We start from the raw sequence: 254,849 nt of genomic DNA on the forward strand, positions 1-254,849 counted from the left end.
ACTCGGACCGGAAAGAGGGCGGTTCACGATCTGACCGGCCGGTTCAACAGTTCAACAACTTTTTTTTTTTTTTACTTCACGGGTCTTCACTCTATAGTCTACACTGGAACTTGACGGCTAAAATACATTCACCAATATAACTTAAAAGTTAAATCTAAATTTAAGTTGAGATAATAATAAATTTTTAAAAAGTTATACATGAAACCTGAAATGATAAATATAACTAAAATATCATAATTCACTTCAAGTTTTCATAAATTTATTACAAACATTAATAGATATAGTCCAAATGTTCATCAATTATCACAAACAAAAATACAAAAATAAATAAAATAAATGTTAACATTCTTTCACAATTCTAAAACAGTCCATAAAAAAGTTCAACTCATATTCAAGGCAAACAATTTGAATAACAAACTTCCATCATTGGCATGACAAGGCAACAACATCCCCTTCACAATTTCATCAATTTAACCTGAAAAAATTTAAAACTTTATTACAAAAAATATAAATCTAATTGGTGAAGCTAAAAAAAAAAGCCAATTGGTGAAACAAAAAAAAAAAAGCTAATTGGTGAAGCTAAAAGTAAAGCTCTGGAGTATCGTCTAAAGATAATAGCGTGATGATCTTGTCGTGGATATTAGGATGTGGAAGGATTATGAAGAAAACATTTTAAAAAAAATTCAAGAGGAGAATTGGAGTTTGGAGAAGCCGAGGAACGGAGGAAGTGAAGCCGAGGAAACTGAAATGATGTGCCGTCTGCACTTTGCTAGGTCTTTTAGGGTTTTTTTTATTTAATTTGATTTCAGATTTTTGGTTAACTTAAGTAAAATTCTACACAACAAAAGCTTGTCCTTCGATTGTGGTTTAGTGGTAAACGTACCATTATTATGGTCATGGAGACCAGAGTTTGAATCCCAGCAGCCCCATTCTTGGTCATTGTTTTGAATTTGAGGTTATTGTTTCAAAATTTGAGAACTGCGATTTACGGTTCACACGGTTTTCAGCGGTTTACACGGTTTCCAGCGGTTTTCCACTAGCTTCTAGGTTTGATACTGGCTCGGGGTCGAACCGATCGATCCGGTCCGATTCTGAAAAACATTGGGTCGAGGTCGGGTCTGAATCTGAACCGTGGACAACCCAAAGTGGTCGGGTAAAATATAATTTTGTATATAACAAAAGTTTAGAGCCCGACATGCCACAACTCTCTTACTTTGCAAGCAAACCTGAAAGAAACCATGAGATTACATTGCACTACACCCTGTAGCGCCACTCTCTTCTCCGTCATGCCACTGGTACATGTCCAGTTTTGAACTTTACTATTCTCAAGGTCGAGGGTGCCCAGGTCATTGTTAGCGCGAGGGCAATTGGAAGAGGCCCCAATAGCAGGGAGCACCACTGAGCTTTGATTCGGACAGGTTGCTTAATTTTCTGAACTGGATTTCAAAGGGACGGCAACGGATTCTTGCCTTCTAGTGGTGGAGCTGGAAGGAGGATTTATCCTGGGTGGCCTTTGTGAGGCTGGCAAATTCACTCGACATGAACCACTCTGGTCCACCATTTTCGTAGGTGATCACTTTGGAGATATTAGAAAGGGTAAATGGCATTAAACCCGTTTAATATATGGTCAAAATCACGTTTGTCTTTTAAGGCTTATTTTTTAGTACTTTACCCCAGGCTGCTAGTTTGGGAGTTTAGGATAGAAAAGAAAAGAAAAGAAACCTTAATTTATGAAAGAAAAGAAGAGATTTTGATGTTGTTTGAGAGTTTAGGTAAGAAATGGAATGATTTGGGATATATATGCTAATAAAAATGTGTTCAATACATATTTGAGGATAAAATGGACATTTTAAAAAATTTTGTTAGGGTTTCTCAACTTTCCTTTGCTTTCCCGCCACATTTGGGCGGAAAAGTATAACAACTATGGCAGCAACATACCATCCATCCAAATCTTTTGGTTTCCTTTGTTTTCCGTCTCTTAAAATGTCCCAAATAGCACAAAGAAAGTTTTTGTTCTCCTTTCCTTTCTTTTCTGATCAAATCCGATCATCCAAACTAGTAAGGGACAAAGCAAAAGATGAAAGGATAGAAATGTAATCATATTAGTAGTTGGTGGATTAAAATATTCATGGGATGAGATCAAGTTTTGCATTTATTTTTTTAAAAAATGACCAAAAAATATTAGAGAAAAATATGTTGCATCTCATGTTACTGAAAAAAAATAAATTTTAAAAAGAAAAAGGCATGAAACAATAAAAAAGGGAAAAGACATTTTTTCTGGTGTCTAGCCATTAATTTTATTCTTTAAAAAGGGGAAAAGACATAACAACCCACGTACAAAAGCCAGGTCTTTTTTCTAAAGAAGAGAAAGTTGAATATCTTTATTTATAAGAAGAAGGGATTTGTTAGGATAGGGGTAATTTTGATCAAAAGTACTAATTGGTAAAAACATAGACATTTTTTTTTTAAGTTTTATCATTTTTAACGGCCAAACATTGCTTTTGAACAGAAGTGGACAAAATGTTCAAAGACATCAGAGGATAAAATGCTTTTGAAACCAAACGTAAAGGATGTTTAATGCCATTTATCTTATTAGAAATCAGAAATATATTATTTTTTTTGGAAAAAAGAGAGATATAATTCCACTAGCAAACAGGTAACTCGGTAATATAACTGTTGCTTATATGTTAGTATTATTACTAACATCTACTGGATGTAGAATTACTAACAATGATAATTAGTATTATGAACATTTCTATTTTTCTTTATTTGAAAATAATTGACATACATATGTTATGGAATTGTTTATCAAAAAAAAAAAAAAAACTCTGTGATGATCGATGCACTATGATTGTATGTCATTTTGTATATGAACTAAAAAAATTACATGGCAAGAATTATTTTGATACAATATCCACGTGTTAAATCAAATCTATCTGATTGGTTTAATCTATGATGTTGGAAACTAGTCAAATGCATTTTCCGGAAAAAAGGAAACAAAAAATATTTAAAATTCTGAATTCAGGTTCTCCCGAACTCCGATATTGGGCCTTCATGTTGTCAGTTTAAAGATGGGCACCCGGCCCGGGGTCTTTTTCTTTTTGTTTAAATGGGAGAGTTCAGACTTAACAGGACCCAGAAGGTCCATGGACAGGAATAGTATAAGGCTTGAAGCTAGCAGTGCTAACAAGCGTCGAGAAACCGACTAATTAGAATATGTTGCCAGCCGGTATTAATATTCAGAATAAAGAAAGTGAAAATCACGCGTGATATTTTCTGCCCAAGTATCGCGAAGCTAGAAAGGGGAGAGCATCAGAGCAAGACACTGATCCTGAGGCAGCTTCTCGATTGACAATGGCAGACGAAGACTATGAGATGGACGGAGGGTTCGTCGATTTTGCCTCACTTTGGAGCTTTTATTGTCTTACACAGTCTTATTGTTTACTCTTTTTTTTTTTGGGACATTTTCTTCTTCTTGTTTGAATTCTCGTTTGATTTGTCAAGTTTTGGTAGATAACCACGATGGTGCTTTTAGCCTTTTTTTTGGCTCGGCCTTGAACTCTTTTGTATCTTTTTTTCCTTGTATGCATCGATGACATTTTTTTTTTCTTGGGTTTAAATCATGGTTTTCCTGAATAACATGTTATTGGGTTTAGGGTTTCTGAATTAGGTTTAAGTATAGAAGGAATTTGCCTCTCGTTAATGGATTTTTTTACTTGTATTTATTGGGGATGCTAAGGAAAAACAAGGTAGATTAGGTAACGAATTACACACGTCCAGGAGAAATTGAGCCCTAGGGGTGGTTCACTGATTCCAATATTGATCCTCCTTGTCCCGCCATTTGGCTGAGGTATCCATCTCCCAGGTCCCAATTTCTATCTGTACACTCCCTCGAGCATATCCAATTCCCAAGGTATTGAGGTTGGATAGAGATCATTCTTCTCAAAGACCTAAATTTTGTGTGGAAAGTATGGAAGTATGGTTTTAAAAGCCCTTATATGTTTTGTGAATCATGCTTTTGAGTATTATTGACACCAGAATTTTCGCTTGGGGTTCCTGGACAACACATGGTACGGAGGGATGTGCGCCAAAAGGTTTTGCGGTTGAACCCTTTTTGTTTGTCTGGAGGGATTCCGCTAAACCTTACTCTGAAAAGGGGTGATTTTCTGTAATCTCATGAATTTATCATGGATGGGAGAGTAATTTTGGACTTTCTTAAATATATTCCAATTGTTGAATGGTAATAAAAGTATTTGCCTTAAGTTTTGCCTTTCAATTTATCAGATTCAATTAGTGATAAAGAGAGCTTCCTGAGTTGTTGTGTTTGGCCATGTTTTTTCTCACTTACCATATATGCAATGTGGTTCAGTATTCTGTTGATACACAACGATTCTGGTTTGCTGTGGTCATCATCGCCATATCCATTTTTAATATTTGCCTTTGCCCCCAATATTTCTCCTCTAGTAGCTTTTGTAGCTAATTAAGTGATTCTGAAAACAAACTTAATATTTCATTTGCAACCTTATTGACAAAACCTTTACATGCTCAGGTATGAGGAGGAACCATTGGACCCTGAGCCAGAGGTAAGGTTTTGGCATATTTGATAGCTGTTATGGTAATCACTATGTCAACACCTAGCGTAGCTTATTGACTTTTTATTGGTTCATTTGGCAGGAAGGGGTTGAGTTGGAAGAAGAAAATAATAATGAAGAAAGCCCTGATCCAATTCTTGGTGAAAATGAAGAAAAGCAAGAAGATGTGCCAGTTGAACGCCCTCGGAAAACTTCCAAGTATATGACGAAATATGAACGTGCTAGGATTTTGGGAACTCGTGCTCTGCAAATCAGGTTACATTTGCTTTTGAATTTTTTTTTACTTGAATATTATTCTCAATAGATTCTGGTAAAATACCGAGTGTTATTAAATTTTATGTGGTTCTCTGGTTGTATAGCATGAATGCTCCTGTCATGGTTGAGCTGGAGGGTGAAACTGATCCACTTGAGGTAAACCTCATAACGAGCATGTCTGATTGGAGAATTATATTAATATATTTTTTTTACCCTTTTCTTATTGTTTTGTTTACTGTATACACCATTCTCTCTGCTTTATTGCTTGTCGTTATCCCCCTATAAGGCTGATAGTGCTTAAACTGTTCCTTAACTAGCACTTTGCATCAAATTTAACTGTAAGGGGAAAACTATTTCTTATGAAAGGAAACAAGTTCTGTTTATCTCGGAGAAGAGAAGAAGCTGTCCCTTCCAAAACATCTGACAGATTTGATTGACAAGAGGATATTAAATATTTATTTTCTGATACTTGTCTGGCAGAGAACAATAAGCAAAGTACTCTGTCCTGTGGATGTTGTATGTCATGTAGAGAAACTTTTTTAAGCTATTGATGTGTCTATGATATGCCCAAAACTCGAGTTTTCTTTGGGTTTTTTTCCTTGACAAATGAGGGGTATATCATTTTTTCGTTGTTTTTTCCTTTGTGTTGTTAAACTTTGAATAAAACCAGATGACAGTAGTTGGTGGTTGCCTACCTCTTTATATTTATTCAGAAGGCTTCTGATATAATTTTATGGTGTTGAAGTTAGGAGTTTCTTGAACAAATGTAGAGACTGGTCATGGATGAGTCGTACACTTTGATGAGTTTATGTTTCAAATGTTATTATATTGACCTATGAATAAAATGACACCAGTGAAAACACACTTATTCTGTCACCCCCCCTTTCTTAGCCTTCTACCTTTGTCTATATGTCTCCTCCGTCTCGCCTTTCCTTCTCTCTCCTTCTGCAGCTCCCTCCTCCCATATTTCCTATGCACTTACACTTCCACCTCTTCTCCCGTTTCTCTTTGAAGAAATAGAAGATCCGACTTACAACCCAAACGTTCCTGGTGAGTCCAAGAAGTAGGCAGCTGCAAGGCTGAAGGGGTGATGTGGGGATGGTGGGAGTGGTTAATCAGGTCTTGGCAAGTCACTGAGTTTTGTGGCTGCCACAGATGTGGTGAATTGGAGACCAAGGGTTTTTTTTGCAGTGTGACTTGAGAGAAGTGATGGCAGTGGTGGTACCACAGCAGAAGTTAGGGATTGTTAGGTTGGTGTGTGAGAGGGTAGGATGGCTTTGGTAATGGGGTATGAGGTGGAGGAGGGTAAGTTGTCAGCAAAAGTATGTGCAATATCCTAGTCCTCCTGTTGCACTTTGATTCCTCCCCGCCCCCCAAAAAACGTGTGTTTTCAGGACTGGCTACAAAAAGCAAAAGTTTTATCATTCTGGCATATTTTGATTTATTTATTTTTCAATTCAATCGAGTCAGGCAATGCTATATATGTCTTAAAAATGGAACTTGGCTTGGCTGGCCGGCAGATGGACATCCTGCTGTTTACTACTGTGTCATGTGATTGGTACTATGGGGAGTATAGATCTTATCCTCTCTCTTCCATGGGTGACTTTCCACCTTTAGTCTGGAACTTGTAGCATTAGTGGTTTTTCTTTCAATGGTCGTTGAAAGATTTTTGTAGCTTGATTGTGGATAATTTTGTTAGAATCGTGTTTTAGATAATTGCCCCTCCCCCTGGGGGGCCCTCACATTGAGTAATTCAATCATTTTCATGACCTTCTTTTCTGTGTTGCTGCTTATTTTAGATTGCAATGAAGGAGCTTAGAGAGAGGAAGATACCCTTCACTATCCGTCGTTACCTTCCGGATGGAAGGTAGGATACTGCCTATGTTATATGTGTACCATTCTCTTATTCATAAGGTACTGTGTTGCTCCATTTGTTTCCCCCTTTTACTCTGTTTAAGAATTATTTTCATGTATTTGTTTCAGTTATGAGGATTGGGGAGTCAATGAATTGATCGTGGAGGACTCATGGAAAAGACAAGTGGGAGGTGATTGAGAACTTGCAAAATCTAGTAAATGGTTCTTTTGAGGGCGGTACCTGTCATCAAAAGCAGAATGCTTAGAGTATTTGAAACTGTTCTAGCTGATGATATGGTAGATTTGTTACAGACTTTTAGTTGTATGTATTGTGGTGATATTGAGTAACAAAATTAAGTTCTTCTTGAACAGTTGCCAGAATACAAAACAGATTGCATCTCGTCAATCTCTTTAGTACTTGACTCTATTGTGTGTTTTTATTTTAGTATCTATACGTGGGTTGTATACGTAGCCACGCTGCAGTTGTATGTGTAGTATATTGATAGTGATGGTTGACCCATTTTCTTGCTGTTTTACCAAATTTGAAATGGCATGCTCGCCGACCAAAGTTTATAGATGGTGGTGGCGCAGATTTGGTGGTTTTTGATGGTTTGTACTCTTGCTCGAATTTTCGCCTTTTAGTTGAAATCATCTGGGGTATCTTTGCTTGCATGGCCATCAATATGGACCACCATGGGGAGCTCAAGCACATGGCGTTTCCAATTCTTGCCGGTAAAAGTGTATCTACATGGCTGTTGTCCCGAGTGTTTCGTCTTTCCTTACGTGTGATGGCTGTTGCGCAGAGCGTTCGGTCTTTCTTTCTGAGCTGCTGTGGTGAGTGATGGGAAAACGGAAAACTTGGTGGGTACAAGTTCTTGCTAGTACGTCAAACAAAGGTAGTGGTATTTTCAGATCCAGAGGAGATGGTGGAATATTGGGTGTATGAATTGGGGTATGGTTTTTCTTGGAGTCGTATTAAAGCAATTTTGCTGCGTTTATTGTGAGTGGTGAAATCTACTGTGAGGATCAAATCCTTGCATCCCAGGGGACCTCTGAATTTTCGTTGCCAAGTTCATATGTGGACTCCAGAGTTGGGAGGACCTGTCTACAGCTTATTTAGGCCTTTGTCGTGTCCTTCGCAAATTGTTCCCGAGTTCCAAACTCATGTCGAGTCAATTTTCCCTCTAATCACTTGGCAGGTTGTGTTGGTCCGAACGCCTTCTGATCCGGGTTTTTACATTGGCGTAAATTTTAGTTAAAGGTTTGTTTTGTAATTGATTACTGATACTGTTTTTTTTTTTTTGGTAAATTGATCACTGATACTGTATACGGTTGGTGTAGGATATATCAATTTTTAATCTTTTTGACTCGCATTTTTCAGGGTTGCAGGTATTTCTACAAACTGAATCCAATCGCCATAGCAATAGAATTGCACACAAATTAGAGAAATCACCAAGGGACTAAGGCACAAAATCACTAATGTCTGATTGTTGGATTTTTACTTGGCTGTCTTTGAGAGAAAAAGGCACTAAGGGAGCACTGCACAGCAGCGGGGGGGTTGTCCACGAGAATGATCTCGCTCTTGGTTGTTTCTAGCATAGTTATTAAATCTGGTTGGGGGAGGACCCGTCTACAGAGGTAGGTCAACGGGCCTAGTTCAATCAGTGATGAATGGTCTAATCGGTGGATCCTTAAATATATTTAAATATTATGTCTTATAATTTTTGATATGGTCGAAGCTATAATAAATGATATCATAGTAAATGTTCAGTTAGTCCAACTTATTATAGAATCATTAATTATTATAAGAATTAACAAAATCTAAATATAATTAGTAATCCATCAAACTTTAATTATAAAATTTTATTTAAGTGTAATTATCTAGTTTATTTACAAATTTTAAGTGCAAAAGATTATTAAAAATGATATTTGCCTTCAAAATGAATTGTGTAATGTGTTATTTTTTTAATCTATTTCATAACTTATGGAATTTGGAGAATAATCAAATTTTATTAAAACATTTCAAATAAATTTTGTTTTGAAGAAATAAAATTTTATTAAAAGATTTCAAGTAAATTTAGTTTTTGAAAAAATAAAATAAAATAAAAATCTAATATATGATATAATAAGGACCAAACAATCAACAAATGAGTTGTTAGTCCAGTGGCAATTGCACTTTACTATTATACATGAAGTCTCATGCTCGAGTTGATTAGTTTTATAATCGGTTCATCGGATTGGCCGATTGAACCGGCAGACCGTACCGAGTTTTAGCTAGATAGGACAACGTTGATTGTGCCCTGTTCAAGTTTGTGTTTGGTCGATTACTTTTGTTTGCTGGATTGTCTTTCCACAACAAGTCTCACGTGGAGCAAGCCAAATTTGACCTTTTGTTTTGATGCTAAAGGTCGAAAAGTCGGGGGAAAAAAAAAAAAGAACAAACAGGACAACTGAGAAAATTTTACCGTATTAAATTGAAATGTCACAAAATTATTCGTTTCTTAATGTCCGAGTCGGTCTCCGACGCGATAACTTATTAGGCCCCTCAGCGTTTTTTTTTTTTTAATGCACCCTTCCACGTTTCAGATTCTTGCTACAAAGTTTGATTAAAAAACACACACACACACAAAAAGTAACACTAACAATTCTGCCCCTAACAATAACAGTACTGTGAGTGGTAAAGAAAAAACAGGAAGTAGAAGAAGAAAAGAAAGGAAACCTCTATTTATTTATTTTATCAAGTAAAGATTTAAAGAATGGCTGCTATCACTGATAGCCCAATTTTTAGCAAAATTATTAGGGATAATTGTAGAAACCTCCCCCGAGATTTCTGACAGTTGCATTCACCTCTCCTAAAGTTTGAAAAATAGCATCAATCTCTCTCCCAAATTTAAGATTTTGATAGTAACTTCAGCCTATGTTAAAAAAAAGTGTCATTAAAAAAGTTTTTTGGGAAGTGAAATAATAATTTTATTCCATTTGTACTCTTTTTGCCTCTTGTGAGGTAGTATTAGTAAAAAAAAAATTGAAAAACATTAAGAGATAGAAGTAATTAGTGAAACTCATAGAATATATGTGCAAAGAGAACAATGACAGCAGTGAATTTTGGAAGAAACAACAAACATATGTTCAAAAATATGAGGTTTTAAAACATATAAAGAAACTATTGATCAAATAAGAAAATTCACATTTGATCAGTATAAGAGAGTTTCTTATTGTCATACTTTATAGTATATCGATTTCACATTATTTACCATATTTCATACACAGTTATATTCTCTTATGATCAATACAGCAATTTCATCATACTATAATTAACCCTACAACTTTGTGTATTAAGTTGAGATGATAAATGATTGCTTACCTATCATCTTTTAATTGTCATAGATTTTTAACTGAAAAATCCTCAGATTTTGCCTTAATTTTTGTTATCTTTCTCTTTTTGTTTCATGAATGCATAAAATGAAATAAATTCAATCAAAACCACCAAAACGTATTCTTTTATGAAGTCTTACCCATAAGTTTTTTTCTCCTACATTTTCTTGCTTCTTCTTCTCTTCTATATAAATATATATATGATTTGTATTATCCTCTCAAGTGTTTTTAATCACAAAATGGCACCATGTTGGAACATCAAAATGGCACCATTTTGTAATTGCACTTACAATGCCTAATAAAGCAAAAAATAATTGTTAATTTTATTTAATTAGTTATTTTAAACTTGCTTGTTGCCCTAATTTTGTTGCCCCAAATTTGTTTACTAACTATTTTAAACTCTTAGGACATAGAAGTAAATTCATCATATCTTATATCAATTATAGGCCCCAAATTCATGTTAGGGGAGGTTAGTGTTATTTTTTAAATCTCAAGGAAAGTGAGTATAACTATTAAAAATTTCAAGGGAGGTTTCTACGATTATCCCAAATTATTAGGGAGAGGATTAGATGTGTTTATCTGGAACGCTGGATTGGGGCACATCTAATTGATAGCTCTTGGAATTTCTCGCACAAAAGTTGAGTGGACCCCGTCCCCCTCGTTGCTTTTCCACCATTTCCTAACGAACCTAGGCATGTTCTCGTACAATGACAGGTTAAGAATTTAAATTTTATTTTTCATGAAAAAGCTGCCACTTAAATTGATATCTTTTATATTCACATGAATGCATCTTATACTCGTATAATTCGATGGTAATTCAGTATTGTAGAATTTTTGTAGCATTTTTAGATCACCTTGGTGCAAGCTAGAATAGAAGTAGGTGCAGATGATAACGAGCCAAAAAAAAAATCATTTTATATCCTTATCTTTATTCCATCCCCACCGGTCTATGATTCTGTCATCCATAATTTTTAAAAAATAAATAAAAAAGAAAAACAAATTTCTAGCTCTTCAGTCTTAAGTCGTCTACCACAAGAACAAAAAGCTACATCTCAGTTGAGGCTCACAGTGAAGAGTTCAAGTAATAGAGCGAATATGACAAGAACCGCCCTTATTTTGGCTGACAGCTCAAAGGTAGCTTGATTCTGTATTTTTGTGTACTTACTGGCTACTTCTTTATTGCCAGACTGTCTATTTCAACAATTGGTGTGTTAATTTTCTCACAATTGGCTGTTTTTAATGTTGACCATTTATGTATTTCCCTTGAAAGATTTATGAAGATCCCTTGTGTTTGTTGAGTAAGCTGAAAATTTTCAATTTCTTTTCTCCCTGGTTCCCTGTTAGACTCTTAGTTTGGCAGGCAAATTGCCTAAATCATTGTTTCTGTAGGCTTTGTTGTTAAAGTTCAAGTCTTTTTGGATTAAATCTTTCTATGTTGCTCTTTGCTTTGAATTTCTGTGTTGGTGGATTATATTCCCCTTTTCTTATATTCAGCAGGGTGAGTCAACTTTTTCAACTATGAAATCCCCATTAATCTTTTCAAACCAGTAGAATGCTTGGCATTTTTGCCTGTAATTGGATAGGATCTTTTGTTTCTTGCATGTAAATGTCTGCACAGTTGTTGAGATCTTTCATTGCCTACGTTGGACTCTCCAACCGAATGCAAGTTGAAAGTGTCAATGTCAGTCTTGTTGGTTTTCGACATATGCACACCATAATGCTTCAATCTAATTATTTAACAAAAAATGATTCTGGATTACTCTTAACATTTGATGCTCAAAATTGTTTTATTTTTCAACTTTCACTCTCACGGTCTCTCTCTCTCTCTGCCTTCTTGGTATTAGAAGCAGAAGGTTGAGGATCATGTACAGTTACTTATGGCTGTATATAATATTTCACCGTCTCCTTCCTGCATTAGACAATAGGAAGAGTTAAGGGTCCCCTTTGAATTGTGGACTATAAGTTATCGTTTCTTATCTTAGTAAGTTAACTATAATCTGTTGATATAAAATATATATCAATCTTATAAACTGAAATTGAAGAAAACTCATGGTCAAACACCAGTACTAATTGAGCTCTTCTATAAGCTTTCTGTTGGAGGCCTATCACCTACATGGTTGGCAAATGCTATTAGTAGGCAAGAGCATGGAGAAGATGGAAATCTTGCCATCTATGCTTTTAACCTACAACTCTGATTCCTTGAAGCCTTTTGGCTTCCACTGACATATTATTCTCTCTTATATAGAATATTCATGGATAGCTCTTGAAAAATTAGGGAGCTTCCACAGGTCAAGCTAGAGCCAGTGATGATGTCTGAAACCTTCGTGATAGATAACAATGAGGTGAGCGTTCATTTGAATGATAGGATCCCTGCTGAAATTGCTGAGAATTTTAAAGAATTCTTTCCTGAGGATGGCGATCTTAGTCTTGAAGAAGTCCTACTACAACAGGTACTTCAAATTTTTCACCGCTTCTCTGTCATCTGGAGGATGTAGATATTTGCTTCTCCTGTATGACAATATTATGAGCTTTATTAGTGAAATCCTCGTGTATCTATCCCTTTTATCTCGTAGGAAAGCGCTTTCCAGTATATTCAAGCAAATGGAAAAAACAAGGATAAGACCTCAAATAATGGTCAAACCAGTAATAGGAGTCAGCCAATTGTGCAAGAAGGCGAATGTTCCAGTGGTGCAACTGATCAATTGCAATCAGCAACGGATGAAGCTTTAGCTAGAGCCTTGCAGGAGTATTTCTACATATATGAGCGTAGTGGTACTGTGGCTGGTAAGAGACCCATTTTTGTATACACACACAAATGTTAATGGTTATCTGGTAGTGAACATAACGCTAAGGCTCTCGCTTATCTATGTTACTAACACTCATAATCACCTATATATTATCCCCAGAAAGCAGAGAGCCAACTCCTAGTGAAACACCAGTTAGGGTATGTGGATATCTTGTTTTTCGTTCCTGTACTTTTTCTGCATCATGTAGTTAGCTCAAGTTAATATCCAAAGTTCATGCGAAATTGCAGGTTACAAATCATTCTTTAAGTCATGATGATATAGATCCAGATAACATGACTTATGAGGTAATGATGGTCACTGCAGAATTTTACATTCCTAGTTTATTTTTGGCAGATAACAAGCTATGGCACCTTTTTGACGGTCTCCTAGTAGTTGTACATAGGTGGATAATTGCTTTATGATAGATATATGCCTTAATTGGCATTAAAACTAAATGACTGAAAGTGTTAGCTACCTCATCAACAAAATGAATATAGAACAAAGAAATTTCATGTTGTGGTTTGCAAGAGACTGGGATTTCGATTCCATGTGAGGGTTGATGGGAATATGTTCCAAGTGCTGTTGTCACTTCTGAAAGTATACATGACTATACGAAATAAAAATTTGATAACATCTCATTGTACTTTTGATAACATTTTACATCTTTAGAACTCTCATATTTGATTGATTTCTATGGTTTTTGAAGAGGATTAATATGTATGGTTAAATTAAGTCCCCTCTAATTATCTGCATGTTTTGCATCACTAGTTAAATTTCAAGAATTGCTTGTCTTAGGAACTGCAATCTTTAGGGGAAGCCGTTGGTCACGAGAGCAAAGGGCTTTCAGAAGTTCTCATCGCTCGACTACCCACATTCAAATACAAAACGGGGCTGTTCTCCAAGAAACGGAAAAAAGAGTAGGGACCATCTTATCAACAATACTTTTATGTTTATTAGTGCTCCCTGTCAATAGTTTGTGTCTTTAAATGTGCTTGTTTTATGTATGCATTGTTGCTAGACATGAAATAACCTGTCCCTTCAGAGTTGATCACTTTAGAACCCTACATACCAAAACTCAGGTGATTGTTCAACTTGTCTGCCATTTCCTGCTGCTGAGAAAAAGGATCCCTAGATTCTGAGAACCAGGCAGGAATTAAATACTTAATCCTTGTTGTCTAGTACTATAAACGAGTGGAAAATCTTAGGGAAGAAATTAAAGTTGTAACAAATTTTAGTCTTCTAGTCTAGTAAAAAACAAGTGGAAGAGAACTTTGAAGTCAATAATCAAGTGCAGGAGGGTCCTGCCAATTTACAGCCTAGGAAAAGCCAGAGCTACAAAACCTGAATGGTGAAAATTCATATTGCTTCTTTCTGCTATATATTTCACAGTAAATACTGTCAAATTGGTTTTTCCTTTGTAGTTGAGTTGGTTTCTGGTTTTTATTGCTGTACTTATATGTTTCAAAATCAGTCCATCATGTGGAGAGTGTCTGACAGTGGTGGTTGCATTGCATGCTTGTCCTCTGCTTCTTTAGTCTGTCACAAGTATTCTCTTCTGAAACGAAAATAAGATAAAACTGCTCCCCCACCCCCCCCCCCCCTCCAAAAAAAAAAAAAAAGAGAAAAAAGGTAAACCTAAAAATTGGCATAGGCCTAGAACCACTGCTGGTTTTACCTGATCAGGTTACATAAATTATCATGGACTGGAAGATTGTGTTCTTTGCGAGTGGGAGTATAAAACGTCTTTCTGATTATCATGACTTGTTACGTGTCTGCATTTTAGGTGTGTGATATGTTGCTCAGAGTATAAAAGTGGGGCTCGCTTGACCACTTTGCCTTGTGCACACCAGTATCATTCAGAGTGCATTACACGCTGGTTGAAACTGAATAAAGTAAGATATTGCTTGTTTGGTGTTATGTTATTCGTAGTTATGCATCAGAGTTGTCTATAGTGATTGCAAAGAGTTGGCTGTTCCTTTCGAGTAAACTTGCATGTAGTTTTCCTGATAGAGTAGCTATCATGTGGTGCTAAAATGGTTTTTCATTTGCTTTTATCATGTTCATGGACTAGTATGTTTCTTATAAATCCAGTGGACAGTATGCTGCTTCATTTGTATTTGATTCTGATACTGTCTGTCACCAACAAACCATGGAAGCAAATGCATTGGCTACACAATAAAAAGGAAGGAAAAAAGAGCAACTTTTGGCACTTCCGTTTGAGCTCTGAAATGACATTAATGCAAAAACCTGGTACTGTCCATGTCGTTATACTGATGCTGTGAGCAGAAGGGGAACCCCAACCTTAAAATTGTAGTATTTGGTATTTCATCTAGGCTTAAACTCATCTGTGGCTTTGTGTTTTCTCCAATCCAGGTAGTGACAGTTGCACATGTGCATATTTGGGTTAAAAGAAAATGTATAGTTGCACTGTATGGACGCATGAAAAACTAGTCTTGTATTATACAATGCTGCCTCTTACCTCTTTCCTACAGAATTGCCCCGTCTGCCAAGAGGAGGTCCGAGAAGATTAATTGGCGCAAGCAAGACCACTAAAAGAAGAGAAGTCAGTGTCTCTCTGTTGCTGGCGCATGTGCTCATGTTCTTTGACGACTCTGGAATTTTGGTGTAAAACAGGAAATGACCTGCTGCTCCTGAGGCTAGAAGTTCTGTACTAGTAAATTGTGCTTGTAAAGGAAATTTGACTTCCATCTCTTGCTTTTTTATCATGTGTGAATAGCTTCTGGTTTCACCTTCGCTGCGAAAACGTTGTAGTTGTCCTCCCCTACATGTTTTGCTTTCGAATCCTTGCAACTTGGTAAGGAGATTCTACTCCGTTTTAGATTTCTGCGCTTTCTGCTGTTTTTCTATTTATAATCGTCTCGCACTGAGAAAAATAAATTTGCACGGACACCGAGACTCGAAATACCGCTCCATATGTACCGCCAGTGTACGTAACAGGGAACCATCTCAGAGCCTCCAGCTGTAACTCCATTACATAATATTTTCTAAATCCGCATTGTACATAACTACTTCTACTATATTGATCTAATGACTAAACTTGAGGATTGAGACTCAAAAAATTTGGATTTTAATCCTTCTAGCCCCTCCATATTTCTTAAACTTCATTCTTTTTCTGTTAGAATTTTTTTAAAAAAAAAAGACTAAGATTGAGACTTTCTGTTAGAATTTTATTTGGAATAGTTACTGTAGCACTTTTTGTGATGTGATGTAGATGAAATAAACAAGTAATTGAAAAAATAAAAAAATGTGTTGAAAATTATATTTGTGATGTAATCAAATAAATTTTGGCCATTATTTGACTATCCAAACACACTCATTGATTATGATGATTTTGACCCTACAAGGTTTGAACATTATCCATAAATTCAAATAATGATACAGTAAATATGAATTAGACATTCGGGATACGGGGATTGGAGCATCAAAATCATTTTCCTGAGACGATTTATTAAACTTTTTTTTTTTTTTTTTGGGAAAGAACGATTTATTAAACTTTAAAGTCCGCCCTGAACGCCGCGTGACATGAAACAAGTAAAGAGCTACCGTCTGTTGGCTTTTGTCAAATCCGAATCAGACAAGATAGCGGAGGAAGCGGAAAGCAAGATTTTGACAGATGTGCCAGCAAAGCCAGAACCAATCTTTATGGCTTATTAACACCAGGAAATGGAATTCATATTTTAAGAAAAAAAATTGGATATATTACGCCCTCGTTTTTAACTTCTCTGATTGTGTGAAAGTTAATTGTAGAAAATCAGGGAAAAAAAAAAGCATCAAAATAGCTGCTCTCTTAGGAGAGAGAGAGAGACACAGATGCTCTCTTTAGTCAAAATCTCCTTCTAATTCTCCTATAAAATAGATTTCTTTGTGCGATATTCTTCTCTTTTAAGATCTCCTAAGTTTTCTCTCTCTTAAAAAATTCTAGCAAAAATTTTAGAGTTTTTTAAATTTTTGTCAATTTTTTTTGTAAAATTTGAGATAGATATGCAATTTCTCCATTTACTATTATTAAATCTTAACTTGTTTTTGGACTTGAACCAATTTTTTATCAGGTGTGTTATGATAGCTAAATTTTTTCAAATAATATTTCGTCTGCGTCATAAACATATTTTTCAACCCATCTTTTTGTATTTTCAATCATGTTTTTATCTCACGTACATCGCATCACAAGCAACAGTAATTATTCCAAACAATATTTCAAAATAATACTCGTATATGGTTGACAGAAGGCGAGTACATATCTATTGGGCTTATTCATATGGATAGAGGATATGAAAATATGTTGGTAGAAGACGAGTCCACATCAATGTTATGTATCATATTCATTGATTTTCTAAATTTATTATTGTATCTATTGATTTCAAATCTGTACATGTCTATTGAATGAAATGATCTTTTAAATATATATATATATATATATATATATTTCAAAAACCAGGAAATGGAATCACAATCCAGGTGCTTATTTAGAAGGGTTCGTTTACTACTAGAGTTTTGCCACGTAAATTTGTAATTGTGGATGTCGACTTGAGCAGGTTCCCACTTTGTTGATCATGTCATTTGCATACAATTCAAGATTGCAAAACGCTTGCGGACTGCGGGGTGGCCGCAGTTGGGACCTTGGAAGGCGTCAATCTCGCAAAGCACCGGCACCGGTTCATCAAATTGATTTGGATAACTAGGTGGAGACATGGGCGATGGGGGGTGAGGGCCCATTTTTTCGGTGGGTTTGTTCATGCTGAAGCTGAACTGCACGTGTATGGAATGTACAACGGAATTTGATTTTTCGCCGGAAGAAAAAATGTGGAGGAGGAGGAGGAGGACAAGATCAAATTTCATTTCAAGTCCAAGTCAACCTGTGCTAGTGTGAATTAAAGGCAGCATTATGTCGAATGGCTGGAGGTTTGCGCTAGCCGTCGTATTCTAGATGGACATGGATCAGGGGACCAAAAGCTAGGAACACTAAATCCTGTGGAGGAGGAATTATTGGAACAATAATGATACAACCACAACATGAATCATGTGGCGTCGAATTAAATATGACTTACATGGACGAGTAGCATCTTGCAGTGGTGGGGTGCAAGCTTTGACAACCATTTCTGTAGACCCAGAAGAAACACAAAGATAAGAACGAGCAAGAAGAAATTCCCCACCCACCCAACTTCTACAGCATGAATAAGAGGAGAAATTCTTTGACTTTTTAGGCACCGCACCGCACCTGGTAACTTCTGAAAAATATCTGTCCCTTCCTACGTGAAGTTTATGGTCGGAACTCGGTAATGTGAAGGATATAATTCGTCCTGTTTAACTATTAGTATATTTTTGCTCCGCCACAAGAGTGGAGGATTCTCCCTCTTTCCACACCTGGAGGGAGGGAAATGCGCAGACTTTTCCTAAATCATTCCCCCGTTCAGGAAGGATTACAAGCTTAACACAAAATCGCCATCAGAGACGATGTAAGTGCATTATTAGTTATTACATCAATTTGATTGTAATTGGATGGGACAGGCTCCATCCGCAGTTGTACAACAACTTATAAGATCACCATAAATTTGATCGTAAGATTTAATTAATTCGATCAACCTTCCCTCGCTTAAATTTAAGATTTTTCTCTCTAGTGTTCGCAACTTAAAACAAACGTGGCCTTTATTAGCCCCGGCGCCAGTGCTGACAGCTGAGTCTGAGTGGTGGAGGCTGATGGAGTGGATGGTGGGGGCCCTGATTACTTCGTCCCCTGTTTGTACCATATCCAACACACAACTTTTTTTCTTTTTTCTTTTTCCTAAGCAGTCGGTGTTATCGTGGGCGCGGTCTATTCTCGAGTCTAACGAAACAAAATTTTTTAGGGATAAAAATGTGGGGAGATCTGGTTTTATATCATGTGGTCCAAATTTTACAATATCTTCAATTGTCTTGGATTGATGAGATAGTGTGATAAAATTTGGATTACACAATCTACATATATCGAATCCGTTGAAATGTTTGCTAATTTTTATTACTAGTCATATTCAATCAAATATCACCTAATTTTATTTTTTTATTTTTATTCATATGACTTTCTTGACAGGGAAATACTTGGATAGACCCTATGATCCAAATTTTACCGCACTATATCTTACCAATTTTATGCCGTATAAATTTTATTACACTATCTCACTTATTTAAGAATGGATGGTGCGACAAAATTCGGTCACAAATTCTACCTAAAACTTGGCCTTCTCGGTACATACTATTAGAGGGCATTGGTGTTTCACCACCTCCTTTCTTCCCCACCTCTCCCTCCGTTGCCATCTCAAAACCAATCATTAAACCTATTATTCTTCCCGTCTGATACGATTCCAAGATTTAATATGTGGTGCTGATCCACTCCCCTTTCCGTACCTTAAGTAATAACTACTACTGTAATAATCCACCATTTCCCTAATATAAGTTTGTGACGCACGGCTGGCTGGCTTTACTACTTTTGTGATTACATTAGACATCCTGGTACTGAATATGGGGGCTGGTTTTTCTCGCCAGTACTCCAGTAAAGTCGAAAAAATCGGCCCCGCAGCATCAAAACCTCCGCCTGGTCTTGCAGACTTGCCAGAAAGTTGTGTGGCCTTGATTCTTTCATTTCTTGACCCTTGTGATGTTTGTGGATTGGCGGTTTTGAGTCAAAGATTTCGTCAAGCTTCTTTGGCTGATACAGTTTGGGAATCCAAGCTGCCTCCAAATTACAAGATTCTTGTGAAGAAGCTCTTTGCTGCTGATGGTCAACATCAAACTTCAGGTGATCAGAGTACTGAGACATCTAACTTCACCAAGAAGGAGATATATGCCAGGTTGTGTCTTGCTCATCGCTTCGCTGGTGACACCATGGTAGGCTTCCCACTTTCTCCTCTTCAGTTTCCATGAGCACAGACGTCTGCCGGAGTGCTACCCAACTAGGAAACCGGCGCCATGCATTTATCCATCTACTACTAACTATATAACAGAATGAATAGAGTTATGAACAGTAGAATGGGCTGGTTATGCTGTTCATCCTTGGGCAGCTCAATGTTTGATCAAATACTGGAATCTTTCACACCTGAACTGAAGATTTCTCAATAACTGCTAGTAATCAATGTGTTTTTTTTTTTTTTTTCTCTTTATGGTTCTTGTTCTAGTAGCATTTATTTGCTCCAGGTGCACTATTTCCTGTTTTTCTTGGCTTGGTGGCGTTTGACCGACGGATTTGAATTTGCTTGACAATATTCGTGCTTGATTTTTGGCCGCAGGAAGTTTGGATGAAAAAGAATGGCGGCGGAATTTGCGTTGCAATTTCTTGGAAGGGGTTGAAAATAACAGGTATCAGTGATCGCAGGTACTGGAATTATATCTCAACCGACGAATCCAGGTGACTAGTCAGTACAAAGTTAATTTGCCCAGCCCAGTATTTTCCCTCTTCCTGAAAACTGCTCAGATTTTTTAGCACCGCCCAAAAAGAAACAGATACGAAGAAAAAGCGATCAAGAACTGGTTCTTAGATCAAGAACTGGATCATTTACGTTTTCCTAAATAACTCACCAGGTGCTCGAGGGCTTCCTCTCCTAGTCTTGTCTTCTGTTCAACTTCTACATTTTTTACCCCTTGCAAAATTTTCTGGACACTTTCAAAACAGAAATTCGTCTAGAAGTCAGCATGAGATGAACGCAGGGGATGGCTGGTTGGCTACCTTTTCCAATCAAAAAGCTGTCCCCGCTTTCACATTGTCCAACTGCTTTCCGTACGTGATGACTTTTCTGTATATGCCTTAGTCCTCCATCCTTTAATCGATTCCATCCACAACAGTTTCTATAATATATGTAGCCGTCAAGTAGGCCACGTTTTAAGTAATTCAGTGCTCTCAAATCGGGAGGGGGGAGAAGGAGAATGAAACAATAAAAAAAAAATGATAATGATGGACATGCCTAATGTGGTAGTGACATAAGTATATAGCTTTCTTTGGAGGCTAGGAGTAGCATTTTCACCCGATAAATATCCATAATGAGGAAACGTCAAAAATTCATCTTTCTTGTGACTTGTAAGAAACAACGAAAGACAGATTGGAGTTAATTGCCTTGTCCAAACTTACGCTTCGGATGCATAATTTTGTGTTCGTATTTGGTGCGCTTGCAGCGTTCCCGACGTTGATTCGAGCCGTTGATATTTGTTGGTAGATTTTATTGTTTATGTAGACTACATCGATGATCATCAACTTGCAATTAGACTCAAATTTTATTCTTCCTTAATTTCTTCACTTGTTTTTCTTGTATTTTACGATCATTTAATGGCATCTTCAACATTATGCCCATGCAAACGCTTAATATATTCCAAAAGTTAATAAAGTTAATTGGATTTTTTTTTTTTTTTAACGCTTGTGTCTAGAGCACTTGTTACTATAACTATCACTCTTTAACCTACTAGGTAAATATGCACCTACATTTATTGCTCCCTAAATTAGCTACACTTTTGCCAAAAAATTTACACTTAAATCCTTTTTTTGATGAATATTCCGAGAGGTGGTCAGAGATAGGATAGGAAAGAAATATATGTGTAGATAGATGTTAGAGGATATCAACACCACATGGTACTTTTCTTTCTTGTTTATAATAATATTCCATAAATCTTTTAGTTGTTGATTTGTTGGTGTAACCTTTACATAGCTTCTCGAAAAAATACCAAATAATACGGATTTGTTTTTTTTTTGGGGAGGATATAAAACTAGACGTGTGATAGGATCGAGGAGGGGTGTAGTTTTTTTTTTTTTTTTTTTTTTTAAGGGCTCACAAAATCATCGCATGAAATAAAGGGCATTTTACACAATCGAAACTTACTAGACTAATAATTATGTTTGAAAGATAATCAACGGTGATGAATTTGCTTGCTAGAAGAATCAAATATCAAGTGAAGGCTTCCCACTTAGGGGCCGGCTAACTACTCTTACGTACAGTTATGCAATCTGCATTAAGCATTTGCTCGTTGTTATATTAATTTGTTTGGCGAGCAGATTCAAGACGGTTGCATATCTGCAACAGATATGGTGGGTAGAAGTGGAAGGGAAGTTAGAGTTGGAGTTTCCAGCAGGAACTTACGGCCTATTCTTCAGGATGCAGCTGGGAAGAACCTCAAAGAGACTAGGCAGGCGAGTGTGTAATCTTGATGGAGTTCATGGATGGAATGTAAAGCCTGTCCGGTTCCAATTATCAACCTCAAACGGCCAGCAAGCAACAGCACATCATTATCTGAAAGAACCAGCTGCCCCTGGGGAATGGACACACTATCATGTGGGAGATTTTGTCGTTGACCACGCTGACGCCTGCACCCCAACGAAGTTAAACTTCTCCATGACTCAGATTGATTGCACACATACTAAAGGCGGTCTTTGCTTGGATTCTGTGTTCGTATATCCCAGAAAGCTTGGAGAAAGGATTTGAAGCGTCAAGCTCAGAACTAATCATATTAACCCGGAAGTAAGATATTTGTTGTAATTGACTGTGATACTATATATACGAGGATAGGAACTGACCATCTTTGTGCATGATCGATCTTTTCTTTTCTTCCCTGGTTGACCACTACAGGGTTTTCGAAAGCAAGCAAAGTTTGCATTTGGTGGTATTTACAGTAATATGAATGCGGGCCGGACCGTGATTAATGCAAGCAAGCAAAGTTTGCTTCTGGAGAAAGACGCATTCTGGACGAAACAAGCTTCCACAAGCTAGGAGTATTTCACGTTTGTAGTTTGTACAGCACAAGGCTACAAGTTAAGCGAAATTCTCAAGTGCACAGGGTTTTTATTCTTTTTTTTTTTTTCCTTCTTTTGGCGCATATACTTCGAATACCAGCATCACTCGCATGAGATACTAAAAAGAAAAACATAAAGATGGTACGGTACTACTCTATCAAACTCTAGCCTAATAATAATAAGTATTCCTTCCGTTTCACTTTCATAGTTAAAATTTTTTAACACACAATTTAAGAAGTTTTGTTAGAAGAGTAAATAGAACTTACCGTTTTTTCGTAAAATATCATTACGTTAATATTAGAAAGAAGCATGACTAATCATTATATCTTTATATTAATTATAATAATTATATTAATGAAAAGCTTCACATTTTTAAATTAAAGTAATTATTGAATAAAGTAAATTATGCTTACTGATTAAAGACATTAAAAATTAACCATGCGGTTGGTCACCAAGACATCTTTAAGTCTTGGTAAATGTGGGAAGCCAAGAATTCAATTCTTGCTTTCCACCAATCACTATTTGTGATTTTCTCCTCCTCTTCTCTTAAATTAGATTAGAATAATTTTATACAAATTGTTATCGATGCTAACAAAAATAAAAAATAAAAAATGGAACGAGGAGAGTAGCAGCAGTAGTTAGGGGGTGCTTGTTTCACAAATTGGAATCGGAAATGGAAATGGAATCATAGACTCTGGTTTTGGAATTAAACTTTTCATTCCAATATCTAACTTGGTTCACATATTGGAATTAGCATCATTCCAATTCCTGATGCTTGGTTTGATGAGTGTTTCGGAATTAAATGCAATTAAATTTCAAATTTATCCCTGATATAACAATTCTTATAAAACAAAGGAATAATTGCAGGAACCTCTCTTATAAGAACAGAGTACCCATTTTTGTATAAACAAATTTATTTATCGGATAAAATAAAAATAAACCCATTTTCCAATAAAACACCAACTCTTTATGGCTTTCCTTCATTATAAGAACAGAGTACCCATTTTTTCATAAATAAATTTATTTATCGGATAAAATAAAAATAAATCCGTTCTCCAATAAAACACCAGCTCTTTATGATTTTTCTTCATAAATTGTCCATTTTCTCATTTTTTCATAAGCTAATTTATTAGTTGGATAAAATCAAAATAATGTTAAATCACAAAGCCTACAAAGTCTTGGATTTGGGTTTCCAATATGTAATTGCAGATTTATTGCAGATTTGGGTTTCCCATTCTTACCTAATGACATAACCCACAGCTCAAACGACTGCTTCATGTTATTCCAACTATGTGACGTTATCCAATCGGCGAAAAGATCCATCAATCCTTGAACATCCAGGGTCTGCGATAGCACTTGCAATCGAGAACACGCCCATTGGTTGAAAATCCCCAGCGGCATTAGGGAGGAGGAATTCTCACTGAGGGATGGCGGGTAAGGGTTCCGCTAGTTCTGATTGTAAAGCGGATTGCCGGAGGCCGGGTAAGGAGGCAACGGCATCGCAGTAGAGATGGTAGTGGTAGTGGTTTGCGATGGAGATATTGGCGGAGATGGTTCGGCGAGTTGAGCTTTCTGGGAAAGAAACGAAAAAGTGGAATTGGATTTCAATATGGTGAAGTCATAGTGACGAAGAGAAAGAGAGGGTAGAGGAGTTTATAAATGTTATCGAGGGAATAAGTTGAGGGTTTTGTCCAAAATCTACCGGGGAATAATTTTTTAGAAATAATTTCAAAAATTACATTCCAATAGATTTAATCCAAGCAATAAATAAGAGATTTATTCCATTTTTTTATTCTCAAACCCTTTAACCAAGCAACCCCTTAGTACTGCTATATAATGGTTATAGTGGTAGTATTTGTTCTGCAAAATCATGATCCAGCTTAGCGTAAGGCAACGCTGCAAAAGACTGGCCAATGGCTCCTCACAGCAGCTACATCGATATTCTCTCAGTCACACGTGTTGGCGGAATTTACTGCACAATCGTTCAGTTCGGGGACGCTTTAAAGCTTTTACGATGAGTACGATGAAGATGACGGAATTGCAGTAAATTTCTCCTACTCTGTCTTTTACATCAGAGTTCTGACACACACCACGAGCAGCTTTTCCCCCTTCCATTTTATGTTTTTCTTGCTCGTCTCTCTTTGTCTTTCATTTTACTACCCCCGTAGCAGCAAAATTTGTTGCTTAAATATAGGGGATAATTTCAGAAGTCCCCTTAAGTTTTTAATAATTTCACTTGACTCCTCTAAGGTTTTAAAAATATAGTTATCTTCCTCATTCATTTAAAATGAAACCCTCTCGTTTTTTATGCTTATATAAAGGATGGGTTTTTTTAAAAAAATTTTTCCTTTTTCCATTCTTATTCATTTCGCTTATATTTGGTCATAAAAATCGAAAAACTTTCAATGTTGTCTCTAACCTCTATTTTTTTCAAACGTCAAACTAGTAATTTTTTTTTGTATAACTTTTAATACCATCAAACTTCTTTTGTAACTCCTTGTTTTAAAAATAAACGGGCCAAAATCACTACTAAAAAAATGGTAGTTCCACTACTTAACTAGTCCACATACTTTAAAAGGAGTAAATTGCACGAATGTCACTAAACTATTGCAATGTGCCACTTTTAGTTACTAAATTTTTTTTATTAGTCAAAAATATCACCGAACTAATAAATTTGCACCGTTTACGTCGATCCGTGTATTTTTGCCATCATAAGAGATGAAAAGTAACTTTTTCATGGGTAATTTCATCTACACAAACATATTTTTAAAGCTCTTCAACGTAAATTACCCTTAAACGTGCCAGACAACTAACAAGTTCAAGAAACTATTCTAACTAATCGTTCAAATTCTAGGTAAAGCCAAATAATCATAAGAAAGAATTAAAAGAGCAAAAGAGGATACCTCAAGAATTTAATAATATAGCAAATCATTTGTTTTAATATTTGTCCTTTGGAAAATCATTATAGCTAATGTTATTGCCCGAGACTATGAACACTTACAAGTAAAAACACAAATGAATTTTGAAGCCATGCATGAAATGATAGAAATAGTGAGGCAAAATTGTGAATGAACTAATTGTGCCTAACAAAGATTGAAAATTTCTAAGAAGTGAAAGGAAAAGATGTGTGATTCCACAAAAAAAAAAAAAAAAGTTTTCCATTTGCATAAATTTGATAAAAATGTGCATGTGTAGGAGAAAACATCAACGTCAAAGTTCACAAATGTCAAAAAGAGTAAAAAAAAAAATTATGAAAGTATTGCATGAGAAATGATGATCATTAGTCATAATTCTTCACTTGGAACGTATGTTAGACCTTACCTAACACACCCCAACAACAAAAAAACTACTAACAAAGGCAATAATCTCAAATGTTTGATACTTTCAAAAGTTCAAAAGAAAAAAAAAAGTCCATTCATTGTCTAGTGACTTTCCCTCCGACTGCTTTTTTTCCCTACCAATTCATCTAAGACAAATACAAGAAAGACAAAAAATAACAAAAATAAAAAGTCAAAAATAAAAAATAGATCCCATTTTATCATCCAAAAATAAAAGTAAGCTTTTCTTTTTTTTTTTTAAATGTGGAAATTTCTAGTACTCACTTATTGAAAACAACGGTGAGAGTCTCAAAGTTCATAGGTTTCTCCACGAAAAACTTCAACTCTGCCGCCTTTTTGGTGGTGGCAAACCTCGTCACAAGAGCTCTGGTCATCCGATCTCTCAACAACATGCTAGTTGCGCTACCAGAGGCCGTAATAGCTTTGCAACCCTGTTGGTGCTAGCTACCAGATTTCCATCAGTTGTTGTCATTGGCATCATATACTCTTTACCGTCAAGCAACAGAGGCCCAGCAATCCCTACCGGCAATTGTGCGTATCCTATCGGCATCTCGTAGCACTATCCCAAAATTGACTCATAAGCAAAAAGCTCCAATGGCAATCCTTCAAATGACTTGTCAGTAACTCTCTGTAGCGCTTCTCTTCTAATAGCAGCCACCCTCTTACAATCCCCGAGGTTCATCCCATTGCCTTTTCACCCATGTCGCTACCATCAATCATCTGTTCTCTAATATTAATCTTTGTTTTCGGCCGGTGCTTTGATTCTTCTAACTGATTACTTTGATTTTACTGGATTAATGCAGCAACTTTTCTCATCGATTGTTTGCTTTGTCAAAAATTTTGCCAACATTCTAAATCATACTCACTCCACTCTTGTCCCTTCATTGCCACAGAAGGTTGTGCGGACGAAATTACCCCTCAAAAATTACTTTTCGTCTCTCCTAAAGTTATAAATAGATGGAATTATCTAAACAGTACAAATTTACGAGTTCGATAACATTTCTTACTAATAAAAAAGTTTAGTGATCAAAAGGAGCATATTGCAATAGTTTAGTGACATTTCACGCAATTTGCTCTTAAAAAATCAAGATAACACCTTTTTCTTTACTTTAAGAAGAATCTATATCTCCAATTAAACATTATGAAAAGTAGACTATTATAGTGATAGATTCATTATTATAATTGATTATCAAACTACAAAAATATTGGCATGAAAAATTTGATACTCATTCCTTTATAACTAACTGCTCCAAATTACTTTACAATTATTATTTAGAGGACTGAATTAAACTTTAGAAGATAAGGGCATTTTAGATTATTCATTAAATTCTTTACCCTACATTTATTGTTTGGTTACTAAAAGTGTTAAATTAGGGGAAGTAAGTATAATTTTAAAAACTTTGATGGAGCTAAGTGAAATAGTTAAAAATATCAGGGAGATTTCTGAAATTATCCCTGTATATAATTGCTGGGCCTCACGTCCTCTTTCTGTTTCTTCTTGGGTTTCCACCAACCAGTTCATGAACCACTCTCGCTGCCGATACAGATTTTGTTTTGATGATCCCTTTGGTAGGTTCTTTATTTCTGTATTTCTTTTACTTGGTCTTAAAAATAATTTCCAACGTTTTTCTGTTGGCTAAAAGTGTTCATCTTACTCGGCGACTGCTGGGGCTGATGGTTTGAAGAAGTACTGAACTCTTAACTTTTGCATCGCAAGTCTGCTTACTCAGTAGGAAAAGATGGGTTTTGTACCCAAAAAGAGAGGAAAATGGAAAGAAAGAAGCTTTTTTCCACTTGCTTTTATTGGATTGTTGTTGTATCGTATCATTTGATATCTTGTATGTTCTGCTCTCTTCTGTCTTGATTCTTGCATTTTTTTTTTATGATTACATTTTTTTTAAAGGGATAGGAGGCTGCAATTGTTGCTAACTGTAAAATCTGGAAACTGGGTTTTAGTTGCAGCAGCCAAGGAAGATGGAAGTAAGTAATGACTTTATAGAATGGCTTGGTGCCGATTTGTCCGTAAAAATCCTCATGTTCCTGGAGGACCCTTCTGATCTTGTTCGTGTTAGTGCTGTCTCCAGTTCTTGGCGCCAATTCAGTGAGCTTTCCCACTCAGCTTAGGCATTGCTTCTGTGTCCATGCTTTATCAATCTACTGGTTTTAATTCTTCGTTTCCTTCATTCTGTTTCTCTGTGATTTGGGTTGTTCTCGGGGTGGTTATTTGTCACCCGCTTAATTGTGGAAGAACTAATTGATGGTTGCTATGTTATTTTATTGACTGCGCATATCCCAGTTTGGGTTCTGCTGGATTATGCACGAATGAAACAGAACAGCACTCTTAAATGAAGTTTTCTAGACGAGGAGTCCTTGTAATGTACGTTTAAGCTACTGTTCGTCATTGTGTTTCCAGTCAGTGGTGCCTTCTTTACAAGTGTCTCTCGGAATATTGGTACTGAATGTCTAGTCAATGCGGTACTTGCTGAAATGCTAGTTATAGGATTTTAACTAGACATTGACATTGCTTATTTTCTGAATATTGCTGAAGGTAAAAACTAGTTTACATCTATCATTGTCTTTGAGAAGCAGCAGACAATGATAACCATGTATGTAAATGGTGAGAAACAAAGAACTGTGCCAAAAAGATAATTGGATATTAGCATTTTGCAAGTACAATTAAATATGGTTCCCGTGTTGCTCAATATGACTTTTGATATGCTTCACTTTTGTACAAGTTACTGAGTAATGTATGCCTTGATCAGGGAAAATAAAAGAGTTTGAGCACTTGTCTGTCAACTCTTCTCTCTGTGTGATCAAAGTAAAGAAGTTTATGTGCAGGGCGGCAATCTGTGCCTTATGGTGGGGGAAAAATAAAAGAATTTGAGGACTTGTCTGTCAACCTTTTCTGTGTTTGATCAAACTAGAGATATTGAGGTGCTTCACAGCTGTCTGTACTTTTATCTCTGTTTCTTTTAAGGGCTTTTAACCTTATGCAGTGATTGTGAATGGAATATGCAAGCAACTCTGTTTAAAGATGTTTCCTGAGATGTCCACTGTTACTCATGCTATTGAAATTAGCAACATGATAGAACCTGTGGAATCCAGGACCAATGAGCCTATTGAATGGGCATGTCTGAAACGGGACCATAAAGTATATGCATTTTTGGCTCAAGGTCTTGCCTCCTTCCCAAGAAAAGATTGCTTGTCTGAGGCACTTGGTGCTTCAAGCACTGACAATTACCCAGATGAAAGCATTCAGAATACCCTGGAACCAAGTGACAGGATTGGTCAGAGAGCTTCTTACTGGTCGAGCAAGGGTGAAATTGATTCTGCAGTCCCTGAGACATTAACGTATAAATTGATGGCCAAACTCTGTGTGATTACTGAAATCCATATTCAACCATTTCAAGGTTATTTTAGAAGACTTTTCATTTTTGTTTGGGGAGGAGGGGGTTGACGGTGACTTCTTGTTTAAAACCTGTCTCTTTATTGGTAGAAAAACTTGATTTGCATTATCAGTGTACTTTCAGTTTGGTTCCCCCATATATTCAGCGAAGGCTGTAAGATTTTTGATGGGGCATTCTATTGCTGGTATGGAAGCACAAATGGAGGGAGATGTGTCTTCAGCTGCACAAGAATCTTCTCATGAAAAATTTGTGTGGACGTACGTTTCACCAGAATTTCCGATGGCTCATGTGAGTTTTACGTGCTTCTTTTCATTCTTTCGTACTGCTTAAGGAACAAATTTTGTTATCCTTCTGTCCAAAAGGGGCTGTACAAGGGAATGAGATATCACATCACATAACCAATTTGGGTTGTCTGCCAAAGGCTTGTTCAACTATAAGCTGCAATCATTAATTAGAATTTCAATGTTTTATCCTTTAGATTTATAGGTGTCATGGTCCAGATTCAGTATTACTAATTAACTGCGTTATAGGAGAATTGTTTGCAAAAGTTCAAGCTACCAGAACCTGTTCTCTGCATCGGAGGGATTCTGCAAGTCCAGCTATTGGGTAGAGTGCAGAAACAAGAAATAGATAGTTTGTATTACATATGGTGAGCCCTACTTTATTATGATTTTTCTCGCTCGTGTTTGGTGCACAAGTATTTGTTTTTTCTTTTGCCCAGTCCTCAAGTACCTACTTCAAACATTTGGCATGAAGTACTTGATGTTGCATGTTATGAAAGTTCTTATGTTGTTGCTAGCATTCATCTCATACTCGTTTGCCTGCACGAAGTAATGAAAACATGTTTTGTGAAAGGCTAATGATGTTAGCACTCCAAAAAATACCTACAATCCATCCTTGCTGATTGTTGCTGAAAGTGACATAAACACCTATAATCTAGATTCTCTAGCAGTCTAAATGCCAAAATTAGCCACAAGGCATGGTAAGTGAGCTTTATGCATTATTTATGTGGAGACCTCTATACTTTTGACTACATAGTCTTCAAGCTTATATATATATATATAACATTAGTTAAACTTGTAAAGCTCACGTAAAGAATGATGAACATATCCAAAAGCAATAGACAACTCCAAACCACAATGGCTAATACTTTACTCAAGAACTAGTAAATAATTCATACTTACACAGTATTTATAGAATCATCAGTATTAAGAATTTCCTCCATTATTAATAGTACAACAATTTAGGGCTAATGTAAGAATTGAGAAAATTGAACAAATTGAAGAGAGAAAATAGAAAGAATAATTCGTACATCCATAGAGCGCCAATTTTGTCTCAAAGAAAATTTAAATTTTTTTCATCATTTCATTAACCAAAAAGGAAGGATGGAGTGCCTTGAGCTTTTTTTGGAGAGTCAATTAATATCATTGGCCTTTGCGAGTAAGGTAATCATATGATAAAAAGTAAATTTTATTATTTTAATAATTAATTTAGATGCAATCCAGTTTTCCTTTTGTAATAGCAGTAGTGCTTAAGTTGTGATTTCTGTGTGGTTTTCATTTATTTTCTGGATGAAAGAATGAGGGGGCAAATCCTTAAAAGTAGGAGGATAACATAGAAAATGAAAAGGGAAAATTTGGTCTCCCTACCCCTGCGAAGCAGGATGGTGGCTTTCCTTTTAATATAGTATCTAATTTGTTTGGTCGTGTCAGTGTTTCTCATGTTGAAGTTGTTGGGCGACCAGCCACACCGGCATTTGATGTTGAGATATTGGATCAATCTGGAAAATGCATGTTGAGGCACAATCCTGAACAGCATCTTTGTTCAAACAACAGATCTCCTCAGTGTGAGTCGAGCTGTCCTCCTCGCATTCACAGGTTTGGTGCAAGTATAAGAGGTTGGGAGCACATGATCCTCAACACATTACTCGGTGCTAGAGGGATTATGGTAAATGACTACGACTACGACGGCGAGGACGATGATTCAGATGACCAGTATAACTAAGTGCTTCTGCTTCTTGCTACGCTTTCTGGTTTTCTTTTGCTCTGTTCCTGCTGCCTTTCTGTAAGCTCTGAAGCACAAGATAGAATGTGTAACATAGTCTCCTCCCGTAAGCTCTGAGGCACAAGGGAGAGTCCAGAGAATTTACTTTGAAGATTTGAGCTTCATTCTGCCATGAAGAAGACGAAAAGCTTGTTATTGGATCCACATCATGAACCATCCATCTGGTTAAAAACAAATAAGAAAGCTGCAAAATTTGCCTCCTCTTTTGTCTTTTTTCACTTGATTTTTGCCTTTCCTAGTTCTTTGGGAGGTTGCAAAAAGGCCAACTAGAATGTCGACTGTCGAGATGAGTTAACAAGAGAAACCAGAACCTTAGAGACAGTAGTATCAACCAATAAATAGCTCATGTCAACACATAGATACAGACCGAGCCATAAAGCTCTTGAGCTCCGCAATCAGGGCACGGTTATCTCCAAACTCCTGGTAAAAAGCAAATATCAATTTCCGAGAATGATCCCAAAGTAACCCTCCTCCCGGGACTTTGATACTTGCATCAGTGTTTTAACTCAAATCTGCCTTGCATACAAGACATCCAACGAGCCACTTGAGCGCTTCTTTTTGGTAGAGGCTGAATTCGAAAAAATGAAGAGATACAGATATTCTCAAAGCCTAGCAGCTGTGATAATTTACTGCAAATAAAGCTGTACGTGAGTGGGCTGAATATAACGAAGTGAGAGTTGGAGAGGACAAAACAGAGGTAAATGGGGAAAAACAAGCGGCAGAATCGAGTAGATGGTATCCACCCCCACAGGGGGTTATCAAGTTAAACTCTGATGCAGCTTTGGAGCAGAAGGAGAGGAGAATAGGCTCGGAGGTGATGGCCAGAAGGGAGGATGGGGAGATAGTTGGAGCTTGGGCAGGAGGTGAAAGGAGAGACGGAAACCCAACAGTGGAGGAAGCCTTAGCTATCAGAAAAGCTGTCATCAAGGCAAAGCAGAGGGGCTGGAACAAAGTGGAAATCCAATCTGATTGTAAACAGATGGTTGATAAGCTCAAGGATAGGAATAATGAAGACCCAATTACGGGGACTATATTAGCTGATATACTGATGTTAAGCCAAGAGATAGTTGGAGCTTGGGCAGGAGGTGAAAGGAGAGACGGAAACCCAACAGTGGAGGAAGCCTTAGCTATCAGAAAAGCTGTCATCAAGGCAAAGCAGAGGGGCTGGAACAAAGTGGAAATCCAATCTGATTGTAAACAGATGGTTGATAAGCTCAAGGATAGGAATAATGAAGACCCAATTACGGGGACTATATTAGCTGATATACTGATGTTAAGCCAAGAGTTTGATGAATGTTACTTCTCATTTGTTAAAAGAGATGCTGTCTCACAAGCTGGCAAAATTTGCCATAAGCCTGTATGATGAAATTTGTTGGAAGGAATCTTTTCCAATATGGCTTACTAGTTTAGCCAAAAAAGATGTAAGAGCAGTTGCTCCTCCAACAGTGTAATTAGTTTTCTGGAAATGGAATATGTTATCGTCTTGGGGAAAAAAAAAAGTCCATGGAAGAACAACAAAGCACAACGAGAGACCATAGAAGAACGTCATCAGTGGGGAACAAATCCATGTAACAGCCACCAGTTTAGATTCTTCAGAAAAGGTATTCTGAAGGGAAGATTATGATCCCAAACCAGCCTACATACCTTGGATACATTCCTCCCTCGCCTCTCTAATTTCTAGGCTGAAGGAATAGAAAATTTTATTGTTATCGACAGTCTCCACAACATCAGACCTTGTCTTATCATAATCACAAGGCAATTGGGCAATCAAAGTGACCAAGGGCTATCCCAACCTGCCACAAGTATAAATTCAGCCAATAATAAAGGGGAAGGATTGCCAACATCACCAACTTCTACCAATGGAGAATCAATAACCCATCTATTGAACCAAAAGTCAATTATAAACCAGCCTCCAAGCACCATCTAATTCCGGATTACACAACATCTCCAATTTCCATACGCCGTCTCCAAATAAAGGGACCACAATTCAATTAACTTCCATCGGCTGTAAACGGCCAATGTACTTCTGAAGCACAAAACTCAGACAAAAAGAGCTATTCAACCTCAATTGCCACCAAAGTTTCAACACTAAAAGCATTAACCACATCGTGCAACGAACGGACTGCAATTCATCCTCTTCAACAGGATACAACTTATCCCATGACAGACCAATCATTACAAAGAACTAATAAAATGCATTCCAAGACATTTCCGCTTGTTTTTACTCATTTTTCTTCAGTGAAAACACGAATAGAAAGAAGAAACAAAGCGGGAAAAATCAGCACCATATACGGCACCCGGAAAAGGGATATAACATGTAAATAATATATTATATAAATTCAACAGTGAAAAGTCGTCTGGTCTCTATCCATAGATTACATTTGCAAGACGACATTTGAGCATAAAAACCAGAAACTGGGGCATGTAAAAAGACCACAGAACTACTCGAATACTTGTTTAAGATCACAAAGTCCCTAACTGGATTCAGAATGTAAATGTCCAAATAACAGACTACAAACCACCTGTACAACCATATTTTCATGAAACAAAAGCACATTTTATCAGACAAATTATGTTAGTCAGGCCTTCCAATCAAAATTCATGTTATCATCAAGATCACTGCCGAGAAATCCATTTTCCGCAAACTCATGTGGAATGTCAGGTACCATTTCCTCTGACAAATGAAGACTACGTGGAAGCTCAGAAGATTTCTGGTTGAACCCACTACTTGCACCAGCTGCAGAGGATTCACTATTTGAAGCAACTTTGAAACTGTTGCTTCTGCTTGGAGCAGGTCCCATAACATTACTCGTTCCATTTCCAGTCGTCACGCTTCCTGTAGAACTTTTATTCCCAAATGCAAGTCCATCTCTTGACACACTCCCACCAAGACTCTGACATGCAACAGGCTGCTGAATTCCACTATTATCCTGCATCAGTTGCTGCATCATGTGCTGTTGTAATGGTTGACTACCTTGCACTGCATTATTTTGCTGCAGCAAGGCTAAACGCTGCTGCAGTGGCGGCTGTTGCAGATGGGAACCTGATAACCCACCAATTGGTGGATTCTGCAAGGTTCCTGGAACTGCACCTGAAGGCCCTTGAAATGTTGAGGACGGATTCTGGTTAGAATTACTCAAAGAAGAAGATGCTTCCTGATGCAATGAACTACGACTTGAGTTCATTGAGTTCTGTCTCATGAGCAAGTTTTGGTAATTTGTCAGGGCAAGGGCGGCTTGTGCTGACCCACTTAAACCACCTCTACCCACCATGTGCTGAGTATTGCCCATTTGGTTGTTTAATCCAGGATGCAGAGCCATTAGCTTATTCATTGTACTTCGATCAGTTGGCAGACTCTGGATACCTCCCAGCTGATCCATTTCCTGAACCTTTTGTGCCTGAAGCTTGGCTGCATTGCCTTGTCGGGGAAAGTTTTTCAGGCCCTCTGCAAATAAGGATAGCACATCACTGCCAAATAGATAAAACGTATCCAGCATCACAGAAAAGCTAAGGTACTTGAATAAATTGGGTTAATAGCCAACAGATGTGGCAAAAAAAATTAAAATCATCAATCCATAATATTCTTTCCCTCCTTAGCCACAGAATCTCTTTGAAGCTTTACACATTAAAAACTTCCAATGCCAGTAAGGGAATAAGAGGGTAAAAGAAGATGATTACCAATAGGCCCAACTTTGTTTTCTCTGCAAAAATCCATCAAGTCTTTCATGCTATTGACAACCTCTGATATCTGTCACGTGTTAAACACAGATAAGCATAAGAAATCTGAAAGCAAGAATAAAGGTTTCCAATCTTGTCAATAAAACCTTGACACATGCCTGTAAGCATCGCACATATCTCTTGGAGAATCCTAAATCATTAAGCGATTGCAACTCAAAACTTCTGGCAAGCTGACGGCCAGCTGTCACAACCCTACAATCCATGACAGTCCAACACAATTTGAGTACTAAAGGAACATTAAGAGTGCTCATAAGTTCACAAACAAGTTCAAAGTTGACAAGCATCAAAAAATTGACCATAAGCATGGGACCACAATTCTCTAAGCAGCCAATTCACAAGGTACAAAATGAGAGTTATATTTTTAAGCATAATTCACCCACATGTTACTGTTAGTCTGTAGATCTTGCTGACAGACACCCTCTCCTCCGCTTTCAGAGATTGTGCTTTGGCACTTTTGTGCAACCTGTAGTAACTGATTAACCTGCAAAAGAAAAATGCTTCATGTATTGAATGCAAAGAATGAATATAAATCAGGCTACATGCTCTGAAGTTGACTCAGATTATAGTCTCAAAAGTCATCAAAACTCGACAAGGAAAGACAAAAGTTCAATAGCTGCACAATCTACATTTAACTCCAGTGTCAGAGAGAGTAAAGTGCAACCACACTAGAAATTAAAAGAGGGGCCCTAAATCAATATTGAAAGTGTGAACTTATTTTTTCAAAAGACCAGACATGTTTCACAGAGCAAAATCCATCATGACTTGCCAAGAAATGGTGTTACTTATGACTGCAAAATCTGTATAAGAGCAGCTTCACAAAATAAACAAAGAGAACATTGATAATCAAACATGAAACAGCAAAAGAAATCTCAACATCATCAGATGACACTACGTAATGCAATGACATTGAGCAACAAAAGTCACCTCTTTAATCCTGCAGTCACTGATCAACAAGTTGTTCATACTTTAAATACATACCTGTGGTGCAACCAATCTACGCGGAAGCAACTCCTCATGACGTCGTGCACAAAATTCCCATGACAATATCTGATAACAAAAAGGAAGAAAATCTTAACAGGACAGAAAAACAAGATAGATAGCATCAAAAGACAAAAGACACACTTACTTCTTAATTACCTTTAAATCAGGGGCGAAAATAATACGAAGCTGACCTTCACGAACCACCCGTAGTTGCTCATATACACTTTCTTGAACTGCCTTCACATACTCCAGCATCATTATTCCTGAAGAAAATCTACATTCGCGCGGCAAATCCAAAAATAACAGCTCATCGATGACCCCACTTCCAAATTTGATCTCATTAAGTCTGGGAAGCACTTCAAAAGTTGCCTCTGTTGAAACCCACCACACATAACATAAAGACCGGTTAAAACATACAAGTAAAACTTGTATTTGTTTAGAAGCCAAAGAACTGCCTTCATGTCACAATATTTTGTACACAGAAACTGGTGACTCCACGTCATCCATGCACAATTAAGTAACATCAATGTCATTTGAAATGTGTAACATAACAATCGAACTATAATATGTAGAGTTACTGGTTTAAAGCCAGTTCCTATCTATTTATCTTGCAAAGCAGGAGGAGTTGGGGAAAGGAAAACCAAGGGTGTGGCTCAGTTGGAAGGGAAATGTTTCCAGATGTAGTATTCAACACCCAAAACCACTAGAATGTTTCTATTCAATACAAATTATCCTCTACTAGCTCACATACGGCAAGTATATGACATACCAGAAGACATTAGAGAGTATTGATTCACCAAAGAAAAAGGTACAAGGCTCACATTCTTGAGGTACTGGTATCAATTAGCATATTAATACCCCAGAACTGTAGTCTAGACAATTCCTTTTTATCCCCTAACTGGCCAGATGAGAGAAGGCGGGCAGTTTTTAACCAAAATAAGAAAATATAAAGGCATATCAAGGATGGAATGTCAATGATATATCTAAGGGATTCCCTGCCAAACTTACCAAAACCTCTTCCAGATTTTGAACCACAAATATCACATTGCCATGCATCCTGACAAATAGAAGAAACGGAAACAATTAGCATAATAATCAGGGATGCCACAGGTAACTTTCTGGCTTTTCCTTTTTGGTTTTAACTTTTTCCTTGAAGAGGAGAGCAGTCGGCAGGACCTTAATAACAAATACCAATTATGAGGAACAAAATTCACATCCCTAAAGAATCATGATTTACATACTCCAGTTGGGAAAGGGTACTATCCACTTAAACTTTACATAATTATATGTTCCATGAGATCCACAAGGATATCGCAATCCAGATATAAAAGCGCACCATAACATTACTGATCAACCCGCATATTTTGACAAGGAATTTGAACAAACAAATTTGCAATAATCTTTTTCACACACAACTCAAGTCACAGAATGGTTAAAGAAAAGCAAGTTACACAGATAAATTAAGTACCATGGCTGCCTGGGGAAATACTCCTAGCGAATGGTGTCCAACATTGTCATATAGCGATAAGCACCACCTCTTTTTAGCACGGGGAGAGTAATATTCTGAAACGAACTTCCTCCAATAAGCAATGCTGTTATCCTGCAAAATAAATATGTTATAGAATAACAATCCAAGCCAAAAATCTAATCAGACCAGACTCTTATGAAACTCATACATTATTTATTCCTTAAAGCATACATTGCAGTTATATTATCTATGAATCAAGAAGGACAACAAAGCCATGTAGTACGGAGCATCATGAAATATTTTTGCAAGAAAACCACTGATATACTCACTGCAGGTCTTTGACGCTGGTGGTATAGATATTGCATCAGCCTACGAGAGCAGACACCACCATCATAGGGTCGCTTCGTCCCAGATGAAGGTGTTGCACCCTGTTGTTGAAGCTGTTGTCTTAACTGCAGTTGCTGTTGCTGCTGCTGCTGTTGCTGCAGCAACTGGGCTCGCTGAATTGGTGGCATGGACTGCAGCAGTTGTTGCTGCTGCTGTCTTAATCTCTGTTGCTGGATCAAAGCTTGCAACTGAGGGTTAGGGTTCTGCAAATGCATAGAATCCTGTCTATGCAGCAATTGCTGAAGTACCTGCTGTTGGAGAATATCTTCCTGCTTAATGTCCAATCGAGGTTTCTTTTGCAACTGAGACATGTAACCAGGATCTTGGATTAATGAGCCTGGGACCCGTGAACCATTAGGAAGTTGAACCTGCCCAACCCGTGGTGTTGGTAAGGATGTGGCACTTGAAGCACCTTGATGGTGGTGATTTTGCTGTAGTTGTTGAACATTCGGATCTTGATTTGAGCTTGGCTGCATCACAGATGATCCATCCATAATTGAAGAGCCAGATATACTAATATTATTGGATGAGAAAGACATGGGTGATGCAGGCAACCTCATGTAAGACTCTGTATTAATGCTTGCACTTCTCTGGAGATGGGGACCTCCTGAAAGTCCTGAATTTGCATCAGTGACTAATGAGCTAGCCCCAACACTGGGACCTGAGCTTGGTACGCTGTTCAAGACCGTATTACTAACATCACCAGATACAGGACCCAAATTGGCCCGTGCACTTCCCGGGATTGTACTCGATGAGTTCCCAAAAGACGAACTCAAGTTAGAATTACCCACAACTTGGGACTGACCATCTCCAGGAAAAAAGATGCCAGAACTGGAAGAGGAATGTGCCAGTCCACCAGCCACCCTGTTAGGTGCCATGGGAGGCACCGAAGCACGGTGGCTGGGATCCAGATAGCTGTCTAGTGCCAGCCCTTCTGCAGTACTAGCGCTCTAAAAAGAAAAACAATGCACTCGCACCCAGCTTGAGGGATCTCTGAACTTATCTCGCAAAAAGCCCTAAACAAGAATCCCCTAAAAGTACAACTACAATCAATCCTCACCAACAGCTTGCAGCATCAACAACTTGTCAATTACAGCCGCAGAACTAACAAACGTCCAAAAAATTGGTAGATCTACACTAATATCATGCAACCCTACTCGCCTGTGGAAAGATTTAGACTGGGTTCTACAGAGAAGCACAGAAAAAGAAACCAATAAAACATCAGCATCAAAGCAAGTAAAAGATAAGCTAAAATTCAAAAACTAGCCTAAATCACTTGACACCACCGCACGGTGAAATTCACAAGTACTCGTATTTGAGAAACCATAGCCTTACTTGAGCTCATATCTTGGGATTTACTTGAACCTAAAGAATCCCCAATTGTACCCACAAAACCCTAATCATGAATAAGACAACCAAGAAGAACAGCATCTTAAAAACCCCAAGGCCAGTACTCTTCCAATCAAGATTGTACGATAAGCAATTGCTCAACCAACTAACTCACTCACTTAAGTTAAACACATCAATAAAGACAATTTGAGATTAAGAGCTCCAACAAATCAAAAGCCCCTCAAACTTAAGATTACTCCCAAAAAACTGCTAAGCTAAGTCATAAACCACAGAAGAGAGTCAAAATTTAATGTAATCTCAACATCAATCACAACCCATATTGCAACTTTAATCAAAGATCGAAAACATTCAGAAAAGGGGAAAAAAACACAACGTTGCAACAAGAAAAGTAAGTAATAGAAACCCAAACTTTACAGTTCAAATTAGCTCAGTAGATTTAACCAAAAAAAAGAATACCGGAAAAGATAAAGATCTTAAAAATAAATATATAGGTCTGGAAAAAGATGAAGAACTGCGAACCTGGACAGAAAGAAAGAGGAGAGAGAGAGAGAGAGAGAGAGAGATTTTTGTTGTTGGAAATGGATGATTCAATAATCGGAAAGAGGAACCAAAAAAAGGCAAGCAAACGGGGGTTTTGGATCAGGTTTATATACCTAGCGGGAATTGCAAAGGGAGGTGACCGGCTTCAGCGGTGGACAACTCTACTGAACCGGCTATAGGCGGTGGAGTCCGAGACACGCGTCGGTTAAATGAATGGGATACTGCAGTCGGTGGTCGATAGCGCGGTGGCGACGCGAGGGCGTCGGGTTTGGAGAGTGACGTGGCAAGATCAAATTTGGTGAATCCTTTTTTTAGTTGGTTATCAGAGGAGCCTAACAGTAACAGGGTAGGTCTGAATGTTAAGAATCATCCGGTATGATTAGAGTTGTAAACGAATCGAATCGAATCGAGTATCTCATGTTTGAGCTCTGTTCGTTAAGCAATTCGAACAACGTTCGTGTTCGTTCGTTAATTTTCGAACTTCAAACCTGTGTTCGTGTTCGGTTCGTTAAGTAAAATTCGTGTTCGAGTTCGAGTTCGAGTTCGTGTTCGGCTAGTTTAACATAAATGAGCCGTTCGCGAACATATTCGAAATGCTCGAATCCAAATTATTTTATGATTTTAATATGCCATGCAAATTATTAATCATTCTCAAAAAATAATTAAAGCACTAAGTGACTAAATTCTATTATTCATTAACTATATAACTAACACTAACATAAAAACAACAAATAAAACAAAGAAATTTGCCCTCCAAAATAAAAGTCTAGCCATAAAATTAACCCTAAAATTTGTCAAATGATAATTATGTCTATGTTCACGAACGTTCGTTAAAACTCGCGAACATGCTCATGTTCGCGAACGTTCGTTTAGCATGCTCGCGAACGTTCGTTAAAACTCGCGAACATGCTCGTGTTCGCTCGATTATTAATCGAACAAAAAAATTCGTTCGAACTCGGTTCGTTTAAAATTTCGAACGAGCCTTTCACGAACACGAACGAGCCGAAACGAATCAAGCTAACGAATAGCTCGGTTCGTTTTAACAGCTCTAGGTATGATAACGCTTCAGCTGAAATCAAGCGGCTGTCGTCAACTGATTTTAACAAATTAAGCCGTCCTACTATTACAACACCATACAGCGGATAATTTAATCCTGAGCAGCTGAGGTCAAATATTTACCCTTTATCTTTTTTTTTTCTCCTTTTTCATATTAATTTTCTTGTTTTTAATTCTTTACTGCACTGAGGGTTGTGCATTGAATTCGAAATTGATAATTCGAAAGTTTGAATTCAAAAAATTCGGTAAATTAAATCTGGTCAATTATGAACCATTTCGTTTTCAAATTCAAAAGATTTGAATTCAATTCCGAAATTCAGTAGAATATCGTATTCATATTTAAAAAATTGGTATGAACTTTATTGAAAAAAAAAACCTAAATTAGTCTGTTAGAGGTATTGTACTAACTTACATATGTTATATGACCTAAATTTGTCAATTTGAGGTATTAAACCATTATCATTATATAATATAATGGCTTAAATATATTAGTATATATACGAAATTTAAATTGAATTAGGTAGCAGAATTTCGATCTCAATTTGTGAATTCAAAATCAAAATTTCTGCTTTCAAGGAGCATGGCCCCAAATTCGAACCAATTTTGCCACTTTCAAATATGAAAAACTCTGAATTCCTTTCCATTTTTCAAATTTTCGATTCCCAATTTATGAATTCAAATGGAATTCGATTGGAAAATCGAAACTTTTCAACACCTCTATTGGCACTTCCCTAGATAACAATAATAATAATAACTAAAACCATTTCTTTCATATTAATGTTTTCATTTGTTATTGCATCAAGATCATATTTTTTTTAATAACAAAAAAAAATTGAAATTTAAAATCTACCAAAAAATAGTTTTAGGCGATTTTAATTTTTCTCGGCAAATCACTTATTGTAATTAGTTTTCTGTCAGATGTTTTGCAAGCGAAAACAAGTGCCAAAGGTACAACCAACTTTATCAAATAGAATTGGAAGGAATCAACCTGTATGTGTGAATGATAGACTATAAAAGAAAGGGGAATAGATGGTACATTCGTAAAACCATAGACACAGTCACGTATGCAGTTACATTTTGCACCGGTAGATGCAACTTGACAATTTTCAGCATCCCAAGGAAAGAAAAAGTAAAAATTCCAGGATATTCATTCGTTATGATTCCGGCTTCATTTTTCCCCCCCTGGTTATATTGATGCAAGGGATAATTTCAGAAATCGCTCCTAGGGTTTCTAACAATTTCACTCGCCTCTTCTAAAATTTATAAAATTATACGAACCTCCCTTAAAATTAAGATTTTGATAACAAAGTTAGTTCAATTAAAAAAATAATATTGAAAAAATACTTGAAGGAGAAAGATGAAACTTTTATCCCATAACTACCCTTATGTATGTATATAAGTAGTATTAGTAAAAGAATAAAAATAATTAAAAGTTAAAAACAATAAATACACATACTTAACCACTCAAAAAGTTTATATTTAGTAAATTAGACAATATAGATAAGCAAGAAAACTACACTAATAGTTACAAGATTCAGTAAAATAGACTAGCCATCTATTTTAACATTATGTTTTATTATGATTCTTGTAATTTTAAATAGAAAATTTTTTAAAAATTTGCCTTTATTTTCCCTCCTATCTCCCTTGTTTACATGAAATTGTTTTACAATCGTATCCTTTATTTCAATGAAATTACTTTACAATTATTATAATTTTAAGAGTTTCAAAGAAAATTGAAAAGAAAGACAAAATTTGAAAATTTTTTTGTTCAAAATCACGAGAATCATAGCAAACATCATGTTAAAAGAGATGATTAGTTTGTTTTGTTGAATCTTATAATTATTAGTGTAGTTTTGTTGTTTATTTGTGACGTCAAAATTATTAAATGTGAATTTTTTGAATGGTTAAATGTATGTATTAATTGTTTATAGTTTTTAATTATTTGTTATTCTTTTAACAATACGATTTATGTACATGCATAAGGGGTATTTATAGAATAAAAGTTTCATCTCTCTCCTTAAAGTATCTTTTAATGTTACTTTTTTTAATCAGACTGACTTTGTTGTCAAACCTTCACCATCCTTAAGGAGGTTCGTGTAATTTTATAAATTTTAGAAGAAACTAGCGATATTGTCAGAAACCTCCACAGTGGAGGTTTCTGAAATTATCCCTCGATGCAATTTGGGCGCTGCCGAAGTTTGAGAGGTCTATTCACCAATCTTTTCACCGGTATTGGCGTCGTGCATCACTTGAAAGGGTTTCCTTCTGGGTCCAGTCCAGCAGGGAAGGAAGCGCGAAACTCCTCTTTTCTGGACTGGGCCGCCTGCGGTATCAAGTCGAAAGACATTATTGATGCCACTTTGTAGATAAATTCATCAAGAAAGAAAAGAAGAAGTTGACACTAATGCTAAACGTTTAAAGCATACTGGCCTTCAATTTAATGTGAAACCCAACCACTGATTGCCAAATCATTCAACTGCAGTAATGGCTTACATTTTGAAATGATTGCAATTGTTGTAATAAATTGAAGGAATGATACCGAAAAATAACTGAAGATCGGCCAAAAATTAGGCGTATGAAGTGGAAATCTTTGTTCAGCAATTCAAAGACAAAAAATTTTTTTGCTGCAATCTGGTAAGAAGTTATTTCTTTGCAGTTTATTCCAATGCCTATTTTGTGAGAAGCTATCTGGGTTAGGCCCATTTTGCGTATCGCTCTAGCTTGGGCTCAGTTAGATTACATTACCAGACAATAAAACTATAATGGACTCCTTTAGGCGGTCTAATCTTCTCAGTTTTGGGCCACCTAACAATAATGATCCGGCGGTTATGGAACGCAGAGCCTTTTATCAACAACACTAGAAAAGCAGAGCGCAATGGTTCGCAGAGACTGAAAATTCACTCATCTTTTATTTGTCCTGGCTTCGGCCGTGCGGCTTCTTGCTTGTGATCTCCCCGACATTTTTCCTTCTGCCGTAAAAAAAAAAAGAAAAAGAAAATCTAATTTGGTTTTCAACTTCCAGAAACCTGTCTCACGCTTCAGTTTATGAGATGGACGGACGTTCGACAGAGGAAATGGGGTAACAAAACAAAAGATTTACTAGTTAATTAATCATCAGCCACCGCGCAAAAGCATATATGATTACCCCACCAGACTAGACTACTAAAACTGGAGAGCGGTGATGGATAACTGGGGGGGAGAGTCAAAACGGCAACTTGCAAAAGGATGTGAAATCTGTCTCCAACAATTGCAAGCATCATATTCATATACGCGTTGAAAGATTAGCTTAGCGGTTCCAAAAGCAAAGGCGAAATGTCTCCCCAGGGTGAAGGTGTAAGCCACAAGCAACATGGGATAGGAGGAGCAGGAGAGCGGGCCTGGTCTAGGTATTTTTTAAGTTTAAGATGGATCATCGGATCGCCACTACTGAGCCGATGAGTCTAATTTCATGCAAAGAAAAAAGTATATAGCTTTTGCTTTTAATATCGGCAGCGGGTCGTTTTCATCTAGACGATTTCCATAAGCGGCTCTCATAAGTGCGCAAAGTTGACTAGTTGGGACACGAAGGAGATTAGTAGTGTCTAAATGACGGGACATGTTTGAATTGATTCGCGGATCCTTTGACAGGCACACAAACGCCACTTGATCTCTTCTTTTGCTTTCATTACCATTCCTCACACTGATTTGACTAACCGGTGCTTAGGGGGTACTTTAAGAGAGGGATTAACCGGTGCTTAGGGGGCGCCGGCCTGGACCGCTGGGGATTAGTCGGGTCCTGTAAGGATTAATCCGGACACCCCTGTGTCGACAAAAAAAAAAAGAGAGAGGGAACTCACTCAGTCACGTAGTATTAGTATTATTATTATTATTTTATTTTTTCCCGAAAAATGTATAACAATTAATTTGAAAAGCGCGCCTAAATATGGCTGCCATAAATTAAAAATTGTAGTTATATGTATTCGCGTACAAATATCCATTAAAGAACCACAAAGAGACGGTCACCATCTGCCTCAAAAGCCATGAACCCTCCTCTATCCTGCAGATTGATGGGGTCTAATTTGAGTCCAGACACTCTTCTCTTCTAGGCGTGTTATAAAAAAAAAAAAAAAAAAATTAGATGAACTTATCTGCGGAAATAAATAAACTACACCCTACCTTTCTGCCCTCTCCCTCCCACGCAAAGAATATGCCTAACAACGCCAAATATGTAGGACTCCACTCACAAATCTCCTATATTATTTTATTAATTTGACGTGCAAATTTTAAATTACATCTCCTTTCCTGGTATCTGAAATCCCAAACATCAACAAGCGAAAAAAAGTATAGAGAACTGGGCCTGTGTAGTCCAGTGCCCAGCCTTCTAAGGCTTGTCACAATATGTGACGGTTTTCGTTGATTATTTTCGATAGATTTTCTACTCATATCGAGTTCTTTCCTCTCACTTAAATTCAGCTAATTTTTTAGGTTATAGAAATCCTAAATACGTCAGAAGATGAAGAAGTGCGCGTACAAAAATCTTCGCGGGCCTTGGAAGCTAGGATGTTCAATTATTGATTCTTCTTATTAGATCACTAGCACCGCTTCAAGATCGGCGACATTAATGTAGCCATATATTTTATCAATCTGGCAATAAAGGAGTGAACGACGGACCATGCTCCATATGGTATCTCCAAATTAATTTAGACGCTGAAGTGGTTCCTTTCTTTTTGGCTCTACTTGATAGTGACGACGACGACTGATGAGGACTAATTCAATCTCCGTAACTTTAGTGATGAGCTATCAAGATGTTGACAATCCCATCCCACTCGTCATTATCATCCCCGAAAACAATTATGAGTATTGCTTGGCCCTGGATTGTAGTGGCTAGCTTAGCTGAATTAGCCGTGGATGGATAGGATGATTGTCATTTCTGTGCAGCTCCTTCGTTAAGGAATCCCAACTTGGGCACGCAAATTGAGGTATCATAAGATTTGGGGTTGGTCCCAGGCCAGCACATCATCATTCTTTCCGTAAAGCCGTCATGTCTTCAACAAAGGGAGCCACCATCTTCCTTGTCGCCACTATTCCCGTAATGACAGAATGGTCAGACTCCTGGTTTGGAGTTTCGACGACGTCACCGTCCAACTTTGATCGCGGGCGGTGAGCCGTGTCCGATTCGAAATGTTGCGCTTACGACTTACGAGCATTGGAGCAGTGTTCTTTACGAGTTTCTGATTGCAAAGCACTGAAAAGCCCCCATTATGCGCTCAAGTCTGACCTCTCAACTCTCCATCACCGGTCACCTCCAAGGACTTTTCTAAAACCATCTTTAAGACAATTAATAATAACGACCTTCTGATATTAAAAACAAAAAAAAAAAAGCCTTTTTCCCCAATTCCTTCCCACTTGGGAAAAGAAATACAGTCGTGGTAGTATTATAATAATGCAACGGTTAAACGGAATCGAAAATGTTCTTCTTTTCTTTCTTTCTTTCCTCTTCTAAACTACTGCCTAATACTTTAAACAGAAGCTGTTTCTTCTTGACCCTCCTTTCTCTTTGTCATGGTGCCCTCTTTCTTTAGTTTTTCTTTCTGGAGCAAACAGTGACCCTTTTCATTGATAAAACTGAAAATCATTCAGCTCAAGCGTCTGCGGTCATACAAAACTTCTTGCAGGCTTAATGGACTGGAAAAGGGCTGATACTGCAGCCTTTATGACTTGTACCAAGAGTATGATGCATCATGCATGAGAAAATCAAATTGCCCCGCCAGACACAATGCTAGGTTGGCGCAAGTGCCTTTATACTAAACAAAACAAAAAATTTTTTTGCACAAATATGTTATTTCATTATTTTTTTTATCTTGTCAATCATTTTTTTTTTTGTTTCACACACATTTCATCATAAGAAATGATATAGTGTTATTTAAAAAAAAAAAAAAATCCCAATAGCCCTCTATGGAAAAATATTCTTTTTCCCCCCTTCTTTAGTTTGAATAGGTTAGTAAAAAAGGTGGGGAAGAAAACAGAACATGCCATCAACTTTTTTCAGTATGCTTGCCTTAATGATGATAAACAGGTAGTTAGCGTGCCAAATATGAACTTCTTCACCGACGATTTGGAATTGAAGCTGTAGGCATGGAATGTATAAGGGTGGTTTGGTTTTAACTCTTAAATCCACAGTTTTCGAACTCTAATTGATAAAACATTTTTGTGAAGCTCAATCTAATGATGATATTTCAAACTTGTATTACTGTCTAAATACTGGTTTAGAACGCAAAAAAAAAAAAAAAAGTTATAAAGTCAACAATTTGTCATGTCATATATTTTAAGGTTCGACTTCCCACACAGACGAAACAATTGTTTGCTCTTCTTCGATGATGTCTAGTTACAAACAAGAAGTTTAATCATATAAAAGGTTCAGAATTTCAAATGAAACACATAACATGTGGAAAACAGTCCAAACCCTATAAATCCAGTGCCGAGGCGAAGCATGAGACCTGAGCACGAGGTCCAATGTCCAAAATATGGGACAGATTTGCGGCTTGAAAATGGAAGGTCCCCGTTCAGGTCATAAGATAAGATATGGGGTTGTCGCCGTGCATCGGAATCAATTAGCTGCGATCTCATTTTTCCATATTTTACTTCATTCTTCTTCCTTTCACGGAACGATCAAAGAACAATTATTGCCACTGCTGTATAGTATTTGGTTCCACGTGCATGCCCGCTGTGCATGGTGTGCGTGTACTAAAAATTTCGCGCCTTCATGGTGACGCAGCCGCTCTCTCGGACTCGCTCGTAAATTACAATAGCCAGCCCGAAATCTTCTAAAAGAATGCCAGAATTTTTTTTTTTTCAAGGACAGACTCCAAGCATTATAAGGGAAAGGTTTAAAAATGGAACAATTCAAATGTCTTTCCTTGAAAAGGTCATTTTTAGTCAGAAAATGTGTTCCACTAACCTTTTTACATGTTTGATTACCTTTTCTGATTTTACGTATATTTATCAGATTCCAAAAGTACCAAATTAATATTTTTTTTTCCCAAAAACAAATCTAAATGAAGCACGCGTAGCAAATTTGTTATCATCAAAATACAAAAGGGGAGGAAATTGTGAAACTGATAATTTGCCTTACGTCCTCAACATCCATGGTGGGGTTGAAAGATGAGAATCAAACTCAGAAATTCAACTTAATTTGTAGTCAACTTCTTTGAGCTTGAGCTTTTCTAGAACAACATAATGGTGGTATCATTATGGAAGTTGATCCGTAAAACTTTAAGCGTGGAAACCAACCAGCGACCTTTGTTTTACTCATATTCAGGCACACTTCATCTGCTATTGGCCGTGAAAATGGTGGAATATTGTGTCTGAATTAGCGAACAACGCATGCATGGAGATGGAGGTCGCGGGCGCAACGGATCTTCTGTCCCACACTGTGTGTCATTCTCTGTCTCACTTTTTGTTGTATTGCTATTTCTCCTTCATAAATATCATGTTTTAGTTCTTTTTTGTTTTCTTAAGATCCAATAACTATTAATTCAGTAACACACAAAATTTAACAAACTCAAAAAATCAAAATGCATAAAAAAAGGAGATCTTTTATGCATTTTCTGCTGTATCTTTTAATTTTCTATTATATATTGTTTTTTTGAAGCTGTTGTATTTATTTTTTATTGAATTAATAGTTATTGAATCATAAGGAAACAAAAAAGAACTAAAACATAATGTTTATGAAGGAGAAATAATAATATAATAAAAAATGAGACAGATAATGACACAGACTATAGAAAAGAAGATCCGTCGCGGGTCACGGGTGGCTTGGAGGTAGAATTTGAATTCAAATGCAAGATTAACTCGTATTCATGTTCATGCACTTTCTCTAAATACGATAATCCAATGCACGCTTGATCATGCGCTAGACTTAGAATATTTTAGTCTCTTTCAGCATGCCTTTCCGACGCTAATCCATCAGAACTTTCAAGTTGAAAAATACAGATTGGAATTAGTAATGAGAGCATCCAGACGTGGATTTCTTTATATATAAGATGATGATACGTAGTTTTAACCATCAAGATTACATATTCCAAAAGCATCAACAATCACTAGGGAACTCAGGGGCGTATTATAAATCCAAGAGGATCTATCAACAGGAAGGAGAGAGAGAGAGAGAGAGTGTGTGAGTGTGTGTGTGTGTGGAGAGAATGTCTTATCGTGCTATCTCAAAGCCCAAATTGTTGAAATTTTCATGCAACAATGGGTAGGTGAGAACGCACCTCATTCTTTACCCAAACCTTGGCTGGTTCGTCTTCCGAGCCTCGGAACTTTAATGATGCTGTGTAACTGTAACCGCAAGCACTAAGCAGCAGAGTTGTCTCTCAGGAGGAAGCCTTCTGTTCGATTATTTTTTGCTCCCTCTAAAGGCAACGAATTCTTACTAAAATTGTCAAACGTAACTTTATTAAAGTAGATTTGATATCTTTATACCGTTGAAAGATAAAGGCACGAGTTTATTTACCCAAAATTCGGTCCAATCCTATGCCAACTGTCAACATATCCTGACGTACGTCGCGCATCTCATCCTGGATTTAGAGGAAATGCCCATTAATTTCCATGCTTTTTTTCCAGCGGGTAATAAATCCTCATCATTCATCGCTAAAGCTAGTTACATTCATCTTGAAATTTTCGCCGACATTAGAAGAAGCTACTTGAAAGTTGAAGAGAAAGGGGCCGGGAGGGGGGGGGGGGGTGTGGGGTGCGCTAAAGAAATCAAAAAAAAAAGAAAAAAAGAATTGTGATATAGGGAGTTTGTTGATCTTAAACCTGCTTTATTGTGGAGGGTTTTCTTCTTTGTTTAATTGGAATTCTACATGTATACTTCTTTCTACTATCCTAAATAATTTTACATACAAACAATTCAGGAAAAATTAGTTTAAAAATTAGCATAGGTCATGAAGATTGAATCCAGAACATTAATTTGTTCCCAGGAGCATTTGAAGCCTCTTTTCTAATTGTTAGAAATTTCTTAGAGAAAGATTGCGTTCCTAAATTCTAGCCTTAGCCTCATTTGAAACGTCAAATACCCAAACTTAATTACTTGGAAAGTCATAATATTGCAGTACGTATTTCTACTTCTTAAACCTCTCATCTATCTATAGAAAGAATGATATCAAAATGAAAAGGTTTTGCTAAACCTGTCGGGAGTTGAGCATGTCCTTGTTGCATGTTTTGCAGACTCTGCACCCACTTCTTTAGTCCACATTACAAAAGAGGCAGAATCCACTGGCTTAAGATAGTGATGGCCACTAAATTACTTTTGCAGAGGATATGGCATAAATTCATGTAGTTGGCAACAGCTTTAAGACTCGTCTAATGTGTCTTTTGAACCCCTACAAAGAGAAGGGGAAAATTTAAAGAAGCAACCTTCTCAAGCAAGCAGTGATTCTTCTCGTAGTTCTCTTTTTCTTTTTTCTTTTCTCTTTTTTAAATGTACTCGCATAGGAGAAGACCTTCACACCCTCCCCCCTTAATTACAAGTCGATTCCTAGGGCAAACTTCCCTTTACGTTGGTGAACAATTTGACTCTGAGGCATCTGAATTGTGTTCTTGTGCCTGTATTTGTAAATATCATTATTTGGATATTAATTAGGCAAATGAAATCACTAATTACGTGAACACATGAATAAAATGGAATTAAATGGACAGTGTATATGACCAAATGGAGATGTTAAACTTCCTTATTCAACATTCCCTTTTAAGAAATAAACAAAAAAAAAATAGTATTATTATCACTTTACCCCTTAACGTTCAGTGCCACTATCAATTTTCGCCTTAATATTACATTTTAGTCACTTTACCCCTAACACTAACGGTCAAATTTAACTGAGTATGTTAATTAAAGTTAAAATGCATGTTTAGCCCTTATAATTTTTATTACTTTACCCCCATAAACTAAAGTTTCATTATCAATTTACCCCTTAAAATCATTTTTCAGGTAATTTATCCCACTATTAAACTAATTTAGCATGTTAAAAACTTTTAAAAAAAGTATATATGAATCCAAATCTGCCGAATGACTCATGTTATGATCTTCTACATCCTAGGTCTTCCCATTCCGTCATCTGGCTTATGTTCTTCATGTAGCATTCAGACCGAATGACTCTATGAAATTACGTCGATACTTCCACATATTATGGGTAACGTAGGAGACATCTCTATTTTTCCCCCGGGGAATCTTTAGAATTCCCACTGCTTAGCTTTCAATTCGCCTCTGACCATCGAATGAAATGTGAATACCCCGTCCTCCTCTCTTTGAAAGAAGGGGCGCTTCCGGTTCTGTCGGTACTCTCCTCTTTGTATTATAAAAACAATAGAAAAGTGGCTCATCTCCTTTTTAGTATCAAGGAAAAAAATCAAATTATTAATTTTTTTCTTCTCAATAATCTTATTAATATTGAAAAAAATAGAAAGACGGAGAGGGGGAGGGAGAGAGAGAGAGAGAGAGAGAGCTCAATTCTTTTTATTAAAAAAATACAAACAAGAAAGAATTAAATAATTTTATTATTTTAAAGATTATTTTTATTTTTCTATTTACCACTCAATTCCAATTCTAATCCCGACAATCTTAAAATAATACAATAATGTTAGACTCTTCTTTATTTTTTCTCTTTGTAAAATCTAATTTTCTGTCTCCTCCTTTCCTATCTCTTTTTCTTTTGCTAGTATTAATAAGTGTGAAAAACGAAATTTGAGAAAATCCTTTAATTTTTATGTTTTTGAATCTCTTAAAGTGAAAAAAAGAAAAATAACCATTCCAACTTTTTTATTTTTAATTATATATAAAAAAGGTAAATAAATTCAAAAATTTTTGACCATACTAGTTAGATTAACGATGAGGTAAAATGCCTATAAAATAATATTAGGAGTTAAAGCGATTGTATCACTATAATTTAAAGGGATAAAGTAATAATAACAATGTAGTAATGCTATTTTGATCTGATTATACAAGCCTGTAGCATGGATTCTTACAAAGGGAAATTGTATACCTGCTCCTCCTCTGCCTGTCGGTCCTTTCAATTTTAGCGTCGCCGTACTTGCGAAGTTTGCTTTGATCCTGTGACTTTTCTATCAAAGTAAGATGACTATGATTTACTTTACTAATAATCTACTTTACTAGATTTAGGTTGAATCACGGCATATCTGCAAATCTCTCTTACTGTGTTTTTTGGTTTTTCCTTTTTTTTTTTATTTATGGTTTTAGCACATAACTTTGAACACCTATCATATAATTATGAGTTCAAAAAAGATCCCGTGCTCCACATCTAATAGAATTACAACCATGACGCCCTGTGAAGAAAACAGTACGAAATGCAACATTTCTCAATCCTATGTACAATCTTGATAAGCTTAGTAATTCAAATTAATGAGGACCTGGGGCCAAAGTGAGAAGCCGGAGATTTGGTGTTCATTTTGGGTCGCTAAATGTATAAATTCATTGTGCTAGTTATTTAATAGATAACAACTAATTCCAATTGCTATTGTACTATTTTTGTGCTAGTATCAGACTCCATTACTCATAATCTCTTATTTTTCCAAATCGAAATAAAAATTTCATTTTTTTCTTCAAAATTAGGAAAAGGTGTATATTTTAATTTCATTCTCGTAATTATTTGAAAGAGACAAACACTTAGAGCAAAGTGTGTACGGAGCGCTATTAGAAGATGTTGTGCAAGCAACGATGGAGCCAGAATTTTTTTTCCTAGGAGGGCCAAAATTTTTCCTAACAAAATTATTTTAATATGTTATGTTTAAAATAATATATATATATATATAGAAACTCTCATAATATAAACTAAAATTGTAAAAAATTAAGAGGGGTCAACTTTATTTTACATATATATATTTATACATTATGAATTAAAATTTTAAAAACTTAGAGGGAGTTATGACTCCCATCAGCCCCTCCTTAGCTTCGTCATTGTGTGCGAGTGTTGGGTATTGAGCAAAGTGTGTACCGAACACGTAGTAAATTGTTTTGGTAAGAAGAGATCTGTGCATATATATCCAAGGCTTCATGAAGATCCAAGCTTACTTCTTTTTTTTTTCTTAGTAAGATCCAAGCTTACGTGTGTGTGTGCGTGCGTGTGAGCAAGTTCCTGACTGAAATCCGAACCTATGCATTCCATGGTTGTATGCATGCCGAGGTTAGTGATCAATGTCATGGATCATGCGCTGACAAAGATGCAACGTTATAAAAGTAGTTTTAATCTCTCACTAGTTTAGATGCGTGAGGAATCACTCGGAGGATGGCTTCAGAGCCAAGTGCGTTGTGAGATTCTGCTGATGAGTTTTGGGCGGCAGGAATCGGACTACCAATTAGTACATCCTTGGTGGGGATTTGTCAACATCTGTTAAATTTTTTTTTTTTTTTTTTGGGGGAACTCTTGATTTAAAACAAAACTTCCATTAAACAATGAGTTTAGGCTACTCATTGTTAGCAAAGGCTGCAAAAACTGAAAGGCCAAGGGACCCTGCAGATTAATTAAAGAGGGAACACGACCGATCGTGTTGGTAATGTCCTATACAATACGCAATCGATAAAGATGGGTGAAAGCATTGATCCCAACAAAATAAATTCCAAGCATTTCCTGGAATTTCTATTCTGCAACGTGGGTTCTAGAAAAACTGCCATTGATACCAAGACAGGAACACGATACCTGCTAAAAGCAGAAAATGCTCATAAACAAATGGAATCACGCTGTCATATAAAGAGAAAAATTTATGCATCAGGCAAGGTTCGTCTGGTTACTCGTCCATGCTACATACACTAAAGAAGCTGCAGTGTACTCTTTCTTTTCTTTTTTTTTTTGCTTTCAGATAAATATAGGGAAAGATTATACTACTGTCAACTTGCTAAGTCTGCAAATGAAGGTCAACCAGACATTGAAAGATATTTGTTTCCCCCATTGGGCCAAAGTTTTGATATGCCCTGGTGATTCCCTTTTCTCTAACTTTTAATCCAGAATATTGATTTGGTCAACGTGTTTACGGGGAGGGATGATGCGTTAATAGCTCACGTTCGCTGGTTGGAAAAATTAAAGACGGTGGCTCTGCAGTCTACAAGGGAGCAATTGGCCAAATTGACAAGATTAGCTCGTGACCAAATATGTCATTGCCAATCCTCATGGACTTCGCTGATTGGAACGGAACTGTAATATTTAAGTATCACAAAATATTGTAATAATTAAAAAGTATACATTTCTCTATTGTGTGATTACTATATATCATTAATAATGTATGCATCGTCACATTTAGCAAACAATAAATACATAAGAAGAAATTGTTAGTAAAAATGCGAAATACTTCAATTTTTTTAATATAAAGTATATGCCTTTAAGTTTTTTATATGGCAATTAAATATTTTTAGTAAGGGTAATCATGGTATGTATTTAACCATAAAAAGAATTTCTTTAGCATATTATTTTAGAAATTTGTATGTAATAATAGTAGAGGAGGAGGGAGGGGAAAAAACTAAACATGATAAAGAGAAGGAAAAGAAGATGCTTTTCCTACAAAAAGGGCATTTGTCTTAACTTTACCGATAAATTTGACTATTAATCATCAAGAGGTAATTTGTAGATTTCATGAATACAAGAAATAATATGCAAGTATCCGATGATTAAGAGGGGCAATTTGTATTTTACCCTTTTAAATATGGGTCTCTCTAACTCGTTAAGATATATTTCAGATGTCATATTTTTTAAAATGCAAAATTAATTACAAAAACTAAATAAATATAAGGAAGGGTATGTGAGATTAAATAGAGCAAATATATAAATCAAAGTGAGAATAATAATTGTTAGTATATGTGTGTGTGTGTGTATATATATATATATATATATATATATATATATGGTAAGTTAGATAAGTTAAGTATATTAATGAGTGCCCAATGGCCAAATTGGACACCCGTTAGAAAGGTCTTTTAAATATTGATAGTAATCATTAAGGAAAGAACTGATTGTGGATTATACACTGGCCTTATTCTCATTTGCTCTAAACGTTACATAAGTTAATTATGAAAAGTGATTATGGAAAAATTAGCAAATGATAACAACAATTTAAAAAAAAAAAACAAACATGAATAATAAAAATTATGCACTGTCACCATTGGATGAATGACAATTATACAAAATTTGAATTTAAAATTCAATTTTTACACACATGTTATGAATTCAACGATGATAGTGTGTACACTGTCAGTGCAGGAAAGATTTACTCTTTTAAGAATCAGAATCTACAACCAACTAAAGTGATCAACTGAGAATAAGCCCTCAGTCTGCCAACCTAGAATAGAATAGATTCTCCACTATTTTAATCCATTTTTTGAGCTCAACGTTTTTCATATTTGAAGCGAGAATTTGACCCTTCAAAGCGCAATTACCTTTCCTTTTTCCAGTGACAACAACAAAATCGTAGCCAGGAGTACTTAAATATAAAAACGAAAACCAACTTCTTCTTCCTCTTTTTCTTTTCTTTTTTTTTTAATTATCGAAAAACCACGTTAGTCATACAATCTCATGTTTAACCTCAAAAGTATCCGAAGAGGTGATATCGCATGCAAGCTTTTGAAGTTCCGAAGAATCAAAAGACAACCAATTATTAAAGCATCTTTAATCATTAATAAAACAATTTGGAGCTCTAAAAAGCAAAACCCCCAAATTACACAAGCAAGTGATTTACTAAAAGTAGTAGAGAGCCTACGCTCTCTAGTCCCAACCAGTTCTAGGTGACTTTATAAACTCAGATGAAGTGAAAAGTTTCTAGTACTAATTACAGGCAACAATCAACTTGTGCCACAAATTCTGGGTTTCATTTTTCTTTTTCCTTTTTTCTCTTTTTCTCTCTCTCTGTCTCTATTTTTTTTTTTTTCCTGTTTTATGTTTGGAGTACATGAATTTAGTATCCAAGTAAAGGCGGAAATGCGATACTGACGAAAGTCACTTGCTCTCGACTATTTTTTTTTTTTTTAAAAAGAACTGTTAACGGCAACTCCTTACATTCTTTAAGGACACTCTCTTTGCCCTTTTGAGTTTTGACTAAATTAAATGGATAAAAATACTTTTATTCTTCATTGACGTTACAACCAACCATTTTATGAAAATTGTGATTAAAATGAAGAGCAAAAGGATGAGTGCCGTTAACAAATAACAAGTCGCCGAAAATGCTTGGCTTGCCCAATAGTTAGGTAATTTAATGCAGAGCCTGATTATAATACTCCATAATCCTTAGGATGTTTTGATGCTTACTCAAGAAATTATGTCATCTGGCTGGCTAATAATTTATAGGTGCAGCCTTGAATCAAATTCTCTCTCTCTCTCTCTCTCTCTTTGATAGGGTGAGAGAGGCAGTCTAGTCAAAGGGCTTAATAAATATATTGGGAAAATGTGATAACTCTGTACACATAGTATATTTTTTGTCAATTGTCATTTTCTATACTACTCTTATACTAACCCATATAAGGGACGGTCCAACTGAGTTAAGGGGAATCGAAAGAGATTAAACTATCATTGAACTAGATGAGTGTACTACACACCTGTTTCAATTTAGAAAATCCACATATTAGTGCAAGTGATGGAAGATAAGAATCGAACTCTTGGCTTTTCATTATCACACAGACATTTAAAGATCTTAGTGGCTGTGATAATTGTATATGGTGGAGGAAAATGATACGAAGGGTAACTACTAACCGGACTTCCAGAATTGATTCCCCCCAACCTTCGAAAAGCAAAGTAAACAAATAAACCTTCCAAGTGAATTATATGCGGCAATCTAAAGCCGTCAAACAGAAGGATCATCAACTGTAAATACAGTTTAGGACTTCACTGCATTCGGCGACTCCCATGAAAGGGAAATGAGACGATCCCTATTGCCCGCCTTTGGGATGGTAAAATGAGGTGAAGCCGCAAACAATTGATCTACGACAGTTTCGATACTAGGAACAAATTAATATACGTGAGAAGGATTCTAAAACGAAGACGTAATTGCCAACGGCACAAGGGAACGAGGAAGTTATACATAGAGTGCTTGTGTTCATGGCACAAGTACTTTAAATTCAGTTTCAGTACAAAACAATGGCTTGTTAAGCTTCTAGTATTAGACTCTATTACCAGTTGAGAGAATCTGGTCAATGGTGGCATACAATTTTTCGAAAATTAATATATACCCTACCAATTTATTAATGTGTCCCTTCTGGTTAAAGTACATTATACATTTACCTTATGTTCAGTATATATACAGTATATATACAAGAATGGCCTAGAACAAAAAGGGTTTTCAAACCTCTCAATTCCATTTTCATTTTTGGCATGAATCTTTTGGGTTGGAAAGGTCCTTTTTTTTTTTTTCTTGGAAAGCTCATTTCAACTTTTTACTAAAAACCACATTCTTCACAAAATCTCAAGTAAAGTCTTTATCTTGGATTGCTCAAAGTTGTTGTGGTCAAGTTTATCCTCGTACATCTCTTTACTGCATTATCAAATTCTTGTTACGTACTGTATATGGAACAAAATTAACTCTAATCTACTAATGCCTCTCCATTGAAATATTTGTGTGGCTTCGCCACTGTGTTTCTATGTTACACTGTATCAAAGTGTGGCTTATCCTCGTAAACCCGCTCAAATTGGATGAGTAAATGAGTCTGATACAATACAAGACGTAACGGAGTACTCAAAACCCGAAAATAAAGTACTCCTACGTATACCAGAATCACCCGTACCGAGGCCAAAGAGTACACAAATATATTCAGGTTGAATGATTATTTTATTTATTTGACTCATGCACGCACGCACCAGCACAAGCCAGCTTCTATACATACATCTTGGCAAATACTAGACTTTGACTTGCAAAACAAGTCTACAATAATTTGATCAAGGATTCAAAACAGCAGTCATATTCCTAATTAATCTAGGGCATGATCGATGTTATTAGTTAGGGTGCCACCCTTCATTAACAGTAATAAAATTACACTTGAAAAGTAGGTGGTTAAGTATGGCTTATTCGCCAGGGCAACAATCTTCATTGCTTACCTTCAATATCGAACAAAATGAGTAAGAAGTTTGAATTTTTTTTTTTTTGCTAGAATTTAGCCAAAAAAAAAAAAAAAGAACCTGAATTAAATGATAATAATAATATGTAACAAGAGAAAAGAAAAATTGTTAATATATAATAATATAATATAAGAAAAGATCAGCAGTAATAATAATAATAATAATAATATAACAAGAGAAAAGAAAATTTGTTAAACATAATTCTCCCCTGCTTAATTTACAGCAAATAACGGGAAAAAAAAATCATGAATGGAGTCACCTAATGATCAATCCCATAGGATTAGGAATTAGTCCCATAAGAAAAGAAATAAAGGACTAATCCATCTCATAGGAATTCATGACGTCCTTAGACTATAAGTCGCCTAATTTAGCACAGAGAAGTATCCTTGTTTTCTGCAATGAGCGGCTTGTCTTCTTCCTCAATTTTCTCGACAGCTGCATCTGCTCCTGCTGAGGTCAGCTCTTTGGCTCTCTGGGCTTCAAATTCCCAATCCGTCAGATACAGGACCACTAGCATGCTTACCATACAAGAGGCTTGAGCTGCCAATAGTCCCATCCAAAGTCCTTCAAAGTCAAAACCTGCATAGAACCCTAGTCCAACTGCAACCGGCATTCCGACTAGATAGAAGCAACCCAAGTTGATGTTTGCTCCGACTCTTGGCCTAGCCGTCCCTCTCAAAACCCCGCAACCGGTAGTCTGCGGACAGTTACCAAGCTCGCAGAGCCCAATTATGGGCAAAACAAGTGATGTTAAAGCTATGATTTCGTTGTCAGCAGTGAACATTCTAGCCCAAACATGTCTCATGCTTACCGCAAACATGAGCGCAGCAAATCCCAAAACAAAGCTGCAACAGAGGCCCACCACGGCTGCCAGCTTCGCTTTGGCCGGCTGCCTTGCACCCAGCTCGTTCCCTACTCTGGTCGACACACTAAAGCTGAGAGAAGATGGAAAGATGTATATCAAAGAAGTGGTTTGAATCAAAATGCCCATTGAAGCAACCGTGGCTTTTGGGTTCAACAACAACCCGCAAAGCAGGATCATGATTTCGTACCACCACCATTCGAGACAAACAGAGATACAGCTTGGAATGGAAAGATATAATAAAGATTGCCAGCCTTTCAAGCATTCGGTCGTCAACCCTCCCCATGTTTTCTTGTACACGCCAGAAATCAAGATGTAGATTATCAGAGAAGCCACGAGATTGAAGTTAGTCCAGACCCCACTGAGCGCGACGCCTTTGATGCCTAAGCTGAGCTTCGTGACGAGAAAATAATTTATTGGGATGTGGAGAAGAATTGATAGAGCTGCACAAAATGTTAGAGGTAAGGTTATGGACTGAGCCCTGAGGTAAATACGCAAGGGATGGAGTAGAGATTGAGCGAAAAGATCGGGAAGGGTGTACATGAGGTATGATTGGGCTTCACGGGCAATCGCCTGGTCTTGTCCGAAAAACAGTAAAATGGTTTTCATGTTCACCCACAGAAGAGCGATAGGTAATGAAGTCAGCATGAGCAAGAGCAGCGTCCTTTGCAAAGAGAGTCCAAGAAGCGTGTAACGTTTGGCACCAAAAGCCTGGCCGCATATAGGCTCCATTCCCATGGCTAAGCCGGAAAGAATCGAGTAACCGGAGATGTTAGCGAATCCTAAGGCGAGGGAACCACCGGCCAAGGCTAAGTCCCCTAGCCGGCCGAGGAAAAGCATGGAGATCATGGAACGGGAGTAGAGTAAAAGACCGGTGAGAATCATGGGCAGAGCTATATTGGCTACGGACGTGGCTTCTTTAAGGACTGAGGAGGAGATGTGGGTGTCATGATTGTGTTTGTGGGGCTTCACGATTTGGTTTGGTTGTGGTGGTTGTTGTTCTTGGTTCTGGTGATGTTTCGATGATGTTGGGTTTTTGGGGATGAGAGGAGAGAAGATGTCCCCTTCTGCTGGGACCTGATGGATGGGAAGGAGATAACGTTGGTCTGAATCGCATTTACTGGGTCTTGGAGGTGGTGGTGGTGGTGGTGGTGACGAGGTCGTGAGCTGCTTGCACATTATTGGAGTTTTTGATCTTATATATGTATACGAAGTGTTATAAGCCTCGGGAGTTTAGGTACGTGTGCCTACGGAGTATGTTCCAAGGCTCGAAATTGAGAGAGAGAACCCGGCCAGAAGAGGGAGGGGGAGGGGGAAAGGAGACTGAGAGATACTAGAGGTGTTTCTGGAGTGGGTGGGAAGTGGGAAGGGATATTTATAGTGAAAATTTGAGGGAGAGGTACGGCCCCAAAAGCTCCTGCTGTTCCAAAACGCATTTATCTCGTCCTGTCTTTTAATTACGTATGCGTAAATTTTTTAACACAGTACAAACGTACGCTGTCTTTGGTGGAGCCGGCTGGATTGCTGTTGGAGGGTGCGTATGTTTTTGGTGGTAGTAAGACTAGAAGTAGAAGGCCCTCCTATTTTTCTGTTCTTTTCTTCTCTCCTCATTGGAACTCAGATTTGAGAATTGAAAGGGTTTTTGTCTCTCCCAAATTGCTCACAATCCTCAAGACGGATGGAGGATCACAGACACAGGTGGGTAGTTTATTTTATAGTATTCAAACCTCCTCCTCCCCCCCCCCCCCCCCGCCCAAACCAAAAAACACACTCTTTTCCTTTCCTCCAGAAAAGAAAAAAGAAACTGGAAAGTATTGGGAAGGAAGAATGGTAGTAGTAAGTATTGAAGCATTTGGAAACATCACAAAAGCATACAGACACAAAAAAGTACCGAGTCCTAAAATGAAGAGTCAAATTCGCACTTCAGCGTCTTTCGGATGTGGCATTGGAAGCCAAAAAAATGGTAGGAGAAGATTCATCATCTATGGTCGGCCGGCCAATCGGCCATCCCTGATCAAAAGACAAAAACAACTTTTTCGACATTAATAGGGGTGGTGGACCCGGTTTTCCAAATTCGTAATGCTCCATTTCCCATTAGGGCCCAATCTAGGCTGTTTGCAGTGCTTAACGATCCGTGAAGCAAACAGAGACAGTCTTCCCCTCTACAGTTAAAATTCAGGTCAGTCGTAGAAGAATCTTAATGGTTCATTCTGCCTGCCGACCTTCTCTGGTCCGTCCGTGTAGTGTACCCATTCCTCCTTTGTTCATCATTAAAAAAAAAAAAATCTCTCGCTACCCATTGACATTTTGGGGCGGCTTTCTTTCGCTGTTTTTTTTGGCATTCATTTTTTTTTGTTTCTTTCTCCTGGGTTTACTTACCACCGACTTCTCCAGTCCCACCCACACACACCCTTAGTCGGAGGCGATTGCCACCAACTCCTCCAGTTCTCGTTAGAAAGTAGTGTTTCCCATCTTCCCTTCAATAATCCCCCAGTGCAACCGCAGCATTGTGAAATTCTTCCCAATGTGATGTCACACATCTAAACTTCACTAATGTAAAATCAAGGGTCTCTTTCGACAACACCCACCTGCTCTGTTGTTAATGCAACAACAGCTTCATCAAATTTTTTTTCTTGCCGTAACAAAGCAAAGCCATCTTATGCTCTCTTTTTTTTTTTTTTGCTCTCTTTAAACGTCCTGAACTAGTATGTGATGTGAATGTGAGACTACAAAAAATGACTGGGAGGTACATTGCTCGATTAGCGATACGGGTGGGTGCGCATTAAACATGTGTTTAATGGATAGCACGTGCTATTGATTCAACTTTTTCTTCCCCTCCTGAAAAGCCCGAGTTTAGCAAAGAATTTCCAGAACATATTCAGTTGAGGCAACAAGGGAGCTTCATAGCATAGATGGAGGGAAAGTCCGACCTCAAACACACACGACAGACGCAACTTTAAGACCTCTTTGAACAGAATTAGAAGGAAAGTTGTGCGTGGGAAAAGTGAAGAACCAAAAGAGTCGGGTAAAAAAGATTTCGAGAGAGTTGAAAGAAGTTACTAGTGATAGTTAGTGGCACTCATTGAAAATTTTGTGTCTGACTAATCCATTTTGCAAGACACCATACACAGGAAAGCGAAAGAAAATTTTTTACTAACCAAGTATACATTGAAAAGAAAAGATGACTAAAATTTTCTCACTCTTTTCCTCACAAATAGACACACTACCATCTGAAAAACGGACGATGGTGGTGCAGAAAAGGAGTCAGCCCTGATACAGCGTAACAGTGCCAGGTGGACGGCGGTCATGGCACAGACCCAGTAAGTGGATTGGTCTTTCGTTTAAGCTTTTATGTCAAGAGCCCCCGATTCTTTCCGCACCAGGCCAAATTCATATTGGAGCCCACTGGAACTGGACCCTGGTTCACTGAGTTCAAAATTTAAACATAGATATCGCATTCTTCAATCTTGGTCGCCCAAACACAACACGATGCAAAACGTGTAGAAAAAATCATCCTTGAAAGTAATGGACAATGATAATATTTTTATAATCTAATTTATCCTAAATTAGAAGGAGGGTATAAGAATATAAAAAAGATTGTGTATAAAAAATTGATAGGTATAAGAATTTGACAAAACTAAAAGGGATGTTCTAACGTTTTTTTTTTAAATTTTTTCCACTGCAAGTGAGGTTCGAACACGTAACCAAAGTAAGTTGCAAGTTTGGATGCCAAGACCTCCGCTTGCAGTCATTGACCACGAAGCACTGGGATTTTCAGTTCCCACTTCCCACCAGTCTTTAGTTACTTACTGTGTGAATCATGATTAATCAGTAACCCCATCATTTATTGAGAATCTTCTTGGTTTCTCATCTACTAACCCCTGAATTTGGCGAGTGAAACAATCAAGGAGCTAATGTGAATGGGATTCAACTGCAATTTGTGATTTGGAATATTTTTCTACGACTTGGTCTTCCAAATTCCAAGTCCTCCATAATATGTGAAAATGAAAACAAGTGACAATTAGCTAGGCAGACAGTTCTCAGAGCAGCTCTGCACAGCTTCTATACGGTATGATTGGCAGCAACAATCTTCAATAGCTAAGGTTTCGTTTGGTTTGTTATTAAAAAAAAATAGGCATGAGAGAGGTACTTCCAAACAAGATTACCGTCAAATGAAATCATTCTCACCCGCAGAGATATTCGACCAGCCATGAATTTGATTTTTGACCAGCAGTCGGAAAACCATGTACCCACTAAAAAAAAAGTTTTGTATTTTTATAAAATGGACATGAGAGGTAGGGATTCTTTTAGCACAATTCCGGAACCTATTCAGTATACCAAATGGGTCAATTTCCTCGATTCATATCGAGAGTGGACTGCAGGATTCCATCTCCTTCTGGTATCATGGCCATATGATACTACTAGCCACTGTGAGAATAGATAAACCACCGTTACAACTGCTTTGCTTCTTTCTCTCGTAGGGTAGGGCGGCGGGTTATTAAAAAGTAAAAGTAAAAGAGAGAAAAACAAGTAGGGAAGAAACACCTCTCACTCTTTTGCAATAAAAGTTTTCGCACAAACGTTCCCACAACTAAATAACAAAACAAGCCACTTAGAAGGGGAATGAATGCCACGAATGTATCATCTCATCTCTCTTTTAAGTTATCGCATTCCTTCCTTCAAAAAAAAAAAAAAGTTATCGCATTACTGGAAAGATAATGATGAAATAGGATAATAGGATCTGTCCCGTTACCTTCTCTTATTTTACTACCTGATTAAAAAGTGAACCCGATCCTCTCCATACTTTTTTTCATTAACTGATATATTACACACTTTTAACAAAATGATCACTTCTCCTCGTCTACACGCATCGGTCAAAGTCTACCTATTTTGTCTCCTACCTACTAGCTACATATTACTAGTATAGACCATCTCGACGAGCAAACCAAGTCGTCTTCCATTGGTACAAAATGCTCTAGCATAGTGGATTAGCAGCGCCTCAATTTAAAGTTCGATGGAAAACTCAAATGAGATTTGATGGAAAAAGCCAGCATGATTTCTGTTTTTTTTTTTTTTCAATATGAAGCTTCCATCCAGAGAGGGGAGACCAAAAAAAAAAAAAGAAAGACCACTTCCACTTGGCGTGCATGAGGTGACAGTCTTCTTGCAATGGAGAATCAGTCAAGGAGGATATAATCGCGTTTACAAGGAGGATGTGATGTCATGCCACCGGCAAATGTTGTATAGCGATTTGTCACGAGCCAAAAAAAGTATCTGAACAGAAGTCTAATGATGACTTGCATTTTCATCAAAGAATCTACTTTGTATTAGTAATAAAAATGGCCGCGGGCACACTAATCTCGTACCTCCTTTTTGACTTGTGTAATCTGGAAAGAACAAACTGTTTGGCGTCGCATCTGCAAATGGAGCCATTCCTGTGGGTGGATTGTTTGATAATTTGCGAACACAGGGTCTGAATGCCGTGACTTCATTCTCGCCGCAGCTGTACCTGGTCTCCGGCTCCAGCGTTGTTTTAAAACAGTCTCCATGGCAATTTGACACCTGCCTAGCTGTGAATGACTGCCTCGGCGTCATTGTCTCAGTTTTACTAAAGTTGTCACTCAGTCTGCCGCATGATTCGGGCGATTGATAGGCGCAGGCAGAATTTCTGGAAGGAATAATTTCAAATGTTGCATTACAAAGGTTCATTTTGGAACGGTGAGGAAGCTACTTCAAGGGGCTACCGAATAATATGCTAGCTAGCAATGTAAGGACTGACTCTTCCATTATCGGACAACCTATAAGCAGAACCGACGCCATGATTCATTCATCCACGGGCCTCTTTAATTTTCTAATACAAACATGCTGCGTAATCCACCACATTTTTCTTTACGGCCGTGACAATATAAGAAATGTTTTGAGTTGCCAGAGAGAGAAAATCTTGCTTGCTAAGTGACAAAAAGGATGCACGCACAAATGCCACCCCAGAATAACGTAAGATTGACGACTGGAGGCGAAAATATAACCAGATTGATTGCCATGCGTTGATCGGCACTTGGGATTCCATCCAACACACTTGACCCAGGTATGATAAGGTACCAAAATCAAAGTTTGAAAAAGTAACCATTATAATTTCTCTCTGTTCCCTTTCTCCTTTTAGTTTTCCGGCTTTGTGGACATGCGCACGCAATTCCATAAACAATTTGGAATTTTACCGAACACCTTTCAAGCAACATCCTCGCACAATATGGCCTACGAACTACAGGAGATATCCACCGAAATGGCATCTACACAACTGAGAGTATCTACCACGGTGTAACTATTGCATTGTGAGAGCTAACAGATTCCACGAGCAGTATAAGTGCGCTTCAAGACCAACAATCAGAGAATAACTCCAGAAAACAAACAGAATCAAGACCATATGCGTTACAAGTAGTTTTGTTTGCGTATCAACCCCATTAAAGGGATACCATTAGATGCAAGACCAACCTCTTGCCATGACAAACCAGATTTAAGATTGAGATCTCTCTCGTGCTGGCGGGGTACGGCTGCATGACAATAAAGAAGATCTCAAGAACTTGCTAATATTAAAATGAAGGGCAACGAAGATAAAGGTGTAAACAAATATACTGTATAGGCAGATCAAACCTCCTCTGACGTTGAGGCAAAGGGCTCTCAGCTCCGCCATTGCCAGGGCTATCTGTAAGTTCAGGATTTGAACTAGGGCTTCTGCCATTCCGATAATCATCAGGGCTCATCCTCTCCCTTTTCTCTCTTTGAGGATTTGGGCTTATATCATGCTCTTTCTTAGGACGTCTTCGCTCCCTTGGGCTATTATTATGGCCATTCTCAGAACTTAGCCTCTCTCTTCGGGGGCTTGGGCTATGTCCATGGCTGTGATCGGAGTTCCTCTCCTTTCTAGGACTTGGCTGACGGCCACTTCCATGCTCAGAGTTCCTTTCCCTTCCACTACGAACTGGGCAAGGTCCTTGACCATAATTAGGACTCACACGTTCTCTTCGATATGGGCTTCGGCCATGACCACGGCCATAATCAGGGCTCGCTCTCTCTCTTCCATATGGGCTAGGAGATCGGCCCCCATCATGGCTTCTTTTGGGAGACCTACCATGACTTCTATCAGGACTATAGCCGCTTCTCCGATCATCATCGTCCTTCACTGCATACTCCACTGTTATAACTCGATCCAAAAGTTTGCTGCAAGAATACATATGCATTCATTTTACCGAGAAAATATGCATCTTCTGACAAGTAAAAGAATATGCATGACCTGACAAGTAAAAGAATGTTGTAACTAAGCATTGAAGCTCGCATAATGAAACAGACCTCAAATTTGTAGCATCCAATGCTTTAGTCGCATCCTCTTGTGATTCATACTGAACAAATGCAAAATTCCGCCTGATCCTAACATTCAGTATTTTACCATAGGGATCAAAGTGCCTCTCCAAATCCCTTGTTCTTGTATGGTATGGATCAAAATTAATGACAAATAGAGTCTTTGAAGGTCTTAAACCAGAAGAGGCCTTGGAACTCTCAGGCTTCCTGCTACGTTCTTGCTGGAGCACCAAATGGTCAGTGTGTATCAAAACATCAGTAGAGAATATTTCAAGAAAAAATAGATGAATATCAAAGATGGTGCATTACCTTTGTCCACTCAACACGAAGCCTCCGACCCTTCCTTCCAAATTCAATACGATCAAGTCCACGGATTGCATCCTCTGCATCTCTCTCATCAACCATGTAAACAAAAGCAAATCCTGCAAACGATAAACAAAATAAGCAAGTGCCACATGTGCTACTATTAGCTATACAAAGAAGATATCTTCACCCAGGAAATGTGCACGCCTTCAAAGATGTTACTCTATTATACCAAACTGTGATTCTAGAAACTAATGACCAGCAAAATCAGTAACAGACCTTGAATGATGAACTAAGTGATGTCAAGGAACAACCACTTTAACGATGGATGTGTCATGGAAAATGTAAAGAGTATCTTCTCCATTTTATTCTGCTGCCTCAGCTTCGAGGTTGACTAATTGTAATGTCTGAAGATGAAGGCTGGGCAAAAGTCATGAGGGATGGAAGGCAATAATGACTCAGGAAAAGAAGTGATGGCGATGCCATGGTGGATCAGAGGGCTCTTCTTGAAAACAAGAAGAAAAGGGAATGCAGAAGAATCCATCCATCAACCAGGATTGTATGGGCATTGCACCGAAATCCTGCGTCGTCAAAGAATCAGTTGAGTATGGGGGCTTTAAAAGACATACTCTTGCTTTTCGTAAATGCATCGATACCCCACAAATACTCAACAGGGAAAGACTGAGCATCTTGAATTGCACAATGAATGCTCTGGCTCCATAAAGCTTTGACCGAAACCTAGCACTTGTAGTTGCAGCAGCCTCATTGAAATACTTCTCACAGTTTGTGTGGATTGAGTAAAGATGCAATGACTAATGAATAGTTGACCAGCAGATTATTTTCCCAAAACTTTCCAATAACTCAAGAATCAATAAGAAAAGCAAACATGAAATACCTAACCCAAGTCGAATGCATCAGTTTAGCTGGCCTCAATAACCTTAACCAAAAATGACCAACAAAAAATTGTCATTTAAATTTCATCCAGCCCTAGCAATCATAAAATTACCGGCTAAAAACCATAGGAGCCATGACCAGAATGGACAACAGTGATACATAATAGATTGATACTGCCAGTTTTTCACCTTCGAAGTCATTTCAGAATCAGCCATTAAAGGCATAAAATAGATTAAGTAGCACATTTCCATAAACCACACCCTGCATCAGTCACTTTCTGTTTTCCACAAACATAGAAGTGTCCTCTTCACCAATTGAGCATACTCTGGCTCAAGGATTGCTGCCTGATCTCTTTTCTGGGGCTACGGACACTTAACTTCGACACAGGAATGTAGTACAGGATTGATGCAAGTACTTTTGCAGACCCCCCATTGCATCAAGCGAGACTATACTTATAAACCAGCAAAATATTTACTTCCATTCTACTTCTCTCGAGTCAGTATTGTAACCTCTATACATAAGAAACCTTCAAACTGACTAATTATACCAGGTTAAATATTAATTTATTTTATAAAGAACACGCATCGAATATCTTAAAAGACATACCATAGTTACTGATACACAAAAAACACCTCTAAAAGGAATTCTTGTTGCACATACTAAAAGATCAAAATCAAAGGAAGACTCGAAAAGTTCAGGATTATCTTGTTAAAATGAAGGGAAAAATTCCTTAGGAGTCAGGTATATACATGCTCTCAAGAAACAGTTACCTTAGAAAGTCATTAAATAGGTTTGATAAAATTTGATAACTTTTGCATATATATCTCTCCCTATCATCCTTTAAATTTTTATGACAACACATGCTCGAAGCCCAGAGCACTAGCTTTCTCATCATATCATATTTAAAAAAAAAAAAAAAAAAAAAAAAGCAAAGCAAAGCCACTCAAACTCAAATACAATGAGGAACAGGTCAGGCAGATGAACCAAATAACAAAGAAGTCCTCATATTCCCATTTGCAGCCACAATATTATGATTTTGAGAACATAACAATAGTAAGTAAAAACATCCCAGCAAAACTTACCAGACTTCATGTCCACCCGATCAACCCTCCCATATCTTTGAAACAGCCTCTCCAGGTCAGATTGGCGAGCATCATACTCAAAGTTCCCACAGAAAATCGACCTCATTGCACTTAAAACACAATCAAGAAGACTTCCAAGTCCCTGCACCAGTAACAGGAAAACAATTAATAAAACTGATTGCAAAAGAAAAAACCCAGAACGTCAGCAAGCAATTGGCCATCCAATATTTTAACATTAGATGCACTACCAAAGTAAATGAATTTTTATCGTAGACAAAGACGCCTCCACTTTCACAGAAATCATACGTCGCAAACAAATACCAAAAATCTTTTCCACCTCTAATCTCCAAAGTATTTCCGATCGTAAACACCTTTTATAACCCTCATCGACCAATATCAAAGAAAACTAATCAATCATCTAAATGCTGATACATTATATCCGCCATCATATATCTGTGTTACTCAGTGATCGAGTAAAATGAAGCCAAGTCACAGAAACAGATGCTAGTCTACAGAATTATAAACCACACAAACACATATCAAATTGAACTGAACTCCACGACGGCATGCAAGAAAAAAAGAAAAGAAAAATGCATATTTTTCTACATTATACACGACTCGAACAGCACAACATCCTCCTGCTAAGTGATTAAGTGGAAAACAGAAAATTTAGACGAATTTTATGACTCCAAATACAAAATATCCCGACATGGTACCGTAAAATTAAGAAAGGGAATAAGTAAAACAATATCGTGTTAAATCCATGCTCATCTCATCCGGAATCCATTACTAGCACAAAGAAACCGTCCTCAAATATTACTAATCGATAAGAGAAACCTGCGATTACCCCTATTAAAGAGCGATTGTATCTGTGAATTACAGTAAAAAAGGAAACTCTCAAGTTTTGAAGAATCGAAAGATCATGCTTGCTTCCTCCGTTGAGCAACGTTGAAGAACAGGGGAAAAAACCAGATATCAGACATAAAAATAGTACTACTCAGCGCCGCAAACTTTTCCCATGAAATTTGACCCGATTTATCCAGCTAGCAAACAGATCTGATGAAACAAAGCAGGTTATAGAAATTAAAAGGAAAAGGATGGAAACGAATACAAAGTTTACTTGAATAGCAGAAATGGTGCCCAGCTGCCGCCTACAAGCTTCCTACCACGGCTACAACAAATATCTTCATCGTGAGTCCGACGGTGACTGGATCTCGTGATTTTGCCCCTCAATATATAGCGGTGTAGGTTATGCTACTAGTTGAGCATACGACGTCGTTGACCTCAACAAAATTAAAGGAGGCAGCCACCTGTTTCTCGCTCTCTTCTGGCTTAGTTTCGGAGTTTATGATAGAAAAGAAAAGAAGGAAAAACTTAGGCCTTGTTTGGATAGCCATTTTCCAAAGAAAAATTGCTACGTTTTTTATGAACATATTTCCCAATCACCTTTTTATCTCACATATATCAAATTGCTGTAATGATTTTTCTACAAAAAAAATCTAGAAAAATGCAATACAAACACAACCTTAAGTTACGGAAGAAGAAAAGAAATTGTTATATTGTTTAGGAATTTTAAAAATTAATAGAATGATTTTGGATATAGAAGTTATTAAATATTTGTTCAAAATCTTTTTAAGGACAAAATAAACATTTTAAAAAATTGAAAAGTTTTCTCAAAGTTTCCTTTCATTTTCATCTAAGTTTTGGTTATTATTCATCCTTCTGAATCCTCCATTTTTTTCTTTTTTTTTATTACTAAAAATTAACAAACAAAAGAAAACTAAGGCCTTGTTTGGATTGCATTTTCTTGGATTTTTTGTAGAAAAAATATTGTAACGATTTGATGTATGTAAGGAAAAAAGATAATATGAAAATGTGATCATGGAAATTGACGCAGTTTTTCAGCGGAAAATAACTGTTCAAATGGGGCCTAAACTTTATCTTCTTTCCATTTCTTTTTTGTCCAAATTCTCAACTCCCAAATGAAGCCTAAAGACGTAGTTTCAATTGAAGAGAAGGAACATAAAGGAAAGGAAATCGCTGCAGTTGGGACGGAAGGAAAGAAGAGGAGAGAAGAAAACGTTTTTTTGGCCATTGGGCCGCTGAGGGTGAAAGGAAAACAAAGGCAAACACTGATGAGTTTATTTCCTACACGTTCAAAACAAACAGTTCCTAAGGCTTAGTTTGGGAGTTGAAACTTGGAGAGAAATAATGCAAACTTTCGTTTGGCAAACAAGTTTTTTTATTGTTTGTTTAAAACTTTATTGTCACACACTATTTGCAGAAAACTTTTTGAAATATGTAAAAACTTTTCTTTGGAAATTTTTTTTTTCATCTTTCCCTTGTTTCCTTTCTTTTCTTTTTTCCCTTTATTTCCTCTCCTTTTCTTCTCCCTTCTCAATTGCTCTTTTCTCCCTCCTTCCCTCCCCACTAGTCGACTGTCATTATTGACATCTCCATCGACGACGGGCACTAATGGTGCTTTTTTTCTTTTTTCTCTCTCATTCCTCCCTCTCCTATTCTCCCCTTCTCCAGTGGATGAGTAGGGGTGGCAATTTTCGACACGACCTGAAAACACGACACGAATCTAACACGAAATTAATGGGTTTGGGTTGAGGTTTCGAGAATTCGGGTCAGAATCGGGTTGAACCCGATGAGTCCGAAAAGAAAACATGTCAATTTCGGGTCAACCCGTGGTGACCTGATATAACCCGATATGATCCGTTTACGAATTAAAAATAATTTTATTTAACTAAACTAAGTTATTCTTTTTTTTCAAAGGCATTAATTACTTAATCCTAAATGAATTTATTTAATTTGTGTGAAGTTGAAATTATTATATTTGGACAAATAATATATTATATTATTTTTTATTTTTATACTGTTTTAATTTATTTTATATTTTGTTTGGGATAAAACACTTTTACGATATTTAATTTATTTAGATTTGGTTTGGAATTATTTATTTAAATTTTTATTACTTGATTATGTAATTAGTTTTGTGAGAAATTAATTTTATTAGAAATTACAGTGATAAATTAATAAATTAAAATTAAGTTTCGAGTCATTTCGGATAGATCCGCCAACCCGTCAACCTGAAATTTTCGGATTTGGGTCAGTATACCTGACCCGTCACGGGTTGACGGGCCGAGTCAGACTCGACCCATCAATCTGATTTGGACTCGAATTGCCACCCCTATGGAGGAGTGGGAGGAAGGGAAGGAGAGGACGGGAGGAAAGGGGAGAAGGAGAGGAAGAGTGTGAGAGGAAGAAGGAGAAAGGGAGGAGAGAGAGGAGAGGAAAGAAAAAAAAATAGAAGAATTGTTGGTGCCAGCATAAATGTTGATCGGTGCTAGCCAGCGGTGGAGATGGTGGCGCATTGAGGTAGAGGTGGAAGAAAAGAAAAAGGAAGGTAATTTTTTTAATATTTTTTTAGTATTTTGAAGTGTATATTTTAAAATATTTGAGAATATTTTTGAGGTTATTATAGTTAAAATTATTTAAAAAATTGAAAAAAAAAACTTGGCAAAAAACTCTTTTGCAAACAGGTCCTTAAGTTCATTTGGCAGCGCTCGTGTTTTTCCCTTTGTTTTCTTTCATTGGGATGACAGGATTGTAACCGCCAAAATTTGTACCCAAAACAAATACGCTACCAAATTGCGGCACATCCCATTCCATTGTTTTACAATGTCAATTTTGTTGTGAAACAAATAAAATAAACTACTAACGTAGGGATTGGAATAGTAGAGTGAGAAGCGGAAAGAGAGAGAAGAACTATAGTATTATTCTATTCATTGATCAAAGTACTTCCAGGTTTCAAGATTACAAGGTTATCAATGAAGTAGGATACACCCCTATATATATAGGTGATCCAAGACCAAAGGTACATGAACCCTATTAAAAACAAATACATGAATTTAGTACATCAAGTACATCCATAAATGAATTCATCCAATGTACCAATGAATCTAGGGAGAATACATGTGTCTATCATCTTGAGAATACAAACGGACATCTTCATCTTGTAATCCTTCTTGAGAATACCAATGGACATCCACATCTTATCATTATTCCATAACACTCCCTCTTGGATGTCCATGACACAAGGAATATGCCTCGTTAAAACCTTACTAGAGAAAAACTCAGTGGGAAAAAAACCCTAGTGAAGAAAAAAGAGTACACTATTCTTGTGTAATAAATTCTCCCCCTGAAGCAAACATTATATGAGATCCTTTAGCCGATGCATACCAATATTCTTCACCAATTTCTCAAATGTAGCAGTCGGCAAAGCCTTGATAAACAAATCTGCCAAATTATTATCCGATCGAATTTGTAGCACATCAATCTCACCATTCTTCTGCAAATCATGAGTAAAGAAGAATTTCGGTGAAATGTGTTTCATTCTATCTCCCTTAATATATCCTCCCTTTAATTGAGCTATACAAGCTGCATTATCTTCATATAAAATAGTTGGAGGAATTTTCTTCTCGGAGGATAACCCACAACTCTTCTAGATGTAGTGGATCATTGATCTTAGCCAAATGCATTCTCGACTGGCTTCATGAATTGCTATTATTTCAGCATGATTTGATGAAGTGGCAGTTAAGAATTGTTTTGTAGAACGCCAAGAAATGGCTGTTCCGCCACAAGTAAAGAGATAGCCAGTCTGAGATCGTGCTTTATGTGGATCAGACAAATACCCAGCATCAGCATATCCAAGCAACTCAGGCTTAGATTTATTTGAATAAAACAAACCAAGATCAATTGTTTCTTGGAGATAGCGAAAAATGTGTTTAATACCATTCCAATGTTGTTTTGTAGGCGAGGAACTAAATCTTGCTAATAAATTCACAGCAAATGATATATCTGACCTTGTACAATTAGCAAGATACATAAGCGCACCAATTGCACTGAGATATGGTACTTCAGGACCAAGTATCTCTTCATATTCCTCTTGTGGTCTAAAGGGATCCTTATAAGGATCCAATGATCTGACGACCATTGGGGTACTTAATGTATGTGCTTTATCCATACGGAATCGCTTTAATACCTTCTGGATATAAGCAGTTTGGTGAACAAAAATTCCACCTTCTAAATGCTCAATTTGTAAACCAAGACAGAATTTTGTTTTTTCAAAATCTTTGATCTCAAATTCTCTCTTCAAATATTCGACAGCCTTTTGGATCTCTTCAGGAGTTCCAATCAAATTGAGATCATTAACATATATCGCAATAATCACAAAATTTTGATCCATTTTTCTTGATAAAAACACATGAACATATTGGGTCATTGATATAACCTTCTTTTGTTAAGCATTCATTGAAGCGGTTATACCACATACGTCCAGATTGCTTGAACCCATACAAAGACTTTTGTATTCTAATAAAATATACATCTCTAGGATTTGATTTACATGCTTCAGGCATGTTGAATCCTTCATGAATTCTCATGTAAATATTATTTTCAAGATTCCCATACAAACAAGCAGTGACAACGTCCATCAGACGCATATCAAGTTTTTCATGCACTGCAATACTCACAAAATATCTAAATGTGATCGTATCCACTACAGGTGAATACGTTTCATCATAATCAAATCCAGACCTTTGTAAAAAGCCTTGGGTTATAAGTCTTGCTTTATATCTCAGTATTTCATTCCTTTTCCTTACAAAAATCCATATATATCCAACTAGCTTTACACCTTCAGGTGTTTGGACTACATGTCCAAAAACATTCCTTTTAGCCAGTGAATTTAATTCAGATTGTATCGCATCTTTCCATTTTGGTCAATCACTTCTATGCCGACATTCATCAACCGATCTAGATTCATGATTATCATCAACTTCTATAATATCAAGTGCTACATTTCATTAGACTCCAATTAACTTTTTTATAATTTCATTCTCTTCAGGAGTTGGATCTTCGGGAGTTGGCTCTTCAGGAGTGACCTCTTCAGGAGGTTAAATTTTGTCATGACATTTATTTAATCTCCGAAAATATTTGAAATCAATTTATACCTTATATAGGTAGACCGGCCTTTATTTGTAGCACTTGTACATGTCCTTCAGGGACGTCAATTTTAACAAGAGTATTTCCTGCAGGAATAGTTGATTTGATAACTCTTCTGGAGTCGATAAATATAACTTTCTTCAAATAAAGAATTTCTTGAACTTCTAGTTCACATTATTTTATATGAGGATCTAGAAAATCTAATTTTTAGATGATTTCCTTTTCCTTTCGGTTGATCTAATTTTTAGATGATTTCCTTTTCCTTTCGGTTGATCTTTTCCTCCCCCTAATGTCGGGATAGATCACTCATCAATAGTATTTAATCGTAAAAGGTGATGCATATCCGACATCAATTTCTTTTGGAGCCATGTATAATATAAAGGGGATATGTATAAATACTTGTCGACATACAAATACTCTCATATATTCATTGGGATCAGTAAACTTCTGGTTTACTGCAGGTGATGATTATAAAGCAAATGAGAATGAAGATAACTATATCGATAACCATTTCACCCTCGAATGATTAATATGATATAATCAACCTTTATCTCAGTTGATTTTTATTATTATCTCATTCAGTATCTCGGATAAAATTCTTTATAACTTGGGAGAGAGTAGTGCATTATTTATGACAATTTTAATTTCTTCAGGGAGAAATGGAGTGGCTCTTCCGGAGCTCTCAATTAATTTTGCACTACCAATGATGGTATTAACATTTGTCTCTCCTATCTCCAAAGAAGAAAAATATCTTTTATTTGTCAATATAGTGTGCGTATAAGCACTATTAAACGAGACATATGTTATCATCACCATTATTTGATCTCAAACATTTGACATCCATTTCTTCTTCAGGAAGAAAATAAATGAAACTAAATATTGATAAAAGATACGAGAATAGACATATGTAAAGTAAATAGATAAAACTAACAACATACCATACCAAAATAATAGACATATGCAAAGTAAATAGATAAAACTAACAACATATCAAACAACATACCAAAGTAATAGACAATCCTGCAAGATTAACAATATATCAAACATCTAGATAAATATTAAATATATGATCATTTTGCATCTTCAGGATGCTCAAAGAAATCGGCAATATCCAGGTGTGTCATGTCAGCATCATCATCATCATAAGCATCCTTTTGGTCGATAAAATTTGTCTCGACAACTTTGTCCTTCTTTTTCAATGATGCTTGATAGAGATCAACAAGATACTTAGCCGTACGACAGGTACGGGACCAGTGACCTTCCATACCACATCGGAAGCATTTTTCTTCATAAACTTTCTTTTTTCCTTCTTTCGGATCGTAGTCATTTTCTCTCTCTTGAGAAATATTTTGTTGCTTGTCATGGTGATAATTTTCACGAGGCACAAATCTACTACGATCACGTCCACGGCTACAGGCACGTCCCCGGCCTCTTCCACGGCCACCTCTACGGTCACGTCCACGACCTCGACCAGAATTGTGGAATTGAGTCCCATTCGCTTCAGGGAATGGACTTGCACCAGTTGGTCGGGACTCATGATTTTTCAGCAATAATTCATTATTTTGTTTTGCCAACAGAAGACATGCAATAAGTTCAGAATACTTCTTAAATCCTTTCTCTCTATATTGCTGCGGCAGGAGCATATTAGAGACATGAAAAGTAGAGAATGTTTTCTCTAACATATTTTCATCAGTGACTTTTTCGCCACACAATGATAATTGAGAAGTAATTCTGAACATGGCTGAATTATATTCGTTGACAGATTTGAAATCTTGTAGTCGTAAGTGGAGCCAATCATATCGGGCCTTTGGAAGAACGACCAACTTCAGGTGGTCGAATCTTTCTTTCAAATCTCGCCAAAGAACAAGAGGATCTTTGACAGCAAGATACTCTACTTTTAGTCCTTCATCTAAATGATGACGAAGGAAAATCATGGCCTTAGCACGGTCTTGGTTTGAGGTATCATTCTCATCAACAATAGTATTACCAAAACCCATTACTTCAAGATGAATTTCAACATCCAATACCCACGATAAATAATTTTTTTCAGAAATATCAAGAGGTACGAACTCTTGTTTTGTGAGATTAGCCATAAGAATATGCAATAGATTCGTAGGAAAGAATTTTACCTTGATAAGTAGTCAAAAGTTGTTTGGGTAGAATCTTGACACGTCTTGTGCTTCACTTTTGCTTCGCGCCTTTCCTTCACTCAAAATAGAGACTCGTGCTCTTCCTTAGCTCAAGATAAAGACTCGTGCTGATAACGTGTTGTGAAACAAATAAAATAAACTACTAACGTAGGGATTGGAATAGTAGAGTGAGAAGCGGAAAGAGAGAGAGAAGAACTATAGTATTATTCTATTCATTGATCAAAGTACTTCTAGGTTTCAAGATTACAAGGTTACCAATGAAGTAGGATACACCCCTATATATATAGGTGATCTAAGACCAAAGGTACATGAACCCTATTAAAAACAAATACATGAATTTAGTACATCAAGTACATCCATAAATGAGTTCATCCAATGTACCAATGAATCTAGGGAGAATACATGTGTCTATCATCTTGAGAATACAAACGGACATCTTCATCTTGTAATCCTTCTTGAGAATACCAATGAACATCCACATCTTATCATTATTCCATAACAAATTTATGGAATTATTGTCTTGTTTTCCACATTGTTATTTTTCCATTGATATACACAATTTTCTGCCCATTTCGTCTTTTTGGTCTCGTTTAACATATACCGAAATAAATAAGAATACATACTCTGTTTTTATATTTTAAAAAAAGGTTTAAAAATCTTTTCCTTTTTTTTTAATAAAAGAACAGAATGATAAATGTACTTATTTTAACTACATTGTTTGAAAAGAAAAAAAAAAGAAGAAAAAAACCAGCTAGTCGAAAACGTGTCGATTATCGCTACACCCATTTGAAGGGAAAATATAATTGAGTCCTTTTGCATTCTTTTCTTCTTATTATTATTTTTCTTTCAAGGACAAACGGCAAATTTAAGAGACGGTTCTAGCATCTATCTCATTCACAAACGTTAAAATGTACCCGGGGAGCCAAAAACAATAAAAGGTAACCAAAGAAACTAGGAATCCGTTTCTGGGCAATTCTTGATCCGCGATCAAATAGTTGCGTGACTGAAAATTATGAATATCAGGGCAGCAGCACAATTCGGATTAGTAAGAAAAAGGAATGGAACACAATTGTTTGTGCCTGTTGTTGCGTGTTCCAGATAATGCGGGAAGGTTTTAGCTCAGATATATCGTCTCCTGGTAGTAAATTAAATTCTGAACGTATGCATTACTACTGATCACCCAGTCTTAATCTTCTCGTAGAGCAACCAGAGTAGCATGCCAAGTGCAGTGTCCCTGATCAAGCTTCTAAGAGCACGAACAAGCCAAGTGGAGCCATCTCCTGAAGCTCTTTGTCCTGCAAGATCCCGGAACCGCAAGTTCCCCTGATCCGATATCAGCGAGTATATGACTCCATTCATGTGCCCCTTTCCTATTACTCCCACCACTTGCTTACTATTATTCACAGCTTTGCTCCTCTTCAGAGACCATGCTAGATACTGAAACCACAATTGTGCAAAAGAAAACCACATCAAGGAAAAAAGACCAGAAAGATTTCCCCAGTGTACTTCGCTTTCTATGGATCCATTTTAAGGTAGGAGCCACTTACCGTGTCGCGTTCATGTATGAGGGGCTGCAGGAGCGATGGATATGAAAAGCTCAACTGCTCATAGAGCTGGAAACAGTTTTCTTCCCGAGCGCTTGATTCCTGGTGTACAAAGATGTGCAGAATTAGAAAAGGATAAAGGCTAAACAAATACCGGGGAGACCGAGGAAACCTTTAATGTCTTCATGGATAGGTCCGACAATGATGTTAATCCACCAATAACGGAGGTCAACAGACTCAGTTTTTCCTTCCATATCAGAGAATTCCATGCCCGTTCAAGCTGAAATTCAGCAATAACCATCACTACCGTCTTCTTTTGAACTCCATGATCAAGTACTTCAACCATCTAAACAATGGCTAGTGGGGAAACAGGAAAGAAAGGCAGCACCAGATGTGATCAAGTACTTCATTGGCATTCCTAAGTTTCTTATTAGCACACCCCTCGACTTTTTACTCAAAGAAAAGTACGAAAAATAATCCTGTATTTCATTTTAATAACAGCTCGATAACAAGGGAATGGTTCTAACTTCTAAGTGAGTAAATGCAGCGGAAGCCAGGTTACCTATTTTTGTCCAACAGACCGGGTCGAAAAGTCAAAAAAGTTACCATTAATAAATAAAGAAGTGGCTATAACAATTCCAAAGGGATGCAGTAGTGGTTCTTAAGAAGTGAGCCAAGGTACATACAGTAATTTCAATTGGGCGATCTCCTAGTACCATCTGAGCACCAATTTCTTCAGCAGCCTTTCGGGCAGCACGGAACTGCAAATCAAGCCATCCATCCAAGTTCTCATCATATGGGGAAACGAATAGAATAAAAAAGGATGAAGAAGAGAAGCAAAAATTGATGACTTGATATATTTTTAATACGCATTTGTTTATACTCTTGATAAGTAGAGAGAGTACTTCATCTCCAAAAGGTCGATTAATTTCTGAAGATAGCTTGGAAGAGAATGCTGCCAACAGTAGGCGCAATGCTAAAGCAGTTTGACCACCTGTGCAATGGAGAGCAGAATCAAATCGGCTATGGACACAGACTTGAATAAAGAGTTGCGAATACGGAGCCAAGTCCATGAACATACCCAAGCCTAGGCTGCGACCAACTGCACCAAAGAATCCAGTCCCACTTAAAGAAAACATGCTCGACCTTAACTGCTTCTTTAGCTTCCCATCGCTACAAGTGTACATAATCCCAGCTCTGAAAGTGGACCCTGCAGGATGTGAAGTTAAGTAGTGGATTGACGACATAGAAGCATGATTTACGTCAATTCCACTAATGCAGCACCAGCAGGGGAAAAAGAAAACAAAAAGCATCTCTTCACTACCAATTTCCGGTGTCATTTCTTCTTTGTACTTCAAGCATTGAAATATTGCTGTGCCTCATGACAAAGCACTTGCTGTAGTTTTAATTCCTCGTCTTATACATCATTTTGACATTGCCGTTTTTCCACCAAGATTGTGGACGTTGGTATATTATACCAATTTAACAAGTTTACTTCAAACTAAGTGAACTCCGTGCAATCTCAGGAAAGACCAGAAAGGAAACGAATTCTTTCCACATCAGTCAATCTGATCTAAAAGGGATTTGCAAAAAGCCTCTTAGAATTCCTTGATGCTCGATGAATACTCAAAATTGCCATCAGGCAATGTTGGAAATAGAGGCATTAATACCTGATGCAATCTTAGAAATTACTCCGCCCTATTACGCGACACACTAAATTGACAACTTAATCTATTCCACTCCAAATTCGTTAAATCAACTTGTGCAAGTCAATCAAAGACTAAAGCCCTCCTTATCTACTTCTATGTAACCAAATTCACATATACGTAAAGTCAAACAGATTGGAAATAATATTAATGTACAAATAGCAGCGTTGGATTTGTACGACCATGATGTGCAAAGACTTGCCTGCTTCTGCAAAGTTCGACAACGACATTATCAGGCTTTACAGCACGAATGACCCTTCCAACATCATCGGCAGACTCCTTTGAAATATGGGTGGTTCCAAATAGCCATATGGCCTCTGGTTCAGCGAACTCTGTTCTCCAGCTTGGCACTGGACCGTACTGGTTCTTGGTGACGAGAACCAAGCTTCCATTGTTGGCCAAGTCAAGTAACTCCGGATGCGTTTCAGCAATTGCGGTTTGGGATCCACTCAAGATTTCGGTTCTGAAATCGAATTCGGGGGGTGGAGGTTTGACGGACACTTTTGTAACATGCGTATTGATGCATTTGTTTTCGAGTCTAAGGCCGTCAGAGTAGTGGTGTTTAGCCGCCGTGATGAAGGTTGGAAATGGATTTGCCATGATTTTCATGCTCAACGAGACGTTGGATGATGCAGTACAAGAGCTCTAGCTTCAGTTCAAAGACTACACCGGCCAGAGAACTCCGTGTACGGCCCTAGTCCTAACTCCTAACAACGAAAGGTGCTCTTTCGAAAATGCCAGGTACGTCAAGGGCGCAGGATCGATCCATCCAACAACCTGTGGTACGTATTGGAACAAGAAGCTTTTCCTAGAGAGTTTGTGGCTTTGGTAAGCTGATGTAACGTGTTTGCTGGAGTAATTTGTCAGGATTCTATCATTTCCAAAGATTTATTGCCAACCGCTCGGTTTATTCTACTCATGTGTTCATTCCACTCACCTTTCAGCCGGTTGTATCTTTTACCTTTTGGTGTTATATCCAATTTAAATTATATATTATCTTTTTGACAAGTAAAAAATTTTGAATAAAAAATTTTCTGCTCACAATTCCTCTTTACTTACCATTCAACCCATTATTCTCCGTCTTATATTTAGATGAGTTCATCAAAACAAACGTCGTTGTAAAGCTTAAATGGACTTAATACCATAATATGTAATGGGTATTCAAAACTCTTACTTTTTTTTTTTTTTGGGCCAATCATGATTCGCATAATTAGGTAGGTATGGTAGTTGCTGCGGCTCATTTTCAGAACCCGGCCGTGGGGTACAACGGTACGCTGGTAGCGTTGGTTTTGAGCTGTGAACTAGAACGTGACACAATTGCAGCGTTAGAGATGTGCGGTTCTGGCAACGTATTACGGTACAAAGTCGTACGACAAATATCTCTGCAAACCCCCCCCCCCCCCCCCCCCCCACAAAACATAATGATTATTATTAGATTGAGAGAGAGACGGCTGCCCTTCTGTGGGACTCAGCTACGGTTTTGATTTCTGCAGCCTTTGGATTGCATTAAAAAGCAAAGCTTGGACGAAATCAGCTGGAAGTGATCCACTTCCTCGCATTTAGTAGGACCGTCCAGAGTGTCTGTGCCAATTAAATGGGGTACGGTAATGGGTTCGGATGTCCTGCTCTTAGCCCCCACTTTAGGTCCGCCATGTACCAACTTGTTTACGTCAACTACTGTTTTACGCGCATTTTTCCCCCAATTACTACTCTATCAGTCCGCGCGTAATTTAATTATCTGACTTATTATAAGATATGGTTAACTTAGTATGCATTACATGCTTGAAGTCTTGAACTGCATCTTGCAAGTAAATTAGCTCCACTCGTACTTGAATCTGGACATAGAGGCCTCCCCGAGAAGCTTTATTGTTGCTTGCAGATTTTTTTTTCTTTTTTTAAGGAGACTCCTAAACTTACACGAGGGGTAAAAAAAAAAAAGAAGAAAAGAAAAGATTGAGAGTCGAACAAGAGAGCTAATAGTCACCTGATCAGGGCCTTACTGGTTACTGTTGCTTGCAGTGTTATTGTTGTGTAGAAAAGCTGTTAGAACTTAATTAGATCGTAGAGTTGAGTAATAGGTAACATTTAGTAATTCCTTTTTTGTGCCGACGGTCAAAATTCAAAGTATAAAATGAGACTAATACTTACTCAAAAGAAGATCATATACTTATGGTTGAAAAATGAATCAAGTTAGTCGGTATTGGAATTGAGTTTAGTTCAGTAAGAGATCGTTCGAGCATGGTTTGCAAACTAATCAACCGAAATTTGAGTAGGATTTTGTATTTGATAAAATTTTAAATATAATTCGAATTTGACTTGATTAGCATAAAATTAGAATTGATAGGTAAAAAGTTCAAACTACTTGAACTTGACTCGAGTTAGTTTGATAAATAAACTAGCAAAGTTTGAACGCCATCTCAAATTTATTAAAATAATCGAACAAACTTAAAAACTAAAATATTTAATTTAATTAGATTCGTTTACTACATCTTTACATATACTAGTGAAACTCACTAATATTTAATTAGCCATAAATTTGGATGACTAACCCTAAGTCACACTTTCCCATATCAAAACAAACTTTTACCTGTCTCACATAAAATTTCTACTTTTTTTAAACCTAAATTCAAAAATGATGGTTCATGAATTTTTTTAAAATGATAATTTGATTTTATTGATATAAAAAACTGTACAATTACGAGCAAAAACTCAAATTGACTATACAGTTAGTATGCATGACACTGAGAAATTAGAATTTCCTAGTCTTATATAATGCCTAATGCATAAGAACTAATCTTAGTATTTATATAATTCCTGTCTCCATTGATAAAACAAAATGAGCACATTTAAAATAACAAACTTAATAATTGAATATCTCCCACCAAAGTAGCTATATTGATGCTTGATGAATAATGGGCCTCAAAAGATAGTATGCTGTATGCCTCCCGCAGGAGGACTGGAGAATGGAAATTGGACACATGGGTAAAGCTCACAACCAATAGGATTAGTTGAAATCATGAACTCATAATTATTAATATTTTTGTCCCCAGAGGAAACATTACGATTCACGTGCTGGATGTAGACCCCGCGGCTTAAGTGTGGCAAGTGCGAAGGTTTAACAGCTAATTTCCAGCTCCAACTGATAACGTGTCGAAAACCCGCATCATCATGTGTTCTTTGCCTCGTGTTAACTGTTAACTGTTAAACAGTTGGTGAGTCAGCAGTACAAAAGCAATACTAGTACTAATTATACGAGTTAATGACGGAGACGTTAACAATGAGTGGAGACTGGGGAGGAGAGCGGAGGATGGGCCCGCGATTTTCCCACGCTTTTGAGTTTTGAGTCGGTCCTTCGCCCTCCTTAAATGGCCCAAATAATCGTCCCAAGCACTCAACCAAAATTCCGCATGACACACGTAACCGAATCCCTCTCGATCCTAATCCCACGTTGTACCCAACACCAATTCGAGCAAAATCAAAATGCTAGAAAGTGACCAGCCAAACAATTCTTTAAGACCAGACGACCCAGACCCTGACGATCCTCCTCAACCGAAGGAACAACCAAAACCCACAGGTATTATTGCCACTGCTTCTGGGTCAAACACTTGTGAATGCCCACCGCCACCGTCACAGCCATCGCCCTCAGCAACCATTCCCTCACCCACCGGAAGCAGCGGACCATCACGACGGCATCCTCATTTCAGGGGAGTTCGATCGAGGAGTGGCAAATGGGTGTCAGAGATACGTGAACCACGTAAAACTACGCGCATATGGCTGGGCACGTACCCCACCCCAGAAATGGCGGCTGCAGCCTATGACGCCGCCACGCTTGCATTGAAAGGACCCGACGCCATTCTCAACTTCCCGGAATTAGCTCCTACCTATCCTATACCGGCTTCTCTATCCGCGGCAGACGTACGCGCCGCGGCCGCAAGTGCTGCTGCTGCCAGAGAACCGCCACAAGAACCTGCAGTACTTGATCAAGCTCCTGCTACATCTCCAAGAGACCCTGTAGAAATTAACGAGGACGTCAACGCGTCGACTTCCGGTGATAATCAAATGGGACAAGATCAATTTGTTGACGAGGAGGAACTATTTGACATGCCAAATTTGCTAGTGGACATGGCGGAGGGAATGCTGGTGAGCCCGCCAAGGATGAAGCCCGCGGTGTCTGGTGAGTCGCCGGAGAATTCCGACGCAGATAATCTTTGGAGCTATCCTTGACGCCGGAGCTTCTTTTTCACCTTCTCAATCTAGCGCGTAAAACAATGTATGTAAAATACTAGCAGCGCAATAGTTGCCCGGTCATATGCTGTCTTTAGACCAGTTCCACCATATTAGATTTCTCTGGCTCCTTCCCAGTCCAACTTTTTCAGAGCTCCATTACTCTATTAGAATGTTGTGAAGTTTGATTTCCCCACTTTATTTTCTCCCAGCTAGCTAGGAGTTGGGAAGCGTAGTCGTGTGAGGCTTGAGAATATTGTGTTCTGCACTTCTGCTGCCTGCAACCTAAATGCTAGTCAGCAATAGATGAGTGTAAATATATAGACCCGTCTCATCGTATGCGATAAGCAGTAACAAGTGATTTTCCAGTGCCAAGTTTGTTATGTGCATTTTGTCTTCTTAGGGCCTGTATAATAAGAACCGGTGACCTGAATTAAAAATATTTTACCACTCCTGGTATTCAGGGATTTCCTAATTAATTTCGGAAAACGACTGCTCTGTTTCTGGAAAAGGAAACACAAAAACCGCCTTCAGAGCTAACGTCTCAAAGCAGGCTTGACCTTTTTCCATGTTTGACTTGAGACAGATATGAAGTCCTGCAGATGACCATTATATGCTTGTTCGTTGTTGCTTACCCTCGTAGATGAAACATGTCCATCAACATTTACCAAAAATTGGCTGCATCTGTCATCTGTGGCGTGACTTCAGCATGCATATGGTATCAGGTTTCAACTTTCACTTATATATACCAAAATTCAGATGGAGCCCAAAAAAAAAAAAGGCTCTAACTATATATTTCGCCATCAAGAAACATCCCCTGCTTTATCTGATTAATTCAATCTTAGGCTTCAGGCATCCCAAAGACGTGAGGACAAGGAAGTATTAGGTCATTCAATCAAATTTTCTGTCAAATAGAGTATCCGAGGAATTATATGACGGAAAAAGGTGGAAGATGCTTTTGGTCTGACAACGATGGGAATATACTACTAAGTGGATCTTCTAAATTCGGTGCAGCAAAATGGCCAATCACTAAATTAAACAAACCTCTTTTTTTTTTTTTTTTTTTTTTTTTGTTGACGCAAGGATATCCAGGTTTTCGGCTGACTATCCGCTGCGGCCTAAGAAGATAGGTTGATTCCTCTCGACCACGTTAATCCCAAGACTCGATTCTTGATGGTCATATCCTAAAAAAGAACAACACATCACACGAGCTACTCGGGTTGGGCAAAATTAAACCAACCTCAGTGGACCCTGATTCTTTCACAACCAAGAAAGAAGGCCAAAACAAAAAAGAAAAGAAAAAGAGGGAGATAGTTACTTAAAAGGGGGGGGGGGGAATCTGATACTCGAGTCACCACTGGACAAGTTCTGAAAAATTCCATTGCATTAGATATATAGGAGTCATCAAGGGAGTAAATGTTTTCTTAAACAAAAAAAAAAAAAGAGGATGACCCTTCAATATTGCTATTGAGAAAATTGCCTACAGTAAAAAAAAGATTTGAAGAGGCAGCTAAAACACGAGAGACTTGATCACTTTATGCCGCGCTTGTTCATTTGGAAAATTCCCCTATGCTTCAAAATCTCTAGGAGGCAGGGATTACGGGTTCTCTTTTTACCTCATTTTTGTGTTCAAAGGACTGAAATGAAAAGGAAATATTTGTAATTTGATGTTTTAATTTCTAAAATTTACTTTGGTTAGATGTTTCTACTTAAAAAGAATGATCCTAAAATGGACTGAAAAAGATTTAGTACATGTTTATAATGTGTAAAAAAAGAGAAGTAATTATGTAAAGAGATGTGGTGGCCCCGATTACGTTTCTCCCTTTGGGTCAAGAAATCAAGGTGGACCATCGAATCAGAAATATTTCACCGTTCAAATTATGGTTCTGGTGGGTGATAATGATATCACACCAACACAGGCATTACTTGCCCAAAACAAATCCCCCCTTGGTTTTTTAGATTTTTTTTTGGGGGCCGGGGCCGGGGGGGGGGGGGGGGGGGGGGGGTGGGGGTTGGAACTACCTATTATTTTGGTACGAAAAATTGCCCTATATACCGTATCTCTACATGTTAATGTTTCGTGACATATATATAGTAGATAAACATATAGCTCACCTAAATCTTTGTTTCTTCTTTAAAGATATTTTTTTAAAAAAATGAGGTTTATATTAAAGAACAAAATTGGTTTCATGTTATCTGAACTTTTAAGAAACTTAAAAAGTAAACCGATGAGGCATCCATTTACCAGCAAAAGTGGTGTCAAAACTTAGAGATACTGTATTCAAATCTCTTTTTTTTTTTTTTTACTGTTTTACTTTTTAAATCTCGCTCTTCTTTTATTAAAAAAAAGTTAAATTAAAAAAAAAAAGACTACAACTTAGGTAAAGTAATGCGTGGTAACTGGTCCGAATCCGCCTAAAAGCAGGACAAAAATCATATCTATTTCCACTATGGTCGAGGCCATGGAAAGAGTTGTAAACGCGACAAACGGGATGATCTTTCAAGCGATGCAAAAGGATTAAGAAGAATAAAAAGAACTAAATTTTATGTTTTTCCTCCCTGTGCGAGGGCCATATGAATTATGCTGTAGTATTAAGAAAATAATGCTCGCTGTCATTTTGCCCTATCGTGCGTGAAGAAGGAGAGCAGTTGCCCAGTAGAAAGTAACGATGGCGATTTAATGAATTGATTTGGTTCGCGGGTAATAAATAAATTGAATCAAAATCTTACCCTAGTAATTAAGATTGAGAACCAACTACTCTGGTTGGCCACTAAGAAAGATGTAAAACTATACTTGAATATAGGTCAAGAGATCAAAACTCTTGGCCTGTACTCTAAAAATCTAACTTTTAAGATTTTGTTAGCAGGTGCCTACACACCCCGTCTGTATCGGTGGTGGTTCAGTCCCTTCTAAATTCTCCTTAAATCTCTTCAGATCCCCCTTCCCTTAGTATAAAGTAGGAGTAAGTGATTCGTCTTCTCGAACCTCTTCAGATCCCTCACTTCTCTTTCAGATCCCTCACTTCTCTTAGTATAGAGTAAGAGTAGGTTTAAAATAGATTCTATCGTGTTCGTTCGGAAAAAAAATTTAGATTGAGATTTTAGGTTCAATCTTCTTTTTGTCTCCCCATTATTTAAATTCTATCCCACTGCTATTAGAAAAAAATTTTAAAAAAAGTTGAATCAAAGCTTTAGAGGTAAAAAAATATATATGTGAACATATTGTACATTTGTCAAAGCAAAGCTTTAGAACGTATTTGAATTGCTATTTTTAAGAGTTTTTATAAAAAGAGAAAAAAACATAAGATAAAAACGTAATTATAAAATATATTCATGAAAAGTATAAAAAATTTTCTGTGAAAAATCACAATCCAAACAAAGGCTTTAGTTTGGAGTCATAACGCACTCAGCAGCATCATCTGCAGCTCTCTTGAGAATTAATTCTGGTCATGTTATAAGAAAAAAAGTTTTTCCTTTTCCCCCTTAGCTCCATCCACTAGACTATTGGTGGGGCATTTTTTATACTCCATCTTCTAATTCCGTCTCGCCATTTTTTGTTTTTCTCCTTTTGGCCGGATCTTTTAATTCCTTCACATGCTGGAAATCAGATACTGTGTACTACTTCTTAAAGACCTAATCCAAACCTTGACTGGAACTCAGGGGCCACCGCAATCGTTTGCAATCCAGGGAAGAAACAGGCGGCTGTGGCGCTTTCAGTAGGAATGGATAGGGGACAAGTTCACTGGATCCAGCTGCTTCCACTATTAATTACTGTAGTAGAAAGGGATCTCGTATGAGAAAGACAAAACACGGAATTGGGGCCATTAATGCAACGTTGTACTCAATGTTGACAAAAAGTAATACCAACAGCTGAAGAAGTAGAAGAAGAAGAAGAAGAAGAAAAAGAAGGCTATGAAGAGGACAATCCGGTTCGAGTTTCCTGGTTACCTTCCTCTCTGGCTTTCTCCGGTTTCTGACTTTAATTATAGTAGTACTGTAGTAGTGACTACTGACTAGCGGAGGAATGAGATCACTGAATATGGCAGTGGGGACGGACAACCATACCACTCCTAGTAAGCGGCACGTTGTTGGGTGCTACCCATTTTACCCGTTCAGCACGTGGTTCACGCGTTTCCGCGGGAAACCACCGGTAGTAACTGTCAACCGTGTTCTGAGAACATGACGTCATTTCAAAAAGGAAATTTTGTTTCTTGCGTTGTGTCTCCCAAAGGCCAGAACGAAAAATAGGAAATACAAGGACACCTCTAGGCTCTGGCTTGTTGCCTTGTAGCTTTGTTGAATACTAGTTCGTAATCAATTATTGCCTTTCCACCAACAAAAAAAAAAAAAAAAAAAAAAAAAAGCAACCGCTGGTAAAAAGCCATAAGAATCATTAGTAGTAGTACTATAAAGAGAACAACTTGGTTCTGTTTTTTTTTTTTCATACTTTAAAAGATAAATAAATTATCCGAGTATTTTACCAAGTTGTTTGTCCCCCAAATAATGTCACAATACAATTAAGTTTTTTTAGTTCAAATGAGCTTCCGATCCAAGAATATTTCATATTAATTATGAATTAATATCTATACACTGACAGTGTATATAGTTTTATTATTTGATGCATGACACATAATTTGAATTTGAATTTGAAATTCAAATTTTATATATGGATCGTGCATTCAACAGCACCGTCACTCACTGTATATAAGATTTATTTATTAATTATTTAGCTAAGATAGAGTGCTCCTCAAGATTGTCACTTTCTATTAATTCCAGGCTTTGTCTGAAGTTAAAAGTGATCAGTTGGCTCAATTTTCTGACACGTCAAACAGACGAGGAAAAAAAAAAGAGTGAGGCAACAAGGAATTTGACGTCCTCACAGAAAGAAAAGGTCAAGAGACAACCACGAAAGGATCAAAGATTATAAAACTAGCGAAATGAGGGGGCCCTAATCCTTCCAGCTCAGAAGAGTCAAATCCCCTCCTCCACCTGGCTCCAGCAGCCAAGTTGCTGCGTTACATCAGAGCACGTGTCAAATGCACCATGCCTCGAACCTCAGTACTACTGTGAAACAAAGTACAACTTGGGGCCCGAAGACAGCTTCGAGTCGGAAGAAATCCACTTTCTTTCCTGCCTTAAAAGTTGACTGCTCCCACTTGGGCTAACTAGAAACTATCAAAATCCCGCTCCCCGGCCCCCAGCCTGGCTGGCTGCTTATCACCGTTCCGCGTTCGCGTCTCTTGAGCGTTCAATCATTCACCCCACCCCCCTCGAAACCCGCCAAGTTTATATACAAACTAGCTCATCATCATCATCATCATCATCATCATCATCATCATCAAAACGCTCATCAAATATTTCATATCACATCATACATTCCAGTCAATTCAACCATCATTTCAATTAATCTGCATTATATATATACCCTCTTTTGAGTTTCACAACACCAAGTCGTACGATTCCTCGCTTCAGCCTTTAACTTTCAGTTGAATTAACTCCGCACTGTCCACTACTACTACTATTTTTTCAAGAATGAACCATTTCTCAACATGCTACTCCGACCCAATTCCTAATCCATCATCCCCTGATTTTCCAGACTCTTCATCAACTTCGGACAACGTAGTCAATGCCTGCAAAGCCAATTACTCGGACGAAGAAGTGCTCTTAGCTTCCAATAATCCCAAGAAACGTGCAGGCAGGAAAAAGTTTCGCGAAACCAGGCATCCCGTGTACAGGGGCATCAGGAGAAGGAACTCTGGCAAGTGGGTCTGTGAAGTCAGAGAACCCAACAAGAAATCAAGGATATGGCTGGGCACATTCCCCACTGCGGAAATGGCTGCTAGAGCCCATGACGTGGCGGCTATTGCCCTCAGAGGCCGTTCTGCTTGTCTGAACTTTGCTGACTCTGCTTGGAGGCTGCCCGTTCCGGAATCCCCCGAGCCTAAGCACATTCAGAAGGCTGCTGCCGAGGCCGCTGAGGCCTTTAGGCCGTCGGAGTCGTGTGATGGGGTATCATCAGGTGCCTCTGGTGATCATGCTAATAAAGAGGAATGTGGATCAGTGGCATTCCCGGAAAATGTTTTCTTCATGGATGAGGAGGCGGTTTTTGGCATGCCTGGCTTGATTGCCAATATGGCAGAAGGATTGATGCTGCCTCCACCCCAATGTGCAGTTGGGGATGACCTCGAACTTGAAGCTAATGCTGATATGTTTCTATGGAGCTATTCAATTTGATTTACTGGTGATATGTAGAAGTACTCTGCAGTTGGTGGATCGTAGTAGCAGAACTTTTTGCTAGTACTAGACTACTAGCTTGCTACGAACTGCGTAGCAAATGATCTATTCCGTACTGGAGTTTTTGGGGACCTGTACGGATAGTGTGGAACGTAATGTACAAAACAAAAGTAAGAGTAGGTTGTACAGTTAGTTAAATTACTACTGCCAAGAGAGCACTTCTTGTATTCTATGTAAGTGTGAAAGTAATGAAAGATTACCACCATTTTGCCTGATGACAGGTACTGGTGTGTGAATGAATGTTCGTGATGTGAAAGTGTGGTATTATTTCAATTGCTACAGTCAGTCAGAAAGTGTTGAATTTCGTTCTTTGTTATTCCCTAGTTATAAGGGGGGTTTCAAATTGATGAGAAACGTTAGTAGTACAATACTCATTCCAGTTCCAAAGCAAACAGACGAGAGAGAACGAGGAAAGTCGATACTGAATGGTGGAATTTTTCATTCCAACTCCGATTCAGATTCCAGGATGCGGCCTATAAACACCCCCTAAATACTGAAATCCAGGGTTTTTAGGTTTACTCACTTCAGTGAAAAAAAAAATGCAGGATATACGATTACAATCTCAATTCCGAAACATGATCCAAGCACCCCCTTACAGTCATAGCCATAGAGGAGCCCCTCATATCTCATACATGCATAGATACTTGCCAAAATTGATTTCAAAAAATGAGAAAACAAAGGGAGATTTACACAGTCCTGGCAATACTTCCAAAGCCCAAACTCTTCGGCCAAGACAGAGCAAACGAAATCAGCATGTGGAATGAGATGACATCCCAATAAGATTCATAAATGTCGATCCCAGGACAGAACTAGAAGAAGGGCTGTCTTGTATGGGCAGCTATATACCGTTCGTGCCAAATAAAGACATATTCAAGCTTCATGGAACGATGATCAATCCTTTCTATCGCTGGGAGGAGTTTGGAGTTAGTGTTTCCAGTGGCAGCCCGACTATTTTCTGATCTATCCCGTATAGAAATAATTGCAATCTGGAAATGCAACTTCTGTTTTTCTTACATATACCAATGACAACAAAAGCTTGTGTAGCCCTCTTTTAGATTTCTTCTCGTACATAGCAGATGCCAGGTGACTATTGCAAATGGTCGTTTTACCCAAATCCCCTGAAAACAAAACAAACAAAAAAAGGAAAACTAATATAAGTTACAATTTTAGAATTTTTTTCGCTGTCAGGTTCAAGATTCGAATCCTGCAGCCGATGGTTGGATTGAAAGAGTTACACAGTATGTGCAAATATATTGTGAATGCAACAAGTCGTTCGGATCAACATTCGGTTCTTACCCCGAATAAAGGACAAAAAGATTTTCAGCATTCACTAGCCAGCACTCGGTTAAAAGCGAGTGTGATGCATGACTAAATTAAAGGTTTCTCTGAGGCAGCAACAGTTACAAGAGGAACACAACAAAATTGCACTTTTAAATAAAGCAATTACAACCCCATTACATATCCACGTGGAAAAAAACAATGCATCTTTTACATTAATCTACTGAAATTCAAAGCAAAGAAACTTGCATCGATAAGCATTTCAGAGAATTGCTAGAATGCAAGCAAAAAAGGAAGACATCTTTGAAGGATTAAACAGAAAAACTGAGCAGGTCGTATATCGATACAATATATTAGCCACTGAGGATATGCCTTCCAATGCTCTACTTTATCTTCTTCACGAGAATCGATGTCCTGAACTCGCTGTCATCTTTAGCAAAACTCCACCAAAGGTAGGTGAGCGGAATGGTGGTGGCATGCCACAGAGCATGGGCGTCAACAAATCCCCAGTAAGGAGGGAAGTCAAATATCTCCAAAAGCATGCCAATAGCTCCACCAGCCACCACCAGCCACAACTTCCAGCGGGAAGGATGTTGACTAACACTTGCCCATACAGCCCACAAGAGTAGCTGCGTAACTCCCAAGGCCACACAAACTTTCATGTTCAAGCCTGCAACAGAACGAACAGGTTAATTAGGTCTCCAGCTCATATAACAACTAAAAACATTGATTCAACAATTTGATTTCTGCAGCTTATTCTTTTCTATCTCTTGTTAAGTGACTAGGACATACATATCCAGCTGCAGCAGTTGGTAAGGCCAAGTAAATTACCAGCATATCCTTGACGGACATTGTTAAAAATGTAAGCAAGAAGGCATATAAAGTTGCACACTATGAGACCTTTGCCCATTCAGCTCCATATGAAATTGACATTAGATGACAGCAAAAATAGGCCAGAAACCTGATGCACTTATCTCATATTCAGCTACTCTAGAGCCCTGTAGGAACTTGTTAATACTATCTTTAAGGAAAAAATTGGCCTTTCATTCGAATGATTCTATTGGCATGGAGCAAAAGCAATATCCCAGATCTCCGATTTGAAGTCAAAGATAACAGTAAAGCCAAATTCTCGGTGGAAAGGCACAAGAGGAAGACAAAAATGAAAGCATGCAGACGTGCAGGTGTTAAACCTCAACAAAGCTCAATCAAACATGAGCACGCATTTAATTACCTCCTCCTCCCGATATTTAGACATCTGTTATTACGCATTGTGTTCTACTCATGCACACATAAAAAAGACAGAAAAATTTTAGTACTTGATCCAATTCAATTCATTTTGATTGTTGTCATTCCTTACTAACTCCAAATTTAGAAAATAAAATCAATAGGACAACCACGGGATATATATTTAAACCAAATTTCCAAATGTATCATTATATGCTTGAATTGGATCAAGTATGCTTGAACTGGGACTGGACAAATGTTTCCCAAGACAATATGCTTGAACTGGACAAAGCCATGTGAGATGAAAGAGCACAAGGATTATATGACACAAGTAATGTTTGTTTGGTTCAAAATATACTTGTATGAAAACTCTTTTATCAGTTCCATACGTATAGCAGAACTCTGAACTTGGTCCCCTCATGTTTCACTTGGAAGACATTTTGTCCATTGTGTTTTCAAGTACCTTTGTCCTTTTCATTACTCGCAATTGAGGTGCCTACGATTTTTATTTTGTTAAATTTTAAAGTAACTCAACACATAAAATGACACATTACAGATACAACAGGTACCCAATGTGTTAAAGGTGACAAGGAGTCAAAAACAGGGAGCAAAACTTTTATTTCTGCCTTTACTTGAAGATAAATTTATTTATGCACCCATCCTATTTGACATTGATATACCAAAAGATATCTACAAAAGGAAAAAAACATAATTATGCGGACAAAGCTATTATCCCTGAAAATGTTCACAAATGATTACATAGTTTGAAAATGAAAACCGACAACTTCAAGTCGAGCTCCGTTTATTAATATGAAAATGAGATGTTTATCATGGTACTTGAATATATTCTGTGGCTCTATAAGTGGTTTGCACATGCTCCAGAATGCCCAACGAATCTGGTAATTTTCCAGTATGTTTTTGATGGTTTGATTACAATACTTTGAATGGACATTCCAAGGACTTGAAGAATGTTACTCTCTGATCTGTGATTATCTGTAGTTAACAGCTTAAAAATAACACCCCCCATCATGTTTTATTTTGTCCTCACCTTTAGGACTATGCTTAAACAGGACCAACAATGGAAAAGCAAGTAGATAATGATAAGTCCATGAAGGATATCCAAAATGCAGTTTAACATGTCTTGGTCGTTACCACCATATTACATAGAATGAAAGGCAAGTTGGCATTTTTGTAATTTGTAGTTCAGATGAAGCTTGCTGAAAGTGCACTTACCATAGTCAAGCTGATAAATGTTCAAATACAAGATATGGGTTGTCAGAAAAGCAATAACAGGTGCAGCAACCATCACCCTGGCCGCCTCATCTCTGATATTGAAAACTCGCAATATAGCCAAAAGAAGAGAATATCCAAGTAATGCCACAGCAGATGAGTAGTCCAGCTTCTCTGTTAACTCCACATCACTGCAAACAATTACAGATGATTGACACCCCAAAATCCAAAGGTTAGCAATAGAAGACAAGAAGTTAAATGGATATTACATGCTGATAGACCAAATACCCACAAACGACGTCACCCTGGTCTAAAGTAAAAAACCCAGGGCATAGATGTTTTCTTGAGCCATTGCTCGAAGAAAAAGGAGATTTTGAACATGTGGAGTATAACAGTACAGGTATATAGAAGGATGAGAGAGCACATCAAAAATTGCGAGGTATTACTAGAAAAGTTTCTGTTCTTTTCATGATGTTGTTTCTTCTTTTATCATTTGCTTGTAAAGCAAGGCTGTTCAAATGTACCACGTGGGGCCCAAGAGGGGAGGGAGGGGCTAGGGGGCTACAATCTGCTAAAACACATGATCCATCACAAGGTCTCTGTTTGTCCCTCTTTAGAGTTGAGCTGGATAACGAAGATATGGTATTAGCAACAGAACATGGACAGGAGAAATATTTGTCCCAAGTATCACTGAAGTTGATTTTGGTCCCTCTAGTATTAAGAAGGCTACAAGACATTCTATCCACACTGTCACAACAAAAGCAAAAGCAGTCTTTCCTTGAAATTGGGCCTAAACCCAGATCATCCACCATATACAATACCAAATCATCTGAAATTAGCACATCTCACATCACAGAACGAAGCAAAAGAGAGACAATGCTCACCGACTGTGAAAAACAGCATTCCAGAACCAGGAGTTCATTGCCAACATTGCGTAGATATGCCACAAGCCAGTGTACTCATAGTATGTCTTTTTGCTTGGGCTAAAAGGTAGCTTGTAATTTACAAGGATGAAAAATGAAACCCAGCCATGGAACTGTATTGCAAGATTAAGGACAGATAATGCCACAGAAACAGGTTCCTGAGAAATAGAAGATCATGATTTGAGATGCACAAAGCATTAAGCAAAAACCAATACAAGGAATGATTACTAGCTTTTGATCAACAATGAAAATTAGTTTCCTTGGAATATCAGTTACAAACCTGGATTCCGTACACACGACGGAAAGGCCATTTCCCATGATATTTCACGGGCTTGTAACCAAGCTCTTTCCTTTCTTCTTCTCTGGCAAGCATACATTGGTATCTGCAGTCGCTTTGGCAGTCCCATCTTTTCCACCTTAAATAAAGTGGCTCCTGGAGATACCATGGACCATCAATGGAGTTACCATTGGAAAAATTACAGTGCTGAAAGCATTTTCCACCCACGCATCCAGTCTTCTCACATTGTTCAACACAAGCTCTGGCAGGGCAGCAAATTGAGTGTGCCAAATTGCATAAGTTCCAAGAAGACAATAATTAGTGTGAGAAAATAAATGTACAAATGAATTCTCAATTTTATAGAGGCCAGCCCAAAACGTTATATCCAACTATCAGTAGACCCAACACTTCAATCTTTGCGTACAACAAAGCGTATCAACATCATTTAACCAATTTAATTGAAGATAAATACTCCTTTTTACATGACTTCCATTTCAAATCTAAGTTTTATACCCAGAGTTTTGCCAAACACATTTTATTGACCCGTTTCAGTATTCTCCCTAGCTCATTTACTGAATAATATTGAGCTAAAAATGAGTAAAATAGAAACAGAAAGATTTTATATCAATCAAGGGTCCAGATGCAGTTACACAATTTTATAGTGATTGGGACAACATATCCGTGCTTAACTCAGGAAGTTGGAGCTGTATGAAAGGATGTCCCTGCATTATCAGGCATTCATCTACTTTTCTATGACCAAGAAAATTTCAGGGCAGCATATCGTCAGAAAATATGAGCTGAAAGAGAATGAAGTGGCATACAAGAATACATCAACGAACAAACCAACAACAATTTCAGGGTCTACAGCTTCAAATGAAACTCTGAAACCAAAATTTTACTATGATTATCAACTCTGCAAGACTCCTTCCCAAAATATACACTACCACCTAATCCAATCTTAATATAGCTCGTCATAGCAAAACATATTCCAGCTCCACTGTACCCTCAAATTATTTCATAAAATGTGCAAACCGGGAAAGTCTAGCCATGTAAATCGATCATCCACAACAAAGTATAACAAATCAGCCAAAAGATTTCAACTGTTGAAAGCAACTGAACATTCATCTTAGGCTATGTTTGCTTCTCCATCAGAATTGGAGCTGGTATTTATGTAGTTTGGAGTTGTACAATCCCAAATTTCTGAGTCCAACCCTAACAGCTAATTACAGACCTGAGAGATTTCATGGGTCAGAACAAAGACTGAGAGCCCAACTTTTCTGGGTCACTCACTGGAGGCAGAAATCACATCTTCCAGAGAAACCAGATAGAATTCCAGAGTATATAAATCGTAGAACTTATGGCAACAAGAGCTACTTCTTGAGCTCAGTTTGCCCAGAAATTTCTATGCCTCTCGAGGCAGACAAACTCTTTCCAACAAAAATTTAACCAAGAAGAATGCAAAAACAAAAGCACGAATCATTTCTAAGCAAACTTCCAAGCTCATGCCAAATAACTGATATCTAAACCAAATTTGAACCTTGAGAAACACAGAGTTGGGGGGGGGGGGGGGGTGGGGGAGGGAATATGTGATTTAGTTGAAGGAAAAGATTGGGGGAGCAGTATAGAGACGAAAAAAAAGGTTAGCTGAGAATTATACCCGTAAATCGGATCAGCATCCCCGGCGCTAGCGTCGGTAACTCCAAGAATGGAGGAAAAAGACAAAAATAATAAGACAGGCAAGCGACGACATCGTATCGATGCCATCATCGCCTCTGACTGGCGACTGGTCCGGGAAGATATATAGTGACTCACTAGAAAGTCAAAAGCGAAGCAGGAAAAGAGAATTCCACAGATGAATGGATGGGACTCGGGAGTGGAAGATTTGCATGTGGGATTCTATTGGATTGATTGATTGATTGGACGAACGAATGAATAAGCAGCAGCAGCAGCAGCAGCAGCTCCAGCCAAAGATGTATGCCAACTTATTATTAGACGATGATGATTGTACTAGCCCATCGAATCAAAGCAACAGGGAACACCACAAAAGGGTTGGAGTTTCTTGAGGTTCTGATGAATGATTCAATCAAATCAAATCAGTTAAAAGTGCAATCGAACTTGGGGCGGACTACTGCGAGAGATGGGATGGAGCAATAGCTTCTTAACTAAAAACAGGGAGGGTAGACCAGAATCTCGTGAGGAGCACTACACGGGCCGGGTCACCAGTCGACACGTGGACTCCCCTTCGCCAGTAAGTAGTGGTGGTAATATGGCGCCATTGATCTTGAAGCCAAGCTCGGTAAGAATCAAACCACATGTCACCCTCCTCTACTCATTTAATAACCTCCCCAGCCAATGATTGTGGATTTCGGTTTTCCGTTCTTTTTAGCTTGACCAGTGAGTAAATAACCACCACTAACCCACCAACTTAGAGAAACCACTCACGTGTTTTTTTTTTTTTTTTTTTTTGGAAAAACTCATGTGTACTCAATACACAATAACAAACCACCCATATTACTTGTATCAAGTAATTTATTCCACCAAGGTTGAGGCTAGGCCTTGTTTGATAATTCATCACGATCCATAAATTTAACGGATTCAAATCTTATCATATTTAGATACGTTCAAATAATCAAAACAAAACATTTAAATTGATTAAGTGACATTGAATTTTTTAGGTAAAATTTACTCAAAAAAAAATTAAACGATAAACTATTGATTTAGTATCATTTAATGTAATATATACTCAAATACATCAAATTAAATACTTAACATTTAGTTGATTTAATGAATTCAAATGCCAGACTCCAGAATTCAGTTTTCACTTGCAAATCTTAATTTTAGTCAATTTTTTTTTTTGTTATTATTTATACCATCGATTTTGGTGTTTAGTCCTTTCATTGTAATATGTTACTATTAATTCTATTATTATGGGTACTTTTAATGAGATATAAAAAACATATTCGGTGACTCTTCAAATGATTCTTTTTAAATATCGTGACCCAAAATTTAAGCACCTTTGACTTCAAATTAAAGTGGATGCTCATCCAATTTCATAATTGTTTTAGTAATGCACTTACATGTACATTGTTTATGCAAAATTTCCCACAAATAAGTACCAATGTGTTACATTCAAGTATTGCTAGTGTGTAGGAAATTCTTTGAATGCACAATTAAAATGCTATAGACGTCAAAGAATAAACATGTTAAAAAAAATTTAAGGTTTACGTTCGAGTGTGTTCAAATAGAGTATTTTTTTTTAAAAATAATACATTATAATAATATTTTTATAATCTAATATATGTAAAATAAAAAATAATTATGAAACATATTTATCATGTAACTAAGGATTAACAGGGTATTCAAACACAAATAGAAAAAATAAGAAATGAAACTTCACAATGTGATACATAAAAGTAGCCATATTCTCTTTTTAAAATATAAAGTAAAAATTAGGACTGTCAATGGGGTTGGGCCAGCCCGAGCTCGGCTCATTCGGCCCGACAGAAAACCCGATGAGCCCGATCATTTAGTGAGCCGGTTTGAGTTTGAGCCTAAAAATTAGGTCCGAATTAATGTGAGCCGAGCTTGGGCCTTATTAGGCTCAAATCCGATATAGGCCCGGGCCTTTAATTACCTATATATATAATATTTATATTTTGATATTATGTATATTTATATATCCAAATATATTTTTACTAAATACTAAATATATATATAAATTACAAAACACAAAAATACATCTAAAGATTCTTTCATGAGATTTCTAGAGCCAATATTAGTAATGCATAACTAAATCTCTAATTTTTCTTATTGGTTGAGTAAATTCAAACACAAATAGAAAAAATAAGAAATGAAACTTCACAATGTGATACATAAAAGTAGCCATCTTCTCTTTTCTAAAATATAAAGTAAAAATATGCAGATTAAGGCTCAGTATTATAGTTGAGTATGAGTTTCACATTTACGAATCCGAAACTCATAGTCCGAAACCCAAAAATGTTTCAAATTAAATGAGCTGAACTTGAACTCATCAAAGCCCGGCTCATTAGGCCCGATTGACAGGCCTAGTAAAAATACGGTGTGGGGTTAAAAGTGGGCTTGGACTTGCTTGCAAATATTTCACTAAACCACCAAAAAAAAACTTAAAACAAAATATTAAACTGGGTTCTAACGTGGAACGACTTTTTGTCGACCCTAATCTAAATAGTAATTTCCTTTTTGAACAAAATAAAATTTTGACACCACGCAAACAAAAAAAAAAAACCCGCGATAACAATTTACTGCCTGATTAAAATACTCTGGACTAAGGCTGTAACGGTAACGGTAACCGTAACCACTGACCCTTGGGTCTTCTTGCGACTCCGCAGTCCACACATACAACTATACCGAGAGAAAGGGAAGCGGAAAGTAAAAGATCGACCATGGCAATTCCGGCAGCTGCTTCTCCCTTAATCCACCTCATGACTGCCGCAAATTACAACAAAAACATCCCCAGACGAAGGCTACGAGCATTAACTAGTGGTAGTGATTGTCATGTTCTCGGGGAAAAGCTATCTGTATCACCGTTATCCTCGTCATCACTTTCTTGTTGGCGTCAACAATCAGGAAGAAGCTTATCGGGCCGACAATTTTTAAAGTCGGTAATCACTTCGGCATACGTTTCCGGCCCGGCTTCCGTGTCTTCCGAGAACAGCGAATATAAGGTGGAAGAGGAGGAGGCTTCGGAGCCAGCTCAGCCGGCCTATCTCGTCAGCTGGGGCCTGCTTTGGAGATTGGTTTCCCGGCATAAGCTGAGGTTGGCGGCTTCCCTTCTTACTCTTGTTGGTTGCACCACTTGCACTCTCGCTATGCCCATATATTCCGGTATGCTACCTATGATTATTCTCTTCATTCCTCACCTCACTCAATCTTTAATTTCCCAACATACTACTGTCACTTTTACATGATGATGGTGTGGCAATTGTCGTTTTAATTTAGGCTGTACTACTTAGGTAAACCCAGTTTAGTTTCTTCCCTGATCATGCTCTTGGAATTCAGCCATGCCCAGGATAACACAGCTAGTTGTAGTCGGGGCTTTATCTAATTAACTTCCTTTCATTTATGATTAGTAGCTTGTAACTTTTAAGAAATGAATGGGACCAACTCTGATAAGTGGACTTGCTCACAAGAAATTCTATTCTTCAATCTCGAGAGGTAGTATTTCTTGATTCCCATATACTGGCATACCATTAATCCATTATCAATCTCGGTAAAGAGTTTCAGTTTGAATCATACAAGAATCCTGAGCATAATAATGTTGATCAACGATTATTATATAAGAAATGAGAGTCTTGTTCCAGGAAGATTTTTCGAAGTGCTTGTCGGAAGGAGACAAGAGCCTCTGTGGCAGCTGCTTAGCAAAGTTGGAATTCTGTACACACTAGAGCCAATTTTCTCGGTTATTTTCATTGTAAACATGAATTCCATGTGGGAGAAGGTTATGTCTAGCTTAAGAGCTCAGATATTTCAGCGAGTACTGATTCAGAAGGTAAATTCATGGTCTTACTTATCTATGTTTTGGAGTACTGTCAACATCATCTTAAGCTTAATTGTATATTGTCATGCACTCAACGAATTATGCGTGATGTTAAACGGAAAATAATAGTTCCTGAATGTTGGTTTGTCAGTTACGCAGCATTCAAGACTTAGATTACAATTCGCATGATAGTCTGATGGCCTTCTTCTGTTCCAGAAACTTTGATTATGTTTAATAGTCTTTATATTCTTTTTAAACAAAAAACAAAGCAACATTTATTACTGAAGGTAAAATGCGAAATCTTGAGCAAGACCATTATTATAGATTAGTTAATCTTTTATTGACAATTTCAATTTCTCTTCATTTCCAGGTGGAGTTTTTTGACCATTACAAGGTAAGCAAATGAAATCCTCTGAAACTGTCATTTTTGGCTGGCAAATATTACCTTTTGCCTTAACCAAAATTTTAGGCATTCATCCCGTCGAGAAGTGTGTTTTGTTTTCTCAATTTCATCATGTTTTTATATCAAGTTAATTTTTCCACCTGTGGCAATTGCATGTAATCTAGCTCAATAGCCTTCTTTTCATTCTGTGGTAACTGCTATTTCATCGGTCTTTATACATCCTGGTCTGCCAGTTTTCTAATTCATAATTCTCTTTTTGAGACCTGTAGGTGGGTGAACTAACTTCTTTGCTGACATCCGATTTGGGTTCACTAAAGAATATCGTAAGTGAAAATGTATCAAGAGATCGTGGTTTAAGAGCCCTATCTGAGGCAAGCTACTCTACATTATGTAAATGTGAGCTTTATATTATTTCTATTTGCATAGTTCCGCTAGTTTGTTCCTGAAGAGATCTGCTTTAGTTATGTTTTATTTACTTTCTTGTGTAACAGAGAAAAAAGTCTTTTAGTTCTTGATGTTTATTATAACATGTTTTTTTTGGGTAAGGGTACTTTTGTTAGCTGGAAAAGGCTGAGTTTCCTTCTGCTTCCGGAGTTTTCTTAGCAATCGTTTATGTATCTGGACCTTTCTCTTTTCTTTGCAGGTTGCTGGAACCATCTGCCTACTGTTTGCTCTGTCCCCTCAACTTGCACCAATCCTTGGCTTTCTAATCATTTTTGTTTCTACTTTCATTGGTAAAACTTATATAAAGTAGTGGTTGCTTCTGCATAGTTGTTTTTCTGAAAATCTTGTGCAGTTGTTGATTTTTGTCTTCCTTAAAATTCCTTGATCCTTAGGCTTCTAGATTCTCTTTACATTAGTTTTTGTTTGGAGCAGAAATTAACATAAACAACATTTATGGTTTATTGCAAACATATTCTGGGTGGCAGCACTCGACAAATCTTATAACTGAAGCAGTTCATGATGGTTTGCCATTAACATGAGTGTATGGTGAATGGATGACAATTTACTTTTATCCATACATGATAATAAGTTTGCATGTTAATCCAGTCTAGAAATGGTCCCTGACATGCTATATTTCATCTCCAAAGAAAGAGGAAACTTGTTAGAAGTTCTTGACAGTAATATTCTTTTCATGTTTTCTGGCCTGTAAGATGCTGTTGTTGTCTTTTAGCTGTGTACAAGAGGACAACTGTCAATGTTTTCAAAGCTCATGCTTTGGCTCAAGCATCTATAGCTGATTGTGTGACTGAAACATTTTCAGCTATTCGTACTGTAAGTTGGCATATAGCTTTCTGAAATTATATTCAGACTGTTGCAGATTTTGTACTTCTGTATCCCCTTCTGAAGCATTCATGAGTCAGTCACTGGTTTTAGTAGCTTACAAACCATATTTGGATCACTACATCATTATCTGTCCTATCCTTTTTAAGAGCACATGATATTCGCACGATATTTTCTCGTGCCTCACATTGATTTTGCTTTTAACTTTCTTCATCTGTTTTATGAAATTTAGACTGGGTAGGTCACAGTTTTCAAATGATTCTTTCATTGAACGCATGTTTGCATTTGGGTTTTACAGGTAAGGTCATTTGGTGGGGAAAAACGTCAAATGTCCTTTTTTGGGCGCCAGGTTATTTTTTTTCATTGTATTGGGTCATGTTTTCCATCTTATATCCAAGAAATTCTGTTCTGCTGATGTTACCTGGCCCTCTATGGACATAACATATGTTTCTAGTTGTGCAGGTTCTTGAGTATGAGAGTAGTGGCATAAAGCTTGGGACTTTTAAATCCATTAACGAATCACTGACTAGAATTGCAGTTTATGTCTCTTTGGTAACCTTATATTGTCTCGGAGGAAGCAAAGTAAAAGCTGTAAGCATTTTGAGCTTTTGTACTCTCAATATGTATGTCAGTGGAAGTATCTTTATGCTTGAATTTATGTCCATAACCTGAAAGTGTAGATGTACATATGCTCTGTGCAATGGTCTCTAAAAGTAAAAGTTTGCAATGTGGATTGTGGCCATGTCTGACATTCTGTAGGCTATTTAGTGATTTCATTTTTCTTAGGAGCTGAGCATTCAAAAATGTCTGCTTTCTATTAGGGCGAAATGACTGTGGGGACTGTGGCTTCTTTCATTGGATACACTTTCATCTTGACTTTCGCTGTAAGTACTCTTTATCCACGTCTTTTCTGATGTTAAAGACACTTGATAAGATATTTAATGTTTTGTTCTTTAAGGTTCAAGGGCTAGTGAACACGTTTGGAGATCTGCGTGGAGCCTTCGCTGCTACAGATAGGATCAACTCAGTTTTATCTGGTGCTGAAATTGACGAGGCCCTTGCCTATGGTTTAAATAAAGACATCAAGCTAAAGAAGATGCCTGATAAAGAATTTGGTATTTTCTTAGTAAATGGTTTTGAAAGTCAAACACAATCTTTAGATATGCCATACACAACCTCTTTGAAATCAGCTAGCAGCGTCCGCAGCCTTGCAGGGTCTGGTGATATTTGTCTTGAAGGTATGTGCTGTATGGTATCTAGCCTTCTGCATGCAAGGGTAGATATGTTTCATGCTAAAGGAGTGAAGTCTTTATTGATCATTATCACTTCCGGAATCAGGTGTTAGGGTCAATTCTCATTCTCAATAAATAAGCGAATTTCATGACTGCGCTTAGTGTTGTGATTTACTGGTAAGATGAAACCGAATTTTTTTAAAAAAATTTTCTTTCTTGTTAAACTGAGTTTAACATACTGAGTATATTGTGCATACCTGAATTTTAGTTTTCTTCTGCCCATTTTTCATCTGCTTTTTGAAATGTTAGTTATCACAAACCTCTTCCTGCGGTTAAAGATGCATAATTTAGGAGTTGTATCACTCAGAAATCATGCCAATGTTCATATAACTGAGAATTTATACCAATGTTCATACAACTGGTCATTCTTATATTGTGCTTTGCAACAGATGTGCATTTCTCATATCCATTAAGGCCTGATGTTGAAGTCCTAAATGGTCTTAATCTTTGTTTAAGACATGGAACTGTTACTGCACTAGTGGGCTCGAGTGGCGCAGGGAAAAGTACAATAGTACAATTATTGGCACGTTTCTATGAGGTCTGCTGTTCAATGTTTCATGTACTTATGGTAGTAAGTTCCCTGTGACAGATCATTGAATTAAGAATTTGATAAAACAAATATCTGGATTTTGCAGCCAAGCAGAGGCCGCATAACTGTTGCTGGAGAGGATTTGAGGACATTTGATAAAAGAGAATGGGCTCGAGTTATCTCCATTGTAAATCAAGTATGTTTCTAATTTTTGGGAATCAACTTTTTTATGTCTAATTTTCTGTTTAATCAGCATAGAGCATTATTGGTACAGTGACCCTTGATAGCAGCAACTTATGACTCTTGAGAGGTCCAAGTGGGTCATTGAATTGTCATGCTCTTGTTTAACCCTTAATTAATGTCATAAAGGTTTGGGTCCAAAAACAGGTTGGTGACATTTTAGCGATAACTTTTGATTGGTTCTTGCGATAAGTTGAATCAGATTGAATGTTACATCTAACTCGGACTCATAAGCATTTCGTACTTATGCAGTTATCTCTTGTTATATTTTTGTACCCAATTTTCTACAGGAGCCTGTCCTTTTTTCCGTGTCTGTTGGTGAAAATATTGCTTATGGCCTCCCAGATGATTATGTATCAAAGGATGATGTGATAAAGGCAGCCAAAGCTGCAAATGCTCATGATTTTATAATTTCATTGCCACAGGTTGTCATTTCGAATATGCTTGTTATCTATATAATTTTGCACAGTTTGTTTAGGTATTAAATATTCATGCAATGGACAGGGTTACGACACTCTAGTTGGTGAGCGTGGGGGTCTGCTAAGTGGAGGGCAGAGGCAGGTAATTAAAAGATGGTTTGGTGTATGCTTATGGTTTGAGAGTTGTTTTACTGAATACCCCTCACCAAATTTGCAGAGAATTGCCATTGCAAGGGCTCTCCTTAAGAATGCCCCAGTCCTTATCCTTGATGAGGTATGCTTCTAGGCCAATCCCTAATGCATTGTGTGTTGTGTTTTACTTAAGGTATAGAAAACAGATACTCATCCCCCAAGGCCAGTTAACAAACTAATATTGGGACGTCTAAGGGTCTGTATGCCCAAAAGAGAAAGTTGATCCACCATAACTTGGGATCTCAGGGGCTTAATATGCAGGAGCAGACTCAATTTTTGTATATTTGAGAAACCATATGCTAGGATTCCCAGGGCCTCACAGTCAAAAGAACCTTATCCATTGGTTTGCTATTGCTCAGAATGGTAAAGGGCTCTTTCATTTTGATTGGGAAGTAACTTGGCCTGGATTGTTAGATACATTGCATTATCAGCTGCTTTCAGCTTTAAAGATAGACAGTTTTACTCTGAACTATTAACTCTACCTTGTGCTGAATAAATCAGTTTATGCTTATGCACTGCAGGCTACTAGTGCTTTAGACACAGTTAGTGAGCGCCTCGTCCAGAGTGCTCTGAACCGTCTGATGAAGGGAAGAACAACGCTGGTTATTGCTCACAGGTTGAGCACAGTTCAGAATGCAAACCAAATTGCCCTCTGTTCTAATGGGAAGATTGCGGAGTTAGGGACGCATTCGGAGCTGTTAAGTAGGAGAGGCCAATATGCTTCTCTTGTTGGCACCCAGAGACTTGCATTTGAATGATAGTGAAATAGCAAGAATCAAACCCTTGCCATCTCAAACTGCAGAGCCCGTGATTATGTGAGTCTTTGGAAGAACCTTCAAAAATATATTCTTTTTCCTTTAGGCTTTAACAAGCACACTCTTCTGGGGGTTTTGGTTTTTTGGTTGGGGGGGTTGTGTGATTTAAAGGATGAGAATGTAAGTGAGAAGTTCCGGGTTCAAGCCTTTCCACTTGCATTACTTTAAATATAAAAAAAAAAAAGCACTCTCTTCTAAAAGCACTTAATTGCTTTGGTTAATGGGAATTTGTTCTGCTATCTTTAACCATTGGTTGCATCTTATCAAGCAGAGGATGAGTTAAAGATTAGAATAGCTATGTGAAATAAAATTCACAAGCACGGTCAATATAGAATTCATTCCATGCTCGATGCAGTAATGATATATGGATTTTTTTTCCCGGCGGCAACTTGTCAGTTCTGTGCACAATTACGTCTAATTACTACTTTCGATATTGGACAGCTAATATTCACAATCTTGCTTTATTTATAATAGCTGTTTGGAGATTTTGGATGACAAGAGGATTTTGATGCCTACATAAACGAGTATAGCTAATGCCCATGAATTTGGTTGGTGGGCAATTGAAATATGAATATTTTATCACTTCAGATCAAGTCTGAATACTTTGCTCGACACAGCTGCGACCATTCTAAAATTGGGCCAAAACAAAAACAAAAACCTTTCTGCAAGTCATCCTGCATTGTTTCTCCGGCAAAGCTACAATAATGTTTTGATCTTAGGCGAATAGGTGGAGAGCCTTATTTGTGTTGATTATTGTTTATTTAGTGGAAACTGAGATGATAGCGTTCAACTCGGCAAAGCATTCAGTCGGAAGGCCAAGGAATGAATTCATAAAGAAGTCGTCAATCGGTTGAACCATGGCCACTCCAACTAGCCGGCATCTTCCTCCTCCGTTTAAGCGCTCACCTCTTCCACTTCTGATTGTTCCTTCTGACTCTTCAGATGTTAACACAGTCCCTACCAGCAAAGGTGGAGCTCTATAAAGCTTCCCAACTGAAAACCAGAAGCTAGCTTTGAACTCAAGCTCCACCTTCAGAAGAACAGCACCAAGTAATTCTCAGGAAACTACCGAATTATAATACAAAAAAGGAAAGCAATAGAAGCAGAGGGTCATAGAAGACTACCTTGCCCGTTTCTTGATTGATGCTTCCCCGTAATATCTCTGGAGCAATATCAATCCTGAGAAAAGGTGGCAATGGCAGTCCCATGAATCTAGTTGTTGCAGTTGTGAGTGGTGGAATATAGAGGGTATTCAAGTCGAAGTCAACAAAAATGTCTCCATCGGATTCATTGGAGTCGGTATTTCTATTTGTGCCCATCCCACTACCGCTGCCCCGCTCCGCGTTGTACTCGAAGTCGGGATATACGGAGATACCGAGTTTGCAAGATGCCAGCGTCTCAAATTTGATGTTATACACGTCCCTTCTTGGTACTTTTGATTCAGTGAGCTGGGGGGCAGGAATTGGTTGTTGTCTATCTAGGTTCTTTTGGGAGGCGACCACAGTTGTCTTGTGTATTCTAGATTTTGGTAGAACTAAGGATGAACTTGAATAATTAGGCTTATGTCGTGGGGAAGTTCTGCATGTAAGTTGAGGACCTGAGGGGTGAATTTGACACTCCATTTGTTTGAACCCTGGTAGATTGTTGAGCTCTATAGAGCGGATGGTGATGGCGATGAAGAAATTACTCTACAGAGCGGAAAGGGAGTTCATGTGTAAAGCTTATTTTCTTCTTCTTCCTTTTTTTTTTATAAATGATATGATTCCAGAAAATTAAGAAACAATTCTGGGGCCGAGGACTTGATGGAAGCGCAAGGACACCAGCAATGCACGAGGCTGATTCTAGTCCACTGACTTGGGAGGAGATCTTATCTTTCCGCTTCCGCCCCAAAGAAACGGCAAAGGCAGGAGTGGGACCTTCTTGTTTATTTGAGGTGAAAATCAACCGCTCAGATTCCAGTTTTCAGGAAAAGAACAAGAAATTCTGAACCCTTCAATTCTACGTCGCGACACCGGCCCGACCCCCGTCAATGCTTGAAACTTCAATTAGTCCTTGCTCCTTCAACAGAGAGCAAGCAACTTGGGAATTTCTCATTGCTTCTTGTACCTGTCCTGTCCAGCGTAAGCAAATCAGGAATTTCTCGTTGCTGCCTACGCTTTCTGGTCGAAATCATTTATTTAACGACATTGCGGGTTTTTTCCATCATAGTTTTCTTGCTCTGTCTCCTCCTAGAATGGACCTAGTGCTGGTTTTCTAGTGGGCAAGAAAGAGTCTTCTTTCTCATGGTGGATGGCTTGTATATTGTCTTTTTCCAGGGAGAAAGAGTGCGAGACTGATATTAGATCCAGGGTATGGGAGAGGATCAGAGGAAGAAGAAGGCACAGGAGCTTTCATGTCTCAAATCTCTATTCTCTGACCCTACGAGCACTTCAGTATTCTGAAGAAATCCCACTTGACCCACTGGTCCGGCACCAGTAGGCAGCCCTCCTAGTTATACCAACTTACACGGGTGTGTGTGATGTCAAGTATGGATCTCAGCTTTAGTGCTTATTACGCATGTGGGTTGCGCTTATGAAAGCATCCGACATGCGCCGGTGCAATCAATCTTAGATTCCAACACCAACTCATATGATGGGACCAGATCAAGATGTCTCCCCCAATCATTCAAGATTCCCCTTGGATTGGATCACTACTGAAACTATATACCAAACCAATATATCGAGAATTTGCAGAGCGCACCAACTTTTCACCAATTCAACCAATCTAATTATGCATGCACAAAATCTTCACCCAAGAGCATACATACAGTCCCCTTGCCCTTGTCGATGATGGTAAGACTGGAGGACTGTTGGTGCATTCACGAGTCACCCCACGATGATTGAGGATCAAATGATGATATGTCGGTGACGGAATTATTTTCAGCATCGAGACAGACAGTTTGCTGTCTTATTCATGGACCATCTTGACTGGCTCTCACTAGGGTTGATCCATCTACCAATGAGGAATGAGGATCCTTCTTGGAGCGGGATTTCACTACTAGCTTCTTTCCCAAACACCCTAAACTGAACTGAAGAAGACAGGGCAACACAACACATTATGACACCCAAATTAACAAATACTACACATGAGGGAGGCAGGAAGAAATACAAGCAGTGGAAATAAATACTCGTACAATTAACAGCAAGCGCAACGCTCAGTTTCATACAAACTTGTGTACTGACTATTTTATGAGTTAGGAAAGCTCGTGCAAACTTGTGGACCATCTCAAACCAGAATCAGAATCACGTGGTGTATTAGTATTTACAACACGAATGCTTCTTTGTCTCTCTCTCTTTTTTCTCCTCAACATTCCCACCCCCCCCCCCCCCCCCCCAACAAAACAACACCAAAAAACCCATCATCAACTGCAGGCTGATCCTCAGCTGCTCCAAGCTGTTAACATACAAGAGAAGACCTGAGTGACATGGCAGTAGGAAGATGCGCACAAGAAGCCCATCGAATAACTGACTCGGTCACAATAAGGTCAAGCTGCTCTAGTTCACCAAGACTAATTGTATTGTTCCTCCTGTTGTGGATGCCTGACATCTTAGATCCAATTGACCCACCCCTAGTAGGGTCTGCCACCTTACAATCCGCATGCCCATAGCACAGTGAAGGATCTGGCAACTTAAGCAGTGCTCTCAAACTCGCATCTGTATGAAGAGGGAATTTTTCAATTAAGGGTTCTACTATAGATATGACAGGTTTTATAAACTACTATAGTACCTTGATGAAGTGAATCCACTCTAGCGAGGTCCACTGAAAGATCCAATTCAGGATTTCCTTGCCCAGCCACACGATCAGGGCTGTTGAATGCAAAACTCGGCATAGAAACTACAGCAATAGGAAAATCCACCGAGTTTGATCCACCGCTACTTTGGAAAGAGAATCCAATAGCCTTGTAGTAAGGTGTTGATGGTGTGACCAGGAAGGAAGAAAGTGATGACCTGCAAGTGAATGTAGGCGATTGCACGTCACTACTTATAGACAACCCTGTTCTGAAACTAATATCCTGATTCCGGGCCATAAGCGAAGAAGAGAAAGGATCTCTCTGTAAATCACCATCACCGTAGCTCTGCTTGAGACATTCATACGGTTGTTCAGAAAGTGGTGAGGAGTCCATCAACCAGGTATGATCTAGAAATGGTGACTATGATTTAGAAAAGAAGTACCTTGTTTAAGCGAAGGCATAACAAAAAAAATATGAAGAAACTCAAGATCATCTATACATGGTGGGTTAAAGATATTAACTAAATGGAGCCTATTTAAGGCCAAGAATTCGAAAGTCATTGCTCAGGAAAAATGTTGTCGTACTGTCCAAATCTGATACAAATTTCTGAAAGCCACTGACAATCTTAACTGCAGTGGAGCTGGATATGGAAAGAAGAAAACGCCGTGCTCCCTTCTTTTACAACAAGAATATCTAAGTCAAATCAGGCGCGCATATTTGCTTTCTGATGGTGAAAAACGATAAATTGTTACATTGTACGAAAGAGCTACATGTTCAAGCAACAGCTATAGAACAAGAGGATCCTAGAAGATCAATAAACCTGTCTAACACATTGACTCCAACCGACCTTCATGCCACAGTCAGTTTTGTGTTTACTTTTAACTTTCAGAATCAAGCTCCCTAAACCCCAACATGTCACTTTCAAGCACTCCACCTTAAACACATTTATGATGTTATTTCATTTTAAGCAGAATTCTAGACTGTTTTCAATTGTTGGCAGAGAATCATAAGAAAATTTACCATTATTTTGACGCTTTGATTCTAAGATAACTTGTAAGTTATAGCAAATGTTATCAGAATGGTAAATTCTTATCACACGGAGAATGTCTTAAGGCAGTCATACATTCTCAAACAGGCAACGCACCTAGGACTTGCTGAGCTGAAAGCCTCTGAGAAGGGTCTTTACATAGCATTCCCATGACCAATTCCTGGGCAGTGTAAGATATGTAGTCCCAAGGATTTGATGGAAATTGTAAGTCAGCCATCCTAACGGCATCAAATATACGCGATTTAGTCTTTCCCCAGAATGGCGGTATCCCACTTAGAAGGATGTAAAGAATAACCCCAGCACTCCAGACATCAGCTGCCTGATCATAGCCACCTATTAGGACCTCAGGAGCTATATAGAATGGACTACCAACAGTTCCGTGCAAACTCTGCCCTGTTTTGACATAATTAACATGCTGTGAAGATTAAATAATGATTATTCTTATGGGCAACGAGCAAGATCCTCAGGAAGAACTTAAGACTGACCTTGTTTTATGTAGGTTGCAAGACCAAAATCAGCCAATTTTATAGGAGATGAAAGGGCTTTTGTGGCTAGGAGGATATTTTCTGGCTTCAAATCTCTATGAACCACTCCCTTGTCATGACAGTACATCACCACTTCCATCAGATGCCTGAAAATAACTTTGGCCTCTGCCTCAGAGAATTTCCCGTGCTTCTCTAACTGATTGAAAAGCTCACCTCCAGCACAAAGCTCCATGACCAAATGAACATAATTTTCATCCTCGTAAGCAGCCTTCAGATCCACAACATTAGGGTGTCCGGACAGCCTAGTCATAATTTCAATTTCAAGCTTGATGCTTCGCACATCTTCGTGGGTGACCAATCTATCTTTGGCAATTGATTTGCAAGCCAGTAACTCCCCAGTCAACTTATCAGAACACTCCCTGATTATGCCAAACTGTCCCCAGCCTAACTGCCCTCCAAGAACATATCGATCTTTCAAGTTTGACGTTTGCTGCGTGTCCAAAATGGTTTCTGTCAAGCTTCCAACTCTGTAACATTTAAATAGGAAAGGAGAATTTTCAGTAATGCCATTGCACTTGGCAACAGCCATACGAATCCTTGGCCGCCACCAAGAAGATCAAAATATACCACCAATCAAGTCTCCGTTTTGTACTCCTCGAAGCTCAAATTTCTGAAATTCTGTAATGTTCTCTACCTTACAACAAGTGGGAATGCAAACTTTACAAGTCAAAATACTTGAATCTTCCTGAGATAACAGTATACCAAAACCATACTCAAGTCAAACTGCTGAAGGAAGTTTCCCGTATCCAGTAGGTGGAGCTTGAAAAGTATTTCCGCTAGGCACAAGAAATATCCGAAGAACAATCGTAGAACAACAGACTGAAGCTTTTACTTTCATCAATCCCTCTCCAATCAACTGAATCTGATAAGCCACGAAAAGCACGAAAATCTAAATTAGAAGTCACTATGACTAGAAAATTCAAATTTCCAAGTTCAAAAAAGCACGAAAATCTAAATTAGAAGTCACTATGACTAGAAAATTCAAAATTCCAAGTTCAAACTCAATAGTCATTTCATTGACCCAAAGAGGGAAAAAAAAATTAAAGAAGCGGGACTGTGGCAAGAATAAATAAAACCCAGAAAGGTATCCTCCCTTAACAAATGATCGCTATTTACAGTAAAGATCAAGCTCCTACTCCAGGCTCTGGCATACTTGAATAACAAACGAAAAACCAATCCCAATCAAGACAACTTTTCACAAATTTGCTTAAACCTTTTTCTGAAATAGGCCTCTAAATAACAGAATTCAAAACCCTATCACCTTTACTATGTATTTAAAACCCACTCATTTACGACCATTGTAGCAAAATTTAACATGAACCCAATTGAATTTGAACAATAAAGGCACAAGCCCGGATCAACAATTTATTAGCAAACACACAAAATAACTAATATTTACTGAAAACATTGACTCCTACTAAAATGAATGGAAGGGCAAACCTGAAGAGAGGGGAGAGAGAGAGAGATGGAAAGGAGAGGAAGAGAGGTGACAATGAGAGAGATGAACCACAGCTGACAGCACAGCAGTACAAAAGGTGTTGCGTAGTGCTGGAGCTCGGATTCGTCCCTCCCCAAGTGCCCGATGGAGTGAGCCGGGCCTCTATCTGTCTTTGTGCTGTGCCTGTGCTCTTAACTTTTTATCGACTGTTCGTTCTGTTTTCTTTCGCTTTTCCACCTTCCATGCAAAATAAAATTTTGTTTTCCCACATTTGACAACAAAGTTATATAATTTTTTGAAAAATTTCCTATAATAATTTTTTGATGCGATATATAAAATAAAAAGTGGTTGGATTTATACCACATAATTATGATTGATTTTTAAGAATTTGCTAGTGGAAGTTAATAATAATAATTATTAGTACAACAATGAAGAGTTCTAATTTTATTTTCCTCAATTATCTGGATGTAACTATTTTGGATAAGACGATTATAATGGGTTGGCAACCAGCTGAAAGCTAAGTTGTATCCTAATGTGGTGTGGCTCTAAACTTGGTTTTGTTTGGTCCCTTGCTCAAATTTGATTCGTGTTTGACGCTTTGCTTCAATATATTATTCCCGTCCATTTTGCTAGCCTGTTCGGTGTATTCATGAACTCCCCCTTAGGCATGCAGTGCAGGAATTCCTTAAAATGAAAAGATGTTTTCGATTTCTTCATTCCATTCTTATGTCTGATATAAACCTTTTGAATTGGAGAGGCTTTTACTCCTACAAAACTCATCCCAGCTTTTTAATTAGAAACTCATTCCTCACAAAATTCTAAGTAAAGTTCTCTCTACATTTATCCTAAAATATCCAAAATGATTGGGGTCAAGTTTATCCTTATACATCTCTTTGTGCTATTACCAATTAGTAGGCCTTTTATTAGTTTAATCAATAATCGATCATAATTCTTTTAACAAACTATTTTAGCTATTTTTAAAATTTTTATTACTAATTTTAAGATATTATTCTTTTAAACTTCTATGCAAATATATAAAGATTTTTTTGGCACTTGACATAAATAATGAAAAAATAATAATAAAGAGAGAATACGAATGTTTAACTTCATGTGATTTACTCTTTTTTTTTTTTTTGTAAACTATTAATTGTACGGCTACTTTGAACAAAAAATTCAAAATGAATATTCACATTTTAAAAATAATAAAATATTATAATCAGAAAAGGCCTTGTAGGTGGAAGAACTTTCCATTTTGGGCATCAAACGGGGAGTAAGATAACTTTTATCGTTTTGGTTGATGATCCTTATAAGAAAAATGTTTGGATGTGTTGAAATTAATATGAAAACTAGATTCTATTTCTTCTCAAACTTGAAATGTATGTTTGAAAATGTATATATTTCATAAATCGTGAAATTAGACTAAGGCTCCGTTTGACAAATGGATTTTTTTAAATATTTAATTAAATTTTTACTGTATAATTTGTAAGAAAGCTTTTTGAGTTGTGTAAAAACTTTTCTTTTTAACCAAAAAAAAAAAAGAATCTTTCCTTTTTTACCTTTTCTTTTTTCCCCTATGCTTCTCTCCCATCTCATTGTTCATCTTTTCCTGCGCCGGTTGTTAGCCTTTCTCTCCTTCTTTCTCTTTTTTTTTTTTCCCTGCGTAACATCTCAAAATGTTGTATTCAACATGCTCGAGGGCTACGGCAAGATTAACTGTATTTTATATTAATTTCTCAAGATTTGGACCGTACATATTTACGGTTGGTTGTACTCAACTATTTTTGTGATAATGGATTGGGCTACCGCAGGATTAACTATTCAGATCTATTTAGTTACATTTGAGGGACATATATTGTTCATTTAAAAAAAAAGAATATATATATATATATATTCCCTCCTACTCCTCTCTATAGTCTTTCCACTTTTAACTCTCAAATGTAAGATTTAAATTTTGAATCTAATAATAAATAAGACTTTCAAGCACTCTTCTTTAGCCACTTTTCAAAATTATATTGTAGTATAAGGTAAGCTGTTTTAATTAGAACTAAATTTATTAGTGAACTAAAGGTGTGTTGGATAAAATTGAAATATGAAATCTAAAAATGTTAAATTATTGATTGTTAAGCATTGAAATATTAACATTTGAGCATATTCTATGTTAAGTAAGTGAACAATTTATCACTTATTATTTTGAACAAATTTTGTCTAAATAATTTTGAATCATTTAATTAATTAAGACGTTATATTTTTTATTATCAAACACGTTTGAACATATTAAAATCTAAATTCATTAGATTTAAGTGTTGAACTGGGTTACTTAAATAGGACTTGTATAAGGTTTAGAGTCAAGAATTCAACTTTTGATTTATTTCTCTCAAATAAAAACAATTAAGAAAACTGACGAATATCCTTTGATAAGCTATCCACGATTCTAAAGTATGTGTCCAATGTAAAACTTTTGAGTGACAAATTCTAAGCGTTTTAAGAATAACATTAGTAAAATTTGTGTCCCGGAAGGGAGCTTAAGCAATTTTCAAAATCTTGAAACTCCTCCTTTCCCTTCCGTTGAGTTGGGCTTCTAAAGGCATCAGGGTAAAGGAGTGGAGGAGAGATTCTTTACCCCTCCCTCCCCACCTTCTCTTTTTTTCTTTTTCGAAAGAAGTGGGGAAAAGATTAAAATAGGGTAGTTAGGATCCTCTATCCTCTATGTTACTACTTGATGTCAATCCCACTTATCACGTGACGATAGAAGAAATTTAAATAAATAACACATGATAAATTAAATAAACAGAACACTTAGCATAAATATAGAAATGATACTGAATTATCACCGAAAAAGTGGCGTTAAGGATCCCGTGTGAAAATAGGGAAAAGTAAAAGGAAAGGGTTGCGCATTCAAAGCTGGTATAGTTGAATTTTAGGATAAATTTGAGCCAATGCTTTTCTGGGGGATAAAACATGGACCGAGTGAAAATTAGAGGGACCAAATTGCAACACAACGCAATGTACCTGATCCGGCAGTACAGAAAAATTCTGTGGCAATACCATTTTTCTTTCAAATCGAACCACTGGAAACTGAACCCACTGCTGTCCGTCCGTCAATCAAAGAAACTCAAACAACTCGGCAACTTCTCCATAGCATGCCCCATCAGAGGTAATTTCACTACTCCTTTCCCGGCAGCTATTATAGTCCTCACAAGCACAATCTCAATCACAGACACATGATTTGCATCACTGTACAGTTGGATGTTAATGTGTGATTCTGTAAACTGGTTAATCTTGCTCGACAGGGCATTTCTATTTCGTCTTTTGTAGTGGAATTTGGTTCTAGTCGTGGAGCAAATATGTGGCTTCCAGTATAGTGCTATAATGCCGATGACCAGGACCTAGAGGCCTGATTTCAAGCCTCACTAAATGTGAGCTTTGTCTAACTTTATGTTAGTTTTTCATCCCTCAATTTGTGGGCTAGTTTAGTTTTAGCGTTAATCTCTTGATAGCTTGTAATTAGTTTGTATTGATCCCATTATGGTGGGTTACTTGTATTCTGCTGGAAGGTTGCCTATGGGGGTTTAAGAATATCTCAATAAATTGTTGCTTCTGGCTTCCTTTGTTCACTGACCATTAGGGTGCAGTGTTTAGTATCTGAAAAATGAGATATCCAGTCGTGACTCTGTGTGAACATATTCAAGGATTTTACCATTCTAATAACATGCTTGATATACATCGTATTTGTGATATAACATACTTGATATACATCGTATTTGTGGAGGTTAAAAGTGATAAATTTTGTCATAATTATTCTAACCATGTTTACTTGAGTTTGGATGCACTCCTTGTGATGTAATTTCGTTGGTTTTATTTGTGAGTATTTTTGCCTTAGTCAAAAGGAAGTACTTACAGCATTAGAGAGCTAACGATATCCTTTAATTTTTATAACCAGGAATGTGATGATGAACCACTGACTCGTATATACTGATTAAACATGTTAATGGTAGACTGTCTGATTTTCACTTCTGGAGGCCTGCCCGGATGTGGTCTAGTTTCCTGCACTAGTAATTTTGGTGGGAGGAGAAGATTCATTTCAAGAATATCTCCAGGATTATTCAGGATTCGAGCACTGCAAGACAATGAAGGGCCAAGAAGGCTGGTTGACATCATTCGAGTTCTACCAGAAGTATCTAGGAATTACTTCAGAAGCCCTTCTCGGCGAGCACTTTTTGGAGGTATATCTTTATTGGGTGGTTTTTATGTTGCACAGACAATTTCCCTCTCTTTTGGAGCTTTAGGAGTTAATGATGTAATTGCTGCTGTGGTATGTGTTCTGCTCACAGAGTATGTCACTAAATTTTATTACAGCCGACCTAAGGTGACATTCCCTATTGCACTTCTGAACAATTTCAAGATGGGATTCACGTATGGGCTCTTCATTGATGCTTTTAAACTTGCGAGTTAGATCTCTGTCCAATTGAAACTCATTATGTCACAAACATTACCACTTGTATGAAGCATATCATTTATTGCAGTTGCTTTCTTGAATGTCTTCCATTAACAAAGTTTTTATTTTTATTTTTATTTTTTCCTTATTTCCCTCTTTTGCTGTGTCTCCCATGATGGATGAAAAGATTCTCCTTCATTCACAGATTCTATTATCAATCTCTTTTGATCAATGCGATTGCTCTTCTTTTGTCCTGTGCTTTCCATGGTGTTGAGTCTCATCTACTTTTGGGTCTCCTTGCTATGCAGATTATATAAAAATGGTGTTCAGCAGACGGGCACTCTAGATGTGGTTTTTTTCCCTTTCTTTTTGGGGAGGGGGGGGGGGGGAGGGTTAGGTTGAGAAAGAAGCGATTCATTGTAAATATCTTCTATTTTTCTCTTCACACACCAAAACTCCTACATCTGAAAACTCTTTTCCATATCAGTAGTAAAATCAAATTGTGGTATTCTGAATGATATTCTCTGAACCCTTGTACCTTTCTCCTACAATCTCCTTAACTGTAGTTATTACCTGCTGCACTGCTCATCCCGCACTACTGATTCAAGTCCCTAAGATAGTTATGACAGGTCCCTGTAGTGGAGGAACATCATGAATTAATATACGAAATGCTCTGCAGTTTGGTTGCTGTGTGATGTCAGAAAAGTTGGTCTTTAGGTCATGTTTGGCCTTCAAACTAGATATATGGTTGTAGCAAGGAAATGGTCTCGCATGTTTGTCAAGATTCTGCTTCTAATGTTTTCTCTGCTATGAAATGCTAGGAGTAAACTATTATCTGGGATTAAACAAATTTTTTATGCAGCATTGGATATTTAGTGTAAACTTCTCTGGCAGCTCTCATTGCTGCCAGTGACAATTGGGACGTCTTGCTTACTGATATTGACAAGTTGTGTGTAATTGAACCAAAAAATGATTATAATGGTTTTAATCTGCAGAATTAGTTGGGTAATTTCAATCTGCATCTTGGGTGGAATGAAAGCATTCCTACACGGAATGACATCAATTGTAAGGCTTCATTCAGTCAAGTGCTTAGCGAATGTGAAAACCAACCGTTTGCCATTGTTGGTTACAGTATGTTGATGACACGAAATTATCTGACAAAGTAGTTGATTTACTTCCACCTCAAGAAGCTGGGGAAGTGGTTTCCTGAATCTCAGATAAGAAATTGAGAATTCGGTGGCCTATACGAGATTACTAGTTTGGACAGTATACTTTTGATCTGTAGTTTCCTTAACTCCCACATTATCTGTGTTTTATTGCCATCAACTAGTATTAGATAGCTGAGTCTGACACTGCAAGGGCGACAGGGTCCAGTTTTTCTTCTGCAGGGAAAAAAGAATGGTCGAACTTTTGATCTTGACTATGGATCTGGTTTTTTGATTCTTAAGTCTTCTTCTGAGAGCAGAAATTGAATTATCCTCTTTATCCTTTTGCTCTGGAATGACCGGAATCAGCACGGGCATAATCGAAGTGTATGTGCTATTCAATTTGTTTTCTTGATCTTGTATTTGCGGGTATAGTCAGTTGTGATAAGTGGGAGTCCGCTTGTCGTTTATAAACGTAAAGAAACAGATAAAATGGGTTCTCTTATCATATTTTTGGATCCAAGAAAAACATCTCCCAGTTTTCAGAGCAAATTTCTAAGACATCAGAGGAAGCAAGGTGTGAGGTCCCTCATAGTCTGGAACATGATCATAAAGTATCAAGGACGTTTCTTTAATTAAGTGTTTTAAAAAGTCAAAACTTTATCAAGAAAACAATTAATGACTTTTTTCTTTGAAAAAAGCATATCTTTAATTTTGAGATACACTAAAAAAATAAAATGTAATCAGAAATAAATTTCAAGTTGAAATAACAACATTCCAAGGCATATGAAAGTGGGCTTTGAAGTGGCTCTCAAATTTGATCTCGTTCTAATGCAAGCACGTCGAGCTATGTGAAAGTGGGCACGCAGAAAATTGCATTGGCTATGACTGCTACCTACAGTACCCAGTGGTTTTTAATCTTCATTTCCACCCTCTCAACACCCGATCTATCTCCAATTATCAGGCTTAGGATTCTAACTCTGAATCTAACAATTACAAAAATTTTAAGAACCATTTCCTAATCGCTGATGAGTGTAGAAGTGAAAAAAAAATACCATACCTTATCTCCATTGGCCAATCATCAAATAACGTAAGATAGTCCTAATGGCTTTAAAAATTTACTTTTCGACTGATATATTAATTGATTGACACAGGTTGCTGTTTTTATTTTTGAGTGAAAAAAACCAAACTTACGTTAGTACTTCGATCCGTTGTCTTAATAAATAATCAAAAGCAAGATCAGGCCTGAACTGAGTCTATCAGAGTTAAAAATAGGGCAAAATCGAAAAAATTACCAGCCTTTGGGTTGGTGGCCACCACCTAGCCATTAAGGCTTGGTGCCTCCCACCAAATGCCACATTTAAAAAGTGGCTTGCTTAAAAAAATTCAAGCGGGTGTGGAGTGCACCCGATCCGTTGATGGTTCAGTCCCCTTCGGATTACTTCTGGATTTCTTTAGGTTCACCCCCTCCCTTTTAGTGTAGGATAAATTAGGTTATATAACAGTTGTTGTCTCCGGAAAAAAAAAAAAAAAAGAAGAAGAAAGAACCCCTTAAATGTTGTTCCATTAGCACGTTTTCCCTCTCTTATTTGAATTTGATCAGTCTCCCTGTTATTCTTTCTATTTTTTTCCCCGATGCGATACAAGAGGTCTATTGGCCCTTACAACTTGACTTTTATTGGCTTATTTAAAGCCTTTTAAAACAGCTTTTTTGGTCGCTTTCAATCTATCACCTACTCTATGCTAGGGAGAGGGGTGATCAAAAGGGTGAAGGGGGAACTGCGAAACCAGAACCGGCCTCAATAGGAATTGTTACAATTACAGTTCTAGAACTTGCAGTTTTTTTTTTATTTTTTATTTCGGTTGCTCTCAATTATGGTTCTGATTGCTTCCCGTTACATTTGATCACTTTTGGTTGCCAAAATTGATTTCAACAAAATATAACAATAAATTTAGAATAAGGGAGTGCTAAAAGAATAAATAAATGTAAAAGAAAAATAAGACGTTTATTGCATTAATAGTTGACGAGGAAAAGAAAAATAATACAAATCTCATGCAAAAAATACCTTACATTTATTGAACGTTTTAAATAAAATGAAATATACATAAATTTCTCATTGAAATTGGAACTTAAAAAAGAAAAATGGATTAATGTACCAATACAGTTGGATAGGGATGGTTGGAGGCAGTCTAAATGCGTCAAGTCCAATTTCAATTTAGATTTTTGATGAACCTAAACCGAATCTTCAAATTTCTCGAAGTTGGTTCTAATTTTGGTTTTGACAAATCGTGGTGTTCAAACTTCAAACATATCAGCAGAAGAAAGATCATCAATTGATCTAAACAAGTCCTGGCTGGTTTTAAAAAGTCTTTTGGATAGAAATACCAATTGATTGACACCGCTGGCAGTTTCCTCACCACACAAAAAAAAAAAAAAAAAATAAAGCGTTAGCACTTAACCCTCGCCGTTGGGAGACAATCGTGACTATTATCGTGGGTACAATGTTCTAAAATTCGGACCGTCAATTGAATCGGTAAAGTGAAAGGGTCGAAGTTTAATCCCGATTCAATGAATTTTTTTAAAAATAATTTATATAAATATATATATACACAAAATAAGACATGCAATAGACTAATTTAAAACTTTATATGATGAAAAGTTTACTACTTTTGAAAAACTTGAATTTTAAAAAATAAAAATTTTAAATTATAAGTTAAAACAAATAAATTTCATTTCAATTTTAATTATATCTACCAAAATAATCTTAAATCCAACCCAAAAATATCACAATATTTTGAAATTATACAAAATTCAAGTCTATGAGAATTTGACATTGTGAACTTAAATTTTAATTTACGTCTTTGGGATTTAGATATTGCAATTTGAAAAAGAAAGTTTAGAGTTTGAAGGAAGTCAAGAGAATCGAAAATAGAAATGCAACCTTGATAAGAAACAAAAAATGAGATAAAAGTGAGTGGTTGTAGCATTAAATAATTTGGGTTAAAGAAAAATAATTCTTTTTAAACTTTTTTCAATTTAATGGACAAAGATAAAATTAAAAAGATGGAAGAAAATATCAATAAATTAAAACTAAAGAGGTTTGATTAAAAGGGAGTAACAAAAAAAAGAGGGGAGAGAGAGAGTGTGTGTGTGTATGTTGAAAATTAAAAAGAAAGAGTCATGAAAGAATGAGATTTTGTAAAAAAAATGAAAAAAAATATGGATGTTTGTTATATATATATATATATATATAAGTTATCAAAAAAAAAATAAATAAGATGTGATGGTGCAATGGTTATTACATTGGTTTTGTATTACAAAGGTCTTGAGTTCGAATCTTGATAAAAACATTTTGGAAAACTTTAAAAAAAAAAAAAAGCATTTTGCAAAACTTAAAAAAAAAAAGAGGGAAAACTTGAAAACCTGTTCAATCCGGTTCAACGATTTTGACCGAATTTGATCGATTTTCTGACAAAGTCAAATCGGACCAATGTCATGGCCGATTCGTGGTTCAACCGATCAATCCGATCGGATTTTCAAAACACTGGTGGTAATTGCCCAAAAGTGAAAGAACCGACGAGGAGTAAAGTGTGCGGATATTGTTCAGGACAATCCATATCCTGAATTATCAGGATTTTGTTTCCGCCACAATATTCCGCCACGGAATGCAAACACAATGCAAACACAATGTATATTTGTTTGCATTCCGCCACAATCCATCATTTGTCCACAATCCATCACCCTAATGTATATTTGTTTGCATTTGTCCACAATCCTTCATTTGTCCACAATCCATCACCCTAATGTATATTTGTTTGCATATTTCCCCCTAATGTATATTTGTTTGCATTCCGCCACAATCCATCCTGAACCAATATCCGCACCTCGACTTTACTCCTCGGCGGTTCTTCCACTCGTGGTGTTATAAATGGGACATCAAACGGGACAAAACACAGCCCAAAATAAACTCGTCTCTCTCTTTCTTTCCTTTCCTTTCTCGTCTTCTTTTCTCCTTTATTTTCCTTGGATTTCTCTATCCACGGGCTACAAAAACTGAATATTCTCTTCCTCTGTCCCGCTTAATTGAAGCCTCCAACTGCAACTCTCCCCAGCTTTGCCCAAGAGAAAATGAAGGTTAGGCATCTCTCTCAATTCTCTCATCATATATCCGTTTCCCGTTGAGCTTGACTACTCGTTTATAATCGCAATAGTAGTACGGTAGCATATTATTTTCTTGTGCTTCGTTTAGCGGTAATAGTAGTATTAACATGAAAAAATTCTGATTCTTCAACAAAAGCCTGCGTACGCTCAAAAAGTTGTTTACCTTTTTCCAATATATTTTTTCTTTTTGCTTTTAGCCTCACGAGTTGTCTTGAATCCCTCTATAAATTGTTTAAGCTAATTTGTGTGTGTTCTGACGATTTTCTCATCCTGGATTTATGACAGAAAGTGGTGTTGAAATTGGAATTTTATGATGACGAAGTGAAACAAGAAGCCATGCAAAAGGTGGCTGGCCTCGTAGGTATGTAAAGGCTGCCTCAATATACCCCCCCCCCCCCTCCAAAAATTTCAATGAAAGGGTCCATCAGTACATCCCCCCCAAATTTCATCAAAACTGGATTAATTTGGTCCAAACTAATCTTCTCAGGGATTGAATCTGTTGCAATAGATAACAAGTACAAGATACTGACTGTAGTCGGTGACATTGATCCAGTCAAAATGGTTTCCAAATTAAGGGAGCTCTGTCACACTGATATAGTGTCTGTTGGACCAGCAAAAGAGAAGGACGAGTCACAAAAGAAGGATGAAGGCAACAAGAAAGATGACCTCAGAAAGGGAGGGGACGAAAAGAAGGGAGGAGGAGGTGGTGGTGGTGGGGATAACAAGAAGTACGAATCAAAACTGCCGCATCATCTACCGGTCTATCACCAAAACTGCCAACCCCGGGGGGGAGGAGGTATGTATGCATATTGTGCAAGCTGTCCCTTGATTCCTTTCATACTAGCACGCTTAAAGTGACAGTGCAGGCGGATCGGGTTGCTCTATGGGTCCTTAGACTGCTTGTTATCGGGCCGATTTCTTCTCTCGTGCAGGCGCGTAAAATACTGGCCAATTTAATCGTTAATCTGACGCTTAGGTTTTAATCCCTTTTCAAATAATTATTTGAAATAATACGCTATCCAAATAAAGCCGAACCTTCTGGAAATATAAAAAAAAAAAAAAAAAGGTTAAGCGTCATATTTCTTTATTTAGTTTTAGATCCTTCTTCTCTCTTTCAGTCCTCCTTCATCCTCCTCCCCGACTTTCTCCCTCTCGCACTTCGCTGCAAAAGTTAAAACCCAAAAATTGCAAATTAGGGTTCCCAATTCATTCCCTTCCCTACAATTTAAAACCCTAACCAAAATTTTGAAACCTCCTTTTGCACACCCCGAATTTCAATCTCATCCCACGTCGTTTCCCCCAGTCCCCTCTCTCCCCCACTTTTTTCATTCTCATGATCACATCCATTATCACTCCCTGTCTTCACCCCTTCAATTCCTTATTTATCTTTCACGCTGCATAAGCCATCCAGCTCGTGCATACCGAAGTTATTTGTACTAAGTAAATTCGACTTGAAGAATGGATGTTGACGGAAGTAAACGTATCTTTCAACGGCTAGGTCCGGGGGCCGCCACGGCGTCGTCTTCTGGGAGTAATTCCAATAACAAACAGCAAAAAGTTTGTTTTCATTGGAGGGCAGGAAAGTGCAGTAGGTTTCCATGTCCATACCTACACAGAGAATTACCGCCTCCGCAGCAGTCGTCAATGGGCAACGGGGCCGCCACATCCAAACGGCCTTACGGGTTCTCGGCTGATGACAATTATTCTGGCGGTGGGATGCGGAGGAATCCTAACTTCAATAATTCTTGGGGGAGGCAACAACAGCAGCATCAGCAGGGTTACGGGAATAGGGGAGGAGGAGTTATTAAGAAAACTGAGAAACTTTGTAATTTTTGGGTTCAGGGAAATTGTAGCTATGGAGATAAGTGTAGGTATTTGCATTCTTGGTCTACGGGCGACTGCTTTTCCTTGTTAACACAGCTCGAAGGACACGAAAAGGTGATTGGGAATCCTAACCTATGTACTTGCTTCTTAATAATGTAGTTTTAGTCTTATTTTTTTTTTTGAAACGTGATAAAGTTGAAGCTTTGTCTGGTTTTGTTTAGTGATTATCGGATTATTTGTTTGTTTTTGAGTGTTCGGGTCTGTGTCTCTTGTAATTTTTTTTTATAAGAATTGTGGTTTTGGCTATGGAATTTTGTTGATTCTTGCATTGATGGAGTACCAGTACGAGTTGAAGGTTTCTTCTTGAACAGGTTGTTACTGGGATTGCTTTGCCATCTGGCTCTGACAGGCTTTATACAGGGAGTAAAGATGAGACTGTTAGAGTTTGGGATTGCCAGTCTGGGCAGGTGATTGTTGTCAATTTTATTTCTTCTTGCAGTTTCAGTGGTTATGTTTGCTTTCTGATCCTTCAGTGTAGAGATCTAACTAGGAAGATGGCAAGCTGAATGAGGCCCTGTTAATTTGTGCTTTTCTTCCAATCCTGCTTTTGAGGGGAAGAAAATTAAAAAATTTCCCCAAACTGCATCTGTGTTGTTGAATGATGTGGCCGAGGTTATTATTGTTAGGTTTTAAATCTTTGTAAATACTTCTGAGCTGTGTGGATAAGAGTACAGGAATGCAAAATCTTAAGAAAGTAGCCGTGATGTGCTGGGAAAAGTCGTTATAAGAGATTGATCTTGGAATGTTCCTCTATTTTAAAGTCAATTAACAATAAAAGTTCCCTTTTATTTGTCAACCTATGGCATTCTTTAAAACTCATATGTTATCATATGCTTTTCCTCGTTTCCCTTAGTGTACAGGGGTTATTAGCTTGGGTGGTGAAATAGGCTGCATGAGAAGTGAAGGCCCGTGGGTTTTTGTGGGTCTTACAAACTTCGTCAGGGTAAGAGGTTCAGTTACCTTCTTCTTTCTCAGTCTTTTCATTTCTATAGTTCAGTGCACGAGCCAGAGCTTTCTATTAGCACATAGTCAAATTTTTGTATTTATCAGGTCAACTGGTGATATTGCAGGCATGGAACACACAAACAACCACTGACTTGAGTTTAAGTGGACCTGTTGGGCAAGTCTATGCTCTTGTGGTGGGAAATGATTTGCTGTTTGCAGGTGTACAGGTAATTTTTTCTTTTCCTTTTTCTTTTGAGCAATTGTATCTCTTTTTAACTTTGTGGCTTCTCAGGTCGAACTCCAAAATTAGCCCGGATGAGTCGGGGGTGATTTAAGTAGTGGATAATATTTCAATTTTTCTGTATTGTTTCTCTAAGAAATTACAGGGTCCTAGTTATCAGAATTAGTTATGTGTTTAGTTAACATTGAGTCTTTCATGCAAATACAATACTTTTTGGCCTATGAATGTAAACTAAATGGTGGTCAATTTGAGTTTACTTCAAAAAAGAAAGAATTGAGCCCTTAGACCAGTTATAATGAGATTTATGTTCTCCACCTTGGACATGGCTGGGTTGCTAGTAGTTGAGGGAGTGAAGGGTTGGAGTGAGAATTTCATGTGGAACCTGAATCGGAATACTTTGTGATTAAGAGTTCATTTAGGAAGGGAAGAAGGGGGCAACTATAGGTGGAGGGGTACGTATCGCTCTTGCCCAGGTACTTTGGTGGTATCTTTTTTTCCTCGAATCGAAGATGAGGGTGAGATGAGTTAAAAGCAATTGACAAAATTCAAAACTAAGACACTTTGTGTAAAGGTAAAGACCTGGTTAAACTGTAGTTTCTTGTACATTGTTTATTTCTCTCCTCCAAAGGCCGTTAATGAGGTAGCCACACTTTTCTCTCTATCTTGTATGTGCTCAAACTCAGAGTAACTCCTTTCAATCAGATGTGTGCTTTTACCCCTGACCTGTTGACCACCTTCTTAAAAACCCTTACATCCTTTGCAGGATGGAACAATATTGGCATGGAAGTTTAATACTGCCACCAACTCCTTTGAACCAGCTGCATCACTCAAGGGACACAATCTTGCTGTTGTCACTCTGGTTGTTGGAGCCAATAGACTTTATTCTGGTTCGATGGACCATTCTATTCGTGTAAGTCAGTTGGAGTGAGATAAGGACTTATTGTCATAACATAGGATTTCTTGCAGATGGTGTTTAAGACCTTAGCCATTTCAACTTCTATTTTCAGGTTTGGAGCCTCGAAACTTTGCAGTGTCTACAGACATTGACGGACCATTCTAATGTTGTGATGTCTGTTCTTTGTTGGGATCAATTTCTATTATCATGTTCATTGGACAAAACAGTAAAGGTATTCAGTTTTTCACCCTAATTTTAGTACTTCTGTGCACAGAAGTACACTATCAGTTGGCTGGGTTCACATCTATTTTATATTTCCTTTACTTGTAGGTCTGGGCTGCTACAGAGCTTGGGAGCTTGGAAGTGACATACACACATAATGAGGAACATGTATGCTTTATTATATCACTCCTCTTGCATGCAGGGTTGTGCTTGCTTGTTTCTCTCTGTGTGTGTGTTTTTTCTTTTCAATTAATAGGTGTTTTTCTTAGCTAATGTACAATATGTGTGTCAAGAAGAATCAGGAAGTTTGGCATGAAATACTCTATTGATGTGTTTTTGATGGTTTGAATACAATTAAGAGCACACTTATTCATTAACCATTTGTGATTTAATTGACAACAGTCATGTTTTTAGCTGGATCCAACCATTTAGCAATATCCGAGCTTTACAAGGTGTATGGAAATATAAAAAACTATAAGTCAAAACTGTTTGTAAATCTTTGTTGTTGGCAAGTGGAAAGGTTTTTTGCAGTCCCTACTTGTCAGCATCCATATTCCAGTTTAAACGAACAGTTTCTATTTGACTGCATGCGTTCGCTAGACACTAGTATTAATAAGAGTTTTGCTCAATATGGTAGGACTCATGTAATACCAATAGAGAGGGAGTAAAAAAAAAAAATAGTTATCATCCATAATACATAGTGTCTTAATATATCTACTTTGAAATTATGAGTAGTGTTGGCATTTGAAAAATTAAAATGGGAACAAAACAAACCGTTCTTGGCTGAGGACTACTTTGTGCTTATACATGAAAAGTAGGACTTACTGATGCTAGAAAAGCTTGATATGACTTAATATAATGTAAGGTTGTTGGTGTTATCCCTATATGCTATGGCTACTGGTAGATGTTTTGGTATGAAATAAGAGGAAATGAAAACAAAAGAGGACAAACAACAAAAGAAGAACTTGAATGTTTCTGATCACTGCCAATTAGTTCTTCAGGAGGTTTTCAGTATGAATCGGCCCCTATTGTGCTCAGATGCTGGAGTCTCAAAAACATTTGGCATATCTTGAGGGCAGTGAAATTGGGCCCTTCTTTGAACACTTTCCCAAGAGTTTCATTCACTTTTTCTACATTCAACCTCTCTTGGTTTTTTAGCATATTTTACTTATAGTGTGCCATTTTGTCTAATATCGTGAATTTTGGAATGAAATTTTTGCTATGTTCGGTTTTCAAATGAGGTCTTTGGGTTTGGATGTTTGGTATCCAGTTTTAGATTTTATCTGGTAAGTTGGGTTTGGGCTGAACTTGAATGCTTTTGCAATGTGACAAAGAAAGTGTGAGAGTTTTAACTAATTGCAGCCTTATGTAAGAGTTCCAAACACCCCCCCCCCCCCCCCAAAACAAAAAAAATCTAATGAGAAGGTAGTATTGTGAGTGTTGAGGGGCTGAAGCTGAGGACACGGGACATTTGAAGTTCCTTCAGTGTACATTAATACCTCATGGTAGCGAAAACTAGTTTTTTATTGGTAAAGTGGAATGTCATCTTGAAATGAAAAGTTTCTTGCTGTCACATATGATATTGCGTATCAAACTCTCTAATTTGAGGGATAAAATGATGATATTTTCTTGGAGATATGTGTAAAATCTTCCACATTTAGGCTTGTGTTGATTTGCATTTTGTGAAATTTTTATTCATTTCAAGTGAGTGGCCTTGAACAAATGGAAAATTGTCTTCTTGCATCTGTATTGTGGGGTGTAATATTGGTGTGCTGTTATGCAGATAAAAGTAGCTTGTGCAGTTTTGGTTTTGATTAGTTTATGTGTAATCAGGGTTTGCTCACCCTCTGTGGGATGCATGATTTGGATGGCAAGCCAGTTTTGCTCTGCTCATGCAATGACAACTGCATCCGCGTCTATGATTTACCATCGTAAGCTCAGTTCAGCCATTTTTCTTGGTTTTTGAATTATGGTTTCTGATTTTTTATTGTAATATGGCTTTTTATATTTTAGTTTTTGCGAAAGAGGGAAGATCTTTGCGAAACAGGAGGTTCGTTCCATTCAGACTGGTCCTCCCGGTTTGTTTTTCACTGGTGATGGGACTGGTCAAGTGAAAGTGTGGCAATGGTCAACGGAATCAACTTCGACAAAATAAATAAGGGGCAAAGTTGATTGAGGAGCCTGTTTTTCGTGGTTCCAATATTTATTGTTTTTAAAATTTACAAGGGAATGAAAGAAGGGATGAGGAAAAAAAATGTGAGTTTTGATATTTTGGAAGTAGCTGCCTTAACTGGATTAGAGCCATGGGGCTACCTTGCCATTTACCGGAATTGAGTAGAAGGATTCAATAAATTCAAGGCGTTCATGTGCATTTGGCGTCTCGTTTTTTATTCTCAATAGTTGTAATATGTATCAGAGATGCTATTTCTTTTTTTCTTGTTTCTCCTTTGGAGTCAGGTTCGGAAAAACTATGACCACCACCCAAATGTCATATGCATGTTTCCCCTTTTCCCTCCTTTGACAGCCTCATAATCTTATGACTCCTCCCTGGCAAAGCTTTTCAACAAAGCATCACTTGTCTTCTGCAACCTGAAGGTGACATAAGCAACATTGCCTGATTCGGTGGTGCCTGTGCCTCCCTAAATTCCCCGAGGCTATTTGGTCTTACCTTTGGATTACAGCAAAGGTTGGGAATTGTGTGAACTGTGAAGCTGACGTACTATTTGTAGCGACAATTGAGTTCACATATCCATGGTGGGTTATGTAGAAGCTTAGCTTTTACCATCAATTGCAATAGTTGTGTGTGCGCCCTTTCCTCACTTGTCTATAGGGGCTTCTCCCTTGTTTGTAATTCTTCATTGGATTCGGAAGGAATTGTGAAATTTGCCAAGGGAAGGAGATGGAAGAGGTAGAATCATCATGTGATCATCAGATTTTGAGCCAATTTTCTATAATGACTGTTGGAGAGCATTCTAAAGCATTGAGTTTAGTTTCACTAAATGAATGAATTATAAGTGATAACTCTCCTAGGTCTCTCAATAGTCGCAAGGCAATAGACCCTCCGCCCTGAAGCAATTGCAGTGTGTAATTAGGCGTAATTTGAGTTTGAGCAAATGAAATTAATTGTGGAACATAATTTTCACTTAAATGATAAAATTTGTTGTGTTTTTGTAAGTTGTCAATTGTACTAGTTTTTACATATGTTGTGTGATATGAGGTGCCCGCACCACACGCTGATTTGTTTCACCAGAAGGCCCAGAACATATAAATTTCTCTCTTTTACATGAAACTTTTGTCAAGTCAGAAACCTTGAAACAACTTTTGAGATTTTCCCAGTAAAGGTACCTATGTTAATCAAACTACTACAGTTTGCAAAGACCTGGCTGCAAATTAGGGTACGATTATTCTTGTTGGAAATGGTCAATAAGTGCTAAAACTTTTTTATTTCCTTCTTGGTTTGGTGTCCACATCATCATTAATAATAATAATCCATGAAAGAATTCATCCCAATACCCTGCCGTGCCTGCTTTGTCCGACACTCCAATCTCTCCATTCATCATCTCTCAACTGTGACAGACGGGAAAAGAGGGTTTCATTTTAACTTTCTTCTGTGATATCAAATTCCTTTTTTACGCTCATAACAAAAGAAAAAAGAGCTTCAGTTTCTCCCCAAAAAAAATTAAAAAACTTTTTTTTTTTTGTCTGATAAAACCTTCAACAACTTTCTATCTTTCCACACTTCTAAAAAAAAGAAGAGAAAAAGTATACATACAGACGCACTTACATGACAGGCCTAATAGGACCTAGATATAGGCTAATAAACTAGTAGTATAAATCATTTTTTTTTTAATTGGTATACGTATAGAGTTTGCCCTTCACAAAGTGGAATGCAAGAGAAGAATCTTTTTCTGCTATCGTCCAAAAATGCAATGCCAAGAAGTGTTGTAGTATAGCAGGAGTACCATACTACCATATGAGCCTACCTAAAAAGGTTGACAAAATTGCGTGACAGAGACTAGTAAGGTACTCCCCAGATTCTTCTTTCGTTAATTAACTGAACTTTAGCACGCGAATTGGAAAGTCCAAAGCCCTTGGGTACGATTTTTTTGGGGTGCATTTTGGGTACGAATTCAATTAGTAAATAAACATGAAATGGCATTTTGAGAACCGCCTTTATGGAAATTGGAAATGGCATTTTAGGATTTGTTGGTTATGGGTTAGTCTGTAATTGATTTGATGGTTACATGTTCTTTTGGGGGACTTTTACGGTGCCTTTTGGATACGCGTATAGATGACATTAAATTCACTGTTGAATATAGAATAAAAATTATCAAATTTTAAATTATTTGAAGAATTTAAATCATTAAATAATAGGGGTGGCAATCGGGTCCAAATCAGGTTGGTGGGTCGGGCCAGAAAATCTGTTGACCCGAACCGGATCCGTCAACCGTGACGGGTCAGGTATGTTGACCCGAACTCGAAGATTTCGGGTTGACGGGTCGAGTCGAAATGATCCGAAATTTAATTTTAATTTATTAATTTATCACTGTAATTTCTAATAAAATCAATTTCTCACAAAACTAATTACATAATCAAGTAATAAAAATTTAAATAAATAATTGCAAACTAAATCTAAAATAAATTAAACATCGTAAAAGTGTTTTATCCCAAACAAAATATAAAATAAATTAAAACAGTATAAAAGCAAAAAATAATATTTGTCCAAATATAATAATTTCAACTTCACACAGATTAAATAAATTCATTTAGGATTAAGTAATTAATGCCTTTGAAAAAAAAGAATAACTTAGTTTAGTTAGATAAACTTATTTTTATGTTTATTAAATTATTTTTAATTCGTAAACGGGTCATATCGGATCATATCAGGTCACCACGGGTTGACCCGAAATCGACATGTTTTCTTTTCGAGTTCAACCCGATTCTGACCAGAATTCCCAAAACCTCAATCTCGTGTCGTGTTTTCAGGTCGTGTCAAAAATTGTCACCCCTATTAAATAATGTGACAATGATATAAGTGGATTAGAATCGTGAGGATCGTATCCAAAACAAACCGTAGCATTTTCCATTCCTTTGACGATGGACTCAAACGTGAGGGAAAAACTTGCCCCCACAAATAAAAATAACAAAAAATGTGGGGAAGAAAGAAAGCAAATTTGGAGCTTGACGACGCCCCACGGACTGCACCACACCAGGTCATACTCCCGAATCCAACCTTTACGCTCAAATTGCAGCCACATCTTGGTATCATGTGTTAATTAGTGGCAAAAGCGCGTATGGTTGACTAAGACAGAATTTAAAGCCCGGATAATCTTTGTACACGGGCGGGACGACTAATTAATTGGGCTAGGGTTTCCACGATTGAGGGACGTTTTTCATCAAAATTGGGGATCACGTCAAGATTTTGGAAACTAGAAATGAATGTGCTCGCGCCCTTTTTGGCCTTTTCTTTCAAATATAACATGTCCGCCCGTCAGAAACTAATAAGAATCTGAAACGCATTAAATTCTTGAAAAGCACTTGCAAGTGCTTTTGCTGCTAAGAGGACATCTCGCAACCAAGCTCGACCCTGTTGTTAATATATAATTTTCTGCGAGTGACTCGGTCAAATTGGAAATTCAGAAGTTGGGTCACCTCTCCACCGTTGATTTTTAGAGTGACAGTGAGCGGTCATGACTTGGTCGGAGCTTCTTTTTTGTTTGATACGTCGCGAGTTGAATCCTTCAGCTATTGACTGTAATTAATTTGTGATGGTCTAATGTCTCTTTCTATTGGCCATGGACATAATTCCTTTTTTTTTTTCTTCTTCATTTTCATTCTTTTTAATGGTTGATAAAATGTAGAGTTGTCACCATGCATGATGAAATCTTCTTCTTCTTCTTCTTCTTTTTTTTTTAATGTGAAATCCTGCCGCGTGCAGTCTGTATAACATTCTATGCTGTTCAGTCTACATCATACTTTGATTTTGTACGCCTTTTTAGTTTATTAATTTGTGGGGGAGGGACATTTTTAGCTAGGATTAGAAATAAAAGAATTTCAGTACAGTTTGTTGCCTAGGCCTTATCAATAAATAAAAAGAAAAGAAAAAAAAGAGTAATATATAGAGTCTGTTGCCTGGGCAACGTCACATGATGAAGATTATCTCCAGTATTATTTTCTTCTGGTACTAGCTAGCAGCTTTAAAACATTGTATGTCTGATACAGCTTTTTTGGTAAGAGTGGTTATGTACGTAATTTGGAGTCATAAAGAGCAAAAAGAAAACGTTCAAAAGGAAAAGAATGAAAAATTAGAGACTACGTACTCTTTTGAAGGAAACTAAGAAATTGGGTGATTCCTTTGATGTAATTTGTTACGTTATTCTTCATGATACCTGTCTTGATTCGACGAATTAAGTTCCCATCTCCTCTTCTCTTTCGCAGACACAAGTTCGACAGAAGAAAACACAAAAGGAAAAGGAAACCAAGAAAATCTTCTTACCTGCCTTTAATGTTAGTTGAAAAGTTCCTGTTTAATTAGACCCAACTTACCACAAACTACGCATTAATGAATGCACCTGCAATCATATATTGAACGTGTGTTTTCGTATATTTCTGGTTAAGTATAGGTCGTATATAGTATTCGTTAGTCAGCACCGTTCTTTTAGTTAATTTACTTTTAACGTAGTGCTCCTATTTGTTCAACCAAAAACAAGAAACGGAAACAAAAAAAAACGTAGTAGTTCCCTAAACAGCACAGCAGTAGATATTTCACCAGCTACTTATTTCCTTGTGCAGTTATTTGGTTTCTACTCCAGAATGGAAAACGAAATACGTTTCCCAACTTATCGTAGATCAAAACGGTTAGAGGTGACACATCAAAACTCGTAGGATTTAAGCTTCATTAATTCGTACAGATATCCTGTGATTTTCATTCATGCTGGCCGCTTAATTAATGGCTGCTTCTTCTTCTTCTTCTTCATGCAACACCAAAAGTAGACTCAGATCATCTATGTTCATGGCTTCAAGGGTTTCTGCAATCGCTGTGCTAGTGATCTTGTTGTCAGGGATCATGAGCCTTGCTACGAAAGCAAGCCCAATGATGATCAACCGGCCTTGCGACGAAATATATGTGGTAGGTGAAGGCGAAACCCTTCATACCATCAGCGTCAAGTGCGGCGACGCCTTCATCCTTGAACGAAATCCTCATATCTACGATCCCGACGATGTTTTTCCAGGACTTGTCCTCAACATTCTGCCTTAATTGGAAGCTTTGAATCTGCGAAGATATATCCTCAATCCTGCGGTCTAAGGGAGACAAGGCGTTTTATATATAGTAAATAGTAGTATATGTTAAATACTGAAAAACCCTCATATTATTCTCTCGTCTCTGATTCATGCAAGTCGCCAAATTCCAGGGATACCCCTAAGACGTTCAGGTTTTTGCTTCTTCCTTCTTTTTTCTTTTGTGAGTCTCATTAATTTCTTGAAATTATATGATTACTTGATGTTTCGATCTTGTCTCTGATAATACAGGACATTGCCTACATGTGCTTCTTTTTTCAATAGAAAAAAATAAAGTGCGGAATCGAGGCAATGAACTTCGACACGAAATATTAATTAGCTCACGTGTCAGTCTCAAATAATCACAATTTCATTGTGCTTGAGATACCCAAAATTCCAAAAATTAAAAACGAAAAAAAAATTTAATCAAAGCTACTTCACTTCAATTTTCCACCAACATAAGAAAAGGAAGAAAAGAATACATCTATGTCACTTAAGTACCTAATTCTGTTTAATTACTTTAACGAAATGACTAATTAAAAACAGATCTTTAACTAACAGCTTGACTATTTCACCCGTTTAATTTCCTATTTTGTGTAGCATTTTGCAAATATTCCCACTAATTTTTTTTTTTGGAACGAAGTTCCAATCTTAGCCGTAGAAGACCTTCTGTCTCATGTAAGACTAGTACTATATATGTCTCCATGCATTAAGGTTTGATGAAGGCACCAATTTGCTATAATTAAATATGGCCGGACTTGCTTAAAAATTTTAGACAGTGTGACCCGTCTAATTTGATAGTGGTTCAGTTCCCTTCAAATTATCTCAGAACCTCTTCAGGCGCTCTCCCTTCCCATAGTGTAGTGTAGGAAGCTATTGCATCGAAAAAAAATAGCCAATAGACACAGCTTGAGATCCTCTTGTTACTTGAAGTAAAGAGAACTCCATCTCTAGTTTTTTTTTTTTTTTTGTTGACACGTTTAAGGGATTGTGTAGCAGATCAATTCAGCTCTTGCTGGGAACCACAAAAACTAGGCAAACAAAATGAGTCAAATCCTGTCACCAATGATGATAGGATAAATTGGCAGAGTGGTGGGAGGTTCAACTTTCGGTTGTGGAACTATTTCAAAACAAAAATAAAGTAATGGAACTCGCCAAAAAAAAAAAAATCGGTTTAGAAATTTTAAAAAAATGTTACAGTATTTATTTATTTTTTATCTCAAATAATCTTCTATCCAAAGACATTCATTATTTACTGCACATAAAAGTTGTTTAGAAAAACAACTTTGTTTGGATTGCATTTTTCTGGACTTTTTTTGTAGAAAAATTATTGTAACGATTTGATATATATGAAGTAAAAAGATGATTGAAAAACGTGTCCACGGAAAACGTAACAATTTTTCTTTAGAAAATTGCAATCCAAACGCACCTAATCTGAAAAATCATGGAAAATTTGAGAAAATAGCAATTTTTCTTTGGAAAATTTTCCTGTAATCTGAGAGAAATCATGGTAGAGTTGGAGAATGATCATTGTACCAATTAGAATGAAACAATTCGCCACCGATACAGATGTGGGGACCTGATCAGAATCATCGATTGTGGCAAAAACCCTATTGCTAGTTGATTTCGCCCAGTCATTGTTTATTTATAATGGGGGGAAGTTCCAAATTTCACGGCAGAAGTGCTGTAACAGCATTAGCAAGTTTTATGGCCCATATTGGGTTCTTAAAAACATCCTAAAAGTTTGATGAAAAATTTTGACCATAACATATTGGAATCTGTGGTCACATCCGGATTACCTAAAATAAACCACCACGCTACCTACTACTAAGGATAAAGTCGACATTGAATGGAATTAGACGGCAACATACTTGAAACAAGAAGGAGAAAGTCAGTTGGAACTAAAATTGCAGTTTATAGTGTCATGCCCGCCACGCCCCATAGCATGGTATATATTATGCATGTCGTTTTCTCAATTCGTGTTTGGGTTGAAGTATGAATATATAGTTATTGCAGAGCGAATACGCTACACGTAAGATTGGTTATCATCTGTTTAGTAGATGACTTCTATAAATAGTTTATAACTCCAAAATAATGTCTTGACCCGCGACGGTGATTTAAGCATATTTATTCAAAATTTTAATTAAAAAAAAAGGATGATGACCAATAAAGGCTAAATTGGACTCTTTTTTTTTTTCTCAGACTTTTAAAGTTAGTTAATTAAAATCTAATCTCAGATTTAATCCCAAGAGTCGATAATTTTTGAGACAAATCTGGAGACTTAACTATCCAACCCTCAGCTCCGAAGAAACGAGGCTAAATTGGACTTGGATGATTAAGAAAACCAAACATGTAGTATCATTGTGCTGGCGATCTAAAAGGTGAAGCGCAATTGTTGAATATGCGACTCAGGGATTCCATGTTCCTAGTCAATGTTCCTAGGATTATTGTGACTGTTAATTAGATTTCCAGCTTACCTGTGGTACCGTATCAGACTCAAAGACGACCAAAGATCGTCACCCAGCGGCCACGCGTCCACTCAGATGATGATGAAAGAGACACATTATTGTTTGGTGATGCTGTTATGGGATGAATTGGTAGTCCACCAAGAAATATCTCAAATCCCACCTCCTCGCCACTCGCCGCCCTTCTCCGGGCTCACGACGGATCTCTCTGCCATGCAAAACAAAAACCCAAAGGTTTTTTTTTTTATTTTTTTATTTATAATCTGAATTTATTTATGCTCTGTTCTCTGCTCCGCTTGCATGGTAGACGTAACTGTACTGGTGCAGTTGCTATGGAACTTGGAAGCATCAACCGGGGAAAGTGGCGAATTCCAGAGCCCCCCAAGGCAAGGCCTGGGTCGTTTTCTACTGACAAGAAAATGAAATGAAACTAACCGCCCCGGGTGCCGTACAATCCTCAACAATAATAAAAAAAAAAAAAAAAAAAAAGAGAAGCAGGTAATTCAATCAGGCATGGTTGAATTGAATCATTTATATAGTTGCTTCAGAAAAAAATTTTCTATTATAGTGAGTAATTTCGTCATCAAACTCTGATTGATTGATGTCCCTCGATTTGACAAGAGAGCTAAGTGTTAATTTTGAAACCATATCAATATGGGGTTGTTAGGAGAGATTAGGTGTAACCTCAGGGAGGTTTCTGAAATTATCCCTTTTATTCAATTGGAATATGTACGTTCAGTTCAGCTTGACAACATAATAATGCTTTTCTAGCATCAATGGTCCTCTGCCATTACTACAAACCTGCTGAAGAATTATGTAACCAAATTAGGGAAAAAAAATAATACTAATAATAAAGTAGAGATTTGCGTTGACCTGGCTGATGCGTTGCCACTTGCCACCACCAATGCAGACCATATCAAATTTCTGTAAATTGGGTTCGGAAAAAGCGAAAACAATTAATGTTACGATAACAGAAAAGGAAACCGCTAACAACAAACGAAAGAAGACGGACGCCCAATAAATAATTTAGTCTACCAATTTATTTTGATTTAATTTAGTCTCCCCATTAAATACGTCCAATGCCTCTTCATTTCACCTTCCCACCACCACTGGTACTCTCTCGAGTAACTCCTTCCCACCGAGCTAAGCTAGCTACGACTATAAATACCGCACTCCAACGAAAACAAAATTCCTCATCGAAGTTGCTTAGAACCTGAACCGAAATCCTCCTCCTCATCATCTAGTAGCAGTACTACTTGATCAGTACTGTATACATGGCATCATCATCTCCGACATCCAGTTCTGCGTTAATGATAGCTGATGGGGCTTCTTGGTTCTGTGCAGCGGTGATAGTGGCCCTCATACTCGTGAGCGCGGTCAAGGAGGATTCTGTCCCCTACGAGCCGGTCAGAGGAAACCTGCAGCTCCTTAACAGGGCCTGTGACGAAATATATGTCGTAGGAGAAGGGGAAACCTTGCACACCATCAGCGACAAGTGTGGTGACCCTTTCATCGTGGAGCAGAACCCGCATATCCATGATCCCGACGATGTTTTTCCTGGCCTTGTTATAAAGATTACTCCCAGGCCTAATCAGCCATAGAAGACGTACCTAGCTTGTTTGTGGTTACACAGTCGGTCAGATAGTTTTCTTTTCTTTTCTTTTTTCCCCCTTTCGGAGTATCATATACTACTTACTCTTACTAGTCCTCCTAAATTACAGATACCTCTTCTTTCTTCTTTCTTTTTCTTTTTGCTCCTTTTTGGAGAAGGTGGTGGGCATGCATGCTTTTACCTGTAGTTGGTATGTAAAAGGAGAAGACGAAACGTTTCTCCACGTATTGTACAGCAGAAACAGAATTGTAGGTGATGATTCCCCATACGGCTTTTACTGGTGCAGAAATGTTTGGTCCTAATTACTCCCCTTTTCCTTCATCACCATTTTAAGTACTACTAGTATTTAACCATCGTCTTCGAGATATGTTAAGACTTAATTGATACAAGCAGTATATTTACGGAGTGAATCAATCGGTATATCTTCTCTTCCGAAGCTTTTCACCAGCTTTGAAATGCTCTCGATAGGTTAATTTTTCTTAACCAATTGTGACCTCTGTGTACTTTGATCAAGGGAACCTATTACTTTCTGAAGGACTAGAGCCTTGATATCACGCGAGGATTTTCGGTACAGGTATCACAAGCTCTATACTTGTCCGTTCGAGTTTACTATAATTATTTACTGCTGCTGCTGGTGATGGTTTTCCCTACCCTCCTGCTCTGGCTCTTGTAGTTTTGGTAAAGCACGGCCTCACCCTCTCAATAAGCTACTAGTAGGAAACAAAAGTAGCCTTCGCCCGGTTCCCGGTCCATGCGTCTGAGGCGGAAGCTGTACATGGGAACAATTAAAAACAGCAGCAGCTATAGGTTCCTCAAACCGGATCGGGGGCCTCTGACTTCTGTGTCCAGCTCCATCTACTTACGTAAATTTTACCTAATTTTAACGTATAGTGGTACAACTTCAGTATAGTCATGAGCTAGGCATCAATTTGATACAAAATTTACATTTTCATTTAGTAAATGGAACTGGGGAAACCCCATTGCCCCCTCAAACCTGCCACACGTACCCCTGGAGGTTAACTGTACACAGCACAAAGTGGTGTCACATATGCCACGATTTTGATAATTAGGTATTTCAATCTTTTTCCCCTTTTTTTTTTAAAGATAAAAAAAAAAGGGAAAAGCGAAAATGATGATGAGTTTCCTAACAAAAGCGCTGACTTCAAGTGCGTGTTAAATCATAAATGGGCTTGGCTTTGCTTTGTTGGGTGACCTTTGGAAGCTTCGGCTGCGGCGGCTGTGCCCACTGATACAATTTAGTGCACCCACCATCTCTCCATCCAGTTCCACATCCGTCTGGGAAACCCCACTTTAGAATTTAGATGCGCCGTGCCCACTTGAAATCTACACGCTGCACGCAATAAATTGAGAAAAAGTCTTCAGAGTAATTATATTAGTAACTCTCAAATTTGAGGTCCTAGCGAGCGGGATGATGGTAGAACAATAACCAGAGGTATTAAATTAATGTCATATCAAATAAATAAATAGCCAAGAAATCATCAAAAATATAGCCGAAAGAAATCATCAATAACGTCTCGTTGCCTTGCCTCTCTGCCGAAACATCAATAATCTTGGCGGAATGATGATTGACTATACTGCCATCTTTTTTCTCATATAGGGTTATGTATCACATTTCCTCTGTTTTATTGCACAAAATCAGAAGTACAAAAATGTGTAGCTCTCCCACTAACGGATGATGGCTGGAAGAAAAGGAGAGCCTTTGCAATTGAACGTCTGCTCTTGGTGGCACGTTGCATGTTGAATCAGCAAGTGCGTCCGTACTTATTTACCACCATTATTATCTCTTGCAGACTTTCATATTTTCCTCACAGGGCACAAATGCTTTAGTTAGCCGTGGGATTAGCATGAAAAGACTCGCATCCACATGCATCTAGTTCCCTTTATCGGGATACCTCCTTTGAGAATGCAAATTTCGTTTCGTCCCTTCTCTTTGGGCAAACAGACCTCTTCCAGTTCAGTTAAACTGACTTCTGTAAGAGAAGCTACTAGATCCTCTTCCAGTGCCAGTTAACTAACTTCTATATCCAATCGATACATTTAAGAATGTTAATATGTCAATTAATTCGAGCATCAACTTAACAAAATATCACCTCAAGCAACCAAGAACTCACTTTTTTGCCAATAAGCAAGTTTGATCAGCTATTCGTGGTGGTCCAATTGTTGTGATCTGGCATTCTTCTCTCACTCTAGGAGGCTGAGGAAGCAGACCTCGACTAGCCTACGTCGCGTGCATTTTGCTAGACTATCATCCGCTAGCATGTCCTACCATCATGAGTGGGGATCAGCTTACACTTAATGAAAGTAGGAGAATGTGTTATTTAATTTTATTTTTTTTAAATCTTTTTCCAGCAGAGGAGGGGCGGGGCTTGAACTTAAAGAAGTAGAGGGGAGGTAGAGGGATTTGAATCCACGAGAATGTGTTGTTAATACAGTAGGGAAGAGTAGCAGATTAGCATGTACTACTTCGCATTCCCTCTGTAGGAGCTACTTCTTGATGCAGAATTTTATTGGAGGCAATTAACTGTAGGAGCTGTATAGAATGATCTGGACCAGCTGAATAGAATGAGCCACATTGAGTGGATTTTCTAACACTCAAAAACAATTGGTAGGAGCTGACAGAAAGCAGAATTGATATGGTTATCATCCATTATGCAGTTTGAACAGTGAAAAACTGTGTGTAAACCCGATATATAACTAAGAAGGACACCAACTGAAAATTTCTCTCGGAAAACTACATGGAACAGAGTAGTATTTCTCAGATAAAGGATGTATTAAGCATAGACTCCTACTAAAAACCTGTAGGATCTCGTGGAATGATTCCAGAGGGAAAAAAAATTTTCTAATGTCTTAAATGCCATCAAGGAAGAAGCTGTCCAGGCGTGAAATTAAATCAAACAGCAACACATGAAAAGTGTGTGCATGCATTTGCTCAAAAAAGTTTCAGATATAATAGAACGTAACGAAAAAAGAATCCACTTTTATTGATAATATGCAATAACAAAGGTGTACCAAAAAACTGTTGTCCTGGAAAGAGTCTATCCATTTACAATTGATTGAATTCTCATTTACAACTGATTGAATCCCTAATGAACCACAGCGCCAAGTTGCCAATTTGAACCCAATTCCCTGCATTCAGATGCAACATTATTTGCACTGTAATATGCATTGCAAGGTTTCCAGGTTGGTTCAAGCTCCAAAAGCATGCTGTCCATCAACTCAACTGCGACTGGCACATCTCCATACGTTAAGTCTTTCCCTTGAACCATCTCTGAAGCGATCTTAAGCGCATCATCAGATTTAAGATCAAAGAGAAACTCAAAACAGTTTGCCACAGGACGATGCAAGTCTGCAACTCGCAAGTTAAACAAAATTGTTTTCTGATCGATTCTCTTCCCTCTCAATCGTAGCTGTATCTGTTGTGTGGACCTCAAAGATTCTAATATAGAGATAGGACCTGACGTGATGATGCCTGCTGCAGATGCCTTACTTGGAGTCGAAGCCTTATTATAACTAGATCCATCATTACTCGTGGAGACTTGGGAATCAGGCTGCGGAATATTGTTGGATTCAGGCAGAACAGCGGACGGGCGAAGCCCCGATTCGCATTTATCCCCTTTTAAGCTCTCTGGTGATGATAAGAATGGATCTTTCAAGAGCTGTGCAGCACTGGGTCTCTGAGCTGCAGGAAGTAAACACTTTTCAATAAATCCTTTAACCTGAGGATCCTTGACATTTCCCAAGGCAAGTGGCTTCACCCCTTTCGTGACCTTCTTGTAAATCTGAGCGACATTTGTGCATTCACTGTAAGGGTAATCACAAATGATCAACTCCAGCATGCACATCCCAAAGGCATATATGTCGACAAGTTCATTATACTTCTCGTCATACACTTCAGGAGCCATGAATTCAGGTGTCCCAACAACACTTGTTGCGACACCTGAATTCTTCAACACTGTGGCCAATCCTAGATCACCAATCTTGACCTCCCCCTGATTCGCATTGACAAAGATATTATCGCACTTCAAATCTCTATGAGCAATGGGTGGATTACGGGTATGCAAATAGTTCAGCCCCTCCAAAATCTGCTTAGCCCAGTTCTTGATGGCCTTGATATTGACGGACTTGTGATTCTTCCTAAACTCCCTCAAAGTTCCCGAACTAAACAACTCAGTAATCATGTTTACATTCGTGTTATCTTCGTCAATCCACGAGTGTTGGCATCTGATTATGTTGTTATGCTTGAGTGATTTCATCAAAGCAGCCTCAGACAACAAACTTTTGGCAAGTTTGGGTAAATCATCCAAGGAGGCTGCTGCCCTGCCGGCTTCCAGGTTAATTTGGTACCAAGCTACCTCCGTCCCGTTTTCTTGATCAAAACCCTTGAATACCGTCTTGAATGCTCCTCTACCAAGAACTTCATCGTACTTAATAAAACGGCCGTCCGGCGAAATCTCTAAAACACCACCCTTGTTCTCTTGTTTTTCGGATTTGCACATACTCGGACTCATTCTTGTGGTTTAAAAAAAAAAAAAAGAAAAGAAAAGCTGGGAGGAGGAAGATGTTATTAGTTCAAGAAACAAGAGAAGAACTTCTGCAATTAGGGTTGATGATGGATGACTAGGGTTTTGGATGATTTGGGTTGTGGTACTTACCAGATAACAAGGAGGAGAGCTGGTGGGGGTTGACGGCTGACTAGTGCTCAGTAAATGCTTCGCTAGCAATATCGAAAGCGTCAATCTTGGAATGGAATCGGAAATCGCAGAAGAAAGAATCCTCCATGGCTGCTGCTCCTGTTTTTGCTCTGGTGATTGCTTCCCTCGACATCTATTGATGAATTTTCAACTAGTGGTAATAATACAGATGAACTTTCCCAAAAAGGGGTGGGTGATTGGATCTCATAAACTTGGGAGGGTTGGTTCGGTTGAAGCCTGAATGGGTTCGACAGGATTGAAATCGAATTGAATCGGATTTCTGTGGAAAATTTGAGGTAGATGGGAAATCTGAGTGGGATTCCAATACCTAATCTCGCAAGGTTACTGACGTTAATGTTCTCCTGCCAATTTACACGACTGTAAAACCCACTGGACCTATATCTACCAGGAGTGCAGCCCATAACATCGACTGACTTGTCTTCGACCTTCCTTCTTTTATGGGAGCTGGATTTGACCCATCAACTTTGGATCGAAGCCCATCGTCTGGGCTGCTTTTGTCTGTGGCCACTCACATGCAGTCGTCAGGCTTGGATCATTGACAATTTTGTTTCTTGTTTTATTTTGGGCTGCTTTTTCTGGAGTCCAGACTGTTGGAGTTTAGTACTTCGTTTTTGACCAATAAAAGTGTTTCATAAAAGATTATGGAATCCATTAATCTCACATCAGATACCGCCATATATCCAAATCAGATTGTAAAAAGACACTTATTTGTCGAATTAACGCTATTAAATTGATCAAAGACCAAGCTCTAAACCTGCCACATAATTAGTTTGGTTTGGGCCGAGATATGTAATTTCTCCACTCCACTCATATGGGCTACTTTTAGATTGAGCAATTACACCCATTTCATCTTACTTCCCCTGCTCTATTTTGTTTACCTTTTTTCTCTCTTATTTCGTAGTATTATTCTATTCGTTTTCTTTATACTGCAGATCAAAAACTTGCAGGCAGACCCAAGTCTACATTTTTTTTAAAAAAAAAAAAATTTAATGGTTTTTATACGTATTAGGTAGAACAACCATTTTTTGCTTCCTCCACTTTTTATTTTTATTTTTTTAAAAAAAAATCTTGGTCTTCTTTCTTGTATGACAGTACATGTATGCATTAGATTAATGTATCATCTGGTAATTGATTTGATTATACTCATATTCTGCTTCATGCACTGTATAACGAAAAGAAAAGGGAGTATTTCTAGAGAGTCCTGTTAAAAAAAAAAAAGAAAAAAGAAAGAAAACCTCAACGCAAGTGAGACCGGGAATATTGCAATATACATTTTATTGTTTCCTCAAGAAACAAAAGTAAAACCAAAGTCCACATGGCTCCAAAACAAGTACTTGTTGTGAGTCAATTTATGCATTTATTAGCTGAGTCAATTTTTTCTTTATAAGACTCTGCATGGCAATTTAAAGCACAAAGTGACTGTGTAATTCAATTAATTTTACGGGGGGTGGGTGTAGAATTAGGCTAATGGGATCCCAACAAGGTCTTTAAAATTGCCTGGACAAAAGAAAGAAAGAAGATCTTTAAGATAATCCTAAAAGAAAAAAAAAAAAAAGAGGTAAAAGTTAAATTCATTATTGTTTGTTTGCTCAGGTCAGGAGGCAAATTGTTAATTGTATGCCCACAATATTGTATAAAAGAAGTGGTTGGAGTGGGAGAATCAGGCATTTACTAGCCGTCACGTCACGCAAGCAAAGAGAAAGAGGTGGGAGTGTAAAACTTGTAGAAAATAACCAGGACTTTAGGTGAGGTGTTTAAGAAGAAGGCTGATAGAATCTTTAGATAAAACAAGGGGTGAAATTTGCATTGCTCAACTATCAAAATTCCCTCCCTTAGGATTATCCGACAAAAAAAAAAAAAAAAAACACAGTGATCATCTTTGTTCCTGTCAATTAAGAAATGCAGATACTCGACAGGATTGCCAGGCATCCATATATATGCTTCGACAAGAAGATTAGTTGAGTTATTGGTGTTGGTGCAACAAGAATCAGCTGTCAGAGTTTTTGCAAATTTTTGTTTCTTCATTAGGGACTTTCAAAGTTTGGACGCCATAAAGGATGAATACAGGAAAATGGAGCTCGATTCTCGCTACTCTTGTTGGAATTCTCTGCCTCATTTGTTCTTCCTTCTCCGAGCCAGGTTCTCTCCCGCCGACTCGATCTCTGAGATTACTGATGTTGTCGTGTTGCGTTATTCACATTCATTTAAGATAATTCTTCGCACACTCCAAATCACCAAAAACATCATCATATCATATACGTCCGGCTATTAATTGTTTGATCATCAATTCTAGTAAATTTGCTAATTAAATACTAATAGAAAGTTTTGGAACGCATATATTATAACCTGCAGCTCCCTACCACACATTCGCCAAAGATGCTACAGCGGCTCCGCCTCTAGTGTTCTACGACTACATAATCGTCGGCGGAGGAACTTCAGGATGCGCTTTGGCAGCGACCCTGTCCCAGGGAGGTCGAGTGCTTTTGCTGGAAAGGGGCGGCTTGCCATACGACGACCCCAACATAATGGACATAAAAGGGTTCGGGGCCACCCTAGCGAATACCTCCCCATCATCCCCTTCCCAGCTATTCATTTCCACCGACGGAGTGATCAACCACAGAGCCAGGGTGTTAGGGGGCGGGACGGCCTTGAATGCGGGGTTCTACTCGAGGGCGAGCACCGACTACGTCAGCAGGGTGGGGTGGGATCAGAGGGCGGTGAACGAGTCGTACGAGTGGGTGGAAAATAAGGTGGTGTTCGAGCCGGAAGTGGGGGCGTGGCAATCGGCGGTGAGGAGTGGTTTGCTGGAAGCCGGGCAATTCCCGTACAACGGATTTACGTACGATCATGTGAAGGGGACTAAAGTGGGGGGCACCATCTTTGATGGAAGTGGCTACAGACACACCGCTGCAGATTTGCTCGAGTATGCTCATCCACCAAACATCACCATCTATTTGCATGCAATCGTGGAGCAAATCTTGTTCAAGACAGAAAGTACGTACGTTATTTAATTAATCTCAATCACTACTACTGCTCAAATCTTTCCTGCGTAAGTAGTAATCTTTAATCAATCATTAAACTATTATTCAGATTAGCAAAGCGGCAGGTAAAACAATTACTAATAGCAAGCCCTCTTCTTAATTTTCCACTTATCTCATCATACCCCTCATTAGTAGCAGTAATAGTACGTGGTAATTCATAACCTGCATGCGAAAGAAAGATGAAGTGAAATTCAGTTCTAGCTGATTAAATTTTAAAAAAAAAAAAAAGAGAAAAAGAGAGAGAGATCAGCACTTAGCAATCTACTAGTTTTCAATGAGGCCAGTTTGCAAGACACCAAAAGTGGTTGAGAGTTAGAGACCGTATACAATCTCGGAATGTAGCGGTTTTTTACTCTTTCAGTTTGATTGCTTGAATTTGTTGGTCTTCTGCTTTGAATTCTATTTTGTAATTTTTTTCAATTATATATATATATTTCTTGAGATCGATTGCTACCAGTGTTTTGAAAACCGGATCGGACCGGCCGGTTCGACCGGTTGAACCGCGAACCGGGCATGTACCGGTCCGGTTCAATGCTAGGGTTGACTTTGGCAGAAAATCGGTCAAAAATCGGTTGAACTGTGAAAACCGCCGAACCGGATTTGAACCGGCAGTTTCCGATTTTCAAGTTTTCTTTTTCTTTTTTTTTTTTTTTGCAAAATATAGCTATCAAGATTTGAACTCAAGACCTTTGTAATAGAAGACCAATATAGTAACCATTGCACTATCACATCTTATTAGTTTTTTTTGATAACTTATTTATATAAAACAAATACTCATATTTCTTTTGTTCCATTTTTCTTACAAAATCTCATATTCTCATGACTCTTTTTTTTATTATTTTCAACTCTCTCTCTCTCTCTCTCCATCATCTTTTATTTTGTCACTTTTTTTTAATCAAACCTCTTTATTTTTAATTTATTGATGTTTTCTTCCATCTTTTTTTTTGTCCATTAAATTAAAAAAGTTAAAAAAGAATTATTTTTCTTTAACCCAAATTATTTAATGCCACAACCACTCACTTTTATCTCATATTTTGTTTCTTATCAAATTTGCATTTCTATTTTCGATTCTCTTAACTTCCTTCGAATTCCAAACTTTCTTTTTTAAATTGCAATCTCTAAATTCCAAAACGTAAATTAAAATTTAAGTTCACAATGTCTAAATTCTCATAGACGTGAATTTTGTATAATTTTAAAATATTGTGATATTTTTTAATTGGATTTAAGATTTTTTTAGTAGATATAATTGAAATTGACATGAAATTTATTTGTTTAACTTATAATTTTAAAAATTTATTTTTAAAAATCCAAATTATTCGAAAATAGTAAACTTTTCATCATATAAAGTATTAAATTATCCATTACATGTCTTATTTTGTGCATATATATTTATATAAATAATTTTTTAAAAAATTCATTGAACCGAGGTTGAACCGGTCCGACCGGTTGAACCTCGACCCTTTTACTTCACCGGTTCAATTAACGGTCTGGTTTTTAAAACATTGATTGCTACTGGGTTCAGAATAAGGTTTCTAAAAGCTACAGTTGTTTGATTATTTGTCCTCCGGCCTGGCACATCAAAATTTAGGACCTCCATATTCATAGCACTTGTACATTTTCAAATTAATTGCACGTAGGAAATCACATTAAAAAATGGAGTAATTCAAAAGATTTTTAAGAATATTAAGAATGAGGTCATCATGCTTCGGCTCAGAGCTTCCAAGACCCAGAGCCCATGGAGTCTTGTTCTTGGACCCTAGGGGGAACAGGCATCTGGCGTTCCTGAACAGAGGGTCGGCGAACGAGATCATTTTATCAGCCGGAGCACTAGGAAGCCCACAACTGCTGATGTTGAGTGGCATTGGGCCAACTGGACACCTAAGGACGCACGGCATCAAAGTGTTGTTGGACCAGCCCATGGTGGGTCAGGGAATGGCGGACAACCCAATGAACGCCATCGTGGTTCCTTCACGTCGCCCCGTGGAGACTTCCCTCATTCAAATTGTTGGCATCACCCAGTTCGGTAGCTACGTCGAATCTGCCAGTGGACCCGTTGCCTTTAATTGGGTGAACGGCCTCAATCAACAGTACCACAAGCTATCTAATGAGGTTTTTTTCTTTTTCAACCTAATGCTGATCATCGTCATATTTACATTTGTATGCATATGCGTCCACTGCCGGGACCCGGGAGGAGGGGGAGGGGAAGATGGAAGATGAAGGATTTTAATTGGCGGAAAAAAATAATTAATTGATTCAAATTTGGGATTATAATGACTTAGGGAATCACAACAATATATAAAATGTTACCAAAAAATCACAGTAATTAAGTGTATATAAAATGTATTAAAATAAGTGTAGGTTAGGATGGATGTAGCAGCATTCTTTTGTAGAGCACTACTATTTTCATGATTTTATTTCCTGAAAATGGTATGGTTTTGTGGCATGATGATTTAATCCCCAAGCAGACTAGCTGGCCTTCGTCAGTACCGGCAAACCAAAGCACTTCGAGTTCAAGGGCCAACGAAGCTCATATTGATGACTTCATGGATGCCAGTCAACCGGCGGGGATCATCCTGGAAAAGATCTCGGGGCCCTACTCTAGCGGTCATCTGGAGCTCCAAAATAGGGACCCGAATGATAATCCTAGAGTGACATTTAACTATTTCCATGATCGGAGGGACCTGCAACGATGTGTTCAAGGCATGGAGCTGATCAGACGGGTCATCGATTCGAGGTCTCTCTCGCGCTTCCGATACCCCTTGACGCCGGTGCAAACTCTAATAAACTGGATGCTGACCTTCCCAGTTAACTTGAGACCACGGCGGGTCTCGGCTGCTTTCTCAATGGAACATTTTTGTGAAGACACCGTCATGACCATATGGCACTACCACGGCGGATGCCAAGTTGGTAAGGTTGTGGATCGGAACTATAGAGTCGTTGGAGTCGACGCCTTGCGCGTTATTGACGGTTCCACATTTTCTGAATCCCCCGGAACTAATCCACAAGCCACTGTCATGATGCTGGGCAGGTAAACCAGAATTTGCCCAGAAGCATGTTTAGTTTCTTCTTCTTATTACTATCATTCCAGCATTTGCCTAGCTAATCTTCTGCTAACGAATACGGGTATCTATCTCTCTTGTGATGCAGGTACATGGGACAAAGGATTCTGAATGAGAGAGATTCCCAATGCAATGAAGCGGTAGAAGACTGACAGACAAGACCGGATTATATATCCATTTACTGCTTTTGTTTTCTTTTATACTACTGTATAATATATAACTGATCATGTTAGCGGTGGGGATATGTCCGGAATTGAGAACTTAATGATTTGCTGCTGCTCTGTTAATCTGATGACAGACGCTGTTTTTTCATCCGCATAATTTGTATAAATTTATGATCTCACTGTGTCTGGGATTTGCATACGTAGGATAAGAATCGCCATTTAATAACATGATTCAGGGGGAAAGAAAACTTAGGAAGCCCCGGTGATCAAGCTTCTGCTTAATTCGTTCCAAAACCCATTTTTCTTTTTTCGTTACCGAGTATTTTTCCTGTTTGGTTTTTATGGCGGTCCGTTTCTGGTCCACTTCCACATCAGTGCTTGAGCTATTCTGAAAATTAGACAGCCTAGAATCTATTTGTCGATTACATAAAGATTATGAACGATCATGGCAAACTTACAAGAAAATATATGGGGTTGACAATTTCGTACATTTAGTAAACTTAAAGCGCAATGCGACATGTAAAGGAGGTCCTTTCAACTGCATTTTCCTACATCTCAAGTCTCCACCAACAAAGAATTCATGGACAAGGCTAGAGGAGGAATCTAATTAGAAAGGAATTTTCAAGACAACTGTAAATTTGCACATTAACTGGTTGACTTGTGCCTTGAGCTCGCAAATTGATTTTTGGTCTGACATACCTTTGTTGAATTTGAAACTATATTTTGAGAGTTAATAATTTCCCAGCTTCTCAAGTCTCACCTCATACATCTCTCTTTTCTTTTCTTTTTTAATTTTTTTTCAGGCTCCTGTTCTGATGTTCGAATTGGCAACTCATTAAGCTTGGCACAAGAACTAAGTTAAAGGTGCATGTGTATATCTCATCACACCGCATGCAACACACATTAAGGTTGGTTAGTTTAGTGAAAAATAGAGGTTAAAATTAGTAAATGTGGCCTGCCCTATGCCACTATTCTCATTCACCTAAAAATACATTAGAGAAGTTTTCACTGAAAGAATTTGAAGGTCATGGTAATTAATGTCGCCAGGTCCAAAGACTATCCTGAAAAGGCCACAGCATTTTTAAACATATATAAAATGACGCAAATGAGGCCACAACACTATCAAAATCCTCTCAAGTACATGGGGTTAATTACCTATATGAAGACCTTTGTACTATATTGAGAAACGATGATGAAGTACTGAAAGAAAAAGTACAGAAGAAATGTGTCCTCCAGCTCTTGCGATCTGTTCACCTTAGCGTGTACGTTGTAATTTATGCCCAACTGATAGAAATAATCTAACGGCCGGCCGGCCCCAACAAACTCTAGAAGATATATCAACCACGAATTATGCTTCAATCTTTGATTCCAGCCAAAAAATAAAAATCTTATTTAAGTTTTAATTTTATAATCTGTGTGCGCTAAAAATCCTATGAAAAATCCTAGTGTCAAAAGAGTTAAAGTACCTATCTGTGAATGCTTTGTCCTAAAGCAGCTTCCTTATTTTTGTTTTTGGCAATTGTTTGTTTGTACTTTGTCATAAATCTGGAGTAGCTTCGAAGTATTCTGCAGGCATTTGCATAATGCAGCAAATGGAAAACATGCGACTAGCCTACCCTACTCTACCAGCATTTGTTGATTCTTTCGGCCCGCCATCAGAACAGTTTATATACCTGCATGCATGCTTCTATGCCATTTCATCTTCACATTGTCGACTAGCGATCATCTCCCATCTCATATCTAATCCGGCTCTTGGTCAACACATACATACATACATATATATATATATATATATATATATATGGCTCCTCTGGTTCAGCATATTGTCGTCGTTCTTTTAATCGCAATTCCGTTGACAAAGGCAGTTCTTGATGCCCACTACTATGACAAAACATGTCCTCAGGCTGAAAGTATCATCTTTCAAACTCTTCGTAATGCTTCATTATATGATCGTAAAGTCCCTGCTCGCATCCTCAGAATGTTCTTCCATGATTGTTTCATAAGGGTATCCTCCCTCTCTCCATCTCTTCGAAACACACACACACACCAAAACTTGCTAATGTGCATGGTACATCAAACAAAACATGCAGAATATACATTTGGAACTCTCAAAGATTTTTGTCTTAAAATGACAGGGGTGTGATGCGTCAATTTTGCTCGGCTCAACTCCGGGAAACAAAGCAGAAAAAGACGGCCCTCCAAACATCTCAGTTCGATCATTCTATGTGATTGATGATGCCAAAACTAATCTTGAATCTGCTTGTCCGCATACAGTTTCTTGTGCTGATATAATTGCTGTCGCGGCAAGAGATGTGGTAGCAATGGTAATTTCTTATTTGCGGCCCAGAACAAAAAAGTCACTCATTAATGCCACTTTCCATGAATCAATAATTGTATTCTAAGTAACTTCATTGCTATCCCTTTTTTTTTTTTCTTTTTTCAGTCTGGAGGTCCACACTGGAATGTACTCAAAGGAAGAAAAGACGGAAGAGTCTCCATAGCTAATGAAACAATTGACTTGCCAGCACCATCCTCCAATTCAACGCAACTTATTCAGAGTTTTGCAAAGAGGGGTTTAGGCGTTAAAGATTTGGTTGCTCTTTCCGGTGGACACACCCTAGGATTTTCACATTGCTCTTCCTTTGAAGCCAGGCTTCGAAATTTTAGTTCGTTGCACGAGGTTGATCCTACCTTGAACACAGAGTTCGCAGAAAACCTGAAGAAGAAATGCCCAAAACACCATACAGACAGCAATGCAGGACAGTTCCTGGACTCAACCGCATCTACTTTTGATAATGAATACTACAAGCGAGTTATTGCAGGAAAAGGCGTGTTTGCATCAGACCAGGCCTTGTACGGTGATCACAGGACTAAATGGATTGTTGAATCATTCGCCAGAGATCAAGCACTGTTCTTTTCGGAATTTGCATCTTCAATGGTGAGACTGGGTAATGTTGGTGTTAATGAACATGGAGAAGTGAGAACAAAATGCAGAGTTGTGAACTGACTCTGCTGTGTCTTTGTTGTCTGCGTGTTTGTTTCGAGCGTGAGACACTTTCAATGTTTGAGAGACAATAAAAAGTTTTCTGCCGACCGATGAATTCCTGTACGTGCTGGATTTTGGAGGTTTGGGGGGGGGGGGGGGGGGGGGGGGCGCGGCGAGGACCGGGGCTTGCTCTTAAGTGCGAGGGAGTGAAATCAGTTCATTTTCCAGTACGTGTTTTCAGCACCATTCCCTTTTGTTAATTGAGTGCACCAATTTCATGGTTTCTTTTGTTAGAATGGACTCTTATTCAACTTTGATACAAGCCAATATTTCGATGATAATATAGAAATTGAAGATGGATACACAAATTAAGAGAAAGTATTCAACAAGAGCATTTAGAACGACCAAGAAATGAAAAGGAGAACAAATTCAACCATGGTGCATACCAAAAACGACCAACAAAATATATATAGTTTGTGCCTTCTCCACATCTTTCTTTGAAAAAACTATATCGAGCAACGGAAATTTTATTGGTGCCCAAGAAAAACAATATAGTTTGTGCCGTCTCCACATCTTTCTTTGAGAAATCCCCTATATCGAACAACGATTTGTTACAGTAGCAGTCAACTAAAGGTACGAAATTTTACTGGTGCCCAAGCTATGTCAAAGTACCTGAAAGACGTCAAGATACTGAACGGAAAGTTTTTGTATGACTGGTTAAGTAACAACAGAGACAACGGATTCAGATCAAAACAAGAGATCTTCAAGGCAGAAATATGACCTCTTTCGTTTGACTCACCTGAGCAATATAAGAGAAGCAATTGAGCAAATTCTATCGGGTTGTGTCTACTCCTTGACCAAAGGAAAGGAAGCTGATGCAGACTGAAGTGCATCGTCTGCTTTATGTTATGTGGCAACTGAACTTTGATGATCAATTAAGGAACCAAAATTTATCATTCACTCACCAAGTCCATACAAATCAAATCGCAAAGATTACACAGTTACCAATTAACTGCATAAAGCCTTAGGATCTAAAGCTACTCTGCTGCCATACCATACCGCAGCACTAATTGCTGATATTCACAATTCTCAGAGTTTATCTGAAGCTTCAACCGGGAAGTGATAGGAAAACTGATTTACGATCATTAAGAAAACAAAGAAATGGGTAAAGTACTTAGTTTTAAAAAGGTCAGACATTAAATGTACGATCATTCTCAGAGTTTATCTGAAGCTTCAACCGGGAGGTGATAGGAAAACTGATTTACGATCATTAAGAAAACAAAGAAATGGGTAAAGTACTTAGTTTTAAAAAGGTCAGACATGAAATGTACGTTGCCAATCTTCTTCCCAAGCTCAAGCTCAATAATGACTTCCGCCTACCCATAAAAGTAAAACTAAAAGGAGAATTTTTAGATCAAATTACAATTGAATCTCAAGCACCCAAAATCTCTAAGCATTCCCACACTGTAGAAACATCGTATGAATCCAGAGGGGGAAAAAGTTACCAGTATTTTATCAAGAATTCAGTTAACATAACACTCTGATGTCTATATGTTTTCAATTATAAACAATTCATTCAACTGATTTAGAGTACAAGATATCCATCTTTGAAGATACAAAAAAGGAAAGCATTGTTGATTATAACCGAGAAGAGGCTTATAATGATAAGCACATAAAGTCAAACCACAGAACCTTTCCCAGTATACTGGATGCTGCCAAACAATAGTCAAGCAAATACTACATCTGATCGTAACACATATTTGACTCCCGTATGAACATTCCGAGCTTCATGCAGCATACACCTATCCCCATGAACGTGCAGGAGAGCCATTCCTTCAGTTGGTGGTACCTGAGGATTTCACGATATTAGAACACTTGATGCGACAAGCTCCACCAAGCCAAATGTACAAGGAAGAAATCTTACACAACACGCCTCTTTATTGCTCTGTTATGCAGCTGAATGTAAATTGAAGTCTTCTAATTCAATTGACTTCCCTATTTCTTTTTACCTAAGTAGCTTTTGGGACTTCTTATTTTTTGTATAAACTGTCCCATTTGATGAAGGGGGTTGAGATATGGGAAAGAGGGCAGAATCAAGAGCACATAACATAATAGAAGCAGAAAGACATCTACCTCAGCCACTAAGGCATTTCTAGGACCATAAAAAACAGTCTCTCCTCCAACTATAGTCTCAGATGCAGAATCTTGCGTGTTATCATTTCTGGTTTTGGATCGGGAACCACCACTGAGATAAATTAGCAAGGTATAGTGGGTGCGCTTCCCATCCCCAAGATCAATGCTTTCGTCAATATGTCGTCCAAATCGCTGACCAGCCTTATACCTGAGAATCATAAGATTATAGTGCTCTGAAGTGCCAAACTTTATTTCACAGAAACATGTTGAATTGCCAAAAGTAACTAATACAGTACTGCATTCTAGGTCATAAACTTGACTTGACTCCCACAGCAGCTCTTTTTTTGTTTTTTTTTTTTAGGGTATCCTCCCGTCCCTCTCCATACCCATCCCACCCCCAACTGACTCCCACAGCAGCTAAAGTTCAAGTTACCTCATTTATATACAGTTCATAGGCCCTCATCATAACCAAAGAACAATAGTAGGCGACTTTTTTGGTTTGAGTTTTTTTTTTTTTTTAATTGGGCGTGGGTGGTTTTGCTGAGGCAATCAGGTGCAATGATTACCAACCACAGTAACCTTCCCTCAAATTACTTTAGTTAATTTAAGATTCTAGGTTAGTCCAGCACCAAGAAAGACGAACACACATTTAGGACCTGTAAAATCTAAGATTTGGGTTTTAACCAATTGCAGTTTTCCCACGAATCTTCAAATCAGAAAGTAACTTGTTCAGTCCAGAACTCCATATTGCATCTGCAAGAACTGGATCTTGTACAGATATACGATCATTGTCTCGATAAGCTTCACCTCTTGTTGGACCAAGACTTCCTTGGTGAACAAATCCAATAGACTCTGCAGCTTTAATAAATGCTTTTGACTCACCAGAAGAGAAGAAACCATTCACCTGAGTACCTTAAACAAAGAAAGCAAAGAATTGGTAAGAGCTGAAGCCAAACCTAAAATTGTCTTAGTCATCCACATAACCAGATTATCATACTTTTTTTTTGGTAGGCACCAAATCATCATACTTAACAACTAAAGAATCATAAGAAGGAAAGTAGAACAGGCGGACATAATTTCTCCATAAACTGAAGGATAAATAGATGGCCACTTGTAGCCAAGATATCAACCTACCGGTTGATGAACACACAAAGATGGTCACTTGTAGCCAAAATCGCATAATGCACAAGTGCCTTAGTCTATTTTTTGAACCAATTATAGGGTTCGCATCCATGCTAGCCAAAATAATGGCAAAATGAGCTCATTTAAAAAGACAGCCTATATTCAACATTCAGCTAGGTGCAGTCCAAGAATGACAAACGTTAAAGCAGAAGCCCTATCATAAGCTCCTGCAGCCGGTGATATCAAGAATAAACTACTTACTAAAGCTCACTCAACATAAGAAGACCTCAAAGCCATTAAGTAAAATTGGCAATAAAAAAATGCTCAACAATTTAGTGGAATGACAAGGACCCATTTGCAAACCGAGAGCATGTACTTTGGTAAGATGCTTAAACATGTAAAAGAAACCAAAAAAAAAAAAAAAGGAGGACATTTCGAAGCCAAAACCGTAATGAATTTGACTTACAATATCAAAGCCCATCAAAGAGCACCCATCCCAAACGCGAAGCTATCGAAACCATTATCCGTTAGCCAGAATTCAAATTATGGTTTCCAAGTAATCTTATAAGAGGATTAGGGAAAGTTCAGGTAGCCACACCAATTAAAATAATCCAATTGTTATGCGCAGAACCTTGTTCAGATTGGCATAAATTTACCACAACAGAAACAAACCCAAAAAAACAGAATCAGAAAAGAAAGGCGAGTGATGACAGGTGAAAAGGGATTATCGGAATCGAAAGCATACAGTAAAAAGGTCGTTGTCTGTCAGGCGAGTGATTTCGAGATTAGACTTGGGTTTAATCAATGGCCACTCGGATGTTCTTGATTTCTTGCTGTCCTTTTTCTTTCGTTCTCCCATCTTTCTCTTCATCACTTTCACTCTTTTGGTTCTGTTTGATTTTATTAAGCATTCAACGCGTTCCACTTGTTGGGCTCAGAGGAGTCCATGAAGATATATACACATGGCTGCCTTTTAATTCCTTTTCTCAGTTTATCGGAAACCCGCATCCTATCTTCACCCATTTTCTAACCCATGTTACGTTTTGGAATGGACCATCTTATGGAAGATATTAAGCCCAGGTTCTCGTTTGAACACAAAATACCTAACCAAAACATTTTGCACTCTAGCTCTTTTTGAGTTTTTTCCTCTTTTCTTGGTACTAGTCTATATATAAGAAAAAGCATCATCTAAACTAGTCTAGGGTAATAGGAAAAAGGAAAATTCAACAATGTAATGCAAAAAAAAGAAAGTTAGACCGAACAGGATAATGCAAAAAGCTAGAAACAAATGTCCATCTACATTGGAGGGGTGCAGTAGCACATGATTTGTACCTTTTCTTTCCTCTTACTTAGCATATGAAAGGGAGAAAAGAGAATAATTTTTGCAAATGGCATTAAGGCCCCGTTTGAAAGGTGAATTTTTTGGATGTTTGTCTAAAAATTTACTGTAAATTATTGTAGAAATTATAAAAAAATTTTTAGATTGAAAAGCTTTTTTCTTTCTTTTTCTTTTTCTTTTTCTTTCTTTTTTCTTCTTCTCCCTTCCCCCTCCTCCGGCACCTCTCTTCCTTCCTCCCGTTGCATCAGTTGTCGCTCTACCCTTCTTTTTTTCTCCCCCGACACCTCTCCCTTCCCCTTCCCCCAGCACCTCTACCCTTCCTCCCTCTCCCTCTCTGCCCCTCTTTTTCTCTCCCCTGGCACCTCTCCCTTCCCTCTCCCCCGGCACCTCTGTCCTTTCCCTCTCCTCTCTCCCTTCCCCTCACTCTCCGACGCCAGAGTTGTTGTAGCCATGGATTTTATTTTTTTTTAGCTTTGTCTCTCTCCCTCTCCTCCCCTCCCCTGCCACCGTGGAGCAGCTTTTTGGAAAAAGAAGAGGCCCAAGTCCAATCCGAATAAGCTGTGGATTGGCTTTCTCTCTTGATCTACAATATTGGACTGCCCCAAGAGATTTGGATTGGTGAGTGAGTTGTCACTTTTACTTTCTTGTGTTAGCCTTCGCCGCTCACCTTCCATAGAAGTCTTAGCGCCTGGTGGCTGGTGGAAAGGACTCGTAAAGAGCCTTTGAAGCTGCCTTGTTCGATGCTTGGGTGGGAACACTATCAATAAAAGATACTTGTAATTTCTCTTAGAAGAATGCCCAAAAGAAAGTAAACTCCCAGTGAGTCGGCAACCCCCGCCCATAGGACATCTTCTGCGCGACCAAATTGCAGTTAGCGGGAGGGGGACGGTGGTGGGGGAGGAGGGAGGGAGAAAGAAAAAGAAAAAAGAAAAAAGAGACATACACCAACAGGTCGGTCAAACGGGGAAGGGAGAGGAGGATAGGGGGTGAGGGCAATGTTTTGAAAACCGGACCGGACTGGTCGGTTCGACCGGTTGAATCGCGAACCGGCCATGGCACCGGTCCGGTTCAATGACATAGTTGACTTTGTCAGAAAACCGGTCAAGAATCGGTCGAACCGTAAAAACCGCGATTGAACCAGTTTTCAACATGACTCTTCTTTTTTTTTTGTGTGCAAAATGCAGCTATCAAGATTCGAACTCAAAACCTTTGTATTAGAAGACCAATGTATTAACCATTGCACCATCACATCTTATTAGTTTTTTTTTATAACTTATTTGTTGACCTTGGTCGATCAATCCTTGGTTTTGATGATTAACAAACCAAAATATAGATTTGGGCTAATGTTTTTATGTGAGCAATTTGTTAGAACAGATTCTTGTGGCACAAAAGAAGAAGCAAAAACAGGGCACTCATGTCGGACGTCCGAAAGGAAGCTATCGGACGTCCGAAAGGAAGCTATCGGACGTCCGAAAGGATGAAGAACATCAAGAAGAAAACTCTGTCGGACGCTCGTGAGGAAGCATCGGACGTCCGGAAGGATCGGACGCACGCCTCGGACGCACATCGATCGCATCGGACGTACGAGAAATTTCGCTAAGATTTGATGGCTCTCTGACGACGTTCGGACGCAGGGTTCGGACGTCCGACAGGTGGTTCGGACGTCCGACAGACCAACGGCTAGTTTTGACAGCATTTAATATTTGACCATTGGAGAGTCTTTTGGAGCCATTTCTCACATTCTATAAAAACCCCAAAGCACAAGAAGACTAGGGACTTTTGCCAACACAAAATACAAGCTTACAAGTGAGATTTTTGAGTAGAAAGATTCTTTGTTGGTTGTATAGGGGGTTGGGAAAGTTGGGTTGTGAGGTTGCTCAAGTGAACGTTACTCTCTAGGAGAAATAAAACCTTGGTAAAGGTGAACCTATCACTTGGAGTGGTAAAACCTTGGTGAAGGTTGCATCATTTGTATAAAATAGTTCTTAATTGGGTGAGTGATCTTTCAAGTGTAGGTTGTTGAGGGTTAACTAGAATAGTTGTAAAACTCCTTGACTCAACCAAAGAGTGTTTGGGGTGAGGAAGGAGTGAGCCTTCACTTGTACATCTTGGTTAGCATCGCCATCAATTGAAGAGGCTATTGGACTGATATTTGATTTGCATTTCTTATCTTTTCTCTTTAATTAAGTTTTCTTTATTGTGCTTAAATTTAATATATCTTTGTGCATCATTGTGAATTTGTTTGTACTCATTGGGTTGCACCGGGATTTTACATTATTTATATAAAACAAACACTCATATTTCTTACAAAATCTCATTCTCTCATGGCACTTTCTTTTTAATTTTCAAATCTCTCTCTCTCTCTATCCTTTTTTTTTTGTCACTCCCTTTTTAATCAAATCTCTTTATTTTTAATTTATTGATGTTTTCTTCCATCTTTTAATTTTGTTTTTGTCCATTAAATTGAAAAAAGTTAAAAAAGAATTTTTTTTAACCCAAATTATTTAATGCTACAACCACTCACTTTTATCTCATTTTTTGTTTCTTATCAAATTTACATTTCTATTTTCGATATTCTTGACTTCCTTCGAACTCCAAACTTCCTTTTTTAAATTGCAATCTCTAAAACGTAAATTAAAATTTAAGTTCACAATATCTAAATTCTCATAGACGTGAATTTTGTATAATTTCAAAATATTGTGATATTTTTGGGTTGGATTTAGATATAATTGAAATTGAGATGAAATTTATTTGTTTTAACTTATAATTTAAAAAATTTATTTTAAAAAAATTCAAGTTATTAAAAAATAGTAAACCTTTCATCATATAAAGTATTAAATTAATCCATTACATGTCTTATTTTGTACATATATATATATTTATATAAATAATTTTTAAAAAAATTCATTGAACCGAAATTGAACCGGTCCGATCGGTTGAATCTCGACCCTTTCACTTCACGGGTTCAATTAACGGTCCGATTTTTAAAACATTGGGTGAGGGAGAGGGTAAGAAAAAAAAAAGGAAGAAGGCCGGCAATAACAACCGGAATAGTGACAAGCGCCAAAAGCGGTGATGGAGGTAGTGGCCGGCAACGGAGGACGTGGTAGGGTGGGTAGGGGAGAAAAAAGAAGAAAAGTTGAAGGGAAAGTTTTTTGTGTATTATTTTGAAATGTATAGGTTAAAAACTTTGATAATTTTTTTAGGGGTTCCTGTAACAAAAGTTGTTAAAAAACTAGTATTATACAAACTTACTAAAAACTTGAGGTTCCAAACAGGCCCTAAGTTTAGCTTAACTTAGCTTAAAGGATAGGAGAAAGAGTTCTTTCTTACTGTCAGATTCATGGTTCGAGTTCAAGTTAAGGAAAGATCGATTTTACTACAATGCTACTCTTAGACCAACTCTTACTCTTCGAGTTACTAACTCAAATTTCAAATAGTTTCACGTTCTTTAAAAAGATTAGGGAAGTGTCGGGCGAATTGAGTATCACAGTTAATGATACCCATTCCTATAATTTAGTAAATCACTTATAGCTTGGGTTTTAAAATATATTAAATCTTTAATAGAATGAAACATGATCCACTCCCGAATCAAATATGTAAGGTTCAATGAACAAAACTTGTAGTCACAGCGGGACTTATAATTCCAAATTCGATTCTGATTCTAGAACATGAACCAAACACATCCTATGTTCCTTTTAACAGATTATGCACCCTGAATTATTCGACGAATAATTGAAGGGCATTGTAGCTGCGACTGAGGCTAAACCTAAGATTCTTGGGTCTCGCTACTAGTCTGCCTAGAACAGTTGATGAAAACTTTGGAGTTGCCTGATAGCGATGATGGTAACTGTAATTGGTGGGCGTGAAACTCTTGAGACGGGCATGGTATTGCTGCTTGTGTTGTTGAGGATGAATTCCAAATGCAGTAGGTTGACTACAATTTGGGTTTGGGTTTTCATCTAAGTTCAAAAGGAAAGAGTAGTGAGTCCTCGAACCGTAACAGCGTTTTGCAATGCTTTGACGTCCTATTTGAAACTTTCGAACTTGATCATCAGTTTCATAGTATCTGTTAGTTAAGGTTTATTATTTAATGTTACAAGCGGTCGATCCCATAATTTCATTTCATTTGTTTGTAAGAGTCTCAGTCAATCTTTTGCAAGGACATGCAATGTATTATACGTGCTTAGTACTATATAATAATATATACATACATATATATATATATATATATATATTGGTAATAAAGAGATGGGATGAGGACAGACAAATACTACATGGGTATGCATGACAATCTTCAGTTTCTCAATCATTAAATTATTCGTCCGCCCCTTTGACCTTCCACATGCAAACACGAATATACAGTAAGGCTGATGAAGATAGCGTCCCAGAATACCTTTGGAGGGTATCCAGCAACAGAATCCTTTGTAATTGGGCCTCGTAAAAAACTAAACTGCACGATTAAACAGACCAATCACCATCTCCATCCCTGTATCTGCTCCTGTTGGAAGGGAAAAACAGGCCATACAACATTTGATTGTTTATGGAAAGTAGGCATGCTGTATTTTCCAGTATGGTGCTGGTCATATGAAAGCAGAGGTCGACATCCTGCCCCCCAGCCCAATCGTCCTTCCTTTTTCCTTTTTATCTTCGTCAAAATTGAAAGCGCACAGAAGCACAGCAGCCGCCAAGTGGTCCCGCCCTGGTCATATAATAATAATAGTCCAATTTATGGGCAGCCCGCAGCCCCCACCCTGAACGGCGTTCCTAAATTGCAATACCACGCGTGTGTTGGGATGGGAGATCTTTTTTTTTTTTTTTTTTTCTTACAAGAGTCGAGAATTCACGCACACAGATAGATTAAACATTTCGAGAGTCATCAAGGAACGATCCAAACGGCTTAAACGCACACAGTTAGATTAAACCCGTGTGTTGGGATGGGAGATCATTTGCAATAATTTTTTGAAAAAAAAATATTATTATATAGCACTTTTTTTCATGTGATGTATGTAAGATAAAGAGATGATCGAAAAATATATTTACGATGTAATAAAATAAAATTGTTCAAATAATAAACAATTCGAACAAACCCTACATTTCTAAGTCTTAAATTGTTACCCTATAAAAATATAGACATCAGATAGGTCCTAAATTTATGTAATTACATGATTGTGTTCTTGATTTCTCAATATTTTTTTTTACTCCGCATTTGGATTCGATTAACCTCTAACAAACAAGTGGATTTGGCACATTTGCTAATTGTAAAATTGCAAGACTAAGGGGTTTGAATTAATTGGTTTCCCTCTTTTTCTCTATGCACTATAATTCCATTCTGGTGTCCAAAGATATAACATTGGAAGTGTTTGGATAGCAAATTATCTTAAATAATATTTCGCTTGCATCATAAACACATTTCTACCTTTTTATATTCTCAATCATTTTTTTATTTTACATACATCACATCATAAAAAGTATTACAGTAATTATTTCAAATAATACTCTGTCCCAATATTACCTCTCGATAACATGATTAATTGATTGCTTAAACCTGGATACAGAGTTCAAATTTTCATACTATGATCATGATCTTACCACATGATGGCTTCTAATAGTTTCGCGTGCTTTTTTCATCTCTAGGCGGAGGCGTCTTCTGGAATCTGGACTTTGCGTTAACTGAACAAAAATGCTCAATACAATCGCGATCGCTCATCAGTCGATGTGTTGCTGTCATTCTTTTCTTTTTTTTTGCCTTTTTTTTTACTGAAACGATAGGGTGTTGCCATCATTCATTGCACCCGCGTTTTTCGTGTCAATTGAACCAACAGTCCTACAATAGGAAAAAGATAAAATGCTCGGAACATTCCCATTATTGAATTTGGATTGGTGAGTTTCTGTAAAAATTAAAATTTTCTATTAACATATTTTTTATCACCTTTTTTTTAACCTCACGTATTTTACATTGCTTACAATAAATTTTTCTACAAAAACTCGAAATATTTACAATCTAAAGTAGCATTTATTGCTAGAACCATATCTTAGTTCATGGATCAACATTTATTGGCCAATGGATGTTAGTTCATTTAGCTAGCATAGACAGTTTTTTCACAAGAGACCGTGTATTCGAGTTCTACTGTCAATATCAATATGAGGGCCATATTTGCGAATTCTACTGTCGCTATAGGAGTGGTGTTGATTGATCTATGTAAAGGATTTACAGTTCTAGAGCTTTACTTAAGACCAATTTAACTTTTTGTTACAAAAGGACAAAAAAAAAAAAATAATCTCCGTTCATGGGCACAACTGTACAAGTACTTGGTTACAAATTAATATTATTATCATTCTGGTTTGCACTGCTCGAGTTCTTTCTTTTGTTGGTATTTTCTTTTTAGGTGGTATTATACATTTTATGCTGCTAATTACCGCTGTAATAGGGCAAAACATGCGTACCTAACTTTTTTTAACTGTTACAAGACAGCAAGTCTCCTACAAAACAGGTTTTTGTAGCATATTTCCAGGTGCTTTTCTATAAGCTTGTACATGCTGCGTGTGTTTTCTGTACGACTGTATCCCCATCTACATACATACACACATACATACCAGCGTCGTGGGTTAGTAAAGCGATTATATCGCCATAATTTAAAGAGATAAAATGATAATAACAATGTGAGAGTACTATAAAATAAAAGGATATTTTGTTAAAAATTTATTAATGTATTGAGTTGAATTATATATGGGGTGAAGTGACTAAAACATAACATTAGAGGGGTAAATTGATAATAGCAATATAGTTTAAGGAGATAAAGTGATAATAATCCTAAATTAAATGCGATCTAAGTATTAGCTGTGTGAGATTTAACAGGTTAGAGATTAAAGGTTTAGGCCACAAAGGATGGCTAAACTTGGGCCAACCAACCCTCAAGTATAGGTATAGGGACCATGGAATTTGATTAAGAAATTAATCGGGCAAGGAAAAACGAGGGAGTTTAATTAAATTGCACAAGTACTTTTTTACCAAGAAATGGGTGAGCAGTAGACGCACCAAACAGGAGGACCCACGTGAAGATGTGTGTTGCCATTGGACCAAGGCCTGTCCTACAAAGGTTACTATAATAAGCGGAGGGACGTGTTGTCGGCAGATTATACGTCGAGACTTCATTTCACGGTACGATGATGATGACGTGTTTTACAAAACTTGGTACTACGAGCACGTAAATCAATAAATGGTTGTCCCCGATCCCCACCGCCACCACTGGGTACCGCCCCCAAGAACCCACACCACGCCCCCTCCTCCAGTCGTCCAGTCCAAACGCTCTCTCTATTCTCTAATTAGTTAGTACTTAATACTAGCATTAAACTTACTTTCTTTTTATGTTCTTGAGCTTTTCGGATGGGTCTTGAAAAGCTCTCTGTCTATAATGGATACCTTCTATTTTCCCTGTACCAACTCCTCATTTACCGTTTCTTTCCTAAGTTTACCAAAACAAGTTAAAATGCGTTTTCCCCAGTCTTATTTGCTACCTTATTTTAGTTCACTTTTTTGGGTGCTTTTCCTCTTTTGTGGGTTGAAGGGAGGGGACCTGGCCTGGCCTGGCCTGGCCTTTGCAAAGAAGAGAAAGACAAACAGAATAAGCAAAATTACTAATACGATCAACAACTAAACCTTATTGTCTTCTGTGGTCTGAAAAGAAAGAGCTTGCTACACCAACCATCAGAAGATCCTTTCATGTCCTTTTTCTTCTTCTACTTCTTCAGCTTGCCTATTTACGGTTCTTGGCTTATTATTATTTAGTTATTCTGCAAAGCGACTAGCATTGACCATCCCAACTCATTTCTAACTTCTTTCTAGAAAATTATTACTTTTCCATAATTTTCTAGGCTTCAATTCTATGCTTGTGGGAGATTTGGGCTCTCATACAACTTCCAGGTGATTTAAGTTTTTTTTTTTTCATTCCTTTTTTCTTTGGGGAAAACTACCCACCTTCTTTTTTCCTTTGATGTTCCTTGATTCCAGTGAATTGTCTTGACTAGGGTTTTCATTGTTATACCATTCTTCTAGAAATTCTGCTATAATATACCAATACGAGTATATGCCTTTGAGCTCTTTCTAATGCAAAATTTCTAGGAATTTATTGTATTCTCGTTGATGTCAAAATTTTGGTGTTTCATTGTATTAATCTTATTCTTGATATCCACTTTAGGAGGTTTGTATGCTCACCAACTAGTGTTTGATGTCTTACCAACTGAAGTTATATATATGTATGACCAGAAAAATGGTGAGAGGGAAGATTCAGATGAGGAGGATTGAGAATGCAACGAGCAGGCAGGTGACCTTCTCAAAGAGGAGAAATGGGCTTCTGAAGAAGGCGTACGAGCTATCAGTTCTGTGTGATGCTGAAGTTGCTTTGATAATTTTCTCACAAAAAGGGAAGCTCTATGAGTTCTCAAGCTCCAAGTAAGTTTTACTGTAATGATCCTTGAAAAAAAGAAGTGTTTTAATCTTATGTAGTACATTTTGATGCGACCTAACAACTTTTCAGATAATTAATTTTTGTAGTACTAATATTTTGCTTATTTCAATGTGCACTTTCTATATTTTTGCCTCTTATTTGAATTCTTTATAGCGCCAAGGCATGGCTTTGTCTGCTTTGAGAAGCTTTAAGTATGATGACACCAGTGATTTGAATAAAGCATCGAGTCCTTTTCTATCTCATCTCCTGGCGTGAAATGATTTTACCTTCAGATTTGGTTATGAATTTATGATAGCCAAGACTTCTCCAATTCTTGAAAGAAGATTACGTACTTCATCTTCTGTAGACTCCCTATCTTTTGTGATGCTCGTGTTCACTTGTACTTCCTAATTATTGTGAGGAAGAAAGAGAAGAAAAATCCTATCATTGTTCCAACAAAAAATTTGTCTTCTTGTACTCTCCTAGTCCTGATTAGAGATGGTTGATGAAGAGTCAATTGATGATGATTTCTTTCTTTCATAAACGGTTGTTTGCTGAGAAACTTTTCAACATCCTGTGCGTATTGATAAGGATTCTATGTTACTGCCAATTGTGGGTTCAGAATCTTATGCTAATGGGGTTAGGGAGGGTTGGGCCGGGGGTTGGTTATCTTTATCGAATGAAGCTTGAACCTGATGGAGCTGACAATCCAGTTTCTCTAAAGATCCATTGGAAGCAATAGTCATTAAGCTCCTTGTGCCTTATTATCTTTTGCGACATAAATGCCAATTTGAACTGATGCATGAATTGACGTTGACTTTGTTCACCTTCCACATTTTCTTTTAATGCAGACTGGTGCATGAAAATGTCTCTTTCTCCAGACCCTCATCTTCCTTGAATCATCGTACTCTAACCTTTCCTGATGTTTAGCTGTATATGTTGCTTGAATTAAGAAACTTTTGGTAGTAACAGAAAGATTTCTGTTGTGACCAATCCTTGACAAAGTAATGTAGATGTTTACATTGATTCTTCATTGGAGTTTCTGTAATTATAATAAGTTCCACCTGTTCCAATGTGCCGTGCTCTATTTTCTGCACAACAAATCTCTTCCACCAAGACCATCCAAATTATAAAGACATTTGCTTTCATGATGCTAGTAGGTAAATAAATAACAGTAGGTTAAAAGAAAAAAACGTTAGGGTCAAAATTTGCACCTCACAGAATATAACAAGAAGCTAGCCAGTTACAAATTACAATTATCCATGGATAAGAAAAAAATAGTTTTTCTTTTAGGATGTGAAGAGGATGAGGTGTGGAGCATAAGAGTGTCAAGGAGTAAGTAGTCAACGGCTCCATGAACAGTACACTTGTATCAATCTGAAGAATGTTGCTGGTCATAAGTTGCATCAGACATAAGTTTCATCAGATTGTCTGTAGTGCATGTTTAAGTCGTATCTCACTTTCATTTGTGCGTAAATTCTTGTTATATTTGCACATCTTGTGGTTTTGAACGAAACAAACTCCTTGATATGCACCACGTAGGAAGTAAAAGGACGAGTTAAAGTACGTTGACAGGCATGCAGTGCTGTTTACATAAAGGGACCTTGAGTTGTTGTGCAGACCAGGATTCAATTCCTAATAACCTATTTTGATTTAAGACATCAGAAGAAATGAGATGCGGCACGACCTTAGGCCAAAGATTACGCTAGGCTACCCTTTAATTTACTCATAGTCCTTCCCCTTCAATTGATGCGTTAGGATACTTGGTAGCTAATTTATCTTTCATTTGGTACTAAAATTTATCTTTCGAATCACCAAGTACCTTTAGTGTTCACGCTACAAAGTGAAACCATAAGGAATTTTCTCCGTTTTGATGACGTGCTTGTGGGAGGAGGTACATAACCAAAGGGCTGTCTTTTTCTTCAAACGTAGTTATGGATGGCTTTGGTATCATCAAACAATTTCTTATAAGGGGCAATGAGTGAAGTTCAATTATTCATATTTTGTTGAAGGCCGTAATGAAGTTGATATGGAGAGTCAAGCTAAAGGGGGTTACCACAAATTAATTAAAGAATGAAAGAAAAGAGAGAATTATTATTTTTAAGACTCACCTTAACTAGTAGGAATATTAGTCAAATACGTAAATATGAAGTTTCTAGTCCTTCTTAAGCACTCGTAAAATTTGGAGTTTCCCCTTGAACTAAAAATAAAGAATCATTATTTACTCCCAACTAGCATAATTCTTAAACTCTTGTAAGATTTAGTCTCTCCCTTTAAGCCAAAATGAAAGGATCATTATGTTCTCTTAACTTGTAGAATCATACTTGTTATTAATAGGGGGATTTTAATTGCAAATTGAAACTGTCCCATGTGATCTATTTGTATATATCACGATGCCTAAAGGCATCAAAAATTTTCTTGTTTGTTGTGGAGGAGTTTTATTGGCGCTTAAATCAATTTCAATAGTGTACGGTTAAGTATGTCCGATGCCAAGTTGCTTAACATAGCATGCGCAGAATTGATCTAGTCCGTGCTTGTACCAAATTGATAGAACTATGAAGTGTCATGCATGATGATAACCATAGAATATGCCCCAAGATAATTTTGCAACTCTTAAGAGGGTGTAATAAAGATGAAAGTTTGATTTGAGAACTAATAGCGTCTATCTTATCTTTTCTTGTTGTACTTCATTAATTCCTTAATGATTATGTTCGTGCAACCCTTCAATATTCTGGGCTTGTTCTCAACAGTTTATGGAAAGATATAAGCAAGTCTTTTGAAATTGAAAGAGACTTTGTTGAAAGCATTGAAAACATCCTGTTGATTTTCAGGTTCAGGAATTCTTATTAAAAGCAACTTTAGGTCTACACTTTCGATATAGTTTTTTTTTCAATCAAAAAAAGAAAAATCTCGTTTTTACCTTATCACAAAATGTTGAGAAGAAGCCCTTTGCATGCCTGATGCCTCCTCCTTCATGCAAACCATGCATGATCTTAAATTGAGATTAGGTCACCTTCTGTAGTGGGCTATGTGATGGCCTGAGACTCTAGTTCTATATGTTTGAAATGATTTTCATTTTTCATAATGACTATTTGTGAATAACTTTTTTTTTTTTTTTTTTATCGTGTAGCATGCAAAAGACAATCGATAAATATCGTGGCTGTGTGAAGGAAGATCAAAGAAGCGACCAAGACATTGAGAAATATATACAGGTTAGACATCCTCTATAGTTTAGCTAAAATCATTATAATAAAAAGGTGAAAATAGTTATACACGGTGAAAGAATTATGCTTATGTTTGACTATATCTAGTTCGTAAGTTGATTCCACAAGAATATTTAGAACAAGTCAAATGGATTTACCTTTTGCATAATTATTTCTATTTTATAATCTATTGAGCCAAATTACGATTCCAAAGCCACCAATTGAGAATTAAAATTTAGGATTAATCTTATATATATTGTTAGTGCAGTGTAAACACTATTACAGTTGGATGGATGACACGTGTGTAAAATTTAAATTTAAAATTCAAAATTTACTTATGCGTCGTCCATCTAATCATGATAGTATATATAAAATTTATTCATAAATTTAAATTTAACTTGATTAATATGCAGAAAAACATGAAATCCTGTAGCTTGATTAATTTCCATTTTGGTAATTGGTTGCACTCGCAGGAGCTGAAGCTGGAAGCTATAAACATGGCAAATACGATAGAATTCCTTGAAGCTTCTCAACGGTTCTTGACTCACTGCTACTTTCCTGCCAAATGTAGAATCTTTGTTAGTACATTGGGTTTTATTTTATTCTTGAATTTTGGGGTGTTCTAGGAAGCTTTTGGGGCAAGATCTGGGATCAAGTTCACTAGAGGAACTTCAACAGATTGACAGCCAGCTCGAGAGAAGTCTAACGAACGTCAGGGCAAGGAAGGTAAAACTGTTCTAGGAAAAAGTGCATTGGATAGGCTGTTCTAGGTGCTGGTCTTTGTACTTGACCCGAAAAAATTGTCAAACATTTGAAAGTGGACATGATAAAACTGTTGTTAGAGAGATTTCAGTTCTTTCATCAGTTTCGTTGGATAAGAGTTGATGATCTTAACTTTTGAACGAAAATTTGCTTCACTAATTGCAGACTCAGCTATTCAAGGAAGAAATAGAGCGGCTAAAAGCAAAGGTATGATGATAGAACTGCATTTTTGTCGGTGCTGGTAATTGGAACTGCTTCACTTTTTTTTTATTTTTTTCCTCATTGTAATATTCCTACTACTGCTTCCAGGAGATGCTTTTGTTGGAAGAAAATGCAAGGTTATCTCAAAAGGTAAATTCTTGTGGCTTCCAGTTCATACAGTTACTAGGACTACAAAGAAATTATGCAATCATTGCATGATTAATATCCGGCTGGCCACCTAATTCTCAAATATTATACTACTACTATTTGATGGGAATTTAGAAGTGGTCATGAATAGTCTTTGGGTGTTCTGCTAAACCCTGCATGTTACCCTTTTCATTTTTCTTTTTCTTTATTTTCAATCTATTTGTTCTTCTTCTTTTGTTTTTCATGTTCTTCCTTGTTTTCCTTAAACCCTAGCACTTCTTTTTGTTGGTCTCTTTAGTTGAGAAAGGATGATGAAATTACAGGTATACTTGGGAGAATAAGCTGTCAGATGTCGGAAACCTTTTCTCTAACTAATTATGCCATATTCTTCTATATCTGTGGTAGTAGCGGCAAGCCAGCAAGTTAAATGAGTTGCAGTTTGGGTGTGCCTCTTCACGTAGTTATCCTATATTTCCTTCAAGAACTAAACCGGGAGAGATAGGGACTTCTCTTTTTCTTTTACTTTTTGGCGCTAATGCAATCTTTTTTTTTTTTTTCCCCTTTTTTGGACAATAGTGTGGACTCGGGTCGTGGCATGCACCGGCAAAGAGGAAAGAAATTGGAAGTTGCAGCCAAAGTACTCAAAGCTCAGAGGTGGAGACTGGGTTGTTTATCGGCCTTCCTGAAACTCGAGTCTTAGAGTATCGTCGCTTTTGATGATTTTTCTCATCTTCTAAATGCACATATTTATCATATCCTTGATCTAGAAGTAGCTATGTTATTCTAGTTAATGTCTCGGCAATAAAAACATAATATCTTATGGCTTCAAAATAATACATACAGTATATAATTGTAGTTTGACACTTTGATTACGTACTATGCAAGTGCTTTGTTGTAAATATCACATTTGTCGATTGCTTTTGATGTGGAAATTAAATGGGTAGAAAGTTAAATGGATAGAAAGCTCAATGATTCTGGTGCCTTGAACTTGAACTTGAACCTGAACCGGGATTAGAATATGAACCGAATTTCGTTCTAAGTTTTATGTCATCTTCTTTTTGCTTTTCTTAATAGGTGCACATTAAATTGTTATAGTAGAATAAGCTGTTTGGAATCAGAAGTAGAATTGACTGCACGAAAAATTACCATTTTTCCTGATTTCTTAGTGGATTCTCCTTTTTCGTCTCTAATCTATAGGAAATTCTCTCCATCCCAGCCCCCCTCCCCCCCCCCCCCCCCCTCTTTTTTTGGGGGGGATGAGAGGAATGATTTAGTAGTTACTATGGCGAGATGCAGATTTTGTGCTGTCCTCCGCTATGGTTTGTGACTTTTATATGAATGTTGATGGCTCAAGTGATTTTGTAAACTTGTCCATTGAAGGAAAAAAAGAGGCAATGGAGTGTAATAATCGCAAAAGCAAATATACCATACTATATCTTTGGCTGATATTTAGGACCTAGCGGGATTCTTTGGGTTGAAAATCCCCTTCTTTTTTTACCTTTTGGGTAGCAATTCTTGGCTCGAAACTTGGACGGTGGAATCATGCAATTCTGACGCCAAAATCATGTTAAGCTGCAATTCCAGTAGAGCTCTGGAATCTAAATAAAGAAATCTAGATTTCTGATGCCACATTCTTCAATATCGGTTTCTACCATCGGTTTATCAAGATTCTGATGCCATATTCTTCTGTAACATGCCTAGTATTATGCCTTTCTACTTCTCGATCTCTTGCTATTTTCGCTCATCAAATTATTTATTCCCAACGTGGTCTCATGAACCAAACATTGAAGATTGATTTAGGGAGAGCCGTCCGGTTACAGGAACACTCAATTTTCTGAAACCAAAGAATTTGAAGCATTAGTTCCTGGGTTTCTTCACGGTTTTCTTTTGCAGTTATCATTTTTTGGGCTACAAACGCCTAACGAAGTAATTCCCGTTGCTAAATGTGTTACCTCACAGAAAGAAACTTGAACGCTTGTTAACAAAGTTCAGGGTTTGGAAGCTTTATGCCCTACTAACAACTTTTAAGGTTTGGAAGCTTTACAATATGTTCTAAAATTGCGAGGTTTCTGACTATTTCACTTGTTTCTTTTCAAATTTTAAAAATTACGCTAATCTCTCTTGAGATTTATTGTCTAGTAATATTTAGGTCCAACCAACAATTAAAAAGTAATATTAGAAGAGAGAAAATAATATAATTCTACCATTACTCCTCATCTAATAAACTGTTTAGTTAATCTAATACCAATTCAAACATTAAAGAAAACACTAAAATTTGTTGTTTATCAATAGGGATTAAATCACGTATGACATCAAAAATAATATATCATTCTATTACTTAATGTAAGATCTAAATTGCTCTTTTCAGTTATAAACCCATTATCAAACATGACCAATAACAAATAATCAAATAAAATTTTAACCAAAATATTACAAGGAGCGAATTTTAATACCATAAAATCTTAACAGCTAACTTTAATATGTTGACAAGAATATTTATAATGTTAAAGTTTGTTCTATGTAATATTTTGATTGCAAATTTTTTGATTATTTGTTATTGATCATGCTTGACAATGGATATGTAACTAAAACGAGTAATTTGGATAATGTATTAAGTGAAAAATAGAGTAATTTTTTGATGGTACATGTTATTTGATCCCTAATGATAAACAGCATATTTTAGTGCTTTTCTTTAAAGTGTGGATTGGTATTAAATTAATTAAATAATGTAGTAGGTGATGGACAATGATGGAATCATATTATCTTCTCTTTCTTAATATTATTATTTTTAATTATAGATTAGGTCTAAATGTTACAAGATTATTGACCTCAAAGGAAGCTAGTGTAATTTTCAACATCTGAAGGAATGCTAGTGAAATAGTCAGAAACCTCAAGCGAGGTTTCTGAAATTATCCCTTCTAAAATTAATGATCCATATGATCATATCTGATTCTCATGAATTGCATCCATTCCTCCTTGACTGCATTCCTATCATTATTATTGTTTAATAAATTTGAAGAATGATTCCATTTATTTTCTCTTTGAAAATAGTTTGAAAAAAAATAAAAATAAAGTAAAAGCATCAATAACTTTGTTTCCTATATTTTTTTCCTTTTCTTGCATCCCAAAATATAATTATTTTTGGCTAACATGATCCCAGATAGCTAATGTATTATGTTATGATTTTACTTGTTAGACCTCAAAGGAAGTGTATGTAAAATTGAAATGTATAACAACAATAATATAATGTCTTTGGCAGATCACATTCTTAACTTTGGTGGCAAAGACATGAGATAAAAGCAGTTTTTTTTTTTTTTTTTTGGTTGAGTAAATAAGACTTTTTAAAGTTCATAACACAAAAAAGATATTTATACTTCTCGAAGGGCAGAATGAGATTTTTTTTTCCTGCTCCCCTCTACTTCCTTCCATTTCCATGGTACGTACTTAGTGATACTTAAAACTGCTTTACTAATTATATAACATAAATTATGTCTACACTCTAAAATAATTCTCTGACACTTAGGAGCTTCTTTATTATTTTATTTATGTCCAGAAAGCATAAATAAAAAAAAAAAAACTACAACTCAAATCCAATCCCACGTCTATTTGATTTCACATTTTACCAAAATAATAATAAAAAAAAAAAAGGATATGATTTCGGCAAGTAGATACATATTTGTCATGTTTATTGACGCGAAATCATGGTACAATGCATAAACTTAAGTGCGCTTAACATTTAGAGTTGGTAAAATTGGCCGAGCAAACAATTTTTTAACTTTTGCACCCATTGACTCATGCGAACAAATTATATATATATATATATAAATACTGTCAAATGGGCTGATGCTAAGCAACTAGCCCACCACCATTTCTTGTTTGGGGTAAGAATCTTGCACTCGGTGTCCATTTGGTCTTTGTCAAGTAACGGGAATGGGCTTCGGTATTTGTTGGATCAAATTTTTCTTCCCCTACAGCGTTCTTGGGCCACGGCAGGTGTCAAATACTAAAGCTGATTTATTATACGTCTTGAGATTTGAAGCAATTGAATAATTTAAGTGACCCTAGGTCGGAGGAGTTGAGAAAGCGAGGAATTGAAAAATACTAGCCTTTTGCTTATATTTGAGTTGTCTCTTACTTTTGTTTCTTCTGTTTTTTTTTTTTTTTTCCAAGCAAGAAAAGGGTGGGATTTTAGAGACGGGAAAGAAATAAGTGAGTAATTAGAATCCAGAATCTCTAATTCTCGAAATCTCAACCTTAATCATTAAATCAATAAACAAGCGTACTCCATTCCGATTCTGCATCTGCTTCTTGCATTCAATCAACTCAGTCCAAATTTACTCCAACTATATTACAGTGCCAGAGGTGAGGTGCAAATTTAACCCTTCGAGTTTGGTCTTAGGAGAGGCGCCATCTCCGTCAAAAGCGCCCCCAGCAGCATTGGATTGCCAAACACAAATTTATTTGTGGGCATAGAAGCTTAAGACCAACCGGAGCTGGTTTATTTACGTGATAAGTACATCATGGCATTCTTTATCGATCACAACGACTCTGGAATATCTGACATTTTTTATTCTCCGGCCATGGCTTTTCTGGTCTCTGGTTTTATGTGTTGGAACTTAAGGTACATGGGACTATTCATTCATTCTGTAAACCTCCTTTTAAGAAATAATCGATCAAAATTGTTTGCAAATCACGAGGATGTGATGCAGGTCATCACTAGTTACGAAATGAAGCGAGGTCGCTCCAAATAAATCTCGTGTGTATCCGAAAATTAGCCAGAAAAGCATCAAATATTGACTAGTTAATTTTAAGCTGAGAGGCTCTCTCTCATTCCTTCCGGCGTTTCTGAGATGTAAAATCTATCATCATGTGTACCTTTATTTAGGTGGTGAATTAACTTCAGCCCTGAAGCCCCCTCCCTTTCCTACCCACAAAAAAACTCAATTATACTCATTATGGACGCTACCAAAATAACAAAATACCGGTAACTTGTTTTGTCAACAACAGTAATGAGGTGCTGCCGCTGCGTCCTCATGTGTGATGATGTACCGCCTTTCTCAGGTTATATTCTATCTTGATCAAAGAATTCAAGAGGAAATCATCAGCCTATGTCACTATCGCTGTCCAGAAATCAAGGCCTGTTATTGCACTGCGTCAAAAGGAGAATAAAAACATTTGAAAAAGTTTAGTGGTCCCCGATCCTCACCAAATTCTACCTATTTGGGTACAAGCTCTTTTAGGCTGCAATCCTCAAATCGAACTGAGCTGCTCGCGAGTAGGTCGGTTAAAAACTCGATTCGGATCACAGTTGATCAAGTTTGAATCGAGTTCGAGTAGTTGGATAGGTCTAACAAGTCAAGTTCTACTATTCAGTGGCAAGGCTCGAAGTCTCGAGCCTTTTCGAGTTTTTAATTTTAATTCTTTAGTATATTATTATTATGAAATTACCCTTCTACTCACATGAATGGTTGAATTTATGAAATATTTCAGGTCATATGAAAAATTTAAGGGCAATAATGTCTTTTCGCCCAAAAATTGCCAAGAAAAATGAAATCCCCAAATCTCCCTGACTCGAGTTCGATAAGGCTTACATTGACTTGAGTCCCGTACGAGTCGAACTCGAATTCTACAAATAATGCATCGAACTCGAACTTTAATAATGCTACTCGTTCGAGTTCGAGTATCTTTCCTATATATCGAATCGATCTCGAGTATGACGATATTTAAACTCGACTCGACTCAATTACATCCCTGAGTTCTTTGATACGAACGCTTACAAGTTCAATGAATACGAATGCTTCAATGTGGGAACATCAATCAAAGAGAGGACAAGAAGGGAGATAGGCGAGGGAACAAGTCCAAATCCTACCCCATCCCCCACGGGATTTTCATGTTTACTTGCATTCACAAACAATAATCAAAGGTGTCCAAATCTTTGTGTCTAATACGAAGGCTGCAGTCAAATTATGCGCCCAAAGTCTAGGATTCACCGATTCACGCTTACAAGTTGAGTTCTGTCAATTTCAAATCGATTTATACAAGTTTTACTCTATTTAGTGTAAATTCGCACAGTTTTAATGCGGTCATAAATTTTACATCAATCTATTTATATGAGTTGATCAACTCAAATTTACAATCAAAGCGTAGGTACTTATTTTGTAAGAATTGCATCAATCGGTTGGAACTGAATAAAACTCAACTTGTGAGGTTTCATTTCCCATAGTCGGCTATTTTGAGACCCAAAGGGCTCTCCATTCTCCAATCATATTATTTTCTGGTTTACCACTATATTATCCGCAATTATTTTGGTCAAAGACACGATTATTAGCTCATTGCATGCAAGTAAACTAAATTGTTACTATTTTCTGGTAAGAAGAAGAAGTAGAAGAAGAAGAACATTATAATTCAAAATTTCAAATGCACATCTGCTTCACCAAAAGACGGAAAGACAGCTTCTGAACAATCACCCTTGTCCAAATTCGAGCTGTTTTGAGCCGACAGCCCCTGTGGAACTATATTATGGAGCTGAATTAAAATTGAAATGGAAAAGAATGATCTATCAAGTGGGATTCTGCTCTGGCGTATGACATGTTCATATACTAATACATTGTCCTTATGCTTTGAAAAATAGTTGAATGATTTTTCGCTAGTATATGCTATGTTCCATATATACCAACTTGAGTTGAGTTTGGAAAAACAAAAAACAAAAACAAAAAGTAAAGAATGGTAATATGTTCGATAATCAAGTTTTAAACTTTGCCAACATTTGTAGAGTGGCTTTCAAACAGGTACTAAGTCTCATCCTGATTTTATATCTCAAACATATAAAATGCTACGAACTCAGTAGCTTTGTTGCATCTCTCCCATAATCCTTATCCCCGTTTTCCGTGATCTAATTATCGCGGAGAAAAACATTATTATTATTATTACTACTATAGTCTATAGGCTTATTTAAATACTACTTACTTACTAATGTATGCTTTCCCCTTCTTAATCCATCCATCCACTCGGGTAAGAAGTCCGATTTTGAATTAACAAAATGACCGTTATTTAGAGATCCATGTTCCGAGGGGGGTAGCACATTGCCTCTTACTTGTAGGACATTTCTGAATAAGAAATATGTTATGCGCATGACTTCATTTCCTCAATCTTTAAATTTTATTTCTCCATGTCATGCCTGTTAATTGCACTACCTAATAATGGCCTTATAGTTTTTCCTCCTTTAGTTAAAGACCCTTTTGCTTTTTTCCTCCATTATTAGATTTACTCTTTTTTTAATGAAATGCATTTTCTATTTAAGTTATGTTTGAAGTCGGTAAAAAGAGAGAGGACCAGATTAAAAAAAAAATGGAGGGAGGACGTGGTTTCGGATTTAAGTTACTTATCTCGAGTTTGGGGTATAGTCAATAAGATATGATATTTTTACGAGTTTTGTGTTTGAATTGCAATTTTTTGAAGTTTTTGAAAAAAAATGTCCTGCAATAATTTGATATATATAAAGTAGAAAGGTGATGAAAAAATAATGCCTTCACAGGAAACATAGGAATTTTATTTATTTTTGGGAAAATTGTAGAAACTTCCCCTGAGATTTCTGATATTTGCATTGACTTCCCCTATCAATTTTGAAATAGCATTAACCTCCCCTAAAAAAAGTTGGAACTAATTTAAAAGGTAAAAATATGTGAATTTATTAGAGTACCCCCAATTGTATTTGACTTTACTAAATGAAAGGTTTGGTTACTTTCATCAAAACCAACGTTTAATTTGTTAAACAAATTAAACTAATCAAACTATTTCTGCATAGTTAAATTAATTAACTAATTAACTAATTTCTATTTATCTAATTAACTAATCAAACTATTTCTACATAGTTAAACTTATTAACTAATTATATAATTAATTATTAACTAATTATATAATTAATTATTAACTAATTATCTAATTAACTAATTTCTGTTTATCTAATTAACTAATTAACTAAGCTGTTGTCTGTCCGAAACTAACAAACTATTTACATGTTAAACTAATAAACTAATTATCTGCTTAACTAATTAACTAACTAATTATCTAATTAATTAATTAATTAACTAATTAACTAATTTTTGTTTATCTAATTAACTAATTAGTCAATTCGCTAATTGGTTAATTAGCTCCACAGGCCAACAAAATTGGTTAAATAGTGCATTAAATATAAAACCTGCCAGTTTTCCATAAAGAGTTTGTATGTTATGGGTAAAAAATTTTTTTAACTTTCACATATTTAATTTATGTTAAATACAAAATATACTAGTTTTTCTTTGGGCGCTATTTAACCAATTTTTTTCATAAAGAACTGGTATGTTTTCCATAAAGAGCTATAAAACCTGCCAGTTTTCCATAAAGAGTTTGTATGTTATGCATTATTTAACCAATATTTCATATTTAAACAATTTTTTAAAAATTAAAATAACGTATTTGAAAGTTGTATTTTTATTTGGAAGAACGCCTTCATTCGACGCGTTTTTCACTCTTTGGGAAGAGACTCAAAAATCGCCACCCTTTAAAAAGTTAGTTTAAAAACTCTCTTTTTTTGGGAATCTACTCCTTATTAATACAACCACTATATTTATTTTCTAGTATTAATTTTTGTTATGATTTATGATTTTCTTATATTTTATCAAAAAAATTAATAACTATTGTAGTTATAATTATGGAGATGTTAATTTGTCGTATGTGTAATTCTTTTGTTTTATAAGAATTGTTATATCAGGAGTAATTTTGAAATTTAATTCCATTTAATTCCAAAACACTCGTTAAACCAAACTAGATATTGGAATGAAAAATATGTTGCATTTATACTCCATGAACTTGATTGATTCTTAATGCCTATACTCCTTCCTTGTTAATACTAATTGTCAAGCAAGATCAGGGCAAAATTGTAAGAAATTTCTTATCTCACTTCTACAAATAATTTTTTAATGGGACATCAAGCCTCAGGGGAGGTTTCTGCAACGAATTGTTTATGTTCAGGGGTGCTGAATGCTATTTCTAAACCTAGAGGGGAGGTTAGTGCAAGTGTCAGAAACCTCAGGGGAGGTTTCTGCAATTATCCCTTTATTTTTTAATGAAAAAACACTTTCCAAGCAAGTATTTCTGCTAAACTTGTACCGACTCTTTAAAGAGCTTTTCCCTATCAGAAGATTTCATTCTTTTATTAATGAAATGTCTTTTCTTGCATTTATTTATTTTCAGGTAGAAATGAAACGTCTTTTCTACCACGTCTGATCGTAAGAGTACATGTCTTAACTCCGAGTGTTTATTTTAAATTTCTATATTAGTGTACAAAAATGACTTCATGCACTCAGCTAAATATCGGAAAATTACAAAAATGACATCATGTTGGCTTGGTTTGAATTGTAACGCTCACAGCGGCCACAGGTCCACGGTGGTTTTAAACGAGGAAGGACGTCATGATGAAATGAGGAGGAGGGGGAAGGGGGAAGAGAAATGAAATGAAGACGTCATGATGAGAGAAAAAAAAAAAAACCGAATATTGCAGAGATCCCCAACTAACCACCCATCACTATATGGTAAGTAGTACTACTGCTGCTGCTACAAGTAGGTATAGTAGCAGTAGTATTTAAAGGAAAGAGCAGTGGAGCCTTTGTTGCATCGTCCTCCGAGCTCAGAGAGAGAGAGAGGGGCATAAAACTAATAGTAGTAGGAACGGTACTGGCTGGTCATATCTATCTATCTATCGTCATCCCTTGCATTTGTATTCCCGAGAATTCAGAGAGAGAGAGAGAGAGAGGGAGGGAGATAAAAAGAGCTGGTTCCCTGCCCCGGTCTTTGGTCCCGGTAACGCTTGGGAGTTAGTACTGGTGAGATGTTATACTAACAACTGTTAGTGTTAGTCTGTTGGATCGACAGGTGGTCAGTCAGACTCCATTCCCAGAGAGTTTGCAGAGCCACAAAAGGCAATAACAGGTTGAATCCTCTTCTTCTTCTTTTTTTTTTTTGTTTGTTTTTGTTTTGGTAATAACAGGTTGAATCCTTGTTCGTAGTCCAAACTTCATTTTCATCCTGTGTGTGCATGGCCAAGCTATATGCATCTTGGATCCACATTCCTGGCTTCCTCAGCAGTCGATTTGATTTGATTTGATTTAATTTACATTTTTTTTTTTTAAATGTACAGGTTTTTATCCAATCCGTGAAGTGCGAATAGTCAAGTCCTTGAGACTATCAGCTTATTCCGTGTCTCGTGTCGTTTTCATTCTCATTTTCTGAACTTGCTCGGAGGCTTTTCCCAACTTCCTTCTCTGTCTCCGTACAAAAAAGCTAGTCCAAGAAAAGGAAAAGTTGGGGAGGGGAGAGAGATCTGCGGTCATGGGCAAAGAATGGCTGTCCTGGGGTGGAGGTCACAGGAGTAAATCCTCCAGAAAAGGAAAATCATCGGGAGGAGGAGGAAGCGGAGCTGAAAGAGAAGCCCCCACGGGATGCATGTGTGCTGTACTTCAACTCTTTGATTTGCATCATCTTCCGCTTGCTTCTTTCAGGCCTGCCCCTTTCTTGCAAGACCAACCAACCATCTGCGGAGGTCCTCCCTCTGTTGGTTCTCCATCCTTGTTTGCATGAGCACTTGTTTCAGAGGAATTATTCGTATCGTTTTAACGTGTTGTCGCCAACCTGCAGGGCTAGAAGCACCAAGAAACAGCTTAGAGTTGGAGGAGCCGTCCACGGACAAGGAAGCTGGAAGTTCATTGGCATCCACCATGAAGCGACAGGAAAATTTGAACATCCCGGTAGACATGATACTAATTAATGCTTTTCCGTTACACTATATTTTATTAACAATGTCCTGCTAGTTGTGAATACTTGAATATGTAGCATTAAAATAAAATGAGAGAGAGAGATAATGAAGTAAAAGGGCAAGTTTTGTAGTACTATTAGTAATTTTTTTGGGTGTGTGTGTGTGTGTGTGTGTGTAACTAAAGAAGTTCATGATAATGTTAATTATTATGTTGGATAATTGGATATATTAGATATAGTAGTCGTTGGATAACTGGGTATTTGATGCATGGCACATCTCTACGATGACGGGATTTTGGAAATCCAGGTGAACATTCAAATTAGGACAAGTTGTGAAAGCAAATCATCGCCAAGAGTCTCAATTTCAAAGGCAAGGACGGATGATTTATTATCCGATTGCAGCAGCAGCTCCCCTGGGGCCAAAACTCCAACTCTGGTTGCTAGACTAATGGGCCTGGATCAACTTCCTGAGACTGAGAGCACTTCTAATGCTGCCTCAACTCTAAATTCTCTAACAAGCTCCCACATGCATCCTCAAGCACAAAGTCAGAGAAGGGAACAATCCCTCGTCTACAGACGACGTTCATGCAGTGCCAACAACAGCAGCAGAAGTTTTCCGGAGAATGACTTCACCGCGGGTACTCTTTCCCTGCCTGAGACACCTAGAATATCGTCAGCAAGGAGGTCAGATGCGGAACACAGGCTATCCCTTCAAATCAGCAACAAAGAGAGCATTATGGGCGAGGAGCTCGAATTCTCAGCTTACACAGCAAGGAAATTGGCCCGGAGGATATCAGAGTCCAGACGAGAAGATGAAAATTGCAGAAGGAGCGGTCATTATGCCGGGCAGATTGTGAAGCAAGTGAAGGACAGGGTAAGCAGAAAAGTAGGGCTCGACATAACCAACAGAGTCATGAGCAGGGTGGAGCAGCCAAGGGATGATGACGAACACGTTGTTCTCCTCAAACCCAACAAACCATTTAATAATAACAACAAGGCGGCCTTAACAAGAGCACTGGTTGGCGATGATTCTAGCCAAGTCAAGCAATCAACACCATCTTGCTCTCCGAGGCTCTCGGAATATTATTCTTATTATTATTATTATCCCAAGAACAAGCCCCCAGTTGTCAATAGCACTCAGTCTGCGCAACATTCTCCAAGGCTCTCCCCGTTGTCCAAGCCAATTCCTCAAGTTGCTCCGAGTCTACAAGAGCATTTACCAAATCACCAAAAAAACTCCCCGGCAGTCAAGAAATGCAAGAAGGATGCCGTTGCCAGCCAGAAATACACCTCCCGTCTGAAAAAGCCTCTGCAAGTTTCCGATGGCATTAGGAACAAAAAGGAAGAGCCATTCATTCGTTCAGCGACCACAAACAAAGGAAACGTCGCAGACAAGAAATGCAAGAAGACTCCACTTTCCCATGACCTTCTCAACTGCGGTACTGCGGCCCCAACCCTCTTACCTGTCAAGAAAGACATCCCTTTTCCAGCAACCAAAGTAGTATGTGATAAACAGGTAAAAAATAATTAATTAATTACTGCCACGATAAAACCATCTTTGACGTTCTTCTTCTGCTTTAGTTCTCAGTACATATATTTTCTTTTTTTTTTTTTTTTTTTTAGTTTAAACTTTTGGGGGTCTTCTTACTAAGTTTAAGTTTGTCGACTTGCGTCATGGGGGCCAAAAAATTAAAAATTAAAAATTAAAAAAAAAAAAAAAGCCACAGGCACCTGATGCTGAAACGTGGAAAAGGCGCAAACAAAAATTATCTAGTTGTTCGAGCCAGTCGTACAACAAGGAGGAGCAGCAGGAGAAAGAGGCGACGCACATACTCACCGCCATTACTCAAGAAAACATCCAAGATGACAGATGTCGTCGCAACGGAAGTTCTACCATCTTAACCTCCACCTCCCCCGGTATCGGTGATAAAGCAGAAGCATCCGTAGCGGAATATCAGTGCTACATCCAAAGAATACTAAAGCGTACGGGTATAGACAAAAGTACCCCAGTGGCCCTGGCCAAATGGTACTCCGCGTCTCGCCCTCTGGACCCTTCCATCTTTCACTACCTCGAACTTTTTCACCCCACCACATTAACCGCCCCTGTTTCCACCTCCACAAGCCCTTCCAACTTGACCTTGAGGTCCAACAGAAGGCTGGTTTTCCAATTGGTGGACGAGCTGCTAGCAGAAATTCTCAAGCCCTATCTATGCATGAAGCCAAGCTGCCACCTGCGGCCGCGTGGTCAAATGTACGGGTCAGAGTTGATTGACACGTTGTGCTCCAGAATCAACATGTTTCCTGCGGCTAACTGTCAGGTTCTAGAAGACATAGATGCACTGGTGGACGCGGATTTCCGGCTGGGAAGAGAATCATTTGGAGGAGAAGAAGAAGAAGGAGGAGGAGGAGAGGAGATAGTATCGGAGATTGAACGTGGCATCGTGGAGTCGCTGGTGCATGAAACGGCAATGGAGGCGGCTGCGGCTTACGGCTAGTCGGTTGGTTGGAGGGAGGGACCACCTGAGCTGAGCTGAGAGCTGAGAGCTGAGAACTGGGAAGGGGCACGTCCGCATGGGAACAGTGGCGGGTGAGAGACCGAATAAGAGCAAGGTCTGACGGAGGTCACATGGTCCCTTCACGTGAGCAGATGCCATTATTGGCTGATTTTGGGGTCCCATTCCCATAACCTCATCTCCTCCTCCTGTTGGATTCGGGGGACGGACTTGTAATTGTAAATTGTATAACGAGTTCAAAATGAAACTAAGGGCTTGTAGTTGTAGGCCCAAGCTCCGCTCACTCAGAACCTTACTTAGTCCAGGGATATTCTATTAATCACTACTGATGATGATGTCTCTGAAGTACTCCGAATAATAAATTATCGTACGAGTATTTCTTCGATCTTCTTCTTCTACGCCACCATTGGAAAAAGAACACGTGTGTCACGTCACTCTTTCAAAGCTTTCCAGGGCCGGGGCGTTGTAAAAGGGAATCTCAATGATTTGATTCCCAGTTCTGGAAACTAGTGCCCACGAGACAAATGGATGGATCAGAGCAGGATGCAAGCCAGTAATTTGGGTGGAATCTGAGGAAATAAATATAATACAGCAGCAGAATGCAGACGGACGGTTAGTGTTGAATTAAAAACAAGAAACTAAACCTCCGGATGTTTGTTTTTAATGAAAAGAAAACCAACAAAAAACTAATAGGTAGCTTGTGCTTCTTTTCCCTTGCTAACTTGATACAGAGCAAAGGATCGAGGAGGAAAAGCGAGGTGGAATAGCAACTTTAAGGTTGTCTGGTATATATCATCTGGGTAATAATAATATATCCCCCCCACTACTCGATTCTTAATTCAAAACCAACAGATTCACAGACCAAAAACTATAAATTAACACAGCCCCCCCCCCCCCCCCCCCACAACTCAGTGAGCACTACTGACTCGCATTTCTTACTCCGTATTTGTATCAATCAATCATGTATGTGACTGTGAACAGTGTGAAGTGATGCACTCACCATACATACACTTAATTGTCTCCCCATTTATCCTTTCTTCCGAATCCGGTTATTATTTGCCCACGGCAGTACATGATATATAATACCCACGGTGTGCATGGGCCGTACGTACATCCTACAGCGGCAAAAGAGAAGAATGATCAAAAGAATTTATTAATTATTAGGAAGGAAAGGACCGTATTGATATAGTCTCTTGTCCCAATGACAGAGAAATGGGGTTGATGCGGTCGGGTGACGAAGGCTGCGCGTCAGAGCAGCGGCGCAAAAGAGTAGGGTATATTTCTTTCAAGGTGGTAGTGGTAGTGGTAGTGGTAATTGTATCCCTGAGACTGAACGCCGCTAACCTGAGACACCGTGCTTCGGGGGTTTAATTGAGGAAAGTTTCATGCTTTTCATCACCACGACAAGTTTTGATCAGTCGTTACTTTTTCAAACGAGTCCTCTTCGAAGACTGTGCAGTCCACTTGTTTTGTTGTGTTATGCTCGCCAAGATGGCAAAAGCTGCGAGAGGTACTTACTCGGCAATTTTTCCAAGGCACTAACGGTTGCTAGTAGTACTCGCGCATTTTTGCAACTCATTGGTCATTCGGTTCGAGCTACGAATCAGCTACGCTTTTGATTTAGTTCGATTATTAATTCAAAAAAATCAATTGAATCGTTCAAATTCGATCAAAAATTGGTTAAATTTATAAAAAAATTGACGATTTTCAATAATTTTTATTTCTTAAAGCAAATATAATAATTTTCTTCAAAATTTTTAATATTAAAATAAATAAAAATAATAATTCAACCTTTAAATCGTAGCTGAACCAATCGAACAGTGAACCGAAAGCTCCTTCACTTGGAGTTCAAAAACATTAATTGTGTTTGGATACCCCAATTATCCCAAATAATATTTCGCTTGCATCATAGATACATTTTCCAACACACCTTTTTATATTCCCAATCACCTTTTTATTTCACATACATCACATCACAAAAAGTGCTACAGTAATTATTCCAAATAATATTTCAAATAATACACTATCCAAACAAACTAAAGCCCCAAATAAATGTACGCTAGCTGGTAAATATCCACGCCTCGTTTTGTAGACGATATCTACTTTCAAATTTAGCGGTCATATACTAACAGAGTGTGTCCAATCTGATGCAAATGTCGATCACAAGCAATCAATGTGGATCAGTCATATCAATACGAAGAAAAATCAGTCACGTTGTTTTGGCGCATGATGAATTTGAGGAAAGAGACGGGCAGTAGGAGCAGGAGCAGAGTTCGATGATTGGTCGAACTAGTTTCATCACTTTGAATGATGTCGGGTACTTGCTTGGCAGTAGATTAGTGGTACTCCACAAAACTTTGATGCCGGTTCAGACTGCAGAAAGGTGAGTAGCGCTTTAAAGTTTGAAGCGCTTACACCTTTTCATTCAGCAATAATGGAAATTTTATACCGCTAGTACTAGGAAAAATTTTAGGCTTATTAAAAAATTCGAATTTTTATTTTTGGGGGGTAAATGACTACTTCCATCCTCAACTGATTATAGCTTTTGTATTTTGAAAGGGCTACCAAATTACCGCCGAAAAGAAAGGGCTCTTAAATTCAGCCAGAATCGCTAAAAACATCGTCCAATCCCACCGGTACTTCTCTTTGTTGCAAAGGCTAATAATTGTTTCAGGGCATCACCCGCCATGTCCATGTCCTGTACCATATTTGCAATATCTAACGATTTTTTTGGTGTGTTGGTGACGCTCTTATTTTTACAAAATGTGATTTACCATACCGCAATATGGTATATCACATTATGGAATTTCCCTTGATTTTCTATGCAGATAATGGTTGACCGCGATGGAGCTAGTCCTGGAATGCCAATTTCCTAATGCGACCTGTGAAATCAATTCATATCATTAGTGTAGATGCTTGCTGCTCGACACTATGAGCACAAGAGTTCTTTATTTTGAGGGGAAGGGATCCATAGAAATCTGTTTGCATTACTATTTTCTCACAGTTAATGTGTAGAAATCTTCCCTGTACTGGCACTCAGGTAGTTGCAGATGTATGTGCAAACAAGAAGGTGAATGGTAACTAAAATTGTCATTTGTGCTCACATAATTATCTGAACTCAAGTGAACTTAGGTGCAGCCAGTCGGAGCAGTGCGAAATTTTGAAACCTCACAGAGACTTTTCCAAGTAATCAACGGTCTGTTAAAACGTGGAGGTCATACAGCCTGTCAGTATTAAGGTTCTTCAACCACTTGACGCTGTTGCCATCACGCAGCTGCATATAATACTACCATGTCTGTCTGAAATTATTACCGACTGCAGGACATAATAACGCACTCCAGTATATGTCTCCCCGAGGCCCGACTTATCCTCTTACTAGAAAATGAGTTTATGCAGAGGGTTAGATCAGAGGATATAATTAGCTTCCTCTGCCTCCTGCGGGTGGTCAGGCTCATCACGCCAAAACATTTCATTGCATCAAGTTAGCACATGAAACGATACTACAAGCACAGAGGCAGCAGAAGATCCCATCATGCGCTAAAACAAAAGACAAGACTCATATAAGCAAATAAGTCATTAAATATGTGAAACTGATATGATGTAAATTCCATGTCATCATCTGCTTGGCACAGCATTCATCTTTTACCAGTGGCATTAAACATGATTCTGCAGATTTTTAAGAAAATGGCCCCGGAAACATTAGGACAATCTGGTAACAAGTATAAACACGATTATTATGGTACAATGCTTTAGAAGAAACTGAACCCAGAAACACAGTCAAATTATTATTGGCACTGAAAGCAAGAGGTTCTTCATCACTCACAGTAAACCTGTGGTATATTTGGAAATCCGTCAATTATTACCTATAAACCAGATATACGCATGAATCACCCAAAATTGAACCTTATATGCATCTCATTCAATAAATATAATTGGTGTCCATGAAGGGACAAATGGGCTGGTTCACAGATATTGCCAAGCCGGAAAACTCGCTGACAACAGTTTCTATATCAAAATAGTACCAGAAAAAGCATCATCTTTAAAACTATAAACAATTCTTGTATGAATACCGTACCTGATTGAAAGTCAGCTAGTCTCTCTATACTGATCACTAAAAAGATACATGAAATCCTGGTCTCAACTTCTACCATCAACATCAAAACCCGCCCCAGTCCACCCAGGTGCTGCAGAACCTCTACCCTTGGGTACTGCTCCAATTCCCTTTCCCCTCCCTTGTAGCACAGTTTTTTTCTTCCCTCTACCTTCATTGTATGCAGGAAGCCCTTGGTTTCCATTTGTTATTGGACCATGTCCTGCATTACCTTGACTAGATATCTGTCCAGAAGATCCATTAGCTACTTGCACACTAGCTGTACCTAAGGCAGCATCTTGAGTTCTATTGCTGGGTGAATGTTCCAATGGAACACCATCCTGAATAAGAATTTAGCCATATTAAGAAGGATGCCTCATGGATGTCAACATGTAATTATATGCATCCACATGAATTGCACTTGTAATGCAACCAAATTCATGTTAAAAAGAGCTCCTTGAATTTTACAGTAGCCCCAACAAGATGAAGGTTCTAAAACATCAAGAAATTCCAACCTGAACCAGTTATAGTGCTACTACCCATAAAAGGAACAGAAGTCCACTAACTTGTTTATATTTTCATCCAAATGTGTGAAGTATACCATGCTACATTGGGTAATTACTGCATCACCATGTGGGCTACCTAATATCATCGTGTCTGTGATAGATTAATACACTTCAAACTTCAGAAGAATACATAAACATGTCACACACAGCATATACATGTGTATACTCAGCAAACACTGCATCAAGGAATATGGTTTTTGGCTTTTAGCTGAAAGCAACAGCATCTTATTGTACTTTCCAAGATAGTATTTCTCACCCCTGAACTCCCTCAAGATTTCTGCAATAAATAGGAAAGCTAAGAATTCTCCTAATACCACTCAACCTTCAAGAAACTTGCCCAAAAGGATTTAAAATTATGAAAAAAAGTTTTTGAAGAAACAGACTTGCTTGAATGGCATTGAAATTTCAGAACGGTCAAATCACCTCCCAAGAAACAACACTAAAGCAAAAGAACTCACAATTGGGACAGATGCGGATGATCTGCTAGGATTCAGAGCTTCCAGCCGCCTTTTCAATTCCTCTAGTCTAGCTAATTGAGCATTACTACTCTCTTGTACCTGCAGAGAAAAATTGTATTCAACAGGGCAGGGAATGTTAAGGAAATTTCAATGCAACAAGTGATAACATCTACCAGGTTATTCAAATCTTCGCAAAGCTTCTGCTTAAATGCTTCCTCATCTTTTACTGCCTTTGATGCTTCTTCCCAAGCCTGAAATTCAAAACGTGATAGCATGATCAGAAGAAAATTTTATAACTGATAGGAGAAACGGTTGAGGATATCCAGCACTAGGATCCATTTGATTCTAAGGTCTCACTCATGGAAAACATGAAAAGCGAAGGGTTCAGCCCCCACTTGAAAAACAAAGCCACCAAATGGTAGGGGGAAAAGAAAAAGAGTTATTCCCTCCAAGAGATCAATCCAGATTATAGTTGGACAAGGACAAGTTTTTGAATAGTCTCAATTAGCTAATTAGTTTTGCGGATCAAAGCAACTAAATGAGAAAAACAATGCTTTGGATTATGAAACCCCTTTTAACATATTGGATGAATTGCTGCACATTTCATGCCTACTCAAGGTGTGCCAAGCAGTTTAGCAGCTTATGATATTGACACTCGAACCAAATTACAGCCAACAAGTTATTGGCATGAACTTACATAATTCAAATCTTCCTCTTGTCACTAACCAGTTTGTTCCTTAATCTTCCAGTTCAAGACAGAAGATCGCTAACTTTTGACAGTAACTAAATTACAACAGTGTTATATGAGGAGATCTATTTGAATGGAATAAATATTAGAAAAAGTGGTTCCTCAATTGACTGCAAGAGACTTCATGAGAACATTAGGCACAAAAATATCAAAAATCAGAATATAGTTTCCAAAACAAAATACAAGATGAGCATGTTTTGAAGCAAAGAGATGTAAGCCAAATGAATCACATATCAGATGGAACACACACTATGTTAGTATCCACTTAAAATGATTCATCAAAAAAAGACAAACCTTTCTTGCAAGTTCCTCCTTTTGCCTAGCAAGACGAATTTTCTCATTCGAGATTTCTATCTTCTTTCTCATGTGCTCAAGAGCTGATGTAGTATTGATCCATGAGAAGAACATAGCCAGTCAGCTAAATGCTTCAAAAGATATTCCAGAAGTATAAGAAGTATCAATGACAGCACATTTGACCTGCTTTTTTTGGGCCAGATGTAAGTTTCATCTCCATGGAAAGATTTGCCAATTCTCGTTCAACATCACGAATCTTGGAATAGTTTTCCTGAATGTACCTGAGAAAAAAATATATATACCACATGAGGAGTAAGAAAAACTGACATGAAAATTTCAGCTATGAAGATGATGCAAGATATAACAGACACTATTTGCACAAAGCAGCCGGGTAGCCTTGGATGTCTTATAGATCCCTCACAGCATAGCAAGAAAGAGGTATGGTACTTATGAACCCAAACTAAAACACGTCTTAACCTTATCCAAACCGTAGGCAAAGATTCAAAAGAGAAAAAATTTTACACTCTTAACCAATCTCCCCTTGTGAAGATATCAAACCTAAGGCACTTCTCTAATACTTATAGACATTTATTGGGCACTGGAAAGAGATGCTTGCAGTAATCTGATATCCCATGGAAACAGAAAGTTGGGATTAGCTTGGTCAGTGTGGAGTAAGATAAACAGAAAAATACGAGTTTATAAAAGGGCAAATAGATTCACTAAACACTACAAGACGGATGCACTAGATTAGTTGGTAGAGTGGATGAGAAATGAGAGAGAAAAATTAGTAGAAGGCATGAAAGAGGCATAACGTATCTCTCTAAAATGACAGTTGAATTGATAGGTGAGAGGAAAAAAAGAAATGGGGACAAGTATGGTGAAGAATCACTCGTGAGAACCCCTTCTATGGATCTGGATGGACACCTTTCAAGAAATGAAGCAAGAGCTCGACTTAGTTATCAGGGTCATCGATTTAATATATCCAATTGCTCTCAGACTCTTAATCATCTGTTGATTAACCCCACCCCCATAGGGAAAGCAACTATGAATAGTGCCACAGATATGCAAGCAGGGGGAGAATTTAAATGATGAGGTTATTGATAACAACGAATCACCTGCATCAGCTAAGGGTCTGGGTGAAAGGCCATTTTTCCTTTTCTATTTATTGTTTATAACGTTCTTCTTTCCAATTAAAGCTGCTAAATACAGTTTTTCTGAGTCAAACTCAGGTTAATTACGGTCGGACACTGCAACAAGGGGAACGATTCAAATAAGATGAAATGTAGGACACGATGGAGGAGGAGAAATGTTTCATTCAGGTAAAAGTTTTACTAACCCTGAAGCAACTACAAAACATATTAAGAAGTAAGATAGAAGAACAAACTTCGAAGAAAGGAAAAAAACAAAGCTCAAATACAGATGAAACAAAAAGTGTTCTAGTATGGAAACGGAATCATAAGAAGAAGAAAACTGAAATAGCAAAAAATCTAGAGAGAGAATGACAGAAACGCAAGCATGAAAACAAAGAGAGAGAGAGAGAGAGAGTCTAATAGCAATGCAAGTAGAGAACGGAGTGGGATGGGCAAAAAAGTGAACATACTTTTGCAATTGAAGCTGCTCTTCCTCGATTTTCTGAAACAACACCCAAAACCAAAAAACAGACTCAATTTGTAAATTTGAATCCAAAACCAAAAATATATATCTAATAATAATAACAAAAATCAAGTAAACACGCTGACATTTCAAAGCAGTACAGAGAGGGAGAAAGAGAGGAGTTACCTGCTCGGTGTAGGCAATGACAGGAGATTCTCGACGGAGGCCATCGGGTCCGATCTCGGGGATAGCAACGGCATTGGCCTCAGGAGTGGGATTGGGGTTGACATTGGCAGCCATATCGGACGAAGACGGAAGGGTTAGATCTTGGGAAGGAATGGATAATGATGGGAGGGATGATCGTCCGTCTGACGACGCACACAAGAAGCCCAGTACCACCACCACCACCACCACCACCCAGATTGATTATTGATTATTGACTATTACTAGAAGTAAGTATAAGCAAGCGAGTTGGTTTGCAAATCCGGCCCCCGGCAACTCATAACTGGGTAACTGGTAAGGGGCTTATTCTCTCTTCGCAATCCCACTATTGAGTTCTTCCTTTCCCCGCCGGCCGCTACGTGTGATTAATATGCACTCTACTTCTGCCCCCAAAAAATAAATAAATAAATAAAGTTTTATTTAAATTTCACGTTTTGATTGCAAATGCACATGCCGACGGCGTTGGGTGGGCATTTCGCAACGATTCTGCATTATTTAAAAAAAAAAAATGGATTCTCAAATTAATTGACACCCCATGTAATGTTGTTAACGAGTTTTTGTCATTTACTCGTTTTCAAATTTAAGTGACAGAAAATGGCTTTACTAACTTCAATTCTTCCCCTCTAAATTTCTGTCTATAAGCCAAATGAATGAACCTTTTCTTTGGCTGCGAGATCAAAGAAACGGTAAAACCTTTTCTACTCATCAGCCCATACGGTGATTAAAGGAACACTGGCCAGCATTAACCGGTAAAACCTAATTGATGTACTAAAGTAGTTAAATGACCATTTTTTCTAGTGTTAACACGTAACAGACCAGCATTAACCGGTAACCAACAAAACACACACTTAAAAACGGCACCAAAACAATGTAAACTTGATCAGAGCCATTAGAGACATGCTGAGGGATTTTTGTTACATACGGGTTTCACATGTGAGAAGGAAGAACAATGTTCCTGCTCATTTATTGTCTCATTTGTCTCTGTCACTCGAGGGAAGTCACGTCTGGTTTGTAAACTTCCCAAAGGAGATTATGTACGCTGCAAATGCAGATTTACTTTAATGAAGTTCCGCTTTTATTTTCAAAAAAAAAAAAAAAAAAAAAAAACGGCACCAAAATGCAGCAACTTAGCAAGCACCAATATTGCTTTTTCAAGTGCTAGAGCTTCCATAGTTCTGAGATTTTGCAAGCATACAAATGCTGGAATTTATCAGAATTGACTATGGTGCATGCATGAACTGGTAGATATGCCGTCCCACAGTTACAGTTGATTGCACCATCCATTCATGTTGAATGGACTTCCAATTTCCCTAGGACGGGATCAGCTTGTGTCTCTTACCTACCAGCAGGCAAGAAGAGGATTTTTTACCTCCTTCCTCGGGAAGCTGGAGAAACAGCATTTACCGCAGACCCTCCCTGCTCCACGAAAATAGGGAAAATGGTGGAACTTCTGTAGCTACCCTTCTACGACGGCTGAATCGCAGACCGCTATTTATCAAGTGCAGGTCAAGAGGAACTCATGCTTGCCGCAGCAGCGGAACCAAGTTACATTAAACAAGTCAAACCACGCAGGAGAAACAGGATAAGAGTGAGTGACTAATTGTATAACATTCTACTCAAGCAGCGACCTCGCTTACAAGTCGTTCGACTTCATCAATTGTTGGAAGGGCAGGGATAGCTCCATTCTTTGTTACGGTTAGTGCACCACAGGCGTTGGCAAAATATAGAGCCTCCCTCAACCGATTCTCATCCTGCCCACACATTCAACAAGAATATTTTAATCTAAACCATTTTTTGCTCTATCCTTATTGATGTAGTAATTCTTTTAATAGATGGCAATTGTGGAGCACTCATAGGATTGTTCCATGACTGTTGGTCACTCATCAGTAAATGAATCTAAATTTGATTTGACAATTAGAACCTTTGAAAAGGCACTGGCAATGATATCTGCATTTTGAGAACTAAGACATGAACGAGGGGTCCCAGTTAAGTTATGAAATACAGCTTGATAAATTTAAACATTCTGGGTCTAAATAATCCTCAGAAGTAAATGGTATTAAATGGCATTGAACGTTTATCTAACTGCACATATGTCAGCTTACCTGATAAAGATTTAGGTCAGAAGCCAATCTGCCCAATAATCCACCAACAAATGCGTCACCAGCACCCGTGGTGTCAACAGGTTTGACTTTCAAACCAGGAACTCTTCCCTTGAATTGCTGTAAAAATGAAATTTCTTTATGTCAATATCACAGCAGCTCAGTTACTTCATGAAAACATTTGAATTGATCCAACAAACTATCTTGAAACACATGCACGCGTATAACTTAAGACATTGCAGACTAAGTCCAAGATATCAAAATGTCCTGTTCACAAGGAAGTTGCTCCTTATCTCAGAGGCAATAAGAAATGATATGAATAGGAAAATTGGTTTTATAATCAAGCACGGCTATGGCTTAGCAAGTCTTACAATGGCTTAGGTTACAGGATGCTTTACTTGAGATCAGTAGCATGCATGGAGTGATTTGAAGTTCACCTTTGTGTAATATCTGCAGCCCTGTGAGCCTTCAGATACCAGTAGAAGTCGCAAATTTGGATGAAAAAGTTTGTTTAATACCACATCATCATTGTAAGGATCATCACCTCCAGTCAGAAATGTGATTTCATCCTCACTTATCTGCCAGATTGGAAGAGGCCAGTAAACTCTTAGGAAACATAGAAAAAAATTGGCAGAAAAAATGCTCCTATATACACCCACAGATCTAAAAGTTCCACCATTTGGGCAATTTATACCTTGATAATATCTGCTTGGTCCCATATACTCATTATACCCTCCCTAGCAGCATTAGCTGAAGGCCACAAAGCCAATCTCAAATTTGGGTCATAAGACAGTAAGCTCCCAGACTTTTTTGCAATGGCCATTGCAGCTAGATGTGAGGACTTGCATGGCTCTTCAATCAAACTAATTGAACCATAGTGGAAGATGGCTGCCTGCCATTGGATGTTTAACTTCATAAATCAAAACAGAATCTTCCCAAAAGTAGCATATAGTAGTTTAGGCAAGAAATTAGAAGTAATACCTTTTTAATTAAGTCAATATCAAGTTCTGACTCCCGAAGAAGCATATCAGCACTCGGATTGCGGAAAAACATAAATTCACGCTCACCATCAGCTCTGAGTGTAACAAATGCCAACGCAGTTCTTGCTGAGGAATCAAACCTCATACCAGAAATATCAACTTTGTTTTCTTTCAGTACATCAGCCAACATATGTCCAAACTCATCCTCTCCTACCTGTCACACCAAATAGTATTATTTTCATCCCTTCACAAGAATATAGTCAACAAAGATCCAAATGCATAAAAATTTGGCTTCGATTTGGTAAATAGATAACTTTGAGAATTCAAAAGAAAATATCATAGAATAATAGAAAGATAATGCCACTAACAATAACAAAAACATCACGCTATATCATAAAAAAAAGGATCATGAAAGCTCTCAAATCCATTTACTTGGCCTCATCCAACTAACTGCACACATCAAAATGATTTAGAATAGCAGATCTAGGTTCGAAATGCATATGGTGTACACATATAGCCAAGATCTGTAAAAATCAGCACCTAATAAAGTGCCTACCCAACTTAAAAGAGAAAAGGAAGCTCAACTTAAGTTTATAATAATCTAGTAGTTCCTTATGATGCCCAAAGACAAGCAAACACATCTAAGTAACGCATACTATGAAGTAACTTATATGGACTAACAAAAAAGTTTACAGAATGGACAGTCCCATGTGCCTTAAGTTTCTATAAAACCACAAAACCGTGCCCACAGACATGCGACATGGGAGATTAATCATGCATCAGAGAAAGCATGAAGATACTGATACTGAGGAAACACAGTGAGAACATGTAAACAGAAGTGCACAATGCAATCAATTTACAGGAAAAATTTCACCTTTCCTATAAAAGCTGAAGATCCTCCAAGTCGTGCTACACATACAGCAACATTAGCAGGAGCACCACCTGGAGCCTTTTTGAAGGCAGGAGCTTCAGCTAATGAAACTCCATTAATTGTTGGGACAAAGTCAATCAACAATTCCCCAAAGCACAAAACAAAAGGGCTCTTCACTACAGAATCCCCCTTCGAATTCAAGGAAAGCCTTTGCAAATTATCTGCAGCCAGCCAATAATGACATAAGTGCTTTAATTGATCAACATCAGCTTCCTTTTTAAGAATTTATAGACCAGTAAATCAGATTGCAGAATCAACAGGGAACGTAATCATACTGAAGAGGTCAAGATATCAGGACACTCTCTTTGCTACATTCGAGGACCATATCTAGAACTCTAGAGTTTTCATTGAGCATTTATGCTAACAGTAGCAATGTCAAGATCATAACACCAGGTCACACTTTCGTGCACAGTAAACTTTTTCTCGCAAAACATTCCCTTTCTGTGGTTACGGAATCAAAACAAACCGTCTCTGCCGAATTAAACCAACCCTGAGGTTTTCAAGAAACTTTTTATCACTGTAAATCTGCAATGCTCAGGGGCTCAAACCGTAAAGGTCCAAGCTTTGCTTAAGCTCTTGGCTCTATTTAATTCATGGGACAATAAACTCGAAAAGTTAAACACCTACTGGGTAGAAGAGCAACAAGAATAACAGTGAAGACTAGACGGAACAAGAATATTTACCATTGGTGAGAATAATACGTGAGCATGAACTAGAATCAAGAATTATGTGATAGTACGAAGATTTCAAAGAAGGATGACAGATTCACGAGTAAACGCGTAAAAAAAAGCCATCCAAAAATACAAGGAAATAAAGATCCACCAAACAGTCTATGCTTCACCCACAGCCCTTTTATCTAACAATAATGTTATTCAGTAAGTGCAAAACTATGAACACCACTTGTAATCCATATTCAAGAATTCACAAACACGAATAGAAGGAACACCAAAAACAGAGGTTCTCCAATAAATTCAAAAAATTACATCTTTTCATCATTCGACGTATGCATGTATCTGTATTTAATACTAATTGAGCGGGGAGAAAAAAAACCTGAAATGGGCTTATCAGCCATGTTTTGATCGAAATAACAGAGAACCTTGGAGGCAGTGTTGATGGAAAATTAAAGAACTTGGGAATATTCAGCAAGATTTCGCGTTCAGTGTTGAGTAGAAAGAAGAAAAAGAAATGAAGAAAGGGAATAATATCGCCTTGGTCGGTTAAAAAAGAAAGGAAATTATTGAATTAGGGAATTGGGAAAACGGGGAAAGAAATCTTGCGACAAGAAGGGAATTCCAATTTGTTCTACACTTACTATTCGTAACTTGCAGGGCGGCGGGTTTGAATTGCACAGTAAAGAAAAGTTTTTCGCAGCCCATCATGTGTCCAGCTAAAGTTTAGTTTATCTTTTAAAAAAAAAAAAACAAATGTTGTCGACCCCCCCCCCCCTCCTTTTTTTTTTTTTTTTTTTTTTTTTCTCGGCATGAACCACAGGTAACTGCGTTCCTCCGTCTTGCAGCTTAATTGGCTTTTAGCCTCGTAAAATATGAAGAAAAATGGAAGGAAATCTATTTGTGGGGTTCGTTCACGTGATAATTTAGTAGCTAAGCCCATCGCCAATGCCAGGCATACATTTTGAGATCTAATACTTGTAATATTTAGTCCTTTATTTAGTCTACTAAATTCCATAAGATGCTCGTTAAGCTGAGGTTTAGGAATTAAATTTTTGTTAAAAAAAAAGTATCAAAATTAAGAGCATGCAATAAATGTGTTTGTAATCATATGATAACTTAGGCGTGATTTCGATATTTTACCGAGCTGTACATTTGCTAAGAAAAAGCCTAGATTGGAGACGAAATTATGGGGACGAAAAAGCCTATATGTGCATATTCTCTACTCCTAGTTGTGTATTTGCTGATTTGGTTTGATTGGATTTATTTAGTCAATAATGTAAAGTAATCTTACATCTCGATTAGCAATGACTCATCAAATAAATAGAGTAACTGAAAACTCATCGAGGATGTTTATGTAGTATTGATTCTAATGCCGTTTGATTCCACTATAATTTTTGTAATATTAATTTGTGGTAAAAACCGGAGTCACATGCAGCAATTGCCCTCCCCCCCCTCAAATTTTTGTGAAATTATAAAATAAGTTTGATACATGTTTCCACTTTTACACCTTATTTACACATTATTGTCCATTTCATCTCCTTAATTTTGTAAAGTTCTTTATGTTAGACCCTTTACGTAGTTTAAAACTTTATTTATTCTCATTCTTCAAAATTTTAATATTCTGTCCTTATATGTAAAAATGCTGCATAGATTCGTTTTAAATTTAAAAAAAATTCCAACCTTTTTTAGTTTAAATACAACTATGATATTAATTATAAATCTAAAACAACAACTTAAATACAAGGGTACACAACTATCTATACACATATATATAAAAGGCAGTTGGAGCTTACTGTTTGACGCACTTTTCGCCTTGCACTTTCATCTACTTTTTTGGTGAGAACAAATTGACAGGCTTCGTATTGGAATGTACCAAGTGAAGTATATATACTACTTTCATATTAATGCAATTATATACTACTACTTTAGGAGCAAAGTATTTGCACAAAATAAATGATCTACCAAGTGAAGTTGTCAAAAAAAAAAAAAAAAAAAAAAGAACGATTGACATGTTAAAATCGTGCAACCCTATCTTCTGAATCTTCCATGAATATTCTTTTTTCACGCTGACACATTAACTAGTGTTGGCAAATCATGGGTCCGTTTTGATAGCGTGATTTAAGAGTATATTTTTTTGCATACGTCATAAAATAATTTTCAATCGATTCATTATCTCACATGCAGCATTTATACAAAACTAGTTTTGTACCCGTTCATCTTCAAAAAATAATAAATTATTTAATTAATTTTATACAAATATCGATATGAAATACAAATTTAATGTCTATTTTATGATAACCTTTCTTAAGTATATTACTATATGCGTATTGTAATATAAAGTATTCTTATAATATAAATTTGAACATCTAATAATTTACTTCGGTAATTAGTTATTTTTCTACTTCTTGTAGTGATAACAATTCTTATTTACTTCGGTTCCCTATGCAGTACACAAATTATTGGCATGAATTTGGAGATATATCTAATACAGATATTTATGTCTCTTTTATTTATATCGCATTACTTTTCAATTCATTTTTTTGGTAGGAAATAAGAATTATATAATATTAAGAATTCTTATAGGAAATAAGAATTGATATATATCTAAACAAAAAAGGAGCAAGCCACGTAGGAAACTACTTGCCGTCTCGTTAAGTCATGTAGAAAAGAGAAAACATGAAGGGATAAAAATAAGAATACGACTTTATTATATAAATATATATATATATGATGTTATAATATTATTTCAAATAAATTTTTCTAAATAATCCCATACCAAAACACTGTTTTTTTTAATATAATAAACACTGCTTGTTTATTTATTTATAGAATCAAAAAGTTAAAACGGCCGGTGAACTATGTTTGCTGTATCCTTGGGATCATCCTACACATAAATGCTTAGGAGAGGGGTTGGAGCAAATTGCTAAAATTGCTGCGCTAATTAATGAGTAGTTGATAGGAGCAGCGAGCAAATTAAAATAGCACACAGTAAATGTAAAAAATCAGCGGTTGGGAAAAGGGGAAGGAAGAAGACAAATCACGTGACATGGACGAAAAATAGAAGTGGAAAATGGAGATAAGGAACGTGTCGGGACATGTGGCAGTTACCATTCGCCTGGCCCGTTTTTTCTGGATTTTTGTTATTATTCGGCTGCCAATTTAATTCAAGCCACTCCTCAATTTGAATAAAAAAAAAAAAAAAGGCGTCTTGGATCTTCTCCCTCTGCTCTCCTAGCCTCGGCGTTCTTCCAACTCTTCTCCTAGTCCTAGTCTGTCTAGTCAAGCGTAGTAGTGGCATCACATTTGTGTATATCTACTAGGAGCAGTACTGCTAGTCAAAAGCAGTCGGGCGCTTGGAGGACACTCTTCTTCTTCTTCTTTCTTTCTTTCTGCTTCGCTTTGTTGTTGGAGTGAGTGAAGAAGACGGCGGCAATGGCATTATACGCACCAAAACATGCCAAACTCTGCACCTCCGCCGCTTATTCTAGTAACCCTTGTCGGGTTCAGTGTCTGCTTCACTCCTCCGCGCGATCCCTGTCCTTTCTCAACTCCACTGCTGCTCCCCCTCTCTTTCCCTATCTCTCTTTCAACAAGCCCAACTATCCCCCTTCCTCCTCTTTTTCTCCCCTGTCCGTCACGGCCTCTTCTCCCTCCTCTTCTACCACCCTTGCTCAATCCCAAGGCCTCAATGTAATTCCGTCCCCCTTTCCCTTTCTTTTTCGCTACTCCCCCACCCTCCGCACCCAGCATTCTCATTAGTCTTACTCTCTCTCTCCCTCACTAATGTCTTCTACATTCCAATACAGATTAAATTAATACCCACCAAGCCGATCGAAGGTCAAAAAACTGGTACAAGTGGCCTCCGCAAAAAGGTTCGCCCCCTCCTTTATTGCCAACTTCATTGTTTAAGTTTTTGCTTTCCTTTTTCCCTTTTTTTTTAATATAAAAAATCTTTTTGAATTTGTTGCGTATTTCCTCAGGTTAAAGTGTTTATGCAAGATAATTACCTTGCCAACTGGATTCAGGTTTCCTGTTATTTTCTTTTTTTGGATATGTATTTACCGTCGTATACATTCTGGAATTCAAATGAGGATTGTGTGTAATGTTCAGGCATTGTTTAATTCGTTGCCACCCGAGGATTATAAAGACGGAGTCTTGGTTTTGGGAGGTGATGGTCGATATTTCAATCGTGAAGCCTCTCAGGTAGCATTGTAGGACTACAATTTTTAAGTGGGAGATGGCCTTCCTGGGGTCATTATGGTTGCTCTGTTTCTGCTTACCAATTTCGGTCTCATTTTTCATTTTTTTTTTCCAGATAATTATCAAAATTGCTGCAGGGAATGGTGTTGCTAAAATATTGGTTGGCAAGTGAGTGCCTTAACAAGAGCTGCAGTCAATTCATCAAGCTGCTTATTCCAATTCTTCCCTCTTTATATTTCAGTTCCAATTCATGCTGTTTCCTTCCGGTGGCAGTTTTCTAGATTAACTCGTTCTATAGGTTTTAAAACTTTTCTTTTTTCTCGTTTCCTGCAAATAATGGCATTAGTGTTGGATTTTATTGGTTTTCCTATTAACAGAACTCGTTATTTATTGATCATTAAATTTCAAAAGCCAATACAGTAGGCAGATCCAAAGTGCGCACACTTTCATATTTCATCCTGCTTAATTATTCATGAGTCAAAATTTTTCCACATGACGTATATACAGCATTCCTTAATCTAGAGAGATTGCTCTGAAAGCTGTAGCCTGTATGGTATGCATTATGTCCAAAAAACTGTATCCAGTCATTTTGGTTATATTATAATGTATTTCTTTGCAGAGATGATGATTAGTAATATGATGACCACACTTTTCATTGCAGGGAAGGTATATTGTCTACGCCTGCTGTTTCTGCTGTAATACGGAAGAGAAAGGCAATGTTCAATACTTTCTTGATCTTTGATTTTCTGGTGTACTTTAACTTGGAGATAATATATCCCCCTAATCATGTCTTTCCGCTATTCCTGTGCAATAAAACCATTATCAGGCTAATGGCGGTTTTATAATGAGCGCAAGCCATAATCCAGGTGGTCCAGACTATGATTGGGGTATCAAGGTTTGTCATTTTCATTCTCTTTTGTACATGAAAGTTGGGAAGGCCAGTTCCTTGTTATATATTAATAAAAAATCCAGTAGATTACTCTTTGTGGTATTCTTACACAGACAGCTGTTCCACAGCTAGTCTTCTTCAGTGATTTTATCCACCTCTCTTAGTGCATTTGCCTTTTCACTTTTGGAATGTAAAATGTGGTTTCATTTGGTTTTTGCAGTTCAATTACAGCAGTGGCCAGCCAGCACCAGAATCCATAACTGATAAGATCTATGGGAACACCCTTTCTGTAAGGACGCAATTTAATCTGTTTAACATATGAGATATCACCTGTCCTCAGCCTTTATGTTTCCTAAGTCTTAACCTACAAAATTTATTGTATTATTTTTCCGTACTTTGCAATCTTTTTCTGATTTCTTCAGATATCAGGCATGCTAGTTTAGTTGCTGAATTCTCTTGCTTTTTAAATAAAACTGATTTATCTGCTGAACTTACTAAAATTGAATGCTACATGGTTCTAGTTGGGAAGGACTTGCCTTGTGTTATTACTGCTCAGCTAAATTATTTGGATAAGTATTAAAATTGTGGGAAAAGTTTCCGTGTGCCTTGCAACTGACAAAATATAGTGTACAGTACAGTTTTTTTTGGTTCTGAAACTGTCATGACACTGAAAGTGGTTAAGCACCTAAATTTCAAACTGCACAAGTGTTATGCAGATTTCGGAAATAAAAGTGGCTGACATTCCTGATGTTGACCTCACTAGCCTTGGAGTTACAAAGTATGGGAATTTTACAGTGGAAGTGGTTGACCCAGTTGCCGACTATTTGGAGCTTATGGAGGTGAGAAACCAAAATTGTATCTTTACTAACTCAAAATGTTTTGAAGTAAATTTCCATGTTACATTTCTGTGGGATCTTGTGCAGGATGTATTTGACTTTTCACTTATAAGAAGTCTTCTCTCACGCCCTGATTTCAGGTGCTTTATCCCTTTGCGAACTATGTATTTACAATATAAGCATTATGTACCGTATGTATTCATATGTTATTTGTTTTCTGACCTCTTTTATGGCATTTGTTGGAGATTTAACGTCATTTTCTATTTTTGTAATATGTATTTTCTAGTGGAAGAGTTCATATTACTGGAAACTGTTATGTCCTTGCAGCCTTTAACCATTAGTGACGTGGAATGTGCACCATCATCTTTATCCTGCTTCTAATGGTGATGGTGCATTAAGTCTTACTTAAATATAGTCTCTTGCATAGCATAGCAATTGACATCTTGTCTCATGAATCCTTGCTGGAGTAACAATCTTCAGTGCTCATTCAAGTCTCTTGGCCTAATGCATATATACTTTTAATAGTGTATAAGATAGAAAAATCAATCTAAGTTTTTGCACAAGAAATGACTAGTGAGCCAAATTTCGATGTGAATAAGTAATTAAGCAATGGTCAAATGTGTTTGAGATTCCTTTCTTCCTTTGTTGCTATTGGTGTTTTATGTAGGATAGATAGCTATCTAAGAAACCAGTTATGCATGGTTATCTTATGAGGGGAGTCTTTAACAGGTAGCACTGAGGGTGGTAAAAATGTCATGACTCAATCTAGGACCTAAAGTAGCTTTGAAAGGGAAGTGAAATGCTTTTCTGATGACACGTCATGAATTTGATATTGGTGGTGTTATGTCACTAGTTGACTTGCTAAGGTGTGAGTTAGGGCTAGTCTTTTTTTGGTTTATTGGTGCTATGTGATAATAACGCCCTTCTTCTTTAGAAACTGACATGTCATGTTGAAGTTTGTGAAAAGTAAGGTTCTGAACTGTATTCATTGTGCATTAAAGTTCCTTTCGGACATGGCTGGATCCCATATGCAGATGCTTAGACTATGAATCTTTGAAACTCACGTATCACTTTGGAGTTACAATTCCGAATTCAATGTCATTGGTTCCATCAACAGAAATTCTGGTTATGTACATATCACGTTTACATATTGCTTTGGAGTTCCTCTTTCTGTCTTGGCATATTTTCCCTTATTTTTGTTTCTTCTCCGCCTGCTTCTCTTTTCTGAAGTTTCTGCTTTCTGTTACGAGCATTATGTATAATTGAAGACATGAAACATGAAGGATGACAAAAGATTACAATGGAGGAAAGAAGAATTTGTATTGAATTGCTTTATGTTCTGCTTTCATGCCAGATTTATCTTTGATGCAATGCATGCAGTCACCGGAGCATATGCAAAACCGATATTTGTGGACAAGCTGGGAGCTGGCCTTGTATGTTTACCACAATTGTTATATTCCTAAAACTAACAATTTACTTGCTAGCTGATACTTTGAGCTTCACATTTTAAAGAATGAAGAACAATTATTGAGCTGCATTTTGCATCATCTAGAATTCTGTTGCTAATGGAGTGCCACTAGAAGATTTTGGACATGGTCATCCTGACCCAAATCTGACGTAAGAAATAGATGCTTTCTCATTCTAGGATGCATATATTTAATTTCCTTAAAAGCAGAATTGACTTTTTTTTTTCTCCCCCCGAACAGATATGCCAAGGATTTGGTCAACATCATGTATGGAGAGAATGCACCTGATTTTGGAGCTGCAAGTGATGGTATGATTCACTAACAGTGCCAGTGGATAACTTTTTCTTGTTTTTCTGGTTCCTATGGTTGTTTATTATCTGTATCTTTTTCTTTTCCTACTCTATTCCAAAGTATATGAAACTTTGTGTATTGAGTTCATATCTTTTTTCAACGCATGCACAAGCACAAAATTCACTGACAAACTGGAAAAAAGAAGAAAAGAAACTTTACCAAATAACATGTATTACATTTGAAGATTGTCTCAGAAAACTTTCTGCTTGAAATTACTGAATCAGAAAAAAATTTCAGTATTAGGTGTTGGTATCACCTTATGTTTTACTAATTCATAGTCTTCATTGACGTCTGCACGTTGGCTAATAAGGTGCTTTAAGTTGAGAATTACTGACAAACATGTTCAGAAATTGGAAATTAATTTGGTTTTTTGCTCATGTTTAACCTTTGTTTTTCACGGAAGGGTTTTGTACCATCACTTTCAATTCTCTTGTTATTTAGATTTCTCCTTTTGGGAAGACATATACATATCCTATTTAAGTTTAAGAGAATACTACTGCTATGTGGACCTTCATTTTGTGTTAAAAAGAGAGTTTGACCACCTGCACAGGTTCAGACATGTAGCTGAAGACTTTTTTTATGGTATTATTCAGGAGATGGTGATAGGAACATGATTCTTGGCGGAGAATTTTTTGTTACTCCTTCAGATTCTGTAGCAATTATTGCAGCCAATGCGCAGGAGGCCATTCCATACTTTCAGTCTGGTCCTAAGGTAGGAAACCTTTATAGCTTTTTCAACATCTGTCCCCATGGACAAATGCATTTCTCCAATTTAACTAGTGGAGAATTTTCTGATAAATATAGGGTTTAGCTCGATCAATGCCGACAAGTGGTGCCTTAGACCGTGTTGCTCAAAAGTTAAATCTTCCATTTTACGAGGTATAAGATTTTTTTCTTTAACTTTTGATCCACTCATGTTACTAATTTACTTATGAGAGTCCTTTGTGTATTGATTTCTCTGTTTCTGTCGAATGTAGCCCTTGACAATGACCATGTTACTGCAGGTGCCCACTGGTTGGAAATTTTTTGGAAATCTTATGGATGCTGGAAAATTGTCAATTTGTGGGGAAGAAAGTTTTGGAACTGGTTCTGATCACGTTCGTGAAAAAGATGGCATTTGGTATTGTTTATCTTCTGATTTTTTGAGGTTTTTATTTTACTGAAACATTTACTAATAGATGTACATAAATGTCTTTTGACTAAGGGAAAGTTTTTATTAATGAAAAAGTTGAAAACTTCTGACTTCTGCCTAATGAGTAGCTGTTGATGCGAAGCCTTTGATATGATCACCTGAGGCTATATTGGTCATATTACTTATCTGTTGTACCAGCTAGTTTGCATGATGGTTTGAGGACTGCATATAACTTTCTGGCCTGTACATTTTTCTCCTCCATCTGCGTGATTAATGTCTTATTACGAGTCTTGACAGTGTGTGGTCTGACAATCTCAATCTAATTGTCTGTGTTGTGATTTTCTCTGGTTTATTTGTTTTAAGTTGAAAGGTTATTGGATCTTATTGGGATTGACTTTCACAATGTGCAATCCATAGGGCTGTATTAGCTTGGCTTTCCATTATTGCTTACCTAAACAAGGACAAGAAGCCAGGAGAACAGTTAATTTCTGTAGCTGATGTTGTGAAAAAACACTGGGCCACTTATGGGAGGAACTTCTTTTCAAGATACGACTATGAGGTGAACATCATCATATTAAATAATCTTTCAGTCCGCCATGCTTGCCTTTCTCAGGGTTCCTGTTACTAATGGTTGAACTAGCTTCTGTAACTTTTTTAAGTGTGGTATTGATTTAGCAACTTTGATTCAGGAATGTGAATCTGAAGGAGCCAACAAAATGGTAGAACATCTTAGGGATTTAGTTTCTAGGAGCAAGGCAGGTGACAAGTATGGTGAGCCTGCCAAGTTCATGCACTTTTACTATATAAATTTGACAAACTTGCATTATAAAAGCTGAAAGAGGTGTTTCATAATGCAGGTAATTATGTCCTTCACTTGGCTGATGACTTCAACTATACTGATCCAGTGAGTTGCAATCACCTTTGCTGTTTATAGTATTTTATATAGTATGTAACAAGCCAACAGTCAATAGTATTTTAGTGGATGACTAAAGTGTTACCCACTGCCTCAGGTGGATGGAAGTGTGGCATCTAAGCAAGGCGTTCGCTTTATTTTCACTGATGGGTCAAGGATCATATTCCGATTATCGGTCTGACATCTATAAAATTATAAAATATCTTGCTATATGGTGGTGTTGTTTATATGGCTGGCATTAGTTTAATGTTTACTTTCAGGGTACTGGCTCTGCTGGTGCAACCGTTCGGTTGTATATTGAACAATTTGAGCCAGATGTCTCCAAGCACAATTTGGATGCCCAAGCTGCACTGAAACCTTTGATCGGTAAGATTCCTATAATTTTGTCAACTTTAAGGCTTTTGAATTACCTTAATCTGAAAATATTTGGCATGATTATGCTTCAGATCTGGCACTGTCATTATCCAAGCTGAAGGATTTCACAGGAAGAGAGAAGCCAACTGTCATTACATAGAGCAGATTTTTGATGTTTTTGCATAAGAATCCGTTGAGTACTATATTAATCAAGGTAGAATAATCTTTCTTTCTCCTGGTCCTGAATACATGTTGTAAAATAGTACTCTCTCATACCGTGATTTTTAGAGATACTAATTTTCACGTGGAAGATATAGTTGAATATAATTTATATGAGGTAAGATACAGATGTTTTGATGGAAATAAAATCTTCCTGTGCTGATTTATTATTCTATCTTTACAGCCTCTCATTTTTTTTTTTTTTTTCCTATTTGGTTTGGACTTAGCTAACTAAACAGCTGCTTTATTTGACTTGATGCAAAAACACTTAAATCATCATTTTCATGACTAAATTTCTAGGGCTGTAAAGATTTATGCCCCACAATAGTTTGGCTGTGTTGATTCATCATACACCAATGCATACCTTTCCACAATTTTATTTAGTTCATTCATTTTGTGGATAAGATTTGATATACTTCTTCGTCTTAAAAATTTTGGGTCATCTTGGTCGAGACATTTTGCTCCTTTCATCGAAGAACAGACTAATCTTTGGTGTTGCTATTGCCGTAGTCTCTCTAACTGATGCGGTGGTGACATTTACCTCATGCACTGACCTCACGAAGAATAATCTTTACAAAATTGGTGCCATTCATAGGTTTTGAACCCCTTTTACTTGATAACCACCTTCTTCATTGATCCTTTTCAAGAAACGATAGAATGATGATTTAAGGATGACTATGATGTTGAAATGATGCCAGGGGTTTACTGGTGGTTTTGATCCTTGGAATCAAGATGAAATGATTGCGCTGCTTGCACTATTCAATCCCTTTTTAAGTTTAGTTTTATAAGGACCTTAAAGAAGACGAATAAGATGTCTGGCCCGTTAAATTAGATGTTGCAGTCTGATCTCTGAACCCGCAGGTTTCATCCAGAAGGGTATTATAGTAGGCAAAAGGAGAATGCAAGCTTCTCTTTTTGGTAGCAGTATTGATCTTCAGTGGCTAGTACAATTTATAACAGTAAAGTTTTACAGATTGGGGTTGGGAGACGGCTATTGGCGGTGGTATGTTTTGTTTTAGTATTATCGCCTGTCTCGTTACTTTCTACTTATATCTATTGAGCAACATTTCTTTCGCTGTATGGTCCAAATAATTGGTTCAAGTGGCAATGCCTGATTCAGCTTGAGCTTCAATAGGTGCGAGTTGACCAATTTGTTTGTATTGCTCTGACGTCTTATTGCTCCTTCCCCTCTATTATGGTCAGCGGTGGACCTTCCATTGCACTGCCAAACACTAGGTTTTGGTCCTCCAATTCAGAGTTTGGTAGGGTTTCAATGGGTGACAGTTAATCTCACTTGATTCTCTTTCTACTAATCATTACATGCTTGATAAAATCAGCCAATGCTAGGTCTCGTATGTGGATGACCAAGTGGGCAACTAGGATGGGAATTACGCCATATCCAGGGCAAACACTCCAAACAGTTTCATGAGTAACCGACCCCTCGGGGAAGTGGGGGTCAGTTCAATTTCCCGGTTTCTTAGACTACTGAGGGTCTGAGAGGGATCGCGGGCGCGCGTGTGTGTACACCAAGTTGTTCTTGTTCTTTTAAGGGAGGTTTCTTCAACTTAGGTTAGGTTTCATTTGATAAAACTGAATCTGATTTCTGAAATTTGAATACTAAAATAATTAATTTGTTGAATTTAAGTACTAAAAAGAAATATGTGAATGTTTGAATTTTAATGTTGAATCTATTTATACGGTTTGATAAATATTTATAACTGAATGCTTGATAAGTTAAATTTAACAATTTTGTCCTTATATTTTTTCATTCAAAAAAAAAAATAGAATCTATGATTTAATTAGCGTAAAATTATTAGGTATGAAAATGATAATATTTATTTTTAAATCAAATTAATATAAAAGATGAAATATATTATATGAGCAGTATGAAGAAAATGTGATAAGATAAGGTAATTGAAGTAATTCTATTGATTCTTATCTGAATTAAGTGTTCAGTTAGGATTTTTGTGCTGAAAAAAATACATACAAGTTCAGCACTGCTTAACAAGTTCAACAGATGGATTTTTATTTATTAAACACTCAAAACATCTAAATATCTGAACAATTTCAGTTTCAGTACTTTTATGTAGAGCCCAATGTCGAAAGGGATAATTTTAGAAACTTTCCTTAAGATTTGTGATAATATCATTTGATACCCTTGAATTTTAAAATGTTTCACCTAACTCCCTTATTTTATTTTTTAACTTTTTGTAACTTTATCAATCCATTTAAAAACTCATTTTGGGAGAGAGAGAGCACATTTCTATTCCAAAATTACCCTTTTCTTGTGGACCTTTAGTTTTCATAACAAACCAAACTAAATCCTTAAGAATTACAACATATTAATGATGTTGAGCGATCTTATACAATTTTTGAAGTCACCAGTCTAGACAAGAAATGTAAAAGAAAAAAATTGTTATAATTAGCAAAAATAACATTTTGCATCTCAAAAATACCTCAAATAAGTTTTTAAATATATTGTTAATAATTTTCTTTCTCTTGTTTTCAAGGCATCAATTTGGACAAAAATGTTAGAACATAAAAAAAAAATTCTAAACAACGTATAAAATTCTAAATTAATCCAAAATTACTTTGTAATAAAGAAAGTTACTTTTATGTTTTTGAAAATGCCTCAAATGTGTTTATAAACATAATTTTAGACACTATTTTGTTTCTAATATTCAAGTCATCAGTCTATATAAAAAAAATTAGAAAGTTCAAAATTCTAAAATTTATAACACTCCTCAAATTAACAAAAACATTCTACAGTGAAAGAATTTATTTATTTTTTGGCTAAAGTATATTAAACATACTCTTAAATACTAATCATTTGTACCTTAAAAACACCTATTGGTATAATTTATTCTATTATAACTATGCTTTCACACTATTTGTCTTTATTTTCAAGCTTTTAGTAATATATGTTCACTTTTGAAAAAATAGTAGGATAATACAAGGGCAATTTTGGCATTAAAACAATTCCTCTCTCCAATTATGAGTTTCTTAAAAATATTTTTTTGAAATAGAGTTGATAATGTTACAAAAAGCTGAGAATAAGGAAGGTAGGTGAGATTTCTCAAAATTCAAGAGTACCAAGTGATATTCCTACAAACCTCAGGGGAGGGCGGAGTATCAGAATACTTTCTTTCAGGAAAGCTTGTTAGTTTCATTTTGAAGATTAAATATCTTGCGCTAGTCTTCATAATTTATGTAGTTCTGAAACCATTTGTACTTGACGCTACATCAGATAGCTCAAAGTCGAATGCTAAAATTAATTAGTGTGCCTTTTCCAAATTAGCTTTGTTTTAAACACCTGCTGAAGATGGTCACCTTTCATCAAAGTGCACGATCAACTAACGAGACCAAACTGATAAAAAAAAAAAAAAAAAAAAACTAACGAGACCAAACTGACTATTCTGGAATTTTGATTCATATAGAACCGTCCAAGATTATCACGAGTACTCAGTTGTCAGTGCCTAAGATTATTCGAAGACGGAGAGAGCATTCTGTGAAGAAACATGGACCGGTTGGGAACTGGGCCGTACAACCAAAACGAGAGATTTGGGTGGATTTTTTATCATCTTCAAAATGACTAGCGGTAAATGGTGTTTTTTTCACAGCAAAAGATCTTCTATCTTACTCTCCTGCTCTCCGCCGCACTTCCCATTCTTAACGTTTAAAGATAAACTAAGGTTGTGTTTGGATTGCATTTTTCATGATTTTTCATAGAAAAATTACTGTAGCGATTTGATGTATGTGAGGGAAAAAAGTAATAGGGAAATATGATTACGGAAAACAACATAATTTTTTGACGGAAAACAGCACTCCAAACAAGGACTTGATACTCAAATTGAGTTCTACTTGATAAGAGTTGGTTTGAATTTGATTTGTCAACTAATCAAGTTGAGATTAAACTACGGTTTATGTTCAATAATTTTAGAACTCGATAAAAAAGCTCATTCAAACTAAACAAATCAAAGTTGAACAAAATTTTAAACTTATTAAAATAATCAAATAGGTTTGAATACTTAGGTGTTCGACTTAATTAGATTCATTTACACCCTTACTTGTCCCACTTTTCATTATATTATCATTTATGTTTTATAAGTATATTGCTTTAATTCTTTTTTTTTTTTTTTGTTTCCTTAAGTTACCATAACGGATAACAGTAGTGGTAGATACAACAGGTCAAAACAACATGATACAAAACAAAAATTCCACCAGAAATTTCATTTTTCTTTGATATTTTATTTTTTTTGCATCTGTTGTATTTTGCTTTTTATCCTAATAAGAGTTATAAGGAAACAGAAAAGAATAAAAAAAAGTGTATTTGCGAAGGATAAATGATCATATAATAAACAGTAGAACAGGAAATAGAATAAAAGATCCTTTTGTGTTCCTTCAATCAGGCAATAGACTGGGGCGAGGTGCAAAGAAAAATCCGTAGACTTGATAAGGAGACCTTTGGAGATTATGCTGGCCTATCGGCTCATTGGTAATTAAAATACCATGTTCAAATTTAAAAAATATATATATATTAGTTACGCTATGTACACTTTGCAACGATGCCTGTAAAGCACCTGGATGTACGACCTCAAATGAAACGCGCACACACTTTTTTTTTGTGATACAGAGATAAAAAGTAATTAAAAATATAAAAAAAAATAAATTAAAAAATATATTTATGATGCAAGTGAAATATTATTTGAAATAATTTAGCAATCCAAACACGCTCACTGTTTAGCCCAATTTAGCAACGAGAATGCTATTATTGTCCACTTTATATCTTTCTAGGGAGGACCCCTAGCGCCACAATGCATATCTATCATTTCCACACCAAAGAGAACATATACTTTTTGAACTACTCTCGCCGAAGCCATCTTTTTATCCCAAAAAATCCACGACCAAAATCAAGAGAGATTGTCTTTGCTCCCCATTTGTAATAAAATCTGAATGTCTCCCGAGACCCACCAATGGATAATCGAGTCGGCAAGCGAGAAAGTAAGCAATCTTTTAGTGGATAAAGAAAGGAGGAAACTGTGTTTGTCCTAAGTGTGGCAGTGGCGCAACACACCCTGTTCTAAACTGTAGTTTGTGTGGAGATCCAACCTTGCTGGGTCTGTCAGCTTCATGGGATCTCTTGCTTGAGAGAACTCATTTGTCCCACCTTTTGTCTGCATCACATTATGACCATTCCACCATCACGTTAGTTGCCTTCATCCATGGACCTTCTTGTTTCCTCTCTCTTCTCTTCCCCAACTAAGTTTGTCATGTACTCGCATGCTTATATGAGTTTATCCGGCTAGTTTTGGTAAATACGCCACCCTTACTCGTTATTAAAAATGGACAAGTAGAATATGTAACGGAAGAAACAGTCAAGAGCATGAATACAAGTTGTCATTTTGTCTTTCCATAGGTTCAGGTTTCTTCGATAACGGTTGATTCACGTTTCACATATCTATTAACTTTTTTTTTTTTTTTTTTAAATCTCCTCTATGGGTTTATCTGGTGTCACCATGAAACACTATTCAGAGAGAGACGGGGAAGAGGGGAGGAAAAAGCGAGGAAGGGAAAGAAATGGTGTACTGATAAGGATGTGTTTGATAACATAAAAAAGTGCTGAATTTGAATTGTTTCAGACATTCAAATGTTTTGAGTGTTTGATAAATGAAAATCTATTTGCTGAACTTGTTAAGCAGTGCTGAACCTGTATGTATTTTTTTCAGTACAAGAATCCTAACTGAATGCTTAATTCTGATAAGAATCAATAAAATTACTTCAACTACCTTATCTTATCTACCAAATTTATCCTTATTTGTTAATTATGTTCAAAATTCTTATCTAATTAAACAATCTAATATTCTCTATCTAACGATTTTTAGTTTCTCTTTTCTCCCTTTTTAATGACTTTCACATATTCTCTATACTCCTCATATAATATATTTCATCTTTTATATTAATTTGATTTAAAAATAAATATTGTCATTTTCATACCTAACAAATTTAAACTAATTAAATCATAGATTCTATTTCTTTTTTGAATGAAATGATATAAGAGCAAAATTGTCAAATTAAACTTATTAAACATTCAGTTATAAATATTTATCAAGCAGTATAAATAGGTTTAGCATTAAAATTCAGACATTCATATATTTTTTTCAGTATTTAAAATTCAGCAAATTAATTATTTCAGTATTCAGATTTCAGAATTCAAATTCAGTTTTATCAAACGAAACCTAAATGAAATTTTTCCCAATACTCAGCCCCAATTCGCTTGCTGACATGTGTATAACAAACATGGCACCGTTACTTTTAGTACACATGGCAACAAACAAAGTAGGGGAATGTAGTGAGGAGCCCTTTTTCAGGAGGTAGGAAGTAACAAAAGTCTTGACCACAAGACTCAAAAAAAAAAAAAAAAAAAAAAAAAAGAGTCTTGACCACATTATATATTGGGACCAATTCTCATAATGCATTTACTTCGATGAGACCTGTTGTACTACCATTTGGTGTTAGGGATGTTTATGTCTAATTATTGTCTTTTTTAAGATGCATTGTCTAGATTTTCCCAAGCATTGCCACTTTTCCACTGGCGCTATTGCCATTAATATGTTGCAGCCCACGTGATTTTCCAGTGATGGTTTAAAATTTACTACAGTATTTGCGATTCGAAGTTGATTGACTAAGGATCCTCGTCTGTTTCTCCTACAGTTGATCTGACGTGCGTGGACTGTTCAGTACCATCATTCCTTAGTTGCATCATTCTATGATTCCACAGAACTAATTAAACTTACATGTTATCTGGCGTTATTTTTATTCAGCAAGTTGCATGAATAATGCGCCTGGTTTAACTTTTGGGATGTTTCTCAAGGTAAAGTTGCTTCAGCCGTTTCATCAATCCTATCACCATTTGCACTAAAATTTGTGCTTGCAGGCAATGCACGGGTAGACCCAACAAATGAAAGTTGGGTTGGGGTGGGGTGGGGTTTTTACGTATGCGTCTGAGTGTTGGTGGAACAAATGTATTTTTACAAGGATATAGCAGAAAATTTTTTATTTTGTATAGAGATTTTAGAAATCTCAACATCTTCGAGGCACAGCTTCACCCCTTACTTTTGCCCCCGTCGCCGTGCAGGATAAATGCTTGTACCGGGCTGAGGTGTTGTGCTTCATCATGGGTGCCATAATTCTTTTTTCTTTTGTCTTGAAGGTCCAGGATACTGCAGGCTGGCTGAAGACATTTGATGCGGTGCAATACTGGGTACTGGGCTGAGGTGTCACACAAAATTTTACAACCTGCACAATTATTCTGCTGCAATCGGAAAAAGAAACTTTGTGTCCTGCTTGTTTTACTTTAAGAAGTTAATTTGTTGACGCATTAATATATCTAGAATGATGGAATTGATTTTTCGCCCCTCTTTGTTCTTGTACCTATTTGAGGGGAGGGGAGGAGGGTCTGTGGAGTATGATTCCATGTACTGCGTATAGATCGACTACCAAGACTGTAAAAATTCTACGGTATCAATTAGTACAAAAGAGAAGTAAACCTAAAAAGTTTAGTCAGGACCAACCACGAAAAATGACATCTTTGTTTGACATGGCACTTCTAGTGTCTGAAATTTTCAACTCACGCACCAACATCAGGAAAGTCAACTTCTGCGACCATATCTCCCGAAACCTGATATATTTATAGTTCCCTCCATTCTAGAGCAACCACCAAAAATTAATGGCACAAACGCTAGGGAAAATTAATCTTTCTTTGCAGTGGATGATTGTCCGCAGCAAGCCAGAGCATTTCTAGTTATGGTTAATGAATTACTGTTGCTGGTCTATTCTATTTAAAGCTGTTAATCAAGTCGAGTATTTGGCTGCCGAGTTCGACTCGAGTTTAATTCGAACCGAACTCGACTGGAACTCGTTAGGAAAACGAGCTTTAAAATGTGTTGGAACTCGACTCATTAAATGTACATGTGGCTCGAACTCGACTCGTTTGAACTTCACGAGCTCAAGCTCGAGTTCATGCAAATTAACCTTAATAAAAACCTATAATTTTTAATTTTTATAATTTTGATTTCTAAAATGATAAATATGCTCTTCATTAACGAGCTCTAACGAGCTACTTTACTCGGCTCGTTAACTAAACGAGCGTGTTTCGAGCTCGAGCCTTAACGAGCCGAGCTCTAACAAGTTTTCGAGCTATTCGATTGACTTAACAGTTCTAATTCTATTATCCATGAGAAAGCATATACAAATATACATATAGAGAGGATACAGAGAAAAGGGCCTTCACTCATTGAATTTTAATTTCTTTAACTACCTACTCGAATTATCCCACAATCCCATATGTTTCCATCAGGACTGCAAACGAATCGAACTGCTCGCAAGCGACTCGAGTTCGAGCTGACTAAGTCGAATTCAAATTCGAATTTAAATTCAAAAATATTCAACAAGTTAGCTCGCGAGTCGGTTTGATTATATATATATATATATATATATATTATTTTAATAGTAAAATTACATATATATTTTTAATATTTTATTATTAGTTATGAAAAATTATTATTTTATTTATTTTATAAAAAATAAAATAATTATTTTTTATTTTTCTAAGTTCGAGCTCAACCTTTACATTTTGAACTCGTCGAACTCAATCTCGAGTTTGAGTTTCATAAAATTAAGTTGAGATTCGACTCGATTAGATCAAAGTTCAACTTGATTCAATTTGTTTGCAACCAAAATTTCCATGTTAGAGACGTATAAACCGGTTTTTGCACAGAAAGGACGTGGAAGAAAGAAATCAGAAATTTGCGTATAAATTCTCTCATTAATAAAGAAGAAGAAGAAAAATGCAGCTGTGTTGTGTTTGTCACCGTAAGGTTGTAGCAAAACTAGAAGGCTGTCTTGTTTCTCTAAACTACTAATAATGGTACTGGTGCTACTAACATACAAATCATCTTTAATAGTACTGGTAATTGCTTCAAAAAAAAAAAAAAAAAAAGAACTGGTACTATTCTTTGCCGCACAACTTTCAAACGTCCTGTCAACAAGTGGCACTGCCATCCGGTGAAGAAACACTACTATGTGTGTGTCTATATATATGTATACACACATACATATACATTCTTCTGTACCGGCTAATCGTGGTTGTAGAGATTTTTAAATCTCTCTCACCCTTAAGTAACAGAGATCTGGATGCTCATTTGGCCTAATTGCTGGCGCTAGTCTGCCTTTTTCCTTTAACGATAGCGATATGTATAATATATATGTTGGTCGCAATTTTCTAAATGGCTTTAGCCTCTAAAATTTTCTTTCTTTCTTTTTTTTTCAAAAAAAAAATTTTTGTTTTTGGTTTTAAAAACAACATCTACCCGACTTGGTCAAAGTTAGAAAACTTTCAGACCCAGATTATGACATAGTTGTTAGGATCGCGATCCAGATCGTACGATCTTACGATCATACGATTCAGATCAACACTAACGATCCAACCTACAATCCTGATACGATACTATTATTTTTAATAAATTAAATAACAATTTTAGTATGTTGACTATATCTTTGTGTAAAAAATTCGAAATTGAGTGTCGTTTGTTGCGTTGTAAATTATATTCAGAGTGCTTTAAATCCATGTAAATAATTAAGCTCAATTCCAAACCTAGAAAATTTGATGAATCTTTAAATTTGACTCATATAATTCACTAAAGTGAATAAATGATCTTTGTTATAAGTTATCACACGGAGCTAGTATTTTGTGTCTTTATTATAATAAACTAATATGATTTAGAGCCTTTAGAAATGAATTAACCTTAATTAACAATATAATTATATTGATTGCACATGAATTACATTATTTGTTACTATATTTATGAATTGCAAACTTAAAAATTATAAATATGATAATTTATTACATTTTTTATAGAATTTACCGATTCTATGATTCAATCTTATAAGCCAAAAAATGATCATAGGTAGGATCCCGATTTTGAAACCTTGGATTATGACACTTTTTAAGATTTTCTACTGTTCAAATAGATGGGAAGAAAAAATTTGTGCGTGTATAACTGGTGTTGGAGGCGCTGTTTTCAGTTCTCGCCTTTACTGAAAATGGGACCAATTTATTTATTTATTTATTATGAAAACGTTCCGGATCCGATTATGTGGCTTGGGAGACAATGGGAGTCGTTTGACTTTCTGAAAATTCCGGGAACACAAGTGTATGTGCAGATCACATTCTCACGTAGGGGTTGACTCCGTGATATGTGCCTTTGTGGATTCATCGTTTGTTTCCACCACATCTACCATCCCATCCGTGTGTTCTTTGGAGTACACCATTAACAACTACTACTTCATGTATCTCAAGCACACGATCATTTTTTTTTCTTTTTAAAGCTGGTTTTCCAAATATTAGGTGTGCCTAAAGAATTAAAATGACACAAAAGGGGAATTCTCGTTCTAAAAAATTTGTAAAAGTATTCACGAAACTAAACATCATGTTGTTTTATCTTCTAATGGTGTTGAGTCAAGAGGTTGGGAGTACATGGGTAGTCATCTTGGTCGAGTCCGATACGACTCACCCAAGACATAATCAGAACGGAGGGAATCGGTATAATACTGATTTTCGAATCCTAAATAATTCTATAGATATAGCGACTCGCTCAATATTGATTGATTTGAATCTATGATGTATGAAATCGGCTAAAATATTCGAATCAATTCATAGTTAATTCGGATTTTTTTTTAGATTGAGCTTTTATGATATTTTCTATTTTTAGGAATTTTTTCATATTTTTAAAAAACTTTTATGTATTACAATATGCGTATAACTTGATATTCAACTGATATACCGTGACGGATGTAGAACAAACCATGGTTGGAACACGTACATCACGATGGAGGACCCATTGCACTCGCTTGGATAGACCCTTTTTTTAAAAAGATTTTTTGGTAGGTACTCACTTGGATAGATTTTATGCATGTTTAACCCTTTTTTTAGGGTAAAATATAAAAAATCCCTCTGTGATTAAATTAACCTATAAAAAAATCTCTTATAGTTTCAAATCATACATTTTGACTCGTCATAGTTTAAACTAATTTGAAACAGTAACAGAAATCGTCAAAACTAACGAAGGTTGATGAAATGACACAATTACCCTAATATATAAAAATAATAACAGACTTTCTAACAACGGTCCTATTAAGCAACCATATAGAAAAATTCTCTGTGATTAAGCCAACCTACGGAAAAAGCTCCATATGGTTACATGTTACTTTTATTTATTTATTTTGTGCATAAGAATAAGGTAAGTTTTATTTGAAAATTATTTATTTATTTATTTTGTGTATAGAAATAAGGTGGGTTTTATTTAAAATTTTTTATTTTTTTATTTTATATATGGAAATAAGGAAAGTTGTATTTGGGAGTTTTGAATTGTTTTTAAAAATTTTATGAGCTCTAAGAGATTTAATAGGTATATCAGATAGAAATTTGATTTAAAAAATTATTTTTCATGTCAAGCACTTTCAAACTCATTAATTTAAATTATTTTATCAGTTTTTCAAATTAGTTCTAACCACGAGACACTGAATTATATGATTTGAATTAGTTTCAAATTTGTTTGTTTTTAGTACGAATACTCTCAAAAGAAGCGTGTGTATTTCAAACCCGTTAATACAACCAATTTCTGCCACTTTTTAAATTAGTTCAAACTACAAGGTATCGGAGTGTATGTTTTGAAACTATAGGAAATTTTTTGTATATTCTCTTAATTTCAAGGGATTTTTCTATATTTTACCTTTTATTATTATCCTTTCACCCCTACCTGTTAGACACTTGGGACACTCTAAATTTTGATAGTGAGTGAGATTTTCCAATGTGCCGACCCTGGTAGTCATACATTAGGTTTTCCAAGAGCAGATTTTGCTCGCACATCATCAGAGCAACTTAAATATATATATATATAATATTGGGGTTAATTGCAATTTGTTGTTCTAGTCATAGTCGCGCAATTTGCTAACTCCACTGAGATATTATATATTCGAGCTCGGTTTTGGATCTTTTCTTGACAGGGCCAAAAGGAAAAAAATTTTCGTGAAGGTCAAACCCCTGGTGGCTGATGCAAGCGGGTCGGGGTGCAGAACAAATAACTTTAATTTTAATTTGAATTTCAAATTATATATATATATATATATATATTTGCGCTTAGCTTTCAAGAAAACACTATAATATTTGGAATTGAATAGTCATTTTGGGGCAACTTTTCATTTTTACAGACGTATTGGTGAATGATCAGAGACTTCTAAGAAATAGACAAGCGGCACAATTTAATACGTGATATTGTTGATTAAATCATTAATTGTGTATTCTGCAAAATTGTCCCAAGCATTGTTGTTAGATAAAATTACATTCATGAATCCCTTGAATATATTGTAATTACAAGGATATGCTCTCTTATGTCGAAACCTGCGGCTATTTCTTTTCAAGTAATCATTATGTTTAGTATAGGTTTGAATAAGTATAGACCCATCGCGATTAGCAGGTTCAGCAATATAAAGTTGAAGGCAGAAATAAAAAAAAAAAAAGGCATCTGTAAAATAGTTTCAACATACTCCCTCTGTCCCGTCTTGTTAGTCTTGATTTTTTTTTTCACACAAATTAAAAAAGTGTAATTAATTTGGTTGGAAACATAAATTTAGATTACTAATTTCCTAAAATACCCTTATGCTAATCACGAAGAAGAGTGCCAATTAATATCAGTTACAGCTAATGGGTTAGTATTGGAAAAGCTCAATGTATTCAATGTAGTGGGTTAGTATTTAATAACAATGTATTAATAACAAGATATTTAATAAAGGTATTTTAGACAATTTGAAAGATTACTACATTTCTTAATGAGAAAATGAACTATAATTTGGGACAGACGAAAAATGAAAATAAAACTATCAAAGTGGGACGAAGAGAGTAATATATACTTGGTTAGAAGGTAGTGTAATTTTTTGGTAATTTCTCCGGCTAGAGTTGGGTCGCGTCATGCTTTGCTATAAATAGGTGCCCCCAGGGCACAGGCTAACAACAAATTTTGACACCTAGCAGAGCAACCTCAAAGCTTACAGCCCCACCATCTCAAGAAAAGGGTTTTTTTTTTTTAATAAAAAAAAACCCCCTCAAGGTGTGATTAAGAATTAATATGGAGATGTGGATGGTTTATGAACACATAATTAGAGCGTATTTTTTGAAATTACATGCACCAGTTGTCACATCCATGCTTCCAACAAATCCCATGTTTTTTTTGATAATTCCAACAAATCCCATGTTGGACTTGGTCAAACCTAGACTTGAATTTAGTGAACATGGAGGTCGAATGCTCGATCGAGCTGACTTGGTGAGAGAGTCGAGTACATGGATATGCGACTTGTTAGTTCGTCAAGCTAATGTTTTATATTTTAATAACAAAATCACTTGTATGTCTCTTATATTTTTATTATTTAGTTAGGATGAAATGTCAATTTTATCCTTTTCGAAAAATATAAAAAAATTTTTTATTTTGTTTGAGCTCCAACCGGCTCGAGTTCGAGTTCGACAAAATTCAAGTCAGAATTTAAACTCGAACTCGAGTTTTAGAATGAAAACTTGTCGAACTTGAGTTCAACATGAAATCAAATCAAAATTGAATTCGATTCATTTATATCAAAATTCGACCCGTTTACAATCATACCTTTTTGTTGTTGTTGCTGTACATGTGAATCGCTGCTACTTACTCGTGTATATGGATATGGCAGCAGAGAAAGGGGTGCTGAGCCACTCCCCCCCTACAACTTTAAAAAAAAAAACAAAAACAAAAACAAACTGGCGCAAAGTTAGTCGGCCCTGCTTGGCTTTTCATCTTTCGTTTGTACTCTTTTAACTCCTCTGGTCCTCTGGCAGCGGTAGTGGATTCCTTCCTCACACACATAAATATGCTGACACATATATGGACAACCAAAGCTCAAACTCTTTTGCTCATCGCCTAGCTATTCCCACTACATGCTAGTCTGCGCCACTCTCTCTGTGTGTGCCTTCTGGGTCGAGCAGGACCCCCCCCCCCTTCCCCTTCCTTTCCCCTGCAGGGGGGCCTTTGCCTTAATTTTGTCATGAAGATCCTCTTTCATTGATTCCCAACACCGCTTTCTGTCTCATCCTATTTTGAGCCAGTCTCGCTGTTGTTTTTACATGTATTTTTGGTGCCTATGATCCCTCCACCGCAACCGCTGGTGCCGTATTATTAGACTCCACCTCTTTCCCAAATTCCAAATACTCAAATGTATTACCAAGTACGTACAATTGTGCATTCATTCCTCCCCACCACTTGTGTGCTACTACTACTGTCCAGTGGTATGATGACTCCATTTACATACGCAGGCAATTATTCGATTACTTTTGTTGAAATTGTCAATTTTATGAATAAACTGCAAGGTGTGTAGTTGAAGGCGATCGTTTCCTCGCATAGTTTCGTTTTGAAAATTGACCGTATCCACATTTTAAATCTGCCAGGGGCATATAGTTTTCCGTCTCCGCTCTTGCTGAAAGTAGTTTTCTTGGTTCTATTAACATTTTTAAGTACTACAAGATGGCTAACACTTTTGAGTCCCATTACTGCCTGTTGATCTCTAAAGGGGAAAAGACGTTAGTTAGACATACTCTATCTAATGTAGATAGTTTGCACTAACAATAAGTGGAGTATTTCTTTAACTGGGGTGGGAGAGTGGGAGGAGATAGGCTAAGTCACCCTAACCCAAAGTAAAAGCCAAAATGTCATTGGGAAACGCTTCCCTCCCTGTCAACACCACTGAAGCCAATTGATGATGGAGTATTGTCTAAATCTATGGATTCATAAGCCCTCTTGACAAAATATAAAACTTTCATAAGAGGTCCTCTGTTTGTAGCAAACGTTGGTTTTAAATACTCCCAGTTTGTGTGCTGGAAGAGAGGCACCAATTAGTTACCAAACCGAGAGAGAGAGAGAGAGGGAGGGAGGGAGATCGACCCCTATATAAGATTCCAAGTTTTCTTCACATATTTGTCCATTGAGAACGGCCTGGGCTTTTACCTTATCACAACTCTCCAACTTCACTCTCTCCTTTTTTTTTTTTTCTTTTTCTTTTTTTGGGGGGAGGATTAATAACTGGCCTACTATTTGTTTATTTTTCCCATCTACATCTAGTAACTGACCAGTCTTAATTCCCTCTCACCACCTCCCTGAAGGCCCGCTCCCTCGCTCTCCAGACTCGACTGTTTAGGCTCCTCACTTCTCATGCAATGGCTATTGATTGTATGATCACAACCAAAGCATCCGCGTCCGAAATCATGTCATCGTCCAATCCCGAGCGCCTGGACCAGCAGCAGAACCCGCTGGTATTCGACGCTTCCGTCCTGCAGCACCAGACTAGCATTCCCACTCAATTTATATGGCCTGACCACGAGAAGCCAAGTCCCAATTCCCGGGAACTTGCCGTCCCGCTCGTTGACTTGGGCGGCTTTCTCTCGGGAAGCCCCTCTGCCGCCAAGGAAGCCTCAAGGATCGTCGGCGAAGCGTGCCGGAAGCACGGTTTCTTTCTGGTAGTGAATCACGGGGTGGATGCTAGTCTAATATCGGATGCCCATCGATGCATGGACTCCTTCTTTGAACAGCCACTTTGCGAGAAGCAAAAGGCTCAGAGGAAGGTGGGCGAGCATTGTGGCTATGCTAGTAGTTTCACTGGCCGCTTCTCCTCCAAGCTTCCCTGGAAGGAGACCCTTTCTTTTCAATTCTCTGCGGCGAAAGAATCATCCCACATCGTGGAAGAGTATTTTGAGAAGACATTGGGCCATCAATTCTTGCACCTTGGGTATGAATCAAGAAATGAATGTTGATCAATATGTTTGCTAGTGCCTGAGCAGCATTAACTCTTAAATTTGTTTGGTAATTTAACTCTTTTTTCTTTTTTTTTTTTAATTTAAAAAAAAAATCTATATACAGGGGGGTTTACCAAGAATATTGCAATGCGATGAGCACCCTTTCGCTGGGGATCATGGAACTACTGGGGATGAGCCTGGGAGTAAGCAGAGAGAGTTTTAAAGAATTCTTCGAAGAAAATGAGTCAATAATGAGATTGAATTACTACCCGCCGTGCCAGAAACCAGAGCTCACACTAGGAACCGGACCTCACTGCGATCCGACATCCCTAACAATCCTCCACCAAGACACTGTGGGCGGGCTTCAAGTATTTGTAGATGGGGAATGGCGCTCCATTGGTCCCGACATGAACGCTTTTGTTGTCAACATAGGCGACACTTTCATGGTAGTTAATCAATTCATTAATTCTTGCTACATTATGTTACTAGTTCTTGAATTATAGTAGTATCTACATGCGAGTAAGAGTGACCGACCGCAGAAATTAACTGAATTAGTTGGCCGGGTCGTCTTGTTCTTGTTCAGGCACTCTCGAATGGAAGATACAAAAGTTGCTTACACCGGGCAGTGGTAAACAACAAAACTCCTAGGAAGTCACTAGCCTTCTTTCTGTGTCCAAAGGAGGATAAGGTGGTGAGCCCACCAACCGAATTGGTGGATTCCAACAACCCTCGGATATATCCCGACTTCACATGGCCGAAGCTCCTCGAGTTTACGCAGAAGCACTACAGAGCTGACATGCACACCCTGCAGATGTTCTCAAATTGGCTTCAACAGAAAAACATCTGAACAAAAAGGGGGAAAAAAGAACCCAACAAAAAAAAATTTGGAGTTTCAGTTTGTAAGAGAACGGCTTGTAGACTTGTAGTGCGAACGTGCGTCGTCCCACGTAGTAGTTCTTTTCCTGTGAGCTTAATCATTGTCCCATACGTGGGCCGGATGAGGGTGATGTTGAAAGGATAGAGAAACAACTGATCAGGAGGTAAAAGAACCAAAAAAAAAAAAACAAGAGAAGATCTTGGCAGCCAGGTGAAAGGTCAAATTGGATTGAACTTCCAAGGCAGGCAGGCAGGGGTGATTGTTTTACAATGTCAAAATTTTGGACAACATACCACTACTAGCTAGTGTACAACTGAAAAAATCTAGGGGAAACGCCAGTTTTTTTTTTTTTTTTCCGCCCCTCTTGATCGGTATATGTCAAAAAGTTAGAGTTAAATGAAAAAAAGTAGAGGAGAGATAGTGAAAGGGAAGTAGTAATGAAAAATAAAAAAGTTCTATCATCAAATTTTGTAATTTTCTTTGACCGATGGTGTCCCATGAGTCTGTCAATTAACAGCATCCCATGCCCCCACGCTGTCTTTTGTATCGCAACTTAAAAGATGCCCCCGGAAGTAGTAAAGGGGTACAAATGTTGCCCCCACCAAAAAAGGAAACAAAATGGAAAATCGTACTTGCGTTGCCTTTCCTTGCATCTGGCTTTCCACTTTTACGGTTTTACCCACAGCCACAAGCTAATAATAAGGCGACATAAATCTTTAAAACAAACCCTGCAAGCATATACAAGTGTTAATGGTGAAGGATTTGACGGCACGATAAAAGAGCAGTGTAAGCGAGAGATTTCGAATTCAAAATCTTTTACTTGTACTAAAAAAAAGATAAAAGTCTTTATTGTTAACAATAATATTCCCATCTTGCTAGTAATAAATTACTATAATGTTTGAGGGTGTACATACAAACGGCACATGGAGCATATTGTACCATAGGTCCTAGTACAAACGAGAAGGAACCTATGTTTATTATTATTATTACCCTACTGTTTTTGAATCTAAGGTAGATTGTACATTTTACCATAGAAAAAAGGAGAAAGGAGAATGTTTAAAAGTAGAATAAAATATCACATAATCACTTAATTATTCTTTTTATTATCTGAGTTAGGTCTTGACATTTGACCATTAAATTAGCATCAAAAGACAAACGAGGGAGGAATATGTTGAGTGATACACGAAAAGTAAATGGGAGTGAAAAGTTTCGGACTTGAAAACTTTCCGCTTATAAAAAAAGGAAAAACATGATAGATGATGGTCTCGTCATTTCGTCATTCTATTAAAAAGTTTTCTTGAACTTTTGTGGTGAAAGTCGCCAACTGTTTTCCTATTTTATTTTCTTCTTAAACCATCCAATTAAATAGAGTAAAACTCCCACTGCGGCGCCGCGTCAGCAATACTACTATAACGGTATAACCACATATTTTTTCCTTTTATAAGTGCGACGTCCTGATTCTGGAATTGCATACCTAGAATACAAAGTCATTTTCTTTAGTTTCTAAGCCATAATAATACCATAGAGTTTCCACAACATGGGGTATGCGGGCAAGCACGCAATTCTCTTTAGGTTATTTGGGATCTTTCAGATTTTGAAAAAGTTTGTGTTGGCACTAACACATTTTCAATTCTTCAACTTAGTTTTTTTTTTTTTTTCAACAGGAAAAAAATGGGATTTAAGAAGTGGGGACGGAAAAAAAAAAGAAAATTAAATTTAAAACCTCTAATTTTTAAAATTTCATCCTTAACGAGTGTATCAAATCCTCATTCGGCAACTAATATAGTTAAATGAATTGTGGCTTAAATTATCTCGATGTTTGATTACTTTAAATCCCATTTGACATTTTAAAGACTAACAACTATAGGCTTCAAAAGATAAAATAGACTTTCTAAAAAATTCTTGAATTGATGGTATGGTTAATCCTACATATACATATAGTTGATGACCTAACCTTAGAGTTAATGTAAGTATTTTTAATGAGCTGAAATCGACTGTTAATGAAAGAAATTAGCCCTTTGAGGACGATGTCATGTATATCTTGAATCGTCGAATGATCATACGACAAACTTGACTCAACTTCGTGGGCCTCAATTCCATCAAGTTTCTTCCCCCCTCCCCCCCCCCCCCGGCCAAAAAAAAAAAAAAGAAGTTAGAAATAAACAAGTACTATAATAAAATTAAGAGAAAAGAAGATGATGAATCAATAAAATCCAAGGAAAAGCATGGCCCAGACGATGAATGATTCAGATGCATAGGGAGCTAGAATCCACTTGGGTTGACAGAGCTCTCAATTTAATGGATTCTTCTGCAAGTGTTTTGGTTTTATTCCTGGCATTATTTTACATATCTGGAGTTTTGGAGCTTTATGGCTATCTATGCTGAATGCCAAAGTGACACATAGGACATTGTCTGGGCTCTTGTCCAATATAACACTCTTCCCCGTCATTTTATAGTATTCAACTAATCTAAGTACTCTCTCCTCTTCTTCTTCTTCTTCTTCTCCTTTTTTTCTCTGTTAATTACGCCATTAGCCAAAACCAACTTCTCCTCCGCTTAACCACTGATCATCATACTTAATTAAAATGGTGGTGTGAGCACGTAATTAAGTAGCACTTTTCTATACTTGCATCGTAAATAAAACAGTGCTTATATTACTGCTCATCTAAACTGGAGGAAAAGAAAATTGTCTCCATCCTAGATAAGGATGGGATAGAGACCGGTAGTACTCTGGCCAGTGGCCTCCTTGCCTCGAAGAATAAATAAAATTAATGTCATTGAAATCCTGGAGAAACCAAATGATAGCTCAAAGTTTGAAACCCTTATATTTTATTTCTGCAGTAAAATAAATATTCCACCCATGATTTGTCCACAAGCTAAACTCTTATCCTGCCGCTCCACATGTTGTTTCTCTAGACTAATTTTATCACATCAAGAGAGGAAAGTTGATGAAGATATGGAACCGTCACTCGTGACGTGCGACTGTTATTACCCAACCAAGTCATAATTATTAATAATGTTCGGATGATGGCATAACTCAAACTCTCCTTCATATGAATGAATCATCCCCCAGGCTAATTTTCTACATGCATGTGAAATTAAGTACGCGATTCTTGGATAAGGATGCTTTGATAGTTAGATTTAATTAGAACACATTATTGAAAGTTGTATCTTGTTTTTGCTTCAGATGAAAGTGTCCTTGTCGTTTCCCCTGTAAAATTTGCTTCGGTTTGCAAAAGAACACGACAAACTTATCAGCAAAATAATTACCAACAAAAAAAAAGTTCGCATCTTTTAACTTTCTTGAAGTTTGAGCAAACTGCAGTTTTAGTGGCACCCGGGCCTTACATCTTGATTTTATTTTTTATTTTTTGTTTGTTTGGAATGATGTTTTTTAGGGATGGTAAAAATCAAAATAAAAATAAAAATAATAAGGGGATGGGAATTAATGAAGGTGTCAAAAGGATAACCGCGATAGATAACTGTGATTAGTCTGTCTTTCAGATTTTTTTAATCAATTTTTTTTATTTTTTTTTATTTTAATAAGCGAGGTGATTTGAATCAAAAATCACTTAATTAATTAGTTACAATCCCTCTCGTCTTAAGTCTCACCTTCTAACCCGGCTCTCCCTCTCCACGTCTTTCATTCAGATTCATCATATACCTATCTGAGAAATAAGGAGAGAGGCTATCAACTAGCCGTCGTAGTCAACATATATATAATTTCAGAAAATGACAAAGTACTATAAATCAATTAACAATTAATAAACTTTAAGGAGTATAATTTAAGGGCAAACAAGCATTACTGATTTAAATTATACTCTTTAAAGTTTATTAATTGTTAATTGATTTATAGTACTTTGTCATTCATTGGACATGTAGTACAAAAGGACAAATTTGGTAAAAAAAATTCTAATTTCATTCCCTAAAACAATATTTTAATCCTTTGGACTGAATTTGTAAAGGATTAGTAATCTCAGGGGAGGTTAGTGTAATTTTTCAAACTACAAGGGAGGTCAGTGCAAATGTCAGAAAACTCATGGGAGGTTTCTGCAATTATCCCTTAAAAAAACGAGAAAACAAAACACCCCTTTCAAGAAGTTTCAATTGCTTTTACCCGTTTCAAAAGGTACCTCTACAATCTAACTTTGAAAAGTTGAAAAAGACCTGGGAAATATTTTTGGGGCCATTATTATTAAATCTGTCGCCTGATGGAAAAAGCCATTTTTAACCCTCAATCTTCAATTTATTTGATGATCCGTACGTACAATCAATAATTTAACCTACGCCGATTCTGAGTCCAGCTGGATCAGTACTTCCGAACCCGTCTCTCTACAGAAACAACAAATTGCCTAAATAAAGTTTTTTGTACAATATTTAATTATGTAATTCTGCCTTAACCACTTCCTAATAAAAATCCTTCCTTCTTTGGACTAATTTGTTTATTATTTTAGGCTACGTGTTTTGGTGGCAGTGCTCCTCCTCCTTACATCTGCTACCAGCACTAGTGGAGTCTGGACAACCAGCTTCATAATTCAATTCTTACTAGTTGCTACTACTAGACAGACTACTTGTAATAATAGCAAGTATAGGAGCATATTCTATCCGAAAATTAAACCCCTTTTTTTAAAAAATTTTAAAAAAAAAAGAAAGAAAGAAAGAGATAACCTAATTCAAACCTACATATGCAAGCGCTCAAGTCACGGTCGCCACAGCAAAGCAAATAGATAGTAGTGCCAACAACGATGGGGTGGCTCTGTTGTTTTAGGCTGCTCAGCTCACAACAGATTTTATTTCTGCAACCAATGGGGGCCCTTCAGCCTTTGTCGAAGCTCTGTTGTCCTGTGCACATGATGAAGGCTCTGAGGAGCTAAGCCTTCTTTGGAATGCTCCGTCTGTATCTTTAATACTACAAAATCTTGTTTTATCTGCATGAAAAACGACGAATACCTCTCTCTCTCTTCTTCTTCTTTTTTTTTTTTAAATTATTTTTTTGATAATTGTGCCCGTTATTTTCATCTCCTTTAAATATTACCGCAAAAAAATTGATAGCTATAAGTCTATAACACGTAGAAACAACAAAACCTTACATTTTTTTTGGGGGGAGAGAGAGAGAGAGAGGAGAGAAAAGGGGGTATCGACTCGTGCCGTATCTGTAGAAGTCCGAACAATATAAAAACACTCTAATGATGGCTGTAAATACAACTAGGATTTCATAATCGACATTAACTTAATACTATCACTACTTGCTAGATTAGGTCGGTCGTACGTAATTCAAGTTGGCAATTTAGAAGTATTAGACCGCGTTAAGACAAGAATCATGATCACATCGAGTTGGGATACCTCGTCTCTCATCAAACCTTCCTTTTAAAAAATGATTTACCCAAAGATTCTACTCCATAATTTTTGTGTGCCAGGATGGTACAGCATTTCACCCTAATGATCCTATTTTCTCTACTCTCTTTTGTCTTTTGTTACCACCAAATTTATCTTTATTGAAGAATGGAATTGATACGAAGATATACCATTGTGCATGGGACAACATTCTCACTAACTCACCGCCATCTTTCTTATCCGGTCTGAAAACGGCAACGGCCCATTGCCAATGAGATCTTCCATGAAGATTCTGAACATGGCAGCTGGGCTCAAGGGATTGCCACATAATGCAAAAAAATGGTGTATTATTTTAGTCTTCATCAGTTGGGGATCTTTTCCTAGTTTATGATAGGATATTTGGTTCGCTAATATTTGCATGCAACTTTCTTTGCCCAACACTACTGAGTTGTGATAATGACTCAAGTCCAACTCTACATGCTCGCGCATGGAAATTCCTGATTACGGACAAAGAACAGTAGATTTCCTTAGCTGTATTGCCATTTCTTTAATTTTGGCACAGCTACTCTGAGATTAGTTTTGGTTATTATACTGCCATACGTATATGTTGGCACCGGTCCTCGGAATCAACAATTCTTTTCTCTCTGTAATCATTCACGTATTAAGCAGTCTGATCAGTTGGATTCACCTCCTCTCCTGATCGTAAATATCCATTCATGTAGTGGTGCATTTTTTTCACTAAAATTTTTGTGCCCGTTGTGGCTTGGAATTTAGTAGAGAAATAATTAGAGCTATAAAAATTTGTGCGTCTGGGTTGAAGTTATTTAGAAAAATTTTACTGCCGCCTTTTGTATTGTGATCTGTGTGAGGCGAAAAAAAAAATAGTTGAAGTGCGAATTCAGAGAATGATACAAAGGCTATTCCCAATAATTAGTGTAAATAAGCGTGTTACTACTTTCCTGTATTTTCTGCTTTTCTTTTTTCTTTTTCTTTTTCTTCCCAAAGGAAACAAGAAGGGGATGAGCTATTGTTAGGTTCATGAATAACGCATTATGTTCCGCATTGGTTCGAAAAATAGAGAAAGAACGGTTAATATGTAAATAAGGGCACAAGACCTAATAGCTTAAACTTTTGAGTCAAAATTAGGTTCCTAACTTACATATTGGGCTCTTTGGTAGACTCTCTCGAGATGTTTCTCCCTATCAAATTGGTATCAGAATTTCGGGTTGCGAGACTGAGTTGCTCATGAGCTCCCATATTGGTTCGAAAGATAGAAAAATAGCGGTTAATATGTAAATAAGGGTCCAAAACCTAATAGTTTAAATTTTTTTATCAGAGTTGGGTTCCTGACTTATATATTAAGCTCTTTGGTAGATTCTCTCGAGGTGTTTCTTCCTATCAGCTATAAACAGCAAAAAACAAATACAAAAATAATTCTTGAATCTAGACATCAATTGTCTTTTGAGTCAGCGTACTTCTGCCTGCCACTTACAAATCTTTTTTTACTTTGGCATTTAGGTTGAGTAACAGAGAAAATCACGAATTCCTGATTAAAAAGTCCGGAATTCCTATTAACTATATTGATTAATGTCTGTGGGGCAAAGTACTGTAATTGATTTAGCAATATTTGGATACGCTGACATGCTTTCGGCCATGTGTGCTTTGGATCTCTGGCTTGCTCTAGCCCAATGGCCCCAAGCCTCCAAATGGGTCTCTCCATATCATTTCCTCCGCTTTGCCTCTGGCGAATACTCCTACTTCCTCCGTTCCAATAATAATAAGACGTCCCATCCTTACATTTCAGCAATTAAAATTCAAGAATTGGTCCCAAAAAGTGACTGAAATTCTCTATTCCTCTATATGACGAGGTTCAATAAAGTAGAAGCGGCAATTTGGATTGAAATCCATTTATCAATCCATATAATCCATAATTAAATGGATAATGGATTATCCATTTATAGTATTGGTTTTAAATGGTTGATCAAAGTAAAACCATTAAATTAAATGAATTTATATGGATTATCCACTAAAACCATATATATCCATTTACTTAAAAACCAAAAGAGAGGGAAAGGAAATGACTAAAAAAGGAGCCATCCTAAAATTGCAATTGGGGTGTGAAAATTTTGCTTACATGAACTAGTAACTAGAACAAGAAAAATATAATTATTCATTTAAATGCATTTTTGAATAAGGTGAGTTACTAGTTTATTTTAATTCTTCACTTAGTGAAATCTAATTCATTTGCTAAGAAAGTGGGTCAACATCAGACCATGAGAGGATTTTGAATTAGGAGGGGTAAATTTGATCATTTTCTTTTTGGTAACAAACACATTAATAAGTTTACAAATCGGTTAATTAATCCACTTGAATCATATATCTATGAACTTTTACTTGTTCTAAGATCTCTCTTATTTTTTAAAGTACAACAGAAAACTGGTATCTGTTCTTGGACTTAATTAATTGAGAGGGAAATGCCGAATTGAGATAAATTTAAATGCAGTCAAGGCTAAAAGTAGAAGATAATATGGGCCATAATTAAATTCCATGGATGCCGAATTTGTAGATACCCTACGTACGGTCTATGCAGGACTTCTATTGTTTGGGCTAGTTTGCAATATATGGCTACTCTGTAATATGTAATATATATATATACATATATAATAATTAAAAATAATAATAATTTCAGATAGTTTTTTAGTGAAATGAAGGTTCATTTTGCTTGAATTTACATCCGTGGTATTTTGTGGCTTGAATTTACAAGAAATGGTAATACAAAAAAAAAAGTAACAAAAATATTTAAATGGATTATAAATGGATAATTGGTTTTTATTTAATCCATTTAGATCCATTTATTAAATGGATCTAAATGGATTGGATAAATTTTATCCACCATCCATTAAGTCAAAACCAATTATGAATCATTTATCCATATTGCCACCTCTACAATAAAGTATCAAAAACCATCATCCCCATTTCCAACTCCAATCCCTTTCCGGGCAGGAAAAAAAAGAAAAGGAACCGACAGGAGTCTGGAAAAAAAAAAAAACCCACTCTCCAACATATAGTAATGAGTTCACTTATTTAAAAAAACAATGAGTTTTAAGAATATCTTATACTCCCATTTGTCTTTTAAAAAAAAAAAAAATAAATTCAACAATACTGTGAAACTTGAAGGCGTTACATGCTAGACTATCCATTACTGTGTCCGTGCATGTACACCGGAGTGATTTTTGGCCCAATACTGAAACTGATTTTCTTGCTGCTCATAATTGCTCACACAATGAAGCGGATCCATCTGATCACGCTATTGGGCTATAATATCGTCTGTCCCAAAACGTATCCATCTTGTATGTTCTCTTTTTAGAGATTGATGGATTGTGTGTAGCTATGTATGCATGAATGCGTGCACTCCACCGTCTATTTTATCGTACAATCTAATAAATAAAAACTATATGATCAAAAAAATAATGAGAGTATGTTTAATAAAAATGGGAGTGCAAATAATACAAAACACACACATATATATGGATTAATCTTGCTTACACTGTTAGTATATACAATGATGGGGTTGAATAAATGCCACATCATCTGAATTTGAGTTTAAACATCCAAAAGTATATATGCGAGATGCATCTAGACCCGCTAATGTATACACTTTCAGTGTATAAAATATTTATTATATATATATCTAGTAAATCTTATATACACTGATAATATACATACTATCGCGGTTGGATGCATGACACATATATAATATTTGGATTTCAAATTTAAATTCTAGTTAGAACCTAAATTATATATACAACTATGTTAGAGATAAACAGAGATCTAACAGATGAAAATTGGGAACTTAAAAGTCGAAATTCAGAATTAAAATACACAAGGAAATCAACACACAAGTAAAAAGCGTCAGTAATTGCTGTACACCAACTTAAAACAAGCACGAATTTTTCCCAACTTACTTGTCTTGTTTTTTTTTCCATTTAAAGCCCAAAAAAAGGGAAAAAAAATTCCCAACAAGTAATTAGTTTGTGGACAGGAAATCCTTGGCAGCAGCATAAAATGGGGCAGACGTAGATGGATCAAAAACCTCCATTGCATGATACCCATCGCTCAGGAACGTCACGGTCCGTACCCCCTTGGCGTCCAGCATCTTAGCAAACTCCATACCCGCGTCGACCAACGGGTCATCTAAGCAACCCGTGACCAAGACCCGCCAACCCGATGACTTCATCAGGTCAACGAGCTTTGGCCCTCCATTGATCAACGGGTTACAGTACTCGTGATCATGATCAGCCCCTTCAGGCAAACTCAAATCGAACATCTGATCAATGGCGTAGAGGGGCAAGAGCGAGTCGCCGGCCAGCCTCTGCTCCGACCCGGTTCTCTTGGTCCCACTGAAATATGGATGATGCAGTATCATCCCTTTGATTTTCAACGGCTCCAGGTCCTTCGCCGCAGAGACTGCAAGCAAGCCGGCGTTGTAAGCCAAGTTTCCGCCGGCACTGGTCCCGGCCAGGTAACAGTTGTCGAGATCAGCATAATCCCTAACCCACTCATCTCGGGCGGATTTGATCCAGTGCAAGCCGTCCATGGCGTCTTGGTAAGCCGCAGGAAGGCGGTGTTCGGGGGCCAGGCGGTAGTCCAGCGAGATAACCATGACTCCGACGTTTTCCACCAGTCCCTGGCAGAACACATCGTAAAGATTGGTGTCCGCGTTACAAAAGACGAAGCCGCCGCCGTGATAGTAAACTACGAGGGGCAGCTTCCTACGGTTTGCAGGGGAAGCAGCGGCTTTGGCCTGGCGAGGAAGATAGAGGCGCATCCACGTGTTGTTGTCAGGGTGGAGGGTAACGTCCTTGCTGATAACGGCGGAAGTGCCGTTAGGATCAGAATTTGGAGGGTTACGGATTTCAGGGTCACGTTTGACAGTGCCATCATCAGGGTTAACGATGATGTTGAGGAAGGGATTGTTAAACACCGGGCGTGGAATCTTGTCTTTCCCCATTCTCCTCTCCTTTGCTTCTCTGCTTCCTCGAGTGTATGCAAACAAGCTACTGCTTTTGGTTATCTATCGGGATTGGAATGTAACTAGATAATAGATAAGGAGGCATATCCGAATCTAATTATAGAAACACATTTGAAAGTTTTGGACTGAGCTTTTTTACACGGGAAAATTGCCAATTTAATCCTCAAATTATTTTATTAAAGTCGATTTAGTCCCTCAACATTTTATCTCACGAATTAAGTCCCTTAACTAAAATTCTTATGCCAATTGAGGATTTATACGGCATCGCCACCTAAAACACATGTATCTGTACAGAAACCAACGGTGAGGCGGAAGCTTTTTTGAAAGTAAAAAAATATGATTTCTACATCTTCCTCTTTGTCTTCTTCATCGTCAATCGTGTCTTCTTTTACGGATATTTTTAGGATTTCACCGCTTAAACCGGCTTCCATCATCCCCTTCTTACAGGGGTCTAAGTGGTTGCCCAGTAGCCAACCCAGTATTGGGAAGGCGGGGAGTTTGGTAAATAAAGGGGGAACTGCTGCTACGGCGGATAAGTTTAGTAACACCGAGAAGCAATGGCCTGTTGTGGAGAAGAGTATTGTTGCTGCAGTGGCGGCTGAAAAAAAATCATTTTCTGTGAGTCAGGGGTTCCATCATTGTTGTATATTGCAATTTACTGAAAAACTTGTAGAACTGGAATTAGAACTGCTGCTACGGCGGATAAGGACTTTGAACAAAGTAGTCGCCGATTGTCACCATCATGGGGGTGGGTAATATGTGGTTATCAGTCAGCAGCCATCCGATGGCGGCTGAGCCATTTGGTCTGTGTGATTCTTGTGTTATTAGTCAAGCAGCACAAAAAATTTTTTTATTAGACCGTAATAGTTAGTTTACCCTGCTCTTATTCTTATTTGAGCCTACTCTGGGGGAGAACCAATGGGACCTAAAGAATTTAACGAAACTGAATTATTATCGGATCGAACAAGTGTACTACGCACTCGTATGGATTTAAAATAAATCATACATAATGACACATTGATGAAACGCAATGTTTGAATCATTGACCTCCCATCCTACCAATACTTTAAGTTTTTTATGGTAGGCAACGGTCCAAAGAGCCATTGGTTTAATCAAGCAATTAGTTTGAGATTCTAGAATCTTTTTTAGTAATAGGAGAGTGTTTGAATAGGAGATTATTTAAGATATTATTTGGAATAGTTATTATAACACTTTTTGTATGTAAGATAAAAAGGTGATTGAAAAAAATAAAATAATTTGTTGAAAGTTGTATTTGTGATGCATTAATGATTGGTACAGAATCAAAAATTTGGAAGGAAATAGATCAAAGAAAGAAAACATCTAAGTCTACTAGAATTTTACCCGTGCCTTAGCACTGTTTCTTTTTATTTATTGTGAATTTATACAAATAAAAATAATTTAAATACAAAATTTAACAACAATCCTACATGTTCATTCATAGTAACTTTAAAAAATTAATGCATTCTAAATGCTCAATTATTTACTAATTTTTAAAAATTTGTTTACATACTTTCATTATAATATGATAGTATACATCAAATAATGTATTTCATGTCGAAAACTCAATAGATATTCTTTTTTACAAATATTCTTTTAGATAATTTAAATTTTTACAATGACGAACCACAAACCTAGAAGTATATATTTATATTTAATTAAGTAGAAAAGATTATTCAATCCTTTTTTTTCATCAATAAATCAACAATGTTGGTAAATCTGTCGGTATAACAGTTAATTCTTTTTTTCACTAAATTAATTCAAAATTAAAGGAAGAGATGATAAACAATTTGAATATCAATCAACGATATAGTGGTAAAATGAAGTAGTTTATAAAATATGTGAGATTTTAATAATTGTGATTTGGAAAAGTTTACTATAGTTGTATGTAATACTTTGATAGAAAACATATATCATTAACATAAGATTAGTTATTTGAGATATCATTAAGATAAGATTAGTTATTCTTAAAAGTTATTTTAAAATTAGGGATAATTTTTAAACATATAATATAATATTCAATATGGGTAAAATCCAAAGGGAAAATGATCGGTTTCATCCTTCACATTTCATAAAAATATTCTTTTCGTCCCTCACTTTTAAAATGAAGCAATTTCGTCCTTGACATTTAAAAACTAAAATTATTACATCCCTGAACCCAAATTTCAATCTGAATCAAATCACCAATCAACCTGATTATAAATTTTGGGGGTGTAATTGGTAGATCACTTGGTTAACTCAACTTGATATTCATGTAAAATTTAATGAACCTAAAAAGAAAAAAGAAAAAATTATAATATAAAAAAGAAAGATTAATTTTTTCTGCATTATCATTGTATACACTGACGGTTTTATGTACCGCCATGTCATTTTAATTTAAATTTAAATACCAAATTTTATATTTATGATACACATCTAGATTTGCAAGCGGATATACTAATGGTGCATGAAAAGATTTATAAAAAAAAAAAACTCTACTATTCCAAGACAAAGAATGGTCTTTTATGTTATAATTTTTATTTTTTTGGTTTAATAAATGTCATGTGAATACGATAAAGTTGACCGAATGATCTATCAATTCTATTTTCGAAATTTATTACTGGGTTATTAGATGGTTTGATTCAGATTGAAGATTAGCTTCAGGGATGTAATAGCTTAATTTTTAAATGTCAAGGACGAATTTGCTTCATTTTAAAAGTGAGGGGCGAAAAGAATATTTTTGCAAAATGTGAGGGATGAAATAGGTCATTTTTCCAAATCCAAATGACATAATTCTATTCAATTAGGCATGACACATAGGAGTGAGACACAACTCTAATTAAAATGACTATTTTCATATATATATATATATATATATTACTGGCATCAAATTCATGGAACGTATCAATCTTTGTTGATGCTGAAATCCTAATATGTTACTATTTTGAGTAAAATGAGCAAATATCCTGCAAATTTAGGGCCTGTTTGGAAGTCAGGTTTTTAATCAAGTTTTTTACCTACTAGTTTTTTAACAACTTTTGCTACAGGAACTCCAAAAAAACTTCTCTAAGTTTTTTACCTACCCACTTCAAAATATACAAAACACACAAAAAAAAAAAAATTTCCTTCCCTTTTTTTTCTTCTTCCTCTCTCATCCCAACCCACCACCACCTCTCCGGGCTAGACTCCAGTTCAATTACCGCTTCCAATTCAATCTATCCATCTATCATGTTCTAGAGCTTGCTCCACTCCAATTCCACTGCTACTTCTGCTTCCAACCCCATTAATTCCGTTCCCATTCCCATTCTCCTTCCCCAAGCAGAAACGCTCGTCCCTCCTCCAACTCCTCCTCCTCTATGCAGTCCAAGCGCTCCTCCTCTGCCCACCACGAAGACCTCTCCTCCTCAAACGCCGCCACTCCTCCCTCGGCCCCGACAACCCTTCCACCTCCGCTGACAGAACCATCGACTTAGACAACGAGGACGACGACGTTGCTGAGCTCGAAGCCGCCGCCGCAACCGCCTCCTTGGGTGGAGCAGCAGCTGGCGACACCAAGTCCTCCGGCCTCTGTCTCCTGGGCCTCCTCCTGCAATGCGCCAAGTGCGTGGCCATGAACTGTCTCGACGCGCCAGCAACCAGCAGCACCTGAGCCACGGGGAAAGCTTCTTGTGGCGGTTCGTGGAGGCGCTGCATTACTACTCGGCGCTGTTCGATGTGCTGGAGGACGGAATGGGGACGGACAGTGTGGAGAGGCACACGGTGGAGCAGCAGCTGTTGGGGTGCGAAATCAGGAACATCGTGGCCGGAGGTGCTAGAGGTGGGGCCGGTGGCGGAGTAGGGGGTGGAGCAGGCTGCGTTGCTGCTGGGAGGCAGAGGTAATGGGGAAGAAGAAGAAAGAAAAGAAAAAAAAGAAAAAAAAAAAGAGAAAGAGAAAAAAAAAGAAAAGGAAAAAAAGTTTTTCGCCTTACAAAAAAACTCCTACAAAAAAGTTTTTCACCTTATAAAAAACTTTTACAAAATTTTTTCAAAAACTTCTACAGTGCACTACAGTAAAGTTTTAGACAAACTCCCAAAAAACTCAGGTTCCAAACAGACCCTTAATGTTGGTGTTAAACGTCATAATAGTCAATATTATATGTCGTTATCCTTTTTTGTGCGCTAATCTTGAAATATAATTTGCTGGATCGAATGAATTAATCCATTGATTTTTTTTGCAAACATTAATCACTTCTTTTACGCCATTCAATCAATGAGTGAGATTGAATTAACAAAATTACTGATTGAGAAACATTTATTTCTTTTAAATTCTGTCTGTTGCAGCACACCTGGTGTGCGACAATAGACACATTTAATTTTTTTTTAAAAATTTGTCTTTCTATTGCCGCACATCAACAGACAGATTTTTTAAAAAAATTGCCATTTCTGTCCTCGTGTGGGGGACTGAATTGCAAAAAAAAAAAAAGAATAATTCTGCTTGGTTGCGCGCACGATTGAGAATAGGGTACAGAAATCCCTCATTTGAGGGAAGAATTTTTTTTTCCAAGAAATTTCCCGCAGGCTGAGAGTGAAACTACAGGAAAAGGAAATTGTTACCTTTACATGCGACTCCATTCAAAATACTGCTTAGCATTGTTTAATATCTACTTAAATTGTATCTTATTGCCTAAACTTCAAACACATGGAAACTAGTGTTTACTGTAATTACCCCAGATGCATTTGATGTGTTTAGCATTGAGTTTTCTTTAAAAAAATAAAAAAAGGCCTAAAACAGCGAAGATATTAGCTACTCCCTCCGTTCCGAAATGTTTGTGAATTTTGAGATTCCAACTCATCGTAAATTGATAGTGATGTTAGTCGATTTGTTTTTAAAAATTTAAATTTTAAATTTGAATTTAGTATTTTTTATATATATATGTATAGATACCATTTAGCTTTGTTATTATGCCACCGTCTCCGTGTGGATTCTTTTGCATCGTTTCAAGAACTCGGGGACGAAGTACTTGATAAGATTTAAGATTGTCTATGATTGGGTTGGAGAGGTAAGGCAAAATTGTTAGCAAAGGCAAATTTTGTTCACTAATTTTGATTAGTAGTAAACTAATCAAAAAAATTAGTAGTAAATTTTGATTAGTAGTTTTTCAAAAAAAAAAATTTGCAATTTTATCCAACTCAAGCCTATTCAAATTTTAGTTTGAGTACCAAACTTGAAATTTTAGTCTGTCAATTTTATCCATTTTTAATTTGATTCTTTTACTGCCCTACTTGCTACATATGCTTTCTATGTTGCGCATATGCGAAGATTCTTTTCTTTTTCTTTTTCTTTTTTTTTTAACAAGTTGTATCTGTGCGCGTACAGACCCGTTGCAGCATAAATTTATGGAATAATTTCCCAAACCTCCCATGTGACGTGCCATAATAGCAGTTAGCACCCCTGTGGTTTTGGAAATCTCTCTTCTTACCCTTGTCAGTTTGATAAGACAAGAAGTCCCCATTAGAAGTGGTGAATTGACAAGACTACCTGCTGAAAGTAACTAATTCTTTTGCTAAAGTTGCAAAAAAAGAAGGAAATTGTAGAAAGCAAAAAAAAAATCAGGATACTAAATATCAGGATACTAAATACTAAAAAAAAAAAAAAAATCAGGATACTAAATACTAAAAAAACTGCCATTTCTCTTGGCGTCATTTGTTTTGTCTATTGTGTTATCTTATGAACCTAGATTTGGCATTGTTGTGAGTAGTTCTTGACAAGAAGTTGCAGTAACGTTCTGGGTGACTTCATGCACACATCTGAGGCAATGGCTTACACCTAGTTTTCAGACACCAACTGCCATCTGACTTCATTCGGCAAATGCTACGCGGTAATTTCTTTTTTAGGAACATTTTATTTAGTTGCTTGTATTCTCGAATGGAGCTGAGCCAAAGTTTTCTTGGTTTACATTCCAAAGCTGTAAACCCTTGTCTTCTGATTCTGCAAATGGAAGGCAAATGTTCATACACATTAGGAAGCAAGCCTTTAGTTTTTGCAGTTAACTATACATATAAAAAGAAACATGATATAGTGATGCAAAAGAAAAAGTTTGAGAAGGAGCTTTGCCTTCCAATTTCCCAAGTGTCTCGCTCTTGATAATAGATCAGCTTTTGCTGCTGGCATGGTACTTCTGATACCTAATTTCAAGCTCAGTTTATATCAATGACGTTTGATAGCAGATTCAACAAGTTTGATCCAGCTTTATTATTATTAGAGTTAGCAGATTTAACTTGACTGAATTTTCAGTTGCTTCTTTGTCATACAAAATCAAGAAGTTTCCTTTTTGGCTACATTATCTGGTACAGCAGTTGGACGGAAGTTGTTCTCCTTTTAATTACATGCATGTTGCTTCTTATCAAATTTACTGGGACGCAAGCAAAAAAACAAAAAGAAACAATTAAAGTCTCGATATCATAAGGTTCTCTCCAGGTTTTCATGTAAGTATAGCATCCGCTTTTAGTTCGCACTGGTATTGAATATATGGAGATGAATCACATTTGGCAAAAGTCTTCATACTCTACTTCATGCAGATTACACAGCACCCCCAGCTTATATTGCCTACTGATCTAAATGACAGATGATCAATAAGGCTCAAATAGATGGCTCAAATAGTTGGGATATAATACACAGCTTCTGATGCTACAAACCTTATCACCTTCATTGCCATCGTACCACCGGAAAAAATTGCATTCTGAGCAGGGTGAAATAGAGCATATTCAGATTCCTTTCACTCTCCAAAATCCTAATTGTTGTCTTCCTATTGCAACCACAATATCGATTCCTTATAGTAAATGATGTTTGTGAATCATAAGAGTGCCGTCCAATATTAGAACTTGCCATATTTTGTTACAATATCTTTTCTAAAATGCCTCTTAATTTTTTTTGGGGGGCAAAATGCATCTTAAGTTGGCCCCTTTGCTGCTGAAATTTGTAGCTTTTATAATCTTTAGAAGTTGAGAAGTAGTCGTTGCAAGCAAAGCTTGTACCGTCGTAAAACTCAACCGCTACCTCTTTTTTCTTCATTACACTTGCACTCCCCGTTATTTTGTCCTTTACTTTTTGGTTTTGTTTTGATTTTCTTTTCTTCTCTAATAATCATATAAATATTATCCCTCCTCCAATATGCATTTTATAATGCTAATTCAACCAAAAGGGGTTGACAAAGTTACACCACACGTCATTGGGGCGCTAAGTGCTATTAGTGCAAACCACAGAGGAAGTTTGTGTAATTATCCCTAAATTTAATCTGATACAAGTGTAAATGCAACAAGTAAGAAGACAATATAAATACGATATTTGTCGCAACGATCTTCTGTCCTATACTCTGTACCACTCTCTGTCCCACTTTTTATTATATTGCTATTTTTCCTATATAAATAACATGTTTTAATTCTTTTTTGCTTCCTTAAGATCCAATAACTATTAATTAAGTAAAAATTAAATATAACAACTTCAAAAAAACAATATATAATAGAAAATTAAAAAATACAGCAAAAAATTCATAAAAAATCTCATTTTTTATGCATTTTGATTTTTTGAGTTTGTTAAATTTTGTGTATTACTCAATTAATAGTTATTGGATCTTAAGTAAGTAAAAAAGAATTAAAACATGATATTTATGAATGAGAAATAACAATATAATAAAAAATGAGACAGAGAATGACACAAGATGTGAAACAAAAGATCCATTGCGAATATTTGTACCCTATAAGTATAAGCTTCGGGGCTTGGGGTACAGACTCGCCACATGTCTAGGATTAGAGATAGGGATGACAACGGGGCGGGGTTGGGGCGAGGGACCCCTCCCCCGTCCCCCGCCCCGTTGCCTATTAGTTCCCCCCGTCCCCCTCCCCATCCCCTGCCTCCCGCTCCCCCCGCCCCGCTTCCCCCGCGGGGTTAATAAAATTTTATTATACAATTTTATTATAATTAAATTTTAATAAATAATCAAATACTAAAATATCAACACATCACCAAATTATTATTCATTATAATTTTACAATTGAAACTCATAAAAACAATCAAACAGAAGTTATTTGAATACAATCCAATATGATGAAATAAATATAACTAAAATAGTCAAATTTTCACTTTTTGTACAAATGCAATCACTAATTCATCATTGTGTTTGTGCTTTTTTTTGAGAAAAAAGTGTTATTCCATTAAGTGTAATTAGAAATTTAGTATAAATGTATTAGTAAATTTAGTATAACTAATTAATAAATTCTATTAGTAGACATGTATAATTATTCATATAATTGATAATATCAATTATATTACATAAACTAATATACATTATATAATACATCTAACTAATAATATCATTATCATAAGTTTATAACTAATTAACTTACATATAATATATAGTCATTTATATATATATATATATTTTTTGTTTTGCGGGTGGCGGGGCGGGGGAGTATCCCCCGCCCTAGAAGCGGGGGGGAAAAATTCGCCCCCCCCCCAGCCCCGTGAGCCCCCGCGGACACCACCCCCATTGCCATCCCTAATTAGAGAATGTCGGCCTATTTTTAGGACAGTAATCCGACGAAGGAAACATTCTGGCACACGGCACATCTGTTTTACTAAGAGGGAACAATTTTTCTCATTCCCCTAGACAGAAATCTGATGACTCTAACATGGATCATCAAGTATGTTTACGAATAATAGAAGTCCGAGGCGGTAACAAAAATATTTTAACCGCAGATTAATCGGCTTTCTCCTAAAACAAGTATGTCAGGACTCAGGACTACAAGTGTTTGGCGGTAATTGATGGTCTAAAGTTTATGCCACAATAAAATTCTTCTGGCATGACGAAAGATTTTCACGTGGAAACTCTTTTTTTTTTTTTTTTAACTCACTTTATGTTTATTTTCTTTATTCATTTCCCGTCATTTTCATCTTCATCTACCTACAGTTTAAAAATTTCCAAAAAGCACTAAAATTGCCTTAAGTTTCTAAAATATAAGAAAAACAAACAAAAGTCAAATAAAACCTCCCTAAAATAATGCTCGATAAATAAATAATCTCTATTAAATCACAGTCCGGACTTGTACTAACAAGCTAAATTAATAATAAGATAATAATTTTTTGAGAGCTTTATATAGTCTTTCGGTTCCACTATATAATAAATTAATAATTCACTAAAATTACATATTATATTTTTCTAAAATATGAGTTATTTATTATTGCTTGTTTTTTTCTTAAAACTTAAATCTAACTGAATCTCATCCAAAATTAGCCATGACAGATCACAATTGCATAAAACGTTATGTGAGTGAGTATAATCGAAAACATCCCACATGCACTGTGGACATCTATCTTTTTTATATTTATCGTTTAGTGTTCCTAACATCTTGATAACAAAAAAATGATATCAATCACTACGTAATTGAAGATATTAATAGAATTAAATTATACTTACAAATCAAATACATATGAATTAGTTTATATTCCTTAAATAGAATTTTAAGTACACTCTCAATAGTTAATAAATTATTAATTTATCAATTAATTAATATCTCTTTAAATTAATAAAATTTGCATGTCCCCAAAAATATTATTTATAGAGGATTACTGTATAATTAAGGACAGAAAAGAATAGAGAGAAATCAATTTGGTTGGAGAGAAAAAGAGATTTTGAATATTTTTCCCAAAGGGAAAAATGATTCCATCAAAAAATGTGGTTAGGCTAGACAACCTGTTGATGAATAAGCTAAGATATTTATTAACCCCCTGATAGTAGTGCTAACTTTTTTGTTACAAGGCAAATTAAGAAAAACAAAAGTATAAATTTTGAAATGCTAAATAAAAGGTGGAATTTGAATTAGCTATAGATTCGTGTGATCACCCCTATCCCATTTTTATTTGCCTCAACAATATTGCTTCAAGATTTTACTGATATAGGACTCAATACTAGCAAGTTAACCTAACTGCTAGGCAAAGAGGTTTCGATGCTACATACCAGCGCCAAAATTTGCTTTTCATTTTCTGCAATGAAGAGAAGGAATGCGCTCTCATAAGATAACGAAAATTGAGGGAACCAAAAACCTCCTTCCTACACAGAAAGGCAAAGAACAAATAAAGCAAAATGCTCCCTTCCATATGGAATCATCATGCAGTGCAAAATCATTTGCCTTAGAACATATTCAAGCAACAAATGAGATCAAGATTTCTTTCCTTTATCCCTCCGATTAGGCGATTACCTTCAAAAGCTAGGGAATCAAATTGCACCAGCCATTTTGTTACTTCGCCAGCAACCGTCCAATGGGCTTGCTTGCTTAAGCCTAGGCTGCTTCCCTAGTTAGCTGTATCCTTGATAGATGTTCAGTTAATACTAGTACTACTTTCTTGTTGAAACTGCACCGGCCGGCAAACAGCTTTTAGGTTCCCCAGTAGGTAGTACTACTATTACCAGGATGACTGCCTCCTAAGTACCCAAGCTGTAAGTAATAATTCCAAGGTTGAAGTTGCAGATGATTGAGAAAGAAAGGCTGCTTTTACTCCAAACCCCCATCCAAAAGGGGGTGAGAGGCGAAATGACTGCATGATTCAATCAATCGCATTCAATAACCTCCGGCGGCCGCTGACATCGAAGACTGCAACTGCAGCAGGTGGTGATAGCAGTCCGCCGCCGTCGGTCGCTGCTCCGGGTTGTGGTCCAGACACCTGTTCTGCAACTCCCGCAGCAATTTAGGGACAGCCACCAATCCGCAAGTCTTAACCAGCTGACCCACCCCCCACACATCCACCTTCACCCCGTGCAAACCCCTACCCATCTCCGGCGCGTGCCTCCCACTCGCCTCTCCTCCGTGCGGGTATATCTGGGGTGCACTCACCGCCTCATCAAACCCGGTTATGAACCATTCGTTTTCCCTATCGCTTCTTTTCATCACTTTCTCCCAACCCAGATCTCTATGCATGAAGGAGAGGTCGTGAAGGGCAACTAGCGCTTTTGTTACCTGCTTGAGAGCCTCTATTAACTGATCACAACTGGTTGGATTCAACTTGCATCCTCTAGGCTTGAACACAATTCCTAAATCTTTCTCGGACGATCGTATGATGAATTCGACGTGCGGGATCCGATGGTCCAGAAAATCGTAGATCTCTTTGACTGCAGCCCACCTTCGTTTGCTTGAAAACAACCTAGTCACTGAGTTAGGCGTCATTTCCAAGATACTACCGCTGCCCAAATCAATTCTCTCGAAGTCACTGTACGGAAGTAGCTTGTAAGAGACGTCGCCACCATTTATGCTCATGCTACTTTGGGAGCATCGATCAGCTAACAAAGGCAACAACCCAGCGATCCTCCAACAGGGAACTAGGGCTTTTAGTCTCTCCATCGGGGTTGAGAGATCGACTGTATAAAGATCCGTCCGGACAATCCGGTCTTGGGATCGGCTCATTGCGCAGAATGTGACAATGTAGCCCACCGCATAGTAGCCCAGTACGTACGGAAGGTCAGCGTAAGTCCAGAGCAACTTCTCCACAATTGAGGAAGAAGGGTCTATTTGCCCTTCCCTCAATTGATCCGTCTCCTCCCCCCTCCACAAGCAGAAGTTCCTTACGAATGCTGTCACATTAGGCCACTCATCCTGCATCGTTTCCGCCAGAGGCGAGCTGGATTTTCGGACAAACACCATTTCAACCGCACAGAATTTGGACACGATCCTGTTGACACAATCATCCCAAAGGCCAATAAAAGAATCTCTAGCGGAGGCGGATGCACCACTTAGACTAGGGTTTTGCCTCATAATTGGGCTCAAGATGTCGTAAGCAATGGCTCTGCAATCCAAAAGTTCGCTAGAGATAGAAAAGAAGAGATCTTTCCCTTGAGGGAGGTCCTTGTACACATCTTTCCGGAGCGGGAAGCGAAATTCTTCAGGCGGCGGCTCTTGCAGGTGCCAGGAGAGCTCAAACAAGCTAGGTAGGGTTGGAGGTGGAACCCGCAAGCATCCCAGGTAATAATCACTAGGGTCTTGAAATTCCCATGCAGGGATAGCTGCATCACAAGACAATTAGTTCTCAAAGCATGCCCACCATATCTCGGTACTCATCCGATCCTCTAATACCTGTAACTCGTAAACTACTTTGCAATTTGCAAGCATCATCAGCTATAAGAAGATGAAAATGTGTAGGAGCGACTTACGTCTAATGATGTTGGAGGGTTCAGCAGAGTGAACAGGAACTCTTTCACTGGGACCTGGCAGATATCAGTGCAGAGAGGATAGTGTTTTAAACTGGTCCTAAGGTCGCGAAATACGCAAATTATACCACGTTCTTTTGAAGAAGCATAGCAGGAATTTCGAGCAGTATAAAAATTGGTAGTTCCTGTAGTACTCAATATACTCCATACCTGAAGGAATAGGAACGGGAACAAAGAAAGATTTTCTTCTGCCAAAGACTTTGACGTGTTGTCCAGGGAGGAATCTATCAACGGAAAAGCCTTTTAGAGGTCCATCTTCAAAGGCTTCCATCATGCAAGCAACCATCGAATCATCCAAGAAAGTAATTTCGTCAGCATTTAAAAAGCTTGATCCTTGGATTTTCACTCTTCCCCTATGGTGTTCACCTTCTTCAGCCCACAAGCTCACGGATTCTTCCCATATCATTCTTATCTTACCTATTCGGCGAAATTCCTTTGAATAAGTAGAAGTAGATGGACCACCACCAAGCACATCTAAAGAAGTCTCAAACCCTAATGTTGTTCCTCCTCTCCCTCCATGTGGGAAAGCTTCAGCTCCACTACTAGTCGCAACCAACTGCTTCGACCTTGCTGTAAAAAGTGTTTTTATGGAAGCAATTACCAAAAAATGTTGATGTTATCAAAATCTTAGTCGTAATCTGCATATTTGGTAAAATGGATGTACCTGCAGGGAGTGAAAGATCTTCTTCGCGGTACGGAGGAGGCGGTGCCAATGATGACTTTGTTGTGGTTGCGAGGACTGACCGGCCGTCGTCACCCCCAATGCCACCAGAGACTATACCTGGGGAGACTCCTCTACTGTGAGTTCTCATTCTTGAGCTCATGAATTGAGAGAGCTCTTCAAAAACCTCCTCATCGAATGAAGCAGGCAACCTGTGAAGCTTCCTCTCATACGGCGAGAGCCTAAAGTAACTCTTCCCAACCTGGTCCCTTTCACCGCCTCTCTCCCACTCGTAAACCTTTCTGAATTCTCCCAACATATTGTCCCACTTAGTCCCAGCAGTCTTGGCATCCCTACTTACCCCGTGTCTATTCAAGAATTCAGCGACTTCCCTATCCTTATCTGCTCTTGTTTTCCCCCTCGCCGGTGCAGTGGCTGCGACGTCAGCAGCTGCTCCGCCCTCCCCACGTTCTGAGCCGCCTCCGCCTTGGTACTGAACCCTCCAAGCCCTAGCCAACCACAGCATCTCATTTGGTTTCCAAACAGGGCTGACATATTTGCCTTTTCTAAATTGTTGGTGCTGGAATAGGGATCCCTCTGGGTTGGCAGCTTCGTGGCCTGAAGCAGCAGAGTGGGATGGCCTCGGAGAATGAGAAGGTGAAGATGAAGTGTCGGATGAGGAAGCAGCCACGGCCACAGTTTGCGGGTTGGTTGCAACTTGCGTAGGTGTTGGAGAAGGGCTTGATTCGGTGGCGACTAATATATTTGTTTGTGTTTGCCTTTTTTGCGGTGGTTGTTGAGAGGATGCAGAAGGTGAGAGCTTCCATTGACCAGCTGTATATCTAGGTCTCTTTGGATTCACAGCTTCAAAGTGTAACTGTTGTTGCTGCTGCTGTTCAAAAGATCCTGCCGTTGCCACGCTGGGGATGTATGAAGGAGCAGAAACGAACGGAGCACCAGTAAGACCAATCCCATGCTGTTGCTGCTGCTGATGTTGTTGTTGTTGGGAGATATTTTCGGTTGGTTCTTGATCGGGGTCCTCAGCAGGAGTTGATAAATGCTGCTTGGAATCTCCTTTGCTGTCACTCATCTTGGATGGGCCCAAACACAGCAAGAAAAGGAAAAAAAATCTCTCAAACAAGACGAGGAACAAGCACAATTACTGCTCAACTAACTTCGTTCGCTTCAAACTTTAATCCCAAATATCACATGTATGTATTTAAATCAGCAGTTCTAGTTGAGCTGCGGAGGGGAGGGAGAGGGGGGTCATGCCTAGTTGTTGGACTTTATGAACTTAGGGTGCCCTAAAAAAATGAGGGGGAAGAAAAAAAAATGTTGAATGGAAAGAGGGTAGAGATGTTTGTTTGTAATTTTTATTAAGCTTTAAACCTGAGGAAAGCGAAAACGCCAAGATAAACGCACAAAACCCCGCAGAAGGGGGGAAAAAAGTCGAGATTGTGGAACCTGCTGTGATTAGGACGTCTCAGTTGAGGAGCTTAACACTCTACTTTTTGTGCTGCTGTGATTAAACGGGGCTTGTATTTAGAGAAAGACGGAGAGAGACGGAGACAGAAAGAGAGGGAGTACGGCGGGAGCATGATCAGAGAGTAACGTAATGATTGTAGTCAAGAACTACTGAGAAACGCGGCTTCGCTGGCTCCAAAAATTACCCAAGTCTTTGAGGAGACATGTGTATAATGTTCAATTAGTGCAATGTTTTGTGTTAATAAAACTGGAGGCAGACAACAACAGCCTCCGGCTTCTCGCAGGTTAATTAGCTATAAGGACATCTCTTGTGAGAGTGTGTGGTGTGATTGTTTGCTACTTTAGTGGCAGAAGGCGGATGTGGACGCTTCGAATGTATAGCTGCCAGCCCCTGCTGCTGGCTCCTCCTTTTGCAGCTGCTGCGTGACTATCCCCTCTGGCCCTGCTCTCTCTCTCTCTCTCTCTCTCTCTCTCTCAGTTTCATTTCATGCGACAGGCAGCGGGCAATTCAGGGTGGCGCAAAGGAGAAAGCCTAGCTATAAACTGCTGGACAGTACTTTGTACATTATACCAGCAAACTTGAGACATGATAGTGGGTGCTGCTCCGTGGCGTCGACCCAGCAAACTTTTCTTCATTTTCATTTTTCGAGTGGGAACTCAATGCCCTTTTCATCTTCGTGCCAGTATCTGTAAATGGATGATCTTGCAGAACTCCACTGTTTAGTGATAATTTCCTGCCTGTGTCACTCCTCCAAACCCCCCCCCCCCCCCCCACAAAAACAAAAAAGAAATCCTTCCGTACGGCCAGCCACTCAGCAATTATTCTTTGGGAGATTTAATTACGATTTTCTCAAATTTTAGTAATACTGCCAACTACTAGTAATGACTCGCAGCCAGTACCAACTAGTTATAAATCATATACGAATATTTTGCCATTGTGGCATTGTGCATGCATGACTCAAATAAAATAAAAGAATGGTCTATTCCATTGCGTATGAAAAGTTTGCCTTCTATATATGGTCGTTCGTATTACAGAAACTTGAATGCCCTCCTAGCTACGTTTTTTTTCCCACTTGGGTGGGGGATCGAATTACCTCCTATTTTGACTTATAATTCATCCCACCATCTTCACGGTAGTATTAAGAAAGATACACAAACCTCATCATTTTTCTTTTCTCTTTTATTTTAACTTTTTTTTTTAACTCTCCCATCTCTCTCTGCATCTTTTTCGTCCCCAATTATTTTGTACTGAATTCGAACTCTGAATATAAAAAATAGTCTCTCTTATATTAGCATCAATAAAGAGTCTCCAACAAATCATTACACGGTCTTAAAATACAATAATTTGACGTTATTGAATTGCTCAAAGCATTTTTAAGGAGAATACTAGTATGTGTCTTCTACCATTACAGGAACATTCTCAATTTAACATGCCCCTAATCTTGCGACAAATAAGAGAAACATCTGAATACCGATTTGTTGATAATACACACTGTTTTGGACTGTATATACTTTATCATGTTTAGATATAACCTTAATTTGAAGACCAAAAAGGAAAAAGTAAAATAGCTCCAGTAATGGAAAATAGATAAAATTCTAGCTGGGATAGACCTCCTTATTATGGCAATTAAAGGAGCTCTCGATATCTCTCAATTAAGAGATTACATGGGTTAGACCTGAACATCCCAGTTTTGGGAGCTGCTTTAGGCCCGCGAAGGGTTATAACAGCTTTAGGTTGCATTTTTTGGAGTTTTTCAACAGGAGTGTCAATGAGTTTAAACAAACCGAATATTCTAGTGTTTAAATTTGTTTGATTATTTTGATGAGGTTAAAATTTTATTCAAACTTAAATTATTTACTTCTGAAGTCGAGTTTGAACGAACTTTTATCGAATCAAATTTGAGTTGAGATCGAGTAGTTTGAACTTTTTACACGTAAATCTCACATATATACTAATCGAGCTGAGCTCAAGCCAAACTTGAATATTTATCTAATATAAATTATTGTTCAAACTTGGGACTAGTTTGGATGGTGAGTGTTTTAGGTGTTTATATAAAATTTTCCTGTAATTTACTGTAGAAGTTGTGGAAAATTTTTATGAAGTCAAGAGTTTTTGTGAAGTAATTGATTTTTTTCCCTTTTCTTTTTTTCTTCTCTTTTTCTTTTCTCTCTTTTCCTTCCTTCTAGCTACTGCCACTGCTCCAGCCACCTCTATCTTTGGTGTCAACCAACACCTCCGCGGGCACCTTTTTTTTTTGTATATTTTTGGGTATTTGAGGCATGTATTTTAAAAAATTTTTTTGAGGTTGCTATAATTAAAGTTATTAAAAATTTTGTAGAAAAAACCGCAACGGATCTTCTGTCCCACACCCTGTGCCACTCTCTGTCCCACTTTTTATTATATTACTATTTCTCATTCATAAACATCATGTTTTAGTTCTTTTTTGCTTCCTTATGATTCAATAACTATTAATTGAGTAATACACAAAATTTAACAAACTCAAAAAATCAAAATACATAAAAAAATGAGATTTTTTATGAATTTTCTGCTGTATTTTTTAATTTTCTATTATATATTGTTTTTTTGAAGGTGTTGTATTTATTTTTTACTCAATTAATAGTTATTGGATCATAAGGAAGCAAAAAAGAACTAAAACATGATGTTTATGAATGAGAAATAGCAATATAATAAAAAGTGGGACAGAGAGTGGCACAGGGTGTGGGACAGAAGATCCGTTGCGAGAAAAAACTCACAAAAAAACCCATGTGCTAAATAGGCACATCTGAAATTGATTAGTTGGAAACCTAAATTCAAACAAACTCTTATCGAATTGAACTTGAGTTGAGTATTGAATAGTTCTAAACCCATCTGAAATTGAACTTGGATTTAATATGCAACAAAAAAATTTTTGGCAAATAATGCCCTTCCCAAACCCATCTGAAACATGACGTAGATGAAGTAAAAAGTATTAAGCGGGAAAAAAAGTGAAAGAAAGAGCTAGTATAGTAATTGAATAATCAATACATCAATCATTAGTCCCCCCAAAAAAAGCCCCTGTATCAGTTTATCTTCACGTTGAATCCTCCAAACTAGTGGTGAATCACTTAATCTTACCAAAAATATATATATATTTAAACAAATCCAAAAACCCACCCATAAGTCCGTAACCATTGCGGTCGGAATTTTCTGAGCAGTAGATAGAGATGGCAATGGGAGCGGGCACCCGTCCCGCGGGGGTACAAATGGGGCGGGGGATGGGGCGGGCGCGGGGGCAAAATATTTACCCCCGCCTTAAAACGGGGAGGGGGATGGGGCAACATACATCCCCCCATCCTCCGCCGCGCCTCCTGCATAAAATATATATATATATAAATAAATACATAAAAATAACAACTGCGTCCAGTTTTTGCAGCTTCAAGTCGTGGCAGTAGTTGCTCACAATAACTAGTCCTCTCCTCTTTTAGGAGCCTCAGTACACCAGGATCTGAAAGGATACTTCAGGCTGGGATAATTGATTTGATTTTACTACTAAATAAGTGGATCCACGATGCTTCACAGCTTAGGATCTTGTGCACTCATGACTTACAATTACCAAATTCCAAGAATGAGTGCGTGTAGACATGAATTCTTCAAGTTTTCTAAGACAAAATGTAGTTTGAGCTGGTGAATTTCTGTGATCAATTTTCTTCAAGGACACATAAACTGAGCAAAATTAAATGACATTTGTAGTTTTATTTCTGAGTTGTTCAGTCATTTTAGATAGCCATGGATATAACTTATTATGGTGAGGGTCATCTTTAGCTAATTAGTTCAGGAGACCTGTGAATGTTATTACTTATTGGAAAAAACTCTATGTTGTTGTAAAGCTATGCAGTGGTTTTGGATATGAATCTCTGGCATCTTATGTACTAATACTCGTTTTACGGTAATTAAATGGTTTAAGATTTTAGTATTATAAAAGAAAAAAGATAGCCATGGATATATGTATAATCCTGAAATAACTCCAAATGATATATTTTGGTCAGGAAATGGGCTGGTAACTGAAAAATCAAATATACATAGAGGGGCAATCAAGTGCAACATAATAAAAAATTCAGTGAATTATTGTAAATGAATATTTTATGATAAATTGATTTCTTTTCTTACAAAGAATCGCGGGAAAAATGGGGCGGGGACGGGGGCGGGGTGAAGGGTAGGAGGCAAGGGACGGGGGATGAGATGAGAAACGGGAGGAGTTATTTGACAACGGGGCGGGGATGGAGAAAGGAACCCCCGCCCTATTGCCATCCCTAGCAGTAGATAGGTGAAAGCAAATCATCTGATGGGCATTAATTATTTTCGCAGGTCCTATTTGCCTATATATGGTGATCTTCTTAAATCTGATAGTCATAGGCAAATAGGTACCCTACCTCTCCAACAGCCCGTGAGTTGCTTTGTGAGGCTGCAAAATGCAATGATACTGTAGTAGTTGGGGGGCTCCCTCTCTTTTTATTTAATTTTTTCTTTTTTGTAAAACAAATTGGAGAAACCAATTTTAGAGAAACCACAAGTTCTTTTCTTTTTTTTTGTATTAAAATAAGAAAAATATCTCTCATATTTTACCAAATAAAATTTTTTATTCTTCAATTTTAAAATGATCATTTTACATCTTTTATAAAATCAAATTTTTAAAATTTAATCCCAATCTAATTTTTTACCACATTTTATCTTGAATCCATCACGTAATTCACACATGATCATTTTTTTAAGAAGTAAAAATGTTAAATCCTATATTTAAACAAATGACCCAATTCATATTCATTTTTGTTTTCAAAAAAGTAATATCTGACGCAAATTATATACTTTTTTTCTAAAAATGTGAGATCTGATCCACTCCATATTTATTATTGCTTGTACATAAAAAATGATTGCATATAAGTTATATGGTGATTTCAATCTAAAAAGTGATTGAAAACTTTTGTTAAATTTCACGCTAAATTTATTAATTTGAATTTGCAAGAGGTATAAAATTAATATTTTAAAATAAAGAACGAACAATTTTATTTAATTAGACGTGAAAGATACTTTGAACTGTCTTCCCTTAAAATAGATGTTTTTGGAGATATTTTTACTATAATAATATTATATGTGAAAAGTTTTTAATGTAAATGATTAGGTACTTTTTTTTTATGTGTTTTTCATGATGTATTTGAGATATTTTTAGAATTTAAAAATCTTTCTGGAGCATTTTTTAAAAACTAAAACACTACCCACCAGGGCCACCACCATCATTCATCATCATTATCCTTCACTGCCGATCACCACCACCACCACCTCTTTTTTCCCTTCTCTCTCTCCCCGCAACCCTCTTCCTTCCCATCCTACTTTGTCTAGTCACAACCTACAACCAAATGGGGAGTAAAGGAGGGGAAGGAAAGTGGGAGGAGCAAGAAGGAGACGAAAGTAACGGAAGAGGGAGGAGGAAAAGAAGGAGAGAAGATGGAGGAGAGGGAAGGAGGCGGTGGTGATGATGGTGATGGATGTGGAGGTGGAGGAGGAGGGAGGAGGAAAGAGGTGGTAAGTGGTAGTGGTGGGTGGATGAAGAAAAATGTGACAGTATTTGATAAAATTTTTTTATTTTTATAAATTGTATTTGTGATTGTGTATATTTTTGGAGTTGATCCTACTATAAATTAAAAAAAAAAAAAAAAAAAAAAAAACTCTCCAGGCCATACAGTGTCCCGTCAGAACGTATGTTCTTCTTACTCCTCAGGCCTCCTTTGAGGAAGGATTTAGGAGCAGTGGATTGACGGATGGGTCGCCTGAAATCACAGACCGTTAACAACACAACAAAGCGAACCGGCCGCGTGGGGCTGCTCTGGTGGTGGGGTTGGCTGGCTCTATGGTATCTATTCGAGAGGCCTACGTTTCATAGGGCGGCGATCAACTTCTCCTTTTACAACGTTTATGTACGCTTCCCATTTCCCAGCAGTGATCAGCAGCGCTGTTTGTGTCCCTGGTTTCCACCAGTACCATGTCCTCTTTTCTTGGTTAATCTCGTCCGCTGTTCCCAATAATGCAAGCGAGGTTTCTTTTTGTTGTGTTTTGTTGGGTTGTGTTTGTTTACAGACGGGGAAAGATAAACACATTGAGACAGCTACTACTTGTAACTAGGCCTACACGATACCATGCTTCCCAGCTGCCTGCATTAGCCTTATGCCAACTGTTTTCACCAACTTTATTGAGCCCTTTCTCTTTTTTGACAGAGATCCTTTCCCAACTTTTCGTGCGTTTCACTGTGCTGTGAGTATGATCCAACGACTGAACCGGGAGATCGAGTCAAGTTTTGTTTGACTTCTCTTGTGACCTCCGGATCCTGAATCCTATGACCTATGTTGTGGTTGGTGTTATTGCCAAAGCCCCGGATTTCATTTACACAATAATTTTGCCAAACAAACCTAATTGGCTTTTTCAGTCGTATCAAACGGAATTTAGACTCGAAACGGGTTGGGTTGTATACATTTTGTAACCATGACCAAAGATTTGATCTTTAAGATCAGGAGGCTCCTTCAACTTCTGTCGTCCTATAATTCTAGAGTCTGCGTTGTATCTAAAGATTGGAATGGTTAACATAGACATGCTATTTTCACGATTTGCATCGATAAAAATAACTAAATTGTTTGATAGAGATAGATTCTACTAGAAGCAAACCAAGTGCATGTGTATAAAAAGTAAACAAAAAAGATTAGTATTACTATTTGAAGATCAAATTGTTTGTTAGTGCTTCTTCATGTGCGGACTATATTCTAAGATAAAAAAGAATATACACACACACACATATATATATATATATATATATATATATTCTGAAATAATTTGTGACATGTGGACTCTAAGAGGAAAAATTTCGAATAACACAACAATGCGCATGCAAACTTTTACTTTTTGCCAACAAATTATATATATATTTTTAAAAAAATCACTTATAATTGGTTCTCTGCTTTCCAATTATCCATGTAGTCATCCAACTACTTGCTGTAATGCAGTCAAGTGGAAAATCATCAAACATCGGGATCCCACAGCATCTTGTCGATTATCTTTCTGTATACATACACAGTTTTTATTTGTTAGATTATAAGATAAAATAAATAGTAAGAAAGCGACTAACAAAAAGTCGGATACGGTTAACATTTTCTTATTTTTGGTGGAAATTCATTGAGTAAGCCAATATAGCACTTGGAAGTTGAACGTCAATATGGCTTTTGTATTCAAGCCAAGTCTAAGAATTCAGTCAGACCGTCATGCTTAGAAGTGGCAAAATGGATATATGGTTGATAAATGGTTTTAGTTAAATGGATTGTGGATCAAATTGATCCAATCCAATTAAAATCATTTAATAAATGGATCTAAATGGATGTCATTTAAATGGATAGTGTAAACCATGATCCATCCATTTATCCATTTACTCTCCCAAATCCTAAATTTAAGATCAAAATGTTTTTTTTCAAAAAATACATATCCCCAAAGTTCTATCCTTAAATCACCTAAAACCTTTTGGTAATAACAAATGCTTG

At 37.2% G+C, this 254,849-nt stretch overlaps 29 protein-coding genes, 3 long non-coding RNA genes and 1 pseudogene across 60 annotated transcripts; 18 read left to right on the forward strand and 15 right to left on the reverse strand.

Moving 5' to 3' along the window:
- Positions 1-3,192: 3,192 nt before the first annotated feature.
- On the forward strand, positions 3,193-7,118 carry LOC113725070 (DNA-directed RNA polymerases II, IV and V subunit 6A-like). Its single transcript, XM_072073423.1, has 6 exons — positions 3,193-3,386; positions 4,550-4,583; positions 4,675-4,847; positions 4,952-5,003; positions 6,647-6,714; positions 6,831-7,118. The coding sequence occupies exons 1-6, from the start codon at positions 3,355-3,357 to the stop codon at positions 6,898-6,900; spliced, it is 429 nt and encodes a 142-aa protein (XP_071929524.1). The 5' UTR covers positions 3,193-3,354; the 3' UTR covers positions 6,901-7,118.
- Positions 7,119-10,647: 3,529 nt separating this feature from the next.
- LOC113725071 (E3 ubiquitin ligase BIG BROTHER-related) lies at positions 10,648-15,703 on the forward strand. Of its 6 annotated transcripts, none has more exons than XM_072073424.1 (8): positions 10,648-10,790; positions 12,322-12,526; positions 12,650-12,860; positions 12,983-13,020; positions 13,111-13,167; positions 13,658-13,779; positions 14,646-14,754; positions 15,355-15,703. In XM_072073424.1, the coding sequence occupies exons 2-8, from the start codon at positions 12,383-12,385 to the stop codon at positions 15,391-15,393; spliced, it is 720 nt and encodes a 239-aa protein (XP_071929525.1). In that variant the 5' UTR covers positions 10,648-10,790; positions 12,322-12,382; the 3' UTR covers positions 15,394-15,703. The 6 variants fall into 6 exon arrangements, 5 of the variants coding, with proteins under 5 accessions (XP_071929525.1, XP_071929527.1, XP_027103848.1 ...); XM_027248047.2 differs by lacking the exon at positions 10,648-10,790 and adding an exon at positions 10,840-11,210; XR_011835913.1 differs by lacking the exon at positions 10,648-10,790 and adding an exon at positions 10,841-11,210 and having other exon boundaries at positions 13,674-13,779; positions 15,355-15,387.
- Positions 15,704-19,068: 3,365 nt separating this feature from the next.
- Positions 19,069-22,661, forward strand: LOC113725072 (F-box protein PP2-A13-like). Of its 2 annotated transcripts, none has more exons than XM_072073428.1 (4): positions 19,069-19,741; positions 20,140-20,225; positions 21,891-22,353; positions 22,462-22,661. In XM_072073428.1, exons 1-3 carry the CDS (start codon positions 19,376-19,378, stop codon positions 22,315-22,317), a joined length of 879 nt encoding a protein of 292 aa, XP_071929529.1. In that variant the 5' UTR covers positions 19,069-19,375; the 3' UTR covers positions 22,318-22,353; positions 22,462-22,661. The 2 variants fall into 2 exon arrangements, with proteins under 2 accessions (XP_071929529.1, XP_027103850.1); XM_027248049.2 differs by having other exon boundaries at positions 19,070-19,741; positions 20,140-20,258.
- A 4,786-nt stretch (positions 22,662-27,447) lies between these two features.
- On the forward strand, positions 27,448-31,635 carry LOC113725073 (F-box protein At4g00755-like). 4 transcript variants are annotated; one of them, XM_027248050.2, is made up of 6 exons: positions 27,448-27,532; positions 27,920-28,064; positions 28,960-29,373; positions 29,483-29,658; positions 29,901-30,019; positions 31,083-31,635. In XM_027248050.2, the coding sequence occupies exons 1-6, from the start codon at positions 27,521-27,523 to the stop codon at positions 31,372-31,374; spliced, it is 1,158 nt and encodes a 385-aa protein (XP_027103851.1). In that variant the 5' UTR covers positions 27,448-27,520; the 3' UTR covers positions 31,375-31,635. The 4 variants fall into 4 exon arrangements, with proteins under 4 accessions (XP_027103851.1, XP_027103852.1, XP_027103853.1 ...); XM_027248051.2 differs by having other exon boundaries at positions 27,466-27,532; positions 27,867-28,064; XM_027248052.2 differs by lacking the exon at positions 27,448-27,532 and adding an exon at positions 27,681-27,801.
- A 2,110-nt stretch (positions 31,636-33,745) lies between these two features.
- On the reverse strand, positions 33,746-39,983 carry LOC113725074 (probable transcriptional regulator SLK2). The gene is made up of 9 exons (XM_072073429.1): positions 37,951-39,983; positions 37,622-37,753; positions 37,162-37,210; positions 36,310-36,524; positions 36,151-36,219; positions 35,553-35,653; positions 35,271-35,364; positions 35,113-35,182; positions 33,746-34,879 (listed from the first exon to the last, which is right to left on the reverse strand). The coding sequence occupies exons 1-9, from the start codon at positions 38,884-38,886 to the stop codon at positions 34,014-34,016; spliced, it is 2,532 nt and encodes an 843-aa protein (XP_071929530.1). The 5' UTR covers positions 38,887-39,983; the 3' UTR covers positions 33,746-34,013.
- An 18,198-nt stretch (positions 39,984-58,181) lies between these two features.
- On the reverse strand, positions 58,182-60,248 carry LOC113725076 (protein DETOXIFICATION 49-like). Its single transcript, XM_027248055.2, has one exon. The coding sequence runs from the start codon at positions 60,074-60,076 to the stop codon at positions 58,403-58,405; it is 1,674 nt and encodes a 557-aa protein (XP_027103856.2). The 5' UTR covers positions 60,077-60,248; the 3' UTR covers positions 58,182-58,402.
- A 4,839-nt stretch (positions 60,249-65,087) lies between these two features.
- On the reverse strand, positions 65,088-69,863 carry LOC113725077 (serine/arginine-rich splicing factor RS31-like). 7 transcript variants are annotated; one of them, XM_027248059.2, is made up of 7 exons: positions 69,650-69,863; positions 68,530-68,671; positions 66,833-67,134; positions 66,560-66,672; positions 66,242-66,471; positions 65,546-66,112; positions 65,088-65,445 (listed from the first exon to the last, which is right to left on the reverse strand). In XM_027248059.2, the coding sequence occupies exons 4-7, from the start codon at positions 66,653-66,655 to the stop codon at positions 65,409-65,411; spliced, it is 930 nt and encodes a 309-aa protein (XP_027103860.2). In that variant the 5' UTR covers positions 66,656-66,672; positions 66,833-67,134; positions 68,530-68,671; positions 69,650-69,863; the 3' UTR covers positions 65,088-65,408. The 7 variants fall into 7 exon arrangements, with proteins under 7 accessions (XP_027103860.2, XP_027103861.2, XP_071929532.1 ...); XM_027248060.2 differs by having other exon boundaries at positions 69,377-69,734; XM_072073431.1 differs by having other exon boundaries at positions 69,410-69,732.
- Positions 69,864-75,608: 5,745 nt separating this feature from the next.
- On the reverse strand, positions 75,609-76,535 carry LOC140036063 (uncharacterized). The gene has a single exon (XM_072077344.1). It carries the CDS (start codon positions 76,533-76,535, stop codon positions 75,609-75,611), a length of 927 nt encoding a protein of 308 aa, XP_071933445.1.
- Positions 76,536-77,627: 1,092 nt separating this feature from the next.
- Positions 77,628-80,779, reverse strand: LOC113725078 (uncharacterized). Of its 5 annotated transcripts, XM_027248063.2 has the most exons (7): positions 80,141-80,776; positions 79,314-79,429; positions 79,138-79,226; positions 78,919-78,993; positions 78,405-78,512; positions 78,236-78,334; positions 77,628-78,125 (listed from the first exon to the last, which is right to left on the reverse strand). In XM_027248063.2, the coding sequence occupies exons 1-7, from the start codon at positions 80,545-80,547 to the stop codon at positions 77,865-77,867; spliced, it is 1,155 nt and encodes a 384-aa protein (XP_027103864.1). In that variant the 5' UTR covers positions 80,548-80,776; the 3' UTR covers positions 77,628-77,864. The 5 variants fall into 5 exon arrangements, with proteins under 5 accessions (XP_027103864.1, XP_027103862.1, XP_027103865.1 ...); XM_027248061.2 differs by having other exon boundaries at positions 78,919-79,226; positions 80,141-80,779; XM_027248064.1 differs by lacking the exon at positions 78,405-78,512 and having other exon boundaries at positions 80,141-80,777.
- Positions 80,780-83,322: 2,543 nt separating this feature from the next.
- On the forward strand, positions 83,323-84,551 carry LOC113720971 (ethylene-responsive transcription factor ERF027-like). The gene has a single exon (XM_027245516.2). The coding sequence runs from the start codon at positions 83,419-83,421 to the stop codon at positions 84,160-84,162; it is 744 nt and encodes a 247-aa protein (XP_027101317.1). The 5' UTR covers positions 83,323-83,418; the 3' UTR covers positions 84,163-84,551.
- A 4,996-nt stretch (positions 84,552-89,547) lies between these two features.
- LOC113720987 (dehydration-responsive element-binding protein 1B) lies at positions 89,548-90,548 on the forward strand. The gene has a single exon (XM_027245517.2). The coding sequence runs from the start codon at positions 89,695-89,697 to the stop codon at positions 90,394-90,396; it is 702 nt and encodes a 233-aa protein (XP_027101318.1). The 5' UTR covers positions 89,548-89,694; the 3' UTR covers positions 90,397-90,548.
- Positions 90,549-91,856: 1,308 nt separating this feature from the next.
- On the reverse strand, positions 91,857-97,692 carry LOC113725080 (uncharacterized). Its single transcript, XM_027248068.2, has 5 exons — positions 97,046-97,692; positions 95,392-95,650; positions 95,073-95,269; positions 94,192-94,379; positions 91,857-92,404 (listed from the first exon to the last, which is right to left on the reverse strand). The coding sequence occupies exons 1-5, from the start codon at positions 97,153-97,155 to the stop codon at positions 92,118-92,120; spliced, it is 1,041 nt and encodes a 346-aa protein (XP_027103869.1). The 5' UTR covers positions 97,156-97,692; the 3' UTR covers positions 91,857-92,117.
- Positions 97,693-99,697: 2,005 nt separating this feature from the next.
- LOC113725081 (ABC transporter B family member 28) lies at positions 99,698-107,831 on the forward strand. Of its 5 annotated transcripts, none has more exons than XR_011836208.1 (17): positions 99,698-100,251; positions 100,728-100,915; positions 101,274-101,297; positions 101,576-101,677; positions 101,950-102,040; positions 102,481-102,581; positions 102,889-102,939; positions 103,053-103,181; positions 103,412-103,474; positions 103,549-103,828; positions 104,272-104,420; positions 104,518-104,607; positions 104,942-105,076; positions 105,156-105,212; positions 105,288-105,344; positions 105,784-106,077; positions 106,552-107,831. XR_011836208.1 is itself a non-coding variant. In XM_072073433.1 (17 exons), exons 2-17 carry the CDS (start codon positions 100,521-100,523, stop codon positions 106,018-106,020), a joined length of 1,815 nt encoding a protein of 604 aa, XP_071929534.1. In that variant the 5' UTR covers positions 100,125-100,251; positions 100,500-100,520; the 3' UTR covers positions 106,021-106,323. The 5 variants fall into 5 exon arrangements, 4 of the variants coding, with proteins under 4 accessions (XP_027103870.2, XP_027103874.2, XP_071929534.1 ...); XM_072073433.1 differs by lacking the exon at positions 106,552-107,831 and adding an exon at positions 100,500-100,581 and having other exon boundaries at positions 100,125-100,251; positions 105,784-106,323; XM_027248071.2 differs by lacking the exon at positions 106,552-107,831 and adding an exon at positions 100,497-100,581 and having other exon boundaries at positions 100,126-100,251; positions 105,784-106,323.
- LOC113725083 (uncharacterized) lies at positions 106,523-107,699 on the reverse strand. Its single transcript, XM_027248075.2, has 2 exons — positions 107,202-107,699; positions 106,523-107,107 (listed from the first exon to the last, which is right to left on the reverse strand). The coding sequence occupies exons 1-2, from the start codon at positions 107,697-107,699 to the stop codon at positions 106,835-106,837; spliced, it is 771 nt and encodes a 256-aa protein (XP_027103876.1). The 3' UTR covers positions 106,523-106,834.
- A 1,610-nt stretch (positions 107,832-109,441) lies between the features above and the next one.
- LOC113725082 (calcium-dependent protein kinase 26-like) lies at positions 109,442-113,100 on the reverse strand. The gene is made up of 5 exons (XM_072073435.1): positions 112,880-113,100; positions 111,380-112,301; positions 110,991-111,287; positions 109,843-110,253; positions 109,442-109,769 (listed from the first exon to the last, which is right to left on the reverse strand). Exons 2-5 carry the CDS (start codon positions 111,966-111,968, stop codon positions 109,513-109,515), a joined length of 1,554 nt encoding a protein of 517 aa, XP_071929536.1. The 5' UTR covers positions 111,969-112,301; positions 112,880-113,100; the 3' UTR covers positions 109,442-109,512.
- Positions 113,101-115,835: 2,735 nt separating this feature from the next.
- On the forward strand, positions 115,836-117,692 carry LOC140036064 (uncharacterized). Its single transcript, XM_072077345.1, has 3 exons — positions 115,836-116,031; positions 116,873-117,100; positions 117,621-117,692. The coding sequence occupies exons 1-3, from the start codon at positions 115,836-115,838 to the stop codon at positions 117,656-117,658; spliced, it is 462 nt and encodes a 153-aa protein (XP_071933446.1). The 3' UTR covers positions 117,659-117,692.
- Positions 117,693-122,296: 4,604 nt separating this feature from the next.
- On the forward strand, positions 122,297-123,862 carry LOC113720309 (heavy metal-associated isoprenylated plant protein 39-like). Its single transcript, XM_027245218.2, has 3 exons — positions 122,297-122,592; positions 122,905-122,980; positions 123,107-123,862. Exons 1-3 carry the CDS (start codon positions 122,587-122,589, stop codon positions 123,475-123,477), a joined length of 453 nt encoding a protein of 150 aa, XP_027101019.2. The 5' UTR covers positions 122,297-122,586; the 3' UTR covers positions 123,478-123,862.
- LOC113720318 (zinc finger CCCH domain-containing protein 48-like) lies at positions 123,724-129,322 on the forward strand. The gene is made up of 9 exons (XM_072073436.1): positions 123,724-124,557; positions 124,815-124,910; positions 125,357-125,446; positions 125,574-125,675; positions 126,453-126,599; positions 126,697-126,816; positions 126,915-126,974; positions 128,640-128,737; positions 128,820-129,322. The coding sequence occupies exons 1-9, from the start codon at positions 124,078-124,080 to the stop codon at positions 128,959-128,961; spliced, it is 1,335 nt and encodes a 444-aa protein (XP_071929537.1). The 5' UTR covers positions 123,724-124,077; the 3' UTR covers positions 128,962-129,322.
- Positions 129,323-137,290: 7,968 nt separating this feature from the next.
- On the forward strand, positions 137,291-139,154 carry LOC113725086 (uncharacterized). The gene is made up of 2 exons (XR_003457271.2): positions 137,291-138,735; positions 138,835-139,154. It is a non-coding gene; the product is annotated as an uncharacterized lncRNA (long non-coding RNA).
- On the reverse strand, positions 137,568-140,010 carry LOC140032401 (uncharacterized). Its single transcript, XR_011836331.1, has 2 exons — positions 139,709-140,010; positions 137,568-139,512 (listed from the first exon to the last, which is right to left on the reverse strand). It is a non-coding gene; the product is annotated as an uncharacterized lncRNA (long non-coding RNA).
- Positions 140,011-141,139: 1,129 nt separating this feature from the next.
- Positions 141,140-143,249, reverse strand: LOC113725087 (probable serine/threonine-protein kinase WNK11). Its single transcript, XM_027248078.2, has 2 exons — positions 142,835-143,249; positions 141,140-142,726 (listed from the first exon to the last, which is right to left on the reverse strand). The coding sequence occupies exon 2, from the start codon at positions 142,688-142,690 to the stop codon at positions 141,266-141,268; it is 1,425 nt and encodes a 474-aa protein (XP_027103879.2). The 5' UTR covers positions 142,691-142,726; positions 142,835-143,249; the 3' UTR covers positions 141,140-141,265.
- Positions 143,250-144,678: 1,429 nt separating this feature from the next.
- Positions 144,679-149,340, forward strand: LOC113723767 (protein HOTHEAD-like). Of its 2 annotated transcripts, none has more exons than XM_072073437.1 (5): positions 144,679-145,033; positions 145,247-145,888; positions 147,650-148,044; positions 148,398-148,963; positions 149,083-149,340. In XM_072073437.1, the coding sequence occupies exons 1-5, from the start codon at positions 144,952-144,954 to the stop codon at positions 149,144-149,146; spliced, it is 1,749 nt and encodes a 582-aa protein (XP_071929538.1). In that variant the 5' UTR covers positions 144,679-144,951; the 3' UTR covers positions 149,147-149,340. The 2 variants fall into 2 exon arrangements, with proteins under 2 accessions (XP_071929538.1, XP_071929539.1); XM_072073438.1 differs by having other exon boundaries at positions 144,680-145,033; positions 148,401-148,963.
- A 1,535-nt stretch (positions 149,341-150,875) lies between these two features.
- On the forward strand, positions 150,876-152,249 carry LOC113725088 (peroxidase 66-like). Its single transcript, XM_027248079.2, has 3 exons — positions 150,876-151,163; positions 151,294-151,482; positions 151,602-152,249. The coding sequence occupies exons 1-3, from the start codon at positions 150,960-150,962 to the stop codon at positions 152,163-152,165; spliced, it is 957 nt and encodes a 318-aa protein (XP_027103880.1). The 5' UTR covers positions 150,876-150,959; the 3' UTR covers positions 152,166-152,249.
- Positions 152,250-153,671: 1,422 nt separating this feature from the next.
- LOC113725090 (uncharacterized) lies at positions 153,672-156,455 on the reverse strand (annotated as a pseudogene).
- A 7,836-nt stretch (positions 156,456-164,291) lies between these two features.
- On the forward strand, positions 164,292-170,397 carry LOC113725091 (MADS-box protein AGL42-like). The gene is made up of 8 exons (XM_027248080.2): positions 164,292-164,662; positions 165,005-165,190; positions 168,316-168,397; positions 168,862-168,923; positions 169,015-169,114; positions 169,316-169,357; positions 169,460-169,501; positions 170,075-170,397. Exons 1-8 carry the CDS (start codon positions 164,625-164,627, stop codon positions 170,213-170,215), a joined length of 693 nt encoding a protein of 230 aa, XP_027103881.1. The 5' UTR covers positions 164,292-164,624; the 3' UTR covers positions 170,216-170,397.
- Positions 170,398-179,047: 8,650 nt separating this feature from the next.
- Positions 179,048-183,188, forward strand: LOC113725092 (uncharacterized). 2 transcript variants are annotated; one of them, XM_027248083.2, is made up of 5 exons: positions 179,048-179,464; positions 179,673-180,074; positions 180,170-180,279; positions 180,594-181,802; positions 182,014-183,188. In XM_027248083.2, exons 2-5 carry the CDS (start codon positions 179,864-179,866, stop codon positions 182,779-182,781), a joined length of 2,298 nt encoding a protein of 765 aa, XP_027103884.1. In that variant the 5' UTR covers positions 179,048-179,464; positions 179,673-179,863; the 3' UTR covers positions 182,782-183,188. The 2 variants fall into 2 exon arrangements, with proteins under 2 accessions (XP_027103884.1, XP_027103882.1); XM_027248081.2 differs by having other exon boundaries at positions 179,049-179,464; positions 182,008-183,188.
- Positions 183,189-186,201: 3,013 nt separating this feature from the next.
- Positions 186,202-191,161, reverse strand: LOC113725095 (uncharacterized). Of its 3 annotated transcripts, XR_003457272.2 has the most exons (8): positions 190,735-191,161; positions 190,556-190,587; positions 189,139-189,236; positions 188,956-189,038; positions 188,087-188,164; positions 187,914-188,012; positions 186,875-187,230; positions 186,202-186,336 (listed from the first exon to the last, which is right to left on the reverse strand). XR_003457272.2 is itself a non-coding variant. In XM_027248086.2 (7 exons), the coding sequence occupies exons 1-7, from the start codon at positions 190,846-190,848 to the stop codon at positions 186,937-186,939; spliced, it is 798 nt and encodes a 265-aa protein (XP_027103887.1). In that variant the 5' UTR covers positions 190,849-191,161; the 3' UTR covers positions 186,687-186,936. The 3 variants fall into 3 exon arrangements, 2 of the variants coding, with proteins under 2 accessions (XP_027103887.1, XP_027103888.1); XM_027248086.2 differs by lacking the exon at positions 186,202-186,336 and having other exon boundaries at positions 186,687-187,230; XM_027248087.2 differs by lacking the exons at positions 186,202-186,336; positions 186,875-187,230 and adding an exon at positions 187,594-187,732.
- A 727-nt stretch (positions 191,162-191,888) lies between these two features.
- On the reverse strand, positions 191,889-196,060 carry LOC113725094 (probable fructokinase-7). Its single transcript, XM_027248085.2, has 7 exons — positions 195,831-196,060; positions 194,724-194,941; positions 193,851-194,063; positions 193,564-193,761; positions 193,307-193,447; positions 192,873-192,989; positions 191,889-192,521 (listed from the first exon to the last, which is right to left on the reverse strand). Exons 1-7 carry the CDS (start codon positions 195,850-195,852, stop codon positions 192,387-192,389), a joined length of 1,044 nt encoding a protein of 347 aa, XP_027103886.1. The 5' UTR covers positions 195,853-196,060; the 3' UTR covers positions 191,889-192,386.
- A 2,685-nt stretch (positions 196,061-198,745) lies between these two features.
- Positions 198,746-205,986, forward strand: LOC113725093 (phosphoglucomutase, chloroplastic). The gene is made up of 22 exons (XM_027248084.2): positions 198,746-199,141; positions 199,258-199,323; positions 199,432-199,476; positions 199,562-199,654; positions 199,767-199,819; positions 200,313-200,364; positions 200,478-200,546; positions 200,761-200,829; positions 201,257-201,379; positions 201,464-201,516; positions 202,731-202,809; positions 202,929-202,993; positions 203,083-203,150; positions 203,787-203,905; positions 203,998-204,072; positions 204,198-204,313; positions 204,743-204,884; positions 205,015-205,096; positions 205,183-205,229; positions 205,336-205,413; positions 205,499-205,604; positions 205,685-205,986. The coding sequence occupies exons 1-22, from the start codon at positions 198,884-198,886 to the stop codon at positions 205,750-205,752; spliced, it is 1,926 nt and encodes a 641-aa protein (XP_027103885.1). The 5' UTR covers positions 198,746-198,883; the 3' UTR covers positions 205,753-205,986.
- Positions 205,987-206,287: 301 nt separating this feature from the next.
- On the forward strand, positions 206,288-206,705 carry LOC140032552 (uncharacterized). Its single transcript, XR_011836482.1, has 2 exons — positions 206,288-206,406; positions 206,510-206,705. It is a non-coding gene; the product is annotated as an uncharacterized lncRNA (long non-coding RNA).
- A 13,167-nt stretch (positions 206,706-219,872) lies between these two features.
- Positions 219,873-223,205, forward strand: LOC113725096 (gibberellin 20 oxidase 1-D-like). Of its 2 annotated transcripts, none has more exons than XM_027248088.2 (4): positions 219,873-220,115; positions 221,047-221,669; positions 221,801-222,122; positions 222,260-223,205. In XM_027248088.2, exons 1-4 carry the CDS (start codon positions 220,104-220,106, stop codon positions 222,521-222,523), a joined length of 1,221 nt encoding a protein of 406 aa, XP_027103889.1. In that variant the 5' UTR covers positions 219,873-220,103; the 3' UTR covers positions 222,524-223,205. The 2 variants fall into 2 exon arrangements, with proteins under 2 accessions (XP_027103889.1, XP_027103890.1); XM_027248089.2 differs by having other exon boundaries at positions 219,876-220,176.
- An 8,527-nt stretch (positions 223,206-231,732) lies between these two features.
- Positions 231,733-232,999, reverse strand: LOC113725098 (carboxylesterase 1-like). Its single transcript, XM_027248090.2, has one exon. The coding sequence runs from the start codon at positions 232,896-232,898 to the stop codon at positions 231,915-231,917; it is 984 nt and encodes a 327-aa protein (XP_027103891.1). The 5' UTR covers positions 232,899-232,999; the 3' UTR covers positions 231,733-231,914.
- Positions 233,000-243,509: 10,510 nt separating this feature from the next.
- Positions 243,510-246,900, reverse strand: LOC113720326 (uncharacterized). Its single transcript, XM_072073086.1, has 4 exons — positions 245,814-246,900; positions 245,300-245,719; positions 245,093-245,146; positions 243,510-244,945 (listed from the first exon to the last, which is right to left on the reverse strand). Exons 1-4 carry the CDS (start codon positions 246,898-246,900, stop codon positions 243,510-243,512), a joined length of 2,997 nt encoding a protein of 998 aa, XP_071929187.1.
- Between the last annotated feature and the right edge of the window lie 7,949 nt (positions 246,901-254,849).

This window comes from Coffea arabica, chromosome 2c (genome assembly GCF_036785885.1).
Source record: "Coffea arabica cultivar ET-39 chromosome 2c, Coffea Arabica ET-39 HiFi, whole genome shotgun sequence".
Taxonomy (NCBI): Eukaryota; Viridiplantae; Streptophyta; class Magnoliopsida; order Gentianales; family Rubiaceae; genus Coffea; species Coffea arabica.

Excerpts from the sequence above, each read along its gene's own strand:
- LOC113725070 (XM_072073423.1), top strand. The coding sequence starts at position 3,355 with ATGGCAGACGAAGACTATGAGATGGACGGAGG. Across the intron at positions 3,387-4,549 it reads GACTATGAGATGGACGGAGG|GTATGAGGAGGAACCATTGG; the intron begins GTTCGTCGATTT and ends TTACATGCTCAG. Across the intron at positions 4,848-4,951 it reads ACTCGTGCTCTGCAAATCAG|CATGAATGCTCCTGTCATGG; the intron begins GTTACATTTGCT and ends CTGGTTGTATAG.
- LOC113725071 (XM_072073424.1), top strand. The coding sequence starts at position 12,383 with ATGATGTCTGAAACCTTCGTGATAGATAACAATGAGGTGAGCGTTCAT. Across the intron at positions 12,527-12,649 it reads AAGAAGTCCTACTACAACAG|GAAAGCGCTTTCCAGTATAT; the intron begins GTACTTCAAATT and ends TTTATCTCGTAG. Across the intron at positions 14,755-15,354 it reads GCTGGTTGAAACTGAATAAA|AATTGCCCCGTCTGCCAAGA; the intron begins GTAAGATATTGC and ends TCTTTCCTACAG.
- LOC113725072 (XM_027248049.2), top strand. The coding sequence starts at position 19,376 with ATGGGGGCTGGTTTTTCTCGCCAGTACTCCAGTAAAGTCGAAAAAATC. Across the intron at positions 19,742-20,139 it reads GCTTCGCTGGTGACACCATG|GAAGTTTGGATGAAAAAGAA; the intron begins GTAGGCTTCCCA and ends TTTTGGCCGCAG. Across the intron at positions 20,259-21,890 it reads ATCTCAACCGACGAATCCAG|ATTCAAGACGGTTGCATATC; the intron begins GTGACTAGTCAG and ends TTTGGCGAGCAG.
- LOC113725073 (XM_027248050.2), top strand. Across the intron at positions 29,374-29,482 it reads CCATATTCAACCATTTCAAG|TGTACTTTCAGTTTGGTTCC; the intron begins GTTATTTTAGAA and ends TTGCATTATCAG. Across the intron at positions 30,020-31,082 it reads GATAGTTTGTATTACATATG|TGTTTCTCATGTTGAAGTTG; the intron begins GTGAGCCCTACT and ends TGGTCGTGTCAG.
- LOC113725074 (XM_072073429.1), bottom strand. The coding sequence starts at position 38,886 with ATGGCACCTAACAGGGTGGCTGGTGGACTGGCACATTCCTCTTCCAGT. Across the intron at positions 37,754-37,950 it reads ACCAGCGTCAAAGACCTGCA|GATAACAGCATTGCTTATTG; the intron begins GTGAGTATATCA and ends TTTATTTTGCAG. Across the intron at positions 35,365-35,552 it reads CTACAGACTAACAGTAACAT|GGTTGTGACAGCTGGCCGTC; the intron begins GTGGGTGAATTA and ends CATGGATTGTAG.
- LOC113725076 (XM_027248055.2), bottom strand. The coding sequence starts at position 60,076 with ATGTGCAAGCAGCTCACGACCTCGTCACCACCACCACCACCACCACCT.
- LOC113725077 (XM_027248056.2), bottom strand. The coding sequence starts at position 68,635 with ATGAGGTCGATTTTCTGTGGGAACTTTGAGTATGATGCTCGCCAATCT. Across the intron at positions 66,113-66,241 it reads TTGGATGCTACAAATTTGAG|CAAACTTTTGGATCGAGTTA; the intron begins GTCTGTTTCATT and ends GTATTCTTGCAG. Across the intron at positions 65,446-65,545 it reads TTGCCTCAACGTCAGAGGAG|CCGTACCCCGCCAGCACGAG; the intron begins GTTTGATCTGCC and ends ATTGTCATGCAG.
- LOC140036063 (XM_072077344.1), bottom strand. The coding sequence starts at position 76,535 with ATGGGTTTTGGTAATACTATTGTTGATGAGAATGATACCTCAAACCAA.
- LOC113725078 (XM_027248061.2), bottom strand. The coding sequence starts at position 80,547 with ATGAAAATCATGGCAAATCCATTTCCAACCTTCATCACGGCGGCTAAA. Across the intron at positions 79,227-79,313 it reads TGGTCGCAGCCTAGGCTTGG|GTGGTCAAACTGCTTTAGCA; the intron begins GTATGTTCATGG and ends TCCATTGCACAG. Across the intron at positions 78,513-78,918 it reads ATCGCCCAATTGAAATTACT|CTTGAACGGGCATGGAATTC; the intron begins GTATGTACCTTG and ends GCTGAATTTCAG.
- LOC113720971 (XM_027245516.2), top strand. The coding sequence starts at position 83,419 with ATGCTAGAAAGTGACCAGCCAAACAATTCTTTAAGACCAGACGACCCA.
- LOC113720987 (XM_027245517.2), top strand. The coding sequence starts at position 89,695 with ATGAACCATTTCTCAACATGCTACTCCGACCCAATTCCTAATCCATCA.
- LOC113725080 (XM_027248068.2), bottom strand. The coding sequence starts at position 97,155 with ATGATGGCATCGATACGATGTCGTCGCTTGCCTGTCTTATTATTTTTG. Across the intron at positions 95,651-97,045 it reads GATGCTGATCCGATTTACGG|AGCTTGTGTTGAACAATGTG; the intron begins GTATAATTCTCA and ends CTGCCCTGCCAG. Across the intron at positions 94,380-95,072 it reads AATGCTGTTTTTCACAGTCG|TGATGTGGAGTTAACAGAGA; the intron begins GTGAGCATTGTC and ends AATTGTTTGCAG.
- LOC113725081 (XM_027248069.2), top strand. The coding sequence starts at position 99,810 with ATGGCAATTCCGGCAGCTGCTTCTCCCTTAATCCACCTCATGACTGCC. Across the intron at positions 103,182-103,411 it reads GAGGAAGCAAAGTAAAAGCT|GGCGAAATGACTGTGGGGAC; the intron begins GTAAGCATTTTG and ends GCTTTCTATTAG. Across the intron at positions 105,213-105,287 it reads TAAGTGGAGGGCAGAGGCAG|AGAATTGCCATTGCAAGGGC; the intron begins GTAATTAAAAGA and ends CCAAATTTGCAG.
- LOC113725083 (XM_027248075.2), bottom strand. The coding sequence starts at position 107,699 with ATGGAGTGTCAAATTCACCCCTCAGGTCCTCAACTTACATGCAGAACT. Across the intron at positions 107,108-107,201 it reads TCAATCAAGAAACGGGCAAG|GTGGAGCTTGAGTTCAAAGC; the intron begins GTAGTCTTCTAT and ends GTTCTTCTGAAG.
- LOC113725082 (XM_072073435.1), bottom strand. The coding sequence starts at position 111,968 with ATGGCTGTTGCCAAGTGCAATGGCATTACTGAAAATTCTCCTTTCCTA. Across the intron at positions 111,288-111,379 it reads TGCAACCTACATAAAACAAG|GGCAGAGTTTGCACGGAACT; the intron begins GTCAGTCTTAAG and ends ATGTCAAAACAG. Across the intron at positions 110,254-110,990 it reads TTCAGCTCAGCAAGTCCTAG|ATCATACCTGGTTGATGGAC; the intron begins GTGCGTTGCCTG and ends CACCATTTCTAG.
- LOC140036064 (XM_072077345.1), top strand. The coding sequence starts at position 115,836 with ATGGACCGAGTGAAAATTAGAGGGACCAAATTGCAACACAACGCAATG. Across the intron at positions 116,032-116,872 it reads CATAGCATGCCCCATCAGAG|ACTGTCTGATTTTCACTTCT; the intron begins GTAATTTCACTA and ends TGTTAATGGTAG. Across the intron at positions 117,101-117,620 it reads TCGGCGAGCACTTTTTGGAG|ATTATATAAAAATGGTGTTC; the intron begins GTATATCTTTAT and ends CTTGCTATGCAG.
- LOC113720309 (XM_027245218.2), top strand. Across the intron at positions 122,981-123,106 it reads AAAGGTGGCTGGCCTCGTAG|GGATTGAATCTGTTGCAATA; the intron begins GTATGTAAAGGC and ends TAATCTTCTCAG.
- LOC113720318 (XM_072073436.1), top strand. The coding sequence starts at position 124,078 with ATGGATGTTGACGGAAGTAAACGTATCTTTCAACGGCTAGGTCCGGGG. Across the intron at positions 126,817-126,914 it reads CATTGGACAAAACAGTAAAG|GTCTGGGCTGCTACAGAGCT; the intron begins GTATTCAGTTTT and ends CTTTACTTGTAG. Across the intron at positions 126,975-128,639 it reads ACACACATAATGAGGAACAT|GGTTTGCTCACCCTCTGTGG; the intron begins GTATGCTTTATT and ends ATGTGTAATCAG.
- LOC113725087 (XM_027248078.2), bottom strand. The coding sequence starts at position 142,690 with ATGAGTCCGAGTATGTGCAAATCCGAAAAACAAGAGAACAAGGGTGGT.
- LOC113723767 (XM_072073437.1), top strand. The coding sequence starts at position 144,952 with ATGAATACAGGAAAATGGAGCTCGATTCTCGCTACTCTTGTTGGAATT. Across the intron at positions 145,034-145,246 it reads TTCTTCCTTCTCCGAGCCAG|CTCCCTACCACACATTCGCC; the intron begins GTTCTCTCCCGC and ends TATAACCTGCAG. Across the intron at positions 145,889-147,649 it reads AATCTTGTTCAAGACAGAAA|AGCTTCCAAGACCCAGAGCC; the intron begins GTACGTACGTTA and ends GCTTCGGCTCAG.
- LOC113725088 (XM_027248079.2), top strand. The coding sequence starts at position 150,960 with ATGGCTCCTCTGGTTCAGCATATTGTCGTCGTTCTTTTAATCGCAATT. Across the intron at positions 151,164-151,293 it reads TCCATGATTGTTTCATAAGG|GGGTGTGATGCGTCAATTTT; the intron begins GTATCCTCCCTC and ends TTAAAATGACAG. Across the intron at positions 151,483-151,601 it reads CAAGAGATGTGGTAGCAATG|TCTGGAGGTCCACACTGGAA; the intron begins GTAATTTCTTAT and ends TTCTTTTTTCAG.
- LOC113725091 (XM_027248080.2), top strand. The coding sequence starts at position 164,625 with ATGCTTGTGGGAGATTTGGGCTCTCATACAACTTCCAG. Across the intron at positions 168,398-168,861 it reads ACATTGAGAAATATATACAG|GAGCTGAAGCTGGAAGCTAT; the intron begins GTTAGACATCCT and ends TTGCACTCGCAG. Across the intron at positions 168,924-169,014 it reads TTCCTTGAAGCTTCTCAACG|GAAGCTTTTGGGGCAAGATC; the intron begins GTTCTTGACTCA and ends GGGGTGTTCTAG.
- LOC113725092 (XM_027248081.2), top strand. The coding sequence starts at position 179,864 with ATGGGCAAAGAATGGCTGTCCTGGGGTGGAGGTCACAGGAGTAAATCC. Across the intron at positions 180,075-180,169 it reads CCAACCAACCATCTGCGGAG|GGCTAGAAGCACCAAGAAAC; the intron begins GTCCTCCCTCTG and ends GCCAACCTGCAG. Across the intron at positions 180,280-180,593 it reads AGGAAAATTTGAACATCCCG|GTGAACATTCAAATTAGGAC; the intron begins GTAGACATGATA and ends TTGGAAATCCAG.
- LOC113725095 (XM_027248086.2), bottom strand. The coding sequence starts at position 190,848 with ATGGCTGCCAATGTCAACCCCAATCCCACTCCTGAGGCCAATGCCGTT. Across the intron at positions 189,039-189,138 it reads ATCTGGCCCAAAAAAAGCAG|CTCTTGAGCACATGAGAAAG; the intron begins GTCAAATGTGCT and ends ATACTACATCAG. Across the intron at positions 188,165-188,955 it reads AGGAGGAACTTGCAAGAAAG|GCTTGGGAAGAAGCATCAAA; the intron begins GTTTGTCTTTTT and ends TTTGAATTTCAG.
- LOC113725094 (XM_027248085.2), bottom strand. The coding sequence starts at position 195,852 with ATGGCTGATAAGCCCATTTCAG. Across the intron at positions 194,064-194,723 it reads CTTCAGCTTTTATAGGAAAG|GTAGGAGAGGATGAGTTTGG; the intron begins GTGAAATTTTTC and ends TTGGTGTGACAG. Across the intron at positions 193,448-193,563 it reads ACCAAGCAGATATTATCAAG|ATAAGTGAGGATGAAATCAC; the intron begins GTATAAATTGCC and ends CCAATCTGGCAG.
- LOC113725093 (XM_027248084.2), top strand. The coding sequence starts at position 198,884 with ATGGCATTATACGCACCAAAACATGCCAAACTCTGCACCTCCGCCGCT. Across the intron at positions 199,820-200,312 it reads GCTAAAATATTGGTTGGCAA|GGAAGGTATATTGTCTACGC; the intron begins GTGAGTGCCTTA and ends TTTTCATTGCAG. Across the intron at positions 205,414-205,498 it reads GGATCATATTCCGATTATCG|GGTACTGGCTCTGCTGGTGC; the intron begins GTCTGACATCTA and ends GTTTACTTTCAG.
- LOC113725096 (XM_027248088.2), top strand. Across the intron at positions 221,670-221,800 it reads CATCAATTCTTGCACCTTGG|GGGGGTTTACCAAGAATATT; the intron begins GTATGAATCAAG and ends ATCTATATACAG. Across the intron at positions 222,123-222,259 it reads ACATAGGCGACACTTTCATG|GCACTCTCGAATGGAAGATA; the intron begins GTAGTTAATCAA and ends GTTCTTGTTCAG.
- LOC113725098 (XM_027248090.2), bottom strand. The coding sequence starts at position 232,898 with ATGGGGAAAGACAAGATTCCACGCCCGGTGTTTAACAATCCCTTCCTC.
- LOC113720326 (XM_072073086.1), bottom strand. The coding sequence starts at position 246,900 with ATGAGTGACAGCAAAGGAGATTCCAAGCAGCATTTATCAACTCCTGCT. Across the intron at positions 245,147-245,299 it reads TCCCGTTCCTATTCCTTCAG|GTCCCAGTGAAAGAGTTCCT; the intron begins GTATGGAGTATA and ends GATATCTGCCAG. Across the intron at positions 244,946-245,092 it reads ACCCTCCAACATCATTAGAC|CTATCCCTGCATGGGAATTT; the intron begins GTAAGTCGCTCC and ends CTTGTGATGCAG.